Source organism: Petromyzon marinus, chromosome 53 (assembly GCF_048934315.1).
Source record: "Petromyzon marinus isolate PM22_M1 ecotype Great Lakes invasive population chromosome 53, UKy_Petmar_22M1.pri1.0, whole genome shotgun sequence".
Taxonomy (NCBI): domain Eukaryota; kingdom Metazoa; phylum Chordata; class Hyperoartia; order Petromyzontiformes; family Petromyzontidae; genus Petromyzon; species Petromyzon marinus.
This window is the reverse complement of record NC_133719.1, coordinates 11,073,718-11,362,075: the sequence shown is the minus strand read 5'-3', so window position 1 is coordinate 11,362,075 and position 288,358 is coordinate 11,073,718. Positions and strand designations below refer to the sequence as shown.

General features: G+C 52.9%; 7 protein-coding genes and 1 long non-coding RNA gene across 18 annotated transcripts in view; 5 read left to right on the top strand and 3 right to left on the bottom strand.

The window, feature by feature from the left end:
* Positions 1 to 14,090, top strand: part of LOC116953885 (uncharacterized) — a 52,794-nt gene extending 38,704 nt beyond the window's left edge. The window contains exons 7-19 of one of the 2 annotated variants that reach the window (XM_076052023.1): positions 1 to 127; positions 809 to 925; positions 1,755 to 1,871; positions 2,810 to 2,923; positions 3,573 to 3,764; positions 4,893 to 5,006; positions 5,774 to 5,887; positions 7,964 to 8,077; positions 8,842 to 8,961; positions 10,943 to 10,970; positions 11,816 to 11,901; positions 12,220 to 12,297; positions 13,247 to 14,090. The exon at positions 1 to 127 is cut by the window's left edge and continues 7 nt beyond it. In XM_076052023.1, the coding sequence (XP_075908138.1) occupies positions 1 to 127; positions 809 to 925; positions 1,755 to 1,871; positions 2,810 to 2,923; positions 3,573 to 3,764; positions 4,893 to 5,006; positions 5,774 to 5,887; positions 7,964 to 8,077; positions 8,842 to 8,961; positions 10,943 to 10,970; positions 11,816 to 11,901; positions 12,220 to 12,297; positions 13,247 to 13,560 (1,635 nt within the window). In that variant the 3' untranslated portion in view covers positions 13,561 to 14,090. Of the gene's footprint in view, positions 128 to 808; positions 926 to 1,751; positions 1,872 to 2,809; positions 2,924 to 3,572; positions 3,765 to 4,892; positions 5,007 to 5,773; positions 5,888 to 7,963; positions 8,078 to 8,841; positions 8,962 to 10,942; positions 10,971 to 11,815; positions 11,902 to 12,219; positions 12,298 to 13,246 lie in introns of both variants that reach the window. The other variant, XM_076052022.1, reaches the window with a different exon arrangement.
* A 12,255-nt stretch (positions 14,091 to 26,345) lies between these two features.
* On the top strand, positions 26,346 to 45,562 carry LOC116953994 (tandem C2 domains nuclear protein-like). Of its 2 annotated transcripts, none has more exons than XM_032974364.2 (11): positions 26,346 to 26,824; positions 28,643 to 28,924; positions 30,832 to 31,077; positions 34,610 to 34,713; positions 34,830 to 34,896; positions 35,131 to 35,225; positions 35,840 to 35,956; positions 36,434 to 36,625; positions 36,801 to 36,915; positions 38,877 to 39,085; positions 41,855 to 45,562. In XM_032974364.2, the coding sequence occupies exons 1-11, from the start codon at positions 26,821 to 26,823 to the stop codon at positions 41,954 to 41,956; spliced, it is 1,533 nt and encodes a 510-aa protein (XP_032830255.1). In that variant the 5' UTR covers positions 26,346 to 26,820; the 3' UTR covers positions 41,957 to 45,562. The 2 variants fall into 2 exon arrangements, with proteins under 2 accessions (XP_032830255.1, XP_032830256.1); XM_032974365.2 differs by having other exon boundaries at positions 26,347 to 26,824; positions 34,610 to 34,665.
* Positions 45,563 to 65,290: 19,728 nt separating this feature from the next.
* Positions 65,291 to 100,735, bottom strand: LOC116953996 (uncharacterized). Of its 9 annotated transcripts, none has more exons than XM_032974374.2 (11): positions 99,930 to 100,733; positions 93,224 to 93,288; positions 88,612 to 88,668; positions 88,237 to 88,338; positions 82,709 to 82,823; positions 81,169 to 81,259; positions 77,852 to 77,990; positions 77,194 to 77,347; positions 76,253 to 76,443; positions 70,324 to 70,626; positions 65,291 to 68,360 (listed from the first exon to the last, which is right to left on the bottom strand). In XM_032974374.2, exons 4-11 carry the CDS (start codon positions 88,303 to 88,305, stop codon positions 68,274 to 68,276), a joined length of 1,149 nt encoding a protein of 382 aa, XP_032830265.1. In that variant the 5' UTR covers positions 88,306 to 88,338; positions 88,612 to 88,668; positions 93,224 to 93,288; positions 99,930 to 100,733; the 3' UTR covers positions 65,291 to 68,273. The 9 variants fall into 9 exon arrangements, with proteins under 9 accessions (XP_032830265.1, XP_032830267.1, XP_032830261.1 ...); XM_032974376.2 differs by having other exon boundaries at positions 82,709 to 82,820; XM_032974370.2 differs by lacking the exon at positions 88,612 to 88,668 and having other exon boundaries at positions 93,224 to 93,276; positions 99,922 to 100,735.
* Positions 68,280 to 81,504, top strand: LOC142905418 (uncharacterized). The gene is made up of 2 exons (XR_012929583.1): positions 68,280 to 68,365; positions 77,820 to 81,504. It is a non-coding gene; the product is annotated as an uncharacterized LOC142905418 (long non-coding RNA).
* A 1,099-nt stretch (positions 100,736 to 101,834) lies between the features above and the next one.
* Positions 101,835 to 133,586, top strand: KNL1 (kinetochore scaffold 1). Its single transcript, XM_032974335.2, has 29 exons — positions 101,835 to 101,853; positions 103,230 to 103,272; positions 103,417 to 103,459; positions 105,428 to 105,481; positions 105,628 to 105,704; positions 106,304 to 106,344; positions 107,729 to 107,777; positions 107,879 to 107,904; positions 108,711 to 108,763; positions 109,496 to 109,577; positions 110,145 to 113,570; positions 114,075 to 114,197; positions 114,683 to 114,846; positions 116,704 to 116,830; positions 117,427 to 117,485; positions 118,076 to 118,174; positions 119,631 to 119,752; positions 120,263 to 120,347; positions 121,592 to 121,708; positions 122,110 to 122,194; positions 122,703 to 122,777; positions 123,766 to 123,805; positions 127,535 to 127,639; positions 128,315 to 128,415; positions 128,887 to 128,955; positions 129,718 to 129,827; positions 130,305 to 130,426; positions 131,433 to 131,555; positions 132,080 to 133,586. The coding sequence occupies exons 2-29, from the start codon at positions 103,244 to 103,246 to the stop codon at positions 132,210 to 132,212; spliced, it is 5,739 nt and encodes a 1,912-aa protein (XP_032830226.1). The 5' UTR covers positions 101,835 to 101,853; positions 103,230 to 103,243; the 3' UTR covers positions 132,213 to 133,586.
* On the bottom strand, positions 131,003 to 150,666 carry DRC7 (dynein regulatory complex subunit 7). Its single transcript, XM_032974356.2, has 17 exons — positions 150,374 to 150,666; positions 147,638 to 147,992; positions 146,304 to 146,429; positions 145,150 to 145,344; positions 144,205 to 144,363; positions 143,236 to 143,454; positions 142,268 to 142,420; positions 141,852 to 141,927; positions 140,618 to 140,746; positions 137,383 to 137,511; positions 136,884 to 137,107; positions 136,462 to 136,674; positions 136,182 to 136,292; positions 135,949 to 136,059; positions 135,310 to 135,504; positions 134,775 to 134,902; positions 131,003 to 134,621 (listed from the first exon to the last, which is right to left on the bottom strand). The coding sequence occupies exons 1-17, from the start codon at positions 150,427 to 150,429 to the stop codon at positions 134,531 to 134,533; spliced, it is 2,670 nt and encodes an 889-aa protein (XP_032830247.1). The 5' UTR covers positions 150,430 to 150,666; the 3' UTR covers positions 131,003 to 134,530.
* An 85-nt stretch (positions 150,667 to 150,751) lies between these two features.
* ZC3H4 (zinc finger CCCH-type containing 4) lies at positions 150,752 to 183,600 on the bottom strand. The gene is made up of 12 exons (XM_076052020.1): positions 183,266 to 183,600; positions 172,366 to 172,720; positions 171,533 to 171,664; positions 170,089 to 170,362; positions 169,348 to 169,475; positions 169,094 to 169,201; positions 164,256 to 164,384; positions 163,346 to 163,453; positions 161,754 to 162,250; positions 160,008 to 160,990; positions 158,755 to 159,114; positions 150,752 to 157,811 (listed from the first exon to the last, which is right to left on the bottom strand). The coding sequence occupies exons 1-12, from the start codon at positions 183,358 to 183,360 to the stop codon at positions 156,196 to 156,198; spliced, it is 4,785 nt and encodes a 1,594-aa protein (XP_075908135.1). The 5' UTR covers positions 183,361 to 183,600; the 3' UTR covers positions 150,752 to 156,195.
* A 6,470-nt stretch (positions 183,601 to 190,070) lies between these two features.
* On the top strand, positions 190,071 to 206,572 carry LOC116954000 (prolactin-releasing peptide receptor-like). Its single transcript, XM_032974381.2, has 3 exons — positions 190,071 to 191,542; positions 202,369 to 203,235; positions 206,248 to 206,572. The coding sequence occupies exons 2-3, from the start codon at positions 202,393 to 202,395 to the stop codon at positions 206,542 to 206,544; spliced, it is 1,140 nt and encodes a 379-aa protein (XP_032830272.1). The 5' UTR covers positions 190,071 to 191,542; positions 202,369 to 202,392; the 3' UTR covers positions 206,545 to 206,572.
* Positions 206,573 to 288,358: the final 81,786 nt, after the last annotated feature.

Genomic DNA, 288,358 nt, shown 5'->3' with positions numbered 1-288,358 from the left:
TACGGCTGGCGGGGTGCGCTGTGTGACTCCTGCATCGCGTACCCGGGCTGCCGCCACGGCTCGTGCCGCGGCCGCCCCTGGACGTGCGACTGCGACACGAACTGGGGAGGCCTCCTCTGCGACAAGGGTAGGTGGGGACGGGACGGGGGGGGGGCAATGGGGGGCAGGAGAGGGGGGGGGGTGCGGAGTTTGGGGTTAGGTATGGTGCAGACAGGAGTTCAACGTACATATACACTGGTGTTATGTCACGCTAACAACAACAATAACCACCGGGGCCGTTCCTAGGGCACCCACGTTTCGACGCCACGCTGTCAGACGTCATTCCTCCGGTTTGCTTTGAAGGTCTGGGGGGGGGGGGGTCTGCCCACGTCCCTCTATGGACGGGCCTGACAACATCGCGATATTTTACTAAACTATTTTTATTTTACCAGGTAAGGCCCCACTGAGCTCTTCTGTCAGAAGCGACCTGGCGATCACAAATGACAGCTCAACGAAGTTGTGGCTTATCATGCGGAAATGTGTAGCAGCAGCCAACTACTCTAAGACGCGCGATGTCGATTCTAAAGGTGGAGGGGAAACACCGGAGGACCCGGAGAAAAATCCTCGCCACCACGGGGAGAGAGTGAGAGAGAGAGACACTCAAACTCCACGTGTACAGCAGCAGACGTTAGGGTCGGGATCGAATCTCCCTGCATACCTGGCGAGGTAGTTAACATCTCGCGTGGCACCCATGCCCCCCCCCACCCATGCCCCCCCCACCCATGCCCCCCCCCACCCATGCCCCCCCCCACCCATGCCCCCCCCCCAGACCTGAACGTGTGCGCGAACCGTCCGTGTCTCAACGGGGGCTCGTGTCTCAACGCGGAGCCCAACAAGCACCGCTGCACGTGCCTGCCAGGTTTCACGGGGCCCAACTGCGAGAGCGGTAAGCGTGGCGGCGGCGGCGGCGGCGGCGGCCACGCAGCGTCGGTGTCGTCACCGCCAGGAGCCCGGCCCCTGGGGTACCCGGCGGAGACCGCTAGGGGGGAAGGGGGTGGGGGGCGCGGTTTGACGTCCAGCGGAGTCAAGTGTCGTACTTCCGGTTCCGGTTGAAGGCGTTAGCGGGGGGGGTCCCGCGCGGCGTGACTTGCCCTGGGTCCCCCCCCCCCCCACCCCATGGACGGGCCTGCTCGTCATCGCCGTCATCGCCGTCCGTCGTCGTCATCGCCATCATTGTCACCATCATCGTCTTCACCGTCGTCACCGTCATCACCGTCATCGTCTTCACCGTCGTCACCGTCATCACCGTCATCGTCTTCACCGTCATCACCGTCATCACTGTCGTCATCGTCATCACCGTCGTCATCGTCTTCACCGTCATCACCGTCATCACTGTCGTCATCGTCATCACCGTCGTCATCGTCATCACTGTCGTCATCGTCTTCACCGTCATCACCGTCATCACTGTCGTCATCGTTATCACCATCGTCATCGTCTTCACCGTCATCACCGTCATCACCGTCGTCATCGTCATCACTGTCGTCATCGTCTTCACCGTCATCACCGTCGTCATCGTCATCACTGTCGTCATCGTCTTCATCGTCATTGTCGTCATCGTCGTCATCGTCTGCACCGTAATCGTCTTCAGTCATCATCATCGTCGTCACCGTTATCACCGTCGTCATCGTCTTCGCGGTGCCATTCCTGACCGACTCGTCTCTCGTGATGCCGCCGTCCTCGTCCTCCTCGTCACCGCTGCTTTTTGTCGTCAGCAGGGGACGGCCGCTGCCAGCCCAACCCGTGCGGCAACGGCGGCGAGTGCCGCGCGCTGCCCGGCGGAGGCTCCGAGTGCGTGTGCCGCCCCGAGTGGACGGGCAGCACCTGCATGATCGGTACGCGCACATAGCGTCGTCGTTATCGTCATTGTCGTCATCGTCGTTATGATCGTCGCCACGATCATCATCGTCGTCATGATTGTTATGATCGACGACATCGCCGTCTTCATGAGCTATCTTCACCTGAGTGCATTCCAGTTCTAATTGCAGCTATAGAGCGAAGTCCCTCTTTCTAGCTGGGGCTCAGCTCACTCGAGCGGCTCACTCGAGCCGCTCGCTCACTCGAGTGGTTCGCTCACTCACTCGGGTGGCTCGAGCGAGCGGCTCGCTCACTCATCGCTCACTCAAGCGGTTCACTCACTTGTCGCTCCCTCGAACCGCTCGCTCACTCGAGCGGTTCGCTCACTTGTCGCTCCCTCGAACCGCTCGCTCACTCGAGCGGTTCGCTCAGTCGTCGCTCCCTCGAACGGCTGGCTCCCTGGAGCGGCTCGCTCACTCGTCGCTCCCTCGAGAGGTTCGAGCCTGAGCTGAGCCTCAGCGTTGGAGGTGGAGCCAGGGCCGAGCCGTGGCTGTGAATGTCGCCCCGGGTGGCGGTCGTGACCACCGCTGGAGCTCTGTCCGCGTTGGTGTCTGTGGGGGAGCAGTGACGTTGTTGGTGTGACGTTGGTGTGACGTTGGTGTGACGTTTGTGTGACATTGGTGTGATGTTGGTGTCACGTCGTCGGTATGACGTCGTCGGTGTGACGTTGTTGGTGTGACGTCATTGGTGTGACGTGATTGGTGTGACATCGTCGGTGTGACATTATTGGTGTGAAGTTGGTGTCACGTCGGTGTCACGTCGTCAGTGTGACGTTGTTGGTGTGACGCCGGTGTGACGTCATCGGTGTGACGTCGTTGGTGTGACATTGTTGGTGTGAAGTTGGTGTCACGTCGGTGTGACGTCGGTGTGACGTTGTTGTTGTGACGTCGTCGGTGTGACGTTGGTCCCCCCCCAGACGCCGACGAGTGTGCCGCGGGTCCCTGCGTCCACGCCAAGCGGTGCCGCAACATCCTCGGTGGCTTCTACTGCAGCTGCCTGCCGGGGTGGACGGGGCAGCACTGTGACACCGGTGAACACCGCCACCACCACCGCCGCAACCCCCGCTACCACTGCTACCACTGCTACCACCACTATTACCACTGCCACCACCACCGCCACAACCGCCGCAACTGCCGCAACCACTGTTGCCACCGAGATCACCGCCGGCACCGCAACCGCCATCCGATGCTACCATTGCTGCCACCGCAATCACCACCACCACCACCATCGCCACCAGTACCTATACCACTGCCTTCACAACTGCCATCGTCACCTCCACCTATCACCGCTACATCCACCAACACCGCAACCACCACCGCCACCACGTCCCCCGCAAACGCCACCGCATCTACCGCCGCCGCCGCCACCGTCGTGAAGAACTCGACTCAGTCCTCCACCGCGTGGAGCGCAGGGTGAGTGCCGGGTGAGTGCCGGGCGAGTGCCGGGCGAGTGCCGGGCAAGCGTGGGCTGACTTGTCGAGTCTCAGGAGAGCGTAGAGGGCTCGAGTCGTCCGTCTCCGGCTCTCACCCCCACTCCAATTGTCTCCGCGTCACTCCCTTGCCCCCCCTTTCTTCCTTCCTTGCCCCCCTCCTGTTCCCCCTTGTTCCACCGTTGCCCCCCCCTTGTTCCCCCCTTTGCCCCCCCCCCCGTTGTCCCCCCGTTGTCGCGGCTGTCCCCAGCGCTGGACGTGTGTGGAGTGACGGCACCAACGGTGGCGGTGGCGGTCGTCCCGCCGACCCGCACCGAGGGCCCCGGCGGGGGCCGAGCGGCGGCGCGCGTCTGCGGGGAGCACGGCGCGTGCGTGGGCGGCCCCGACGGCGCCTACTCCTGCCTGTGCCAGGCTGGGTACACGGGCGAGCACTGCCAGCACAGTGAGTGACCCCTGTCGAAGAGTGCGTCGCTGAGGCGATGATCGCCGTCATTATTGCCCGTCGTCATCGTCGTCGTCGTCATCGTCGTCGTCATCATCGTCATCATCATCATCGTCATCGTCGTCGTCCTCGTCGTGATCCACGCCATCGTGTACAAGCGCACACGTGCCGCGTCAATCCACTGCCTCCCCCACGTCACGTGGGCCCGGGGAGGTTATCTCACCGTACTTGGCGGGAGCGTAGATGTACGGTACAACAAATGGATTTTTCTGCACTGTCCTCTGCTGCCCGGCAGCAGCAGCAGCCTGTGACGACCTCTGTGTGTGCGCGTGGTGATCACCCATCCAAGCGCTGTCCAGGCTCAACCCAGCTTAGCTTCTGAGATCATCATTCTCATAATTGGTGTCATCATCATTATCATCATCGTCCTCAACTAACTCTATCATCCTCACGATCGTCATCATCATTTTTTTTATATTGGTAGCTGCTTGTGGCTACATCATCCACTCATTGCCAGATGCAGTGCATGTGTGTGGGTGGGGGGAGCGGTGGGTGGGGGGAACAGTGGGTGGGCGGGATCGGTGGGTGGGGGGAACGGTGGGGGGAGCGGTGGGTGGGGGGAACGGTGGGTGGGGGAGCGGTGGGTGGGGGGAACGGTGGGTGGGGGAGCGGTGGGTGGGGGGAGCGATGGGTGGGGGGAGCGGTGGGTGGGGGGAGGTAGCGGTGGGGGGAGCGATGGGTGGGGGGAACGGTAGGTGAGGGAGCGGTGGGTGGGGGGAGCGGTGGGTGGGGGGAGGTAGCGGTGGGGGGAGGTAGCGGTGGGGGGAGGTAGCGGTGGGGGGAGCGGTGGGTGGGGGGATTGGTTATCGTGCTGCGCCACGAACTCGGCAACCCGAGTTCGAATCCCGCTCACAGCGAGCAATCAATCGCGAAAGTCTGAACCGGTCCTGGGCCACCCCTAGGTCGACTCAGCCTTCAACGAGTAGCTGGTGCGGTGTGTAAACATCGCCGCTCGGGGCCACCCACCCCCTCGTGTGCCACAGTGCCGGCCTTCATCGGTCCTCTGTAACAGCACTTGCCCCGACGGTCTGCTAAGGCTACACGGGGGATCTGTACCTCTGTGCGTAGACGTGGATGAGTGTGCGGGCGTGAGCTGCGGGGACGGAGGCACTTGTGTGGACGGAGTCGCCTCCTTCCAGTGCATCTGCCCCAGCGGCTGGGAGGGCGAGCTCTGCCAGCACGGTGAGTGCGCGTACCTCCTCCTCCTCACCACTGCCTCCTCCTCCTCACTACTGCCTCCTCCTCCTCACCACTGCCTCCTCACTACAACAGCAGCTCACCACCACCAACCCACACACAGCCTTCTCATTCACAGCCTTCTCCCGCCTTCAGCCCCACCCACGAGTCATATAGCCACGCCCACTACTGAAGTTACCCCGCCCACTCTACTGGTAGCTCATTCCGCTACTCAGGTAGCAGAATGAGCTACTTGGGTAGCCCCGCCCACCACTCAGGTAGCCCCGCCCACTACCCAGGTAGCTCCTCTCACGACTTGGGTAGCCCCGCCCACCACTCAGGTAGCCTCGCCCACCACTCTGGTAGCCCCGCCCACTACTCGGGTAGCCCCGCCCACCACCCAGGTCGCTCTTATCACTACTCGGGTAGTCCCGCCCACTAGTCAGATAGCTCCGCCCAGTGACCAGGTAGCCCCGCCCACTAACCAGGTAACCCCGCCCACTACTTGGGTAGCTCCGCCCAGGGACCAGGTAGTCCCGCCCACACGATTCAATGCCTGCATCGCGAGCTCAATGATCGACGCTAATCGATGACCTCCACTTCCCGAACATTAATCGATCTCAACGATAGAACAACAAATAGAAAAGCAACTCAACGCATTCGTCAATATACACCGCCTTAAAAAAAAATAGGCGACGTTTCGGGCAGTGACCCTTCTCCACAGCTCGTGAAATAAAAACCCCTCCCTCGTTCGCTCGCCCGCACGGTCGCAGACGTGGACGAGTGCGGCTCGAGCCCCTGCCTCAACGGCGGCCTCTGCCAGGACCTGGCCAACGACTTCGCGTGCGAGTGCCAGGGCGGGTGGAAGGGGCGCACCTGCCACTCACGTGGGTACCCCGCCTCCACCCACCGCCTCCACCGACCGCCTCCACCCACCGCCTCCGCCCACCGCCTCCGCCCACTGCCTCCACCCAACATCTCCGCCCACCGCCTCCGCCCACCGCCTCCGCCCACCATCTCCGCCCACCGCCTCCGCCCACCATCTCCACCCACCATCTCCGCCCACCGCCTCCGCCCACCATCTCCACCCACCGCCTCCACCCAACATCTCCACCCACCATCTCCGCCCACCATCTCCACCCACCGCCTCCACCCACCGCCTCCACCCAACATCTCCACCCACCATCTCCACCCACCGCCTCCGCCCACCATCTCCACCCACCGCCTCCACCCAACATCTCCACCCACCATCTCCGCCCACCGCCTCCACCCACCGCCTCCACCCAACATCTCCACCCACCATCTCCGCCCACCGCCTTCACCCACCGCCTCCGCCTACCATCTCCACCCACCGCCTCCGCCCACCATTTCCACCCACCATCTCCGCCCACCGCCTCCGCCCACCATCTCGTCACATCATCTCAACTCAAAAACTAATTTGAAAGGGGGCACCCCGTGCATCACGAGGCGACTGCGTCACGAGGTGACTGACGGCGGCACGAGGAGACTGACTGCATCACGAGGTGACTGCATCACGAGGTGATTGCATCACGAGGAGACTGACTGCATCACGAGGTGACTGATTGCGGCACGAGGAGACTGACTGCATCATGAGGTGACTGCGGCACGGCGTGACTGACTGCGGCACGAGGTGATTGACTGCGTCACGAGGTGACTGACTATGGCACGAGGTGACTGACTGCATCACGAGGTGACTGGATCACGAGGTGACTGACTGCATCACGAGGTGACTGCGGCACGAGGTGATTGCATCACGAGGAGACTGACTGCATCACGAGGTGACTGACTGCATCACGAGGTGACTGGATCACGAGGTGACTGACTGCATCACGAGGTGACTGGATCACGAGGTGTCTGACTGCATCACGAGGTGACTGACTGCATCACGAGGTGACTGGATCACGAGGTGACTGACTGCATCACGAGGTGACTGGATCACGAGGTGACTGACTGCATCACGAGGCGACTGACTGCATCACGAGGTGACTGACTGCATCACGAGGTGACTGACTGCATCACGAGGTGACTGACTGCATCACGAGGTGACTGACTGCATCACGAGGTGACTGACTGCATCACGAGGTGACTGACTGCATCACGAGGTGACTGACTGCATCACGAGGTGACTGACTGCATCACGAGGTGTCTGACTGCATCACGAGGTGACTGACTGCATCACGAGGCGACTGACTGCATCACGAGGTGACTGACTGCATCACGAGGTGACTGACTGCATCACGAGGTGACTGACTGCATCACGAGGTGACTGACTGCATCACGAGGTGACTGACTGCATCACGAGGTGACTGACTGCATCACGAGGTGACTGACTGCATCACGAGGTGACTGACTGCATCACGAGGTGACTGACTGCATCACGAGGTGACTGACTGCATCACGAGGAGACTGACTGCATCACGAGGTGACTGACTGCATCACGAGGTGACTGGATCACGAGGTGACTGACTGCATCACGAGGTGACTGGATCACGAGGTGTCTGACTGCATCACGAGGTGACTGGATCACGAGGTGTCTGACTGCATCACGAGGTGACTGGATCACGAGGTGTCTGACTGCATCACGAGGTGACTGACTGCATCACGAGGTGACTGCATCACGAGGCGACTGACTGCATCACGAGGTGACTGCATCACGAGGCGACTGACTGCATCACGAGGTGACTGACTGCATCACGAGGTGACTGACTTCATCACGAGGTGTCTGACTGCATCACGAGGTGACTGCGGCCCGTGATGGAGGCGTGAGCTGAGCCCCCCTCGTAATCTCCATCGCTCGAGACGCAGTCCCCACCTGGAACGCCGCCACCTGGAACACGACGAGCAGCTGCGAAAAATCTTACAGGGGGAGGGGGGGTGACCTCTTGACCCTGACCGAGCACCACCCCCCCCCCCGCCTCCCACGGTGTGTGTGCGTGGAGCAGGAGGCGGTCCGTGCGACGAGCTGTCGTGTCACAACGGGGGCACGTGTCACGACCTGGGCGACACCTACAGCTGTTCGTGCGCGGCCGGCTGGACCGGACACGGCTGCACGCTGGGTGCGAGCGGTGTCGTGGGGGTGGGGAGGGGGGTGGTAGGGGCGGGGGGGGGGTCGAGGCTAGGGTTGCCACCTTTCCCACAGTGCAGACCCGGACGTACTTCTCACTCAGCACGGGGTCTATTCTCAACACTGCCACATCACTAGGGGCAACGGGAGCTCAACTCGGCAATACCGGCACCAGATCTCGGTCCTGCTGCCACCCAAACCACAGATGCCAATTCCAGGAATGTCCAGGTCAAACCTGGACAAGTGGCAACCCTAGAGGGTCCACCCGGATAGGTGGAAACCTTGGAAGATGAAACCTGGACAGGTGGGGTGGCGACCTTAGAGGGGAGGGTGGGTGGTTGAGCGAGTGGATGGGGGAGTATGTGGGTGGGTGGGTGAGTGAGTGGGTGGTTGAGTGAGTGGGTGAGTGAGTGGATGGGTGAGTGTGTGGTGGATGGGCGTGTCAGTGTGTGGATGGGTGATTGAGTGGGTGAGTGTGTGGGTGGGTGAGCGAGTGAGTGGATGGGTGAGTGGGTGGATGGGCGCGTCAGTGTGTGAGTGGATGATTGAGTGAGCGAGTGAGTGGGTGGGTGAGTGGGTGGACGGACGGGTGAGTGAGCGTGTCGGTGAATGATTGAGTGAGTGGGCTAGTGGGTGAGTGATTGAGTGTGTAAATTTGGTGGGTGACTCGCTGAGCGATGGAGTGGCTTGGTTTTAGGGCTGCCACCCGCAGTCAGCCCGTGCGAGACTTTGACCCCCGGTCCCCGTCTCTCTCAGCGGAGGCGTCGGCGTGCGCGGCGCGGCCGTGCGGCGACGGCGGCGTGTGTGTGGGGGGCGGCCCAGACGCCTTCACCTGCGTGTGCCGCGACGGCTGGGACGGACCGACCTGCGCACAGAGTCAGTGGCGCACACGGCACACGCTGTGTGTGTCTGTCTGTGTGTCTGTGTGTGTGTCTGTGTGTCTGTGTGTGTGTCTGTGTGTCTGTGTGTCTGTGTGTGTGTGTCTGTGTGTCTGTGTGTGTGTGTCTGTCTGTGTGTCTGTGTGTGTGTGTCTGTCTGTGTGTCTGTGTGTGTGTGTCTGTGTGTGTGTCTGTGTCTGTGTGTCTGTCTGTGTGTCTGTCTGTGTGTCTGTGTCTGTGTGTCTGTGTGTGTCTGTCTGTGTGTCTGTGTCTGTGTGTGTCTGTGTGTCTGTGTGTGTGTGTCTGTGTGTCTGTGTGTGTCTGTGTGTGTCTGTGTGTCTGTGTGTCTGTCTGTGTGTCTGTGTGTGTCTGTGTGTGTGTGTCTCTGTGTGTGTGTGTGTCTGTGTGTGTGTCTGTGTGTGTGTCTGTGTGTGTGTCTGTGTGTGTGTCTGTGTGTCTGTGTGTGTGTCTGTGTGTGTGTCTGTGTGTCTGTGTGTCTGTCTGTGTGTCTGTGTGTGTGTGTGTCTGTCTGTGTGTCTGTGTGTGTCTGTGTGTCTGTGTGTGTGTCTGTGTGTCTGTGTCTGTGTGTCTGTGTGTGTGTGTGTCTGTGTGTCTGTGTCTGTGTGTGTCTGTGTGTCTGTGTGTGTGTGTCTGTGTGTCTGTGTGTGTCTGTGTGTCTGTGTGTGTCTGTGTGTCTGTGTGTGTGTCTGTGTGTCTGTGTGTCTGTCTGTGTGTCTGTGTGTGTGTGTGTGTGTCTGTCTGTGTGTCTGTGTGTGTCTGTGTGTCTGTGTGTCTGTGTGTGTGTCTGTGTGTCTGTGTCTGTGTGTCTGTGTGTCTGTGTGTGTGTCTGTCTGTGTGTGTGTCTGTGTGTGTGTCTGTGTGTTTGTGTGTGTGTGTCTCTGTGTGTCTGTCTGTGTGTCTGTGTGTCTGTCTGTGTGTCTGTGTGTCTGTCTGTGTGTCTGTGTGTCTGTCTGTGTGTCTGTGTGTCTGTCTGTGTGTCTGTGTGTGTGTCTGTCTGTCTGTGTGTCTGTGTCTGTGTGTCTGTCTGTGTGTCTGTGTCTGTGTGTCTGTGTGTGTGTCTGTGTGTCTGTTTTTGTGTCTGTGTGTCTGTGTGTGTGTAATGGGGGGCGGTAGTGTAGTGGTTAGCGCGCTGCGTTATGAACCCGGCGACCCGAGTTTGATTCCCGCTCACGGCCAACAGCGGTGACTATTATCTGAATCGGTCCTGGGCCTCCCCTAGGTCGACTCAGCCTCAAATAATTACCTGGTGCGGTGTGTAAACATCGCCACTGGGGAGACAAAGGCGGACGGGCGTGGTGCTGGCCACCCACCCCCTCGTGTGCCGTGCCGGCCTTCATAGGTGCTGCTCGCTAACAGCACTTGCCCCAACAGTCTTCGAAAGCCTTCTTGCACAATGCCATTTGCACATCTCGCTCCCACTGTTCGTCGCGTTCTGTCTGGATCTAAATGTCAAGGCACTGCTTCCTCCCACATGAAAACACTCATGAATTGGCTGATAAATCGTTCATATGCAGGGTGCTTCAAATTTCTTTGAACACTTCTGAAAATTTGCCTCCTAGCCCTGGAGGACCACCTGGGGAAGATTCCAGGCGTAGCGTTGACAACGATGGAGACCCTTTAACTTTTTGAAGCTATTAACATTACATTTGCTATCATGTTACAGTGAAATATTTTTCGTTCTTTTTCCATTAAAAACGATAGTTCCATATAAACGTTAAACATTTTTTTTAAGCACCCTGTATAGAGGACCGCAGAGCTTGGGCAATTGTTGCCACCGGCAACTTGACCGCTTCACCGCTGCGTGGCTGCTGCTGCTGCTGCCTCTCCTCCGGGCGCCTCTGAGTCGCCGTTCCGTGCGGTGGCCGTGGCGGTGGCCGTGGCGCCGGTGGTGGTGGTGGCGGCGTGGCGAGTTGACTTTCACCGAATTCCACCTCTGTGAATTCTCCGTCTGTTTGCAGATGTCAACGACTGCAACCCCCACCCGTGGTGAGTCACTGTGCCCCCACCGCTGCACAACGCCGCCGTGAACAACACCGCCGTGAACAACACCGCCGTGAACAATACCGCCGCAGCCAATCACATTTCGTTTGGGTGCCCAACGGGCATGCCCAACCAATCACGATCACGCGTAAGAACCGATAATGCAGATGCAGCAGCTTTTCAAATGCTGCTGTTTGCTAAAAGAATGAGGACCCCCCCACCTCTCCACCCCCCCAGGCACACCCCCCACCCCTCCACCCCAGCCCCACCCCTCCACCCCCCCCACCCATACCTGACCATACCTTACCACCACCACGCTGGTCAAGTTGTCAAAATTATTTTTGCTTAACCACGTGAGAGCTCAAGTTCCGGTGCTGCTCACCACGTCGCACCGGCAACATTAGTGGGGTTGGTGGTCGCCCATCCGTGCGTCGTCCAGGCCCAACCCTGCTTAGCTTCATAGATCTGACGAGTATCGGGGCTCACTCCGGCGTGATCCGGTTACGGGCAAGTATAAGAAGAAATGATTTTGCCTTCTGTTGAAGTTGCGGTGGGGGGGGGGGGAATAGCGGCAGAGCGGTTCGCGCTTGACGCTGCGGACCCGGTAACTCGAGTTCGATTCCCGGCCGTGGCTCACCTGAGCGAGTCTTTTCGCTGGGTATTTATTGGGCGCACCCCTTAACCGAACCGCACTGACTAGCGTGGTGAAGGAAGAATGTTATCCTGTACGTAGCAACGTCGTCCCCTACTGCATGGACGACTCTCAGTGAGGCTTTTCTGGGTTTTTCCACGAGCGCAAACAAATAAAAGTAAAATAAACTGAAGATTCGCCACTCGCCTGCCGCCCACAGCTACAACGGTGGCTCCTGCGTGGACGGAGAGAACTGGTTCCGCTGCGAATGCCCCCACGGATTCACGGGGCCCGACTGCCGCCTGGGTACGGCTCCGTGTCCCGCTCGCGCGACCCCACGGCGTCCCGCTCGCGCGACCCCACGGGGTCGCGGCCGTCCAGTGGTGGACGGTCACGGCAGCTGGGGTGCCGACGCTGTGGCCTAGCGGCCACGCGGCCCTTGCCGCGCTCTCCTAGGTCGACTCAGCCTTGAAATGAGCAGCTGCTGCGGCGTTGTAAACATCAGCACTGGGAAGAGAGAGGCTCGTTGGCTTCCGTCGGCGCTCACCACCAGCACTTGCCCCGACAGTCTGTCAAAGGCTATACCTGGGACCTTTGTCTTTGCCTCCCCCTCCCCACTGCCAGGCCTGGCGAGCGACGCCGGTGACCCCACGGGGAGCGCCGCGACGCCCGGCGCCGTCACGGAGCGCGCCGGCGAGGCAGGTGGGTGCCGCCCGGCCGCTCGCGGCCTCCCGGCGCCCGCGTCGGGGCACGAGGCCCCGGGGGGTGGGGGTGGGGTCCCGGGTGTGGGGCCACAAAGAGGGAAGTTTGACGGGGGTCCCTCATTCCGTCCCTTGCACCGTGGGGGGCCAGGAGGGCCGGAGGGGCCCCGCTAGGCCTCCGCGTGGCAATGCAGCTGGGTTATTTTTCGTTTTCTGTCGGCCGTCCTTGTTTGGCGACGTTGGCAGAGGTTTGCAGAAGCTGCCCCTTTTCTCTTAACATTCGATCCTTAAGCGAGTGCGCGGCCTCTAGCTTATGTTATAAAGGGGCCCTAAATAAGAAAAACACACATTTTTAACTTGCATAGTAAATTGTATTTTTTTTCATTTGATATACAGCCAGATAATACGACAAATCGCTAACCTTAAACACCCAGTCGTTCGTCAAAGTCGAAGGCGGTATAGTACTACGGTAGTAGAGCAAGTGCAGAATCACTGAACCGGAAAAGATACCTTGAAAGCATTTATCGCGGTGCCCTTGAAAGTGCGGGGCCCGTCGCATTTGTAGCGACTGGTGCTGCGAGGATAATCCGGCAGTGGTCGCCCAGAGCGCCCCGCCCACCCGCCGGGTCAGCACGTGGGGTGCGCTTGCTCGGACCCAGGAGGGTCAGCCTCAGGATTGAGCATTGTGGGTTCACAATCGCCGTTGGGTTTAGTACGCGGGGGATGATGCGGTCGCAGTGTAATGGTCAGCGCGCGGGCCTTGCAATCCACAGATCAACTGTTCAATCTCCCGGCGCGGCAGTGGCGACAACTCTCAAGTTTCCAGAATCTCCCCGCCTGTGTCGAGCGAGCGCCGCAGCGAGTGAGCCCGGGGTGACCCCCCCCCCCCTGCTAGCAGCGGTGCCCACAGGCGCCTCGTCACTGTGCCCCCCCACCCCGACCCGTTCCAGCGGACGCCGGCGAGGATGTCACGGCGCCGGTGGCGCTGCCGATCCTGGCGGTGCCGCTGCTCGCCGCTCTCTCGCTGTGGCTCTGCCGCCGCCGCCGCCGCCGCCGCCGCCTCGGGCGGCACGCGGGGGGAGGGCGCCGGCGGCCGGCACGGGGCGGCGGCTGCGCGGCCTCCTGGGGAGGCTGCGGCGGGGAGACGGGGACGCGGCCCGGCGCGACCCGGAGAGCCTCAACAACGCGCGGCGGCCGGGCTCGGCGGGGAAACTCGGCGAGGGCGCGGAGGAGGCGGTCGCCGTGGCGACGGCGCTCGACGTGAGGGACGTCAACGAGTGGGCGGAGCGCTCCGTGCGCGGAGAGGACCTCAAGTCGTTCAGGTCGTTCAAGTCGAACCTGCGCGCGGAGAGGGGCGCCGAGGGATTCGTCGTGGACTACTTTTCCGACCCCCGTGGCGGCGGCGGCGGTATACGCCTGCAGGCCGCGGAGCTGGAGCCGCTTCGCTCGGCGGAGGGATCTGCCGGGCCGGGTTGCCAGAACTACATTTCGGAGTGAATGTAAACGCTGGGCGAGCCAGTGGCCCCTGTGAAAGAAAGAAATTGGTTTTAGATTTGTATTATTGAGGACTAAACTAAACTAAATATTTTATTACTTTTTGACGCGCGATGCCCCTCCCCGGGGTACCAAGAGCGGAGGCTTTAAGACGCACGCTGCCACCACGGCCTCGGAGCAGAAGTCGAGGGACTCAAAACCAAATCTTCGGACGACTTAAAAGAGGATCCTGGCGCTCGCCTCGCCCCAGCGGAGGAGCGCGACCACCACGACAGCGATCACGCCGTGCGGTTGTGGGTGGGGTGGGGTGGGTGGGTGGGTTGGTGGGGTAGTGTGTGGTTGGTGGGGCGGGGTGGGTGGGGTGGGGTGGGGTGCGGTGGGTGGGTGGGGTGGGTGGGGTGGGGTGGGAGGGGTTGGTGGGTGGTTGGTGGGGTAGTGTGTGGTTGGTGGGGCGGGGTGGGGTGGGTGGGGTGGGTGGGTGCTCTCCCGGTGTGAACCGCTAACCCCCCGACCCCCCCCCCCGTTGAACCCTGGAGGTCACCGCCTGCCCTAACGAGCGCCGCCAACAGCAGCCCCGATGTTGCGGGGGTGGGGGGGGGGCTCCGAGGAGAGCCGTGGGACAGGAATCTCGCTCCGTCGACCCTCGCTCACAAACACCGCCCAGGGTCTCTTGCAGCGAGCGGCAAGAGAGAGCCTGGGGGGGCTGGGGGGGAGCGGAGGAGGGGGGGCTGGGGGGAGCGGAGGAGGGGGGGCTGGGGAGGGGGTGTGCTGGGGGGGGCGGAGGAGGGGGGATGGGGGATCGGAGGAGGGGGAATGGGGGGGGGCGGAGGAGGGGGTAGGGAGCGGAGGAGGGGGGGGGCCGCGAGCCGTCGCTAAAACGTGCAGCGGAAAAACCTTGGCTACAACTTTACTCGGCTCAGGGGTCAAACTTCACTCTGCCTCAGGCCCCGGCTATTCCACGGCGGTGGGAGAGAGGGGAACTTGGGGGGGGGGGGTCTGGGGAGGGGGGCTACTTTAATATATTCCAAGCGATGTTATTTATTTACAAGAGTAGAGCACTGCTATTTATTTCAGCTGCGCACGTCTCGTAAAGAAGCCACAGCCGCCTTCCCATTTGCGGGACGGAGCCGTCCGTCCGTCCGTGTCGTCGGCCCGCGATATATTCAGTGGCAAGTTAAGCCCTGTGTGAGTCTCTGGGTCTCCATGAACATTCATGAGTCTCTATGTAAGTCCATGAGTCTCTCTGTATGTCCATGCGTCTCTGTGTAAGTCCACGAGTCTCTCTGTAAGTCAATGAGTCTCTGTGTAAGTCCTCGAGTCTCTGTGCAAGTCCATGAGTCTCTGTGTAAGTCCATGAGTCTCTTTGTAAGTCCATGAGTCTCTCTGTAAGTCCATGAGTCTCTGTGTAAGTCCACGAGTCTCTGTGTAAGTCCACGTGTCTCTGTGTAAGTCAATGAGTCTCTGTGCAAGTCCATGAGTCTCTGTGTAAGTCCATGAGTCTCTCTGTAAGTCCATGAGTCTCTGTGCAAGTCAATGAGTCTCTGTGTAAGCCCACGAGTCTCTGTGTAAGTCCATGAGTCTCTGTGCAAGTCCATGAGTCTCTGTGTAAGCCCACGAGTCTCTGTGTAAGTCCATGAGTCTCTGTGCAAGTCCATGAGTCTCTGTGTAAGTCCATGAGTCTCTGTGTAAGTCCACAAGTCTCTGTGTAAGTCCACGAGTCTCTGTGTAAGTCCACAAGTCTCTGTGTAAGTCCATGAGTCTCTTTGCAAGTCCATGAGTCTCTTTGCAAGTCCTTGAGTCTCTGTGCAAGTCCATGAGTCTCTGTGCAAGTCAATGAGTCTCTCTGTAAGTCCATGAGTCTCTGTGTAAGCCACGAGTCTCTGTGTAAGTCCATGAGTCTCTGTGCAAGTCAATGAGTCTCTGTGTAAGCCCACGAGTCTCTGTGTAAGTCCATGAGTCTCTGTGCAAGTCCATGAGTCTATGTGTAAGTCCATGAGTCTCTGTGTAAGTCCACAAGTCTGTGTAAGTCCACGAGTCTCTGTGTAAGTCCACAAGTCTCTGTGTAAGTCCACGAGTCTCTGTGTAAGTCCACGAGTCTCTGTGTAAGTCCACGAGTCTCTGTGCAAGTCCACGAGTCTCTGTGCAAGTCCATGAGTCTCTGTTTAAGTCCACGAGTCTCTGTGCAAGTCCACGAGTCTCTGTGCAAGTCCACGAGTCTCTGTAAGTCCACGAGTCTCTGTGTAAGTCCAGTTGAGTCTCTGTGCAAGTCCACGAGTCTCTGTGCAAGTCCACGAGTCTCTGTGCAAGTCCATGAGTCTCTGTGCAAGTCCACGAGTCTCTGTGTAAGTCCACGAGTCTCTGTGTAAGTCCATGAGTCTCTGTGTAAGTCCACGAGTCTCTGTGTAAGTCCATGAGTCTCTGTGTAAGTCCACGAGTCTCTGTTTAAGTCCACGAGTCTCTGTGTAAGTCCACGAGTCTCTGTGTATGTCCACGAGTCTCTGTTTAAGTCCATGAGTCGCTGTGCAAGTCCACAAGTCTCTGTGTAAGTCCACAAGTCTCTGTTTAAGTCCATGAGTCTCTGTGTAAGTCCACGAGTCTCTGTCCGCACATGAGCTCACCACGACCCGTTTGGAACCTGTGCTTCGTGTCTATGGCTCCTGCAAGTCAAGCGCCAACCTTCTGCAGTCCACCAACGCCGTGGGAATGACTGAGTGAGAAACGGAGTGCTCACCAAGTGTTTAGGTCCCGTGTGAGTCTTGGGTTTAATTTCAGCCAATTCTGTCCAGGTTGGTGACTTGGACAGAATGTCCGTTGCCCGGCACACCACATCCTGAACATCTTTCGTTCATGGCTACGGATGTGACGAGTAATCACGTGCCACCTCTACTGGGGTGTATCCCCCCCCCCCCCACCATCACCACCACATCACCCCCACCATCACCCACCACACTCACCATCACTCACCATCACGCATCACCCCTCACCATCACTCACCATCACTCACCCCCACCATCACTCACCATCACCATCACTCACCATCACTCACCATCACCCACCATCACCATCACTCACCATCACCCACCATCACTCACCCCCACCATCACTCACCATCACTCACCATCACCCACCATCACTCACCATCACTCACCCCCACCATCACCCACCATCACTCACCACACTCACCATCACCCACCATCACTCACCATCACTCACCATCACTCACCCCACCATCACCCACTCCCACCATCACCCACCATCACTCACCATCACTCACCCCAACCATCACCCACCCCCATCATCACTTACCCCACCATCACTCACCATCACTCACCATCACTCACCATCACCCACCATCACCATCACTCACTCCCACCATCACTCTTCCCCATCATCACTCACCCCCATCATCACTCACCCCCACCATCACCCACCATCACTCACCATCACTCACCATCACTCACCCCCACCAGCACCCACCATCACTCATCATCACCCCCACCATAACTCCCCCCCCATCATCACTAACCCCCACCATCACTCACCCCCACCATCACCCAACATCACTCATCATCACCCCCACCATCACTCACCCCATCATCACTAACCCCCACCATCACTCACCCCCACCATCACCCACCATCACTCACCCCCACCATCACTCACCCCACCATCACCCACCATCACTCACCATCACTCACCCCAACCATCACCCACCCCCATCATCACTCACCCCACCATCACCCACCATCACTCATCATCACCCCCACCATCACTCACCCCCATCATCACTAACCCCCACCATCACTCACCCCCACCATCACCCACCATCACTCACCCCCACCATCACTCACCCCCACCATCACCCACCATCACTCACCATCACTCATCATCACCCCCACCATCATCCACCATCACTCACCATCACTCACCCTAACCATCACCCACCCCCACCATCACCCACCCCCACCATCACTCACCCCCACCATCACCCACCATCACCATGACTCACCCCTACCATCACCCACCATCACCCACCATCACTCACCTTCACCATCACTCACCATCACCCAACCCCACCATCATTCACCTTCATCACTCACCCTCACCATAACCCACCTTCATCATTAACCACCATCACCATTAACCACCATCACTCACCATCACTCACCCCACCATCACCCACCCCCACTATCACTCACCCCCACCATCACCCACTATCACTCACCCCCACCATCACCCACCATCACGTACCATCACCATCACTCACCCCCACCATCACCCACCATCACTCACCATCACCCACCATCACCATCACTCACCCCCACCATCACCATCACCCACCATCACCATCACTCACCCCCACCATCACCCACCATCACTCACCTTCCCCCACCATCACTCATCACCCACCATCACCCACCATCACTCAACCCCACCATCACCCCACCATCACCATCACTCACCTTCACCATCACTCACCATCACCCACCCCACCATCATTCACCATCACTCACCATCATTCACCTTCATCACTCACCCTCACCATCACCCACCCCCACCATCACTCACCATCACTCACCCCCACCATCACCCACCCCCACCATCACCACCCCCACCATCACTCACCCTCACCATCACCCACCCCCACCATCACCCACCCCCACCATCACTCACCCCCACTCACCCCCACCATCACCCACCATCACCCACCCCCCACCATCACCCACCCCCACTCACCCCACCATCACCCACCCCCACTCACCCCACCCACCCCCACTCACCCCCACTCACCCCCACCATCACCCACCCCCACTCACCCCCACCATCACCCACCCCCACTCACCCCCCACCCCCCCCACTCACCCCCACCATCACCCACCCTGTTGTCACCAAGTGTCTCGAGTCGGGCAGCGAATTCTCAACGGAACTAATTTTGATGTGCCCAGGTGAGGTCCCACTGAGCGATGTCGCTCTTTCCAGAATCGACCTGGCCACAAGCGAAAGCTCTACAAAGTAGCGGCTTATCATCATCATGACGTGGACATTTATAGCAGCGGCCAAACACTCGAAACGCGTGGCGATGTTGATTCTAAATGTGGAGGGAGAAACCGGAGGACCCGGAGAAAAATCCACGCGACCACGGGGAGAGAGAGACACGCAAACTCCAAATATACAGCAGCAGCAGGCGTCAGGGTTGGGATGGAACCCACGACCTCCTGTACACCATGCGAGGTAGTTAACATCTCCTAGCCACCGTGATGATGATGAGAAAGAGAGAGACGCGCCAACTCCACATGTACAGCAGCAGGCGTCAGGGTCGGGTTCGAACCCGCGACCTCCTGCGTACCAGGCGAGGTAGTTAACATCTCCTAGCCACCGTGATGATGATGAGAGAGACGCGCCAACTCCACATGTACAGCAGCAGCAGGCGTCAGGGTCGGGTTCGAACCCGCGACCTCCTGCGTACCAGGCGAGGTAGTTAACATCTTGAGGTGGCTAACATTGTGCGGCGGACTCACGGCACAAATCCGCCGATATCAGAGCGAGAGGGGGGGACGAGGGGGGACACTGGGGGGGGGGGGGACACTGGGGAGACACTGGGGGGGGGACGAGGGGGACGAGGGGGGGACGGACGAGGGGGACGAGGGGGGGGACGAGGGGGACACGGGGGGGGGGACGAGGGGGACGAGGGGGGGGCGAGGGGGACGAGGGGGGAGGGGACGATGGGGACACTGGGGGGGGGCGAGGGGGACACTGGGGGGCGAGGGGGACGAGGGGGGGGGACGAGGGGGACACGGGGGGGGGCGAGGGGCTTGCTGAGGTCCCACTCGGTTTGGGTTCCACAGAGAAACAACTCTTGGGGGGGGGGGGGTGGCGTCGTTGGAACTGGGACTGAGTCCCCCACGGGATCTGTGTTGCATCTCTGCGATGCGTGCTCGGGTGCGAGGGAGGGGACAGCGTTGGGGGTAGTCCCGCGCTGCGCCTTGTTCGACGTTTCGCCGTACGTGCCCCCCGGCAGCTGCGCAGGGGAAACTGAAGATGGCTCGTAGAGCGAAACGCCGGACAGCACGCCGGTTCGCACAACCCCGGACGCGAAACGGGGAAGGCTGAGCAGGGAGGGCTCAAGGGGCACGGCGCGAAGACCCGGGACCCGGACGCGGGATTTGGAGGCTCCGGGACGTTTGTTGGCCCACTATGGCGTAATGACGTCATGACGTAATCACGTAATGACGTCATGCTCTCCGTGTCGTATCGTTCCACTGGCAAAGGGAATATTTAACAAATAAACGCCACGTGATGACACCGTGACGTCTGTTCACCATGGAACGGACCTCAGTTACGTTGCTTCATTTTATTTTTTGAAATGTCCTCTTCGTCGAACGCCTGCCGGATCGCTTTTCACTTCGACACCAATCGGAGTAAAATGGAACGTCAGCTCGAGTGGAGACTCCCGGCCAACCCGGCACGGTCATCACCGCTAGGGGTGAGTGGAGTGGAGTGGAGTGCCCCGTGACCATCACCGCTGGTGGGGAGTGAGTGGAGTGCCTCGTGGCCATCACCGCTGGGGGGGAGTGGAGTGGAGTGCCTCGTGACCATCACCGCTAGGGGGGGAGTGGAGTGGAGTGCCTCGTGACCATCACCGCTGGTGGGGAGTGGAGTGGAGTGCCCCGTGACCATCACCGCTGGGGGAGAGTGGAGTGGAGTCCCCCGTGACCATCACCGCTAGGGGGAGTGGAGTGGAGTGCCCCGTGACCATCACCGCTGGGGGGGAGTGGAGTGGAGTGCCTCGTGACCATCACCGCTGGAGTGGACTGGAGTGCCTCGTGACCATCACCGCTGGGGGGGAGTGGAGTGGAGTGCCCCGTGACCATCACCGCTGGGGGGGAGTGGAGTGGAGTGCCTCGTGACCATCACCGCTGGTGGGGAGTGGAGTGGAGTGCCTCGTGACCATCACCGCTGGTGGGGAGTGGAGTGGAGTGCCTCGTGACCATCACCGCTGGAGTGGAGTGGAGTGCCTCGTGACCATCACCGCTGGGGCGGAGTGCCCCGTGATCGACCATCACCGCTTGCGATGGGATGGAGTCGGTTACCCTACGTTGAACTTCTTTCGCACCGTACGTGGCGAACCGTGGCGAATCGGAGGTGCGGGGGAAGGACAACAAGCTGGAGGCGACGTCCCGTTCCCCGCGGCCCGTCAACGCGTTTGTCTAGCACAGCGTGAAGCAACAAAGACAAAGGTCCCCCGAGCAGCCTTAACGGGACTGTTGGGGCAAGTGCTGTTAGCGAGCTGCGCCTGTGAAGTGCAGCAAACGCACGGAGCGGGGAACGGTGGCACAGCGGTTAGCGCGGCGCAGCGCTACGAACCCGACGACCCGAGTTCGATTCCCGCTCACGGCCAACACCGGTGACGCATATCCGAACCGGTCCTTGGCCTCCCCTAGGTCGACTCGGCCTCAAATGAGTACCTGGTGCGGTGTGTAGTAAACATCGCCACTGGGGAGACAAAGGCGGCCGGGCGTGTTGCTGGCCACCCACCCCCTCGTATGCCACAGTGCCGGTAGCCTTCATAGGTGCTGCTGCTGCTCGCTAACGGCACTTGCCCCAACAGTCTGCGCAGGCTACACGGGGGGTCTTTGTCTTCGTGCTCGTGTCTACCCCGTTCGAAGTGTAGGATGCGGTTGGGTTTGGAAGGACGAACAATATACATCGCGCGCGCGCGTGTGTGTGTGTTTCCTTATAGCCGTCATGTCGATTTGACAACATTTCCCTGACTGTGTGGCACTTACTCGAATAAAGAGTGGATTGGAAACCGACTCGGAATGTTTATTTAGACTGCAGGAGGATGAATCCGATGAGCCGTGAAGCTCTTGATGACAGATGTCCAGGGTGGTTCGGTCAGCAAGGCGCTCTGTGTGACGTAGCGGCGAGTCGCAGTGTGCGGTGAGATTGAGGTGCGCATCATCACCATCATCATCATCGTTATCGTCATCATCATCGTCATCATCACCATCATCATCACCATCATCGTCGTCATCATCATCACCATCATCATCACCATCATCGTTATCATCGTTATCATCGTCATCATCGTCATCATCATCGTCATCATCATCGTCACCATCATCATCGTCACCACCATCATCGTCACCACCATCATCATCGTCACGACCATCACCACCATCGTCGTCACCACCACCATCGTCATCGTGGTGATGCTCTGGTGGCTACGCTGCTGCAAGTGGCTGCCTGTAATCCTGCCACTGTGAAGAAGGCAGCAGCAGCGAGGGTTGGTGGACCACACACAGAGGGTTGGTGGATCACTCACAGAGGGTTGGTGGGTCACACACAGAGGGTTGGTGGACCACACACAGAAGGTTGGTGGGTCACTCACAGAGGGTTGGTGGACCACACACAGAGGGTTGGTGGACCACACACAGAGGGTTGGTGGGTCACACACAGAGGGTTGGTGGACCACTCACAGAGGGTTGGTGGGTCACACACAGAGAGTTGGTGGGTCACACATAGAGGGTTGGTGGACCACACACAGAGGGTTGGTGGGTCACACATAGAGGGTTGGTGGGTCACACACAGAGGGTTGGTGGGTCACACACAGAGGGTTGGTGGACCACACAGAGGGTTGGTGGACCACACAGAGGGTTGGTGGACCACACACAGAGGGTTGGTGGACCACTCACAGATGGTTGGTGGACCACTCACAGAGGGTTGGTGGGTCACACACAGAGGGTTGGTGGGTCACACACAGAGGGTTGGTGGGTCACACACAGAGGGTTGGTGGGTCACACACAGATGGTTGGTGGGTCACACACAGAGGGTTGGTGGGTCACACGCAGATGGTTGGTGGGTCACACACATAGGGTTGGTGGGTCACACACAGAGGGTTGGTGGACCACTCACAGAGGGTTGGTGGACCACTCACAGAGGGTTGGTGGGTCACACACAGAGGGTTGGTGGGTCACACACAGAGGGTTGGTGGGTCACACACAGAGGGTTGGTGGACCACACACAGAGGGTTGGTGGGTCACACACAGAGGGTTGGTGGACCACACACAGAGGGTTGGTGCACCACACACAGAGGGTTGGTGGGTCACACACACAGGGTTGGTGGGTCACACACAGAGGGTTGGTGGACCACACACAGAGGGTTGGTGGACCACTCACAGACGGCGCGACGCGCTCCTCCCTGGGGGCGCGGAGGAGGCGCCGTGCCCCCTCTCGCCGGGAGATGGCGGCACAGGAGCGACCTTCAGGGGCGAGAGCAGCGGTCCGCAACCAACACAGCGAGATCATCATAACAACAGGGGTTCTTTTTGTTGGGTTAGTTCGCGTAAATATGAATGTTGTGTCGTTAAACCCGCCACCACCCGACACAGCCAACTTGTAAAGTTTGTGTCAAGTAAACAGAACGTGGCCAATTCGTTACTAGTACAGCACCAGCCGGTGTGGTGGAGAGCCGAGCCACAACGTTCACAGTCCACAACATCGACATGGATTTGCTCTCCAACACACAACCGCCGCGTGTGCTGTACTGGTGACGAATTGTCCACGTTCTGTCTACGTGACACAGCCTTAACTAGTTGGCTGTGTCGGGTGGTGGCGGGTTGAACGACACATTTACATTCTTACGCGATCTCACCCAACAACCCCCCCCCCCCCCTGTATTGTGGATGATATTCGTCGCGAAACATCTACTACGCGTTAAACTGACGTAACAAGAGGAGACGTGTTGGGGGGATTCTCTAACCAACTCGATATTACCGGAGCCGCAATGCCCTGTGTGGAACACGAGACGACGGTGGATCCTTCATGAATGACGTCCCCAGACAGTCACTGAAGAGCCACCACGCGGACCCGGCTCGCGAATCCCGCAGGTTGCCGACCCCTTGGGATCGAGTGTTTCCCCCTCGCGCGCGTGGGGTTTTCTCCGTCCACTGCGTGTTCCCTCCCACATGTAAACACTCGTGAATTGGCCCATACCACCTTCATATACAGAGGCACCGCAGAGCTCGGCAAATTGCTGGGCGCGCCGAATCCTCGCCATCGCGTGGCCGCTGCCGCCGCTGCCTCTCGTCTGCGACTCGTCCAGTCGGCGCACTCCGAGTCGTTATTTTGCTTTAAAACATCGCAATATGTAGGGGACGGCAGAGCGTGGACGATTGTTTGCGTCGGCTTAGCGCGTGGCTGCCTCCGGCCTCGTCTGTCTCTGAATCCCTGCCACCTTGTCAATGGGTCGCGTTTTGCTCAATTGGGTCTGGAGCAAGGATCACGAGGTCGACTCGTAAAGCACTTGCCCCACCATCGCCACCCCACGAGATCTGCCCATCGCCCTCGTAGAGAGGGAGAGAGAGAGAGAGAGGACGACTCAGAGAGAGAGAGGACGACTCAGAGAGAGGACGACTCAGAGAGAGAGAGGACGACTCAGAGAGAGAGGACGACTCAGAGAGAGAGAGAGGACGACTCAGAGAGAGAGGACGACTCAGAGAGAGAGGACGACTCAGAGAGAGAGGACGACTCAGAGAGAGAGAGTGGACGACTCAGAGAGAGAGGACGACTCAGAGAGAGGACGACTCAGAGAGAGAGGACGACTCAGAGAGAGAACGACTCAGAGAGAGAGAGGACGACTCAGAGAGAGAGGACGACTCAGAGAGAGAGGACGACTCAGAGAGAGAGGACGACTCTGAGAGAGAGGACGACTCAGAGAGAGAACGACTCAGAGAGAGAGAGGACGACTCAGAGAGAGGACGACTCAGAGAGAGAGGACGACTCAGAGAGAGAGGACGACTCAGAGGCGCCAGGAGGTGGAGCCACAGTGTGAAGGCAACAGCAGCAGCCACGCGGTGAGGATCCCGCGTCAAATTCCACTCCCCGCACCCTCTCCACTCCCAGCTCAGCAGTCCTCTATCTATGAAGATGTTATCAGCCAAGCACTGAGTGTTTGTATTTTGACAGCGACTTAAGACAAGAGGAGCTCGATTGTTAAAGCGCGCTCGTGCGCATTGGGGATGTTGACACGGGCGACAGATGTCCGACAGAGTAGACTTGCCACCGCCATAGGAACGTGGAATGTCCACCACTGGCTCGGGGCTGTAAACGGGAGATGAGCGTCCGCCTCATTCTACCCCTGAGTATGGCAGCAATGGGATCGCGAGACAGACGCCAATGTGGAGGCCTCCTGCCGCTGCTGCTGCTGGCCACGACGAGAGGGCATCAGCAGAAAAAGAGAGACGAAAGAGTTGGTGTCGTGTCGCTCTTCCTCCTCCACCTCTTCCTCCTCCACCTCCTCCACCTCTTCCTCCTCCACCTCCTCCACTGTTGAAGGAGCGCAGACCACAGTGGGTTCACTGTGGGGTCCAGAGTGTGGGTTGAATGGCCACAGTCTCACTGCTTTGGCTTGTGTCTCAATGTATCTCTATGTATCTATATGTCTCTATGCATCTATATGTGTCTCTATGGGTCTCTATGTATCTCTATGTATCTCTATGGGTCTCTATGTATCTCTATGGGTCTCTATGTGTCTCTATGTGTCTCTGTGTGGGTTGCATGGCCACAGTCTCACTGCTGTGGCTTGTGTCTCAATGTATCTCTATGGGTCTCTATTGCTTTGTGTCTCTATGTATTTATATGTATCTCTATGGGTCTCTATGTGTCTCTATGTATCTCCATGTGTCTATGGGTTCACTGTGGGGTCCGTAGTGTGGGTTGCATGGCCACAGTCTCACTGCTGTGACTTGTGTCTCAATGTATCTCTATGGGTCTCTATCGCTTTGTGTCTCTATGTATTTCTATGTATCTCTATGGGTCTCTATGTGTCTCTATGTATCTCCATGTGTCTATAGGTGCACTGTGCGGTCCAGAGTGTGGGTTGCATGGCCACAGTCTCACTGCTGTGGCTTGTGTCTCAATGTATCTCACTGAGTCTGTCTCTGCGTGTCTATAAGTTTATGTATCTCTATAGGTCTCCGTGTCTCTTTGAGTGTGTCTCTGCGTGTCTATACGTCTCCGTGTCTCTCTGAGTCTGTCTCTGCGTGTCTATACGTCTCCGTGTCCCTCTGAGTCTGTCTCCCCATGAGTGTGACTTCTGCACGCGTTGACACCATCCATCCGTGTTGCTCTGGCATGGCCATAGCCACCGTGGCTGTCACGTTCCACACATGGAGGCGATGTTGGTGGTGGTGATGGTGGTGGTGATGTTGGTGATGGTGATGGAGGCGATGTTGGTGGTGATGGAGGCGATGTTGGTGGTGATGGAGGCGATGGTGGTGGTGATGGTGGTGGTGATGTTGGAGGTGATGGAGGCGATGGTGGTGGTGATGTTGGTGGTGGTGATGGTGGTGATGTTGGTGGTGGTGCTGCGTGGAATCGGCCTGCCGACGACTTTCGTGGCGCGCGCCACCCCAAGTCTCCGTGGGGACGAGGGAGACGTCTCGGGCTGGTGGCAAAACTGAAACTTCACAAGGCTCGGCGGGGTTGGGCTGGGGGCGAGGGGCAGGGTGACTGGGGTGGGGGGTGGAGACAGCGCCCCGCCTAACGCGCTGCGGTGACGCCAGGTGAGCACAGAGAGAGGAGATCCCCACCACCATCACCCACCACCCACCACCATCACCCACCACCCACCACCATCACCCACCACCCACCACCATCACCCACCACCCACCACCACCACCCACCATCACCCACCACCATCACCCACCACCCACCACCACCCACCACCATCACCCACCATCACCCACCACCCACCAGCACCACCACTCACCACTACCACCACCACCCACCACCACCACCATCACCCACCACCACCCACCACCACTCACCACCATCACCCACCACCACCACCATCACCACCCACCACCACCACCACCCGGGCGCTTAGGGGTGCTACCGCAGGGGTCTCCTGACCAGCCCCTGCGCCGACCACGGCGCGGGGCTGCGATGCGCGAGTCGCCGCGGATCCCCGCGTGAGTGCGCGGCTCTCCTCAGTGGCCCGCTCGAGACGAGAGGCGGTGGTGGCACCATGGGTGAGTGAGCGACGTGGGGCTGTCTCACTCCTCCTGTCCCTTGTCTCACTCTCTTGTCCCTTGTCTCACTCTCCTGTCCCTTGTCTCACTCTCCTGTCCCTTGTCTCACTCTCCTGTCCCTTGTCTCACTCCTCCTGTCCCTTGTCTCACTCTCCTGTCCCTTGTCTCACTCTCCTGTCCCTTGTCTCACTCCTCCTGTCCCTTGTCTCACTCCTCCTGTCCCTTGTCTCACTCTCCTGTCCCTTGTCTCACTCCTCCTGTCCCTTGTCTCACTCTCCTGTCCCTTGTCTCACTCCCCTTGTCCCTTGTCTCACTCATCCTGTCCCTTGTCTCACTCTTCCTGTCCCTTGTCTCACACCTCCTGTCCCTTGTCTCACTCATCCTGTCCCTTGTCTCACTCTTCCTGTCCCTTGTCTCACTCCTCCTGTCCCTTGTCTCAGTCATCCTGTCCCTTGTCTCACTCATCCTGTCCCTTGTCTCACTCTTCCTGTCCCTTGTCTCACTCCTCCTGTCCCTTGTCTCACTCCTGTCCCTTGTCTCACTCCTCCTGTCCCTTGTCTCACTCATCCTGTCCCTTGTCTCACTCCTCCTGTCCCTTGTCTCACTCCTCCTGTCCCTTGTCTCACTCCTCCTGTCCCTTGTCTCACTCCCCTTGTCCCTTGTCTCACTCATCCTGTCCCTTGTCTCACTCTTCCTGTCCCTTGTCTCACTCCTCCTGTCCCTTGTCTCACTCCCCTTGTCCCTTGTCTCACTCATCCTGTCCCTTGTCTCACTCTTCCTGTCCCTTGTCTCACTCATCCTGTCCCTTGTCTCACTCTCCTGTCGCTTGTCTCACTCTTCCTGTCCCTTGTCTCACACCTCCTGTCCCTTGTCTCACTCCTCCTGTCCCTTGTCTCACTCCCCTTGTCCCTCGTCTCACTCATCCTGTCCCTTGTCTCACTCATCCTGTCTTGTCTCACTCATCCTGTCCCTTGTCTCACACCTCCTGTCCCTTGTCTCACTCATCCTGTCCCTTGTCTCACTCTCCTGTCCCTTGTCTCACTCCTCCTGTCCCTTGTCTCACTCCTCATGTCCCTTGTCTCACTCATCCTGTCCCTTGTCTCACTCATCCTGTCCCTTGTCTCACTCATCCTGTCCCTTGTCTCACTCATCCTGTCCCTTATCTCACTCATCCTGTCCCTTGTCTCACTCATCCTGTCCCTTGTCTCACTCATCCTGTCCCTTGTCTCACTCTTCCTGTCCCTTGTCTCACACCTCCTGTCCCTTGTCTCACTCCTCCTGTCCCTTGTCTCACTCATCCTGTCCCTTGTCTCACTCATCCTGTCCCTTGTCTCACTCCCCTTGTCCCTTGTCGCACTCATCCTGTCCCTTGTCTCACTCCTCCTGTCCCTTGTCTCACTCATCCTGTCCCTTGTCTCACTCATCCTGTCCCTTGTCTCACTCTTCCTGTCCCTTGTCTCACACCTCCTGTCCCTTGTCTCACTCCTCCTGTCCCTTGTCTCACTCATCCTGTCCCTTGTCTCACTCATCCTGTCCCTTGTCTCACTCATCCTGTCTCCCTTCCCTCACTCCCCTTGTCCCCCCATCTCGCTTCCGTCCCCAGATCTCACAACACTCCGATCGCCACCACCCACTCTGACCCCCCCCCCCTACAACGTGTACTCCCCACAACGTGTACCCCCCCCCCCCACAACGTGTACCCCCCCCCCACAACGTGTACCCCCCCCCACAACGTGTACCCCCCCCCACAACGTGTACCCCCCCCCACAACGTGTACCCCCCCCCCCCCACACAACGTGTACCCCCCCCCCCCCCCAGAGTGGCTGTGGGCCCACGTCACAGCCACGTTGGGGTCGCTGCGCCGCTTCTGCCGCAAGTGCAGCGAAGTCTGCGGCCTCGGCTCGGCCGAGCGGCCGCCGCTCGCCGCCGGCGGCGCCACGGAGTGCTCCTCCGTGGCGTCCACCCCGGGGGACGACTACCTCCTGCGCAAGCTGCCCACGGGGGGCCAGCCCGTGCAGTTCGCGCTGCCCCGCCTGATGCCCAGCTTCGTGCAGCCAAAGGCCCTGGAGACCGCCGGCGGCGAGGACGAAGCGAGCAAAGGTGGGGGACGCCTGCCATTGACGACGACGATGATGATGTGGAGGATGATGATGTGGAGGATGGTGATGTGGAGGATGGTGATGATGTGTAGGATGATGATGATGTGGAGGATGGTGATGTGGAGGATGGTGATGATGATGATGTGGAGGATGATGATGATGATGATGTGGAGGATGGTGATTATGTGTAAGATGAGGATGATGTGGAGGATGATGATGTAGAGGATGATGATGATGTGGAGGATGATGATGATGTGTAGGATGGTGATGATGTGGAGGAGGATGATGATGTGGAGGATGATGATGATGTGGAGGATGATGATGATGTGGGGGATGGTGATGATGTGGGGGATGATGATGATGTGGAGGATGGTGATGATGTGGGGGATGGTGATGATGTGGGAGATGATGATGTGGGGGATGGTGATGATGTGGGAGATGATGATGATGTGGAGGATGATGATGATGTGGAGGATTGTGATGATGTGGAGGATGGTGATGATGTGTAAGATGATGATGATGTGGAGGATGATGATGATGTAGAGGATGATGATGATGTGGAGGATGATGATGATGTGTAGGATGGTGATGATGTGGAGGATGATGATGATGTGGAGGATGATGATGATGTGGGGGATGGTGATGATGTGGGGGATGATGATGATGTGGAGGATGGTGATGATGTGGGGGATGGTGATGATGTGGGAGATGATGATGATGTGGGGGATAGTGATGATGTGGGGGATGATGATGATGAGGAGGATGGTGATGATGTGGGGTATGATGATGATGTGGGGGATGATAATGATGTGGAGGTTGATGATGTGGAGGAGGATGATGTGGAGGATGATGATGATGTGGAGGATGATGATGATGTGGGGGATGATGATGTGGAGGAGGATGATGTGGGGGATGGTGATGATGTGGAGGATGATGATAATGTGGAGGATGGTGATGATGTGGGGGATGGTGATATGGAGGAGGATGATGATGTGGAGGAGGATGGTGATGATGATGTGGGGTATGATGATGATGTGTAGGATGATGATGTGGAGGATGATGATGTGTAGGATGATGATGATGTGGGGTATGATGATGATGTGGACGATGATGATGATGATGCTGTGGAGGATGATGATGTGGAGGATGATGATGATGATGATGTGGAGGATGGTGATGATGTGGAGGATGATGATGATGTGGGGGATGGTGATGATGTGGAGGATGGTGATGATGTGGAGGATGATGATGATGTGGGGGATGGTGATGATGTGGGGGATGGTGATGATGTGGGGTATGATGATGATGTGTAGGATGATGATGATGTGGAGGAGGATGATGATGTGGAGGAGGATGATGATGTGGGGGATGGTGATGATGGGGGGGATGGTGATGATGTGGGGTATGATGATGATGTGGAGGAGGATGATGATGATGTGGAGGATGATGATGATGTGGGGTATGATGATGATGATGTGTAGGATGATGATGTGGGGGATGCTGATGATGTGGGGTATGATGATGATGTGGATGATGATGCTGTAGAGGATGATGATGTGGAGGATGATGGTGATGATGTGGGGTATGATGATGATGTGGAGGAGGATGATGATGATGATGTGGAGGATGATGATGATGTGGGGTATGATGATGATGATGATGTGTAGGATGATGATGTGTAGGATGATGATGTGGAGGATGATGTGGGGTATGATGATGATGTGGACGATGATGATGCTGTGGAGGATGATGATGTGGGGGATGATGATGGTGTGGAGGATGATGATGTGGAGGATGATGATGATGTGTAGGATGATGATGTGGAGCGGTCCGTCAGAGGCCACGGGGGTGACCTTTGACCTTGTGCGCGTGACACCGCGCCTGCCTGCCCACCCGTGCATGCTGCAGCCTTCTCGAGAGAACTCTTCACGCAGAGGAAGACGAGCCTCAGCGCCGGCGAGCGAAGCGCCGCCGGCTCCCCCGAACGGCGCCCGATCGGCGCGGGTGGCGGCTCCCCGCTCGCCGGCTCCGCCGACGCCGTCCCCCCGCGCCACTACCCCGAGCCAGTGCCCAACGGGGGACACGTGCCGGTGACGCGCGCCCACACGCTCGACTCGTCGCGCTCCACCAGCCCCTTCACTCTCTACGGCTCCGGTGGGTGGGTGCGACGCACGCCGCGGACCGCGAGAGTCCCGTTGTTGTTGTTGTTGTTGTTTGTTTTCCGGGTCGCCCGCCGCTCGGCGAATGCCGAAGGTGGCACGCGGGAGCCCCCTCGCCGTCAGTGGCCGCAGCCTGGAGCGGAAGAGGCGCATGATGGACGTGGTGTGCCGGGGTGTGGACATATTTTCCGGGTCGCTGACCCAAAGGCCCCCGGATGAAATTATGGCGCGTGCAAAATCCATGGGTCTCTATACGTTTATGAGAATCTATGCAAGTCATTGGGTCTCTATGCGAGTTTAGGAATCTGGATGTAAGTCTGTGGCCCTCTTTGTGAGTCGATGGGTCTCTATGTGAGTCATTGGGTCTCTGTGTGAGTATCTGTGTCTCTGTGTAAATCTGTGGGGCTGTACGCGATTCAATGGCTCTCTGTATGAGTATCCGGATCTCTATGTAAGTCTGTGGGACTATACGTGAGTCTATGGGTTTCTGTAGGGGTATCTGGGTCTCTGTGTAAGTCTGCGGGGCTATACGTGAGTCTGTGGCTCTCTGTACGAGTCGTGGGTGTCTATGTAAGTCTATGGGGCTCTGTGTAAGTCTATGGGGCTCTATGTGAGTCTCTGAGACTCTGTGTAAGTCTATGGGGCTCTATGTGAGTCTCTGGGACTCTATCTAAGTCTATGGGGCTCTATGTGAGTCTCTGGGACTCTATGTAAGTCTATGGGGCTCTATGTGAGTCTCTGGGACTCTGTGTAAGTCTATGGGGCTCTATGTGAGTCTCTGGGACTCTATGTAAGTCTATGGGGCTCTATGTGAGTCTCTGGGACTCTGTGTAAGTCTATGGGGCTCTATGTGAGTCTCTGGGACTCTATGTAAGTCTATGGGGCTCTATGCTCGCCCGTGCATCTGTTTACAACTTGAGGGCTGCATTCCTCCCTCAAAACACCTCACTGACTGACCAAGGTGATGACAGGTGACTCGTAGTGACAGGTGAATACTGGACGTGGTGTGCCGGAGTGCGGAAATAATTTCTGGACTGGCCGGACGCCCCAACCCGCTCACGATGTTTAACCTGCGGTTAAAGTGGGGCGCGTGCGCTGGTATGCGTGCTACTGAAACTAAACTTTAAACTAAAGCTATTTTTATTATTTTACTTACCAGCTGATGCCCACTGAGCTGCACAAGCGCTCTTTTTCAGACGCGACTTGGCCATCACAAATGATAGCTCAACAGAAGTGGCGTTTCACCATGTGGAAATTTCTAGCGGGCAACACGCTCGCACGTCGATTGTAAACGTGGAGTGGAAAACCGCAGGATCCGGAGAAAAATCCACGCGATCACGGGGAAAGAGAGAGAGGTTACACGCAAACTCCAAATATAGAGATACCGTCAGGGTCGGGATCGAACCCACGACCTCCTGCATACCAGGCGAGGTAGTCAACATCTCCTAGCCACCGTGGCGTGATAGAATGCCGATGATAGCGACGTCTGCAAGGTGTCACGCAGTGTGCCATGCACGTTGAACGCGCTGGAACGATCGCTCAATCACGCAGCTCGTAATGCAGAGTTACATTCACGAGAGTACGGCACGCCGTACACAGTGTGCATTAAACGCGGTCGGATGAGTGCCCTCATGTAGTGCAACACCTGTGGTGTGACGCTCACTCACCTGTGGTGTGACGTTCACTCACCTGTGTTGTGATGCTCACTCACCTGTGTTGTGATGCTCACTCACCCGTGGTGTGACGCTCACTCACCTGTGTTGTGACGCTCACTCACCTGTGCTGTGGCACTCACCTGTGTTGTGATGCTCACTCACCTGTGTTGTGACGCTCACCTGTGTTGTGATGCTCACTCACCTGTCTTCTACGTTCACTCACCTGTGTTGTGATGCTCACTCATCTGTGTTGTGGCACTCACCTGCCTTCTATGCGCACTCACCTGTGGTGTGACATTCCCTCACCTGTGTTGTGACGCTCACTCACCTGTGTTGTGACGCTCACTCACCTGTGGTGTGACATTCCCTCACCTGTGTCGTGATGCTCGCTCACCTGTGGTGTGACGCTCACTCACCTGTGGTGTGACGCTCACGCACCTGTGTTGTGAAGCTCACTCACCTGTGTTGTGATGCTCACTCACCTTTATTGTGATGCTCACTCACCTGTGGTGTGACGCTCACTCACCTTTATTGTGATGCTCACTCACCTGTGGTGTGACGCTCACTTACCTGTGTTGTGATGCTCACTCACCTGTGGTGTGACATTCACTCACCTGTGTTGTGATGCTCACTCACCTGTGGTGTGACGTTCACTCACCTGTGTCGTGATGCTCGCTCACCTGTGGTGTGACGCTCACTCACCTGTGTTGTGATGCTCACTCACCTGTGTTGTGATGCTCACTCACCTGTGTTGTGATGCTCACTCACCTGTGTTGTGATGCTCACTCACCTGTGTTAAGATGATCACTCACCTGTGTCGTGATGCTTACTCACCTGTGGTGTGATGCTCACTCACCTGTGTTAAGATGCTCACTCACCTGTGTCGTGATGATCACTCACCTGTGGTGTGATGCTCACTCACCTGTGCCGTGATGCTCACTCACCTGTGTTGTGATGCTCACTCACCTGTGTTAAGATGCTCACTCGCCTGTGTCGTGATGATCACTCACCTGTGGTGTGATGCTCACTCACCTGTGCCGTGATGCTCACTCACCTGTGTTAAGATGCTCACTCACCTGTGTCGTGATGCTCGCTCACCTGTGTCGTGATGCTCGCTCACCTGTGTTGTGATGCTCACTCACCTGTGTTGTGACGCTCACTCACCTGTGTTGTGATGCTCACTCACCTTTATTGTGATGCTCACTCACCTGTGGTGTGACGCTCACTCACCTGTGTTGTGATGCTCACTCACCTGTGGTGTGACATTCACTCACCTGTTTTGTGATGCTCGCTCACGTGTGGTGTGACGTTCACTCACCTGTGTCGTGATGCTCGCTCACCTGTGTTGTGATGCTCACTCACCTGTGTTGTGATGCTCACTCACCTTTATGGTGTTGCTCACTCACCTGTGTTGTGATGCTCACTCACCTGTGTTGTTACGCTCACTCACCTTTATTGTGTTGCTCACTCACCTGTGGTGTGACATTCACTCACCTGTGTTGTGATGCTCGCTCACCTGTGTTGTGATGCTCGCTCACCTGTGGTGTGATGCTCACTCACCTGTGGTGTGACATTCCCTCACCTGTGTCGTGACGCTCACTCACCTGTGGTGTGATGCTCACTCACCTGTGTTAAGATGCTCACTCACCTGCGGTGTGATGCTCACTCACCTGTGTCGTGATGCTCACTCACCTGTGTTGTGATGCTCACTCACCTGTGTTGTGATGATCACTCACCTGTGTTAAGATGCTCACTCACCTGTGTTGTGATGCTCACTCACCTGTGTCGTGATGATCACTCACCTGTGGTGTGACGTTCACTCACCTGTGTCGTGCCGCTCGCTCACCTGTGACGCGTGCCACCTCCTGGCAGAGTGGGACCTGAGGAGCGCCAGCCTCGGACGCCTGCACGGCCACGTGGACTCGGAGGTGAGCAACACCGCTGGGGCGCACCACGTGACACCTGGGGGCAGCTCGGTGAGTGTTGCGGGTGAGGGGCGGGGTGAGGGACGGAGTGAGGGGCGGGGTGAGCACTGCCCACGTGGGCCACCCCTAGCCGGCCCTGACCCCCCCCGTGTGCCTCTCTCCGCCAGGTCTACTCCTCTCTCTCCAGCATCCCGAGCAGCATCTCGGCCTGCAGCGACCACTACAGCAACTCAGGTGGGCATACCGAGTCGGTGTGTGTGTGTACACGGTGTGTGTGTGTGTACACGGTGTGTGTGTGTACACGGTGTTTGTGTGTGTACACGGTGTGTGTGTGTCCACGGGGGGTGTGTGTGTGTGTACACGGCGGGGTGTGTGTGTGTGTACACGGTGTGTGTGTGTACACGGGGTGTGTGTGTGTACACGGAGCGTGTGTGTGTATATGGAGGATCATTGTGTGTGTGCGTGCAGACAGCCCATCCTTGGATGAAACCGAAGGAGGCCATCTCAATGTGCGCATCCGGTACGAGCCGAGCATGCAGCAGCTGTGGGTCACCATCGTGAAGGTGAGGCGACCACGTGGCTCCCACGACTCACGGTGGCCGTGTCACCGAGAGTCTCCGGCTTCCGGCGGCTCGGTAGCCGATGATTGCAGGGTGAAATCTCTCGTTCGTTTGCGATCGGTCGCTCGCGTTGGAGAAATCCCAGCTCTGATCGCGCGAGAATGTTGCGATGCGTGTTGACGACAGCACCGGGCACATACCGGCTGAGTGCGATCATGCACGTGGGCCGCGTCGCTGTGGGAGGCGCGGTAATGGGTGGTGGTGATCGGTGGCGGGGATGGGTGACGTGGAAATGCGTGGTGGCGGTGGCGACGGCGATGGACGGTGAGGGCAATGTGCGGTGGCGTTGTGTAGCGGTGGCAGTGTGTGGTGGTGGTGGTGGTGGCGTTGGGTAGCGGTAGCAGTGTGGTGCTGGTGATGGTGGTGCCGTTGTGTAGCGGTGGCAGTGTGTGGTGGTGGTGGTGGCGTTGGGTAGCGGTGGCAGTGTGGTGCTGGTGGTGGTGGCGTTGGGTAGCGGTGGCAGTGTGTGGTGGTGGTGGTGGCGTTGGGTAGCGGTGGCAGTGTGTGGTGGTGGTGGTGACGACGGCGCCGCCGCCGCTTTTTAATTTTGCGGGCAGGCCGTGGACCTGGAGGCCCAGACGAGGTCGGGAGACGGGCCGAGCGCGTACGTGAAGGGGGTCCTGAACGCCGACAAGACGTGGCCGCTCAAGACCACGACGCAGCGGCACACCTGCGTGAGTGGCGACACGAAGTGGCTCATCGTCGTCACGGTGCTCGTGGTCGTGCTGTGTGCAAATGTATTTAGCAGCAGCAGCAGCAGCCAAATGCTCGAACTCGCGTGACGTTGATTCAAAACGTGGAGAGAAAAAACCAGAGGGACCCGGAGAAACATTTCCACGCGACCACGGCGGGAGAGAGAGAGAGAGACACGCAAACTCCAAATATACAGCAGCAGCAGGCGTCAGGGTCGGGATCGAACCCACGACCTCCTGTACACCGGGCAAGGTAGTTGACATCTCCTAGCCACTGTGATGATGATGAGAGAGAGAGAGATGCGCAAACTCCAAATATACAGCAGCAGGCGTCAGGGTCGGGATATAATTTCGTGACCTCCCGCATACCGAGCGAGGGAGTTAACATCTCCGGCGCCCATTAGGTGAGCTCCAGATTGTGCGGGCGGACGGGGCTCAGCGTGGTTGTCGGCCCCGCAGGCGCCCGAGTTCAACGAGACGTTCGTCTTTGTGGTGGCGGAGCTCGCGATGGCGACGGCGAACCTGCAGCTCTCCGTGCTCAGCCGCTGGCCGCACCGCGCCGTGCTGGGCGGGACGACGCTCGCGCTCGAACAGGCCGGCCCGCAGGAGCAGGACCTGTGGCTCCCGTTGAGCGAGCAGGAGCTGGGACAGGTGAGCGGGCGGCGGGCGCGCGGGGACCGCTCTGCGTCCCGTGTGTATCCCGCGCGTGTTCCGTGTGTGTCTCGTGTGTCCTGCGTGCGACCCGTGCGTGTCCCGTGTGTATCGTGCGCGCGTCCTGTGTGTGACGTGTCCTATTCCGCGTGTTCCCTGTGCGTGTCCCGGGCAGTACGAGCGAGGGCAGCTGTTTGTGGCCACGTCCCTCAAGCTGTCCACCATGGTCATCACCATCCAGGTGATCGAGGCGCGCAAGCTGAAGAGATCCACGGGAGCCCACCCAGCCAGTGAGTGCTCCACACACGCACACACTCATCACCACCGCGATCGTAATCAATACATACACACACCGTCTATGCCTTTTGAAGTTCAATATCGTATTTGTAGCGTCCACAGGATTTTTGTTACCGAGGGCAACACCTGCCATTGTAAACGGAGACGCCGTCGATTCAGAGAGAGACACACAGAGAGAGACACAGAGAGAGAGACACAGAGAGAGAGACACAGAGAGAGACACAGAGAGAGACACACAGAGAGAGACACAGAGAGAGACACACAGAGGGAGACACAGAGAGAGACACAGAGAGACACAGAGAGAGACACAGAGACACACAGAGAGAGACACAGAGAGAGAGACACAGAGAGAGACACAGAGAGAGACATGCAGAGAGAGACACAGAGACACACAGAGGGAGACACAGAGAGAGACACAGAGAGACACAGAGAGAGACACAGAGAGAGACACAGATAGACACAGAGAGAGACACAGAGAGAGACACAGAGAGAGACACACAGAGAGAGACACAGAGAGAGACACACAGAGAGAGACACACAGTGATACACAGAGAGAGACACAGAGAGAGACACAGAGAGACAAAGAGAGAGACACACAGAGAGACACACAGAGAGAGACACAGAGAGAAACACAGATAGACATAGAGAGAGAGAGAGACAGAGACACACAGAGAGAGACACAGATAGACACAGAGAGAGACACAGAGAGAGACACACAGAGAGACACACAGAGAGAGAGACACAGAGAGAGACACAGATAGACACAGAGAGAGACACAGATAGACACAGAGAGAGACACAGAGAGACACACAGAGAGAAAGACACACAGAGAGAGACACAGCGAGAGAGACACACAGAGAGAAAGACACACAGAGAGACACACAGACAGAGACACAGAGAGAGACACACAGAGAGAAAGACACAGAGAGAGACACAGAGAGAGAGAGAAACAGAGAGAAAGACACACAGAGAGAGACACAGAGAGAGACACAGAGAGACACACAGAGAGAGACACAAAGAGACACAGAGAGAGACACACAGAGAGAGTGCAGCCCAATCACTCAGCCACCGCTTCCCGCGGAGGCCAAACCCAGCGGTGATGGATGATTGTGAGAGCTCCCTTCTTCATCTGCCTCTTCGTCTAGACAAGGCACCGCTACCCCCCCCCCCACCGTCTCCCCCCCTCCTCCCCTCCCCTCCCCCCGAATTGCGGCTGTCAGTGTCACCTGTCTCAGGTGAGAGCTGCGTTTTGTGTGACGATGTTCAGGGGGAGGGGCTCCAGTTGGACTCCCGCAGATCTGGGCTACGGATTGGGCGTGAAACCCTCGCGCAGCGCGCGGGCGGAGGCGTGGAGCGACTCCCCCCTCGAAGTGTCACTCGCGTCTCCAGTCGGGGAGTGTGGGGAGGGGGCGATGGTGCAGTTTGGGCGAGGTGCAGCGTCTGCCTGCTGCTGCTGCTGCCTGCTGCTGCTGCTACCTGCTGCTGCTGCTGCCTGCTGCTGCTACTGCTGCTGCTACTGCCTGCTGCTGCCTGCCTGCTGCTGCTTGTGGATTGACGCCGGGGAGTCCCCCCCCCCCACCGCCACCGCGCGCTGGTGGGGGTGGAGACACTCAGAGCTCCGTGGAGATGGAATCCACAATCCAGGGTTGCCCAAGCTGAGTGTACAAGCAGTCTCCCATTCCAGGGGCAACCCTACTGACGGGGTCAACCCTACTGACGGGGTCAACCCTACTGACGGGGTCAACTCTACTGACCCAGGTCAACCCTACTGACCCAGGTCAACCCTACTGACGGGGTCAACCCTACTGACGGGGTCAACCCTACTGACCCAGGTCAACCCTACTGACCCAGGTCAACCCTACTGACGGGGTCAACCCTACTGACCCAGGTCAACCCTGCTGACCGGGCGTGTGCGTGTTGTCTCCCACTGTTACCCCCCCCCCCCCCCGTGCAGACGCCTTCGTGAAGGCCGACTTGTGGGTGTCTGCGGAGCGCACGGAGCGGCGGCGCACGCGCGTGGCTCGCGCCTCCCAGGGCGACGCCAGCTGGGTGGAGACCCTCGCCTTCCCGGCCACCAACCGCGAGAACAAGTTCCTGGGCGTGTCCGTGGCGGTGCGCGTGTGCCATCGCGACTCGCTGCGCCGCACACACGTCCTGGGACAGGTGCCGCCCCCACACACGTGGCCCCCCCCCCACGTGCCCCCCCCCACGTGCCCCCACCCCCCACGTGCCCCCCCCCACGTGCCCCCACCCACGTGCCCCCCCCCACGTGCCCCCACCCACGTGCCCCCCCCCACGTGCCCCCCCCCACGTGCCCCCCCCCACGTGCCCCCACCCCCCACGTGCCCCCCCCCCACGTGCCCCCACCCACGTGCCCCCCCCACGTGCCCCCCCCCACGTGCCCCCCCACGTGCCCCCCCCACTTGCCCCCCCCCCCCCACGTGCCCCCCCCCACGTGCCCCCCCCCCTCCTGCTGCTCCGGACCGGCACGGCGCCGGGACTCGCTTTTACTCCCCCACCCCCCTCCTGCCTTCACTCCTTCAGCCTCTCATTCACCCACTCCATCCCTCCACTCCCCCCACTCCATCCCTCCACTCCCCCCCTCTCCATCCCTCCACTCCCCCCTCTCCATCCCTCCACTCCCCCCCTCTCCATCCCTCCACTCCCCCCTCTCCATCCCTCCACCCCCCCCCCACTCCATCCCTCCACTCCCCCCACTCCATCCCTCCACTCCCCCCTCTCCATCCCTCCACCCCCCCCCCCACTCCATCCCTCCACTCCCCCCACTCCATCCCTCCACTCCCCCCACTCCATCCCTCCACTCCCCCCACTCCATCCCTCCCTTCCCCTTTGCGTCACGACGCGCCGAAGCGGCACAAACCGCGATGAAACCGAGGGGCGAGGAGCGACGTGAAGGGATCAAAATAAAAAGCGACGACCGCTCGCCACCGAATCACCGGCACGCGAACCCCTCGTGGGAGCGTCTCGCTCGAAGCCTCGCGCCACGCGCCGGGCCCCCCCCCCCCCCCCCCCGTGTCGCGCTCTGCCGGTCGGTGGGCGGCCTGGGCGGCGGCGACTCCGAGGCGGCGAGGAACGCGGCGGATTCGCGCCAAGACGTCGACCGGCACCGGTCGGACCGGTCCGGGCGACTCCCACGGGGCACCCCTCCCCCCGCCCCCACTCACCCCCCCCCCCCCCCCACTCCACCTCCTCACCAGCACCCCCACAGCGTCACCACGCCCAGGGCTCGTCCCGAATCACCGCCCCGTTGGTTCGGCGAAGCGTCACGAAACCCCGGCCGTGGGAGACTGCGGGGGAGTGGACGTCGAGGATCGGTGGCGTCCCCCCCCGCCCCCCCGCCCCCCTCAGTTGAAATTGCCCGCGGAGAATCTCACCCAGGGTGACATGCGAGCAGCGGAATGCATTGCAGGTACGGGTTGGGTACGCGGTGTCTCTTGTCGTGACCTTTCTCATGCTGCTGGAAACGCAGCCGCCACCCCCCCAACACGCGCGTGTGCCCGTGCGTGCGCACGCGAGGTCATCGCTCACAGTCACACGGTGATATATGAACCGGGGGGGTGGTGCACGTGCTGCGAGTGACCGCACCCTGTCACCACCGTGGGCCCCACCTGCTGCACCGTGGGCCCCACCTCCCGCTGCACCGTGGGCCCCACCTGCCGCTGCACCGTGGGCCCCACCTCCCGCTGCACCGTGGGCCCCGGTTGCAGTTGCGCCACCTGCGCACCGCTCGATAGCCGCGCCGCCGACGGGGGCCCGATGGTTGTGGGAGAGCAGCAGGAGGAGGAGGAGGAGCAGGAGGAGCGGGCTCGTGCGGGAGCGGGGCAGTGAGGGGGGTTATGATCCGCCGGGTTGCGTTTATTTTGTTTGATATCCGAGTTCGCGAACACCGCCACCCCCGTCTCTGCCTCTCGCGCGTTGTCGCGGCGCTCAGCCACGCGTGACGCCCCTCTCGCCGCGCTCCGCGTTGGGTTTTTTTAGCGGACGGGGTTTTGTCTTCTTTCGCGGCTCTTTTGTGCGAACGGGGAAATCTGCTTCAATTGTCGGGAGGTGACAAAATGCGACTGGGCAAGACCGGCCCGCTCTCCCGCATGCAAAGCAGCAGAGCTCTCTCTGTTAATATTGTTCTAGCACTGACGGCAGCCGTGCAGAGAGCTGAAGGCTCTTGGCTTTCCAGTTAAGGGATGACCGGTTTCTCGGTTCACTAATTTACTGTTATTCTTGGTCTTTTCGGTAAAGTTGCTGTGGTTTTCACACCTGATGATGATTGCTTGTGTTGCAGTCGAAACGTCGTGAGAATTTTATTGTTTTATATTTTTATTATTTTATTGTTTCCCTTCTACGTGACTTTACCGAAAGAGCCAAGAATATGAATCCCTGCAGTTACGAAAGTGAATTATCGCTTGACTCACTGATTAAATGACTAAATTGATTTATCGACCGATTAAATGACCGGCTGACCAATTCCTTGACTAATTAACTCAAAACAATAATGATTTGCATCATAGTGGAGAATATAGGTAACACATTTTAAATAAGCAGCGCATATCCCTCGCTCCACATACAAAACAGAAGCATTCTTTACACATCCCATCAGCCGCGTACACACAGTGGGAGTGCACCATCCCAGCAGTATTGATTCAATACAAGCGAAACTCTGGACTGGTTTCGACTTTGAGTGTCTCAAGGCCACTTGTGTTGTGGCTGAAACGTCGTGAGAATTTGATTGTGTTATTTTATTAATTTATTATTTTATTCTCATTCTACGTGACTTTACAGAAAGAACCAAAGAAGAAAAAAACATTGACTCATTAACGTGTTAACTACTCCATCGGTTGGATGATCGATCGCTTGCTTGACTGACATGAATCTTGACCGATTGACCGACTCGGTGACCGGTTGACCTGTGCGCAGGTCATGCTGGGCTGGGAGGGCGAGGGCTCGGCACAGGAGCACTGGAGGCAGACGCTGACGAACCCTGACAAGGTCATCGCCATGTGGCACCAACTCAAGTGACCCCAGGGCAGCGGCGCCACTCACCCAGCCTCGCTCAACGCTGCCTCACTCGCTCCCTCCACTCGCTCTCTCCACTCGCTCCTATCGCTCCCCCCACTCGCTCTCTCCTTCCACTCGCTCCCTCCACTCACTCTCTCCTTCCACTCGCTCCCATCGCTCCCTCCACTCGCTACCTCTACTCGCTCCCATCGCTCCCTCCACTCGCTCTCTCCACTCTCTCCTATCGCTCCCCCCACTCGCTCTCTCCTTCCACTCGCTCCCTCCACTCACTCTCTCCTTCCACTCGCTCCCATCGCTCCCTCCACTCGCTCCCTCTACTCGCTCCCATCGCTCCCTCCACTCGCTCTCTCCACTCGCTCCTATCGCTCCCTCCACTCGCTCTCTCACTCCACTCGCTCCCTCCACTCACTCTCTCCTTCCACTCGCTCCCATCGCTCCCTCTACTCGCTCTATCCACTCGCTCGCATCGCTCCCTCCACTCGCTCTCTCCACTCGCTCCCATCGCTCCCTCCACTCGCTCGCTCCCTCCCATCGCTCCCTCGACTCGCTCCATCCACTCGCTCGCATCGCTCCCTCCACTCGCTCCCTCCCATCGCTCTCTCCACTCGCTCCCATCGCTCCCTCCACTCGCTCCCTCCCATCGCTCCCTCGACTCGCTCCATCCACTAGCTCGCATCGCTCCCTCCCATCGCTCCCTCCACTCACTCCCTCCACTCGCTCCCATCGCTCCCTCCACTCACTCGCTTCACTCGCTCCCATCGCTCCCTCCACTCACTCGCTCCCATCGCTCCCTCCACTCACTCGCTCCCTCCCATTGCTTCCTCCACTCGCTCCCTCCACTCGCTCCCATCGCTCCCTCCCATCGCTCCCTCCACTCATTCGCTCCCTCCACTCGCTCCATCCCATCGCTCCCTTCACTCGCTCCCTTCACTCGCTCCCTCCACTCGCTCTCTCCACTCACTCTCTCCTTCCACTCGCTCCCTCCACTCACTCGCTCCCTGCCCACGTCCCTCCTCCCTCTTCCCCTCCCTCTCCTCCTCCTCTTCCTCCTCCTCCCTGCTGCTCTTCGTTTCCTTGCTCCACCACGGGCCGCCCTCTCCCTTCTCCGCCCAGCTTCTTAAAAATCCTCGGCCTGCACGTTCTGAAGGGGCCCGAGTTTCAATCCCGGCTAAAACGAGCGCCAAGTCACCGGCGGCTACCCACGGAGATACCAACCCCAACCACCACTGGAATGTGGAGCTTCCACCACTGGAATGTGGAGTTTCCACCACTGGAATGTGGAGCTTCCCACTGGAATGTGGAGCTTCCACCACTGGAATGTGGAGTTTCCACCACTGGAATGTGGAGCTTCCCACTGGAATGTGGAGCTTCCACCACTGGAATGTGGAGTTTCCACCACTGGAATGTGGAGCTTCCACCACTGGAATGTGGAGCTTCCCACTGGAATGTGGAGCTTCCACCACTGGAATGTGGAGTTTCCACCACTGGCTGTGCGGGATAAGCTGGTGCGGAAGTCGAGAGCGGTGTCGATGGCAAGGAACGCAGAGGAGGACGAGCGGGACGAGCGAGGGCGCCCACAGAACCCCGGCGACCGCTGAGCTGCGAACCGGACGGCGCCGTGAGCCACCGGAGTCGCGTTGGCTCCCGCTGCTCACCCACCGCCACCGCTCGGTGAGAGTGTGGGGAAGGGGGGGGGGGATCCCGCTGCGACGACGCCATTCGGCAGATTCCATCGCCAACGAGTAACCGACGTCGCCGCCACCGCCGCCGCTCGGGAAAGTGGAGTGCCCGGAGGGTAGCGCCACGCGCGCATGGACGGCGCGGGTACCAGGGGCCTGCTCGCGGACACCCCGGCTGGATTTAGGGGCGGTCACCACCACCACGCCCGAGGCCACCGCCACGGTGAACTCTCCGTGTACGCTGGAAGTACCGGCGCCGTCCGGACTCCTGCCGGCCTTCTTGAACTTCATATGAATGTGGCCCATGGAGGGTGCGGGCCGGAACTGCGTCTGTGGCTATGGACAGAGATTTGTTACTCGCTGAGAAGTTGTGTTTTTTCCCGGGGGTCGCCGCTTGGCGACCGGAGTTGGTGGCACGTGACTGGTAGGGCAGCCGTAGCCGGTAGCGAGAGAAAGAGAGAGGCGGAGGATGGACGTGGTGTGCCGGGTGCGGAAAGAGCTCCCGTGTCGACCCGGCTGGATTTAGGCCCTGGATACCGAGAACTTTACATATTAGTTGACCCAATTTCATTTTAGAAAAAAGTCACACACTCGCGTCCCGTGATAAGACACCGGTAAAAGAGGAATTACAGATTCTTGGTTCTTTCGGTAAAGTCACGGAGATAGAAAATAAATTAATTATTTTATTTTCTACCTACGTGACTTTACCGAAAGATTAAAGAATATGAATTCCTGCTGTCACGAAAGTTTTAACTCAAAATGTAGTAATTACAGGTTTATGTTTAACTGTATGATTTATATGAGTGATGTATGCAAATGGTAAGCGAGCGTATGTACCTTCTGCTTAAAACGAACGAACAAGGCAGAGAGATATAACGACGACGATGATGTTTATGTTGTTGTTTATGTTGTTGTTTATGTTGTTGTTTATGTTGTTGTTTATGTTGTTGTTTATGTTGTTGTTTATGTTGCATCGGCGTTCATGCAAACTGCGTCCTCCCTCACCAACGCCACGGCGGAGTCTCTGTATCGCGCAACAGTTGCCCAAGCTCTGCAGTCCTACATTGGGATATTTGGTCAACTCCACGAATGACGGAGCCGTGGATGGGCAGGGAGTGCAACTGACGGTCGTTACAAGCGGGCTAAAACAAGCGTTCTTCGACATCGTATTGAGGCTTGTGTGCTCTCCGCTCGTTCTGCATGGGTTTGCTCCGGCTTTTCCCGGTTTCGTCCCATGGCTAAGCTAAAAAAAAGCTCACAATGTCAGCAGAATTGGCCAATGCTGACACATTACCTGCAGAATTACTCAATTGCGATTAAGACAAAGATCCCCCGTGTAGCCTGTCACAGACTGTCGGGGCAAGTGCTGTGAGCGAACAGCAGCGCCTATGAAGGCCGGCACGGCACACGAGAGGGTGGGTGGCCAGCGCCACGCCCGGCCGCCTTTGTCTCCCTTAGTAGCGATATGTTTACTGCACCGCACCAGGTACTCATTTGAGTCTGAGTCGACCTAGGGGGAGGGCCCAGGACCGGTTCAGATAATCGCGGGAATGGAACTCGGGTGGCCGGGTTCGTAGCGGCGGCGCGCTAACCACTGCGCCACCACTCCCCACTCAGCAGCAACAGCAGCAGGAGCCATCGCGCGCCTCATCTTGTCACCAAAAATGTTTAAAATGGCAGAAGCCTCTCGTGAAAAGATCGCTGAGACTCGGGGATTGTGGTCAGAATGCCAACAAAAAACATACTCTGATAATATGATGCATTGTCCTTGAAACTGATTGGTCCACACCAGAGACAGCTTTCTTTTTGTTGCCAGAAAAAAAGGGGAAAGCCCTCCTATGATCATATCTTGATTTTATTATCATTTGTTGGTACTGGAAAAGGAGGTCCCGTGATGTAAAATAAAAGTTATAAAAGTAATCGACAACCTCGGATCGTGCCACTCGCTGAAATCGACGGGCGGGTGAATCGTCGCATCCAGCCCCACCCAGCACGTCCCGACTCGCGCCGTGAATGGATTCCAAAATCCGATACTCGCAACGATTCGGAGGGGGTTTCCTTCATTCCCGGGGTGAGAGAGGGGGGGGGGGTGAGAGAGTGGGGGGTGAGGGGCGGGGTGAGAGAGGGGGGGGGGGTCCCGAAGCTCCACACTTGAGCTATTACTACGCTTTGGGCCTTCCGGGCAAGTCACGTAAACAATATAAATAATAGATCGCGACGTTTCTATCGCAACACGAGCAATCGTCTTCAGGTGAGAGAGAGAGCGAGAGAAGGCTGCTGAGACAAGCTCTTATATAGGCCTGAGATGGGTGCATCAAGGTGGGTGGGTGGAGCTAGCGATGGTCCAATCACAGAGGCTGGGGCAGTGGACCCCCAGCCTGTCAACACAAAGACATCCAACCTCGTACTGAAACTCGTTAGAGAGTCAGTTCACATCGGTAGGATGGATGGAAACATCAAGGCCAGTTAAGACTTTAGCTGGTTAATAACGCCCTTCCAATGATTGCTCAATGTGTACCCATCTTCTCGGTTGAAGTTGTGTCTGTGTTTATATATCTGGATGGCTTCATGAACAAATATTTGATGATAGCCAGTGGGTTTGCAGAGTAACTCCGTCTTGGAAAAATCAATATCGTGTGAGCCCACAGCGTTAAAACAATGGTCAGCCACAGCAAAGGTGTTGGTCCTACCATGTTTCAGATCTGCTTTGTGTTCACGAACACGGTCTGAGACATGTCGCTTAGTTGCCCCAATGCAACTACTGCCGTAGACACAGCTTAGTTTGTAGACGCCAGGGTATTGCATGTCAGGGATCACATCCTTCACAGATGGGATCAGATCACGAATGTTATGTACTGTGTTCAATCGAACCTGGATCTTGTGTTTGTTCATGATTTTGGAAATCTTTTTGGTGACCCTTGCTATGTATGGCAAGGTGATGGTTTTGATTTATTAGGTCCTCAGATGTTGTTTTTCCCCACGGTTGGGGTGATAGCTTTACGGATTGTGTAGTCTGAATACCCATTCATCTTGGGGGCTTGGTGTACGTGCTCCAGTTCACTGGCTAGGTGGTGCTGGTCGGAGATGCAACGGGCCCTATGGTGTAAGGTTTTGATGAGAGAATTCTTCTGGGCTGGATGGTGGTGGGAATCAGGCTTTAGATAGGCATCCGTGTGGGTGGCTTTCCTGTAGACAGTGTACCATTGAGCCATCTGGTCTCTTTTCGATTAAAACATCCAAGAATGGTAACTCGCCATCCTTTTCCACTTCCATGGTGAATTTGATGGCTGGGTGTATGGAATTGATGTGAATAATTGGTTCAGTGCTGGCGGGCCATGTGGCCAGATGACGAACGTGTCATCTACGTTAGTTACTCGTTATTCCCACCGTGTGGCCCTAAAAGGTTAAAAGAGAATATATGATGATTGGCGACGTTTCGGGCAATTGTCCTTCACAGCACCCAGATTTAGTTTTTCTATTTTCAGCCAACGCGGGGCCCGTGGCACGGAACGTGCCGCGCGAGTCGTGGTGCTCCGACTGCTGCTCGTGGTGTTGTTATGGGGAGCGGTGGTGCAGCGGTTAGCGCGCCGCTGCGCTCCGAACCCGGCGACCCGAGTTCGATTCACGCTCACGGCCGACACCAGAGACAATTATCTGAACCTGTCCTGGGCCTCCCCTAGGTCGATGCGGCCTCAAATGAGTACCTGGTGCGGTGTGTCAAACACATCGCCACTGGGGAGACAAAGGCGGCCGAGGGTAGTGCTGGCCACCCACCCCCTCGTGTGCTGCTACTCGCTACTAACAGCACTTGCCCCAACAGTTTCTTCAGGCTACACGGGGGATCTTCGTCTTTGTTGTTATTTGCGCGTCTTCACCACGGGCAACGCAAGCAGCAGGCAACATCACCACCATCATCACCACCATCACCACCATCACCAACATCATCACCACTACCATCAACACCACTAACACCATCATCACCATCACCAATAACACCATCATCACCAACATCATCACCACTACCATCAACACCACTAACACCATCATCACCATCACCAATAACACCATCACCACCATCACCAACATCATCACCACTACCATCAACACCACTAACACCATCATCACCATCACCAATAACACCATCATCATCATCATCACCAACATCACCACCATCATCACCACCATCATCACCACCATCACCACCACCATCACCAACACCATCACCACTACCATCACCACCACTAACACCATCATCATCACCATCACCACCATCACCACCATCATCACCATCATCACCACCATCACCATCATCACCACTAACACCATCATCACCACCATCACTACTAACACCACCATCACCACTAACACCATCACCACCACCACAATCATCACCATCACCACCACAATCATCACCATCACCACCACCATCATCACTACCATCATCACTATCATCACCACCACTGCCACCACCATCACCACCACCATCATCACCACCACTATCATCGTCACCACCACCACCATCATCACTATCATCATCACCAACATCACCAAAGACAAAGGTCCCCCGTGTAGCTAACAGACTGTAGGGGCAAGTGCTGTTAGCGAGCACCCATTAAGGCCGGTACGAGGGGGTGGGTGGCCAACACCACGCCCGACCGCCTTTGTCTCTCCAGTGACGATGTACTAATTTTGTGGCTGACCTAGGGGAGGCCAAGAACTGGTTGTTGGCCGTGAGCGGGAGTCGCTTAACCACCACACTGCCGCTCCCCACGCGCACAGAGACACGCACACAGACAAAGACACACACACAGACACACACAGAAAAAGACACACACTCAGGCAAAGACACACAGACAATGGGGCTCGTGTCACTAAACACAACCACTATCCCACCACCACCACAACCCCCACGCGTGCCCTGGGGGGTGACGGAAGGGGTTTTGCCTTCACGCATTCCACTCGCACAGAGTCAAAGACAAAGGTCCCCCGTATAGGCCACACGCGCTGTTGGGGCAAGTGCTGTTAGCGAGGGGGTGATGTGGCCAGAATCACGCCCGGCCGCCTTTGTCTCGACGATGTTTTACTACACACCGCACCAGGCTGAGTCGACCTAGGGGAGCGCCAGGGACCGGTTCAGATAATGGTCACTGGTGTTGGCTGTGAGCCTGGAATCGAACTCGGGTCGCCGGGTTAGTAGCCCGCTGGGCTATCGCTCCTGGGCTATCGCTCCCCACCAATACACACACACATACACACATACACACAGCACCTCCACATACATTCCCTACACACACACCGCCCACACACGTCATATATTCACGCACGCACGTCACCCGCACGCACATCACCCACACACACCCATCACGTACACACGCACATGCCACACCACCTGCAAAGACCCTCCGTGTAGCCTGTAAGGGAGCAGCACCTATGAAGGCCGGCACGGCACACGAGGGGGTGTGTGGCCAGCACCACGCCCGGCCGCCTTTGTCTCCCTAGTGGCGATGTTTATAAACATCGTTGGTACTCATTTGAGGCCGAGCCTATCTGGGAGGCCCAGGATCGGTTCAGATAATAATCACCGGTGTTGGCCGTGAGCGGGAATCGAACTTGGGTGGCCGGGTTGATAGTGCAGCGCGCTAACCGCTACACCACCGCTCATCCACACACCACACACCACATACACACACCACAAATCAATTACACACATCACACTACCTACACACACACCACACACCACCGACACACACCACAAATCACCTACACACATCACACTACCTACACACACACCACACATCAACTCCACACACCACACATCAACCTATACACACACACACCAATTACACACCAACTACACACACCACCGACACACACCACACATCACCTACACACACATCACATCACCTACACACACACACTACCCATCACCTACACACACCACACATCATCTACACACACCACACATCACCTGCACCCACCCATCACACATCACCTACACACACCACACATCACCTACACACACCACACATCACACACACACACACTACCCATCACCTACACACACCACACATCACCTGCACCCACCCATCACACATCACCTACACACACCACACATCACCTACACACACCACACATCACCTACACACACCACACATCACCTACACACCACACATCACCCGCACCCACCCATCACACATCATCTACACACACACACACCACACATCACCTACACACACACATCACCTACACACACCACACATCACCTACACACACACACCACACATCACCTGCACCCACCCATCACACATCACCTACTCCCACCCATCACACATCATCTACACACACCACACATCACCTGCACCCACCCATCCCACACAAGGCAAACATCACCCGCGTCACCTTTAAGTGAGAGGCAGGGCACCCACCTCTTTACCTGGGCCCACCAGGACGTGCTTGTGAATACCTGCAGCGTCAGAGTAAATTATCACGCGCGACACAATGGGACTCCGCCCTTCCCTGTTGCTCCTAGAATTAGACAGGCGGTGTCACAAAGTTGAAATAAACTAAAACTAAACTATTTGTTATTTTTTACCCCGTAAGGTCCACTGAGCTGTGTACCTCTTTTTCAGAAGTCACCTGTCCACAAATGATAGCCCCACGAAGTGGCTTATCGCGTGGATATTTATAGCAGCAGTCACATATTCAAAACGCGTGGTGATGTTGATTCTAAATGTGGAGGGGAAAACCGGAGGACGCGGAGAAAAATCCACGCGCTCTCGGGGAGAGAGACGCAGACTCCAAATATACAGCAGCAGCAGGCGTCAGGGTCGGGATCGAACTCACGAGCTCCTGTACACCAGGCGAGGTAGTTAACATCTCCTAGCCACAGCGGCGCCCGGAATGTACTCGCCCACAACGATGATGAATGGCGACGACGATGATGAATGGCGACGACGATGATGAATGGCGATGATGATGAATGGCGATATTTAAATCGTCGCGGTTGTGCCCTGTGATAAGTTTCTGACAGATCGAAGGCCGGGTGATGGAACCTTTCAGATCCCTCGGGTTGCAGCGTCAACGCCCAACGGGTCACAGGACCAAACGAGATCACCTTTCAGATTTTTTTGAGGATTAATTGTTCATGCCCGAGGATGGCAACAGCCAGATTAAGCCACACTCTCAGATTATTACGATTCAGGTGTCAGTGCCCTAAGCTCATCGAGCCAGATTATGGCACCTCAGGCGAGTAATAAACCAACCATGCACTACAATCTGGCTCAGCAGCAGCAGCTGCTGCTGTGCGCCCTTGCGTAAACCATGCGTCGTCAGGGTCAGCATATCTCTGTTGCGGCCATATAACCCTGACACGACTTGGCAGGGCAGCTGGCCATCACCCGATTCGCTCCTGGTGGTGACTGCTTGCACACCGCTTAGATCTCCCGGTGAACCCACACATCTCCCAGTGACCCCTGAGATCCCCCACTGAACCCACACAGTGATCCCTGAGATCTCCCACTGAACCCACACAGTGATCCCTTAGATCTCCCGGTGAACCCACACATCTCCCAGTGACCCCTTAAATCTCCCACTGAACCCACACATCTCCCAGTGATCCATAAGATCCCCCACTGAACCCACACAGGGACCCCTGAGATCCCCCACTGAACCCACACAGTGACCCCTGAGATCTCCCATTGAACCCACACATCTCCCAGTGACCCCTTAAATCCCCCACTGAACCCACACAGTGACCCCTGAGATCTCCCACTGAACCCACATCTCTCAGTGACCCCTTAAATCCCCAACTGAACCCACACAGTGACCCCCGAGATCCCCCATTGAACCCACACATCTCCCAGTGACCCCTTAAATCCCCCACTAAACCCACACAGTGATCCCTGAGATCTCCCACTGAACTCACACAGTGACCCCTTAGATCCCCCACTGAACCCACACATCTCCCAGTGACCCCTTAAATCTCCCACTGAACCCACACATCTCCCAGTGACCCCTTAAATCTCCCACTGAACCCACACATCTCCCAGTGACCCCTGAGATCCCCCACTGAACCCACACATCTCCCAGTGACCCCCTCGCATCCGCCCTGAGATGACCCTGTATTTGTTTCGCGGCTGACGCACACCTTGTGTCCGTCTTGGCAGCTTATATTCGCCGTGCACACAAAGTGTTCGGATTTCACGGTGGCGGCTTGTGATGTTTGGCAGCCGTGCCGGCACTTTGGCCGGATTAGACTTTGTTCAAACACCTCAGCCTCTCGAGACATCAGCCGAGCGAGCGAGCGACTGCTCCGTGTTCTCGCCTCTCTCTCCCTCTAGACCTAAAATCCCAGGCGAGGTAATAAATAACCCGTCACCTGGCGCTTGTCGATCTTGCTGCTTGATTCCCAGTCCCCGTGGGGTTTTCCCTGGGCGATGTTTGAATGTCCGCTTGCTTAATCGCGGTCTGCTTGTTAATGCACATCAGTTTGGTCGCACGTGTTTAGCTTATTCAGTTCTAAGCCTCCCGTAAATCACGTGACTTGTCTGTGTGGCCACCCCCACTGCGAAAACAGACTCCGCTCCTCCTCCCTGGGGGTGGCTATGAGATGTTAACTACCTCGCCTGGTATACAGGAGGTCGTGGGTTCGACCCCGACCCTGACGCCTGCTGCTGTATATTTGGAGTTTGCGTGTCTCTCTCTCATCATCGTCACGGTGGCTATGAGATGTTAACTACCTCGCCTGGTGTACAAGAGCTCGTGGGTTTGATCCCGACCCTGACGCCTGCTGCTGCTGCTGCTGTATATTTGCAGTTTGCGTGTCTCTCTCTCATCATCGTCACGGTGGTTATGAGATGTTAACTACCTCGTCTGGTGTACAAGAGCTCGTGGGTTTGATCCCGACCCTGACGCCTGCTGCTGCTGTATATTTGCAGTTTGCGTGTCTCTCTCTCCTCGTGGTCGCGTGGATTTTTCTCCGGGGCCTCCGATTTTCCCCTCCGCATACAGAAACACCATCACGCGTTGAAGAGTATTTGCCTGCTGTAAAACGTCGCTGAGCTATCGTTTGTGGTAGCCAGGTCGCTTCTGAAAAAGAGCTATACAGCTCAGTGTGCCTTACCTGGCAAAAATGAAAATAAGTTTAATCGTTTCAATAATTTATCATCTCTCCTGGCCCCTGCTGTCCCGTTTCTCCGTTCTTTCTCCATCATTTCCATGTAATTCCCCCTTCGTTCTCTGCACTCTTCCCTCCCCTATCCCGTTGAAGAAAGTCCCCCATGCATTGTTACATCATCGACTCTCCCGTGGCGGCGTGAGCCAAGGGAACACGCGGCCTGCTCGTCCGCCCGCATGGATGTTGATGCGTGACCCGAGACGAGCAGAGGATTCACAATAGCCTCCTTGGCTCGAACATTTGGATTGCAGAATTGGGAGGCGGCGTGGGGGGGGAGGTGCTGAAAGGGGAGATCAAACTCCCCATTGTAAAAACAAAAGGCAGTGGTATGTATGTTGAATTTATTTCGCACCGTACGTAGCCAACAGCGTTAATCGGAGGTGCGGGCGAAGGACAACAAACGAAACACACTAACACAAAGAGATTGTGTGGGGAGGGGTGTGGTGAGTCTATGGGAGTGCCCATTACATTTACACAATGCATTTACGCAATAACAATGTAATTATTACCACCAGTCTCGTCTGCTCGTCTTGTTGAGCGAGGCAGGCGACAGCCAAATCATGAGCAGCAGCAGCAGCGTGGGAGTAGCCGCGAGGGCTCCCGGCCCACGGCCGTGCCCCGACATCAGCGGGTGGGCCACTCGTTGATGCAGGTGCGGACATAAATGTGTTGGCTGACCGCGACCATCGACGGGTGGTGAGTGGGGAGTTGTCGTCGCGTTGGCGCCAGCAATATGGGCCCCCTGCAATGCGCTGACGACCCCTCTAGACCAGCGATTATTCTCAACCTTGTGTTTGGCTGCTGCTGTGTTACCCCCCCCGCCCCCCCCCTCTTGAAGGCGCGGAGAAACAACGAGCCAGGAGGAGTGGTCACAGACTCAGGGTGTCGAGCAATGGCATCTGAATCTCAGGAGTTAATCCTCAGCCCACGTAAGGTGGTGACAAAGATTTACCCACTTCCGATTCAACAGAGGGCATTGTTCAGTGCCGGATGAAGCGAGTGCGGGGCCTGTAGCAGAAGTTATAAAGGGGGCCCTTATACGTGAAAAAACACGTAAATATTAATACACATACATTTTTTAATCTTGATTTAAAGCTTTCATGACTGCAGGAATTCATATTCTTTGGGTCTTTCGGTAAAGTCACGGAGATTGAATTTTGATTTAAAGCTTTCGTGACTGCAGTAATTCATATTCTTATACAAGCTTGTATACAAGCACAGAGACAATTTCAACCGAGAAGATGGATTCTATCTTAGCAATCATTGGAAATATTTGATAAACCATTTCAGGTCTTAATTGATTGTTCACGCTTACAGTGGCTTTCAGACAGCATACATTATAAAAAATTTCGTCTCCCCCCTCCTCTTTTCAGAATATAGATGGACTAGTCCTGGGTAAACTGCCAAATCGTTGCGCGTGGCGCTAACGTTTTTTTATAAATAAATAAATGCGCCGTTTAAAAATACATTTATGCGAACCAACACACCTGAAGACGACCGTTTGAGTTATGGTCGAAACGTCGTGATAATTTTTTATTGTTTTATATATATTTTATTATTTTGTTGTTTCTCTTCAACGTGACTTTACCGAAAAAACTAAGAATATGAATTACTGCAGTCACGAAAGCTTTAAATCAAAAGATATGATACAGTTTAATACATATGATACATTTACTATTGGCGCTACAATTCTGATGCAAAGAGCAAAGGTCGTCCCGAAGCCAGGCGCTGCTGCTTGAGATCTCAGTTATTCATTCATGACCCTGAATCAAATGCTCTCGTGTGAACAAAAATTCGTCTCGTGTGACATTGTTGATTGCTGCATCTTGTTGACTGACCCTCGAGATTTTGCGAGAACTTAGTTTGGGGACACGGCCACGTGGCACTGATTGTAGACGGGGATTGCATCATCGTGACACCTGCAGCACGTGACATGTCAATGGCACCCAGAGAACAATTACAACCCCGGTAGGCTTGCCAACGTTGCGACAACGTTAGCGCGCGGTCTGAACCGTCGGGCGAACGTTGGCACAACGTTGCACATTTACTGGGTAGGGAAATTACGGTTGAGAAACAGCGTTTGTAAGTGGCGAAAGCGCGTGTACGTGGAGCAGTGGGGAAATTCCCGCACCATGGCTACCATCAGCGGCGAAGCGATATGTATCTGGGTGTGCCTCCCTCCACTAACCCGCACTGCCCAGCGTGGTGAAGTATGGTCAGAACCCACAACAACACTCAAGGGGACGAACAATAGCGTGGTGGAGGGAGGTCATTGTATCCAGCAGTGGCTGGACAAAGAGCTGACTCATCGTGACTGCAGTCGACAATTCCCTCCCCCCCAAAGACCAACAATTATAAAAGGGTCTGTTTCTCCGTTTGAAATGTATAACATTCAGGTGCGTAACTCAAAAGCCTGGCCATATTCTAAAACAACAACACGTTTCCAAGCATCGGGTAGCTGAGGCGGTTTGGCCTGCATCGCTTGCGACCAGGGGTTCTATTTTATGGCTCGCCGGTGTTCGATGTTTTGTTTGTCATTGTTTTATCCCACAATGGATTTGTTATTGTTTTATCACACAATGGATTTGTTATTGTTTTATCCCACAATGGGTTTGTCATTGTTTTATCACGCAATGGCTTTGTTATTGTTTTATCCCACAATGGATTTGTTATTGTTTTATCCCACAATGGATGTGTTATTGTTTTATCCCACAATGGATGTGTTATTGTTTTATCCCGCAATGGGCTTGTTATTGTTTTATCACACAATGGATTTGTTATTGTTTTATCACACAATGGGTTTGTCATTGTTTTATCACGCAATGGCTTTGTTATTGTTTTATCCCACAATGGATTTGTTATTGTTTTATCCCACAATGGATTTGTTATTGTTTTGTCACGCAATGGCTTTGTTATTGTTTTGTCACGCAATGGCTTTGTTATTACTCTTTGGTTCTATTCGGTAAAGTCACGTAGGTAAAACATAAAACAACAAACATCACGACGTTTCGGCCACAACACAAGCGGCCTTCACCAGGTGAAGGGAGCAGACTGTCTCGAGGACAGCGCTGGAGTGGAACACAACCACGCTCAGACCGCGACCTTTAAGCTGTGTGTGAGGAAACAAGGTGCCTTGACAAAGGAATTAGCATAAAAATTAGCATTTGATTGGCCGACTTAGCATGATGAACGGTGTAGAGGTGGTGTACGTGCCGGTGGACTTGCCGGTTGGCGCGGGGGGAGGGGGAGTTTACCTATTGATGGTGTGAAAAGGGAATTTTTAAGAGCTGCGAAAGTTTGGGGTACCACTACTTGAAAAATATACTGTACCATTGAAAATTAGTTTAATGTTTGGTTCGATTTAGAACATCTTTCCAATGGTTGCTTAATTTGAAACCATCTTCTCGGTTGAAATTGTGTCTGTGTTTGTAGATCTGAATTGCCTCGTGAACAAATCTCTGATAAAAACCCGTGGGTTTGCAAAGAACCTTGGTATCGGAGAAAATTATATCGTGATCACCCACAGCGCTGTAACAGCGATCAGCTACGGCAGAAGAATTCGTTCTGCCGTGTTTGAAATCCGATTTGTGCTCGCGAATTCGGTCAGAGACATGTCGCTTTGTCTCCCTGATATAGCAATCACCGCAGGTACAACTCAATTTGTAAACCCGGGGGTACTGTAAGTCAGGAATGACATCCTTCACGGATGGGATCAAATCACGAATTTTGTGTACTGCATTGAACCGGACCTGGATCTTGTGTTTGTTTAGAATTTTGGAAATCTTTTTAGTAACGCCTGCTATATATGGTAGTGTGATGGTTTTGACCGGAGTATCAAGTGGTTGTTTCTATATGGAGGGAGAAACAGCTTGGCGGATGGTACGGTCAGAGTATCCATTCCTTTTGAGGGCCAGGTGTACATGTTTTAATTCACTGGTCAGGTGGTGTTGGTCCGAATTAAAACACCTACACCGTTCATCATGCTAAGTCAGCCAATCAAATGCTATTTTTTATGCTAATTCCTTTGTCAAGGCACCTTGTTTCCTAGCACACAGCTTAAAGGTCGCGGTCTGAGCGTGGCTGTGTTTCACTCCAGCGCTGTCCTCGAGACAGTCTGCTCCCTTCACCTGATGAAGGCCGCTTGTGTTGTGGCCGAAACGTCGTGATTTTTGTTGTTTTATTTTTTAACCTACTTGACTTTACCGAATAGAACCAAAGAGTATGGATCCTTGCAGTCACAAAAGCTTCAAATCTAGAATGGCTTTGTTATTGTTTTATCACACAATGGCTTTGTTATTGTTTTATCACACAATGGCTTTGTTATTGTTTTATCACACAATGGCTTTGTTATTGTTTTGTCACACAATGGCTTTGTTATTGTTTTATCACACAATGGCTTTGTTATTGTTTCGAGTGGCGTGGCCTGAGCTCGCAAAGCACGCGGGCGACAGGAGGCGGGAGGCCTCAACCAGGCCCGAGCTCACAATGGTCTCCACGGCAACCGGGGGAGGGGGCCGTCCCGAGTCAACGTGCCAGCAACGTTGGGCCAGCACGTCAACGGAAGATGCCAGTTCGTCACTAGTACAGCACTAACCGGTGTGCTGGAGAGTAAGGGGCCGTCCATAAATGACGTCACGCACCTAGGGGGGGTGGGGGTCAGACATTTGTGACGATGTGTGACGAGGGGGGGGGGGGATTGAGAAATGTGACGTCACATCAGAATGCGCAACTTTAAATAAATATAGACAACACGTTCTACTGAATTAAATAGACTTTTTAAGAAATGTTTTCTCCTACAACATCAGAGTGCAGCGCCACATTAAATACGCACTACTACAATGACAATAGTTTAAAGCGATTTGAAGCATGTTTTATTTTAAAAATGGAAATATGCTTTTGGGGGAGGGGGGGGGCAGAGCTTTGTGACGTCATGTTTAAGGGGGGATCTGACTTATTGTGACGCTGTGTGACGAGGGGGGGGGGGGGGCTAAAAATCGTCCAAAATCGCGTGACGTCATTTATGGACGGCCCCTAAATCCACAACATTTACAATCTGAGTACGACGTTTCGCCAGTAATTACAACTGGCATCATGAGGTGGACAGCAGCCAGATTTTTGTAGAAATCCTCCTCCTGTTTCGTTCCTTAAATAGATTTAAGTCGGTATTTTTTTTACACAAATTACCATTTATTGTTACGCAAATTGCAAACAAATTTGTCATAAATTTTGGATGTCGTTGGCACAAAATTGAGCAATGTTGATTCTTTCCGCGACCTCCGTCGTGGATTGTGACCCGACTTTAAGATTCCTAAAATCGATGATTGCGTCACAAGCCGAGATTCCAGTTCACCAGCCACCTTGCACGTGGTGGACCTTCTGGACCCATCCAGGAGCGTGCGGACTGGTTTTGTGACGATACGGTACACTTCCTGCCAACATGATGTGGTCTCTTACATACTGGTGTCGTGTATTTGTTGTTGTTGTTGTGAAACACGGGTTGTGTAATTAATGCCAGTTTGGGACAAAGAACTGGTTTCGTTCGCTCTACGCCGGTTCGGTTTGTGCGAATTCGCGTATATGCGGGTTAGTTATGACTACCCAACATTGCTATGCGGGTTGAATTCACTCATACACGGCCATGCGGTCGTACGTGGGACAACATTGTATACTGTGTACTGTGTGTACTGTGCGTGTACTGTGTGTGTGCTGGGTGTACTGTGTGTGTACTGTGTGTGTGCTGTGCGTGTACTGTGTGTGCTGTATGCGTACTGTGTGTGTACTGTGTGTTGTGTGTATACTGTGTACTGTGTGTGTGTGCTGTGCGTGTACTGTGTGTGTTGTATGCGTACTGTATGTATTGGGTGTGTGTACCGTGTGTGTGTACTGTTTGTGCTGTATGTGTACTGTGGGTGCTGTGTGTATGTTGTGTAACTACTGTGTAGTGTGTGTACTGTGTGTGTACTGTGTGTGTGTGTACTGTGTGTGTGTAGTGTTTGTGCTGTATGTGTACTGTGGGTACTGTGTGTATGTTGTGTAACTACTGTGTAGTGTGTGTACTGTGTGTACTGTGTGTGTACTGTGTTGTGTGTGTACTGTGTGTGTGTAGTGTTTGTGCTGTATGTGTACTGTGGGTACTGTGTGTATGTTGTGTAACTAGTGTACTGTGTGTGTACTGTGTGTGTGTGTGTACTGTGTGTGTGTAGTGTTTGTGCTGTATGTGTACTGTGGGTGCTGTGTGTATGTTGTGTAACTACTGTGTAGTGTGTGTACTGTGTTGTGTGTGTACTGTGTGTGTGTAGTGTTTGTGCTGTATGTGTACTGTGGGTGCTGTGCGTATGTTGTGTAACTAGTGTACTGTGTGTATACTGTGTGTGCAGGCTGCGTCCATTATTTTGGAACGCATCTACTACCACCATCTACTAAAATGCGCCCGTTAGATCTCGTCACAGTTGGGAAGCTCAGCAGGGGTTTTAGGCCTGGATAAGTGCTTGAGATGGTCGACCTCCATGCATAACAGGTGTCATAGGCTGCTGGCGGCGTTACGTTATTAGCAGAGGGCAGTGCGGGGAAAAACGATTATTGTACTGCACTACGCATCGAAGTCTATGTTGAACGTTCAGGGGTGGGGTTGGCAGCGGTGTGCAAGGGGTCGTTCAGGGTGTGGAGTAAACCCTGCAAGGAGAGAGGCGTTCAGGATGTCCAAACAATGGGCTGCTTTGTCTCGCTCCGCCACGACACCGTCTTCATTGATACATTTACTACGAGTCTGTAACGTCATTGATACATTTACTACGAGTCTGTGACGTCATTGATATATTTACTACGAGTCAGACGTCATTGATACATTTACTACGAGTCTGTGACGTCATTGATACATTTACTACGAGTCTGTGACGTCATTGATACATTTACTACGAGTCTGTGACGTCATTGATACATTTACTATGAGTATGTGGCGTCATTGATACATTTACCACGGATCTGTGACGTCATTGATAGTTACTACGAATCTGTGACGTCATCGATACATTTACTACGAGTCTTGACATCATTGATACATTGACTACGAGCCTGTGACGTCATTGATACATTTACTACGAGTCTGTGACGCCATTGATTCATTTACTACGAATCTGTGACGTCATTGATACATTTACTATGAGTCTGTGACGTCATTGATACATTTACTACAAGTCTGTGACGTCAGGAGGTGGTGGGGGGGGCTGACTTTGTCTCCACTGGGCCCCGTGGGCGACGCGACAGCTGCCGAAAGTTTCCGGCTGGGCCGGCAAAACCAGAAAAGTTCCTCCACAACTTTTTCCCATCGCTCCGGATGGCCGCTGCAAAGTATGATCTTGTGTTTTGATTATAGCGTGCTGATCTTTAAAGGTGCATTGAAAAAAATAAATACTCCTGCTGTTGTGGAGTGACTCATGTTGCCAGCTATGGCTGCAAAGTTTGGTCGTACATGTTACGTATATCGTTTATTGGTAAATTTTAATCACAGTTCCTATGATCACTGTTACATTGTTTTTATAGATTTATTTTGGTGATTTCTAAAACGTTTTGGTTTAGCCATGTTTGTTGTACAGAGTTAGCCTGATAACTTTAATCTAAATTGTCTTTTGGTTTTGATTTAAAGCTTTTGTGACTGTAGGGATTCATATTCTTGGTTCTTTCGGTAAAGTCACGTAGGAGGGAAACAATAAAATAATACAAATATAAAACAATAAAATTCTCACGATGTTTCGACTGCAACACAAGCAATCATCATCAGGTGTGAAAACCACAGCACACCTGATGATGATTGCTTGTGTTGCAGTCGAAACGTAGTGAGAATTGTATTGTTTTATATTTTTTATTATTTTAGTGTTTCCCTTCTACGTGACTTTACCGAAAGAACCAAGAATATGCCTTATGGTTGTTATTGTTTGACTTGCATCCCACTGGGATTTTTGCACACAGCGTTGACATCCGGTGTTTTTTTTCTGGAAGACTTTGCTGCTTTTTCCTGGATTTTTCTGTTGCGTGTAGTCACTTTAAGACGTTTCTTGTTCATGTTTTTGTTTGTTGCGGTTGCACCCGAGTCAAGAGCCGAATGGCTCACAGGGCTACACCTAATACATGGAACTGAAAACTGTCGACGAGGCCGGCCCCACCACGCCGAGTGGCCACTGCTTCGTGCGGGCCTCTGCCGCCAGGCGGACGTGGTCGGTGCGGGATTTGAGAAGCGGGGGTCCAGGACCGGTTTCCCTCGCTCGCCCGAGGAGGAATCTCGAGCGTGAACGTTTTGTGTTCGTGAGCTGGCACAACTCCTGTTCCATCATTCCACCTCGGGCCTCTGCGGTCAAGCCACCAATTGGCTCTCGGATGGAGTTCATCCGTCGGATGCTGGTTTGGCACTCCGCGGTTTCTCCCCTGAGTGTCGCAGCTTCATCCTCCGCCCAGTGCCAGTGAGACGACACCCGCGGTTGGCGCTGCAATTAGCCTGCTGCTGATGATTGCATCGCCCTGTGTGCATGGCACGCTGCTCGCTGCTGTCTCGCCCGGACCCAACCGGTTGTGCAGCGTCCGCGATCCACCCACAGCCTCCGTGGCCTCGCCGCGCGCGATGAGCTCACGACTCTTGGCCAGCGAGAGAGACAGAGAGGTTTTGTTGTTGTTGTTGTCGGAAATCAGAAAAGCCTCATCCCGCCCACTCCTCAGCCCACGCCGTGCACACTCCCACGGCGTGTTCTGGACCCCCCCCCACACACACACCGCCCTTCCTCACCAATGCACCCTCGACACGACCACGATCCCCTTCACACTTAGTCCAAATTACTCGGTCGTGTGGCACGCGAGTTCGTCGCGCGCCAGCGGTGAGTGCACAAAGTGACAGCGCAACTCGACGCCCGGTTCGTCACTCGCACTGCTGTGGCCTTCAAAAATAACAACAAATCTGCGACGTCTGTGCTTTGAAGAAGGCTCGTTTGCCCGAAACGTCGTATATTATGATTGGACTCGGAAGCCGCGGTTAATTCCACGCACCCAGGGCCCATGGCAACCGCGCTCCGCCTTGGGTACACAAGGCTCGTGACGCGCGATCAGAGAGGCCCCCTTGGGTGACGCGCGATCAGAGAGGCCCCCTTGGGTGACGCGCGCTCGGCCTGTCACTCGCGGCCCCTCGAGCGGCCCACGCTGACCACACAGAGAGCCGCTTCCCCGCTCCCGAGGGGCTCCCGAGGGGCTCTCCCAGGTCCCACCCAGTCTGTCCACAGTGCAGTTTTGTTGTTCTCCCATCATAAAAAACTCTAGTTATAATGAACAATATATAATATATAGGGGGTAAAACACAGTCCTCGATGACACGTCAGATGCGTACGCAGGTCGAACAACGACCGAGGCGCGTGGGTAGCATCTAGAAGCATCCACCAGCATCCCACTGGGGCGTGCGATGCTACGCCGAGATCGCCGATTCCAACTCGCGCGACGTAGTTCCGTTCGCTCGATCGCGTCACAACCAATTCGCATCCACGTTGTAAAACAAATTTGTTCCCTAGTACATTCATCTCGCTGTATCAAATTCGCGTTATGAAAACACGCGGCGTTACAGGAGAGCAGACTGCACTGAAATCCTCCTCCGTCCGCTTTGCAATCAAACACGTAACAACACTCTTTACTAAACTATGTTTTATTTTACCAGGTAAGGCCCACTGAGCGATGTAGCTCCTTTTCAGGAGCGATCTGGCCATCACAAATGACAGCCCAACGAAGTGGTGGCTTATCAAGTGGAAATTCCTCGCAGCCAAATACTCTCGACACGTGATGTCGATTCTAAACGTGGAGGGAACAACCAGAGGGCCCGCAGAAACATCGACACGACCACGGGGAGAGAGAGAGAGACGCCAACTCCACATATAGAGCAGCAGGCATCGTCAGGGTCGGAATAGAACCCAGGACCTCCTGCATACCAGGCGAGGTAGTTAACATCTCATAGCCACTGTGATGATGATGAGGCCACAAATTCCACATATACAGCAGCAGGCATCGTCAGGGTCGGAATAGAACCCAGGACCTCTTGCACACCAGGCGAGTAGTCAACATCTCATAGCCACCGTGGCGCCCCAATATTAGTTGGTGATGCTGCGGCTGCGTTGGCAATGGTGCAACAAGCAGAGTTAACTAAACGAAACGTCAACACATTCATCAGTGTTTAAAAGATATATAATAATCAGCGTCATCTCTTGGAATCGACGCAAGCGCCTTTGGAGCCATGTGCTTATCACCTTCAACGGTGCCAGTTCAACCCCCCGATGGACGCTTGGACAGCTGAATGGAGTTCAAAGGAAGTCGCAGACACCGCCTTGTTGTGAAATACCCAACGCAGAAGATCCCTTGGGTTTGAGCTTCCACGAAGCTGCCCATGGTCCACCCCTAAACCGCATCCACTGCACAAACCATGGCAGCGGTAGCTGCGGATGGTAGCTGACGATGTGAAATGTGAAACTCTCCAGCAGTAGCGGTGCGACTGTGGCCATCCAGAACAGAGACCTACACAACGTGGGACGACGCAATTCCCGATCCACAAATACGAAGGAGACATCATCACAGCTACGACGACGACGACGATGATGACACACGACTCCGCTACTGCTCCTGACGTGGTAGTCTGCTGGCTTCACCACCTGAGTGTCACGTGGTAGTCTGCTGGCTTCACCACCTGAGTGTGACGTGGTAGTCTGCTGGCTTCACCACCTGAGTGTCACGTGGTAGTCTGCTGGCTTTACCACCTGGGTGTGACGCGGTAGTCTGCTGGCCTCACCACCTGAGTGTCACGTGGTAGTCTGCTGGCTTCACCACCTGAGTGTCACGTGGTAGTCTGCTGGCTTCACCACCTGAGTGTGACGTGGTAGTCTGCTGGCTTCACCACCTGAGTGTCACGTGGTAGTCTGCTGGCCTCACCACCTGAGTGTGACGTGGTAGTCTGCTGGCTTCACCACCTGAGTGTCACGTGGTAGTCTGCTGGCTTCACCACCTGAGTGTGACGTGGTAGTCTGCTGGCTTCACCACCTGAGTGTCACGTGGTAGTCTGCTGGCTTCACCACCTGAGTGTCACGTGGTAGTCTGCTGGCTTCACCACCTGGGTGTGACGTGGTAGACTGCTGGCTTCACCACCTGGGTGTGACGTGGTAGTCTGCTGGCTTCACAACCTGAGTGTGACGTGGTAGTCTGCTGGCCTCACCACCTGAGTGTCACGTGGTAGTCTGCTGGCTTCACCACCTGGGTGTGACGTGGTAGTCTGCTGGCCTCACCACCTGGGTGTGACGTGGTAGTCTGCTGGCCTCACCACCTGAGTGTCACGTGGTAGTCTGCTGGCTTCACCACCTGAGTGTCACGTGGTAGTCTGCTGGCTTCACCACCTGAGTCTGACGTGGTAGACTACTGGCTTCACCACCTGAGTGTCACGTGGTAGTCTGCGGCTGCTGTGTCTGTAGCAGCAGCAGCCGCACTACAAGGAGAAGAAGAGAAGCGACATTTCGGGAAATGTGCTGCAAAGAGCCATTGCCCGAAACGTCGCCTTTTATATAATTCCCTTTTCAGGCCACACCACACAGTGTAGTTGGTGACGCGGATCGTGTTGTTGTTGTTGTTGTTTATTGTTCTTGTGTACCGCTACAAATGTGGCAGAAGCAGCATGAACAAACAATGCCAACAACGTTGGCATTGTTTGTTCTGTAAGCAGCTGTTCTTGCCTGCACCTCTGACGCGTTCTGTTCCGATGCTGCCTGCGACCCTCCGTAGGGATCCCTCTGATGTGCCTCTCCGTGCGCTGTGCTGACGCGCACCACGGATCTCCCTTGCAAGCTAGCTGGGTAACTGGCTCTGTTGCACTTTCCGTGCAACAAATGAACATTGATCGATTCAATTCCTCCTACTAAAAAAAGTGTCTTGAGACTCAATGAGGCCATCCTGGGTAAAACAAGCGTAATATTACATTACAGTAAATATTAATTAACAAAAAACCCCGCTAATCTTTACCCCCCCCCCCACCACTCTCCCACCACTCTCCCACCGCAGCAGGCAGTGCTGTGGTGTGGGGCGTGCGCTGGCGATTCCCTCCCGGGTTGCGCCCCCTCGTGTCCGAGTCCGGGTACTGCAGAGATCCCCCGCGTTAAAACGAAATGCCATCCTGACTTGGAGCTTTCGCGACTGCAGGAATTCACATTCTTTGGGTCTTTCGGTAAAGTCACGTAGATAGGTTCAAAGAAAATAACAAGGATTTCTTGTTATTATATATTTTTTCGATTTTTCTTTGAACCTATCTACGTGACTTTACCGAATGACCCAAAGGAAAAAAAAAATCCATCCCTCGTTTATGGCGGCAGTGGTCGATGCGTTCCTGAAAGAGGGCCGCGTTGAGCGAGGAATTGCCGCTCCACGTAGCCGTGGCACAATGGAAGTGTGCGCGTGTGGAATAACCAAACAACCCGCTGTCCATCACAGACACGGCGCATATTCGCCTTTATTGACTAGTGTGTCGTATCGGACACTTGAGAACTTACACGGGTTATTAGTTACATCAGAACATTATCAAAGCAGCTAGCGAAACATCAAGCCTCGTGCGGCAATACACACCTGTCATATAAATGCTCACTTGATCGGGTGTCCCTTGATTGCATTGGTACGTGTGTGCAGTGTTCAGTTTGTTGTGTTTTAGTTTGTCGTGTTTTAGTTTGTTGTGTTTTAGTTGGTAATGTTTTAGTTTGTTGTGTTTTAGTTGGTAATGTTTTAGTTTGTTGTGTTTTAGTTTGTCGTGTTTTAGTTTGTTGTGTTTTAGTTTGTCGTGTTTTAGTTTTTTGTATTTTAGTTGGTAATGTTTTAGTTTGTCGTGTTTTAGTTGGTAATGTTTTAGTTGGTTGTGTTTTAGTTTGTCGTGTTTTAGTTTGTTGTGTTTTAGTTTGTCGTGTTTTAGTTTGTTGTGTTTTAGTTTGTCGTGTTTTAGTTTGTCGTGTTTTAGTTTGTCGTGTTTTAGTTTGTTGTGTTTTAGTTTGTTGTGTTTTAGTTTGTCGTGTTTTAGTTTGTCGTGTCTTAGTTTGTCGTGTTTTAGTTTGTCGTGTTTTAGTTTGTCGTGTTTTAGTTTGTCGTGTTTTAGTTTGTTGTGTTTTAGTTTGTCGTGTTTTAGTTTGTTGTGTTTTAGTTTGTCGTGTTTTAGTTGGTAATGTTTTAGTTGGTAATGTTTTAGTTTGTTGTGTTTTAGTTTGTCGTGTTTTAGTTTGTCGTGTTTTAGTTTGTTGTGTTTTAGTTTGTCGTGTTTTAGTTTTTGTATTTTAGTTGGTAATGTTTTAGTTTGTCGTGTTTTAGTTTGTCGTGTTTTAGTTTGTTGTGTTTTAGTTTGTTGTGTTTTAGTTTGTCGTGTTTTAGTTTTTTGTATTTTAGTTTGTCGTGTTTTAGTTTTTTTGTATTTTAGTTGGTAATGTTTTAGTTTGTCGTGTTTTAGTTGGTAATGTTTTAGTTTTGTGTGTTTTAGTTGGTCGTGTTTTAGTTTGTCGTCCCCTTCCCCCGCACCTCCGATTAGCACCGCTGGCGACGTGCCGTGCGAAAGAAGTTCAACGTACGTACGCAGCAGCCCTTTGCCACCCCGCTACTGGACGAGGAGGGCCTTCCCCACCACGCCTGTGCAGGTTCGTGGAGGTTATATGGCGACCACACTTCACCGCGCCCGTGATGCACAGACGTGGCATCGGAAGCGCAGTACAACAACAGACCGGGTTGCTGTACTGCCCTCCGCTGCGTAAACCACGTGGTCCCACGACAACCTGTGCCCAGTGCTGTGCGTTGTGGTCACACGGCCAATGACTGGACAGGCTCCAAAAACCCCCACCTCCTCCTCCCGCTTAGCTTCCAAGATCTGACATGATTGGGCACATTTCAGGCGAGATATGGTCATCGGCAGTTAATCCGATCAATTAAACAAATGTTCTGTTTGCGTGACCTTATTAATTGGCTGTGTTGGGTGGTGGCGGGTTCATCGACACCTTTATGCGATCTAACCTAACAAAAACCTTTAACTATGAATGAAACAAATCGTTGACTGTTGACGCGAGTGGGAATCATCGACTGGTGTAGTAATGGGTACGTGATGGTATTAACTTTGAAAAGGTCTAATGCAGGGCATCCCTGACCCCAGTCCTCACGACCCACCACCACGCTTCGCCATCCTGCATTTACCAAATGACTCCTCCACCGTTCAAATACAAGTTAACGCATTCCATGCTGCACACGCCCGATGATTGTTAAACACATCCCACGTGACACGCTAAGCAGTTAACGCTGTGTCACATGGAACACGTGTGCTGTACCCGTACACGAACCACTTTACTACTATTTATATTTTACCAGGTGAGGCCCATGGAGCTACGTAGCTCTTCTTCAGAAGCGACCTGGCCATCACAAATGATGGCTCAACGAAGTAGTGGCTTATCATCACGTGGAAATGTATAGCAGCCAAATACTCTAAATGTTTTTAAATGCGGAGGGAAAAACCAGAGGATCCGGAGAAAAATCCACACGACCACGGGGAGCACACGCAAACTCCAAATATACAGCGGCGTCAGGGTCGAAATCGAACCCGCGACCTCCTGTATACCAGGCGAGGTAGTTAACATCTCGCCACATGTATTGTGTGTTTGCGTATACACGAAATACGTGTACACCACACATGCACACTGAGATCTTGATTTAACGTGAATCGGCTCTATTAACGCAAGACCGTTGATTGTTGAGCGGCATCATGTGGGACGTCTTTGACAATCATCGGGCACGGGCAGCAGCGTGGAACCAAGTAACGTGTGCTTGAAGAGGGAGTAAATTTGGTAAACAGGGAAAGACGTAGCGTGGTGAGTCGACGGGAATTGGGAAACCCTAGTCGAATAAAACCTGGATCTACCGATTACAATTGATTCTTAGAACACAGTGCATCTAGGGAATGGGGGGGTCATATTTGTTGCATGTTAGGCTTTAAATCCAGCTGGGTCTGTTCCGTGTCAGTGACCCGGAAGATACAGTTCAGCACACTGGCACATCGCAGCCAGAGTGGCGCTCGCTAAACCTGTTGGCTGCTCGTCACGCGTGTCTTGTCTATTCCAGTTGAGCAGTGACGCAGAAGAATAGTCGGCGATGAGTGAATCCCCGGCCGTATTCACGGTCGGCTCGCTAAGACCTCTACCGGCATCACATTGACAAAGACTAATAAGGATGAGGCGTTATTGAACGTTACTTAACATTGCATTATGACGTAAGGTGTTTCCGTATCGCTTGCTATTCCTATACTGACCGATTTCTTATATATATGTTTTTTTCATCACGTGCAGTGTATTGCGTCACGCAAGGTAAACGCCTTTGGCCGTACACGCACCGCTGTGGGTGGCACGCGCCACCCTGGGCTGGCGAGCGTCAGTCCGGAGTGAGGAGGGGGACTGGCTCACTTCTTCTGGAGCAGCTCCTCCTTGAGCTTGTGAGCCACCCTCTTCCTCTGCTCCAGCGTCTGCGACTCCTCCGTGCGTGCGCCCTGCGGTGAGCACACAGTGTCATCAGCAGGCGCTGGCTCTGCCGCTGGCGCCCTCATGACGACAGTGATGACGACGATGATGATGATGATGAAGGTGCCACAATGCAATTGCTCGGTCACGCCACTGCTGGCAGGAAGTGCACCTGATTAGCACGGTTGGCTACGTACGGTGCGAAATAAGTTGAACGTACTGTACGTACAGCGCTATCGAGCATCGCTCGGTGGTGTGTGGCCAACTCTTGCAAGTTGGCCGGTGTGCCTCAGAAGAGGCGTTGGGTACACCCACATTTGATCCTACCACGCATAATCAGCCGATCGACTAACAGTGGTGTACTCATTTATATCTGCTGGTTGGACAGATGGGGTGAGGGCAGGGGGGACTGAATATACGTGATCCATCGTTTAACACGTAGGCTTTCGCGACCAATATTATTCATAATAAGGGTTTTTGGGTTAGATCGCGGTGGTATAAATGTGTCGTAAGCCTCCACCATCCGACACAGCCAGTAAGGTTTGTCACGTAAACAACGCGCCAATTAGTTACTACTTCAGCACACCGGTGTGTTGGAGAGCGATCCATCGTTTTAAACTCCAGGGCCGGGAGATCGAACCGGCGACCTCTGGATTGCAACAACAGCGCCCTTTAGTTACTCGACCATGAAGGCCTCGCCGAGTCTCAACACCTCCTCAGGAGGGTCCTGCTCCGCCGCACAGATGGGTTTAACGAACCCGCTTGCTGTGCTGCCATCTCTAGTCTACCTCGCATGCAAAGCCGAAAGGTTACTAATATTGTTATTGTAACAACAATGCATAGAGGTGCGGCGGTCGAAATATACTTCCTGAAAGCAAGACGCGTTCCAAAAAACGAATAGATCAGACGAGTTAGCCTGTGACCGCATCTGCGCCCGAGAGCCATTGCTGATGTTGGCTGCACGTGATTCGATTCCCTGCTTCTGTTACATTAATATCAGGGGTGGGGAACCTCCGGCCCGCGGGCCGTATAAGGCTCGCGAAATCATTTGGCAGTTCCAGCCATCACATTCGGGGTGAGTTAATTCAATGTTTGACCAAATATAACAGGCTAATCTTTAAGTTAATACTTTTGTATGGCCCGCGAATTATGTTATGAATGTCCAAATGGCCCTTGGCAGAAAAAAGGTTCCCCACCCCTGCATGAATAGGGAAGTTCAACCTCCGCCGGCCCCGCCCATTCCTCTTTTATGCCCCACCCCCATCACTCCTTAGACCCGCCCCTTCCTCTGTAGGCCCCGCCCCTTCTTCTTTGTGCCCCCCCCGACTACTTAGGCCCCGCACCTTCCCACGGGTTTGGGTTTGTTTGGGTAGCCGTAGTGGGGGTTGTAGAAGGGGGGTGATTGGGTGGTGATGGGGGGAGGGTAGCAGTGGTGGTGGTGAGCGGGGCGAGCGGGGCTATGGATCGGGTGGCTACATGACAGCGACAACCTCAATCCTTTTAGAGCAGCACTATAAGAGCCTTATAGATTAAAGGGCTTATCATTAAAGATTCTTATAATAATACTAGATGGACTAGAGCAGTGGTCGACAAACCAAAATAACAATAAGAGACATTATTTTCGAATTCGGTAAAAACTTAATATTTCATGAGCCGCGATGCATGTCAATACGAGACGGTGGTCCTTAATAGAGAACATCACGAAGCAGTCTTTAAGGAGCCGCATGCGGCAGGCTGCAGGTTGCCAACTTCTGCCCATGGTCAAGTGGACTCCCATGGTAATCTCCCATGGTAAACTGGACTTCCATGGTAACCCTCAATATTTCAAGAGCTGCGATGCAGTCCTCGAAGGGCCGCGGGTTGCCGAATGAAAAACACGCTTTCAAACTTAGTCGGCAGAGCGTGCAGCAGCAAAGAGCGAGAGCCGGTCGCCCCTTTTGGGTTTGCGTCGTCCACTCCGGGAGAACGACCGCGTGTGGGCACGCCTCTCGCCTGTTTCCCCGTGGCCGCGGCTGCCGGCGCCGGCCGATCGGCGACAGCGCCGCCCTTGGCCGACGGGCCTCTCCGTGGAACGTCCCCATCGGCGGCGCTCGGCTGCGCGCGGCCATGCGGGCCGCCGCAGCTGCCGGCCGTGCACGCGTCCGCCCTGCCGGGACTCGGCGCCCTTCGGTCGTTGGAGGTGGCGCTGGTCTGCCGCTGCGACGAGCCCAGCTGCTCGCGTTTTGCCGCCAGCAGGCGGTCCCGCTGCTGCCTCAGGTACTCCTCCCTGCTCCGCAGCTCTTCCGCAGACAGGTTCTACCAACGCGCGTTGACACACACACGCAGAATCAGACAGGTTCTACCAACGCGCGTTGACACACACACGCAGAATCAGACAGGTTCTACCAACACGTGTTGACACACACACAGAATCAGACAGGTTCTACCAACACGCGTTGACACACACACACAGAATCAGACAGGTTCTACCAACACGCGTTGACACACACACACAGAATCAGACAGGTTCTACCAACACGCGTTGACACACACACAGAATCAGACAGGTTCTACCAACACGCGTTGACACACACACACAGAATCAGACAGGTTCTACCAACACGCGTTGACACACACACAGAATCAGACAGGTTCTACCAACACGCGTTGACCCACACACAGAATCAGACAGGTTCTACCAACACATGTTGACACACACACAGAATCAGACAGGTTCTACCAACACGCGTTGACACACACACAGAATCAGACAGGTTCTACCAACACGTGTTGACACACACACAGAATCAGACAGGTTCTACCAACGCACGTTGACACACACAGAATCAGACAGGTTCTACCAACGCACGTTGACACACACACACACAGAATCAGACAGGTTCTACCAACACGCATTGACACACACACAGAATCAGACAGGTTCTACCAACACGCGTTGACACACACACACAGAATCAGACAGGTTCTACCAACAAGTGTTGACACACACACAGAATCAGACAGGTTCTACCAATGCACGTTGACACACACAGAATCAGACAGGTTCTACCAACGCACGTTGACACACACACACACACAGAATCAGACAGGTTCTACCAACACGCATTGACACACACACAGAATCAGACAGGTTCTACCAACACGCGTTGACACACACACACAGAATCAGACAGGTTCTACCAACACGCATTGACACACACACAGAATCAGACAGGTTCTACCAACACGCGTTGACACACACACACAGAATCAGACAGGTTCTACCAACACGTGTTGACACACACACAGAATCAGACAGGTTCTACCAACGCACGTTGACACACACAGAATCAGACAGGTTCTACCAACGCACGTTGACACACACACACACACAGAATCAGACAGGTTCTACCAACACGCATTGACACACACACAGAATCAGACAGGTTCTACCAACACGCGTTGACACACACACACAGAATCAGACAGGTTCTACCAACGCACGTTGACACACACAGAATCAGACAGGTTCTACCAAGACGCGTTGACACACACACAGAGAATCAGACAGGTTCTACCAACACGCGTTGACACACACACACAGAATCAGACAGGTTCTACCAACACGCGTTGACACACACACAGAATCAGACAGGTTCTACCAACACGCGTTGACACACACACACACAGAATCAGACAGGTTCTACCAACGCACGTTGACACACACAGAATCAGACAGGTTCTACCAACGCACGTTGACACACACACACAGAATCAGACAGGTTCTACCAACACGCGTTGACACACACACAGAATCAGACAGGTTCTACCAACGCACGTTGACACACACACACAGAATCAGACAGGTTCTACCAACACGCGTTGACACACACACACAGAATCAGACAGGTTCTACCAACGCGCGTTGACACACACACAGAATCATACAGGTTCTACCAACACGCGTTGACACACACACACAGAATCAGACAGGTTCTACCAACACGCGTTGACACACACACAGAATCAGACAGGTTCTACCAACACGCGTTGACACACACACACACACAGAATCAGACAGGTTCTACCAACACGCGTTGACACACACACAGAATCAGACAGGTTCTACCAACACGCGTTGACACACACACAGAGAATCAGACAGGTTCTACCAAGACGCGTTGACACACACACAGAGAATCAGACAGGTTCTACCAACACGCGTTGACACACACACACAGAATCAGACAGGTTCTACCAACACGCGTTGACACACACACAGAATCAGACAGGTTCTACCAACACGCGTTGACACACACACACACAGAATCAGACAGGTTCTACCAACGCACGTTGACACACACAGAATCAGACAGGTTCTACCAACGCACGTTGACACACACACACAGAATCAGATAGGTTCTACCAACACGCGTTGACACACACACAGAATCAGACAGGTTCTACCAACGCACGTTGACACACACACACAGAATCAGACAGGTTCTACCAACACGCGTTGACACACACACACACAGAATCAGACAGGTTCTACCAACGCGCGTTGACACACACACAGAATCATACAGGTTCTACCAACACGCGTTGACACACACACACAGAATCAGACAGGTTCTACCAACACGCGTTGACACACACACAGAATCAGACAGGTTCTACCAACACGGGTTGACACACACACAGAATCAGACAGGTTCTACCAACACGCGTTGACACACACACAGAATCAGACAGGGTCTACCAACACGCGTTGACACACACACAGAATCAGACAGGTTCTACCAACACGTGTTGACACACACACAGAATCAGACAGGTTCTACCAACACGCGTTGACACACACACAGAATCAGACAGGTTCTACCAACACGTGTTGACACACACACAGAATCAGACAGGTTCTACCAACGCACGTTGACACACACAGAATCAGACAGGTTCTACCAACGCACGTTGACACACACACAGAATCAGACAGGTTCTACCAACACGCATTGACACACACAGAATCAGACAGGTTCTACCAACACGCGTTGACACACACACACAGAATCAGACAGGTTCTACCAACACGCGTTGGCACACACACAGAATCAGACAGGTTCTACCAATACGCGTTGACACACACACAGAATCAGACAGGTTCTACCAACACGCGTTGACACACACACACAATCAGACAGGTTCTACCAACACGCGTTGACACACACACACAGAATCAGACAGGTTCTACCAACGTGCGTTGACGCACACACAGAATCAGACAGGTTCTACCAACACGCGTTGACACACACACACAGAATCAGACAGGTTCTACCAACACGCGTTGACACACACACACAGAATCAGACAGGTTCTACCAACACGCGTTGACACACACACAGAATCAGACAGGTTCTACCAACACGCGTTGACACACACACACACACAGAATCAGACAGGTTCTACCAACACGCGTTGACACACACACACAGAATCAGACAGGTTCTACCAACACGCGTTGACACACACACACACAGAATCAGACAGGTTCTACCAACACGCGTTGACACACACACACACAGAATCAGACAGGTTCTACCAACACGCGTTGACACACACACAGAATCAGACAGGTTCTACCAACGCGCGTTGACACACACACACAGAATCAGAATCTTTATTTATACTGGAGGAATCCGATAAGGTATAGAGCTCTTCTTTGGTTCTTTCGGTAAAGTCATGTAGAATGAGAATAAAATAATAAATTAATAAAATAACAATAAAATTCTCACGACGTTTCGGCCACAACACAAGTGGCCTTCTTCAGGTGAAAGGAACAGACCCGTCGGGACGACAGAGCTTCAATGAACGTTGTTAAGATTCATATCGTCTTTTTAAGCTGGTTTAGAGAAGTGAGGCACCTTGACAAAGGGGTTTACATATAAAACAGGAGAATTTAGCATTGAAATAGCTGAGTGATTAGCTTGTGACTGGTCACAGAAATAGCCATGTTAAAGCCAGCTATTTCAATGCTAAATTATCCTGTTTGATTTGTACTAGGTGCCTCTGAGGATGTGTAAGCTTTGGCTTTAACATGGCTATTTCTGTGACCAGTCACAAGCTAATCACTCAGCTATTTCAATGCTAAATTCTCCTGTTTTATATGTAAACCCCTTTGTCAAGATGCCTCACTTCTCTAAACCAGCTTAAAAAGACGCTACGAATCTTAACAACGTTCATTGAAGCTCTGTCGTCCCGACGGGTCTGTTCCTTTCACCTGAAGAAGGCCGCTTGTGTTGTGGCCGAAACGTCGTGAGAATTTTATTGTGTTATTTTATTTTATTAATTTATTATTTTATTCTCATTCTACATGACTTTACCGAAAGAACCAAAGAAGATGAATCCTTGCAGTCACGAAAGCTTTAAATCGAAAGCTATAGAGCTCTTTCTCACAGATGTCTAGTAGGGGCCGGGTCATAAATTTACAACAATAAACAGTACCCAAACACGAGATGAATGCAAAGTATAGGAAAGGAAAACAAGTCACTACAAAAACACAAATAACCTACTCCATAATACCGTTGTTTTTGGGTTAGATCGCGACAATATAAATGTCGTTAAACCCGCCACCACCCGACATAGCCAATTAGTTTCACGACACATTTATATTTACGTGATCTCATCCAAAAAAACCTGTATTATGGATAATATTGGTCGCAAGAGCCTACATGTTAAACTAAATAATGTACTGCGTTGTGTGGTGGCACAGACGATCGCCACGCCACCGCTCCACCAACCCCAGAGGTGATTTGGTTAGTGGTTAACCCTACGCAACCATCCTGTTTTGGCTGGGACATATTCAGTTAATTTGTATAAGCGACGTCATCGACGTTAAGTACATTGGCACGGTTGGCTACGTACGGTGTAAAAGAAGTTCAACATACATACATGTAAAATGTCATTTTGACAAATATATATTTTTTGTACTACTTGCAGTAATTACAATATCAATAACGTTGAGTGTTTAAAAAGCAATCGAATCACGCAAAAGCTGCGTGATGTTCAACACACGGAGACGCGTGTAGATTAAGATGCCTCTGGCCAAGTACTCTTGCGAGTGTTTCTACGCGTGGCAGGGGACGAGAACATCCGGGGAGTTGCTGGTGGGGGTACGCGGACTGGCGATGGGCCTCGTGTTTTGTAATTGCCTCTTTGTGCGCTTAGTGTCGTTGCCCTTACCCCCGCACCTCCAATTAGCGCGGTTGGCTACGTACGGTGCGTGCGTGCGTGCGTGCGCACGACAGGCAACACGACGGAGGGCCACCGCTTTAGGCTGCGACGCGATGCCGGGACTGCGCGGCATCTCGGCGCAGCGCGGACAGACGCGGCAAAGCGGCGCGCAAACCTCGCCGGGCCGTGGAGCGCCACACTCAAATGTTTTCCAAAAATTATATTGTGAGAGGGCTCCCCCAGAACTCCGGTAGTACCGCGGTGGGGGGGTGGGGGGGCACGGCACACCCACCCGCTTCAATTGAGCAGACGCCAAAAGGACGACGTTTTGCACGGTGTCGCCGCGCCGGTCGGCCCTACGTGACGTCATCGCATCAAGTGACGTCATCACACCTACCCCTCGATTTAAGGAACAAAACAGGATTTCTCCACATCTGGTTGCTGTCCACCTGATGATGCCGGTTGTAATTACTGGCGAAACGTCGTACTCAGATTGTAAATGTTGTGGATTTGCTCTCCGACTCACCGGTGTGCTGTACTAGTAACGAACTGGCACGTTCTGTTTACGTGACAAATCTTACTAATTGGCTGTGTCGGGTGGTGGCGGGTTTAACAGCACATTTATTTACTTACGCGATCTAACCCAAAAACACCTACATTGTGGATGATATTGGTCGTGAAAGCCTACGTGGTGTTAAACTGGCCCTACGTGTTTCAGGGAGACGGCTGCCTCCTTGGGCCTCGTCTCGTGGAGCTTAGAGGCCTGGGCCTTGCCCGGCGGGGCCGCCCCGTTGGGCTGGCTCGCCCGGGGCTGCTGCCGCTGCTGGGCCGCCGCGCTCGTCCCACCTGGCGGCTCGGAGGGCAGCTGGCGTGGAGGCGGCTGGGTCGCTTGACTCCCGCCTGTGCACGCAGAGCGTTGCCGTGCGATTGGAAACACGTTGTTGAGCGCAAATGGGCGCGCCCGGGTACATTCTCGAATGTAAGGTGGTGCACGTACAATCCCTCTGTGCCTATCGAATGCTAGACCATATTTAACCACGCTGGGGTGCTGTGTGGCTCAAACCTGCTGAGCCTCCGAGATCTGATGGGTGTTCTCGTGATCTGGCAATGGAAGGTAGCGAATCGCAGCGAGACGTGTCGAAGTAACTCTCTCATGGGTTGTGGATGGTTGGCCGGGTGGCTCAGAGGTCCGAGCGCTGAGCTGGCGCCACTGAGATCCTGAGTTGGAATCTGGGTGTCAGCCACTCGTGAACAACCCGGGTTCTCAAGCGCATTAGGTTGACAGTCTCATTCCCGGTCACCAAATGACTGCGCAAAAACGATCACGTTAAAGTTGGTTTTGACACTTTACTTGGCGAAATTCCAGCTCTTCAGAATTAAAACTATGTCCGCTTGAATTCCACGTGACAATTGTCATAGCAGGGTGTGTGGGAAAGTGTACCCCGAGCTGCGTGAAGATTAACGGGGCCACGTGAAGTCTACTTGATGAGAAATCCCACAAAAGGTTTCTTCGATAGCCATTCTGGACACGTGGGTCTGCGTTGCTCTTTGAGAGTTCCAGACGGAGCCTTCGTCTCTTGACACGATCGCACGAGCACAAGTGGAAAATCGTCATAAAACTTGGGAAAAGCACAACAGCGTGTAACTCACCAGGCACAGACGGGACGTCCTGCCGCGCTGCTGGTGCAGATGACGCACCGGCGGCCTGGCGCTGGGGTGGGCCCGTCGCGCCAGGCGGCTCGTCCGGAACGTCAGAACAGCGTCGACCGCTCGGGCCCGGCACGTCCGCGCAGCACTCGCTGACCTAGGCCGAGACCAACGCGCGTGGTTAAGCGGGACACTCCGCCACTCTTACAGCCTCCATCATCCTCAGTGGTCATCACCAACATCATCTGGCTCTTTGACCTGTCTCAAGAGTCAACGCGTCCTTCAAGGACCGTTCCTACAGTCTCATCATCATCATCATCACCACCACAACCACCGTCGGAGCCCACCCCGGTAACCTGCGCTCCTCCACTCTGCATGTGTGTCATGGGTTGGCCCGGCCATTGCCCAGGGTCCTGGACTGTAACGAGATATTTTTTTGAAAAAGAAGGCCACTCTAAATCGTGGTGTCCGCGACAGCTCCGCGGAGCGATTCCCACGCCCTGACGGACCAACCAGTGGTCCGCAACCCCACAAGTTGGAAACCCCCCAGGTCAACCGAGGCCAACGTGGTCCAGTTACCACACGCACATAACCATCGCCCCCCCCCCCCACCCTTCTCGCTTGCCCAGGCCGGGTGAGCTGAGCTATGAAGATGTGAAACCTGATGATCGATGGAGCCCTCCAGCAGAGATCGCCCTTCTCTGCATGGCTCTTCATCCTCCTGCTCCTCCGTGGCCCCGGGCTCCAGGATGCACGATCTCCTCCACTGCTGCTCCATCTCGTACTGCTGCTTGGACGCCCTGCATACCCCACAAATGCAGCCGTGGCGAAAAGTGAATGAAGGGCGCATTCATTGAATATAATTGTTCCTCGAAAGACAAAGATCCCCCGGTATAGCCTCAACAGACTGTTGGGGCAAGTCCCGTTGGCGAGCACCTACTGTATGTAGGGCCGGCACGGCACACGAGGGGGCGGGTGGCCAGCACCACGCCCGTCCGCCTTTGTCACCCCGGTGGCGATGTTTACACACCGCACCGGGTACTTATTTGAGGCTGAGTCGACCTAGGGGAGGACTAGGACCGGTTCAGATAATCGTCACTGGTGCTGGACTTGAGCGGGAATCGATCTCAGGTCCCCGGGTTTGTAGCACAGCGTAGCGCTAACCGCTACACTACTGCTCCCCATACTTGTTCCTCACACACACACACACACGAGTTGACGCACGTATTGAATGTATACGAAATTATTTCAATCGACTCATCAGTTGGTTGTCACCCGCCAAGCGTCTGCGCTGGTCTCTGGGAAACAGCCTCAAGTGGCACGACCATTATCAGCCACGAAATCCGCACAAAAACACAACGGAGACTATTTGTGAAACAAACAAGACATTTTCCAGTGGGCAGTGGGGCCGACTAAAAGGATTTGCGGGCCTACGCATTACCACTGCCTAATTTTTCAGTGATAATTCTCCTGGGCATCCTCGGCCCGGGACGATCGTCCTGAATTTCCCCCGCTAAGAGGCTTATCTTCAAAGCTCGTTTTCCAAAAATCCTCTCCCGCTCGCTCCGCGCACATTCCCGCCGGGAAATTTTAGATTTTGGCAGCACACGCGCAAACCCCCCCCTCTCCCGTCGATTCATTTGCCCCCCCCCCCCCCCAAAACAAATTCGCACACACGGCCACCGCGGCCTAAGGACAAACGCACAATTACTCCGCTTGGCCCATCAGGGCGTCGTGGGATTGCTCCGTGGAGGTGTTGCAGACACCTCGTTTTAAAGTGGCTTTGAATACATATTCTTGGTTCTTTCGGTAAAAGCACGTAGATAGAAAACAAAATACAAATATTTTTTTTATTTTTTGTTTCCTATCTACGTGACTTTACCGAAAGAACCAAGAATATGAATTCCTGCAGTCACGAAAGTTTAAAGTCAAAATTTGGCTTTGAATATTCCACAAAATATCTTGTTACAGTCCGCAGCAGGCATCAGGGTCAGGATCGAACCCACGGCCTCGTGTATATCAAGCACTTTAGTGCACTTTAGTGCCTCTGTGGTAGCAGCTACATTGGAGAAACCAAACGACATATCTCGGACCGCATCCGCGAACATAAAGCAGACTTGAAACACGGTAGGACGAACTCCTCTGCCGTGGCAGATCACTGTTATAATTCAGTGGGCTCACATGACATTGACTTCTCCAAGACGGAGGTTCTTTGCAAGCCAACCGGCTACCATGAGAGATTCGTTCATGAGGCCATCCACATATACAAGCACAGAGACAATTTCAACCGAGAAGATGGATTCTGGCTTACTAACCATTGGAAAGATGTTTCAAACCATTTCGGTTCTTAATTAATTGTATTTTACGTTGACCTTCAGACCGCAGTTTTTTCGCTGGCATTGCCTCTTAATACCTCTCACACCACGGTTAATGGTATGGTTTATAACATGAGTATAACAATTAATAGTATAACATTGTAATGTTTAACATAACTCATAAGGCAATATATAGCATCGTAATTGCATAGTGAATATACAGTAATGTGGAATATAGGTGTATTCATAGAATAAGACAGTATAATGTTACAAGTCTAATATTTTATAGTCTAAAGTATAGGGTAGTGTAAAGTAACGCATTGTATAATTCAAAGGTGGAATTTGTCTATGTTATACCATGTAGTTTAGATTGGAGGGTATAATATTGTATGCCATAGTAGTCCTGTTTATAGCATAGTCATAATGCAACTCAGTACACAGCAGCGCACCTTGGTTTACGGCACTTGTTTATCTTTTGAAATTGTTGTTTGTTTCCTACCAGCAGCCTCCTCCGCCCCGGAGATTGTGGGCTGGAACATGCTCATCCAACTCTGCTCATCCAACTCTGCTCATCCAACTCTGCTCATCCAACTCTGCTCATCCAACTCTGCTCATCCAACTCTGCTCATCCAACTCTGCTCATCCAACTCTGCTCATCCAACTCTGCTCATCCAACTCTGCTCATCCAACTCTGCTCATCCAACTCTGCTCATCTAACTCTGCTCATCCAACTCTGCTCATCCAACTCTGCTCATCCAACTCTGCTCATCCAACTCTGCTCATCCAACTCTGCTCATCCAACTCTGCTCATCCAACTCTGCTCATCCAACTCTGCTCATCCAACTCTGCTCATCCAACTCTGCTCATCCAACTCTGCTCATCCAACTCTGCTCATCCAACTCTGCTCATCCAACTCTGCTCATCCAACTCTGCTCATCCAACTCCGCCCATACAGCTTTAAAAGACTCGGTCCTTGCGTGACAGCGTCCATTCAAGCTCTGTCTCCTGGATAGACCTGTTTCTTCACCTGAAGAAGGCCACTTGTGTTGTGACCGAAACGTAGTGAGAATTTTATTGTCGTATTTTGTTTTATTGTTTTAGTCTCATTCTACGTGACTTTACCGAAAGAACCAAGAAGATGAATCCTTGCAGTCACGAAAGCTTTAAATCGAAATACAAACAGCAGTTCTAAAGAAAGGAGTTTTGAATCTAGATTATTTAAAAGTGCACAGGTCCAGTGGGTTTCTAATATCGGAAGGAAGAGCGTTCCAGACGGTCGCAGAAGCGCATCTGAACGCGCGCGGTGCGGTGGCCAAAAGCCAAGAAGACCGGATTTCGGTGATGGTTTACGCTCCTTGACGAGATCAGCAAGGTGGTATTGTGGTTCATTTGTGGCAAGCAATCTGTGTGTAATGAATGCGACCAAACTGCTTACCCTGTCCTCCTCCACCCTACACACCGTGCCCCACACATCACTCCTTCCACTCCTCCTCCCTCCCCATTGCATCTGCAACCCACGTGACATTCCGAACCCCCAGCTTGCTTCCCCGCCTATCAAGCCGTGACACGGACTGGTCGGTTGGCCAATTAACGCAGGCGGACAGGGGTGGCCGGAGTTGGGAGACGGAGCAGAGAGAGCGAGAGAGAGATGTGACGAAGGCACCTGATGGCCTCCTGCAGAAGTTGCATCTCTTCCCGGTCCAGCTCTCCCACCTTGTCCAATCCGTCCACGCTCATGCACTCGGGTATCACGCCTGTAGCGCAGCAGCAGCAGCACGGCCACAGATGAAGCACCACACCCCCCACCCACCCACCGCCATCGGCAGCCGTCTCACCCGTGGGCAGCGGCGTACGAAGTCGAATGCGTCGGAGGATGTTGGAAATGCTCGTTGATGAACGTCTTGGGTGGGTTTTTTTTCCAATTATATTTCGTTTGTGCGTGATAATACTGTGTTACATTTCTCGACACTTTTTTAATACAGTGTTCTCTTTTTGCGTGCTTTTCTTGCCCAATTTTTATTGACGTAGTATTACATTGTGCTCTTTTGCCTACCTATTCATCTATTGAATTTGTTGCTGTTATAGCTGCTGCACTGCTTGAGAGGAGAGAGAGAGAGCTTACAAGTAAAGAACGTCACTGCACCGCGTGACACTTCGCTGTATCCTGTGCATCTGACAAGTCAACTTTACATTGATTACATTTGGCATTTGTGCCACTCATTACAGTGCGAGGCTATCACGGCGAAGGAAGGCGGCGTGATTATTAAAGACGCAGTGTGCGGTAGTTTCACACCGGGATGGGGGAGGGGGTGCCAATGTTTGCGTGATTCCAGTTGAGTCATCTGTCGGTTACATTTTAAACTTGGAACACGACGCCGGCACGGTCGGCTACGTTACGGTGCGAAAGAAGTTCAACATACGTACACATACAGTACGCACGCAATGGGCTTGCTGTTCTTTGGCTGATGTCACGCGATCTTTAACGTCCCCTGTAAAGCAGATGCCGCGTGGTATATTTTTTTTTACGGTAAATGCACCCACGGTGATAACGAGGGCGGCCTCCGGGTTCGAACCTCGAAGCTCTGCAACAAGCGACGAACGTGCCACAGCTCTGCCATGTCACCCATCGCAGTTTCTAACACAAAGACAAAGATCCCCCGTATAGCCTTAACAGACTGTAGGGGCAAGTGCTGTTAGCGAGCACCTATGAAGGCCGGCACGGCACACGAATGGGTGGGTGGCCAGCACAACGCACGACCGCCTTTGTCTCCCTCGTGGCGATGTTTACACACCGCACCAGGCACTCATTTGAGGCTGAGTCGACCGAAGGGACGCCCAGGACCGGTTCAGATAATCGTCACTGGTGTTCACCGTGAACGGGAATCGAACTCGGGTCGCCGGGTACGTAGCGCAGCAGCGCGAACTGCTACACCACCGCTTCCCACAATTTTTTACAACAACAATCGCCTTTCGCCACTAAGTGGCGGTGACATCACCACAGTGCTTGTGCCAGGCTAGGTGCACTTTAAGGCCACGTGAAGTGTCGAACGCCCGCTGGCAGGAGGTCACGGGACAGACCCAGGTGCCACGGGTTGACTGAGATGACTGAGATGACCGGCCGACGCACCAGCTGTACCCCTTACTAACACACACACACGCGACATCTGAGCCACCTGGCACACCGCCACGCTTCTGCCGCTCACCCTTCTGCTCCTGCAGGTGCAAGAGCGCCTGCAGCTCCAGCTCAATGTTTTTGCGCACCATGAGCCCCTTGAAGAGCTCGAAGTCGTCTGCTGCCAGCACGGCCTCGAAGACCTGCTGGCGTCGCACGCGGCAACACAAAGAAAAAGACGAAGTTCCCCCGTATAGCCTGAACAGACTGTTGGGGCAAGTGCTGTTAGCGAGCAGCACCTATGAAGGCCGGCACGGCACACGAGGTGGCCGGTATTATAATAGGAAGCCACTGGAGCCGTGAATTTTGTTTGTAGTCCTTCCCCCGCTCCTCCGATTAGCACGGTTGGCTACGTACGGTGCGAAAGAAGTTCAATAAACACAACACACGTGGCCACCTTTGTCCATGCGGGAGAGCAGCCACAACAACTGTCCAACAACCCCTAAGGTCCTTTTCACGTGAAGGCGTTATCAGCCAAACGGTGGGAGTGTCAACACGTGGTGAGCAAAGCGGAGCACCTCGAGATAGCCCACACATGCGAGGGGGCAACTCTCCACCTGTACAGAAGTCACAGGTGGAGCCCTCCTCCCCGGCGCCCACGTGAAGCAAGTTTCACGACGTCCGCGTGGCGATACACCAACACTCGCTGCTACCTCCGCAGCGCTGGATTACGCAGCCCGGCTAAGTAGACGTGCATCAAGATGTTAAGCCTGGGATTTGAAGGGGTGAGGAATAGTCAGCATTGTGGATGGCCAGGAGGAGCTACAACAGTGAGGTCAGCAGAAGAGGCCTCCCGTTGAACATGAGTCACCCCGAATGCACCCGATCCCAGCGGATCTCACGCGCAAATATTGTGGGTCGCTTGACGCATGGTGCTCACGGAATGTGTACCATTATAATGTGAAACACACCGTTATAACACGGAATGTGTACCATAATGTGAAACACACACCGTTATTACACGGAATGTGTAGCATTATAATGTGAAACACACCGTTATAACACGGAATGTGTACCATAATGTGAAACACACCGTTATAACACGGAATGTGTACCATTATAACGTGAAATACACACCGTTATAACACGGAATGTGTACCATAATGTGAAACACACACCGTTATAACAAGGAATGTGTACCATAATGTGAAAACCGTTATAACACAGAATGTGTACCGTTATAACGTGAAACACCGTTATTACATGGAATGTGTACCCTTATAATGTGAAACACACACCGTTATTACACGGAATGTGTACCATTATAACGATGAAACACACACCGTTATTACACGGAATGTGTACCATTATAATGTGAAACACACCGTTATAACACGGAATGTGTACCATTATAATGTGAAACACACACCGTTATTACACAGAATGTGTAGCATTATAACGTGAAACACACACCGTTATTACACAGAATGTGTAACATTATAACGTGAAACACACACCGTTATTACACGGAATGTGTACCATTATAACGTGAAACACACCGTTATAACAGAATGTGTACCATTATAATGAGAAACACCGTTATAACACGGAATGTGTACCATAATGTGAAGCACACCGTTATAACACGGAATGTGTACCATTATAATGTGAAACACACACCGTTATTACACGGAATGTGTACCATAACGTGAAACACACCGTTATAACACGGAATGTGTACCATAATGTGAAACACACACCGTTATAACACGGAATGTGTACCATAATGTGAAACACACACCGTTATAACACAGAATGTGTACCATAATGTGAAACACACACCGTTATAACACGGAATGTGTACCATTATAACGTGAAACACACACCGTTATAACACGGAATGTGTACCATAATGTGAAACACACACCGTTATTACACGGAATGTGTACCATTATAATGTGAAATACACACCGTTATTACACGGAATGTGTACCATTATAATGTGAAACACACCGTTATAACAGGGAATGTGTACCATTATAATGTGAAACACACACCGTTATAACACGGAATGTGTACCATTATAATGTGAAACACACCGTTATAACACGGAATGTGTACCATTATAACGTGAAACACACACCGTTATAACAGGGAATGTGTACCATTATAACGTGAAACACACACCGTTATTACACGCAATGTGTACCATTATAATGTGAAACACACACCGTTATTACACGGAATGTGTACCATTGTAATGTGAAACACACACCGTTATAACAGGGAATGTGTACCATTATGTGAAACACACAACGTTATAACACGGAATGTGTACCATTATAATGTGAAACACACACCGTTATTACACGCAATGTGTACCATTATAATGTGAAACACACACCGTTATAACACGAAATGTTTACCATTATAACGTGAAACACACACCGTTATAACACGGAATGTGTACCATTATAATGTGAAACACACACCGTTATAACACGGAATGTGTACCATTATAACGTGAAACACACACCGTTATAACACAGTGTGTACCATTATAACGTGAAACACACACCGTTATTACACGCAATGTGTACCATTATAATGTGAAACACACACCATTATAACACGGAATGTGTACCATTATAACGTGAAACACACACCGTTATTACACGCAATGTGTACCATTATAATGTGAAACACACACCGTTATTACACGCAATGTGTACCATTATAACGTGAAACACACACCGTTATTACGCGCAATGTGTACCATTATAACGTGAAACACACCGTTATAACACGGAATGTGTACCATTATAACGTGAAACACACACCGTTATTACACGCAATGTGTACCATTATAATGTGAAACACACCATTATAACACGGAATGTGTACCATTATAATGTGAAACACACACCGTTATAACACGCAATGTGTACCATTATAACGTGAAACACACACCGTTATTACACGCAATGTGTACCATTATAACGTGAAACACACACCGTTATTACACGCAATGTGTACCATTATAACGTGAAACACACACCGTTATTACACGGAATGTGTACCATTATAACGTGAAACACACACCGTTATAACAGAATGTGTACCATTATAACGTGAAACACACACCGTTATAACACGGAATGTGTACCATTATAACGTGAAACACACACCGTTATTACACGCAATGTGTACCATTATAATGTGAAACACACCGTTATAACACGGAATGTGTACCATTATAACGTGAAACACACACCGTTATAACACGGAATGTGTACCATTATAACGTGAAACACACACCGTTATAACAGGGAATGTGTACCATTATAACGTGAAACACACACCGTTATAACACGCAATGTGTACCATTATAATGTGAATCACACCGTTCTCACGCACTTTCTGTGTGGTCACAAAGAACTACTTTTTTTAGCTGAGCAGTACGGTGATACGGTACGCGGATTGATACGGTAACACGGCGGTTTACCCATCTCACTGCGTGCGCGTACTAGTACATGGTATCTCACCAACCTTTTACCGTTACATTATTTATGGGAAATCGTTTCTTCCTCAACCGGCTTTTTCGCCCGACGCGGCACTTTCCAGGAACGCATCTACTTAAGGCAACATTGGGGGGAACCAAATCTTCCAGGGGGTCTGGGGGTCCCCCCCCAGAAAAAAACTAAAAATTTAAAAACGAATTTCCTAGCTAAAATATTACAAAATTCAGTAACACATAGGATGGACTTTTTTTTACTTTACCGAAAGAACCAAAGAGTATTGATTCCTGCAGTCAAGAAAGCTTCAAAGCAAGATTGTATTGTATTACATTGCCCCGTTTTTTTTCTTTTTTACCTTTTCTTGTTTCATTGTATGTAATGGCAGAGGTGAGGGATTTATAAAGTACAACCATAACCACAATCATATAAACAGAAAACTATTTTATAGCAATATATTGGGGGGGATGTGTCCCCCCCCTCCCCCAATATACAGTAGAACCTCGGAGATCGAACGCCCCAGAACTCGAACAATTCGGTGATCGAACAAAATGTTCGATCATTTTTTTGCCCCGGACATCGAACAAAAATTCTGAGGTCTAACAACTTGAAAGACCGGTTTGGGCCGAGACGCGTAGCCAGGGCGACCGAGACAAAGGCGAATGAGCCAGTGCACGCGTAGCTCTCTCGTACTTTATCACTGTAAAGTTCCTGCCCCCCAATACGACTCCTCTCATCCAGCCCATGGACCAACAGGTAGTTTCCAACTTTAAAAAAAAAACTCTACACGAAAGCCCTTTTTCAAAGGTGGCAAAATGGGCTGAGTTACACAATTTTATAGAAAAATATCATCCAGATAAGGCGGTAGCCAGCAGAGCAGGCGATTTTTAGAATGATAATGCATTGAGCCATTTCAGAAACATCTTAAAACGGAGGCAGAAACAATCCTCTCTTGATGAGTTTTTAGTAAAAAGGCCCTCAAGTGAATCACAGTTAGTGCTCGACAAAAGGCAAAGCAAAGAAAGAACCCCAGAAGGGCAGTTACCCAACGTATTTATGGAGGGGGACTCCCCTTCCAAGCAACACTGACACCTCCTGCTCCCCTCCTCACCACCTTACACTCAAGCCGTCCACTCTCCTTATTACAGGTAAAGTGAAGTTCAATGTTAATTTATTATATTAATTCTAACTGTGTTTCTTTTTTTTGTATGCTTTTATGTACTGTACTGTATTTTAATATTGTAAACGTTGTGTAAAAATGGCCCATAATAGGAGCATCCTTGGGTGGGGAACCAATCAATGCTATTTCCATTCATTCTTAGGGGGAAAATTGATTCGGTGTTCGAACAATTCGGTGTTCGAACACGGTTTTGGAACGAATTAAGTTCGATCTCCGAGGTATCACTGTATATTATAATTACGGCCTTGCTGCTACTACTGCTACTACTGCCACCACCAGCGCGTTAAACCAGGACTTGTTGGCGTTTTTAAAACGCAAAAATAATTAGTGCAGTGGCACGCTTTGCACGTCAAGATGACAGCACTATCCCTGGACACATGGCGAGTCCTGAATTCCGGGGTGGGGTGCCCCAGTGTTGCCGTGGAGTGTCACTGGGCCTCCTCTTCTATTGAAGGAGCGCAGGCTACAGTGGTTTCCTGTACGGTCCATAGTTAAGGGCGCCACGGTGGCTAGGAGATGTTAACTACCTCGCCTGGTATGCAGGAGGCCCTCGGTTCGATCACGACCCTGACGCCTGCTGCTGTATATTTGGAGTTGGCGTGCTCTCTCTGTGATTGCGTGGATTTTACTCCGGGTCCTGCAGTTATTTTTCCCTCCACGTTTAGAATCAACATCACGCGTTCAGAGTATTTGGCTGCTAGACATTTCCACGTGACAAGCCACTTCGTTGGGCTATCATTTGTGGCCAGGTCGCTTTTGAAAAAGAGCTAGACAGCCCAGTGGGCCTTGCCTGGTAAAATGCAAAATAGTTTAGTTTGCGGTTAGTTAGCGTGGCCACATTCACGCTGCTGTGGCTGGCGGGCGCCACAGACACACCGCACCCGACCGCCTTTGTCTCCCCACCGCCGCACTGTGACCACCTACGTGCAGGTGCTCCGACTGCACACTCTGGGCGCTGCACGCGTCCAGCAGCTGCTGCTCCGAGATGCCCATGTCCTGCAGGTAGCTCTCCAGCAGACCCTCCACCTACACGCCGCAGGCAGGCATGGCATGGCAGGCAGGCATGGCAGGCAGGCATGGCATGGCAGGCAGGCATGGCAGGCAGGCAGGCATGGCAGGCAGGCATGGCAGGCAGGCAGGCAGGCATGGCATGGCAGGCAGGCATGGCAGGCAGGCAGGCATGGCAGGCAGGCATGGCATGGCAGGCAGGCATGGCAGGCAGGCAGGCATGGCAGGCAGGCAGGCATGGCATGGCAGGCAGGCATGGCATGGCAGGCATGGCACGCGTGGGAGCCCCACACTTTATGCTGGACGGCTGCCCCACGGTATAATCGTTTAGTCGCTGTGCACTGGCCCCTATACAAAACACCACACGGGAAGGGGGGTAGAGTCAGTGATGTAATACATGGAAAGATAAAAGAGTTAAAGAGTTAGGGAAGAGAGAAGAGCAAGAATGGTAAATCAGAGGAAAAGGATGGAAAAGGAATGGAGAAATTAGAGCAGAGGTTTCAGGGAACGTGAGGATAGGGAGGAGGAAGAGGCCACGTAAGGGCTTTGACGCTGCACGGAGGAGCATCTGTTGTCACAGCGGGCAGGGAGAGGGGAGCAATTTCGCATCTTGGATTTGCAGGGCTGGCGACGTACGGTGTGAAAGAAGTTCAACATACACGCATACATTCTAAGTGGGGGTGGCCACACAGAAGTGGCGTGATTTACAGGAGGCTTGAGCTGATTTAGATATATCGGTCTATCTGCAGCAGAATGTTACTGAGTAACCAGCATAGCAATGCTGTGTACAATGCAGTCTGCAGTGACACAGTGTGTAGTGATACAGCGTGTAGTGTCACAGTGTGTAGTGTCACAGTGTGTAGTGATACAGCGTGTAGTGTCACAGTGTGTAGTGACACAGCGTGTAAACTAGAGACACAGTGTGTAGTGATACAGCGTGTAGTGTCACAGTGTGTAGTGACACAGTGTGTAGTGATACAGCGTGTAGTGTCACAGTGTGTAGTGACACAGCGTGTAAACTAGAGACACAGTGTGTAGTGACACAGTGTGTAGTGACACAGTGTGTAAACTAGTGACAGTGTGTAGTGACAGTGTGTAAACCAGACACAATGTGTAGTGACACAGTGTGTAAACTAGTGACACAGTCTGTAGTGACACAGTGTGTAAACTAGTGACAGTGTGTAGTGACACAGTGTGTAAACTAGTGACAGTGTGTAGTGACACAGTGTGTAAACTAGAGACAGTGTGTAATGACACAGCGTGTAAACTAGTGACAGTGTGTAGTGACACTGTGTAAACTAGTGACACAGTGTGTAGTGACACAGTGTGTAGTGACACAGCGTGTAAACTAGTGACAGTGTGTAGTGACACAGTGTGTAGTGACACAGCGTGTAAACTAGTGACAGTGTGTAGTGACACAGTGTGTAAACTAGTGACACAGTGTGTAGTGACACAGTGTGTAGTGACACAGCGTGTAAACTAGTGACACAGTGTGTAGTGACACAGTGTGTAGTGATACAGTGTGTAAACTAGAGACAGTGTGTAGTGACACAGCGTGTAAACTAGTGACACAGTGTGTAGTGACACAGTGTGTAGTGACACAGTGTGTAAACTAGAGACACAGTGTGTAGTGACACAGCGTGTAAACTAGTGACACAGTGTGTAGTGACACAGTGTGTAAACTAGAGACACAGTGTGTAGTGACACAGCGTGTAAACTAGTGACACAGTGTGTAGTGACACAGTGTGTAAACTAGTGACACAGTGTGTAGTGACACAGTGTGTAGTGACACAGTGTGTAAACTAGACACACAGTGTGTAGTGACACAGCGTGTAAACTAGTGACACAGTGTGTAGTGACACAGTGTGTAGTGACACAGCGTGTAAACTAGTGACAGTGTGTAGTGACACAGTGTGTAGTGACACAGTGTGTAAACTAGACACACAGTGTGTAGTGACACAGCGTGTAAACTAGTGACACAGTGTGTAGTGACACAGTGTGTAGTGATACAGTGTGTAAACTAGAGACACAGTGTGTAGTGACACAGCGTGTAAACTAGTGACACAGTGTGTAGTGACACAGTGTGTAGTGATACAGTGTGTAAACTAGAGACACAGTATGTAGTGACACAGCGTGTAAACTAGTGACACAGTGTGTAGTGACACAGTGTGTAGTGATACAGCGTGTAAACTAGTGACACAGTGTGTAGTGACACAGTGTGTAGTGACACAGCGTGTAAACTAGTGACAGTGTGTAGTGACACAGTGTGTAGTGATACAGTGTGTAAACTAGAGACACAGTGTGTAGTGATACAGTGTGTAAACTAGAGACACAGTGTGTAGTGACACAGCGTGTAAACTAGAGACACAGTGCGTAGTGACACAGCGTGTAGTGACACAGTGTGTAGTGACACAGTGTGTAAACTAGAGACACAGTGTGTAGTGACACAGTCTGTAGTGACACAGTGTGTAGTGACACAGTGTGTAAACTAGTGACACAGTGTGTAGTGACACAGCGTGTAAACTAGAGACACAGTCTGTAGTGACACAGTGTATAAACTAGACAGTGTGTAAAGACACAGTGTGTAGTGACACAGTGTTTAGTGACACAGCGTGTAAACTAGAGACACAGTGTGTAGTGACACAGCGTGTAAACTAGAGACACAGTGCGTAGTGACACAGCGTGTAGTGACACAGTGTGTAGTGACACAGTGTGTAAACTAGAGACACAGTGTGTAGTGACACAGTCTGTAGTGACACAGTGTGTAGTGACACAGTGTGTAAACTAGTGACACAGTGTGTAGTGACACAGCGTGTAAACTAGAGACACAGTCTGTAGTGACACAGTGTATAAACTAGACAGTGTGTAAAGACACAGTGTGTAGTGACACAGTGTTTAGTGACACAGCGTGTAAACTAGAGACACAGTGTGTAGTGACACAGTGTGTAAACTAGAGACAGTCTGTAGTGTCACGGTGTGTAGTGACACAGTGTGTAAACTAGTGACACAGTGTGTAGTGACACAGCGTGTAAACTAGAGACAGTCTGTAGTGACACATTGTGTAAACTATACACAGTGTGTAAAGACACAGCGTGTAGTGACACAGTGTGTAGTGACACAGCGTGTAAACTAGAGACAGTGTGTAGTGACACAGCGTGTAAACTAGTGACACAGTGTGTAGTGACACAGTGTGTAGTGACACAGCGTGTAAACTAGAGACACAGTGTGTAGTGACACAGCGTGTAAACTAGAGACACAGTGTGTAGTGACACAGTGTGTAAACTAGAGAGTGTGTAGTGACACAGTGTGTAGTGACACAGTGTGCCACTGCGCCCAATGAAACTGGAACCTGGATGTGAGTTGCCAGCGCACGGCTCTGACATGGCCCTAATGAGTAAGGCCATGGACCCACCACCCCCACCCACTCAATTCGACCCTAAAGGAAATTTTTAATTGCGTCAAATGCCACGAGACGCGATGGCATTTAGACACTAGGGCATGTGAATTGACAACCGTTTGTCGTTGTTGTACCAGTTTCATCCTCATTAGGACTCATCAGTACAGTGCTGTACAGCCATCATTCCCTACCGCTACAATTTGTGACCGAGGGATTTATGATGAGCGACCAGCCCTGTTCCTGCACGGTGGAGGCCCAGGAGGGCAGAGAAATCTGCGCTACAGGCAAAGCTACTTACAAGCGCCATGCAAAGCTCAGTGATAATTAAACACAAAACGAAGACTCCCCCGTGTAGCTTACACAGGCTGCTGGGGCAAGTGCTCTTAGCGAGCACCTATGAAGACCACTATGCATGTATGTACGTTGAACTTCTTTCACACCGTACGTAGCCAACCGTGCTTATCGGAAGTACGGAGGAAGGATAAACTTAGGGGCCTTACATAAATGACGTCACGCACCTAGGGGTGGGGGAGGGGTCAGACATTTGTGACGATGTGTGACGAGGGGGGGGGGGGCTTGAGAAATGTGACGTCACATCAAAATGCGCAACTTTAAATAAATATAGCCAACACGTTCTACTTAATTAAATAGACTTTTTATATATATGTTTTTCTCCTACAACATCAGAGTGCAGCGCCACATTAAATACGCACTACAATGACAATATTTTAAAGCGATTTGAAGCATGTTTTTTTTGGGGGGGGGCAGAGCTTTGTGACGTCATATTTGAGAGGGGGGGGTCTGACTTTTTGTGACGTCGTGACGAAGGGGGGGGGGGTCAAAAATCGTCCAAAATCGCGTGACGTCATTTATGGACGGCCCCTTACACACACAAAGCAGTGATAAAGAATTGAGTTTGCATGGCACATGGGAGGGTGGGTGGCCAACACCACGCCCGACCGTCTTTGTCTCCCCATTGCCGACGTTTTATACACACCGCTGCAGGTACTTATTTAAGGCTGAGTTGACCTAGGGGCGTTCACAGGACCGGTTCTATTATTTGCCACTGTTGGTCATGAATGGGAATCAAGCCGAGTTTGCAGCGCAGTGCGCTAACTACTACACTACCTCTCCCCATTCAAAGAAAAAAAAGTCTTAACAGGCTGTTGGGGCAAGTGCTGTTAGCGAGCACCTATGAAGGCCGGGATGGCACACAAAGGGGTGGGTGACCAGGACCACGCCTGACCGCCTTTGTCTCCCCAGTGACGATGTTTACACACCGCACCAGCTACTATTTGAGGCTGAGTCGACCGAGGGGAGGCCTAGGCCCGGTTCAGATAATTGTCACTGGTGTTGACCGTGAGCGGGGATCGAACTCGGGTCGCTGAGCTCGTAGCATGGCGTGCTACCCGCTACACTACTGCTCCCCACACACTACGTACGGTGTGAAAGAAACTCAACATACATACATACACACGCACATGCAAGGGTCTGCAGGGCACTCACCAGCTCCTTGTACTCCCTGTGGATGTCCGTGTATGAAAGCTTATTCTCCTCTCCTGGATCGAACACTGAGTGTCAGAAGTTTCAGAATCAGACAGTTTATTCTCCTCATCTGGATCGAACAATGAGTGTCAGAAGTTTCAGAATCAGATAATTTATTTCCCATTGAAATAAAGTCCATTGAGCCGCACGGCCCCCTCCCTGTTCAAGGGGCGACTTCGGCCGCCAGACAACTACCGCAGCAAAGCGTTACAACAAATGACCAGTTAATACGCTCGCTTAAGTAAAATAAAATCTAATAACATTATCTTCAAATGTAAACACGAACAGATGAATGCCAGCAGGCAACAGCAGCAGCAAATATACAGTTAATACGCGCATGCTTTAAAAAAAAATGTTCACCATAACAATATTCTCTTCAAACGTTAACATGTTCACAGTTATGTCCAATCGCACTTTGATACTCTGTGATCTCCGCGGGGTTTGTTTAAGGGAATGCGGGGATGGCAGAGTGGATGGAGATTGCCAAGGAGAAGACACCAACCAGGTGATTCCTAAACCTTCCAGCAGCTACAGAAAACGCTCTCGAGCCAAATTGTAAATGGAATCTGTGAATTGTCAACAAACAATCGCAACTGATCAGCATGCTGAAGTAGAGTGAAACCAACCCCTTTGATCACCATGGCATTGAGAGTCCTTCATCCAGCAGTGGATTTACAAATAAGTGTGAATGATGCCAATTATTCAGGCAGGAATGTCAAACCGACTCTCAGCACTCACTATTTCTGGAGGAATCGCTCCTGCATGGTGATGTTTGCCCAATCCCTTGAATGAGTTGTTTGGGTTCGTGCCGGAGAAAACCCACCAGCACGCGCGCGGAGGAGATGGCACGCAACGCTGCCGTGTTCTGGACAACCCGTAGCACCCATGCCTACCACACACGGCAGGCTCTGGTGGTCACCCATCCAAGTAATAGCCAGGCTTAACTCTGCTTAGCACCCAAGATCCAGCGAGATCAAGTGCATTCGGGGTGATTTGTTCAGAGACGAGAGCAGCGGCGTAGTGTGGTTGGCATGGGCCCCTGATGCAAGATATTCATTAATCCTGCCCCCCCACTCCCCTGCCCCCATTCCCCTGCCCCTTTCCTTCCAATTCCTTCCCTCCAAGTGAGTCGTCCGAGCCCCAAAGGCAGCTGCTGGAAAGCCGTGACCTTTAGCGACAAGCGGAGAACGTGCTACCGCTGAGCCATGCCCTGTTCATATCGCGATGATGATGAAGAAGATGATTTATCATTCAACAATCTGCAGTGTACTGCCTCGTTAGGGACCATCCATTTAGTACGTACGCAAAAAAATCTGTCAAAACTTGACTCCACCCCCGATATTTAATCCACGCAGAAACGACCAAAGATTCATAATATTAACGAGGCTTCACCTTCACCCCCCCGCCACCCGTTTCCTATGCGTACGCACATTGTAGACCCCCAATACGCAAGCGCACGCATTTGTGTTAACCCCCCCGCCCCCCTCGATGCGTACGTACTAAATGGATGGCCCCTTCGGCCCTGTGCTCAGAGAGTCCCAGAGCTCCCGGGCTGGGAGCGCCCGTTGCCTCGTTACCACCGAGGCGTCGGGCATCGAGGTGGCACGGGGCTCTGTGCCCACTCCGCACAGTCAACACGCGAGTCTCGCGCGCGCGGGGAAGATCAACCAACGTGAGTGACACCGCGACGGCGTCGCTACCGGCGTCCGGGGCTTGGACATGGACGCGCCGTTGAAGGATGCCGGTGTGACGCCGGATGTGGACACACGTCGCCCAGCGCTAGGCTGTGCCTGTGTGCCTGTGCGCGTGCTAGTTTCGTGGGGAGCGGTGGTGTAGCGGTTAGCGCTACGCTGCGCTGCGAACCTGGCTCCCCGGGTTCGATTCCCGCTCACGGCCAACACCGGTGACGATTATCTGAACCGGTCCTGGGTCTCCCCTAGGTCGACTCGGTCTCAAATGAGTCGCTGGTGCGATGTGTAAACATCGCCACTGGGGAGACAAAGGCGGCCGGGCGTGGTGTTGGCCACTCACCCCTTCGTGTGTCGTGCCGGCCTTCATAGGTGCTCGCTAACAGCACTTGCCCCTACAGTCTGTTACAGGCTATACGGGGGATCTTTGTCTTTTTGTTTTCCCATCCGTCAGTCATCTCTGGGAGCGAGCCAATGGCGAACCTGGGTCTGTCCCGTGACCTCATGTCAGCGAGCATTCGACACTTCACGTGGCCACAAAGTGCACCCAGCCTGGCACAAGCGCTGTGGTGATGTCGACACTACTTAATAACGAATGGTGGCTGTTGTCTATAATAAAGGTTGTTGTTGGGTTAGATAGCGTAAATATAAATGTGTCGATAAACCCGCCACCACCCGACACAGCCAATTAGTAAGGTTTGTCAGCTAAACAAAACGTGCCAATTCGTTACTACTTCAGGAAATTGGTATGTTGGAGGATAAATCCACAACGTTGTGGTGGCGGGTTTAATGACACATTCATATTCATACGATCTAACCCCAAATCACCCTTTATTATACGTACTTTTGGTCGCGAAAGCCTACAAGGACACTTGAGCCCGAACCTGTAATTGTATTTTGTTTAACCAGGCGAGAAGTCAAGAGCCTAGGGACGGTCTCATTCGCAAGAGCAATCTGGGTCACTGGAGAGACTTAGGCGAGGCGCACGGACCACCTTGATGAGGTCAAATCTCAGCCGCTCGCCGTCTACGACGCCGACAACCGAAGTGGGCACCGACCACCGCCCGGGGTGCTTAGAAGGGGCGCGCGCAGCCGCCGGTTAAGTGGCTGGCCGAGGTTGGGCCTCACTTTGAACGTCGAGTTCGCGCAAGGTGATATCGACGTTAATTGAAAACGACACCCCCGCCAACGTCGCCCGGCTCCAGCAGGGCATCATCCTTGCGTGGCACCGGTTAAATTCCCGCTCAAAGGTGCAGTGGCAAAGCTATCGAGTTTGCGGGCGGCTTGGCCAAGAGAGGGTGCCCAGGTCCCCTTCCGCGTGAAAATATGACATTGGACATGGGGCCCCGTTTAATTCCTTTCAACAGGGCCCATGGCAACATGCTACGTCACTAGTCAGGTGTTTACACAGCACAGAACCTCCATCGTTCCGTCTGTGCTGCTGCCCCTATGGAATTGTCTCCCGCAGCCATTCGTACCTATGCTGACGCCTTGTCATTGGTCCGAACTGGCAGGCAATGCGCCGTGTCACTCTTGGGAATTAAAATAGCCTAGCTAAACAAAATAAACTTGAAACTTGGTCAAGTCCAGGCTCATTAAATGTGCGTATTTCTTATCAACTTCTTTCGCACCGTACGTAGCCAACCGTGCTAATCGGAGGTGCCAATGACAGTCTCCTATCAATGATGTCTTCAATCACACCTTACCTTGAACATACTGTGTATACTTACACCCTTTTCCAGTGGTCCTGCCTTACGTACATGTCACCCAGTGTCTTGAGTTGGAGCTGTACATGGATGCTGTAAAAATCCAAGCCTAAGGCCAATTAACCTGGAATACACCTCGGCTTCATCACGTCTCGGAAGCTCAACAGATTTGAGCCTGCATTGGGCTTGGATGTGCAACCACTATGCACGTCTGGTTTTCATAGGCGGCTGCGGGACTATGCTATGTTGTGAGTAGCAGCGGGAAAATGCAGCAAAATCCATCGTTGTACTGTGCTTCTATGCTCCTCAATTGCACCAACCCGCGGTGACCAACGTGATGGTAGCATGGTCAAATAACCACCACGATCTGTAAGGCGTGGGGAGAGACAAGTGCAGCTCAATGCCACAGGAGTGCGATTTGTGGCCATGCAACCCGAACTATGGAGCATATAGTAAACCCATAGAGACACACAGACACATGGAGATATATAGAGATACATAGAGATACATAGGGACCCATAGAGATACATAGCGGCACATAGGGACCCATAGAGATACATATAGACACATAGGGACCCATAGAGATACATATAGACACATAGGGACCCATAGAGATACACAGAGACACATAGGGACCCATAGAGATACATAGGGACCCATAGAGATACACAGACATACATAGAGATATATAGAAGTACACAGATACATAGGGACCCATAGAGATACATAGTAACACATAGGGACGCATAGAGATACACAGAGACACAAACTTCAGACGGGCATGTATATGTACTTTCTTGAGCAGGGGGACCTTGCGGGCGCTGCAGGATTTCAGTCCTTCACGGTGTAGTGTGTTACCAATTGTTTTCTTGGTGACTATGGTCCCAGCTGCCTTGAGATCATTGACAAGATCCTCCCGTGTAGTTCTGGGCTGATTCCTCACCGTTCTCATGATCATTGCAACTCCACGAGGTGAGATCTTGCATGGAGCCTCAGGCCGAGGGAGATTGACAGTTCTTTTGTGTTTCTTCCATTTGCGAATAATCGCACCAACTGTTGTCACCTTCTCACCAAGCTGCTTGGCAATGGTCTTGTAGCCAATTCCAGCCTTGTGTAGGTCTACAATCTTGTCCCTGACATCCTTGGAGAGCTCTTTGGTCTTGGCCATGGTGGAAAGTTTGGAATCTGGTTGATTGATTGCTTCTGTGGACAGATGTCTTTTATACAGGTAACAAGCTGAGATTAGGAGCACTCCCTTTAAGAGTGTGCTCCTAATCTCAGCTCGTTACCTGTGTAGAGGTGTTAACTACGCGCTGTTGCGTAACCTGCATTGCCACCAGGGCAGTGCAGCATTACCCCTGGGTACAACGGTTGGGGTCATTCGAGGTGAAACGGATCGTGGCCAGGGTTTGGTACGAACCAATCAGACGGTTCCACGTGGGAATGTATGATTGGTTCTACCTGGCCACGAAGGAGTATAAGACAGGTGACCCAACGGACCTCGTGGAGTTCTCTCCCTGCACGAAGATAGAAGACTGGGCTGAAGCCTAGCTAGGACCCTGGACCAGCCTCCCAGCCCTTCTAAGGGCTAAGGCTCGGCATACCCAGTGGTCAGGACCCACCCGGCCAGCGGTGGGTCAGATAGCCTCCCCTAGGTCCTAGCCGGAGGACTAGGATAGCGATAGACGTGTGAGTCCCGCCAGGTCCGGAGGTTGTACCTCCTTAGGTATCAAGGAGGTTAGCGGTAGACGTGTGAGTCCCGCCAGGTCCGGAGGCTGTACCTCCCTAGGGTATCGGGTGAGGGGACCGAATATCCCTCTGTGTGTGTTAAGCGTTGTATAAGGAAATAATACAATAAACAGAGTGTGCCTCCTAAAGAAGTCTGCTCGTCCTTACAACACTACACCTGTATAAAAGACACCTGGGAGCCAGACATCTTTCTGATTGAGAGGGGGTTAAATACTTATTTCCCTCAATAAAATGCAAATCAATTTATAACATTTTTGACATGCGTTTTTCTGGATTTTGTTGTTGTTATTCTGTCTCTCACTGTTCATATAAACCTACCATTAAAATTATAGACTGATCATTTCTTTGTCAGTGGGCAAACGTACAAAATCAGCAGGGGATCAAATACTTTTTTCCCTCACTGTAGATACACACAGGGGCCCATAGAGATACATTAAAGACAAGCCACAGTTGTATGATTGTGGCCATGCCACCCCAACTATGGACCAGGTAGTAAACCCACTGTAGTCTACGCTCCTTCAATGGGTGGCCGACCAACTGGAACTCTCTCCTGAAGCCCTCTCGTCGTGGCCAGGAGACCTCGACAATGGAATCTCGCTCCCGAACTTTCTGCTGCCATACGGTTTAGTAGAATAGAACGCGGCATGGGGGAGACACTCATGAAGCTGTGGGATTGACATTATTAAAAACGGGGGTTCGTATTTTGTACATACCGTTAGGGGGGAGCCCCCATCGTCCAGCAGTGGATCGACCATGGTGCAGTGGTTAGCGCCCTGCACTACGAACCATGGCTACCCTGGTTCGTCTCCCACTCACGGCCAACACCAGTGACGAGTATTTGAACCGGTCCTGGTCCTCCCCTAGGTCGATTCAGCATAAAAAAGTACCTGTTGCCATTTGTTAACATCGTGGGGTTGGCCACCCTACTCGAGTTCCGACCCGGCCTTCATAGGTGCTCACTAATTGCACTTACCCCAGCAGTCTGTGAAGGCTATACCGGGGATCTTTGTATTTCGGCATTAGAGTCTGTATTTACACTGCAGGAGGAATCCGATGAGCTATAAAGCTCATGTTCACAGATGTCCAGTAGGCGCACAGGGTCAGAACGTTGCAACAAACAAACAATACGAGAATAACGACAGGAGTCCAGAGTACGGTATCACAAAGATAAGCAAATCACTAAAACAAATCAACGTTTATTTCACCAGCTAAAGCCCACTGAGCTTACTAATTGGATGTGACATAACCTCACTAATTGGCTGTATCGGGTGGTGACGGGTTTAACGACTCATTTATATATTTACGCGAACTAACCCCTCCAACCCCCCCCCCCCCCTGTATTATGGTTGATATTGGTCGCGAAAGCCGACTACGTGTGAACCCCACTGAGCTATGAGCTTCTTCTCCACAAGCGACCTTGGCCACGAATGACAATAAAGCGGAAACGCACGGCAGCCACAAGCGGGATGTAAACACACAACTCGTGTCAGTCAGACGTTTCGGGCCCGCAACCTACCCGTGCACCTGTGCTCGATGAATCCCATCACGGGGTCTGCCCACAGCGGACTGTGCAGGAACCCCACCACGCTGTCAACCACCCAGTCGCTCATGCTCCCACCCTCATGCCCAGGGACACCCCCGCCACCAGAATCCTCCTCTCCAGCGCGAAGCAGCAACGAAGTCGTCCACGTCGCCCCCCACCCCGAGAGAGACCTTGGGATGCTGACCGGGCCCTAGCTGGGTAGCCCACCCTACCACCACCACCACCTCCAACTCGGACCCTCTTTGTCACTGCATCCGTCCAAGTAGTCCTGCCTCTTTGTTCTTCTCGGTCTCTTGGGATCCTGGACTCCTCGACTCCTGGGTTCCTTGAGTAACCTCTTCGTCTTTAGGGGGTGCCAAGACCCTGGGCCGGTGGTTGGTCCTCAGATCCTGAGGCTCTCGGGACCCTGAGCTCCTCTGCTTCTTGATTTCCTGAGGTCCTCGTCGTTTTTGTTGACGTGTGAGCTCTTGGTCTCTTGGGTCCCCTGAGCTATTAGGGTCCTGCGAACCGGTCCGAGTTGGTTATCTTGTACTCAGTCCCTCCACTGCTGAGCTCCCGTGCCACTACCGCCAGCTGCAGCTGCCGTCTCTCTCTCCCCCTCGCCCTCTCTCTCTCTCTCCACCTCTCTCTCCCTTCACGCCCTCCCCGTCCCTGGGCCGAGTCTTAAACCCCAGATCAGCCGCCTGCGACGCGGCCGCATCCCGTGGCCATGACAACGGAGATCGGTCGTCTCCGATGGCAACGCGGGGAGGGAGGAGGGTGGGGGGTTGAGTTGGAGCGCGGCTGCCATGGTAACGCCGGGCCCCGCCCTCCATGAGCAACGCCCCTCCTAAACCCGACGTGACGTCACGAGTAACCATTTGGGGGAGGGGCGGCGGATTTGGATTTCCGACAGGGCGTGCACGTTGGGGTGAGGGGGGGGACCCGACTGATCACGTGAGAGAAGATGGACCAATGGGGGAAAGGGCTGCGCCCGACGCCTGTCCGCGCTACGGATTGTAAACGTCGGGGATCGCGCATGCGCACAGCGGCGCGCGGCACAATTCAAACGAGAAGCCGTTGGGCGGTTCTGTGAGGGGACTCGGCGGGTTCGGTAAGGGGACTCAGTAGGGGTCCTGTAAGGGGACTCGGTAGGGGTCCTGTGAGGGGACTCGGTAGGGGTCCTGTGAGGGGACTCGGTAGGGGTCCTGTGAAGGGACTTAGTAGGGGTCCTGTGAGGGGACTCGGTAGGGGTCCTGTGAGGGGACTCGGTAGGGGTCCTGTGAGGGGACTCGGTAGGGGTCCTGTGAGGGGATTCGGTAGGGGTCCTGTGAGGGGACTCGGTAGGGGTCCTGTGAGGGGACTCGGTAGGGGTCCTGTGAGGGGACTCGGTAGGGGTCCTGTAAGGGGACCTAGTAGGGGTCCTGTGAGGGGATTCGGTAGGGGTCCTGTGAGGGGACTTAGTAGGGGTCCTGAGAGGGGACTTAGTAGGGGTCCTGTGAGGGGACTTAGTAGCGGTCCTGTGAGGGGATTCGGTAGGGGTCCTGTGAGGGGACTCGGCGGGTTCGGTAAGGGGACTCAGTAGGGGTCCTGTGAGGGGACTCAGTAGGGGTCCTGTGAGGGGACCTAGTAGGGGTCCTGTGAGGGGACTCGGTAGGGGTCCTGTGAGGGGATTCGGTAGGGGTCCTGTGAGGGGACTCGGTAGGGGTCCTGTGAGGGGACTCGGTAGGGGTCCTGTGAGGGGACTCGGTAGGGGTCCTGTAAGGGGACCTAGTAGGGGTCCTGTGAGGGGATTCGGTAGGGGTCCTGTGAGGGGACTTAGTAGGGGTCCTGAGAGGGGACTTAGTAGGGGTCCTGTGAGGGGACTTAGTAGCGGTCCTGTGAGGGGATTCGGTAGGGGTCCTGTGAGGGGACTCGGCGGGTTCGGTAAGGGGACTCAGTAGGGGTCCTGTGAGGGGACTCAGTAGGGGTCCTGTGAGGGGACCTAGTAGGGGTCCTGTGAGGGGACTCGGTAGGGGTCCTGTGAGGGGACCTAGTAGGGGTCATGTAAGGGGACTCGGTAGGGGTCCTGTGAGGGGACCTAGTAGGGGTCCTGTGAGGGGACTCGGTAGGGGTCCTGTGAGGGGACTCAGTAGGGGTTCTGTGAGGGGACTCAGTAGGGGTCCTGTGAGGGGACTCGGTAGGGGTCCTGTGAGGGGATTCGGCGGGGTCCTGTGAGGGGACTCAGTAGGGGTCCTGTGAGGGGACTCGTTAGGGGTCCTGTGAGGGGACTCGGTAGGGGTCCTGTGAGGGGACTCGGTAGGGGTCCTGTGAGGGGACTCGGTAGGGGTCCTGTGAGGGGACTCGGTAGGGGTCCTGTGAGGGGACTCGGTAGGGGTTATGTGAGGGGACTCGGTAGGGGTCCTGTAAGGGGACTCGGTAGGGGTCCTGTGAGGGGACTCGATAGGGGTCCTGTGAGGGGACTCGGTAGGGGTCCTGTGAGGGGACTCGGTAGGGGTTATGTGAGGGGACTCGGTAGGGGTCCTGTAAGGGGACTCGGTAGGGGTCCTGTGAGGGGATTCGGCGGGGTCCGGTGAGGGGACTCGGCGGGGTCCGGTGAGGGGATACGAAGGGGACTGTGGTTTGAGTCTTTGTCAGGGTCGTGGTCTGGCTTAGATCTGGGTGGGATCAAAGTTGGGATTTGGGACTCTTAGGGTCTGTGTTGGTGTCTCATCGGGGTCTGGGTTGTGGTCTGTGTTCAAGTTGTCGGTGTTTAGGTCGAGGTATAATCGGGGTTTGGGTGGAGGTTTTTGTAGGGTTTGTATCTTTTTGGGGTCTGATTAGTTTGTAAATCCAGTTCCGTGTTGGGGTTTAGTTTGAGTCCGCTGCAGAATCTCTGTCAGTGTCGGGTCAAGGCTTGGTCTTGGTCGCGCTTGGCCTTTCCAGCGGTGATGACGGGTCTCGTCTTGTCGAGATTGTCAAGGAGATTGAGGCTTGAAACAGATGAGGACACTGGGACTCAAGGAGATGGGGATACAGGAACTCAAAGAGATGAGGACACTGGGACTCAGGGGATACAGGGTCTCAGGCTGTCAAGTATACAATAGGGGTGGAGGTAGCTGTAAACGGTCAGGAGTAGTGGATGCTTGTTGAGCCATGGATTGCAAGATCTTACTAATCATTAATATGCCGCCCATTAACTTTTATTCCGACTCGGATATGGGGGGTGAGGAGTGTTCTGGCGTGAGCAATGATGGTGATCGCGATTGCGATGCCAATGATCGTAAACGATGGCGATCACAGTCCGTTTCCTCTGTTGACAGGTAAAGCAGCGGAGATGTTTGACGACGACGAGAGCGAGAACAGGTTTAGTGTACCCTTGAACTGCCTCTACATTCCTCCCTATCCACACGCAGCACCCACATCTGTTGTCAGCCCTTTCCCGCCACGTCTGTCTTTGTGTGACCCCCCCTTGTCAAACTCGGTCGTGTGTATGTGTGCGTTTTGCAGCGCGCAAGCCTCGCAGGCGAACCACAGGAAGAGGCTTTCTTCGGTAAGCGGCTCTGCTGCTGCTGTTGTGGTTTTTTTTACCGTGTGGCGGGCTGCGGTGCCCCCCCCACCCCCTGCCCTGCCAGGTTGAACGAGGCCAGTGAGAAATTCGCCTGCTAATGGGGATTGTGCCAGGATATTTGTTTGGTTTTTTTCACGATAACAATTTGTTACGGTGTCGACGTTCACAATTCGATTATTTATCACCGTATCGGTTTCCGAATAACTGCGGTTATGTCACGTGTTGCTTTGCTGTACCTCAAATATCAATGAGTACAAAAAGTTCAACTGTAGTGCACTCTCCATAAGAGTGCCATCAGTCTTTTAATCTTTGCAACGTGACAATCTGTAACACTTCGATATATATTCTTGGTTCTTTCGGTAAAGTGACGTATAAGGGAAACAATAAAATAATAAAAATATAAAACAATAAAATTCTCACGACGTTTCGACTACAACACAAGCAGTCATCATCAGGTGTGAAAACCACAGCAAGAAAATTTGAAAAAGAGTGGAGATTATTTTTAACGTTAGCACCACGGAGAGCGATTTGACAGTTTATTCAGATGGACGAGTCCATCTATGTTCGGAAAAGAGGAGGGGGGAGACGATAATAATGGATGCGGTCTGAAAGACACCGTAAGCGTGAACAATCAATTAAGACCCGAAATGGTTGATCAAATCCTTCAAATGATTGCTAGGCCAGAATCCATCTTCTCGGTTGAAATTGTCTCTGTGTTTGTATATGTGGATAGCCTCATGAACGAATCTCTCATGGTAGCCAGATGGCTTGCAAATAACCTCTGTCTTGGAGAAGTCAATGTCATGTGAGCCTACTGAATTATAACATTGGTCTGCCACGGCCGAGGTGTTGGTCCTACCGTGTTTATGGTCTGCTTTGTGTTCACGAATGCGGTCCGAGACATGGCGTTTTGTTTCTCCAGTGTAACTACTACCACAGAGGCAACTTAGTTTGTAGACACCAGGGTACTGTATGTCCGGAATCACATCTTTTACAGACGGAACCAGATCACGGATTTTATGTAATGTGTTGAATCGGACCTGGATCTTGTGTTTATTCAAGATTTTGGAGATCTTTTTTGTGATCCCCGCAATGTAGGGTAAAGTGATGGTTTTGAAAGGCTCCTCAAGAGGGTCCTTCTTCATGGTTGGAGAGATAGCTTTGCAGATTGTGTAGTCGGAGTAACCATTAGCCTTAAGAGCTTGGTGTACGTGCTTGAGTTCACTGGCTATGTGTGCCTGGTCGGATATGCATTGGGCTCTATGGTGCACAGTCTTGATGAGGGAATTCTTCTGGGATGGATGGTTGTGGGAATCCGGTTTCAGGTAAGCATCCGTATGGGTAGCTTTCCTGTAGACAGAGTGGCTCATTGAACCATCAGGTCTCTTTTTTATTAGGACATCCAAAAAAGGTAGCTTGCCATCTTTTTCGACTTCGATGGTAAATCTGATAACTTAGAAGATATGCTGTCAGAAACACAAGCAGGTAAATTAAATTAACTACAACAATAGGCTATGCTTTAAGTTGTAATTGATGAAAGCAAGCACGTTTAATGGGTAATATAGCTGTTTATTTACAACTTTAACTCTTGTGTTGTTTCACAAAAAAATTGTGAGGTGTAATATAGCAATGATGTTTTGCAAACTGGACGATACAGTTATCGTTGACCTTATATCGTAAAATATTTAACATGATTGTCATGTTGCGGCAGCCTCATTGCGAGGCCACTTTCGAAGTTGCGTTTCCAAACACACTTAACGCTGCTTTCATAAGTTTGTCGTCTGACCCCGAACTGAGATTTTACTGGTGGCTGAGTATGTTGACCCCGATGTTAGTACCGACTGATTGGAAATATTGTCTGGTGCTCGGTGGATGTGTTCCAACCCCACAATCACACCCTCGGTGTGCTGTGCCATGTCACTAATGGTCGCCCCGTCTCCTTCCCCACAGATCCTGAAAGTCCCGGAGAAACCGGTTTTGGAAGAGCGAGATGACAATAAAATGGTAACGTAGCAGGCGGCGGATCTGCCGTCCCTTGAAGTCCGCACCGGTGCGATGCGAGGTGGAAGTTATGCTCGTGATGCCCCCCCGCTGATGATTTCACACCACATAACTTTCGTGTCGTGTTTTCCCTTCCCCCCCCCCCCCAGCAGGCAGACACGGTGGTGCGCAGGAAGTCTCTGAAGCTTTCGCGGAGGGTCAGCTTCGCCACAACAGACCACGTGAAGTAAGGGAGTGCTTCCCGCTTGGTTATGCAGCCTGCTTTAAAAATCAAGGTCAAGGGGTCACCATGGCCAATGTCATTAATGGACACCATGCCTTCTGTCCATTAATGACACCACACCTAGTGGTTGCAAAGTTGACATCTGATGCAATATGGTGCAATGCTCACTGCTAGAATTCATCAACTCTTGATTATCCAGGGTGAGGTGGAAATGGTAGTCTGGATAAAGCTCGGATAACACAAAACTTGTAACTTAGGCTACCGACATGTATTAATTGTGTACCTACATCCAATGGGGGTGAAGCTGTAGAATGTGCATTTGCTTTAATTGTGCCTTAGAGTTATTGGTTTACTTTGTGGTCACAAGGGCAATTGAGTGACTGACCCTTGCTAAGTGAGAAGCAACTAATAATTAAATCGTCAGGAGTGTTTTTCAGTTTTTTGTAAGCGTGGTTCTCTGCATCCCATATAAACCACCCCGTGGATAACCAAGAGCGAGCTAATTGGGAAAAAAGCTAGAATGTATGACAAATTCTGTAAATGAACTATTATGTCTGTTTGTGAAGTTTCATAGGTAACTCTGTTATGCATCACTCTTGCAGAGAATTCAACACAGAGACGACCTTTCTCGGCGTCAGCGTTGGTAAGTTTACGCAAACAATCATTTCGCTAACAAAGCCATGCTTATTCTTGGTTCTTTTGGTAAAGTCACGTAGAAGGGAAACAATAAAATAATAAAAATATAAAACAATAAAATTCTCACGACGTTTCGACTGCAACACAAGCAGTCATCATCAAATTTCTTGCTGTGGTTTTCACACCTGATGATGGCTGCTTGTGTTGCAGTCGAAACGTCGTGAGAATATAATTGTTTTATATTTTTATTATTTTATTGTTTCCCTTCTACGTGACTTTACCGAAAGAACCAAGAATATGAATCCCTGCAGTCACGAAAGCTTGAAATCAAAAATTAAAGCCATGCTTGTTGCCAAGCGTGAAACGATTCCCCACCCATGCGATTTGATGGATTGTCATGAGAGGGATTACACTTTTTCCTTGTGTGGGTGTGATCCGAGAAATTAAAAAGTTTACTTTTCCATACACAGATTGAATGGACAATCTAATGTAGGTCAATTTTAGATAATCCACAGTAATGAAATAGAGGAATGATCCACATGAAAGAACCACACAGATAATTAAAAACATGATTTTAGCTATATAGCCATACTTATTGTTTATCTTTGTAGAATGGGGGTTATGACCTGGAATGCGTCGCTTGTATGTATTTTTTTCCCTTATTAAAGTAATATATTTACTTGCCGGTGTGTTTGCGCCTGCGTGGTACTAACCATCCATGACTGAGAAGCGGCTAACGATACATCTAGCCTGCGAGGATGATCACTTGTTGACTGATTAGGATCAATTCTACACAATCGATTCTTAAAGTGCACGATTCGACGCATGTATCATGAGTGTAACGCCGAAGTCACCTTGTCGAACTATCTTGTCGCTTTTGTTGTGTTCTGCAAGTGTTCAGAAATGTCCTATGTTAGACACTGCAACTTATTTTGCTTCCATTTTGCAACATTGTTCCACATTACAATCTGCACCAGGGGTCGGCAACCAACATAATAAGAAGAGACATTTTTTTAGAATTTGGTACAAAACTCAATATTTCAAGAGCCGCAATGCAATGTGAATACACACATAGATTACGTCACGAGGCAGTCCGTAAAAAGCCACATGCAGCTCCCGAACCGCAGGTTGCCGACCCCCTAGTTCACACGGAGATGACAACACATCAAGTTGGCTTGTGGTGGAGCCATCTGTGTGGGTCGTCCAGAGCTATCCCCCAGTATGTGTGGTGTGTATGCTCTGGTTACATTGGCTTCCTCCCACAAGAAGCCAAAACGCTCTTTTATGAAGTTAGCCCAACCATCCTGTTGCGGGACTGTCCTGGAGTGTAAGCGTCCTGAGGCCGTAAAAGGCTTTTGTGGAAAATTAATTACCGTTTTGTCTTTAAACAGATGGTGAACCTCCAGGGAAGGTCGAAGCTGGTCTCTGTGAGGACGCAAGGTGAAGTGGCTGTTGTAAACGAATACTGCTTGAATGGAAGCTACGTTAGCTGTTGGCTGAGCTAATGAACCTCCGTTGTTTCTCTGTGCGCGTGTGTGCAGCCTTCCTGTGGGGCAGAAGATAGCAGGTAAGACCTGCCCCCCCCCCACGATGTTAATGCACGGTCCACAAAAGCACATGTCACAACTGCTACTGAGATACCTACAAGAGACCTGTCCTATCCACACATTAGAGGTGATGCACTTTCCCATGCGCCCTGTGGTAGATAAATGTCTGTCACATGACAAACTTATTTATAAATGTTTTATGGGTGCCACGGTGGGGAGATGTTTTAATCACCTTGCCTGGTATACAGGAGGTTGTGGGTTCGATCTCGACCCTGATGCCTGTATATTTGGAGTTCGTGTGTTTCTTCCCGTGGTCGCGTGGATTTTTCTCCGGGTCCTCCGGTTTTTCCCTCCACATTTATAAACGTTCATTTAAAGTATTTGCCTGCTATACATTTCCACAAGATAAGCCGTTTCGTTGCGCTATCATTTGCGGCCAGGTCGCTTCTGAAAAAGCTCTACAGCTCAGTGGGCCCTTCCTGGTAAAATGAAAATAGTACAGTTTAATCCTCAGAGCTGAAATAAGCTAAATGAAGTGAAAACCGATATTTAACAAGATGCTAAGTTTTTGTATGCCGTCGTTGACCATGGTGAAGCTGTCAACTACACTCGAGAACCCAATTTCATCATGAGTGCTTGAAACCCAGATTTTAAATCAGTAACTCAGCGGCGCTGACTCAACGTCTCTGACACGGCCAATGTGAGACCGCATAGCCATCCAGTCAAATTCTGTCGGTTGCTACATGTTCAGGAGGCTCATAATCTGCGAACGAAGTGTCTCGGTAGTTACAAGCGTGTGACCGTGTGTACTTGTGTGTGGCTTCAGGATTGGACACTCTGCTGCACGGGCCCATCCAGAACCCAGCCCAACTCACCGAGGTCAGCAGTTTCTCCTCTCTGCTCCGAGCCAAGCAGGTCCCAACCTTGCTGTTTTGCTACGGCAGGGAGGGAAATTATTTTTATGGAGAAAACCATTCACACCTTTCTCGATCCCATCTGTTCTCCTGCGTGCATATGGATGAATAGTAGCTTATAAGTCCATGTCCAGATGAATTTATAACTAACTTAATTTTTCCAGAAAAGGGACACTGAGCTATATAACTCTTTTTCAGAAGTGACCTGGCCACATATGATAGCGCAATGTAGTGGCTTATCAAGTGGAAATTTATCGCAGCCAAATACTCGAAATGCATGTTTCTAAATGTCGAGGGAAAAACAGGAGAAGCTGAAGAAAAATCCACATGACCACGGGGAGAGAGACACGTGAACTCTAAATATACACCAGGCGTCCAAGTTTGACATGCAGTGAATTGCTTCGATGCCTCTGTTGAGTTTTCAAAGTTCACAGTGGTTCACTGCCATATGGTATCGCATAGTGACTCGCATCGAGACTCGCGGGCTTGCATAGAGTTTTCAGTGGTTCACTACTTTGTGGGTTTACATAGTGACGTAGAGAGAAGGTATGTCCTGCTCGGTGATGAATGTCCGCAAATTATTTATGGGTGGCAGCGAAACGTCACCCCACAAACGAGGACACGATCAGCCGAGTTGATTCTATGGGGGAGGTTGAGGACACAAAGCTGGAGGTTGTTTTTTTCATTGTATCCCCAGGATGGAGAGGATCTTCTGATTATTCCGGCAGCAGCAAAGGCCCCAGCTGGGGCAGCCAAGTTTGAAAAGATCGACTTCAAAGGTGCAGGAAGCAGCTCTGTGTTTAAAACGAGCAACATTGACACGCGTGATTATCCGCGTTCATAAATGCTAACCATAACCCATCATGCCTGGTGAGTGGGGAAACCATTAAATTCTCCTTTTATTTGCACATACTGTCAAATTCAGCTTGATAAACTCTTTTGATGCATCATGGCCGTTATTTTTTACTCTTACAGCCATTAATGTATGAGCTGTCTCCATATGCCTGGCCGACGCTCCGTCTGTTTGGAACGGGCGGCAGGGGCGGGGGGCTACGGTAACGCTCGTGAACATTATCCAACGTGAACAAAACCTTAGTGTAAAGTTATGTTACTATAAGGAACTTACCCTGTTGAAAATTGGCAAAATTGACCGAAGGCTTGCCTTCACCTTGCCCAGCTGTCTGACCCCTATTGTCTAACTGCAGCTCGCGCACCTTGCGTGAGCGCTCCCCTTATTGCCGGAAATGAAATGCTTCCGAGTATCCATGCAGAGCATTACGGAACTCCGGGTTTATGAATCGTTCAACTAACGTTAGCTTCCCCATTGCCACGTTGTGTCCCCCAAGAAACGCTGAAGAGGCTCAACAGGGGCAAGCCGGAGCCTGGCGGACAGCGCTTCTTCTCGGATCCGTTCTGCGTGGGCGACGGGCTGGCTGACGTCGGGCCGAGCACTGTCGTCCCGGCGAACCGACCGGCGCTGCTGAAGCCAATGCAGGGCGACGTCCCCGCTTTCCCCGCAAGGGTCCCCCACCCCATGCTCGATCGCACTGCCATCTTCGAGGACGACGTGATGGACAAGAAGGTCGGCGCCACCGCCCTCGTTGAGGGCGACTTTGTTGAGCCCTTGCGCAATAAACGCATGGCGGTCGAGTCGCAGACACGGCGCGACGACCCCTACTGCCCGCCCTCTGTGCCCTTCCTGGCGCCGGCGAATGGGGAAAGGGGGGGAGAAGCAGAAGAGGAGATGGAGATGACTCGCAGTCACACGGTCGTGATCCGGACGCAGGAGGTAGAGACGCAGCGTGGTGGGGTGAGGGCTTCCGTGCCGTATGGGCATAAATCTACATACGTTCCCAAAGCGGTGGACTTGACCGGGAGTCGCACGCCGTTTGGGCTCAGGGAAGCCGAGCACGCGACCCTGCGAAGGTCAGCGCCGAGAGAAGAGCAGCCGCCGCGTCACGATGTCACGATCGGGTTTGAAGGCAACGAGGTTGACATGGAGATGACCAAAAGTCACACCGTAGTGATTCGTAGCGACCCAACAAGATCTCTCAGGGAGAATTTCGATGAGGCTGAAATGGAGATGACAAGAAGCCACACAGCGCTGATCCGTAACGACCCAACAAGATCTCTCGGAGAGAAATATGAAGAAGCTGACATGGAGATGACAAGAAGCCACACTGCTGTAATTCGTAATGAGGTGATGGTGTCCCACAAATCAAATTCTGACGAGGCCGATATGGAGATGACAAGAAGCCACACAGCGGTGATCTGTAATGACCTGACAAGATCTCTCCGGGAGAAGTACGAAGAAGCTGACATGGAGATGACAAGAAGCCACACAGCGGTGATCTGTAACGACCCGACAAGATCTCTCGGAGAGAAATACGGAGAAGCTGACATGGAGATGACAAGAAGCCACACAGCAGTGATCCGTAACGACCTGACAAGATCTCTCGGAGAGAAATACGGAGAAGCTGACATGGAGATGACAAGAAGCCACACCGCTGTAATTCGTAACGAGCCAACAAGATCTCTCGGAGAGAAATACGGAGAAGCTGACATGGAGATGACAAGAAGCCACACCGCGGTGATCCATAACGACCTGACAAGATCTCTCGGAGAGAAATACGAAGAAGCTGACATGGAGATGACAAGAAGCCACACCGCGGTGATCCATAACGACCTGACAAGATCTCTCGGAGAGAAATACGAAGAAGCTGACATGGAGATGACAAGAAGCCACACAGCAGTGATCCGTAACGACCCTACAAGATCTCTCCGGGAGAAATACGAAGAAGCTGACATGGAGATGACAAGAAGCCACACAGCGGTGATCTGTAACGAGACAACAAGATCTCTCAGAGAGAAGTACGGAGAAGCTGACATGGAGATGACAAGAAGCCACACAGCGGTGATCTGTAACGACCTGACAAGATCTCTCCGGGAGAAGTACGAAGAAGCTGACATGGAGATGACAAGAAGCCACACAGCGGTGATCTGTAACGAGACAACAAGATCTCTCAGAGAGAAGTACGGAGAAGCTGACATGGAGATGACAAGAAGCCACACAGCGGTGATCTGTAACGAGACAACAAGATCTCTCAGAGAGAAGTACGGAGAAGCTGACATGGAGATGACAAGAAGCCACACAGCGGTGATCCATAACGAGCCAACAAGATCTCTCGGAGAGAAATACGAAGAAGCTGACATGGAGATGACAAGAAGCCACACAGCAGTGATCCGTAACGACCTGACAAGATCTCTCGGAGAGAAATACGGAGAAGCTGACATGGAGATGACAAGAAGCCACACCGCAATGATCCGTAACGAGCCAACAAGATCTCTCGGAGAGAAATACGGAGAAGCTGACATGGAGATGACAAGAAGCCACACCGCGGTAATTCGTAACGATGTAACTAATAGACCTCTCGCAGAAAATTACAATGCTGCCACACAGGAGCTGCGAGCTCGACCATCCAGCGTTGCGCCGCGTGGAAACAGAACCGTAATATTTCACGACGAGGACAAGGTGGAGGTCGCAAGGTGTCAAACAGTGGCGATCACGGGAGAGGGGCTGCGGGGTGTGGCGACTGACGAACCGTCAAGAGCTTCGACCACCAAGAAGTCCGGTGGGGCCAAGAGCGATGTCGTGGTGCCGAGGAGCGGCAGCAGCAGCAGCAGCAGCAGCGCGATCATCGAATGCGAGACGACACAACTGCACGGCAACCCGCAGCCGGCTCGAGTAGAACCTAAGCATGTGAGCGCCGGAGACCGGCGAGCTTCGTCACCGGAGGAGGTTGAAATCCCGCCTCATGGAAGTGGTGCAGCCGCAGCTGATGGTGACCGTGGTGTGCATGAGGGCAGCACACGGTCCGATCGCCCTATTGTGATGGAACAACCGGTGGCGACCGCAGAGTTTGGTGGGCAGGCCGGGGCAGGGAGAGACAGTGGAGAGGCCGGAGGGGATGGGCATCAGCAGGCAAGGGCGGACGGCGGGGGACGCACTACGGCGGCCGACACCAAGCCGATCGTCCGGGCCGCCGCGGCGAACAACATGACGATTCCGCGGCTCGGCACGGTCGCGCGAGACGCCGAGTCGACGGAGCTGGGGGAGCTGCCGGCGAGGGCGCAGCCGAAAGCCACCGAGGAGGTGAGCTCACTCGGCAAGTCTGGCCATTTGGGCGCAGAAGAAAACAAAGTAAAGTTGGCTGGTGCAGGCGTATTTGAAAGCAGAACGGACAAGGTTCCAAAGGAACTGCTGGGTTCGCCAGTAAAGGAGCCGGTGGCATTATTGGTGGAGCCAAATGGCGCTCGTCTGGAGATAAAACGCGATGCCGCCGTGACGGAGGTGGCGGTGGCGGCAAGACCAACGGACAAGCCCACGACTTTCCTGCTGAGAAAGCAACTGGACAAGAGGCTGTCGCTGCAGCGCAAGCAGCCGGGTGCGGGCGAGCACGGTACCCACCGGCGCGCCACCATGCTGCTGCCGTTTGCCTCCGCCGACGGGGACACGCGGCCCCACACGGACATCCTGCTTGGCCGGCGCTACTCGTCCGCCATGGCGCTGACGCCCGAGTGCACGCGCGCCGTGCGACGCCGGCTGTCGATGCTGCAAGCGGCGCGGGCGAGGGGGGCAGGCGGCGGCGACGATGACGACGCCACGGCGTGCAGCAGGAGGCTAACCACTTCGGACCGGCTCGGCCAGCTGATGCCGCTGCTTACCAAGCAGGTCCAGCTCGCAGACCTGGAGATGGAGATGGCGCTGCAGGGTGGGTTTGAGGGCGCGCCGAGTCTGGGAAAGTTGCGGAGTGCAAGGAGTTTACTGCTACTGGACGTGTCGTGATTCGCCCCCCGTGCCACCCAGCTATTCGATTAATTGTTACGGTTCAGGGCTGTGACTCGATTCAAGATTTGATTCTTTTTTTGTCTTGTTTGCACCGGCAATACTTTTAATTTCAATGTTGTAATGCTCGTAGCATTCATTCACTCTCGAAGAGACAGAACGAACTCAGGGGCGCGTACAAATACCCCCTTTATCGATGATAATAGGTGCTCTCTAACAGCAATTTCCCCAACAGTTTGTAAGACTACACGGAAGGATCTGTCTTTGTGTGTTTATAAATGTGTATGCGTGAAAGGGAGTCCTACGTGCCCTTACACCACCCCGTGTTCTTACACGACCCTTGAATATGTATAGCCTTGTTGTCTCAATGGGCACTTGCCAGGTCTGTGTCTTGTCAATCAACAATGGGTGCGGGTGTTGCCGTTGGCAGGTGGGCACCTGTGTGAGGAGGCGCTAAAGGTGGTGTCCGAGATAGAGAAGACCGGATCCCAGCAGGCAGTCACCAACGGTGATTTCCACACCTCGTACAATATGCAAGACGAGACTATGCCGGGTGAGTGCGGTGAGAGGAGGGGGTGTTTGGTATTTTTGCCGTTCTTATAGCGCAAGGGGTCGGCAACCCGTGGCTCCGGAGCCTGCGTGTGGCTCTTTCAGGAGTGCTTCGTGACGTTACTTATTAAGGATACAATGTCTTGTATTCACAACGTGCGTTGTGGCTCTTGAAGTAGCTTTTTGGTTGGCGACCCCTGTTATAGGGCAAGGCTATGATCACGAAGGGAAGGCGCCGCTGGTGTTTCACGGACACATTCCGGAGTAGATTTGCAGTCGGGTACGATGTTGCAATGTGTAATCCCAGCCGAGTCATTTACGGTGTCATTTTTAAAAGTTGGCGAATTAAATTTGCGGGTGCGTTTTTGTATTATTTTTTTGTTTAGAAAATCGTCACGCGCACAACTCGTCGTTGCTAAGAATCGCCGTTCAATTTATTTCACTCGCATGCCCCCCCGACCGCTACGTTCTGCCGCCGCGCGGCTTCAGCTGTTGGGCAGCAGGAGCTGTGGACGGGGCAGCTGGAGGAACACACGGAAGGTGGGGGTACGGCGCGCCAAACGGCGGCGCAGGGGAAGCGCGCCACGGAGGAACACAGCGGCGGCGGCAAGCGGCGGCGCAGCGACAGGGACGTGGAAAAACTCGCCTGCACGGTAACCGTTTCCCCCGTCTCCACAGTAACCACGTCCCCGTCTCCGTCTCCACAGTAACCGCGTCTCCGTCTCCACGGTAACCGCGTCCCCGTCTCCACAGTAACCGCGTCCCCGTCTCCGTCTCCACAGTAACCGCGTCCCCGTCTCCACAGTAACCGCGTCCCCGTCTCCACAGTAACCGCGTCTCCATCTCCACAGTAACCGCGTCCCCGTCTCCACAGTAACCGCGTCCCCGTCTCCACAGTAACCGCGTCCCCGTCCCCGTCTCCACAGTAACCGCGTCCCCGTCTCCACAGTAACCGCGTCCCCGTCTCCACAGTAACCGCGTCCCCGTCTCCACAGTAACCGCGTCCCCGTCTCCACAGTAACCGCGTCCCCGTCTCCACAGTAACCGCGTCCCCGTCTCCACAGTAACCGCGTCCCCGTCTCCACAGTAACCGCGTCCCCGTCTCCACAGTAACCGCGTCCCCGTCTCCACAGTAACCGCGTCCCCGTCTCCACAGTAACCGCGTCTCCGTCTCCACAGTAACCGTGTCCCCGTCTCCGTCTCCACAATAACCGCGTCTCTGTCTCCACAGTAACCGCGTCCCCATCCCCGTCTCCACAGTAACCGCGTCCCCGTCTCCACAGTAACCGCGTCCCCGTCTCCACAGTAACCGCGTCTCTGTCTCCACAGTAACCGCCTCCCCGTCCCCGTCTCCACAGTAACCGCGTCCCCGTCTCCACAGTAACCGCGTCTCCGTCTCCGTCTCCACAGTAACCGCGTCTCCGTCTCCGTCTCCACAGTAACCGCGTCCCCGTCCCCGTCTCCACAGTAACCGCGTCCCCGTCTCCACAGTAACCGCGTCTCCGTCTCCACAGTAACCGCGTCTCTGTCCCCGTCTCCACAGTAACCGCGTCTCCGTCTCCACAGTAACCGCGTCCCCGTCTCCACAGTAACCGCGTCCCCGTCTCCACAGTAACCGCGTCTCCGTCTCCACAGTAACCGCGTCTCTGTCCCCGTCTCCACAGTAACCGCGTCTCCGTCTCCACAGTAACTGCGTCCCCGTCCCCGTCTCCACAGTAACCGCGTCCCCGTCTCCGTCTCCACAGTAACCGCGTCCCCGTCTCCGTCTCCACAGTAACCGCGTCCCCGTCTCCACAGTAACTGTGTCTCCGTCTCCACAGTAACTGTGTCCCCGTCTCCGTCTCCACAGTAACAGGTTGCTTCTGAAAAAGAGCTACATAGCTCAGTGGACATTACCTGGATAAAAAAAATAGAAGTAGAACATGGCCACCTCAAACATAAACTGTATCCCTGTCTTCACTGTAACCCCTGCCCTGTATCCATGGTAACTCTTGCCCTGTCTTCATGGTAATTGTTGCCCTGTGTCCGAGGTAACCCTTCTGCCTGGTCTCCATTGCAAATGTTGCACTTTTTTCTCGGTAATCTTTACTTGGTCACCGTGGTGATCTCTACCCTTTCTCCATGACAGCTGCTGCCTTGTATCCCCCGAGACTCTTACTCTGTCTGCTCAGAACCAGACTAAGGCACCTTATGGATTATTAGGAGTAATGTTAATTCATTACACTCATAGAGCCAAAACTGTGGCACCATTCGAATTTCTTAGGCATTCAGTACTTACGCTTGGACTTGCATTTTTTTCTTCCCTCTCTCTTTTTGCTTCTCCAAAAGTGAGTTTAAAAATAGATTTAAATGTCCTAAAACATCCTCACATGCCTGCTGTAATGGTGTAGTGTTGCAAGGTAGGAGTCAAAAGCGTTTTTGCCAGGGGTCTATTGTCGGCTGTGGTAGTGGAGGGGGGCAAGGGGGGGGGGGTGCTCTGTCAGTCTGATGCAATTGTGGGCCTGTGGCAGGACGAGCCCGAGGAGAAGGAGCAGGAGGGGCCGACGATCCTCCCGGCACCCCAGCTGTCCTTCTCTGCCGAACACGGTGTACTCCAGGCCTCGCCGAGTGGAGGCAACTCGAGGATCGTCACTGATGGTGAGCTGTGGTTGTAGCGGCGGTGTTGGCACCGCCACATTATTATTCTTTTACTTTGTGTTTTTTGTGTGTGATATAACTGCATGGAACTAGGACCCATCTATTTGCCCATTACAACATCTGGCAGTTCACCAGCATGCATTCAAGCAAGACTGACTCTGCTGATGAGACGCTGAAGTCGAAACCAGTCTGAAGTTTGCTTATGTGGGTCAATACTGCTGAAGTTATACTCTGCCACCTGCAGCAAAAAACTACCGCAGAACGTGTCTGTCAAATGTAGCACCTCCCGAGAGAGCCTTGCGCTATAAGAAAGGGGCGGATACCAAACGAATAGATTTTATGATCCGTGAACTTTGTTTTTGGCCTCTTGGCTGGAATAACACCAGGAGCAACAACAACCGTTCCCACTGCGTGGGCTTTCCTTCCGTGTAGTGCTCCGATGTGTTTTTGGGTAGTGCTGTGCACTCTTCGGCATGACGTCCACGTGCTGAGGAAGCTGCCAGCACGTGGAGCAAAACGTCGTACGTCATGCCGAGACTACACGCAGTGCAGGCCTTGAACACATTGGAGAGCTAAACAGCAATTCTCCTGCGCAGGGTTCATGCCAGCCATTGCCCAGGCCTGCCACAACATCAGCCTCACCTCAAGCCACGAGGTGAGCCTCGCGTCGCGTGTGCCATTACCGTAGCCGCGGTGAAGGTTGCCCATCCCCTCCCCCGTCCCCCATCCCCCGTTGGTTCATTACATTCTTCTTCGCCGGTGTTTCTCAAACTTGTTTGGCCCGTGGGCCACACGGCCCTTCACCCCTGGTAACAAAACGAATGCATGCACTCTTCTCTGAATGCCACTCGTACACCTTCCATGCAGCGCTAGCCATGGGCCGCGACACGCCGGTTTAGTATTCGTGTAAATTGTCGTCGGCAATCATCGTCGCCCGCAATATTTGCTGTCGCCAATTTCTTCGTCGAAAAAAAATCGTTGCTGCCCAAGCATGGATACATTTTATTCTTGCTCCCTCTCACGCCAGGGCATAGCACCTCGATGTCCACGGGAAGGGAGTTTCGCAATGTTTGTGTGGTCCACAAACCCTCGTTGCTTCCACGGTGCTTCATTACAGGGGTGCGTAGGCACCGCTGCCCGGCTAAAAGTGTTGCCCCTTAAATGGCCCCGGACGTGTCCGTGGAGTTCAGGGTGTCGCGTGGCTTCGTGTCTCACCTCTGCCCCTTCTGCCCCTTCCCGCTGCAGGGCTGGGTGGATGGCAACGTCACCATCCGGGCCTTCATGAAGATCATGCTGCTAGAAGCCACCGTGGCCCTATCGAGACATAGCGAGATCATGGTCATGGTAGTAACCACATGCACGCTGTAACCACGCGTTGTTGTTACCCGTTGTAGTGGTGGTGTACGATTGCTTCCGGTAGAAGGTCACTTTGGACTTGCTTGAGTTCCAATAGTAATAATAATGATGCCATTTCTCCAGGGAACCCACCCCTCCCCCCTGAATCTCACAACTCATTTGAGCTTTTGGTCAGTGGCACTCAACTCGCATTAAAATGTCGCAGGTTCATAATATCGGTTGGAGGTTGACTCAGTCCAACATCCCTCTGGGGCCTATTAAACGAGTACAACATTGTTGGAAGTCGCCAGCAATCGTTTTTATATAGAGATTGGGCTCTGCCATGGTAATGTGGAATTTTTACCACGAGCATTTGGAGGTCAACGAGCAGGACTGCCGTTTGACCACTTTGACTGGGCTAGAGCAGGACAACCGTTGATCCATTGTAAGGCAAAACGCAAATTGGGTACAACGTGATGAATGTATCAGGGGACACATTTTTTTATAACGCGGATACGAATTGTATATGACACAACCGAGCGAACAGAACTACGTCGCGCGAGTAGGAATAAGCGGTCGTACGGCTGCCTCGGCGTAGCATCGCACGAGCCAGTGAGATGATGCTGGATGCTTCTAGATGCTACCCACGCTCCTCGGCCTTTGTTTGGCCTGCGTACGCATCTCACGTGTTATCACGGACTGTGCTTTAACCCATATATTACATATGATTTATTACTTGATTTTTCCATAACGCGGTGTTCTTCAGGAACGCAACTACCAAGGCTGTACCATTTATTTACCCAGGAAAGCCTCACCGATTCTCAAAACTTTTTTGTTAGGAGGGTCCCTGCAGTAAGTATGCCTGGCAAAATACCAGTAATCAGTGTGGGAGGAAGTCGGGAGTATCCGGCGGAAGTCCACCACACACCGTGAGAGACAAGTTGTGTTTTGTGTAACCAGCTGTGAGAACTCGAGGGACCAGGATATGAGTCTCATTCGACAATCTTGACCTGGGTCACCATAATGGCAGAAGCGAAATAAAATAAAGTTGCCGTACAGCATTGAACAATCGGAGCAAAAACAAGAAGAAGAAGAGGGGTAACGCTTGAATCTGAAGGCGCCAAACAGAGGGAATCGGGAATCCGTTGCTGTGCTGCCATCCGCTGGCCACCTTGCAGCGCTAGCCTACACCACCTGGCATTCCTCAGGCATTCCAGATAGGCAAAAAAAGTCTTATTGTTGCCTAGTTTATAAATGTTTACAGTTATCCGTGTATTTGTTTTTCTGGGACTATCTACCCCCCCACCCACCCAACTGCTCCCTTCCCCCGCACCTCCGATTCCTTCCTTCGCACCTCCGATTAGCACGGTTTGCCTACTTTGCGATGCGAAAGAAGTTCAACGTGTACATATCTACCCGCCCATTGCCACGGATAACAAGAGTCGTCTGCGTTTCTCTCGGGCAGCCCCAGGAGGAGGAGGAGCGAGGGCAGCGGCTGCGCAGGATGGTGCGGGAGAGGCATGTGGTCATCCCCAAGATGAGAGCCAAAGAAGAGCAACTTGGACGGCTCCAGGAGCAGACGGCACAGTGAGATGGGGCGCTATCTAAGGAAACGTGGTTCTAGTGTCTAGAGCAGTGGCTCCTAAACGTATTGAAACGAAACTTTTTTTTATTTTACCAGGTAAGGCCGACTGAGCGATGTAGCTTTTTTGTGACTTGGCTATCACAAATGATAGGTCAAAGAAGCAGCATATCATGTGGGAATTCATAGCAGTAGCCAAATACTCTAAATGCATGATGTTGATTCTAAATGTGAAGGAAAAATCCACACGACCACAGGGAGAACATGCAAACTTTAAATATTGAGCAGGCGTCAGGGTCGGGATCAAACCCACGACCTCCTGTATACCAGGCGAGGTAGTTGACATCTCTCCAGCTCAGTGGACCTTACCTGGTAAAATAAAACACAGATAGTTTAGTTTAACATTGTTGAATGTGTGTTATGCGCTGTCATTGCGTTGAAAGTGATAAAAATCTGGGCCCACTGCTTAAGCGGTGTCTCGTGCCGACCGACGCTGCCTCCCTTTTGCGAACCAGGCTCACCGGCGAGGGTGGAGATCGGTTGCTGAAGTCGCTGGACCCGCAGCTCTGCAGGAGGATGATGAGTTGCAAGCAGACGGAGGTGGGGACATTGACACTCGTTTACCTTGTCTCAAAGACTTGTTCAGGAGGGTCCTGCCAAGTTTTTTTCACAGTAGGGGGCGATGTCGCTGCTGTGTGTCATCCCGATTGAGTGATTTGCAGGTACTTTTTCAGCATTGGGATGTTTGGCCAATACCTGTAACAATGTTTTTGGGTTTTTTTGTTGCCATGGGAGGAAACCTGAGAACCCGGAGGAAACCCATGCAGAACAGGGGGAGAATGTACAAACTCCACGGAGAAAGCCAGTCGGGAATCAAACCAAGGCCCTTCTTGCTGCGAGACCCTTTCCAGGGGTGGGGGACTAGTGGTGTACGGGCAGTATGCAGGCAGCCTGTCTCCATTTCATACGGCCCACGGCACCTACCATTTGAAAAGGCCTCCAAATTATATTTACCTATCACTGCCAGCATCTTAATCTGCGCTAATCGGATACCAAAGCGGAATAATTTCGACCTGGTAACACTTTTTTTTTATTTTAGAAATAATCTATGGATGCTACGTTGGGTGGTGTCGCACAATTCACAAGAAAACTCAACACATTTATCCAGAACACCATGCCCTTTAAAGAGGAAAAGAAAGGCAATGGCCCTTCATAGTTTTATGTACTATCAAGAAGGGCCATTGCCTGAAACGTCGCCTATTCTATATATAGGGCCACGGTGTTTTTGAACTTATTTTGCACTGTACGTAGCCAACTGCGCTAATTGGAGGTGCGGGGGAAGGACAACAAACTGAACACAAAAAGCAGTTTTAAAGAAATTAGTTTTCAATCCAAATTTAAAAGTATATCGCTCCAGTGGCTTCCTAATATAGGAAGGAAGAGCGTTTCAGACGGCCGCAGAAGGACATCTGAAAGCGCGCGATGCAGTGACCATCTTTGTTTGATGACTAGCCAAAAGCCGCTGCCAGGATGAACGGAGTTTGCGTGATGGTTTGTTCTTTGACGAGATCAGCAAGGTGGAATTGTGGTTAATTTGTGGCAAGCACTTGGTGTGTTAATGAGTGCGACCTTATAACGTACTCGTTCGGCGATCAGAAGCCAATGCAGCTCGGCGAGCTCTGGACAGACACGGTCTGATCTTGCGGAACGTGTGTTGAGTTCTTTCCGTTGAAATTTCTGCGCACTCCCAAGTCGCTTCTGCGAGGGCCCCTTGCGGCGACAGAGGCAGACGGCGCTTGGCGGTGGGGCGGTGTTTGACAAGCACGCCGTTTTTGCCCCGGCAGCACGACGAGTTCCTGACGGAGCTCCGGGCCGAGAGGGACTGCCTGCGGGAGGAGGCGAAGCACGTGTACGCGCGCGCCAGCATGGAGCAACTGACGGAGCTGCTCGCACAAATGCAGGTGGGTCTCCAGCTACCACGGTGGCAGGCGTCTCTGCGCGCACGTAACAACGTTTGAACGGTCGGTCCGAGTCGAGGAATTTTGGTTGCGTGGAACAGAGCAAGGAGTCCCTTTTGACTCGAATGAATTGGTTTAATCACAGGCAGCTTTGCCCTGCTTGGTTCGGAACCGAGGAGCTAGGCCGTTGCCGGTTTAGCACTCTGACCTCGAGCCCCTCGGATCCCTCTAGAGAACCCAGTTTAATCATAGCCAGCCGCGCCTGCCTGGATTTGAACTTGGGATCTTAGCGGTGCCGGCTCAGCACTGCGACCTCTTGAGCCACCTGGCTGTCTCCCAGGAGCGAGCATATGAATGGAATCATCTTTCTTCACACCGGGCGTCCCTTCTACTCCACCATGCAGGGCCATCTAGAGGTTCTGGAGAATCGAGTGCAGCAGACCAAGAAGACCCTGGAGGACATCAACTTCTACATGGCGCAAATGGACGGTGAGACAAGAATGATACCCACCAGGGCTGTTGAGCATCGTCGGCGTTAATCCAAAATGTTGTTGCCAGACTCCTCATTGCACCATTGACATCTAATCCAAACCCCTTGGTGAGTTTCACCACGATCCTCAATGCATACGCCCCCTGTCTACCTCTCCCCTCTCACCTCACTCTACTTCCCTCCACACACTCTCCTACCTCTCCCCTCTCATCTCACTCTACTCCCCTCCACGCACTCTCCAACTTCTCCCGTTATCTCTCCTGCAGCGTCTTGAGATATGGTCGCATTTAGACGCTGTATAAATCCACATGATTCGTATTCTGCTTGGCTCGGTTATATAATTTGCATATAATCCACGTAACGTTTTTCCGTTCGTCGTAGCTAAGGAATTCTTGCGCGCGCGGTTTGGCGTACACACCGCGAGCCTGCGATTCAGTGGATGACGACGACGATGACACGGTGAACGAATCGTGCCGTGCGTGACCCCCTCCTGGCTTGCCCGTGCAGACGAGTCCGTGAACGACAAGGATCGCGTAGCCGAGCCAGTGCCGAGCCGCGCCCTGCTGCTCGACAAGAAGAACGGTACAGGGCCCCCCCCCGGCCCACGGCAGCGCTGCCCCCCCTCGCCCGTTCCCCATGGCCACTGGGAAGCAGGGGCGGAGCCAGGATTTCAGGCCGGGGTGACATTCAACAAATTTTTATTTCAAGAATGATTAGAGAGAGTCAGGCTGTTGAACTAGATGCCATCGGTTGGCGACACGCTCTGACGATGCAGTTGCACGGAGTCCGCCAGACCGAGTGTCGTACACTTACACGCAGAATGTCACCCCTGTCACCCCCCCTGGCTCTGCCCCTGCTGGGAAGTCACCTCTACTGGCTTCAGGGACAGCCCCAGCCCCCCCAGCCCCATTGAGTGCAGAACAACAACTAGTGCAATTATAAAAATGCCCGTAAGCCAAGACTGGTCATCACTCCGATACCGCAAGGGAGTTTGGACAAATAAACAAAGCAGCCTGTCAGGCTTTTATGACCATGTTCTGTATTTGGAGGCCCCAGGAACATCAGGCACCCCCCTGGCCACTTGTCCACCTCTCCCCCCACTCCTCTCCATGAGCTGTGGGGCTCAGTGGGCTGGGACCCTTGCAGCATCAATAGAGCACTGCGTTGGTGTGCCTGACACGTTGATGTACCAGTAGAGTCTGTACAATCCACTGCTGGATGAGGGCTTGCCCATGCCGTGTGGGTGGTGGGGGGTTATCTGACCATCCCTGCCATGCTGGCCAGTACGGGTTGCTGAAGTCAGGAAATTATAATTGTGGGAGCATAGAAGTACTGCATCTCACTGGATTTGGCCGCACTGCCCTCTGTTGCACGTAACTTAAGCTCAAAAATCAAACGGCTCTCATCCAGTAGACGCACACCTAGGCTGCGTGTTCCCGCACGAGTCTTCGTCGGCGATAAAAGAAATAAGATGGTACAGCGACTTGGATTGGAGCTGCATTAGAGAAGGCGTCAGGATTGGAGCATCGCGATGTGAGAATTGCAATGGATTTTTTCTCTTTTTCTTCAGAACTGACGGAGCTGGCAAATGAGAAAAAGGAAGTGAAAAGGTAAAGGGGCCGGAGGAGAGGGTGGCTTCCCTCTGCTCCTTTAGTTGGCATTGGCGGTGACCTGATGGCCCAGCGATAGCACGCTGGGCCATGTTTGGGACGGCTGCCCCGGATATTACTGCGGTAGTGTAAAAATCGGCTTCGGACACCGAGGTCTCGAACTGTTACAGCTTCACGTCACTATTCATCACACTACTTTACACTACACTATACACTACTATAAAATACACTACTATACACTACTATACACTACACTACTATACACTACTATACACTATACACCAGGGGTCGGGAACCTTTTTGACTAAGAGAGCCATGAAAGCAAAAAATTTGGAAATTTATTTCAGTGAGAGCCATATAATATATTTTAAAAGTGAATTCAACTAAATGTCAGTATAATAAGCCTCTGAATTTATTCTTTTAAATAATGTTGTTATAACACTCACCATTAATGCGACTTCTGGTGCTGCATGGATTTGCTGATGTCTTTGTAGTCGGGTTGGTACTTGGTGAGGTTAAGCTTCATGCAAGCGTTGAGGCTTTCATCCGTTAAACGTGATCGTAGGTTGGACTTGATGTTTTTAAGATGTGAGAATGACTGCTCACATGCATACGTAGATCCAAACATGGTCAATACAGCAATACTCACACGCTGCAGTGTGTGGTATGTGACAGGAAGCGCGTTCCAAGTTTTGAGAATCAGCTGGTCTTCGGGTTGGAGTTTTTTCATTTCTGTCCACATGTGCTTGCTCGCCAACTCCGCTTTCTGTCGTGTGATTCTTTCCAAATCTTCATTCAGTGACTTGAACTTATTCACCCACATGTCTGAGGCCTTCAGGTCAGCCACTTCTGCTTCAAAATCTCTGACGGAGACACCAGGGATGTAATTCAGGTCGGCTGTGTTCAGTGAACACTCGTTTGGATGGGTGATGAACTTAAAAAGACGAGTGTGCTCACGAAATTCTCCAAAGCGTGCTTTGAAGGACTGTAGGAGACTGGATGTGCAGCCAGCTAGCTGGTGGAGATCAAGGTTTTGAATGGGCTCACTTGCTGTGCATGCATCTTTAAATTGGCTCAGTTTTTCAAAATGTAGTAAACGACCTGTTTCAAGATCCGTGATGAAAAGCTCCAGCTTGTTTTCAAAAGCAAATACAGCTTGTTGAAGGGATAACACTGTATTTCCAATGCCTTGCATTTTCACGTTGAGCTGGTTCAGATGTTCAGTCAGATCTACGAGATAGTAAAACTTGAGGAGCCACTCGGTGTCGGCTAGCTCAGGATGCCCGACGCCTTTCATTTCAAGGAAAGTCCGGATTTCGTTCAGGCAAGCCGCAAAACGGCTAAGCACCTTCCCTCTTGACAACCAACGCACATTGCTGTGCAAAAGCAGACCAGGATAGTTATTTACAACTTCATCCAGCAGTGTTTTAAACTGGCGATCATTTAAGGCTCGGGCAACAATAAAGTTGATCACACGAATGACCAGCGACATCACTTCGCCAAACTGCCTGTCACACATCTGAGCACAAAGTGCCTCCTGGTGTATAATGCAATGGAAACTTAGGATGGGTCTATTTTCATGTTCACGGAGAAGCGCCACAAATCCTTTGTTTTTCCCCACCATACACGGAGCACCATCAGTACACACTGAGAGAAGTTTATCCATAGGTAGACTTTTTTCTTGAGCAAACTCCATGAAAGACTTGAATAAATCCTCACCTCTTGTGGACCCTTTTAATGGCAGAACAGCAAGACTTTCTTCGCGCAGTGTGTCACCAACAGCATATCTTGCAATCACGCTGAACTGCGACAAATGGCTCACGTCTGTTGACTCATCCAAAGCCAGAGAAAAGAACGGCGCTGCATTTATGTCCTTCACTTGCGTTTCCTCCACTTTGTTTGCCATCACGATGGTACGATCATGAACAGTTCTTGCCGACAGAGGCATGTCTTGTATCCGTTTGATTATCTTGTCTTTGTTCGGAAGATCATCAAAAAGTTCATTGGCTACATCCAGCATGAACGTTTTAGCATACTCGCCATCTGTGAATGGTTTTCCGTTCCTCACTATTGCTAAAGAACCAGCAAAGCTAGCCGAATTATAGTCACCTTGCCGGGTCCATACGCGGAGTTGCTGCTGGCTAGCTTGCACCCTGCTCAGAAGCTCTTGGCACGCTTTCTTTCTGCTGTCTCCCGCAGGGTATTTTGATGCAAAGGTAGCGTGGCGCGTGTCGAAGTGCCGCTTTACATTCGACCGTTTCAACGATGTAATTTTGTCATTGCAAATTAGACACACCGCAGAACCCGCTCTCTCCACAAAGGCGAATTCTTCGGTCCATTCGTCCTGAAATGTACGATACTCGTCGTCTTTTTTTCTTTTCGCCATCTTCTTCGTCGAAGGGTTAGCTTTGAGCTAATGACCGAGCAGACGCAGTCTCAGACTGATTCAAAAGGGGGCGTTTACCTGTTTTACCCAGCAACGGCAAACGTAGGCCAGTATCATCCAATTAAAATAATGGACAATTGCTCCTGCAGCCCTGAACAGGACATGCGCAGTGAAAAATCGATGGATGGATTAAAACAAGTGAGAATATTTTGTTTTATCTGCGAGCCATATGCAATCATCAAAAGAGCCACATCTGGCTCGCGAGCCATAGGTTCCCGACCCCTGCTATACACTACTATGCACTATACACTACTATACACTACACTACTATACACTATACACTACTATGCACTACTATACACTACACACTACTGTACACTACTATACACTACACACTACTATACACTACACACTACTATACACTATACACTACTGTACACTACTATACACTATACTGTTACAGCCTCACGTCAGTTCTCTGCTGTCGCCCCCTTGATGTGGAACTCTCTAATCCCTTTGCGCATTCGCAGCATCAAATGCACTCTTGACTACTTTCAAGAAACACCTAAAGGCCTCTCTCTGTGTTGGGTCTCAGGCCTTTTGTCGAGCAGCCCTGAGCTTGAGTTGTTGACTTGTCTGCAAAAATCTGGCACGTTACAAATGTCATCATCATTATTAACCATCGTAATACTACAACACGCCGTCTGGTTCACTCGCAGTGGACATTAAAGACCCCTGTGACGTCATTCGCCAGAGTTAGGCATTTTGCGCTGGCATAACGGTACGCATTTTAAACATTACTTCACAAATTACTGAATTGGGATTATTTCAGCAACATCGTTCTCTACGGGCAGTCTCTGTCTGTGAAACGTAAAGCCTCTCTTCGTGGTCATGGGGCATGCTCCAGATGATTTTGTCATGAGCGGTGATGATAAGATGATACCATGATTCTCAAAGGGAGTCTTCTGGTCTCAATGGGGTCCTACATGACAAAGCATAATCAATATCATCAGTTGACAAAACGAAGGCAGAGATCCCCCATAAACCCTGTTAATGAGCACATACTAAGGCCAGCGCGGCACAGAAATGGGTGTGTGGCCAGCACCACGCCCAGACGCCTTTGTCTCCTCGGTGCTCATGTTTATATACCGTACCAGGTACGCATATAAGGCCGAGTCGATCTAGGGGATGTTATCGACATTGGCCGTGAATGGGAATCGAACTCGGGTCACCAGGTTGGTAGCGCAATGCGAAGACCACTGCGCCGCCGCTCCCTACTTGAGTTGTACGCGCATGGCGGGTTCCGTTCGCGTTTGACCGGAGTCATTGGCTCCGGGCTGCAGGCTGCAGCGGGAGCGCCGCAAGGAGCTGAATCTGGTAGCCAAGACGCTGCGCAAGCAGCAACAGCAGCTTCTCGTCCCCGTCCACAGCGTCTCCGAGTACCACAGGTGAAGGCCTCGGCACATTCGCACCTGCGGGTGATGTCGATGGTAGTGGGGGCGGTGTTGGTGGTGGTGATGGTAATGCCGGTGGCAGCGGTGTAGCGGTACGAACCCGGCGCCCCGAGTTCGATTCCAGCTCATTGCCAACACCGGTGACGATTATCTGAACTGGTCCCGGGCCTCCACTAGGTCGACTCAGCCTGAAATGAGTACCTTGTGCGGTGTGTAAATATTGCCACTGGGGAGATAAAGGCGGCCGGGTGTGGTGCTGGCCACCCACCCCCTTTATGTGCCGTACCAGCCTTCATAGGTGCTACTCGCTCGAGGTACTTGCCCCCCCCCCCCCATACAGGGGGGATCTTTGGTGCTGCTGGCATTGGTGGTGGCCTCTGCTCCTGCGCTGATTCATGCGCTGCGGCCAAACTTGTCGTGCCGGACTCTTTCCGCCACTTGGTTGGGCCAAGCGACGTGTTTCAGCCGCTTTGGCAAATATGAAAATTGCCCAAAGTTTTTGTTACCTCGCGCATGGGGCGAGGGGGGTGGTGGCAGCATTCGCACCACTTTTTTAGGCCCCTACTGCGAAAACTTGGCAGGACCATCTTGATTAAGTGTTTTTAGATTTGGCAAGGCTTTCCTGGGTTTAACCAGAGTGACAATAAAAATAATACAAATTCCTCGCAGGCTGACGGGGTGGGAGCTGCAGTGGTGGCAGGAGAACGAGGCCGTGTTCCTCTTCCTGCACGGATCGCTGGAGGCGAAAGTCAAGTTCGGCAAGCGAATCGGTAAACCCGCCGCCATCAGGCACGACATCGCCCGACATGGAGACGGAGAGATAGAACGAAACGTGAACAGGAGGTCGCGGGGGTTCGGGGCAGCGAGAGGGCTAAGACTGACGTTGGTTGGTTGGCGAGTTCGGATGCATGGGTTGTTCTCGGGTACTTGCCTGGCTGGTGTGGTGAAGGTTTGGGTTGGTAGGAAGGTGACATCAAAGGGACAAAGATGGAGAAATTGGGAAAGGGACGGAAATCAATGGAATCTCTATCTGTACATTGCATCAGAGTGCAGGAGCAGCAGATCTTAACCTTCATTTATTTTGAATACTTACTTGGAAATGAGCAGTGACTGCACATGTTCTGCATACACAACCTGTACGCAAGTTGATCTTGGGACTTCTACTGAGCGCCAGATGAAGGCACGAAAGCCGCTGACGTTTCCGTGCCTGGGCCTGCGTCCCCCCCTCTCCTCTCACGCAGACGGCCTCACGTTCGCCGGGCAGCCCGTGCGAGAGATCTCCGACATCCATCTCACGTGGCAGCTCGACGGTAAGAGCTTCGAGCGTCGGTAGGCGTGTTCGATCCACTGCTGGACGAAGGCCTCTCCCAAGCCGCTGCAGCCTCTCGTGGTCCTACGAATTAGCAGCCGTCTAGCACAGGGGTCCCTAACCCCCGGGCCGCGGACCGGTACCGGTCCGGTGGCCTGTTAGGAAATGGGCCGCACAGCAGGTGAGCGGTGAGTCCACGCGTGGCCCGCCCATTATTTTATTTAGCACTTCAGTCCGCGCCTCTTTCCCGCACTGCGCACTTGTCTCAGTCACGTGGTGTTGGTAAGCCCACAAGCTAACCCCTGGTAGCCACAACGAGTAAAGAAAAAAGTCGCTGTCCACGAAACCGGTCCCTGGTGCCAAAAAGGTTGGGGACCGCTGGTCTAGCGCCTGTGTACGCCGGCTAGTCTCGTCGCGTCCGAGATGATAGATACGACCGATATAACAAGTGGCTCTTGTGCGTACACGCCTAAGGCGGAGTATTAATGCGCACAAAAGATGATTTGTAGGCTGATAAAGGTGCGATTGTGACCATTTGATTGGCCCTGCCATCATGGCTTGCACGTCACGTGACACGACCACACGGCGCGGGTAATGGACACAGCTTTGTCTCGTCGTATTCACTTCTGACGAAAACGGTCAAATTGCGGCGCTCTTTCTGGCCACCACAAAGCTTCTGGTCGTGCCGATAGCGTCCCACCCCCACCGAAGCGTTCTCAACTGCTCCCCCACCCCCCCTTTCGCCCACCGGGACACGGCACAGATTCCCCGTTCCCCGAGGCTACCAGCCTCCTCCAGCGCCTGCTGTTGGCGGGACTCGGCAACCATCGCACGTGGGCAGCGCAGCACCGCAGCAGCCTGCACCTCCCGAAGGTGCGTTCACCGCCACCAGTGGCGACGGTCACGCCGTGCCCGCTGCACCCAACCCCACGGAGCGCCATCTGAGCGAGCGAGCGAGCGAGCCGTTTGTCCGTGTACGTATGTTGAACTTCTTTCGCACCGTATGTAGCCAACCGTGCTAATGAGCCACAGCAGAAGTTGGTATCATCCAGGATGGCGACCTAATAAGCGGGAGTCATTTGACAACCCACTCATTTAAAGGGGCTATCACCGAATTGACCGTTATGAACCCCAGAAAGAAAGTGGAGCCACTTAAGAATCAGAATATTTATTTAGATTGGAGGAATCCAATGAGCTATGAAGCTCTTTTTCACAGTCCAGTAGGGATGGGTGCACTTATCGGTACCACTTCAGGTGGTCAGGGCCCATGGACTTGCGGATCGCGTTGTTGTGGCCTGTGCCTCGTGTCGCACCAATTCTTCTCCGCGTCCCGTCTGGGGTCCCCTACAGATGCTGCACGAGCTGACGCTGGTGGCGGAGCGAGCGCGGGGACTCAACGAGGACGTGGCCTTCCTGCTGGGGGGCACGGGGCTGCGCTACGACCTCGTGCGCGCGTCTGTCGACGGGCTCAGGTGCGGCTCGGCGGGTCGTTGGCCCGGCAGCGTGTTGCGTCCGACGAGGCGTGGATACGGGGGTGGGGGTGTGTGTGGGGTTTAGATGATACGCCACTCAATTCCGTTTTATATCGGTTGTTAAGCTCGCGACGCGCGCGGGAAATTGCGTGGGTAGTTATCGATGCGTTTCGGTCAAAGATTCGTGACCCTGACAGGCCATAGAGGGTGTCCACCACTTCTAGATTTGAAGCTTTCGTGACTGCAAGGATCCATACTCTTTGGTTCTATTCGGTAAAGTCACGTGACTTTACCGAATAGAACCAAAGAGTAAGGTGTCCACCACCCCACTTGCATTTTTTTCCCTTCCGTTGTCTGAATCGGAGGTCCCTTTGATAGCCACTTGCCAGAGCATCGCTCACTCCAGTCGCTTCTAACACTGCCCACCGCTTCAGCTGGAAGTGCGTCTCGTCGCCCGGTGTGGTGGGAGGTGAATCATCGCAGCTCTCGCAGCCGGTGTGATGGGAAATGTGCACCGCTCGCTACCCGAGATCTTGGAATGCGATTGATGAAAGGAATATGACCCTGAAGGCAATGTCTCCTATAAATCGATTTAATGCAACCCTTTCGATCAAATGATTTGCAAATCAACAAAAGGATCTCAATGTGGTGCATTAAAATCATTGTTGGGGAGGCTGGGTAGTTTGGGTTTTGTAGCACCGAGCCAGTTCAAATCCACGAATAAACCGACACGTAGCAAGTCCGTGGGTTCAGCCCGGGCACTGCCGACGCCCCTCGGACCAGACGTGATGTCACGGGGTCGGCACAGAAACGAGGCGAAGAGGCGGGCGGTCAAATCGGATTCGAACCCAGGCTCCTGGCGGTGCCTCGCGCTGGTGCCTGCGCCGGCTCGGTGTCTCTTACCCCTGAACCACCCTGCCGCCTCGCTTGGCGTCATCTCACGAAGCTGCTGCTGCTGCTGCCACTCCGTGCTCCCCCCGTGCGTGACCGATCGTTGTGCCCGCAGGCTCGGCTGCGTCTTCTCCAGCCTGTCGGCCTTCTGCAAGTTCCGTGTCGACTTTGAGCTGCAGCCCGGCTACCCCTTCACGCCGCTGCAGTTTGAAGTGCGGCCCCTCATCGGCAAGCCCAGGTACTCGCTGCATTGTCCCTCATCTCAACCCCTGCCCCCACCCCCCTTCCCAGTGGGATGAGGCACACGACAGAGTCACGATGCAGGCTTATGGATCAGGATGTGACGGTTCATGTATTGATTACTGATTATTACACTCGCACAATAATTTATTGGGCGCCCTTCAATAATGGATCTGCTCGCAAAAGGCATATGTAACGATTTGTACTAAGTGAGCAGTCATTCCTGTGTCTTTGAGTGGATGCATGAGTGGGTGAGAGGTTGGGTGAGTGGGTCAGCGAATGGGTGGTTGAGTTATTAAATGAACAAGCCGGTGAGTGGGTAGATGAATATGTAGATGAGTGAGTGGGTGCTTATGTTCACTAACGAGTCGTCGTGTGGGTTGAGTAGACGAATGGACGGAAGAGCGAGCGTGTGAGCGAGTGAACGAGCGAATGGTCGAGTAGATGAGTGGGCGGTGAGTAACCGCTCACGCCTATCGCCGACGCTAACCGCCATCTGTGTGTATCGGCGGGGGGGGCCAGCGTGGAGCAGCAGGTGAGCCACGCGGTGAGGGCCGTGCCGATGGGGTGGCACTACCTGACCCGCGTCGTCCACAACATTCACGCGTCCGTGCTGGCCGGCGGCGGCAAATCCGGAGGGGCGCCCAGCGACTAAAGGGAGCAGCAGCAGTAGCAGCAGCGGCAGAGCCGGCGAACGGCACCGACGGTCCTGTGGGTGACGGCTGCCACGGCCGCGCCCGCCGCGACGGCACGGGCGCAACTGTGGCTGTGCCACGCGGAGCCGCTGGTGCTGAATCATGGAACCTGGCCAGCACAGTGGCCGGCGCTCCCCGCATCGTCCTCCGGTCGAGGTGTTTGTGAGCGCTCCTCGCTTGCCGGCGTTTAAATGTCGCCACCGTGCGTCGTGCCGGCAGCAGTGATTGAGTGTTACATTCATATTTACGTAGCTTTTTATACACTGGTCTTGAAATGTTCTTTTGACTGAACCTCAATGCTTGGGCGGCGGTAGTTTGTGTTAGCCTCGGAGTTTGGTGCTACCCAAGATGGGAACGTTTTATTTCGGCCGATTTTTTTACTTGGCCAACTAAATATGAGAACGTTAAGAACGGTGGTAACGCTTCGAGACCCTCTGGGAAGCCCTCGTGGCTACCAAGAGGAGGATCCTGCTTTGGGATGTTTGTTCCACCCCTGTTGATAAATGTTATGAGGTGAGCAGCAAACGAACCCTACTGGCTGCTCTGCCACTTCTCAGTCACGTGCCTTGGTGAATTTAGGAGTTTCCCACGCACGTTTAACGAATTGCTCAATTGGAATTACTTGTAGGTCCGAATGATGACCTTGTTTTACTCTGTGCAGCTAAAGTTACTCGGGCTGGCGCCAAGACAGGCAGACAGACAAATTCTGTTTATTTAGTCTGGCCACATCAAGACATTGGTAGCTCTTAACGCTTTCTCTACCCTGGGTGCTACCAACAATGGGAGTCTCTGCTCTGGTTTAATGCACTGCTGTCGAGTGCATAAATGCAGCCTACACGGAATGCACCAGGGGTGACTTAAACCCCCCAGCCAATAGTGCAAAGCTACACAACCCAACCTGGTGGGTGAATGAGTGGGAAGGGTGAATTAGTTATTGCATGGGTGAATGGTTTGTTGGGTGAGTGAATGAGTGGGTAGGTGAGCTAATGAGTGTGGGTGGTGTGTATGGGTGAGCACGTCACAAAGTGGGTAGGTGAGTTAGTGAGTGACAAGCGGAGAAGTGGCTTGTAACTGGAGTCTGACAGGCGACAGATACTCCAGAACTGCAGGCGCGCAGCCGGTAAAACTTTGCCGTCTTAAAGGTGTTTAGAAATTAAACTTTGGATTCAGATCGGGTGTAAATACACTTCACCGGGCCTCTCACTTCTGAACTTATTGTTTTCTCGCTTGAATTCGTTTCTACTACTTGTGCCATTTTTTCTCCTTTGTGCTTAAACATTTGCTTGTTTAGTCTCTGAAGAGTGGTGAATAAAAACCGAATACTCAGCAAAAAATATGCGAATTTGTTGTCCTTCCCCTGCACCTCCAATTAGCACGGTTGGCTATGAACAGTGCGTAAGAAGTTCTACATACAACTGTTGCTGTGTTGTGCTTATTATAATAACGTTTTTAAAGTGTGAGTAACGTGTACAGTTTTCACATGAAGGGCGTGGGAAACCAACAGGAGAGGCAGTCAGAACCGGCGACAACTGCCCAAGCTCTGTGGTCCTATCGTATGTTTCTCCAACTGCGTGTGTATGCGTGTTTGTTTGCACAAACTGGCGGTGTAACGGGGAGCCACGGGTAAGGTAATTCTGCCTGTCTCAATCCGTGAACCCATAACACCTGGGCCAGTCAGCCTCTTGACACTTCACATGGCCTCAGAGCGCACCCAGCCTGGCACAGCAGGCACCATGGTTGGTGTCACCGGCCCTTCGTAGCGTCGCGAATAGCAGCGGTTAATGTTGCATTCGTAAAATTACAGGTTACTTTTATATGAACGGGTTTAGGTTGCGGACGAGACTTTGAATAAGGCGGCTCGATTTTACAGAGGAGATTTGCGGGTAGTGTGCTCGCTGGAAATGCTTCAAAATACGGGCGGCAGCTGATGGTGAGCAGTGCGCATATAAAGGGCGATCCGTTTATAGGTACCCCACTAAAATAACGGGCATGCATTGTAGAGAAACAAGATGAAAATTAATAATGGGCATACATTCTAGAGAAACAACATTCAAATTCAAACGCTCTACACATCTCCCGCCAATCGCAACAAGTATTCTCTTGTCCGATATGCAGCCATCACCGTTGCGATATTCAATCGGCTGTTTTAAGAGAGGTCAATAACGTTAAGGTCATTCGAAATCGGTGCAGTGTCTGTAAATGGATCACAGCCTGTATTGAGCACGCAACCGCCACCATTGGAGCGGCGTGGGCGTAGGTTGGAGTCCGGGGTGGAACCTCACGGGTCCTGGAGCAGAGCCGACAGCCGGGGGTCGCTCTGCAGCCTGCGCTCCATCTCCGCGTAGACGTGCGGCGCGGTGGCCTTGTGCCTGCGGAGAGACCCCCCCCCACTGTGAGCCTCCACCGTGCAGGGCGAGCGCTGGGGGTGAGGGGTCAGCGGGGGTGGGTGAGCGGTGAGCGAGGGCAAACGGTTGGCGGCGGTGAGCAAGGGCGAGGGGTGAGAATGAGCGGTGAGGCCACACCTGTGTAGGCGCTGCTCGGTGACGAGGACGCGGAAGGCCGCCTCCTCGCACGCGGCGTTGCGCTCCTCCTCACCCGCGCGGCCCCCGGGGCCCCGTGCTCCCTCCTGCTGCTGCAGCTCCTCCACCTCCTACGGCCGCCACCAAAAGGCAAAGACCCCCCCCCCCCCGTGTAGCCTTTAACAGGTTGTTGGGGCAAGTGCTGCAAGCGAGCACCGATGATGTGTGTGTCTCTCTCTCCAAGTGGTCGCGTGGGTTTTCCTCCGGGTCCTCCAATTTTCAACGTCGCATGTTTAAGAGTATTTTGGCTGCTATAAATTTCCACGCGATGATAAGCCGCCACTGCTTCGTTGAGCTATCGTTTGCGGCCAGGTCGCTTCCGAAAACGAGCTTCACAGCCCAGCGGGGGGCCCTGACCCGGTGAGGAAAAGGTCATTGCGACGTTGAGACGGGGCGGTCAAGCCATGCGCGCTCTGCACGCGACCCCTTAACCCCCGTGGCCCCTCCGCACCGGAGACGGAACCCTGCGCTGTGCCACCTTCTCGAGGCGCTCCTGCATGGCGTTGGCCTGCGCCGTGAGCTGGCGCTTGACGTCGTCCAGGCACTCGCTCCGCAGCCGCTCCGCGTGCCGGCGCGTCAGCTCCTCGGGGTCGCCCAGGCGCGCCAGGAACGGCGCCAGGTAGTCCAGCTGGGGCTCCTCCCGGCGCCGCTGCTCCTCCTGCCGCAAGCGCTCCTGGTACGGCGTGCGCACGGAGCGACGGTGCGACGTGCATTAGCCTGGCTCTGTTAGCCTCCAGGACATAGGTGTCTTCGTCTGGCTCTATGAGCCTCTGGTATAAAGGTGTCCTTATCTGGCTCGGAGCCTCCAGTACACAGATGTCTCCGTCTGGCTCCGAGCTTCTGGAACAAAGGTGCCTTGGTCTCGAGACAACCCAGCTTACACGGCTTACGTTTGGCACCTTCGTGATGGCCATTGCGCCGTTATGATTGGCGCGTATACCAAACGTACATGTTCACACGTTCATGAGAATCTTTATGGTGTCTTCAGCACATCCAGCAGGTATGGGGTTGGGGATAGTGGTGGTGGTGGTGATGATGATGGCGGCAGTAGCACGTGCAGGGTTTGGCAGTGTTGGCGATACGGCGGTGGTGTGACTGTGGTAAAGTGGTGTAGTACCAGCTCCTGGCGCCGCTGCTTGATGCGGTGGTTGCGCAGCGTGTCGTACACGCTCACCACGAGCTCGCTCGTCGCCTCCTCCTGCGCTCGCACACGCAGCATCTCCCGCACCTACACGGGGACACGGAGACCATGGAGACACGGATACGGGGACACGGACGCAATAGAGACACCCACACGGGGACCCAGTAACGCAGACACGAGGTGTGGAGACACGGGGTCCCGGATCGCACCTCCTCCTCGGATTTCCGCACGAGCTGCAGCGTCTTCTCCTCGGCGGCCATGAGCTCCACGAGCATCTCATAAACCTCTCGCTTCTTTAACTGCGGAGCGGCGGGGTCGGCCTGCGGCACAGGGGAGGGGGGGGGGGGGCGACCGGGGTCACAAACCACCCCCTCACTCAACGCACCCCGGGTGGTACGTCGACTCCTCGGATTCGAGGTGTTCTGACCGCTAGGGCTCGGCCGTGGCGTGCTTGGCACACCTGGCGCTCACACAGCACGCCCGGCGCACCTGGTAAGCGGAGTAGGAGTCGGGCCCGGGCGGTTCGATGGTTCCGTCGGTGCCGCACGGCGGCTTGAGGAAGTGGCGGCAGGAGCGGGTGATGCGCGCCGGGTCCTGGTGGTAGAGCACGCTCACGCGCTCCTCCGCCAGCAGGAACGTGCGGCGCGACGGGTCCTCGTCCGCCGGACGCGACGGGTCCCGGTCAAAGTCTTCGGTTACCTTCTGCAGGGGTGGGGGTGGAGAGGCGCGCGCTGGCATGTCGATCGCTCGGGTCCCACGAGTCTCACTCGGACCACGTGTCTCAATAGGACCACGAGCTTCACCAGGCCTATGAATCTCACCCGGACCACGAGTCTCACCAGGACCACGTGCCTCACCAGGAACACGAGTCTCGCCAGGCCCTGAATTCCCGCCAGGACCACGAGTCTCACCAGGATGGGGCGGCAGTGCGAGTCGTGGGCCCCCGCGGGCCCGGCACGCTTCACGCGAGGCCCCAGCTGGGCGTGGCGAGCACGCAGGCGGTCGCCGCGCCCCTCGAACTCCTCCCACAGCTCGAGCGCCGTCTCGCGGCGGCTCCGCAGGCCGTCCACGCGCGCCGCGCTGTAGAACTCGGCCCGCCGCTCCGTCTCGGGCACCGGCGACGCGAACGTGTGCTCTGCCGGGCACGCCAGTGGAGAGCGACGGGGAGGGGAGTAGAGTGAGATGAGAGGGAGGAGAGTGTGTGGATGGGGAGTGAGATGAGAGGGGAGAGGTAGGCAGGGCCAAGTCTATTGAGCATCTGGAAGGTGGTGAGTCTGCAATCTTGAAATTGACCAGCGTGGGGACTTTGAGCCGGTGGCACAACGTGGAGTTTGGCGGCGGAGTGTCGGATCAACGCCGGCGAGTCCCAGCGGCCTCCAGCCGACCCCCACATCCCCCTCCCCCCTGTACCTTTAAGGCAGTCGGCGCGTCCGGGCGCGAAGTGTTCGGTGACCAGGCCCGACTCCTTGTTGAGCAGCTTGCGCTCCAGCCGGTCCTTGCGGTGGCCGTAGGTCTCCCTCACCTCCACCAGCTGGGTGCCTGCGCCAGCCACCACCACCACCACACACGCACGCATGCAGGCGACAGCCGCCTGCGTCACGGAGCGGCCGCCGGCGTCACGGAGCGGCCGCCGGCGTCAGGGAGCGGCCGCCGGCGTTAGCGAGCGGCCCCGGCATCAGGCGGCAACGAGCGATGGAGATTGCCGGTGGTCGTCGAAGACTCAAAGCCGCGATCTACTCGGGCACCGTCAGGGCAGTTTAACACGTCGTAGTTGTCGTAGGAGGAGGCCTTCGTGACCAATATTATTCCTAATAAGGTTTTTGTTTGGGTTAGATCACGTAAATATAGTTGTGTCGTTAACCCGCCACCACCCGACACAGCCAATCAGTAAGGTTCATCACGTAAACAAAACGTGCCAATTCGTTACGACTTCAGCACACCGGTTGTGTGTTGGAGAGGAAACCCACAACGTTTACAATTTGAGTACCGTGACATTTCGCCGGGCGACCACAACCAGGGCAGCCGTTGCCGGCAATCGTCACCGGCAACGGTTGCCGTGGCAATATCCCCTTTGCCATTCGAAATCCAAAACAATTCTGATTCAAGCTGCCCACCGCTGAGCGGGCAAACCCGGGGCGGCAACTTCCAATCAGGGTGGAGACTGAGGTCACGTGTTTTTGTATTGTAACGTTCTGACCCCGTGCCTCGACTGGACATCTGTGAAAAAGAGCGTTATGGCTCCCCGGATTCTACCAGTACAAATAAATATGCTGATTCTGATTCTGCTGCCCGAGCTCACGCTTTCTGCACCTGAAACGAGTGGCCAATTCCGCATCCACCATGGGTGCGATCTGAACGGATGGAACAGAACGTCTTCTGATGGATTGCTTTTCTGAAGTCAGGTATTGCTTTGAGTGAGCGACTGGGCGAACTGACCGGTAATAATGGACTGCATGAAGGAAGGACAGTCACTAGTGACTAGTACTCAGCCTGCTCCATCTCTAACCAACTAGTGACTAGTACAAGGCCTGCTCCATCTCTAACCAACTCGTGACTAGTACAAGGCCTGCCCCATCCCTCACCAACTAGTGTCTAGTACAAGGCCTGCCCCATCCATCACCAACTAGTGTCTAGTACAAGGGCTGCTCCATCTCTAATCAACTAGTGACTAGTACAAGGCCTGGCCCATCTCTAATCAATTAGTGACTAGTACAAGGCCTGCCCCATCTCTAACCAACTAGTGTCTAGTACAAGGCCTGCCCCATCTCTAACCAACTAGTGACTAGTACAAGGCCTGCCCCATCTCTCACCAACTAGTGTCTAGTACAAAGCCTGCCCCATCTCTAATCAACTAGTGACTAGTACAAGGCCTGCCCCATCTCTAACCAACTAGTGTCTAGTACAAGGCCTGCCCCATCTCTAATCAACTAGTGACTAGTACAAGGCCTGCCCCATCTCTAATCAACTAGTGACTAGTACAAGACCTGCCCCATCTCTCACCAACTAGTGTCTAGTACAAGGCCTGTCCCATCTCTAACCAACTAGTCACTAGTACAAGGCCTGCCCCATCCCTAATCAACTAGCGACTAGTACAAGGGCTGCCCCATCCCTGATCAACTAGTGACTAGTACTCAGCCTGCTCCATCTCTAACCAACTAGTGACTAGTACAAGGCCTGCCCCATCTCTAACCAACTAGTGACTAGTACAAGGCCTGCCCCATCTCTAACCAACTAGTGACTAGTACAAGGCCTACCCCATCTCTCACCAACTAGTGTATAGTACAAGGCCTGCCCCATCTCTCACCAACTAGTGACTAGTACAAGGCCTGCCCCATCTCTAATCAACTAGTGTCTAGTACAAGGCCTGCCCCATCTCTAATCAACTAGTGACTAGTACAAGGCCTGCCCCATCTCTAACCAACTAGTGACTAGTACAAGGCCTGCCCCATCTCTCACCAACTAGTGGCTAGTACAAGGCCTCCTCCATCTCTAAACAATTAGTGACTAGTACAAGGCCTGCCCCATCTCTAACCAACAGGTTTCTTTACAGTCTATAGACCAATCATTGTTCAGCATACACACATTTCACCAAAGCTTGAGAGAGAGAACTCTGTCACTTTATTCCATTGTCCCACCCAAGTTGCCACAGTTGCGCACGATCGATGCATTACCGATGATGGTTGCCAGCAACAATTGCTCTGATATTTCTTTGGTGGATCACGGTTCCTTAAGGTGTACCCAAGTTCTGTGAGGCTCGACCGGAACGCATGGCAAGCCCCTCCACCCATCAAGCTACGGCAAAAATAGACGCAACCACGGCCCACTCAAGTCACCAGACCCGGCCAAAAGACAAAGATCCCCCGTGTAGCCTTCACAGAGCGTTGGGGCAAGTGCCGTTAGCTAGGAGCACCTGTGAAGGCCGGCACAGCACACGAGGGGTTGGGTAGCCAGCACCACACCCGGCTGCCTGTCTCCCTAGTGGTGATATTTACACACAGTACCAGGTAATCATTTAAGGCTGAGTCGAACTAGAGAAGGCCCAGGACCGGTTTAAATATTCGCCATCACTGTTATTGGTCGTGAGCAGGAATCGAACTCGGGTCGCCGGGTTCATAGCGCAGTGCGCCAACCACTGCACCACGCTCCACCGAACTCGACCACACGCACGACGAGCACAAACAACCCGGCGCATCGGGGGGGGGTGGGGGGGGGGGCAGTTGTGGCGCCTGCGCACCGAGCAAGTCACCGAGTGACCAACCGAGCGAGTGACCAACCGAGCGAGTGACCAAGCAAGTGACCAAGCCAGTGACAGAGCGAGTGACCAAGCGAGTGACCAAGCAAGTGACTGAGTGACCGAGCGAGTGACCAAGCGAGTGACCGACCTAGCGAGCGATTGAGCAAGTGACTGAGCGAGCAAGTGACTGAGTGACCGACTGAGCGACCGAACAAGTGACCGACCGAGCGAGTGACCGAGCGAGTGACCGAGCTAGTGACCGACTGAGCGAGCGACCGATTGAGTGACCAAGTGACCGACCGAGCGAGTGACCGAGTGACCGACTGAGCAAGCGACCGATTGAGTGACCAAGTGACCGAGCGAGTGACCAACTGAGCGAGCGAGCGAGCGAGTGACCGCCGGCGAACTCACACTCGTCGTCACGGAAGACGGAGAGGCGCGATATGAGGCCGTCGCGCTGCAGGAACGGTGCCAGCTTCTCGAGCCGTGCACGGCGGAACTGCACCGTCCTCTTGCCACCAGGGCAGCGCATCTCCAAGTCTGCACGCGAGAGTGAATTCATTTTAATTAAACGTTTTTTTTAATTGTCTTTCTCAACCAGTGCTGTCCCCGATCGTGCTCCTGGCATCACCATGGTCTTGAAACGGAGACTCCGGTCGCAGTGCTCGCAAAGCGACGCCGCCGATACGGGTTCAGAGAGAACGGCCCGCGGAAAGCGGATATCACAGAACTACCTTCTGAGATCCGGCGGACACCCAGGACAGCACCCACTCTGCCACCGAGTCAAGTTCACCGCACGACAGTCGACGCGACATTTTTTATTCTCAAGAGCTGCTGGAATCATCCAAATTCAGTGCAAAGCCCAAATTGTTGTACTGTAATGGGGACAGCTGGATCCTACCGTGTGGGGACAGCCGGATCCTACCGTGTGGGGACAGCAAGATCCTACCGTGTGGGGACAGCCGGATCCTACCATGTGGGGACAGCTGGATCCTACCATGTGGGGACAGCCGGATCCTGCCGTGTGGGGACAGCTGGATCCTACCGTGTGGGGACAGCCGGATCCTACCGTGTGGGGACAGCTGGATCCTACCGTGTGGGGACAGCCGGATCCTACCGTGTGGGGACAGCCGGATCCTACCGTGTGGGGACAGCCGGATCCTACAGTGTGGGGACAGCCGGATCCTACCGTGTGGGGACAGCTGGATCCTACTGTGTGGGGACAGCCGGATCCTACTGTGTGGGGACAGCCGGATCCTACCGTGTGGGGACAGCCAGATCCTACCGTGTGGGGACAGCTGGATCCTACCGTGTGGGGACAGCTGGATCCTACCGTGTGGGGACAACTGGATCCTACTGTGTGGGGACAGCCGGATCCTACCGTGTGGGGACAGCCAGATCCTACCGTGTGGGGACAGCTGGATCCTACCGTGTGGGGACAGCCAGATCCTACCGTGTGGGGACAGCAGGATCCTACCGTGTGGGGACAGCTGGATCCTACCGTGTGGGGACAGCTGGATCCTACCGTGTGGGGACAGCCGGATCCTACCGTGTGGGGACAGCTGGATCCTACCGTGTGGGGACAGCTGGATCCTACCGTGTGGGGACAGCTGGATCTTACTGTGTGGGGACAGCTGGATCCTACCGTGTGGGGACAGCTGGATCCTGCCCACCCACGATGGAGGCAGCGTGGACCCCGCCCGCTCCTCCTTCTGCCGACGCTGCAGGCAAACACGCAAACGACATGTGACTGTTACTGTGGACCCTAACCCAATACTAACGTCATCGCTAACCCTATCGCTAACTCTATCACTAACCCTATCACGAACCTAACCCAAACCCTAACCTTACTGAAACTCATAACTCTAACCCAACACTCAATCCTAACCTAGCCTTAACTCCTAACTCTAACCATATCCCTAACCTCACCTTAACTCCTATCTCTAACCCAACTCTAACCTCATCCAAAACTCTCACCTCACCTAAACCCAATCCTAACCCAATCCCTCAAACCTCCCCCAGACCCCTGGCTGCAGCTCCTACGTCACCCGACATCTTCACCTCCGGATCGGCCTCCTCCTCCTTGTCCTCCTCCTCCTCCTCTTCCTCTTCGTCGCCGTAGCCGCCGTGAGCCGCTGATCCGGCCGTGCGCGGACGAACGCCGGGGAACACGGCCTCCCAGCCAAGCGCGTCGTGGACATGGAACGACACTCCCTGCGGTACACACACACGCACGCACGCACACACACACGCGGGCGGCACACACACACACACACGCGGGCGGCACACACACACACGCGCGCACACACCCCGGTCGATGCCGCGAGATTAAAACTACGAAGCTATAAGCAGGGAAGGCCCCACTGAGCTACTGTGGAGTTCGTTCTCACAAGCGGCCCCGGCTATCGCGAATGGCAGCTCGACAAAGTGGGCTTGTCACGTGGACATTTATGGTGGCTAAAACACTCCAAACACCTGACGTTGATTCAAAATGCTGAGGGAAAAACCAGAGGACCCGGAGAATAAATTGCGCGACCACATGCAAACATGCAAACTCCAAATCTACAGCAGCAGCAGCAGGCGTCAGGGTCGAACCCACGACCTCCTGTAAACCAGGCGAGGTGGTTAACATCTGACCATGATGATGACGACAATAATAATAATATGTCCGGCATATTCGAGTCCCCATCGTCATTCGGTGGACAACACCGCGGGCTATCTCGGAAACGGCTATCGCTAGCCGCCACTAGCCACTGCTATCCACCGCAAGCCATCGCTAGCCATTGTTAGCCAGCACTAGCCATTGTTAGCCATCACCGTACCGCGGCAGTAGCCATCGCTAGCCATCGCTAGCCATTGTTAGCCATCACCGTACCGCGGCAGTAGCCATCGCTAGCCAGCGCTAGCCATTGTTAGCCATCACCGTACCGCGGCAGTAGCCATCGCTAGCCGCCGCTTGCCGATGTGCCACAGCACTAGCCACGGCTAGCCGTCGTCTCGCCGCGGCACGCGGCCACCAGCTCGGCCACCTGGCATCCGTGGCGGCAGTCCTGCACGTTGACCCAGTAGTTGCGGTGGTTCCACACGCTCTCCACGCCCAGGAAGCGCCCGTCGGCCGTGGAGAAGGCGCGACCGCTCAGCGGCTCCACGAAGAACGCCTCGGCCACGCCGCGCCGGCCCGGCCGCACCAGCACCCAGCAGTGGACGCGCAGCCCGTGCAGCGGGTCCAGAGACGGGCGATCGCGCTCCTGCACGCAAGACGAAGACAAAGATCCCCCGCCCCCCCCCGCCGCGTAGCTTCAGCAGACCGTTGGGGCGACTGCCGTTAGCGAGCACCTGTGAGCAGGAATTGAACTCGGGTCGCCTGGGTTCGTAGCGCAGCACGCTATCCTCTACGCTACCGCTGCACACATATACACATCCAAATCAGACGGACAAAGATCCCCCGTCTAGCCTGTAACAGACCGTAGGAGCAAGTGCTGTTAGCAAGTAGCACCTATGAAGGCTGGCACGGCACACGAGGGGGGGGGGGTGGGTGGCCAACACAACGCCCGACCGCCTTTGTCTCCCCAGTGGCAATGCTTACACACTGCACCAGGTACACATTTGAAGCTGAGTTGACCTAGGAGAGGCCCAGGACCGGTTAAGATAATCGTCACTGGTGTTGGCCTCGAGCAAGAATCGAACTCGGGTCGCCAGGTTCGTAGCACAGCGTAGGTCTAACTGCTACACCAGCGCTGCAAAAACAACCGCCATTCGCCGCTATGTGGCAGTGACATCACCTAGGCGGTTGTGCCAGGCCAGGTGCACCTTGAGGCCACGCGAAGTGTCGAAGGCTCGCCGCTGGCCGGAGGTCACGGGACAGACCCAGGTGGCACGGGCTGACTGACCGAGACGACTGGCGGACGCGCCGGCCGTGCTGCCCGCACGCGGCACCCCACGACGCCGAGACGCGTTAGCGGTCGGCCCCCCGGCAGAGTGCCGCCTCCGCTTCTCACCGCGGCGCCGGCCTCCTCCTCCCGCCGGCGCCGCTCCCGCGCGGCCCCCTCCTCGGCCTGCCGGCGCTCCTCCAGCCGCTCCTCGTGGTGGCTGCGCAGGTCCCGCGCTCGCCGCACCGCGTACTTGTTGGGCGGGCGCCGGGGCTCGGCTGGCTCGGGCTGCGCTCACGCACGCAACCACAGAGAACCCCGCCCCCCCGCCACCGCACGCACACCCATGTAGCACGCACACAGACTGTCGGGGCGAGAGCCGCGAGTGAGGAACACCCACGAAGGCCGGCACGTCGGCGTGGGCAAACGCCGCGCCACGGTCGCCGGACCGTCTTCCCGTCGCCGACGTTTAACGTGTGGGGCCGGGTGCTCGTTAAAGGCCGTGTCGACCTGGGGGAGGAGACGGGACCGGTTCGGATGTTCGTCAACGATGTTGGCCGTGAGCGGGAATCGAGCCCGGCGCGCTACAACTCTGTGCTCCCGCACACGGCACATGCAGGCGTCGGTGCCACCTGACACTGAATATTGAAACCGGTCCGGAGCTTTGCTTGTCTTGAATCAGTGCTGCTGACATCAAGCACTCCCAGAAGGCCGTGCGGGTGATGAAGGCCGTGCGGACCGCGAGGGGCTACGCGAGTTCATGCAGCAAAATCCATCATCGGCGATTTGTTGTTGTTTTTGGTCTATGCGTTGGTGGTCGTGGCGTTGGCGTTGATGGCGCTGGCGGTGGTGGCGGTGTTGGCGTTGGTGGCGGTGGTGGTGGTGGTGTTGGCGGTGGTGGCGCTGGCAGTGGTTGCGGTGTTGGCGTTCGTGGTGGTGGCGTTGGTGGTGGTGGCGTTGGTGGTGGTGGCGTTGGTGGTGGTGGCGGCGTTGGTGGTGGTGGCGGCGTTGGTGGTGGCGTTGGCAGTGGTGGCATTGGTGGTGGTGGCGTCAAAAACGCGCACGCTCCCTCACCGGCTCGGGCTCGCGGAGGAGCGGGCAGTCGGCACGCGACTCGTCGGCGAGGCACGTGGGCCGGTCGGCATAGCCGCACACGCAGTAGGCGTCGTAGCCGGCGCCCAGCAGCAGCGAGCACAGCAGGGAGCTCGCCTCCAGGGAGTTGGCGCGCTTCCGCCGGAGCACCGTCACCGGCGACGCCAGCCGCGACGGCTGCGGCGGGGGGGGGGGGGGGCGATGCCGGTTCGTGTAACTCCAACCGAGTCGTTTGCCGCGTCGACGCTCGGCGCGGGACAAGGTCACGTGACCGTTAACGTCCAATGCGAAGCAGGCGGCGTGTAGCAGCTTCTTACCGTTGATACAAAGTAAAAGATCCCTCGCCTGTAACAGACTGTTGGGGCAAGTGCTGTTAGCGAGCACCTATGAAGGCCAGAACGGCACACGAGGGGGTGGGTGGCCAGCACCATGCCCGGCCGCCTTTGTCTCCCCTGTAGTGATGTTTTAGGCACCGCACCAGATACTAATTTGAGGCTGAGTCGACCTCGGGGAGGCCCAGGACCGGTTCAAATAATCGTCACCGGTGTTGGCCGTGAGCGGGAATCGAACTCGAGTCGCCAGGTTCATAGCGCAGCGTAGCGCTAACCGCTGCACCACCGCTCCTCGCTATTACGGTTGATACACAAGGCGGTGTTAGTCCAATCGAACGACTCAAGGCGCGAGACGTAGCGCCTCCGGTTTGCGCAGTTGGCTCCGTACGGTGCGAAAGAAGTTCAACGGGGGGGGGAGGGGGGGCGGGGGGGCCGGGGGGGGCGGGGGGGTGCCAACATCGGGTACCAAAGCGGAATAATTTCGACCTGGTGCACTGTTTTTTTTTTATTTTACAAATAATTTCTGGATGCTACGTTGGGCGGTGTCGCACACTTCACAAGAAAACTCAACACATTCATCCAGAACACCATGCCCTTTAAAGAGTAAAAGAAAGGCAATGGCCCTTCATACTTTTATGTACTATCAAGAAGGGCCATTGCCCGAAACGTCGCCTATTCTACATATATAAAGCCCACGGGTGTTATTGTAAGTATGTTGAACTTCTTTCGCGCCGCACGTAGCCAACCGCGGGTGATCGGAGGCGGGAGGAGGACGAACGTAACCCCCCGTATCGTGCCCCTCACCAGCGCCGTGGGCGGCTCGAGCGGGGTGGGCACCACGCAGTCGGAGACGAAGCTGGCGCTGCCCTGCCAGTGCTGGAGCTCGAGGTAGGGCACCAGCGTGGGCCTCAGGGTGGTGCACACAAACTTCTGCACGCGCGGCTCACACAAAGACAAAGGTTCCCCCCTGTGCAGTATAGCCTTTGCGAGGCTCTCGGGGCAAGCGCCGTTAGCGAGCAGCACACGACGGGGCGGCGTGGAGGGCCAGCCCCCGTTCCTGGTGGCTGGGAGATGTTGACTACCTCGCCAGGTATACAGGAGCTCGTGGATTCGATCCCGACCCTGACGCCTGCTGCTGCTGCTGCTGTATATTTCTCTCTCCCTGTGGTTGCGTGGATTTTCCTCCGGCTCCTCCGGTTTTTCCCCTCCACATTTTGAATCAACATCACCACGCGTTTAGAGTTTTTGGCTGCGAGACATTTACACGCGATAAGCTGCGGTGCTTCGTTGAGCTATCTAGCTCAGTGGGCCTTACCTGGTAAAATAAAAAGTAGTTAGTAGTAGCAGGATGTCTCTGCATTGCCACTTTTCACACGTGGCACCAGGCTCGTTAAAGGCCGAGTCGACCTAGGGGAGGCTCAGGTACCGGTTAAGATACTGTATTCACCACCGGTGTTGGCCGTGAGCAGGAATCGAACTTGGCCGATCTGGTTTCGCAGTGCTGCAACCACCACACTCCCGCACCCCAAAGACAAAGATCCCCCGTGTAGCCTTTACCAAACTGTAGGGGCAAGTGCTGTTAGCAAGCAGCACCTATGAAGGCCGCAACGGCACACGAGGGGGTGGGCGGCCAGCACCACGCCCGGCCGCCTTTGTCTCCCCAGTGGTGATGTTTACTACACACCGCACCCAGGTACTCATTTGAGGTCGAGTTGACCTAGGAGAGACCCATGACCGGTGAGCGGGAATCGAACTCGGGCCGCCGGGTCCGTAGCACTACCGCTCCCCCACACACACTGCACGCACCACCCCCCACACACCTGGGGCCCCTTGCATGCCCCCCCCACACACCTGTGGCCACTCCCGTGCCCCCCCACACACCTGTGGCCCCTCCCATGCCCCCCCTACACACCTGGGGCCCCTCCCATGCCCCCCCCACACACCTGGGGCCCCTCCCATGCCCCCCCCCACACACCTGGGGCCCCTCGCATGCCCCCCCCCACACACCTGTGGCCCCTCCCATGCACCCCCCCCACACACCTGTGGCCCCTCCCATGCCCCCCCCCACACACCTGGGGCCCCTCGCATGCCCCCCCCCCACACACCTGGGGCCCCTCGCATGCCCCCCCCCCACACACCTGCACCCCGCACTCGTTGGCGGGGCAGAGCAGCAGCGGCCTGCGGTCGGGGTACAGGAGTGAGTACTGCCGCTGGAATGAGTCCGCGAGCACCAGCAGCTCCTCCTCGCGGGGGGAGTTCTCCCGGAACGACGCCCGCACGTCCCAGCCGGCTCCCGCTGAGTCCCACTCGCCCGCAGGAGGCGCCGGGGGTCCGGCCCCGAACCCGGCCTCGCGTGCTGCTGCAGGCCGCGGCTTGCGGCCGTCTCCACAAGCCGGGGCCTCTCCCTCGGGCCCGGCGGCTCTCGATGTCGCCTCCTCCTCCTCCTCGGCCTCCTCCTCCTCCTCAGCCTCCTTCTCCTCCTCCTCGGCTGCCCTGCGACCGTCCCAGAGGCCATGGACGCCGGTCGGCATTGAAGAATGCGCGTGGCGCCAGGGGCGTGTGATGCCGTGTCAGCTGATAAGGTGGCGTTGTAGTGTGTTGTGAGCTGGTGTGAGTTTGGAGTGTGTGAGCTGGTGTGAGTTTGAAGTGTGTGAGATGGTGTGAGTTTGAAGTGTGTGGTGGTGTGAGTTTGAAGTGTGTAGTGGTGGGGTTGTAGTGTGTTGTGAGCTGGTGTGAGTTTGAAGTGTGTGAGCTGGTGTGAGTTTGAAGTGTGTGGTGGTGGGGTTGTAGTGTGTTGTGAGCTGGTGTGAGTTTGAAGTGTGTGAGATGGTGTGAGTTTGAAGTGTGTAGTGGTGGGGTTGTAGTGTGTTGTGAGCTGGTGTGAGTTTGAAGTGTGAGCTGGTGTGAGTTTGAAGTGTGTGGTGGTGTGAGTTTGAAGTGTGTAGTGGTGGGGTTGTAGTGTGTTGTGAGCTGGTGTGAGTTTGGAGTGTGTGAGCTGGTGTGAGTTTGAAGTGTGTGGTGGTGGGGTTGTAGTGTGTTGTGAGCTGGTGTGAGTTTGAAGTGTGTGAGATGGTGTGAGTTTGAAGTGTGTGGTGGTGGGGTTGTAGTGTGTTGTGAGCTGGTGTGAGTTTGAAGTGTGAGCTGGTGTGAGTTTGAAGTGTGTGGTGGTGTGAGTTTGAAGTGTGTAGTGGTGGGGTTGTAGTGTGTTGTGAGCTGGTGTGAGTTTGAAGTGTGTGAGATGGTGTGAGTTTGAAGTGTGTGGTGGTGGGGTTGTAGTGTGTTGTGAGCTGGTGTGAGTTTGAAGTGTGAGCTGGTGTGAGTTTGAAGTGTGTGGTGGTGTGAGTTTGAAGTGTGTAGTGGTGGGGTTGTAGTGTGTTGTGAGCTGGTGTGAGTTTGAAGTGTATGAGATGGTGTGAGTTTGAAGTGTGTAGTGGTGGGGTTGTAGTGTGTTGTGAGCTGGTGTGAGTTTGAAGTGTGTGAGATGGTGTGAGTTTGAAGTGTGTGGTGGTGTGAGTTTGAAGTGTGTAGTGGTGGGGTTGTAGTGTGTTGTGAGCTGGTGTGAGTTTGAAGTGTGTGAGATGGTGTGAGTTTGAAGTGTGTGAGATGGTGTGAGTTTGAAGTGTGTGAGATGGTGTGAGTTTGAAGTGTGTGAGATGGTGTGAGTTTGAAGTGTGTGAGATGGTGTGAGTTTGAAGTGTGTGGTGGTGTGAGTTTGAAGTGTGTGGTGGTGTGAGTTTGAAGTGTGTAGTGGTGGGGTTGTAGTGTGTTGTGAGCTGGTGTGAGTTTGAAGTGTGTGAGATGGTGTGAGTTTGAAGTGTGTGAGATGGTGTGAGTTTGAAGTGTGTGAGATGGTGTGAGTTTGAAGTGTGTGGTGGTGTGAGTTTGAAGTGTGTGGTGGTGTGAGTTTGAAGTGTGTAGTGGTGGGGTTGTAGTGTGTTGTGAGCTGGTGTGAGTTTGAAGTGTGTGAGCTGGTGTGAGTTTGAAGTGTGTGAGATGGTGTGAGTTTGAAGTGTGTGGTGGTGAGTTTGAAGTGTGTGGTGGTGTGAGTTTGAAGTGTGTGAGATGGTGTGAGTTTGAAGTGTGTGGTGGTGAGTTTGAAGTGTGTGATGGTGTGAGTTTGAAGTGTGTGAGATGGTGTGAGTTTGAAGTGTGTGGTGGTGAGTTTGAAGTGTGTGAGATGGTGTGAGTTTGAAGTGTGAGATGGTGTGAGTTTGAAGTGTGTGGTGGTGAGTTTGAAGTGTGTGGTGGTGAGTTTGAAGTGTGAGATGGTGTGAGTTTGAAGTGTGTGGTGGTGAGTTTGAAGTGTGAGATGGTGTGAGTTTGAAGTGTGTAGTGGTGAGTTTGAAGTGTGTGAGATGGTGTGAGTTTGAAGTGTGAGATGGTGTGAGTTTGAAGTGTGTGGTGGTGAGTTTGAAGTGTGTGGTGGTCTGAGTTTGAAATGTGAGATGGTGTGAGTTTGCAGTGTGTGGTGGTGTGAGTTTGACCAGGAGATGAACCCCGTTTAGAGGCGTTGAAGAGTCCCTCTCTTGCAAGGGCGACCTCTATTACACGATGGCGAACTGAGGACTGTGCACTATATACTGCATATAGTAACAGACAAACGTTTACATTTCACAAACCTAGATTCACTTCATATCAGTAAAATGTATACTTTGACGGTGAAATTAATCCACACGGGGCAGCATCGGAGTGGGTGGTAGTGTTAGGAGCACTGTAGTTGTTGTGGTGGTTGTTGTGTTTGATTCTATTGCAGTTGTAGTCGTGGTTGGCGATCGTTGCAATGTTTCTGCAGTTGTAATGGTTGGTTGCTGTGGTAGTTGTAATGGTGGATGTCGTTGTAGCGGTAGTTGTGGCGGTTGTAGTGGTGGTCTCACAGGAGTCGAGTTCTGGGTGACCTCGCCTCCTCTCCAGGCCCTACGCCGCCTTCCATCGTTTCCTCTCCACCTCGTCTCGCTCCTCGAATCCTCGTTAGCTCCTTCCCGTCTCCCTCCTCGTATATCTCCCCTCCTCCCAAGTCCTCCTCCTCTCTTCCTGTCTCTCTCCCCGTGTCTCTCTCCGTCTCCCTGTCGCTCTCCCCGTGTCCGTCTCTAAGGCACGTGTTGACGCCTCGCGTTGCTAGGCAACCGAGTGCGCCCCTGCGTCACGTGACGCGGAAGTCCCCTACTCCCCCCTCCCCGCGCGCACAGCCCACGTGACAACAATACGAGCAGCACGTGGCCGACCTCATTCGGGTGACGATTCGGAGCGCCGTGCGGGTTTTAAATATTTTCTGTTTATTTTGTTACAAAGAAAACAACAATAGCACAAAACAGGAACGGCGGCGAGGGGGCGGCACAGTCAGCAGCACTGCAACTCGTACAGCAGAGCAGCCACCAACAAACCCCGCCGTGCCTGCGCGTGGTCGCATCATCATCATCTTGACATTAAATACATGGTTGTGACGTTCATGTAAAAAGCTGCATAACCTCAAAACACACGACACGAGATTTGTTTTTTTTAAACACCTAAATAACGTTATAGAAAACAAGAATTACCCGCGCGACTTTTAAGTACGTACAACAAAATATCCCGCGACCCCCATTCTAAAAAAAAACCCCTCTCAGTCAACAAACACTGCACTTACCCCCCCCAAGTCTCCGTCCGTACTTCAATACTCTTGCTGTCCTGATCCACGGCTAATACAGACGCGCGACGTTACAACACCCCTCCCCACACCAATGTAGCCCGGTCGATCGGTCCGGTAGGCGTGCTTCTATTTACACTTTGCCCCCTTTAAAATACACCCGTGGGAACACGCAAGCTACGCACACTTAGAGGTCTCTGTACAGCACTCGGGATGGCAGTTACGTCTGGGGGTGATCACTTTTTTTACACGGCTAAAACTACGACCACTTTCACCCTTATCGAGGATTGCAATGGAAAATGAAAAAATATAATATCAGTAATAGTACAAAATAAACAACAAAGATGTATGTAATCGTGAAACCCGCACAGAGGCTGTGGCCAGCCACCACACGGCTAATTTATGAAGGGAGACGCGACCCAAACACGCGACGATATACAGTAAACCCTGCAAACCAGCAACATACTTTTCAGAGTGTACTGCAAAATGAGACCCAGTTCAAACTCGTACGTAAAAGTGCTGCTGGGCATTGGTCCAGAAAGCCCACAAACTGATGGGACTAAAATAATTTACTTGTATGTGGCGACGCGAACTGACACTAAAGCCTTGAATGGTTTCGCGTAGATCGCGAAATCTCATCGTAGCGAGCAGTTCATTCGTATGAAAGATATTGTGCGACTTCTACATGAACATTACCCGCTCTGAAATGGCTCAGAAACGATTAAACTATGGGCATATAAAAAAGCATGGTGAGGTGCACGCTGACACCGATAAACAAGTGGAGCGCGTGGATTCTTGCATCCAGAGTGCGTGATCGCCGAGTCACGCGGTGGCCGTGTGCCATTTATGTAGCCCTCCACCGAACTTGATGGTGGACCGGTCATCAAAAATACGCGAAAATATTTTATCTTTTTAAACTAAAATATTTTTCATTTAAACCAGGTAAGGCCTCACTGAGCTATATAGCTCTTTTTCAGAAGCGACCTGGCTATCACAAATGATAGCTCAACGAAGTGGTTTATTATCGCGTGGAAATTTACAGCAGCCAAATACTTGAGACACGTGTTTCTAAATGTGGAGGGAAACCCCAGAGGGGACCCGGAGAAAAATCCACGCGACCACGGGGAGAGAAACATGCAAACTCCAAATATACAGCAGCAGGCGTCTGAGTCGGGATCAAACCCACGACCTCCTGTACATCAGGCGAGGTAGTTAACATCTCGCCAGCGCCACAGCTGCAGTGTCGGGTTGTCGTGAAGAACCCAACGGTGGAGGTTGGCTGCACAGAGACCTTTCCCTGTCTGGAACCTGTCCAACAAGGCACCACTGGCGGTGTAGCAGGATGGAGTCAGGTTTTACAGATTGTAAGATCCCCGGATAAGGAAACAGTTTGGTGCTTATTTCCCCCTCCATTCCTCGCGCCAACTGCTCTCTGCCAAGCAGTGATCCTCCCAGCAAAACCGAATAAAGGCAAATCATTGACTAGGGAAAGCCAAATGGGATTGGGGCAAGCGACGATAGTCGAGACCAGTGACAGAACGGTGACCCAAAGGAGAGACCGCGTCGAAGAGGATGACCACCGCAGAGATGGAGCCATGAGATCGGGGTCATGTGCCGCAGACTGAGGTGGAGAGGACTAGCAGCTCTGGACTACGAGGTACCGGCCACGGCGTGGGGGAGGCCGTCAACCACCAGGGGAGAGAGATTATGGCTTGTGATAAAATGCTCCAAAAGAACACATGAGTCCGGATTAAAATTAACGGCTCCTCTCTCGTAGGCTCCATCCCTGGCTGCCCCCCACACGTTTAAAGCTTCATGGGAAAATGACCATTTTGGAGTTACGGCCAGAAGCGCCATTATAGCTATCGCACATCTTTCTTCAAAAAATCTACTCATGAGCTCGTTGGGTGTATTCCTAAAAATGTTAGTTTTTAGTTCACAAAGCTTAAGAGGGCTCCATCGTGGCTGTGATGCTAAGTGCCAATGCACTGACTCTCCCAATTCCCGTGACTTTCACAATCAGAGGGGATTTATTTTCTTTTGTAAAAATAAAAAAATCGGTCATCTGTTTTGCCGCACGCAACCAATGAGTCAGCCGCCAGTGCCTTGCAGTGGCTGCCGCTGAACCGATCACGCTGAACCGATCACGCTGATCAATCACGCTGAACCGATCACGCTGAACGGCGCGCCGTGCCGCCGGAGCGTTTATGTGAATCGGGTTTCGCACCGAAACTAAAATTATTGAACTGGATTCTGTGACTTTCGTATTTGAAAATCGATTCCAAATAGATTAACAGCAACAAAAAACTGACAAAAAAATACGATTAGCATCGCATTTTTTGTATAGTTTTGAGTTTGTCACGTTAGCGGAGATTCGCACACTCGTGTGGCCAGTTCCCCGAGAACACGAATTTAGAGAAATGAACGGTTGCATCATTCGGGTTGTGTCTTCCCTTTAAATCGCCTTCGAGTGTCGCGGGGGGGGGGGGGGGTAACAATTGTGCAAGACTCGAACTTCAAAAGTCAACTTAGGCCTGAGGTTTTTCACCACTTTGTACAACAACAAACACGACAGCAGCGATATTTCCCATTCTTTCCACGCCAAAATAAACTACAAACATTTCTCTGGGCTCTTCACCAAGAGGACCCCAAGCCCGTCTGGGTACGATTGTGGAGTTGTTTTTATTTGGGGTGGGACGGGGACAAGTAGCCATGGGGGAGAGCCATGTAGAGTAGCCGAAGGTGGCCCATGATGAAGGGTTTTTTTATGGAGGGGGCACTGCATATGATTTGCTCACTCCTGTCTAAACGTTTTTTTTTGGGGGGGGGGGGGGCGAGGAGTCTCCTCTTTTCCCTCTGTTGCCAATGCCATGGTAGTGGTAGCACCATTGGTTGGTTTTGTCTTAGCTGTCTGGCACTATGATAGCATTAGACTTTTTCCCAATCCCTATCCTCATGCATCCCATTTATTCCCCACAGATGTCTAATTTATGCTATGAACCATGGGCATCATCTCCCACAAAGTAAATTTTTATTGACTATCTTGATTGACTGTTGCATCAATTTTCAGAGCGGTATTTTTTTCACTGTGGTGTGCAACGTCCATGGTCGCCAGGGAGCTCGTGGCGAGATTTTTAACTACCTCACCTGGTATATAGGAGTACATGGGTTCAATCCCGACCCTGACGCCTGCTGTATATTTGTAGTTTGTATGTTCTCCCAGTGGTCGTGTGGATTTTTATCCGGGTTCTCCGTTTTTTTTCCTCCACAGTTAGAAACACACATTTAGAACACATGATAAGCCACTTGCTTGAGCTATCATTTGTGATAGCCAGGTCGCTTGTGAAAAATAGGTATATAGCTCAGTCGGCCTTATCTGGAAAAAAAAAAGTTTAGTTCCGCGAACTATTCAATTTTTTCAGAATAGTTATTGGAAACCTTGCAGCCAATGTGGCTCGGAGAGAAGGTGAACCTTTAGATCTCGGCGTTCGTTACACACTGAAGGTTTTCTTGCTTGTTCGTATACTGGAGTTGGACATACGATGAATAGTCACTGCCATTGCAAAGGGCCTACAGTATGTGGTGTGCTGGGTACAGAAATATTTCCCAGGGCACCACCCTGGCCAGACCCGACTGAACTTAAGCCCGGGTTGCATCCAAATTAAACAATAATTGGAAGGCAAAAGCAGTGTGCTGTAGTGGTGGTGATGCACCAACGCTGGGCTTAACCAGACCCGTTCTACTGGTAAGCCACATCGGCCGGTGATGCCAGTCATCACGTGACAGATAATTAATCCACCTGTGACAAGTCACCTGGCTTCTGATCAAACAACCCAGAATGCACTCGATCCCCTTAGATGTTAAGCAGAGTTGAACCTGGCGAATACATGGAAGGGTGACCACCTTGCATAACTGGTGTCATAGCCTGGGGGGACGCTATGGGCAGTTGCAAAAGCCATCGTTGTACCGTACCTTTACGCTGCCACATCTATGTTCCCCGCCTTCACCAACCTGCACTGACCAGCGTGGTGAAGTATGGTCAAATAATCCCCTTTTTGGCGGTTGACACAATGAGCTGTAGGTGTACATGCATTGCGTTAGACTTAGTTTGTAGCTTCAACGCAGAGACACAATCCGGCACTCAACACAGAGCATGAGCCGTCATAAAAAGGCATGTCAAGATTAACAAGTTGGAGGAAAGTAGATTCTTAAACTCGTGATACATGCATCCCGCAACGTGTGCCAGAATTTGATCATTTACAATTTATACAAACGTTGACTTTAGGCGAACAAATGGTTCCACCCGACAAGACTGTGCAGATGGGACGGAACGAGACGAATGATTCTTGAATATCGAATCGTGACCCTCGAAATCGTGACAATTTATCAAATTGTGGGTTTGGATGGGAAGGGTGTGTGTGAATGGCGGTGGAGAATCATAAAATGCCTAATTATAAATACACTGTAGGTGGGATGTTTAACATCAACAAGTCTCCTGCTGTGGCATTGTAGTTACTAGCTGTGGCCAACTGGTTATCCTAACTCTACCCCCTCAACCAAGAGTGGTAGATCATAGAGAGGAGTGGAAGTAGGTGCTACACACCACCAGCACTCTGGAAAGAGGATGTGGAAAATGACAGCCTCCCCTAACCTTAGGTTTACGGCTGGCTGGCTGGCTGGGGGAGTTAGGTCACAACTTGTACGGACTGCCGCCGGCAGGTCTCGGAACCGTTTCCAATCTACGTTTCGTTTTTCATTCAGAACGGTGGTGTGTTCACCGTGTACCGCCACGGTTTAGTTCCAACACCGGTGCAGTCAGCGCAGCGTAGGAGTGGTGACAACTCTGCAAGGTAACCCCCCTGTAAAGCTCGGACGGGTTGTAGTGACTACCCCACACCCCAACGTCAGGGATAAGGCGAGTTTAGGGGATTGGAGCAACACCCTGCAGGGATCTCCTCCCACGGCATTCCAGTAGCATCTTTGTCCCAGACATTTCATCCCAACGCAGCTGCAGGACAAACTGCCCCATGCCCCACTGCCAGCCAAACAACAGGGGGCCCTTGCATCTTGACCCTAGCAGAAGGGCGAAGCGGTGGGGTCAAACGCCTTGAACATATCCTTGAGTGACGTTTGGTCTTGTTCGTCCGTTGTTCCCTTGTCATTATCCTTCTCGCCGTTACCGTCGCCTTCACTGGCGTTGTCTTTGGCGTGGCTGTCGGCCCCGTCTGGCGCCGGCACGGGCGCCCCCTGGGCCTGCTTGCTCGGCTGCCTGGGGTCAATGCCGTACTGCGGCCTGATCATGGGCAGCATTGGCAGGTTGTGCATGGCTCCCGGCTGCGCCAGCTGCTGCGTGGGCACCACCGAGGGCCGCAAGCGCGTCTGGCTGTAGCTGTTGTAGCGATCCTGCGCGTCGCCCGACCCCTCCGAGCCGATGGTCTCCAGCACCGAGCGGCGGACAAACGCCGCGTCGCCCTGCGTCTCACCCGGCGGCTGCTTGGTCTTGGGTATCACAAAGCGCCGCGGCTTCGATTCCCCGTCCGGTGCCACCGCCGCCGAACTCGCCTCCGCTTGGCCCTTCTCCGACTCCGTCTCGGCCGTGCCACCGCAACCCACGGTGGCCACCGTGGGTTGCGGCGTGCGGGGGTCGTACAGGTTGATGGAGCTAACGATGCTGCTCTGCCCTACGGCCGACGTGAGCCGCGGGTCGTACGGCGCCAGCGGCGTCGTGGGCGACTCCGCCTGCACCGCCGCCGCCCGGTCCGGCGAGCCGGACGCCCGCAGCTCCTTCGCCAGCGTCTCCACCACGGCCAGCTTCAGCAGCCGGGGGTCGGCCGCGGAAGCGGCGACGGCGCCGGCCGAGGCCGCCGAGGGCCCGACCGAGCCCTTGACGACACGAGGGTCCGCGGGCCGCTCTGCCGCGCCGCCCGCCCGGCCCAGCCGTGGGTCGGCGGGCTTTGTCTGCCGCACGACGAGACGGGGGTCCTGCGGCGGAGACGGCGCCGCCTGCGCGCGCACGCGGGGGTCCGCGCTGGCCGCCGGCGCCGGCACGGCTGCTTTCACCAGCGTCGGCAAACGGGCGTCGAGCGGGGGCAGCGGAAGCGGTGGCAGCGCCGGCTCCGACTTGGGCACGGGCAGGGGGATGAGGTCCTCCGGCTCCCACAGGACGAGGCGCGCAAAGTTGGGCTTGGAGAGCGACAGCTCGGTTCGGATGTGGCTGAACTGCTTGAGCTGCGAGCGGGGGTCACGCTGCTGGGCGCCGGGCGCCGGATCCAGCGGGATGGCCACCGCCTTCTCTCGCAGCTCCCGCTCGCCGTCCTCGTCGTCGCCCCCCGCCGCCGCCGCCACCGCCGCCGTCGCCGCCGCGGGCGCCTTGCGCGCGCCGCCATTGTACGCGTCCTTGGGCGTGCGGCCGGCCTGCCGCGGGTCGGCCGCCCCGTGCGCCAGCCGGGGGTCGCGGCTGGGCGCCGCCTGGCCGTCACCCGCTTGCTTGAGGCGAGGGTCGGCCGGCTTGAGACGTGGGTCCTGGGCTTGCGCGGACCCGGACTGCTTGTGCAGCCGTGGGTCCGCGGCGGAGGAGGGAGCCGCGGGGCCGCCGGGCCTTTGCTTGGCGTGGGTCTTGAGCGTCTTGAGGATGGAGCTCACGCCACCGCCCCCTTCCTCCTCGTCGCTCGAGTACCAGCTGACACCTTCTGCCGCACGACACGATGCCACCAGTCAGCACGAGCCGGTGTACGCGCGAGCACGATTGGATTACACACGGGCAGGCTTAAATCGGGACTAGCTTACGCGCTGGCAGGCTTGGAGACATGCACACAGAAACATGGTTACCATGCAGACATCCACACGGGCAGATACCCTGGCGTGTACATACGCACGTGCCCAGGCATGCTTGTCTACGGACAAGTTTACACACTGAAATGGTGACATGCAAACACCCTTACACATGGGTACATAACATAACAACAAGTGCCATTCGCCACTAAGTGGCGGTGACATCACCAGGGCGCTTGTGCCAGGCTATGTGCGCGTTTCGGCACACATCGACACACATACAGGCATGGTTACACACATTCTTACATTCACGACACACACACAACGACCCACTTATACGAACTCTTACCCAACAACACCCTGACACACAGACAATTACACACGGATTTTTACACAGAGACACTTATCCCTAGCCTAAGCAGTGAGTATAGCTCACTGCCATATCTTGCATTGCAAATGTGACAGAAACACTAAACGATGATTGTGTCAAAATCTTTTCAGTGCATATAAACACAATTTATACTTTATCGCTTACTTTAAGACGTTTATAATATCATTAACTCTTCTGTAACGACCATGCAACATTTGTGTTGCACTGTCTTCCTGCACCGCTTCAGGGTGGAGCAGGGGTGCTGTGGTTACCACACCGGCGAGTGGTATCGGAACAGGTCCTGGGCCCTCCCCAGGACCTGATAGCGATACTGACCCGCACGGACCAGCACGGTGAAGCGTGGCCAAGAGACTCAATATCAACACTGCACGGGGAGGCCTTCATCCAGCAGTGGATTGACAAAGGGCTGTACATGTGCGTACGGGTGCGCGGGCGGGCGAGCGAGCGCCCGAGCGATCGTTTGCCCTCACCCTCCTCCTTGTTCTGCTTCTCCTCGGCCTCGGCCGCCCTCCTCGCCATCTCCTCCCGCTCCTCCTGCTTCTGCTGGATCCTCATGAAGAGCGCTCGTTGCGCCGCCGGCAGGAAGTCCGGAACCGCGCTGGGGACCCCCTGCATGGGCCCATCGGGGCCCATCTCGCCGAGGGAGCACATCTCGGCCTCGACACCGCCGACGCCCGCAGCGCCCGCCATGGGGCCCGCGGGCCCCATCGGTCCCATGGGGACCCCGGAAGGTACCGGGGGCCCCAGCGGGGGCATCGGGCCACCCCCGACGCCCTTGCCGAACATCTGGGCGAGCTCGCCTTCGCTCACGCCGGCTTCTGGCATCGCCTCTGTGGGGCAGACGCGAAGGCAATGCCCGTGAGCGAGTGGCGACAATCATTCCTGCTTGGACTTCAACAGATAAACGGTCACGTGGTGGCAACGTTGAGCGACGCAGGTCACTCTTGCAAACGGGAATATCCTTGGTCTCTTGAGTTCTCAGCGGGTTAAAGCAAAATAAATTTGGAACTTGAAAATCTGCTGTGCTGCGTAAATGCCACTGTAGAAGAACCGGAAAACCTTTTCCTTCCCGAGGGCCGAATAGGACTTTCAAATAACTTAGGCGGGCCACACGTTCGCACACACCTCAGTCACTGATGTCACCATAAGAGGCCCTTGCAGTGACGGATATCAAGTGTTGTTGCCAGGTTGAATATAATCTCCACCTCGTACCCAATTAATGTGCCGAAAACGATTGCCGAGATGGATAGATCTCGCATATGGTCAATTTTAAAGCGGTGGGTCCCATGTGGGACCCACCCTGCGGGCTTGCAGGCTTCACATGCCTGAACTATAGGATCCCCCCCTAGAGTATATCCATTCGGAGTGTGTGTGAGAATCAATGATTTTCTTTTGTAATGGGTTCACGCGAGTCCCCTGAATTACTAGAAATATTACGGGGTCAAATTCTTGAGGTGAATTGTGGCTGCGTGCAAATGTGCGCAGGCACGAACACAGGCATGCGTGCACACGAACGCGCAAGCACAAACAGACGCTCGGGCCTGCACGGGCAGACAACCTCAACACACGAGGATGCGCAGTTGCACTCGCGAACACGCACATCGTCCAAGGAACGTGTGCGTACGCAGACGCACGTAGACAATCCAACACGCGCGCGCACGAACACACAAGCACGAAGCACGCGCGTGGACAGAGCGACAAATGTGCCCGAATACACACGAACCTGCGCTTTCCTCCGGCGGCTTGCTCTGCATCCTATGCTGCCCGAAGAATGACTCCAGGAAGCTCGCCACACACGCCGCCTGGTTTGATTGCTGCATGTGTATCTGCTGCTGCTGCTGCATCTGTTGCTGCATCTGTTGCTGCAACTGCTGCTGGTGGTCCGGGCTGCCCATGGCGTTGACACCCATTTGCCCGAGTGGGTTCAGTGGTCCCATCGGTCCCATCGGCCCCATGCCCATTGGGTGGTTCATGGGTCCCATCTGGTTTAGCATGCCTCCCATAGGCCCCAGGGGACCCATGGGGTTCTGTGCAGGGTTCAGGCCAGGCGTTCCCATCCTCTCGGGAGGCATGGCCATCATCTCCCCGCCACCCGGGGTACCCATGTTCTCCGTGCCTCCAGGCGGAACCAAGCCCTGCATGTCCACACCAGGACCCATGGCCTGGCCCATGTTCTGGACCATGTTCTGGCCCATGTTCTGGCCCATGTTCTGGCCCATGTTCTGGCCCATGTTTTGGCCCATGTTCTGGCCCATGTTCTGGCCCATGTTCTGGCCCATATTCTGGCCCATGTTCTGGCCCATGTTCTGGCCCATATTCTGGCCCATGCCTTGCCCCATGTTTTGGGGCATTCCCTGACCCATATTCTGGTTAATGTTCTGACCCATTCCCTGAGCCATATTCTGGCCCATTGCTTGTCCCATGTTCTGGCCTCCAGCTTGTCCCATATTCTGACCCATATTCTGGCCCATGGGCTGGCCCATATTCTGACCCATATTCTGGCCCATGCCTTGCATCATTTCTGGCCCAACAGGAGGAGGAGGCTGCATCATGTCGGGTGTGCCCGGCCCTGACATGGCCATCATGTCTGGACTAAGGCCGCCGGGCCCTATTCCCGGCCCCATTCCAGGCCCAAATCCAGGCCTAATTGGTGGTCCTGGCCCTGGAAACGGAGGCCGTGGCTGGTTTGGTCCAGGGAAGTTAGGCCTGCAGACAGAGAACACCAAAAGAGTGAGATTGTGAAATACATCAACAAACTCTCCCAGCATGTAGAAGAATAATGAACCACATCCAGTTTGATCGTTGTCTAGGTTTTTGGAAGATAAATGTGAAAATCTGGTGTTGAGTCATTTAAAGTTAATTTGCTTTTATATAGACTTTGCCAAATAACAAATAACAAGTTGGCTAAACAGCTGCAGATATCAGTTCCGAGAACACAAGTGGAAACCACAGCAGATTGTGTGTGCCTCCGGCAGCCCAGTGAAGGCCGACTGGGATCAGAATAATTAATTAAAGAGTTGAACGAGAGAAACTTATATCGTATGCATTTGGAAACACTGAACCTGATCATGAAAAATAGTATACCAAAGTGTTAAATCAGCCTATGCTCAAATCGCCCGGAATGGGCCAGGTCTCTTCAGAACTCAGAAGTTAAAACAGAGTTGTGCCTGGATAGTGCTTGGATGGGCGACCATGATGCATAAAAATGGTGTTAATGGCTAGTGCGGGCCTACCCGTCCAGCGCAGCAACATCCTTTGTTGTACTTCTACGCTCCCGCATCTATTCTTGCCAAATTCACCAACCTGCACTAATCAGTTCGGGTGAAGTATGGTCAAATAAGCCCGAAGACCCTCATCTCGCTAGAGGCCTGACAAAATAGGCTATACACGAGCATGCACGAAGCAGACCGATGACAGAGGCAACCGACCGACGCTGAGAAAGAGAAGAAACACAGAAACCCACGCTCACCGGACACCCATCTTGTGCGCCAGCTGTGCCGTCGGCTGCACCACAATCTCAAACAACGAGGGGATCTTCTTGTTCCCTTGTTGCTGCTGCCCTTGCTGCTGCTGCTGCTGTTGCACTTGCTGCTGCCCAGCTTGTCCCGGTGGCCCCGGCAGCCCGGGCGGCCCCGGCGGCCCCGGCTGGCCCGTCGGCGGCGGAGGCGGTCCCAGAATGCCCGACCGCGGATTTCCGCCGGACGACGACGACGAAGGCCCTGGGCTCAAACAGTCCTGATGCGACGGCGAAAGCGGCTGCTGCTGGTGCGTCGGCGACATCTGCTGCACCGGCAGGCCGGAGGAGCCCTGCTGCTGGCCGCCCGCGCCACCCGCGTTGAAGTTGGGCGTGGGCAGCAGGCCGACGCCCGGCGGGGGCTTCGGCAGCGGGGTGATGCCGAGCTTCTTAAGCTCCTCGAGCTCCTTCTCGTCGTCGGCAGCGCTGGCCTCCACCTCGTTGCTTAGCACCTGCCAAGCGCAACGGCCATCGTTGCTCTGCATTACACGCTGGGCAAAGTGGGACGGACAAAACGCTGTACATGTGCTGTGCGATTAGCCACGCACACTTTGGTCGCTCGCGATGCGATCAGCAGAGAAGCCGGGGAGTTGAGCCAGACCCAGAAACCAGAACCGGTGACTGGAAATAACCCTTTAATTTGTTACAGGTTGGGAGCTTGCAGCTGAATGTCGAACCGAAGTACTTTTTTCCAATGAGGAATGAAAATTATAAAGCCAGATTTGAGTTACCGGTGCGAACCGGTTCAGATAAGTTTTACATCGAAATCTATGCTGTCAGCAGCTGTCACTGCATGCTGCACGCTGTCGCGAGCATCTCAACAATACAAATGCTCTTCTCCCCGCGGATTCCTGACTCCACGTGCGAAGGCCGAGGTGTGAAGCAGTGAAACACGCACAGAACACACCAAACCGGACAAGCAATCGGTTTGACTCCCTGGATAAAACATTGACATTAATTATATAATAAAATTGAAACTGTTGATATGGCTGGATCACCTAGAATGCGCCTTGTGTCTTGACAAGAGCTTGGAGGCTAAGCAAGTGTGAGCCTGGATGGTGGTTGGATGGGTGACTATCATACACAACACCGGTGCTGGGGGACTTGTCAGCAGAGGACAGCACAGCAAAATTAATCATTGTACTGTACTATGCTCTGACATCTGCACTCTTCACCAACACGCACCGACCAGGGTGAGTGGGTAAGGCCAAATAATTCCCACAACCGCCGCGGCACAGGGAGGGCTATCATCCATAAGTGAACTGACAAAAGGCGCTTTACACACATACATATCCCAATCATTTTACACCTTTGACCGTTAACTCAGAATCATCTTGCCACCATGGTCATGTGCAAAGGATGGCCAGCTGTGCCCACAATGGGCTTATTCTGTTTCAGATAAAATCTTGATGCAAAGTAAAAAAAACACTTGCTGTATCTCTACGGTGCTGTGCTTGAACTGAGACTGAAGTGGTCGGGCTGTTGCATGCGGTTTGTGAGCGGTGGTCTGGCCACCTCTGGCTTGTGTGTTCGTGACGGGGCCTCACCTTATCAAGTATTTCCTTGGTCTCCTCGGTGAGAGGGTCGTGCGAGAACTTGCAGTTGTCGCCCTGGAAGCAGGTGACGCCCATGTGAAAGTAGCGGCACGGGTAGTCCTGTGCAGCAGGCGCCGTTAAGGAGCTATCGGCAACGTCTTGAGTACAGGGCAGGCCAGCAGAGTTTAATTTCAGCTGGGTCTGTATGGGTCAGAATATTATTCTGCACCCGGCACATCAATTCCGGTACGTCTCTCACCATGATAGTGGCTATGAGCAGACATGCCTACTCTAGTCTACTGGTCATAGGTTGTAATTCCAGCCTGATGTGGAGCTATGTTACAAGGCGGTTAGCACAGGGAAGTGCTGAAAAATCCACTCGTGTACCAATCTTCTACACTCCCAAATCTACGCTCTCTCCGCCTGCACGCCAACCCACACTGACTGGCAGGCGTGGTAAACTCTGGTTAGATAGCCCTCGTGGACCTACATGGCGCGGGTAGGTCCAGATTAACAAAATGCGATGTACAGGCTCTCCATGATCCAACTAGTGTTCTAAATCACAGGCTATATATTCCCTATTACTCATTGTGTCCCCTATCAATGTGTTCACGATCATTCACCGGGGTGGAGTGGTGGCGCAGATGGACGATGTCCATTGCCTACCTTGTATTAAAACATTACTTACTGTTTAACCTCTTTACAGATTTGCCACGGGTTTCGTGTAATTTTCTGCCGTTTTTGCTGACGAATTTGCAATCCCCTCCCTCCAGTTTCCTCCAACTACCGCCGACGTTCTTGGGCTGCGGTCGTCCTTGAGCTGCCGAGCTCAATGGGCCTTAACCAGCTGAAATAATAAAGCATGATTCTACCAATGACACTTAAAAAGGCCCAGCATGCTGTGCGGCACGCGACTGGGCACAGACCCAAGCAAAAGGATATTGTGCATGAAGAGGCAGAAATCTCCCTTGACGCAATGTCCGTTCTGGTAGAACTTGCACACCTCCCGCTTGCGGTTGGGCATGTCGTGGCTGTACTGGCAGTTCTCTCCCTGTGCAGAGGACGGGAGACGAAGACAGGCCACTGGTGAGACCTTGGGGAGTCAATATCTCGGCTTTGCAACCTGTGCTCTTGGGCGCGCGCACGCAGAGCGGCCAAGCGCGGAATAGAAAACAAACGGCAGCGTCGTCGTTGGAACGCGATTTAGAATCGGAAGGTCGCTAGTTCTAAGCCATGATTTGGTGCCTTCACGGGAGCGAGGGTGGCGTTAAAATGAGTAGCTTTGTGGGAAGTCAACGCAGCCTAGGTACACATCTACAAGGGCTGTGTGCTTTTAACGCTTTCCGAGGTTGAAACCACCTATGAATGAGCTGTTGTTGTAATGGTAGGAGGGGGCGGGGGGGCATGAGTGCACTTTCGCTCTCGCAAAGATCGTCCAATCCGAGTGAAAGGTCAGCGTAAGGTTGTGTTGCTATTAGGGACAAATGTGAGTCAAAAACTGGCCAAATTGATCAAAGGGTTTGGCACAAAACTTAAAGAAACAATTCAGAGCAAAAAGGAACAAGTGCAAATATGCATACGTGCTTTCCCCTCGGAGCGACCCATCGGCTTCTGCACTGCTAATTAAATACAAACGCGTGTTGTTACATAATCCACACGTGAGCTTGTTTTATTCTTAACTTGTTTTGGATTGCGTCTCCTTTTGAGTCAGATATGAATTTCTGCGAGTTAATTAGTTCAGATCAGGTCACATTCAACGGACCAGTATTCACGTGGGCTTAATAGATCAGGGTTACGTTTGGGTTTATTAGGCCATGGGTCCACGTGGGTCAATTGTTCAATTGGGTGTATCAAGTCAAGAGGTTCTCGTGAGTTTGAGGTTGTGTGAATGTAGGTTCATTAGCTCAGGGTTTCAGTTGGTTTATGTAGGCCATCTATTTATTTCATTAGGTCATGGATCATGTGAATGACTTAAGTCATTACTTCATGTGAATGCATTAGGTCCCTTCTTAATCAGGTGAAGGATTTATGTTTTGAGTTCATTAGGTAATATGTTCAAGTGGGGTTATCAGGTCATGAGTTCATTGGTCAGGGGTTCACATGGATTCCCTAAGCTATGGGATGATTACACGAGGTTCTCCATCAGGTCAGACATTCGTTTTCAACGACACGTGCCTATGGCCAACCGCTCTGGGCTGCTTATGACTCGAATCTCAAGAACATACCTACAACACATGGGGATACCATGCGTTTTGGGTAACTATGGGTTGCGAGGTAGCCAGGAGATGGTAGTAGATCAACGGATACTTGAATCCTAACCGTGCAGAGCATCGAGTGTCCGTGTGGAGGACTTTCTCGGTATACTCGAGGAAATTCCCACACTAACAATATTGGCCAAACATCTCAATGCAGGTCACTCATGATAAAGTGTCTTGAGCATCAGTGAGGCCTTCTTGTGTAAAATAAAGGGCATTATTGTTCATTATGAAGCCCAGAGGCATCATTCAGGGGGTCAAGAGTTGAATGCTCCGTGAGTGCCCCATTAGATATAAAATTCATGCATCATGTTTGTGGGTTCATAAGAATACATTTGGTCACTGTTAATTCAAGTTCATCGGTCAGCGGGTTTCTTTTTAGTCGATGAAGGGGTTGTTCTTTTACATTCATTCGATCATGAGTTCATACATTTTGTAATTGCATCAGTCATTCGTTTGGGTTCATTCAGAGTCATTGTTGATTTTTCCACAAAATTATTTTTGTAAGTTCATTAGGTCAAAGTTATAAGGCCAGGGGTCTAATTAGGCCAAGGGTTTGCACGAATTTATAAGGCAAAGGGTTCATGTGGATCAATAATAGTAATTCATGATCTTTTCAAAAGTATTAATGTAGCGGCCTTTAGTGGCTGGAGGGATCACATAACCAACCTTACATACAGTGCATACAAATATAGAACCGTCGATTCTTAGGCACCAGTCCAATGCATGTATCGAGAAATAAGGAATGGCCATTAATCAATTAATCGATGTACGGGCCGATCCCGACATAAGGTCGCGAGTTGGTAAGGGCAAGATTTGTTTCGAGGTAATTAAGCCAGTAGGAGTTAATGAGAGGTTGTAAGATCATGGGGTCATCCTTGGTTTATCGGCTCACACGTTTATTTGGGCTGACATGTTCGTGGGGCCAGGGTCATCATCCTTGTGCTTTCATTGGGCCATGCTCCGTTGTGCCCCACTGTAGGATCGTATATATTCATTCATATGCGCAAAAAGGTTAGTGGATTCTCAAGAGGTCACTAGGTCAGGGAACTGTGCTAGTTCATTTGGTCAAGCTTCCCGACTTCATGACGTCAGGGGTATGTGATTCACATAAGTACATTAGGTGACGATTTACACATTTTCACTTGGCCAGCAGTTTTGCCTGGGTAAATAGGAATGCATTAGGTCGAGCGTATGTGTGGGTGCATTGCAGTTCATTAGGTCATGGTTCATAAGAGTTCATTATATAAGTATTAATGTGAGTTCACTAGGTAATTAAGTCATGTTTATGTGAGTTCCCGAGACCTAGAGTTGCACAGTGCATGGTCAGATATGAACCTGTGCATCAGGTTCATGGATTGATAGTTCATGAGATCATTAGATGGGTGGGGGTGGCGGGGGCGTGAGAGTTAATGAACTCGAGATTCATAAAAGTTCATCATGGTTCACAAGGTCGGCGAGTTCAATAAGTCAAGGAATGTGGTTTCATATGCATTCATCAGGCCAGGATTTAAATAGGTCACAGATCGTGTGCTTCCATGCGGGTTCATGTGCTGTGGACCATGGGTTCATATGCTCATTAGGCTATGGGTTCACAGGAGTGCATTCAGTTATGATTTCATTAATTCAGTGGGTTGTGGGTTTAAAGATCATGTGTTCAAATATATCCAAGGATTTGCACTGGGTCACACAAGTTAATTAGGTCAGGAGTTGAGTACAAAGTCACGGGTCAATAAAGTAATTGGTTGCCATCATCCCCCTGAACGAGAATTCATTTAAATTCACACGATCACGGTTCATAAAGTCTGGGTTGAAGTGGGTTCATAAGGCCAGAGGTTGGTTGACTCACACTAGGATTTCATTACCGATGGTTCAAGTAAGTTGATCGTCACGAGTGCTTCGAAGTCATTATTTCTGTGTTTATCAGCTCAGATGTTCATTTGGGTTCACTTTTTTGTGCATTCATTATGGCATCATCATTCTTCTTGTGCATTCATTATGGTCACAGGTTGCATTGTGCACTCGTGTAGGCAAGGGGGTTTTGTTTGGGGGGGGGGGGTCAGATATTCATTTTTGCATCAGGTTCAGGTCTCAACGTTTTCTGCCGGGGGGGGGGAGATAAAAGGCAGGGGTGGTGGCGAGCAGTTTTCTTCTGCATGAGTCGGCTCGGGGGGGGGGGGGGGGGGGACACTGCTTCATGCATCAGGTCATGCGTCCTATGATCTCTCTCGTGTCTCCCGGTCCCACGGCGCACACGACATCAGACTCGTCCCGCCAGTCTGCGGCGGTGAGGGGGGGGGTCTCGCTGGGACCGGTGCCGTGAATGTATCGGTGCACGGCAGTGGTTGGGAGAGTTATGCTGTGCATCAGGTCATTAAGAATGCTGTTTGAATGACGGGCTGGTGAGTTTGTAACAACTTGTTTTGTTGTTGTTTGATCCTGCGAATGCCAAAAAGTGAAAAAGGAATGGAAAGTGAGAATGGGGTCGGGCGAACGCTCCAGAGGTAGAGAATGGGGTCCGAGGTAGTGGAAGTGTTAGTGGCTGGTATTGCTGGTTTCTGGTGGCACATGCCTTGTGGTGGAATGCTTTGAAGGCAAGAGTTGGTGGGTCATGTAGATTTAGGCTGAGGTGGCCAGGATATGGGTTTGTGAACTCATCTGTGCGGATCTTTTGAGTGTGCTTTACTGTTACATGCCGGGTACTCCCGTTTCCACCCACACGCCTTAAAATTGGCTTGTGCAAACATCCCAAGGCAAGGCCCTCCTAAGAATCGTGCTACTCAAGTGAGGTTTTTTTGGACAAATCACATCACTGTTAGTTACAGCTAGGGGTAGGACTGACATATGTTTGGGCAACGGTGACTGTGCAAAAATGTAGGCAGGTGGTAAATTATCGATTCATCAATTAAAACTGATTCTTACGCCCACGATTGTACGAATTGAATCATGCACGTAAGAATCAACCATTTTATGTTTGTGCGAATGAAACGTAATAGTTACCCTCAAGCTACCGGAACAAGGTAGAACAAAAAACAAGACAGAACGATACATACAATACAAATAGGGATGTAGAATAATCAATGCATTTAAGTCGTGATGCCATATCTTAAAATTCAGTTAAGTGGCGTAGCTATCGAGTGTGCAGCCACAGGGGCTCGGCCGGGGGGGGGGAGCCCATGCATCGGGCTATGAAGGAAGAGGGGAATTTTGGGCAGGACCCATTTCATTCCTTGCACCAGGACCCCGTGCCAGCCACGTGACGCCGTTGCTGGGAATGGAATGAGTGAATCGCCCACTCCTGAGGGGCAGCCTTTTGACTCTTTGTTCACTTTTCATTTTTTTGGCGTCCCCACCCCCCCCCAACTACCCCTCATCACCGTGCATTTCTTATCGCATGACGAGGGGCTCAGTCGGTGGACTCAGGTCACTGTGCATCAGGTCATTGTGGTGAGGGGCGAGGGGGGGGGGGGCGGAGGGATGGGTGGAAGGCCATCTAGCGGAGCACCTTGACACAGCGGCCCTCCAGATAGAACTTGCAGATGAGGTGCGCTGTGCTGCCCGTGTGGTTCTTCTTCTTTTTCTTGCGGGGCGGGCACACCATCTCGCCCATGTCCTGTGGAACAAACGTGAACCGTCAGCATCGGGACAGATGCACGCACACGCCCGCACGCCCCCACACCGCCGGTAACGCTCGTTTTTCCCGGCCGACGCAAACTTTTCGCGACGTTAAGACGTCGGGGTGGGCGACGGTAGCCTCACCTCGTAGTGATCGTAGTGCATGTCCATGTCTTCCATGTGCTCCATTTCCCGCATGTGCAACATTCGGCCCCGACCACGCCCGCCTTTGCCCTGGCCTCTGCCCCGGCCCCGGCCACGCATCCTGGCGCCTGGGGGAGGGTCGGGTCGGTAAAGCAGCAGGAGGGGGGAGGGAGCGAGCGGAGAACAGCAGCACGGTTAGCAATGAGCAGAAATTGGTCGGCATATAACGACACATCATCACATTATTATATGAATGTAATAAACAGCCCCTTTGTCAATCAACTGCTTGATGAAGGCCACCCCATGCCGCATTGGTCTAGGCGGCTGAGTTTTCATATTTCACCACACAGTTAGTCATGGTTGGGGATCGAGCTCAGCTCATCGGGGTGATTTATAGAATAACATCGCTTAAACTTGATTTTTATTACGCTCACAGTACATGTATCAAATCATGTAAGTCAGTCAATAATTAACAATTAAAGCTAATTATATGCAAGTGATATGCCATTGTTAAATTTTTGGTCATGTATTGAGCAAACTTGAAAAATGAGACGGACAAAAATTTAAACAGTAAAATCAAGACTGATTCATGAGACTGAATCGCAGCCTGAAATCGTGACAATTCATAGAAAATTTCTGGGGGAGGGCAGGGAGAATCAGCGCGCTCATTTGAAGCTTAGTTATTGACGGGCGAAAGAGACTTTGACGCGACGGTCAGACACGCCATTGTGGCCCCCTCACCACGGTGCCCACGCAGATGGCCCTGGGACTCGCGGTATTGCTTGAGCTGGCAGGCAAAGTCATCGTCCTCCTCGCCCTTGTATTCCTCCTCGTACTCGTCAAACCTCCCCCCAATGCCGCCGCCAATGCCGCCGCCGCCGATGCCGCCAATGCCGCCGCCACCGCCGATGCCGCCAATGCCGCCGCCGCCGTCGTCCACCTCTACATCACCACCGCCGTACTCTTGGTACTCGGGGTACTCCGGCTCTGGGGGCTCGTCCATGTAGGGCTTGGGCTGTGTGGGACAGTGGTCAGAGGGCAGTAGGGATGAGGGTTGATTATTATTATTCATCGTGTGTTCCCCTTTATTCATTGTGTTCATGATAACGATTTGTTCTTGATAAGAGCGAACTATACGCCGGGGCGTGTCAGAGCGCTTTACATCACGTCTCATCTCAACCGCATTTGAAATGGGACCTCCCAGTGGCACCCGTTCCTTAGACTGGTATTAATCTGCCAGTAGGGAGCAATAATTGCTGTACACGGTACACACGATCCTCCTCTGACTAATGACATCAGGGCATCTTTAATGGCCGCTGCGAAGCAGACGGCGCTTGGTACTTTTAAGGTTACACACCGCGGCCAATAAATTCGTAACGTGAACCTCTGCAACAAGCGACGACGGCGCTACCACTCGGCGGCCACGTAACCGTCTTGCCGATTACCCATCGGGTATTCCCTATTTCACAGTGGTTCCCAAGCTGTGGTCCGCAAAGGCTGTGGGAAGTGATCCAAGGAGAAGCTGCCGATGCGATTGTTCAAAATAAAAACACCTTATTTTTTTGAATGCAAGACGGTATGTGAAATTCTTTGGGAGGGTTGACAGTGGCCCTGTGGGTTCAGAGAGGTTGGGAATCACTGCCATATCATACATTGTATATGTCCAACCCTTTTGGCAATCCACTTTTAGATGAGGGCCTTCCAAAGTGGGAGTTATTTTACCATACTTCACCAAGCTGGTCAGTCTGGGATGTCAAAGGAAGGGAGTAGATGTGGAATAGACACAGTATCATAATAATGGATTTTTCTGCACTGCCCTCTGCTGACTACAACATAGCTCTATGGCAACCTATTGGTGCATGGTTGCTAACCAGAAAAGTGCCGTCTACGCTCAAAGCTGCTTAGCTCCCAAGGTCAGATGAGATCACACGCATTCTGGGGGTGATTTGGTGAGAGGCTACACGAATGTTGGCCTTAATAATAATCTTTGTTTATCCAGTAAAGCCTAACTGAGCCTCAATACTTTATCAGGAGGATCCTTACAATGGGGCCATTGAGCCAATGCCTTCTTAGAGAAGGAACGCTTTTCACTGTACGGGAGTAAATCAAAGTGCCCGGAGAAAGCATATCGAGGAGGATAACACTCAAAAGAGATCAGTCTGGACAGATAGGTACAGGAACCCACTTGGTGTACTCCCTTGGGTGGGTAGTGAGGCTCGTAGTCCCTGTAGTTCTTCCTGTAGCCTCGGTTGTCACCAGCTCCATAGTCTGACTCCTCGCTGTTTTCTGAAAACTCGTCGCTTGAAGGGGAGTGCCTCTGTAAAAGACGGCAAAAGCAACGTCATCATCACCACCACCATCCTTGTCCTTACGACCCTAAATATCCTCACTGTCCAGTAGTGCAGGTATCAAGTAGTGTACAGGTGCTACTGTACCGGGACCCACAGGCCCAAGCAGGGGAAATTGGACAGGAGCCAATTTAATTTAACGGCACCAAGGCCCAATGCATCGATGCTATTCCACTGTCAGTGTCATTAATATTGAAACCGCATACCATCTCATTATAACCCTCAACATTAACATAATCGCCAAGAACAACATTACCATTGGCCATCACCAGAGACATCCTTGTCACAGCCATCTTAAGAACAATAATCGTCATCACCACGATTATAGATGACGCTGATGGTTATGTTAGCCAACAAAACCGCCACCTTCATCACCACCTTCATCACCAATTTCATTTCCATTCATCATCACCTTCAGTATCATAACTATCACCCTCATTATAACCACCATCAATATCATAATCACGAATTTAATTATCGATGTAGTTATCACCCTCAATGTACATCCTTGTCAACATGGTCATGAACACCCAACTCAATTGGTTACAAATGCCTGCCACCCCACATCCTACATGTACGTCTGTGTTGAATGGAATAAACTGTTTATATCATTAGCCGTAGAGCTGTGACTATTGCATCAACCCGGCCCAGGGAGCGCGAGGGACCTCACCTTGTGTCCATGTTTGTCCCTCCGCCGCCGCTTGGACCTACGCTTCTCCTTCTCTTTCTCCTTCTCCTTCTCGCGCTCCTTCTTGCGCTTCTTGCGGGAGCTGCGGTGGCGCTCGCGCTCACGGTCCCGCTCGCGCTCGCGGCTGCTGCGGTCCTTCTCTCCGTCTGAGTCGCCCCATTCTCCTCCTCCTCCGCCGCCGCCGCCGCCGCCGCCGCCGCCGCCGCCACCGCCACCACCACCGCTGCCGCGGCTGCTGCTGCCACGGCCCCCTCGGCCACCATCGGGTGAGTGCTGCTGCTGCTGCTGCTCAGCGGCATCGTCATCTATCTCTCCATCCTCCAGCTCACCCTCCTCCCTGCACGGTGAGAACATATACGTGGGTTAGCCTTTTCAAATGTATGGCGAGAGCTGTTCGTAATCACCTATTAAGGACGATTTGGTACACAGGGGGGGGGGGGGGGGGAGCTGGTATAGCCATCACCATGCATGCTCAGCCACTTCATCTCCCCACGCCACACCAGATGTATGGTAGAGGGCCAGGATGGGTTTCAGATGCTGTGATGTTATCCGTGAGCCACTAATCAAACCCAGGATACCGGTTTCCTAGTGCAGTACGCAAACCACTCCACCATTGCTCCCTTCACAAACACACACAGCCAGATCCTACACCAGCTAGACGTCAGGAGGAAAATGTATATGCCTATGGCGTGCACTGGTCTCTACACAGGAGAACCACTGCCAACTTCTGAAAAAGTTTCATTCGTTTTATAGATCCCGTTCATATGATGATGGTAAAGAAAGAGGGAGTTTGACCCCCAACTAAGAGGGTGAATAGAGTGAATATTTCACCGACTGCTGGTGCAAGTGCTGTTAGCCAGCACTGATTTAGGCTGGAACGGTTAAACAGCAAGCAGGTGAGGTCAGCTCCGGGTCTGGCCACCTTAGCCTGCACAGTTCTAAGCTTATACACTGCACCAGGTTCTCATTGAAAGGAGTCAGTCTCAACGAGGCCCGGAATCAGATGTTCCTCGCCACCGATTGGTAGCCCTGGCCAGGAATCGGAATTCAGGTCACTGGAGAGTGCAGTGCGCTAACCACTGTCCCACCGCTCATTTGTACACACAAACGCACGCTCTTACGTACAACAATTCAGCAGGTGCGCAGGGGGCACGCATCAAGCCAGGAATAATTACTCTTATTGAATAAAACTTCACTGACCCTGTACTGAGCCAACAAGTAGAAGTAGGTCAAACAAACCCCCATGACTGACACGGTGAGGGGAGGCCTTCATCCAGCAGTGGACGTGTTAAAAAGTGCAGTAATAATTTAATCAAGTGCACGTTTTACGAGCATGATGCCGATCACAATGGCCTGGCTTGCTTGCTGCCGTCACCGCCACAGCTGTGTGCATGTCCGGGCTAGCCTCCCACTGCCGATGAGTGGTATAAATAGGTTTACATTGCGTGCTGTCACATATGGGTCAGAAAAGTAGACACTGACCAAGAAAATATGTTAACGCTCCAAATCGTGCAAAGAAGAGGGAAGGGGCGCCTGCTTAGAATTATAGGCAGGAGGAGGAACACATGGAGTAGATAACACAAAGATCCCCCGCAAGGCCTAAACAGACTGTCGGGGCAAGTGCTGTTAGCGAGCAGCACCTATGAAGGCCGGCACGGCACACGGGGGGTGAGTTGCCAACACCACACCCAGCCACTTTTGTCTCCCCAGTGGTGATGTTTACACACTGCACCCAATACTCAATTGAGGCCGAGTCGATCAAGGGGAGGCCCATGATCGGTTCAAATAATCGTCACCGGTGTTGACCGTGAGCGGGAATTGAACTCGGGTCGCCGGGTTCGTATTGCAGAGCTCTAACCGCTACACTACTGCGTGAGTATGTGTGTGCAGATGACACATATACACACACACACGAGAGACATTATATTGACCGTAGGGAAACGTAACTGACATTGGGCGGAACTTGTCACGAGAGGGAATGGTGGCCAGTGGTGGAGACTAAGAAAAGGGTGACGGCGGAGAGATCACACAGATACAGGAAAGGGTGACTGTAAGGGTGTTTGTAGAAGTACACGTCCGAGACTGACTAGGTACGAGTGTGACGGCATGTTCGTACGAGTCTATTCTATGATTGTAAGTGTACACGAGACCGTGTGAGAGAAAGTGATTAAATTAGTATTATGTTTAAGACTGTAACCGTAGGTGTAAATTACAGATGATCGTGTGAACACATACGAGACTGAGTGTTGCGTATTACTGTGTGAGCATGTGTCAGCATATGCGTTTAGATTATTTGGCTGCTATAAATGTCCATGTGTTAAGCCACTTCATTGAGCTATCATTTGTGACCAGGTCGTTTCTAAAACATAAACTAATAGCTAAGTGGACTTTACCTGCTACAAATAATGGTTTCGTTTTATTTGTATATATTTTTTTGTGAATTTACCTTTCCTATAATTTGCACTCATTGTGTTTTCATATCGTTTATTGTAGTAACGTTCTGAGCCCGTGCCCCTACTGTACATCTGTGAAAAATAGCTTCATAGCTCATCGGAACTCCTCCTCCGGTATGAACAAATATTGATTCATCTAGAAAAATTACGCCGATAGCACAGCTGGAATAAAACCGGAGTGATGATAACTATAACAATGATGCCTCGGCAGTGACACCACGGGCCTTACAAATGGCTCTCGCGGGAATACAATATTGCTCAAACGTGTTTTCCAAGACCTAATGTTGTCGAGGCTACAGACAACACGCAGTTGTGGGCTTAGCGGCCACAGTACGTAACGAACACGCCGGCTGCCACCGTCAATCATTCTCGGCTCCCAACATCGCTGGCCATCGCCTATTTGTGGTTCGTGTGAAAACTTTAGGGGCTACAGTTTGGCGGCAGCGAACAAGCTCACCCAGGGCCTAAAGAGGCACCGGCGAAAACATTCATGGCAACTTGTGTGTATTGTCCTCAATTAACGCAAGAGGACGAAGCCAGACGTGGGACACTGCATGGAGCGGACCTTGTAAGTCAGATAACTTAAAACTACTAAACTTAGCAGAAGGCATAGTGATATGTGCCAATGCCGACAGAAATTCCACCAGTTACATGTTGCCCAAGACCTTGAAAATGTGATAACCTTTTTCAAATGAGTACTTTCAGTATTTTTCTTGAGTTTTGTGGGTTTTTTTAAACATTTATCAATGGAATGATGTAAAAGTTTTTATACATAAGTCTACAGTGGTCATCTATGTATGTTCTCACGGCCATAGCAATGTAGATTTTCCACCACCGGCTGAGGGATGTAAAATATTAGATGAGTGTTGCTCCAAAACTCGTTTTTGATGTCAACCCACATTGACCCTACAAATGTCTTTTTAAAACTGACCATCGTCAACTCTCTACCTGTGTTCACATCCAGGCTAAAGGCCTTTTCTACTTACATCGGCTTTGGCCACATCGCTGCCCGGCCGATTCGGGAGTTGCGCAAGTCTGCGCGATGCGTTCACCCTTCCGCCTCCATCGCGGTGGATTGCAGCCACGTGCCGCCAAACACGACCATAAATAATCTAACCTCTACCTGCGCTATGCCACTTTTGCTTGAGGAAGGTGGGAATCGAATTGGATCGAATAATCGTCGCATGTCTGCCTGCGTCCACCTCCCTTGGTTGGCATGGCCAACCCCAGATGGACTGGATACCGTTGCCCGCTTACAACCTCTCAGACCCCAAAAAACCTCACGTGTAATCTTGTATATGCACACCCACTGATCGTGACTTTTAAAATCCTCTTTTACTATTTCAAATTCAGGTTGCAGTTGCAACGCCTGAACACTAAAAAGCTACGCCACTGACAGATGCCTGCAGTGCCCAATTTCAATCCAGAAGTCGGGCTCCGTTGGTCGTTATTCTGCAAGTGCCGCGACGTGTACGATAGGTGAAACGATTCTCAAGGAAATTCGATGAATTGTCACGATTCAGGGTCACATGATTGAAAAATCCACTTCTTCATTTAACAGTGGTTGCAGAAGTGCCAAGGATCCATTAACAAACAACACACACCAATCGAAAAATATATCGATTATGAGACGTGTGAAACCATGCATGTACGGCGAGCTAAATAATCCACATTTATCAAATGTTGAATCGTTCAATCACGAACGTTGATGGCAGGAGTGGGGAACCTATCTGGGCCATGTCCGGCACAGGGAAATAATTTTATACGGCCATTAGTGATGCGAGGCCGACAACTTTGGAACGGCCCGCAAAATATATTGTTTAACACGTACTAGTGACGAATTGGCATGTTCTGTTTACGTGACAACCCTTACTAGTTGGCTGTCAGGTGGTGGCGGGTTTTAACGACAATTTATATATTTACGCGATGCAACCCAAAAAAAACCTCTATTGTGGAAAATATATTATATCCGTCATTGCAAGCACTTGAGCAGCACTGATCAGGTACTGGAGGGGAATCTTTTCCACCAGGCAACAACGCTGCGTTTCCAATTTTAGTGCCACACCAATCACTTCTGTCACTGCAGATGCTTCTTGCAGTGACGGAAGTGGTCGAGCTGCAGTGCAATTAATGCGTGGCCAGTCAACGTTATTTGAAAGTTCTAACCCTCGGCAAGAAGCTCGCCCCCACACCTCCCACCGGTCTACGCTGTCAGCTGTCCTCAGCTTAATAAACGTTGTGTTCTCTCTGGCTGGCAATTTGGCTGTGTAAATATTCCCTTTATACACGACTGCGCAATTGTTTGAGGGTTCCGAGGGTTGCACAATGCTCGAGCATTCAAACAGATTTGACATTGGAATTCCCGAGCGTTTCCATGCCCTAAGAGTTTTTGGTGGTGCTCACCTCTGTTTGGTGGCTCATAACCTGTAGTGTTAACTCCAGGATTCGCTAAATTCACGACTGGGAGTTGAATGTCAACTCCATATTCGTATGAGAGGGACCAGTCTTTAAACAACTAGACACAATTTAACCCCACCTCCCATGCCATTGCCCCCATATCCTGCAAGTGTCAAAATGTGACGTTTTGATTCGATTAAATAATGTAAATAAACCTTTGCCGCATTTTTGTCTCAATTGCATTGCTCTTTTTGTTGTTCTTACGGGTTTGTTCATTCCACTCGTCTACGTGTAAAGTCGCACGTCACATATTCGAATTGCGTGACAGTAAATTTCTTGCACGCGCAAACGTCACGGGAAATTTTTTTTATTTAAATAGGTGAATCTACTCGTCGTTAAGTGTCTATTAAACAGCACACCGATGACTGGCCATGGTGTTACTATTCATTTTAGCGACCCGAAAGGCATGCCAATAATCAAATCACCCAGGATGCGCCTAAACGCATCGGACCTTAGAGTGTTGGGCATGGATAGTGTTTGGATGTGACCACCAGACAAACAGGACGTCAACAGGGTCACGGGGCTACATGGACAGTGCAGCAAAATCCATTGTACTCTACTTCTATGCTCCCAGTCTTTACCGATTCGAACTGAACCAGCGTGATAAATAACCCCGACACACGTGATGCGGGGAGGACCTCATCCAGCAATAGACTGACAAAAGGGCTGTTCATTTACATACACAGGCATGATGGGCTGAGTGTAGCCCCTTACCAGGACATGAACTCGCTAAATTCGCGATTGGGAGTTGAATGCTTTAAGCGTTGCGCCATGTGGCCAGATCTGTAAACCGAGCTTGCACTGTATACGATACCCGAGGTTTGTGAGCCAGCATGGGTTGTTGGTTGCAGGCATTACTCAGGGGGCAGCCAGCACAGACGTGAGAAGGGTTACAGGTGCAACGGCAAAACTTTTGAGTTCCTTGCCACCACTCCAACCGGGACAATGCGATCTTCCCAAAAGTTATTTTCAAACCTGGGGGCGCCCGCAGCAATAAGTTGCACATGCGAGATTTAAAATGCCTGGGCGCTAGGAGTCAACTACACGCTCTTGCTAGCGAGCGCAGCAGTGGCTGCTGAACGTAAATGTCTTCTGCGATATTAACTTGTGAGAATGAGGCACTGCACACGGTGAACTCAATCTATCATCTGTGGCCTTGGCCAATAAAATTAGGAAATGGTTTGTTGGCTATCAACGGTGGTTGCGCTGTGAAGACTGGTCGCACCCAGAGAATTTGCAAGTGCCATTGGCACGTGGCTGCCAATATGGGATGAACACCACTGCTCCACGCTCATTTAAGCAAGCCAATGCTTGATGACACTTTTACGAAGTTTAAGAGGACGTGGCCTTAAAGGTGGTTGAGCGGCTTAGTCGTTGGTCTCGGCCCAGTCAGAATGACTGCACGAACTCGTGATATTTGAATGCGTTTTTTTGTTGCCACATTTGGAAAACGTCAGCTCTCGTCGCGACAACGTCGCTTTGACTGTCATGCGACAAATGTTTCTCTGCGAAAGGGAACGTGGCAAAGTACGCCCCCACCCCCCATAGTGTCTGGATAACAGGTAACTTGAAGGGTAAGACGTCGGCACTGATACTGAGTGGAGCACTGCTCTGCCAAAGTTTCGGATGGGCGCTCCATCTCAGGCCGTTAGCAAAATTGGAATAGTATGAGGGAGTGGAACTGTAGTTAGAACCACTTGACGATTCACAACTATAAGTTTGGAAGTTGAAATCCCAGTGTGGATACGCTTAACTCAACATGTTTCTAGTATGGCTAAAATAATTTTGTGGGATGTCAACAGAATTTGCTGTGCGGAAAGACAAATCCACGCCAAAGGAACGTGGAATTTACCACCACTGGCTTAGGACCACCAATGGGATATGAGCACAGAGCAAGGCTCATTTGAGCTGGGAGCCACGCTCTTCTTTCTTTCTGGCAAGCAAAAGTTACCACGAGGGCTGGGTGCAGGCCAGCTACGGCGAATTGGCATGGTCAGGGCATTTCATAAAAGGACATGTGCGCTGAGTTACACGTCAGTGGGCTTCTCGCACCCACTTAAAAGGTGCCCCTCGAGCCAACCAGCCAGTGATGCCACCCAACAAGTGACTTGGGACACATCAGCCCCAAAGTGTCTCACGGCACCACAGCGCGTGAGCTGTCGATTCCTTGGGCCCCTTTTAAAACAATCGCGGTCACCACAACTTGCCTCCCCCCCCCAACGAAGGCGGGAAACCCCCTAATAGCCATGCCCAGCGTGATGATGCCAATAACGTCACCAAGCTTTAAACCATCACCAACTGTCCAGCGGCACACGTGGGAACACAGGCAGGACTTTATTTTCCCACAATTTTTATATTATCCACGAAGCTAAAAAGCGCCAGGCTTGCTGCGTGGACACTTTCGGATATTGCTGCATGGACACTAATATTTACAAGACAGAGCAAACCCAAGGACTACTGTTCTCTATACTCAAAGTAAACCAATCGAACTTCCAAAAAATACTACTTTAGCTTTGAATCATGCATGTTCCTAAGCGCCAGAGCCTCAGAAGAAAGAAGTTCAACAATACATAAAAAACTGAGAACTGATGAGGGACAGTTGGCAGATGGGTCAAACTATCCAGGTGCACTGGCGGAGCCAGTGGGGGGTGGGGTGGCACACCCCCTCCAATGATCCGATCGAAATCCCTAATTTCGTTCGGATCACTGGGGTTTATTAGTAATAAATCGGCATTTTGCGACCCCCACTGCCACGGCGTAGCATATTATTACGTGCCAGGGACTCCGAGATGATAGGACACTCGTCTGAGTCCATAATTGGCAATAAGTAACGGAAAAGCAGTTAAATTTTGATTTAAAGCTTTCGTGACTGCAGTAATTCATATTCTTAGCTCTTTCGGTGAAGTCACGTTGAAGGGAAACAATAAAATATATTGTTTTATATTTTTTTTATTGTTTCCCTTGACGTGACTTTACCGAAAGAGCTAAGAATATGGCAAAGCAGTTATAAGTGACTCAGAATTGTGCGTAGTTGCGTCTACAGTACACGACTTCCCTGAAGGCATTCACCTTCAGCGAGCGCGATGCCGATCACACAACGCGGTTCGAATTCGACCCTCGATCGATGGCTGTGCCATCGCTGCACACGCGTCGAATGAAAAGCAAGGGACAAATCCTTACTTACTAACTCCTATCATTTTTAATTTCTGGAGGGGTTGCCCCCCTTACCTGAAAATCCTGGCTCCGCCATTGTCCAGGTGTATTTAAGTGTTGTGCCCGTGCACAATCTGATGCCGTCACTTGCGATTACACACTTGCTCAGAAGTGACCAGGGGAGTGAGTCCCGAATCGGTTTTAGATTTGAGCTTTCTTGCGTATGGTAGTACGCCTAAAATTACATTTGAAAGAATACTGGCAAGAGCTTGTCAAGCTAAGTTACTATCAGCGCAACTGCACACCACCACTCTTCCCAAGGCAAAACTGGACTTTAAAAAGTCCAAGGCTGTTGGGCTCTAAACAAGACATAGGTCAGACTGCAATCAACAAAGGCTCAAGTGCAGAATTGGCACTTACACGAGAATACAGCTGTTGCTACGGCACTGAAAGTGCTTAACTCAAAACAATCCTCAATGACACTCTGGCCTTAAAATTGAACGTATGAGAGGCGACGTTTCGGACAATGACCCTCCTTCACAGCACATTAGGGTTGTTTACGTGATTTTTTTTCATTCCACATTTTAAATAGAGGCCAGAGGTGAAATACATCTGGTCTGTGTGCAATGCAGAAGGGCCATTGCGCATAACGTTGCCAAGTATATACTTTTTTCTTTTCAGGCAGTGTTAAAAATGTTAAGCAGTGACTATACAAAGTGCTTTCACACGCATACATGTTTACACGCGTGTTCTCACACACACACAGAGTGGGCTTGCTGGTGGCCACAATGGGTGTAGAGCGGAACACGAAGAAAACAAACGGTACGAGGGAGATTGAGAGTGGAGTGGGGGGTTAGTTTACATCGTAAAGTTGCTTGGTGCCTTTAACCACAAAACACTGCCAATCCACACACCACACACACGTGTCACTTCCTGCAAGCGGGGCCACGGTTTGCGCATGCGCAGCCCGCACACATTACCATAAATTAACAAATATTAGCATAATGATGTGGGAGATGGCCGCTAGGTGGACCAGGAAATGGCGGAGGGCCTGAGAAAATGTGGTTAGGAGGTAGTGAAAATAATGTTACTACATAAATAAAGTATTCTTTATAAAAGCAAATAGTTAAATCCAGCGAGATTAAAGGCCACTAAAATAAGACATGTAAGACTGTAAAACACACATGCACGAATGTGATCGCTATTGTCGGTAAAGGACAATTGATTAAATAAAAAACAGCCACGCTCGAACATAGCAAAGCCAAAATCAACAAAAGTATAAAATTGATTATATAGAACGATTAACCTATCCTTACCACCAAATGACAATACAAAACTAATCTTAAGAGAAATATGTAAAAGATAAGTAAACAAAGATTAAGACTAAACGCCGCGGTGTGTGCCCGTGTTAAAAAAGTGCACTTGTATGAGCAGTCGTGATTCTGATGGAGCTAAATGATGTTAAGTGGGTGTCTTGCGATAGTAGTAATATAAGTTAATGGCAGTAAACGTAGCGGTAATTTTGATGCATACGGTAGCAGAAATAAAGTCAGTTATAGCTATTTGGTGGTTACCGTAATCATGATAGTACATTAAACGAGGTAACGGCAGTGAATTTAGCGACTGATGGTGTAAGTCGTCGTAGTGATGGTGATGAGAAGCGACATTAAGTGGTGGTGGTTACGAGATGACAGTGATCGTGATCGTACAGCAACTTGGCAGCGATGTAGCAGATATTGTGATAAGTGTCAATTACGTTGGTAGTGATGGTTAGTGATGATAGTTGAAGTTATAGTAGCAATGTGAATTATTGAAACGCTGAGTGATGGGTATGGTCATAGTTATTGTAGTGTTTGTGATGCTATTAACGAAAATAGCCGTAGTAGTGTCGATGGCCAGTGATGTTTATACCGAAGACGAGGGTCGTGATAAGAGATTATAGAATCGACGGTTATGGCGGTAGCAACGGTGGCTTTAGAGATTATAGTCCCGATGGTTATATTCGTGATGCCGATACATTTAGTGATGGTTATAAGTTATATTCGCAATGTTCATGGTTATAGTATAAATTATGGTTATCGTATTGGTAGCATTAGTCGCAGTGATGTGGTGAGTTATAGGAGCAATGATGTTTAAAGACGTGACTAGTATTAGTAACGGTGGTGATAGTGATTATGGTTATAGTATGAGTGAGAGTACTCGTGATTTTAGCAGTAATGGGTATATTAGTGGCGGGTGTAGTTTTAGCGATAGGTATTGTAGCAGTAGTGATCGTAATAGTAGTGATTATAGTATGTGGTTATATAACTTATACTAGTAATGGTAATAGTTATTACAGTAATGATTGTATTATAACGATGGCAGCACCACTGGCGGGCGATGCCGACAATAGTATTAGTAGTGATTATGATAGGCGTACATTACTGAATGCTGCTTGCGTTAAGACAATAGCAGTCAAGTTAACACGCGTACAGTACACTGCGATACGGCTTGCTGTGGCAGTGACGAGTGGCGCTGCTTTTCCGATACTTATCACAATGCTGTTGCTGCCGACGAGGACCGTGACGATGGCGTTATATGTTTAACGAGTTAGCATCAGAGTAATGACGATGACAAAAAAGGTAAGCGCGTTAAGGTATAAATGGTTATACAGTAATGGCGGCGGAAGACGATGGAACGATGGCGGCGCTGTTGCCAACGATACTTATAACAAAGCCGCTGCCGCCGCCGCCGCTGCTGCTGCTGATGTTGCGGATGAAAATAGAAGTGGTGGAAGTGGTGGTTGTGGTGGTGAAGAGGGGAGTGCGAATTTACTCGACCTTTCGTCCCCCGCACACCCTGGGGCGCTACGGGCGGCACGGGTAGTGGCAACTGCTGGGGACGGGGATCTAGATAAGAGGCTTTCAAGAGCCATCCCTTCCGTTGGTTGCAGCCGAGCACTTAAACGATTCGGGTTCTTTTGTTGGTGGTGGTGGTTGTTGTTTAGTAGTAGTAGGAGCAGTAGATGTTGCTGTTGGTGGTCCGTGGAAACATCGGCGCGGGATGCGGAGCGGGCCCGGGCGCCGCTGCCGGGGCTCTGTCCTCGTAAAATGGCGGCCGCGTCTGCGCACGAAGCACGCCGAGGCAAGGGCTCATTAACATAATGTCTGTGGAAGCGAAGCATGAATATTCATGAGGTGGGCGAAGCGATGGGCGTGTGCTTCCCCGGCGAAATGCTTGAGTGGCATCACGCGACCCATCTCTCGATAATAATGTATGCAATATTATGTTAATAATATATAGTATATGTTTAATAATCTATCTTCTGGGTTCTTTCGGTAAAGTCACGTAGAATGGAGATAAAATAATAAAAATAAAAATAATCTGTTAAAAATAACGGAATAAAAGGGATTGATGACGTTACGCGGGATTTGGGTGAGGCAAGGAGAAGGGGTGATGACGTGAAGAGACGCTGGGGAGGTTACGAGAGAAGAAATGACGTCACTAAAGATTGGAGCGAGGAAGCCTGTGAATGACGTCATGATATATGGAGGAAGCAAATAGGTGGGCGATGGCGTCATGAGACGTGATGACGTCATGTGACGTGATGACGTCATGTAAAACGGCTCAAATGGGCGCGATGACGTCATGAAACTCCAGCAGTCACTGCGGTTGTAAATAACACGAGACTCCACGCACTATTTTTTTACCTCATGCCCGTTGCTTTGGTCTTTCTCTACTTTTCCCCATAATTGTATAATTAGTATGCGTGGTAGTAACTGGTTCAGCATAAACTATCAGAATTTATGATATTTATTTATACTGGAGGAGGAATCCGATGAGCTATGTCCCATAGGGGCCGTCCATAAATGACGTCACGCACCTAGGGGGGGGTCAGACATTTGTGACGATGTGTGACGAGGTGGGGGGTTAGAAATGTGACGTCACGTAAAAATGCGCAACTTTAAACAGTCATCATCAGGTTGTGTTACAGTCGAAACGTCGTGAAAATTGTATTGTTTTATATATTGTATTATTTTATTGTTTCCCTTCAACGCGACTTTACCGAAAGAGCCAAGAATATGAATCATTGCAGTCACGAAAGCTTTAAATCACGTTCTACTTAATTAAATAGACTTTTAAATAAATTTCGATTTAAAGCTTTTGTGACTGCAATGATTCATCTTCTTTGGTTCTTTCGGTAAAGTCACGTAGAATGATAATAAAATAATAAATTGATAAAATAAAATAACAATAATATTCTCACGACGTTTCGGCCACAACACAATCGGCCTTCATCAGGTGATGAAGCGCTGTCCTACCAGACAGTCTCGCCCCCTTCACCTGATGAAGGCCGCTTGTGTTGTGGCCGAAACGTCGTGAGAATATTATTGTGTTATTTTATTTTATCAATTTTAAATAAATGTTTTCTACAACATCAGAGTGCAGTGCTACATTAAATACGCACTACAATGACAATAGTTTAAAGCGATTTGAAGCATGTTTAAAAAAAAATGTGGGGGGGGGGCAGAGCTTTGTGACGTCATATTTGAGGGGGGGTCTGACTTTTTGTGACGCCGTGTGACGAAGGGGGGGGGGGGGGTGTCAAAAATCGTCCAAAATCGCGTGACGTCATTTATGGACAGCCCCTTACAACAAACAATGCAAAAACATGATGGGCGTACAAAGTACAGCAAATCTAAGCAAATCACACAAAAATACAAATCAAGATTAAAACTAAGTTATTTTTTATTTACTAGTTATTAGCTTATGTTTCAGAAGCGACCTGGCCACAAACGATAGCTCAGCGAAGTGGCGTCACATCATGTGGACATTTATAGCAACCAAATAACCTAAATAATCTAAACGCGTGTTTCTAAATGTGGGGGGGGGGGACCCCGAGGACCCTGATAAAGAGAAACACCAACTACAGCAGCAGGCAGCAGGGTCGAGATCGAACCCACGACCTCCTGCACACCGGGCGAGGTCGTTAACATCGAGAACAGCACTTGCTCCAAAAGTATGTTAAGACTATACAGGGGATCTTTGTCTTTGTAGTTATATTGATGAGAATTAGCCCCCTTGGTTGGTCAGTGTTTGTTAATAAGACATCATCAGTGCGTACAGCCGTCAACCCACACGATTTACCCCGTATCCCTGTACAGGGAATTTGAGTTTTGAGGTCCGTACTGCGTGCAGCCGTTTCAATATTGGGCAATAGATTTGTGTCTATTTGTTTGTGTTTCTCCCTTGCAAGGCCGTAGCAATGGATTCAACATTGGGGGAGGGGGGACCAAGTCTTCCAGGGTGTCTGGGGGTCCCAACCCAAAAAAAATATCTAAATTAGAAAACTAATTTCCTGCCTAAAACATTAACAAAAATTAACTAACACATGAGATGGAGTTTTCATGATTTTTTTTTACAATAATGTCTAATAGTGTATTGTGTTTACATTGCTCTGTTTTTTACTTTTTCACCATGTCTTGTTTCATTGTAATGGCAGAGATTAGGATTGAATAAAGTACAACCATAACCACAATCATATAAACAGAAATCTACGCGTTGATTTATATGAAGACAAGTCCAGATATTGTGGCCGAGGTTTAGCAAATTGTTATTTTTATTCACGTAGCATAGCAATTATTTTTTATAGCAATATATTGGTGGGGACATTTTGAGCATATTTGAATATTTGGGGGGGGATGTGTCCCCCCCCCCCAATATATATTATTATTACGGCCTTGCTCCCTTGTGATGGGACTTTGTAGGATCAACGTTGAGATTTATAAGGGGCACGGGGTGACCAATAAGGTCTGAGTTGGTCTGTAATAAGGTAGAGGGCACTAATAATGGGTTTGCAGGTTTGTCGTGTGTGAGGATGGCCGCACATTTGAAACCACTGGGGGGTTGACAGCAGCAGCACGAGGATGATGACGGTGGTGGGGGGACTGTTTTCACGATTTTAAACTATTTTCGAGGGATCGCACTCAAAGGCGACCACCAGGATCCGCCGGTGTCCCGCGCACGCCTTGCACGGAAGAGGGCGTGAGAAAGACGACACTCCCTGCACCCTTCCTTGGTGAAGCGGGCGGAGGCTCAAGCCGCGACTTACCACCGACCGCGACGCCACGGGGTGGCGCTCCCGGCTCACGCGTCGCTCCGTGGCAGCACACATGTGTAGCTACTACATGTAGTAGCTACACATGTAGTAGCTACTACCACATGTGTAGTAGCTACACTACATGTAGTAGCTACACATGTGTAGCTGCTACACATGTAGTAGCTACTACATGTGGTAGCACATGTAGTAGCTACTACATGTGTAGCTGCTACACATGTAGTAGCTACACATGTAGTAGCTACTACATGTGGTAGCACATGTAGTAGCTACTACATGTGGTAGCTACTACATGTGTAGTAGCTACCACATGTAGTAGCTACACATGTAGTAGCTACACATGTAGCAGCTACTACATGTGTAGCTATGACATGTGTAGTAGCTACACATGTAGTAGCTACACATGTGTAGCTACTACATGTAGTAGCTACACATGTGTAGTAGCTACCACATGTAGTAGCTACACATGTAGCTACTACATGTGTAGCTACACATGTAGTAGCTACTACACATGTAGTGCGGGGCCCGTAGCTACTACACATGTAGTGCGGGGCCCGTAGCTACACACGTAGTAGTAGCTACGGGCCCCGCACTTTCAAGGGCCCCGCGCTAAATGCTTTCAAGCTATCAATTCTGGTTCAGTGATTCTGCACTTGCTCTATTACTATAGTACTATACCGCCTTCGACTTTTACGACCGACTGGGTGGTTAACATTAGCGATTTTTCGTATTATCTGGGCTGTATAGCAAATGAAAAAAATTACAATTACTTTACTATGCAATTAATTTCTTAAATATTTAAACCGCTTGTGTTGCGATCGAAACGTCGTCGGGTTTTTCCTTTTAATTTAGATTTTAGTTTTCTATCTACGTGACTTTACCGAAAGAACCAAGAATATATTATAAAATGTATGTGTTTTAATATGTATGTTTTTTTGTTAATGTAGGGTCCCTTCATAACATCTGCTACAGGCCCCGCACTAGCTTCATCCGGCACTGGTTGTCCCCAGACACGTGTGTTGATGACCTGCGTGTCTGTACGTGCTGAACTTCTTTCGCACCGTGCGTACACAACGGGACGTGCCGAGTGCAAGGGGGGGGGGGGGGGAGTTGCACGTCTTCTTGGCAAACCAGCCATCGGAGCGAGAATCTGAATATTTGTTTTACCCGCAGGAGGAATCTGATGAGCTATGAAGCTCTTTTTTCACAGGTGTCCAAGTAGATGGGGGTTAGAACAGTACAACATCAACCAATGGAAAAACACGATAGGGGTGCCAAGTAAGCAAAGGTAAACAAAGCACTTAGATATATATAGATACAACTAAAAAAACAAATCTTAACAGGGAAAGCCCACTGACTTATTAACTTATTTTTCAGAAGCAGAATCAGAATATGTATTTATACTGAAGGAATCCGATAAGCTATAAAGCTCTTTTTCAGTAAAAGCGATCTGACCACAAATTATATCCCAACAAAGTGGTTTATCGTGTGTAAATGTAGAGCAGCCAAACTCTCTAAACGCGTGATGTTGATTCTAAATGTCGAGGGGGAAAAAAACCGGAGGACCTGGAGAAAAAAATCCACGCGACCATTGGGAGAGACACGCAAACTCCAAATACAGAGCAGCAGGCGTCAGGGTTCGGATCGAATCCCCGACGTTCTGTACACCAGGCGAGATAGTTAACATCTCACCACGGGGAGAGAGACACACAAACTCCAAATATATAGCAGCAGGCGTCAGGGTTCGGATCGAACCCCCGACCTCCTGTACACCAGGCGAGATAGTTAACATCTCACCACGGGGAGAGAGACACGCAAACTCCAAATATACAACAGCAGGCGTTAGGGTTCGGATCGAACCCCCGACGTTCTGTATACCAGGCGAGGAAGGTAACATCACACCACGGATCATCCTAGGAACTCGCCACCCGAGATCACCAGGAAGAACGCCGTTTGGCGAACAGAGTGGAACAACGCGGAGGTACGGAACGAACGCCTCCTCCTTTTTTCGAGACCCAAGCATCATCGCACCTCCTCCTGGCTTCGGCATCAGAACACCATCAGCAGGTCGAGGCGTGCATCTCCTTCAGGGATTGAACATTAAAGGCACAACCACATCAGCAGGAGTGCCATTGTGGCCATGCAAACCACAACTACGGACCGCACAGTGAACCCCACCGTGGTCTGTGCTCATTCAACGGAAGAGGAGGGGGGAACAGCAGCACCACACAGGCTCTCTCTGTCTGCTGAAGCCCTCTCGTCGTGGCCAGCAGCAGACCTCGACATTGGCGGCTAGGCTCCTGAACGTTTTGCTGCTGCCATCATACGCTACGGTAGAAGAATAGTGACAATGCCACTCACTCCCGTCCATATAGTAGTATGTATGTTGAGCCTCTTTCGCACCGTACGTAGACAACCGTGGCTAATCGGAGGTGCGGGGCAAGGACAACAAACTCGACACACAAAGGCGGCCCAGTGCAGTGAGCGGTGGTGCAGTGATTAGCGCACTGCTTTACCAACTCCGTGTGCTGAATCATTGGCCGCGAAACACTGGGATTCACTCCCAAAAGGCCGTGGGGCCGGTGGATAAATATAATTACTTACCTGTTCATTTTATATGGAGAGACGATATATTTCAAGGCGTCGTACTGTCGATCTGTTTCACCATTTATTAGCGGTGAATCCGGGCCACGGCTAACATCAGTGGCGATTGCCATCTGTAGTGAATTAGATGCTGTCAGGGTGGCTGAGTGTCTGTGGCGGTGGGGGAGCGGTAGTGTAGTGGTCAGTGCAGCGCGCTACAAACCCGGCGACCCAAGTTCGATTCCCGCTCACGGCCGACACCAGTGACGATACCTTTGAACCGATCCTGGGTCACTCCTAGGTCGACTCAGCCTCAAGTGAGTACTTGGTGCGATGTGGAAACATCGCCACTGGGGAGACAAAGGCGGCCGGGCGTGGTGCTGGCCACCCACCCCCTTCGTGGGGCGTACCGACCTTAATAGGTGCTCGCTAACAGCACTTCTTGTCCTTGTGTGTGTTTGTGATCCTTGCACCGCACCTCCGATTAGCAGGGTTGGCTACGTGAAAGAAGTTCAACATACACACACACTTGCCACAAAAGTCTTTTTAAGGCTATACGGGGGATATTGCTCTTTGTATGTGTATGGTGAGTGTTTGTGTGTGCATGGTGGGTGTGTGTGTATGTATATGGTGGGTGTGTGTGTATATGGTGAGTGTGTGTGTATGGTGAGTGTGTGTGTATGGTGAGAGTGTGTGTATGGTGAGAGTGTGTGTATGGTGAGTGTGTGTGTATGGTAAGTGTGTGTGTATGGTGAGACTGTGTGTATGGGGAGTGTGTGTGTATGGTGAGAGTGTGTGTATGGTAAGTGTGTGTGTATGGTGAGTGTGTGTATGGTGAGTGTGTGTATGGTGAGTGTGTGTGTGTATGGTGAGTGTGTGTGTGTATGGTGAGACTGTGTGTATGGTGAGAGTGTGTGTATGGTGAGAGTGTGTGTATGGTAAGTGTGTGTGTATGGTGTGTGTATGGTGAGTGTGTGTATGGGGAGTGTGTGTGTATGGGGAGTGTGTGTGTATGGTGAGAGTGTGTATGGTGAGTGTGTGTGTATGGTGAGTGTGTGTGTATGGTGAGTGTGTGTATGGGGTGTGTGTGTGTATGGTGAGTGTGTGTATGGGGTGTGTGTGTGTATGGTGAGCGTGTGTATGGTGAGTGTGTGTGTATGGTGAGTGTGTGTGTGTATGGTGAGTGTGTATGGTGAGTGTGTATGGTGAGTGTGTATGGTGAGTGTGTGTGTATGGTGAGTGTGTGTATGGTGAGTGTGTGTATGGTGAGTGTGTATGGTGTGTAGGTGTGCTGGAGTGTAGCGGTTAGCGCTTCGCTGCGCTACGAACCTGGCGACCCGGGTTCGATTCCCGCTCACGGCTAACACTGGTGACGATTATCTGAACCGGTCCTGGGCCTCCCCCAGATCGACTCAGCCTCAAATGAGTATCTGGTTCGATGTGTAAGCATCGTCACTGGGGATACAAAGGCGGCCGGTAGTGGTGTTGGCCACCCACCCCCTCGTGTGCGTGCCGACCTTCATAGGTGCTCGCTAACAGCACTTGCCCTTACAGTCTGTTAAGGCTATAGGGGGTCTTTGTACGCATGTGTATGGTGAGTGAGTGTGTGTGTGCTGCCGTGCTGTGATGGTTCGCACTTGCAATCCAGAGGGGTTGAAGGCTCGATTCGATTTCCCGGCGCGGCAGTTTAGATCAAGGCCAAGTCTCCGAAACTCTCCGCCGTTTGTGTCCACGCAGCAGTGTGGATTCGCCACAGCGATTCGATGGAGAAGTCGCACGCGGTGGGGTAAAGTGTGGGTACTCGCACCTCTTGGAAGAGTAGGCCAAATTACCCCTCTCTTATAGGGGGGCTCTCCAGAGCTACCTCTAGCGGAGACCATTCCGCCAGCAGTGATGCAAGAAAGCAATTGCAGGGCTACGCTTTTGTAGCTCCCAGATTGAGTGTTCGGGATGTTGTGGGGAGTGGTGGTGCAGTCGTTAGCGCACCGCGCTACGAGCCCGGCCACCCGAGTTCGATTACCGCTCTTCGTGAAACAATTATCTGAAACGGGTCCTGGGCGTCTCCTAGGTCGACTCGGACTCAAACGAGTACCTGGCGCTCCGTGTAAACGTCGCCGCTGGGGAGACAAAGACGGTCGGGCGTGGTGCTGCTGCTGCGATCGCCCCTTTGGTGCGTCGCGTTGGCCTTCAGAGGTGCGACTCGCAAACGGCACTTTCCCCAAGTGCCCGCTGAGGCTACACGGGGGATCTTTGTCTTGTGTAGCACGTGCGTGTTGTGTGTTGCGTGTGTGTCTGAGACGGGGTGTGGGTGTCTCTGATTGGCTGCCACGGCGTGGACTTGTCTTGAAACGCGCCGAGTCGGCGCCTCAGAGCGGAGCGAGAGACGCGTGGGGAGGGCAGCACAGCAGCAGTACCGGTGAGCTCACTCACCTGCACACCCACTCAACTATACACTCATACACTCACTCACCTGTGCGCTCACCTGCACACCCACTCAACTATACACTCATACACTCACTCACCTGTGCGCTCACCTGCGCGCTCACTCAACTATACACTCATACACTCACTCACCTGCACACCCACTCAACTATACACTCATACACTCACTCACCTGCGCGCTCACCTGCACACCCACTCAACTATACACTCATACACTCACTCACCTGCACACCCACTCAACTATACACTCATACACTCACTCACCTGCACACCCACTCAACTATACACTCATACACTCACTCACCTACGCGCTCACCTGCACACCCACTCAACTATACACTCACTCACCTGCGCGCTCACCTGCACACCCACTCAACTATACACTCATACACTCACTCACCTGCGCGCTCACCTGCACACCCACTCAACTATACACTCATACACTCACTCACCTGTGCGCTCACCTGCACACCCACTCAACTATACACTCATACACTCACTCACCTGCGCGCTCACCTGCACACCCACTCAACTATACACTCATACACTCACTCACCTACGCGCTCACTCAACTATACACTCATACACTCACTCACCTACGCGCTCACCTGCACACCCACTCAACTATACACTCATACACTCACTCACCTGCGCGCTCACCTGCACACCCACTCAACTATACACTCACTCACCTACGCGCTCACCTGCACACCCACTCAACTATACACTCACTCACCTGCGCGCTCACCTGCACACCCACTCAACTATACACTCATACACTCACTCACCTACGCGCTCACTTGCACACCCACTCAACTATACACTCATACACTCACTCACCTACGCGCTCACCTGCGCGCTCACCTGCGCACCCACTCAACTATACACTCATACACTCACTCACCTGCGCGCTCACCTGCACACCCACTCAACTATACACTCATACACTCACTCACCTGCGCGCTCACCTGCACACCTGCACACCCACTCAACTATACTCATGCACTCACTCACCTGCGCGCTCACCTGCACACCCACTCAACTATACACTCATACACTCACTCACCTACGCGCTCACCTGTGCGCTCACCTGCGCGCTCACCTGCACACCCACTCAACTATACACTCATTCACTCACTCACCTGCGCGCTCACCTGCACACCCACTCAACTATAAACTCATACACTCACTCACCTACGCACTTACCTATGTGCTCACCTGCGCGCTCACCTGCACACCCACTCAACTATACACTCATACATTCACTCACCTACGCACTCACCTGTGCGCTCATCCCTACACTCACTCACCTATACACTCACTCACCTATGCACTCGTTCATACACTCATTCACCTGCGCGCTCACCTGCACACCCACTCAACTATACACTCACTCACCTACGCACTCACCCGTACACTCACCCCTACACTCACTCACCTATACACTCACCTATACACTCGTTCATACACTCACATGCGCGCTCACCTACGCACTCACCCCTACACTCACTTCTACACGAATACACTCATATACTCCAACATTCATACACCTATACACGCACTCACTCCTACACTCCAACATTCATATACACTCATACACTCACACACGCACTCACTCATACACTCACTTCTCTATACACTCGCTCAACTATACACTCACAAATACAGGACACTAACCCATGCACTTACTCATATATACATACATTCACTCAAGCAAGCACTCACTGATTTACTCAATCACTTATACACTCACCTACCTAGTCACCCATACATTCACTCACATTTACACTCAATCACCCATACACTCAATCGTATACTCATCCAAAGACAAATATTCCCGGTGTAGCCTGAACGTTTCAAGTTTTCAAGTTTCATTTATTAGGTATAGCCCTGTGAGCCACGTGGCTCTTGAGTCGGGTGCAACCGCAACAAACAAAAACATGAACAGAGAAACATCTTAAAGCGACGACGCGCAACAGAAACATCCTGGAGAAACCAGCAAATCTTCCAGGCGAGTGCACCAATGAAGGCCGGCACGTCACGCTAGGTGGTGGGGTGGCCAACACCCATACACACACTCACCTATACCCACTCACCTATTGTTTACAACCGCTCGTTCGTTAGTTGGCGTACCGGCTAATTGGGGGAAGTATTGTTCACGAGCACTCGTGGGAACCGGGACGGCCACAAGCGCGCCTTGCCGCCTTCGTCTCCCCAGCTGTGATGCTTACACACCTTACTAGCTACTCATTTGAGGCTGGGTCGACCTAGGGGAGGCCCATGTATTTGTCACCGATGTTGGCCGTGAGCGGTAATCGAACGTCGCGGTGGCTATGAGATGTTAACTACCTCGCCTGGTGCGCAGGAGGTCGTGGGTTCGATCCCGACCCTGACAATGCCTGCTGCTGCTGCATATTTGGAGTTTGCGTGTCTCTCTCCCCGTGGTCGCGTGGATTTTTGTTCCAGGTCCTCCGTTTTTTCCCCTCCACATTTAGAACCAACGTCACGCGTTTAGACTGTTTAGATCATTATTATTTGGCTGCTAGAAATGTCCACGTGATAAGCCACTTCGTTGACCTATCAGGTGTGTCGCTTATGAAAAATAACTCATAGCTCAGTGGGCTTTTCCTGGTGAAATAAAACATTAGTTCAGTTTTAGTTTATAGTTATTTGCTTACCTTTGCTATACTTTGTCGTTGTTTGCGACTGTTTATTGTTGTAACGTTCTGACGTGCCCCTACTGGACATCTGTGAAAAATAGCTTCATAGCTCATCGGATTCCTCCAGGATAAATAAAGATTCGGATTCTGAACTCGGGTCGCCGCGTCCGTAGCGCAGCGCGCTGACCGCGACACTTCACGCACACAAGACAAAGACCGACTGTTGGGGCAAGTGTACCTATGAAGGCCGACACGGCACACGAGGGGGTGGGTGGCCAGCACCACGCCCGGCCGCCTTTGTCTCTCCACTGGCGATGTTTGCACACCGCACCAGGTACTCATTTGAGGTCGAGTTGACCTAGGGGAGGCCCAGGACCGGTTCAGATAATCGTCACCTGTGTTTGCCGTGAGCGGGAATCGAACCCGGGTCGCCGGGTTCATAGCGCAGCGCGCTAACCACTACACTACCACTTTAATACACGAACTCATGCACGCACACGTACATACACACTCTCTAACTCTTACACGTACACAAAGACCCCCCATATAGCCTTAACAGACTGTAGGGGCAAGTGCTGTTAGCGAGCACCTATGAAGGCCGGAACGGTACACGAGGGGGTGGGTGGCCAGCACCACGCCCGACCGCCTTTGTCTCCCTAGTGGCAATGTTTACACACCGCACCAGGTACTCATTTGAGGCTGAGTCGACCTAGGGGAGGCCCGGGACCGGTTCAGATAATCGTCACTGGTGTTGGCCGTGAGCGGGAATGGAACCCGGGTCGCCAGGTTCATAGCGCAGCGCGCTAATCGCTACACTACCACTTTAATACACGAACTCATGCACACACACGTACATACACACTCTCTAACTCTTACACGTACACACACACTCTAACACACACATACACTCTCATACACAGACAAACACGCGTACGCTGGTTAATTGGCGAAAGGGTAATTCATGCACGTGAATTGCTCTTGTGGCAGCGAGAGCTCTGGAAAGACAAGATACTCGCATATCATTTTAGTTTATCAATGTCCCTTTGTCCGCATATTTTGTGGTCCGGGCGTCCAACCTGCCGAGACGCATTGTTCATAAACACGGGGCATGAACAACAACAGCAAGAAAAACAACAACGTGGAACAACATCTGAAAAGAGCGCTCAGAATCACGGACAGTCCCATGCTTAGGGCAATATTAATACTACATTTACTGCATTACATAATGAGCGTGATACATGTAAACTTGACAGACACAGTGTCCGCGCATCGTTCTCGTAGAGAGAGAGGGGGGGGGGGAACTCGGGAGAGAGACAGAGAGGGGGTGACTCAGGAGAGACAGAGACAGAGAGGGGGAGACTCAGGAGAGAGACAGAGAGGGGGAGACTCAGGAGAGAGACAGAGAGGAGGAGACTAAGGAGAGAGACAGAGACAGAGAGGGGGAGACTCAGGAGAGACTGAGACAGAGAGGGGGGAGACTCAGGAGAGAGACAGAGACAGAGAGGGGGAGACTCAGGAGAGAGACAGAGAGGGGGAGACTCAGGAGAGAGACAGACAGAGAGGGGGAGACTCAAGAGAGAGACAGAGAGGGGGAGACTCAGGAGAGAGACAGAGACAGAGAGGGGGAGACTCAGGAGAGAGACAGAGAGGGGGAGACTCAGGAGAGAGACAGAGAGAGAGAGAGGGGGAGACTCAGGAGAGAGACAGAGAGAGAGAGGGGGAGACTCAGGAGAGAGACAGAGACAGAGAGGGGGAGACTCAGGAGAGAGACAGAGACAGAGAGGGGAGAGACTCAGGAGAGACAGAGACAGAGAGGGGGAGACTCAGGAGAGAGACAGAGAGGGGGAGACTCAGGAGAGAGACAGAGAGGAGGAGACTCAGGAGAGAGACAGACAGAGAGGGGGAGACTCAGGAGAGAGACAGAGAGGGGGGAGACTCAGGAGAGAGACAGAGACAGAGAGGGGAGAGACTCAGGAGAGAGACTGAGACAGAGAGGGGGAGACTAAGGAGAGAGACAGAGACAGAGAGGGGGAGACTCAGGAGAGAGACAGAGAGAGAGAGAGGGGGAGACTCAGGAGAGAGACAGAGAGGGGAGAGACTCAGGAGAGACAGAGACAGAGAGGGGGAGACTCAGGAGAGAGACAGAGAGGGGGAGACTCAGGAGAGAGACAGAGAGGAGGAGACTCAGGAGAGAGACAGACAGAGAGGGGGAGACTCAGGAGAGAGACAGAGAGGGGGGAGACTCAGGAGAGAGACAGAGACAGAGAGGGGAGAGACTCAGGAGAGACAGAGACAGAGAGGAGGAGACTCAGGAGAGAGACAGACAGAGAGGGGGAGACTCAGGAGAGAGACAGAGACAGAGAGGGGGAGTCTCAGGAGAGAGACAGAGACAGAGAGGGGGAGACTCAGGAGAGAGACAGAGACAGAGAGGGGGAGACTCAGGAGAGAGACAGAGACAGAGAGGGGGAGACTCAGGAGAGAGTCAGAGAGGGGGGAGACTCAGGAGAGAGACAGAGACAGAGAGGGGGAGACTCAGGAGAGAGACAGAGAGGGGGAGACTCAGGAGAGAGACAGAGACGGGGAGACTCAGGAGAGAGACAGAGAGACTCAGGAGAGAGACAGAGACAGAGAGGGGGAGACTCAGGAGAGAGACAGAGAGGGGGGAGACTCAGGAGAGAGACAGAGAGGGGGAGACTCAGGAGAGAGACAGAGACAGAGAGGGGAGAGACTCAGGAGAGACAGAGACAGAGAGGAGGAGACTCAGGAGAGAGACAGACAGAGAGGGGGAGACTCAGGAGAGAGACAGAGAGGGGGAGACTCAGGAGAGAGACAGAGACAGAGAGGGGGAGACTTAGGAGAGAGACAGAGACAGAGAGGGGGAGACTCAGGAGAGAGACAGAGACAGAGAGGGGGAGACTCAGGAGAGAGACAGAGACAGAGAGGGGGAGACTCAGGAGAGAGACAGAGAGGGGGGAGACTCAGGAGAGAGACAGAGACAGAGAGGGGGAGACTCAGGAGAGAGACAGAGACAGAGAGAGGGAGACTCAGGAGAGACACAGAGAGGGGGAGACTCAGGAGAGAGACAGAGACAGAGAGGGGGAGACTCAGGAGAGAGACAGAGACAGAGAGGGGGAGACTCAGGAGAGAGACAGAGACAGAGAGGGGGAGACTCAGGAGAGAGACAGAGGGGGGCAGACTCAGGAGAGACAGAGACAGAGAGGGGGGAGACTCAGGAGAGAGACAGAGACAGAGAGGGGGAGACTCAGGAGAGAGACAGAGACAGAGAGGGGGAGCCTCAGGAGAGAGACAGAGACAGAGAGGGGGAGACTCAGGAGAGAGACAGAGAGGGGGAGACTCAGGAGAGAGACAGAGACAGAGAGGGGGAGACTCAGGAGAGAGACAGAGACAGAGAGGGGGAGACTCAGGAGAGAGACAGAGAGGGGGAGACTCAGGAGAGAGATAGAGAGGGGGAGACTCAGGAGAGAGACAGAGACAGAGAGGGGAGAGACTCAGGAGAGACAGAGACAGAGAGGGGGAGACTCAGGAGAGAGACAGAGAGGGGGAGACTCAGGAGAGAGACAGAGAGGAGGAGACTCAGGAGAGAGACAGACAGAGAGGGGGAGACTCAGGAGAGAGACAGAGAGGGGGGAGACTCAGGAGAGAGACAGAGACAGAGAGGGGGAGACTCAGGAGAGAGACAGAGACAGAGAGGGGGGAGACTCAGGAGAGAGACAGAGAGGGAGAGACTCAGGGGGCTGCACGGAGTAGCAGCAGCCACGCGGTGGCGACGAGACGGCGCCACCGACGATTGCCCAAACTCCGCGATCCTCTAAATACGTCGAGAGGAACACGTGACGTGGAGACAGGTTCAGCGGGGTTGGCAGGACACACGCGGTCACGGCTTCGGAGTCGGACCGCGACGATGAATAGTTAGAACAATGGAGCGGGGGCCGAGGGAATGGAACGCGTCCGTGGGGAGGTACCACCGTGGTGGAGATGGAGCGATGGTGAACTCACTCAGCTCGATGTGTCGGCGAGCAGGCGCTGGGTGGGGTGATGACATCGCAGGATCGAGAGGTGGTGGCGGTGTTTGGGAGGAGGGGGGCGTAATGCAGCAGTGGATAGAACACGGCTGATGCTGATCATGCAGCAGTACTCCTGCGCATTTAGAACGAAGTACACAGAGCACAGGAGGGCGGGAGTGGAGCAGTGGAGCGGTGGGGCAGTGGTCAGGCTACTACGCCATGAACGAACCCCCCATCACCATTTGCAACCAGAGTTCGATTCCGGGCCACGGCCAACATGAGTGGTCGGTGATTATCTGAACCGGTCCTGCCCCTCCCCTCCTCTATGCCCCATCGCTTCCCCCCTCCGCCTGTCTCTTTATCAAATAAAAAGATCCCCCGCGTAGCCTTTACAGACTGTAGGGGCAAGTGCTGTTAGCGAGTAGCAGCACCTGTGAAGGCCGGCACGGCACCAGAGGGGGTGGGTGGCCAGCACCACGCTCGGCCGCCTTTGTCTCCCCAGTGGCGATGTTTACGTACCGCACCAGGTATTCATTTGAAGCTGAGCCGACCTAGGGGAGGCCCAGGACCGGATCAGATTACCGTCTCTGGTGTTGACCGTGAGCGGGAATCGAACTCGGGTCGCCGGGTTCGTAGCGCAGCGTAGCGCTAACCGCTGCACCACCGCTCTCTTTACCAAACCCACAATGACTGACATGGTTTAAGGGAGGCATTGATTCGGCAGTGTTCAACCAGGTGAGACCTCGGAGTGACCTGGGTCAGTGGATGAGTGGGCGAATGAGTGAGTCTCTGTGCGATTTAGTGAGTGACTGAGTGCGTGAAGGAGTGAGTGGCAAGGTGAGTAAGTAGCCGAGTCCAAGTGTATTTTGTTTAACCAGGTGAACACTCAAGTGGCCAGGATGAGTCTCATTTGCAACAGTGACTGGAGTGAATTAGTAGGTGGGTGAGCGAGTGGGCGAGTCGGAGAATGGCTGAGTGGGTCTTCGTGTGAGTTGTGATTAGCTGAGTATGTGAACGAGTGGGCGAGTGAGTGGCTGAGTTCAAGTTGATTTTGTTCAACCTGGTGAGAACCGAAGAGGCTGTACGAAGAGTCTCAATTTCAAGAGCGAGTTTAACACGTAGGCTGGGGTCATTCGTCTACCAGAAGGAGAGCGACGATTGCTGCTGCTGCGTGATCCCAATTGAGTAATTTGCGGTGCAATTTTCGAATTTGGCAAATATCGACCCTTGACGCTGTTGGCACACGAAGTCCCCCACTCTTACGAATGATGTACGGGAGGGATCTTTAACGTCCACTGTGAGCGAATGAGACGACACGTGGCCTGTATCATTACTACCACGGTCAATACACACCGCAATATTAACCAGGATGGACCGCCGGGTTCCAACCGCGCACCCTTTGCAACAACGGGCGCTCCCCACGCTCGCTGGGGAGGAGGAGCGACTCCGTCATGGAGAGCCGCTCCGAGACGGGAGCCGCGCTGCTGAATCTGCTGCTGCGGGTCGCTTATCTTCCTCTCTCTCCCTGAGAGGGCCTCTTAAGTGACCGAGAGTGGCTGGAATTGGCTCCCCCCCCCCCATCACCCGCGTCCACCCCCCCCAACCGAGCAGTTTTGTTGCTGGAATTAAAATTGTCAAAAAAATCAATTTCGAGAGCTTCTCGAAATTCTGCCTGGTGGCTGGGAGATCGCAGTGCAGCAAGTAGGAGAGTCGGTGAGCGTCACCGCCACCCACCCACCGCCACCACCCAAACCACCCACATCCCCCCCACCACTACCCACACCACCCACACCACCTCCCCCACCGCCACCACCCACACAACCCACCCACACCACCCCCCCACCGCCACCACCCACACCCCCCCCCCCACCACCGCCACCACCCACACCCCTCACCACCGCCACCACCCACACCACCCCCCGTGTGCGCGTGCTGCGTTGTCGTGGTATGCTCCCGTCATTCGTGGAACGCGCGTCGGGGTCTTTCGTGACCAATATTGCGATGCATAATCGATTTCTTTTTTTGGCGAGAGAGTGGGCGAGCGGGGCGGGGCGTCAAACGGCGTAATTGAAATGTGTGTGTCGTGAAACCCTCCTCCACCCCACGCAGACAGTTCCCAACGCTATGAGGCGATGGACACACGTGACACGAGTTATTGTTGCGGCGTTGTTGGAGGGCGATCCTCGCCACGCGCTGAATGGGAACCGCCACGCTGGAAGGCGCGACCAGCATCGTCAGGAAGTCGCCAGGGTTGTCTGGCGATGCTGGCCGTGACCATCAGCGCAGAACGTCCGTGCCCAATTGAAACCCGTAGCGTGGGGGGTCAGGACAGATGAGAAACTAATCAAACGAAACTATTCAAACCAGGCACATGTTTTAAAAAAATATATATTTTACCGGGAAAGGCCCGCTGAGGTATACAGTCGCTCTTTTTTCATAAGCAACCTGGCACGTCACAAATGATAACTCAACGAGGTGGCTTAGCGTCGTGTGGAAATTTGATTCTAAAAGTGGAGGTTAAAATCGAAGGACCCGGAGAATAATCCACGCGGCGAGAGAGAGAGGCATGCAGACTCTAAATATTTTATCTTAAAGGAATGTATATTGCAAGGAGTTAACGACGATAGAACGCGTGGATGGGGGAGCCGAGGTGAATGAAATAGGTGAGATGAAGCAATGGGAACATCTGTGATGCCTGAAATCGGTGAAAGCGAAATTGACGACAGTAAATTATGATTGATGGATTGGTTGGGATCGAACCCCAGACCTCATGTATAGCAGGCGAGGTATTTAACAGCTCACCACCGTGACGCCCGACACACACATGGTGCTGCTGAAGCGGTCGTAAACGTGCCACGTTTACTCACGTGACCACTTTAAGTCATTGGCTGCGTCGGTTGGAGGAAGTATTTACGACACAAATGTAATTTACGCGCTCCCCCATCCCCAATAGTTTTTGGTTTATTAGAAAGCAACTTTCATTCGTTCGTTCATCGCGCACGTAACTTCGCCGTCCGGCTAATTTATCTTACAAAAGCGTGCTTTGTGATGTCGGGCTTACATTATGCATGCACACGTGTAGCAGCAGCAGTAGTAGCAGCCTCTCCGTGCAAATCAATTCCTGCCGCTGCCAGCCGCTTCTATTACCGATGCCAAGTCATGGAGACTTGCCCCATGGGCTCAGTGCGATGTACGCGAGTACAATACGCATCGGGGCGTGGGTCACGGTGGCTATGAGATGTGAATCCTCCCGCCAGGTATGCAGGAGGTCGTGAGTTCGATCCCGACCCTGACGATGTCTGCTGCTGCTGTATATTTGGAGTTTGCGGCGTGTGTGTGTCTCTCTCTCCCCGTGGTCGCGTGGATTTTTCCTCCGGGTCCTCTGGTTTTTTCCTCCACATTCAGAATCAACGTCACGCCTTTAGAGTATTTGGTTGCTGTCAATTTTCTCGTGATGACAAGCCATTTCGTTGAGCTATCATTTGTGGCCAGGTCGCTTCTGAAAAAGCGCTACATAGCTCAGTGGGAACTTACCTGATCAAATAAAGTAAAAATGAACCTCGTATTTCCCATTAATTTTGACAAAAAATAGTGTTGTAGGCCCTCTCAGCAACAGTAAATGCTGCGAAATAATTTCCCAACCGGCCAGCTTCACACGGCAGCAGCAGCAGTAGCTGCTTTGAAGACAATCTTCTGGGTGATGGTGATGCGTTGGCAAATATCGAACGACACATCGGACCTCCGACCAACTCGACCGCGAACCCCATCCCTTCCGCCCGCCTCCCCAAACGCCAGGGAGGCGCTCTACCCCCCGAATCTTCTTCATCGCAAGGCCCGCGAGCCACTGGTGGCCTCCTGGTGGCCTTCAGTGCGGGCCCCTGACGTGCGGCCTCGCGAAAAAACACAAATAGTGAAGACACACCCCCCCCCCCATCGTCACCATCATGATCATCGTGCTGCTGTCAAAGCCCCAATGGTTTCAAATGTGTGGCGGACCCTCACTCACACTGATGTCTCACCGGCGAAATAGCCCCCCCCCCGCCTCGCCCGCCCCCCACTCTGAAATTGAGTGCCAAACACTGCCCTAACCCATCCGTTCCACCTTCCTTTCGCAGCAGCAGCAGCAGACAGAGCGGGCCATGAACGCCAGCCAGCTGCCCGGCGCGCCGTCCGCCGCGGCCAGCGGCAACGGCTCAGCCGAGCACTTCGAAGGCCTCGCCGTGCTGCTTCAGCTCAAGCCGCTGTTCGTGCCGCTCTACGCGCTGCTCACCCTCGTCGGAGTTGTGGGCAACTCGGCGCTCATCGCCGTGATCGCGCGCACCCGTCGCCTCCACACCGCCACCAACTTCCTCATCGGCAACCTCTCGCTCTCCGACCTCCTCGTGTGCGTCACGTGCGTGCCCGTGTCCGTCGCGCACGCCTTCGAGCCGCGCGGCTGGCCCTACGGGCCCGCGCTCTGCTACTTCGTGACCTTCATGCAGCCCACCACGGTGTACGTGTCCGTGCTGTCGCTCGCCGCGATCGCCGTCGACCGCTACGTGGTGGTGGCGCACCCCATCCGCCGTCGCGTCTCCGTGCGCGCCTGCGGCTACGCGGTGCTCGTCATCTGGCTCCTCTCGGCCGCCCTGGCCTCGCCCGTGGCGGCCAACACGCTGTACAACGACTTCAGGCCGCAGGGCCACCAGCTGGTGGTGTGCGAGGAACTGTGGTACGAGCGAGAGGGCCAGCGGCTCGCCTACTCGTGCTCCACCATATTCATCTCCTACATGCTGCCCCTGTCCACCATCTCGGTGTCGTACTGCGCCATCACGGCACGACTGGAGCGCCGCGCGATGCCCGGGGCCATCCTGCGGCAGACGCAGGAGAAGTGGCGACTCAAGAAGCGCAAGACGTTCCGCATGCTCGTCCTCTCGGCGCTCACATTCGCCATCTGCTGGCTCCCGCTGCAGACCTTCAACCTCATCCATGACCTCGACGCGCAGGTCAGGGCAACCCCTCCCCGTCCCCCACCTCCTTGGGCCCCCCTCCCCCTAGCCCTCACCCCGCGCGCGTGCATCAGCAGAACGCGGTTGCGTAACGAGCGTGGGGGCAGGGGGGGTGCCTTGCCCCCACCCCCGCTGGTTGGTACCCCCTTGAGAACCACCACGAGGGTTGTTCGACGTTCGAGAGCGTGAGCGTGACGACGCTACGATTCGGGCACGAGGAGCCGCGATATGACAGTGGCCTCCGAGGCGCGACCGTGCGAAGAGACAAATCAAATATCGGGGCCCCAGCGGACCGATTGCCGCACCCCCCCCGCCACCCCCGAGCTGATAACGTAGTTGGGGCACTGCCAAACAAATACCATTTTGTTTCAGTAAAAATAGTCGCCGGTGGCTGACGCTGCACGTGGCCGCCTGCGATCCAGCACTGGAGGCAGCCAGCGAGGGTTGGTGGACCACCACAGGGATGTTGTGAAAACTCCCTTCCTGTGAGCGTCCAGTCGGAGCCCAAGCCGTGCCTCGCCAGGAGATGGCGGTATACAGCAAACATGTGGACTCCACACCTGTTCCACCCGTACGGGGATCGAGCGTTTCCTCCTCGCACGCGCGGGGGTTTCTCTGGGTGCGCTAGTTTCCTCCCATATGTAAAGCACTCGTGAATTGGCCGATAACGCCTTAATATGGAGAGGACCGCAGAGCTTGGCCAATTGTTGGTGGCACCGGCTGCTCACTCCGTGGCTGCTGCTGCCTTCCCGCTCGACTGTGGCTCCTCCTCCTAGCGTCTCTCAAGTCGTCCTCTCTCTACGAGAGGCCACGTACGTTGGACTTCTTTCGCGCCGTACGTAGCCAACCGTGATAATCGGAGGTGCGGGGGGAAGGACAACAAACTACGGGTCTCTGTGTGAGTCTATGGGTCTCTGTGTGAGTCTATGGGTCTCTGTGTGAATCTATGGGTCTCTGTGTGAATCTATGGGTCTCTGTGTGAGTCTATGGGTCTCTGTGTGAATCTATTGGTCTCTGTGTAAGTCTTTGGGTCTCTGTGTGAGTCTATGGGTCTCTGTGTGAGTCTATGGGTCTCTGTGTGAGTATATGGGTCTCTGTGTGAGTATATGGGTATCTGTGTAAGTCTATGGGTCTCTGTGTGAGTCTATGGGTCTCTGTGTGAGTCTATGGGTCTCTGTGTGAGTCTATGGGTCTCTGTGTGAGTCTCTGGGTCTCTGTGCGAGTCTATGTGTGTACGTTGGACTTCTTTCGCACCGTACGTAGCCAACCGTGCTAATTGGAGGTGCGGGGGAAGGACAACAAACTAAACACACAAAGCGGTTCTAAAAGAAAATTGTTTGACATTTTGTACGAAACATGTCTTTATTAACATGTCTTTATTAACATATGTAAAATTAACAAATGTATGCGACTGAAGGTACATTCATTGAACGTAAGTCACGCACTACATTCACGTCTTCACATCAACACAAACGCGGTTGCCAAGCTTTAGCCGCTGTGTCAGAGCCGTGATTGGTGTCATCGTCACTGAAGACACGAACAATGTTGCTTCTTCCCTTGTCCCGATGGGCGCGCTCCCTTCGCTCAGCCGTGTCACTTCAACGTGGAACGGACGGCCTCAAGAGGATAGCCTCCCAAATGATGAGTCTATGGGTTCATCCGGCCCTGCCGAGACCGAAACGTAGCAAACAAGCCACACACACACACTTTCACGATATACATACAGTACGTACAGCACACACACACACGATACACATACGTACAGCACACACATACTCACCATACACATACATACACCACACACACCATACACATGCACACTCACCATACACACACACACTCACCGTACACATACACACTCACCACACACACACACTTTCACGATATACATACGTACAGCACACACACACTCACCATACACACACACTCACCATACACACACACACTCACCATACAAACACACACTCACCATACAAACACACACTCACCATACACACTCACCATACACACACACTCACCATACACACACTCACCATACACACACACACTCACCATACACACACACACTCACCATACACACACACTCACCATACACATACATACACACACTCACCACACACACTCACCATAACGTACAGCACGCACACATAATATAAACATACAAAGACCAATATCCCCCGTATAGCCTTAACAGACATTTTTGGCAAGTGTGTGTGTATGTTGATTTGAAGCTTTCGTGACTGAAGGAATCCATACTCTTTGGTTCTTTCGGTAAAGTCACGTAGGTAGAAAAAAATAATAGATCACGAAGTTTCGATCGCCACACAAACAATCGTCTGCAGGTGGGAGAGAGAAGACGATTGCTTGTGTGGCGATCGAAACGTCGTGATATATTATTATTTTCTACCAACGTGATTTTTACCGAAAGAACCACAGAGTAAGTTTGTGTGTATGTTGAAATAGTTTCGCAGCGTACGTAGCCAACCCCACTAATCGGAGGTGCTGAGGCAGGACAACAAATTAAACACAAAACGCAGTTCTAAAGAAATTATCTTTCAATGGAGACATTTTAAAAGTGTAGCTTCCAGTGGCTTCCAAACATCGAAAGGAAGTAAGTTCCAGATGGCCGCTGAGTGTATATATGTTGGCATTTCTTTCGCACCGTACGTAGCCAACCGTGCTAATGGAAGGACAGCGAACCAAACACAGAACTAAGTTCTAAAGAAATTCGTTTTCAATTTAGACAAATTAAAAGTGCATAGCTGTCAGCAGTGTTCCCAACATCCGCTTTGAAACCCCATCCCTTGAAAGTGACCTTCCCTCTTCGGTTTCGTCGTGTTGGCCTCTCGTTCTGTTTTTGTTTCCTGATGTCCACGCCTTGCGCATTGGGATCCCATGATGCAACGCGCGTTACACATTTTAATTACTTTCATGATGTCGGCAGAAAGAGCGTTCCAGACGGCCGTGCGCGTGTCTCCGTGCCGTTTCTTGTTTGTTTGACCCGCCCAGGTAGTAATCATCGACAAGCGCTACTTCAACGTGGTACAGCTGTCCTGCCACTGGCTCGCCATGAGCTCCACGTGCTACAACCCCTTCATCTACGCATCGCTCCACGACAAGTTCAAGGCGGAACTGACTCGCCGTCTGCTCACGAGGGGCGGACGGGGATCGGCGGCCCGCACCCCCGCCACTCGAAGCCCCCCCTCGGCGCGCACGTCCCACGTGCACGTGAGCTTCGCCAGCGGGGCCTCGGAGATTCTGTCCGCGGGACGGGGCGGCGCGCAGCAGGCCAGCGAGCTGCTGTGAGGGGGGGTACGATGATGGTGTTGGTGGAGTGGGGGGCCAGGAGTGGGGGGTGGGAGGTGGAGGGGCAAGACGCTGCTATGGGGGGAAACTGCCTCGCCTGGTATGCAGGAGGTCGTGGGTTCGATCCAGACCTTGACGATGCCTGCTGCTGCTGTATATGTGGAGTTTGCGTCTCTCTCTCTCTCTCCCCGTGGTCGCGTGGATTTTTCTCCGGGTCCTCCGGATTTTCCCCTCCACGTTTAGAATCGACAGCACGCGTTTTTGGCTGCTATAAATGTCCACGTGACGAGCCACTTCGTTGAGCTGTCACTTGCGATAGCCAGGACGCTTCTGACAAAGAGCTCCGTAGCTCAGGTTGTGGGCCTTATCTGGTTAAAATATAAATGTGTTCATGATAACGAAGTTGGGGAGTGGAAGCTTCGGGGGCGACGGGGTGGGTACAGCCAGGGTGTGAGTGGGGCACACGCCATGCTGCGACATGAAGATGATTACGATATTAGTGGAAGTGGATTTGGGGGGGGTGGGCGGTGCCAGCAAGCTCCTCGAGGAGGGAAAAAAGGGGGGCCCCGTCAGGCCCTAAGTGGGGGCGGGGGGATTAAACTATGGAGCTGCTCTACGGAAAGAATGGGGGGCCACGGGGAGACCATTGGGAGGGAGGGGGGGCGCGGCAATCAAAGTGGGGGGCCCACTCAGCCGGTGAGATGCTCTAGGGGGCCACGCAGTGATGACATTGAGGGGCCCAGCAGGGGTCACCAGAGCGAGTGTGTGTGTCTATGAGCTTTGTGGGGAGCGGTGGTGCACCGGTTAGCGTGCAGCGCTACGAACCCGGCTACCCGAGTTCGATTCCCGCTTACGGCCAACACCAGTGACGATTATATCTGAACCGGTCCATGCCGGCCTTCATAGATGCTTGCTAGCAGCACTTGCCCCAACAGTCTGTTACAGACTATATAGGGGATATTTGTGTTTTTCTTGTATCCATCCTGGGTTTAACCCGGCAGGATTGTGTGAGGAGCTCACAAATGCTTGAAAGATCTGGATATATTCCCATCAGCAAGATCCTCTGGCGGGCAAGGCTGCGTTGGCTGGGTCATGTAGCCCGCATGCCCAGCCACCGCATGCCCAAACAGCTTCTGTTTGACCGGATAGAGGGGGGCTGAACGGGCGCGACACGGGCTAGAGAAGAGATGGAGTGATGTGGTACAGGAGGCACGGGCTAGAGAAGAGATGGAGTGATGTGGTACAGGAGGATGTGGAGCTGAGTAGACTTGCCTATGACCGGTATCAGTGGTATCAAGATAGGCCTCTATGGAGGAGGTTCGTGAAGGACGCTGCTATTGGGCAGTTAGAGGCAGTCTCCCTCCAGCAACAACAGAGAGCAGAGGAGCGACGCTCACAACAACGAGTGGAGCGCCGGGTAGCTAAAACACAGCAAGTTGGCATAGTAGGGGGCACAGGTGGTGCATCGGCTAGTCATCTCAGTCAGTCAAACCATGGCACCTGCTGGGTTTGTCCCGTGACCTCCTGCCAGCAGCGAGCTTCCACACTTCACTTGGCCTCTGAGTGCACCTAGCCTGGCACAAGCGCCGTGGTGACGTCACTGCCACTTAGTGGTAATTGGCGGCTGTTTTTTGTTCGTACGAGTGGTGGTGCACTGGTTAGCCGACTGCAAACCTGGCGACCCGAGCTCGATTCCCGGCCATGGCGACCGTCTGCGGCAGACATCTAAACGGGTCTTGGATCTCCCCAAGGTCGACTCGGAATCAGGTGAGTATCTGCTGTGGCTTGTAAATCATTATCACTAGGGAGACAAAGGCGGCCGTGCTAAGCGGCCTCGATAAGTACTAGCCATCAGCACTTTCCCGGGGGGTCTTTGTACTCTGTATATGAGTACGCGTGTATGTATGTATGTGTACGTGTGTGTTCGTGGGGGAGCGGTGGTGTAGTGGTTAGCGCGCAGCGCTACGAACCTGAACGACCCAAGTTAATTCCTGGGGTCACCAGGAATTTACTTGACTCCTGGGGAGACTTAGAGGAGACCTGCTCACGGCCAACTGGTGTCAGCCAACTGGTGTTGTCCGTGAGCAGGTCTCCCCTAGGTCGAGACCTAGGTCTCCCTCTAGGTCGACTCAGCATCAAATGAGCACCTGGTGCGGTGTGCAAACATCGCCGCTGGGGAGAGAAATGCGGCCGGGCGTAGTGCTGACCACCCACCCCCGTCGTGTGCCGTACCGGCCTGCATTGGTGCTGCTGCTCCCTAACGGCACTTGCCCCGGTAGTCTATGAAGGCTACACGGGGGACCTTTGTCTTTTGTGCTCGTTTTTTTATCACCCCCGGAAAGATGATGATGATGATGGGCTGAGTTCATCAGCCAACCAGGACTCGAGCTCACAACCCTTGCGTAATAGCCCCCAGCCCCTTTTCCCTTCCACGCCCGTCTTGTGCTGCCCTTTTACAAACCCGTCCTCCCGATCTCGCTATCATCTGCGTCGCCTCATTGGATGTGAAGAATCCGCGACCGAAACCTCTTCGTGCGAGCGAATGGGCCCCCCCCCCCCCCGCGGAAGTGGACAACACAGAGCTACCTCCCACATCCCTTCTTTCGCGTGGCCTCTGCCCACCACTGTACTGCCCTCCCCTCCCTCTAACTGCGTGCACGTGGACCGAGGGCAGCAGCAGCAGGAGCTGCTGCCCCCCTGCCGGGCTGTGCCACCGAGGGAGTGACGCGCTCGCCCGCACGGAGAGAGTCAGAGCCGAGCTGAACGCGTCCACGAATGTTAACCGCAGGGCCACAGTTAACAGGAATGATAATCAGTTTAACACGTAGGACTTCACGACCAATGTTATTATTATCCACAATAGAGGTACTGGAATTGTGAATGTTGTGGTGGGTTTACTCTCCAACACACCGGTATGTGCTGAACTAGTACAGTAACTCATTTGGCACGTTTTGCTGACGTGACAGCCCGTACTAATTGGCTGTGTCGGGTGGTGGCGGGTTGAACGACACATGTTTACGCAATCTAACCCCAAGAAAACTTATATTATGAGTAATAATAGTACGGATTATTTTTTTTTGTCATTGGTGAGCATCAACTCGCTACACACGAGAACGCGGCTTCATCGCGAGTGGCAGAGACCTGGATGTGAACCCAGGGTCTCAGCAGTGCGGGCTCAGTGCTCTCGCCCTCTGACTCACCCGGCAAAAACACCGTGGAATTGGCGACAACAACAGCAGCGGCCGCCATTCGCGAGGTGCACCTTGAGGCCACGTGAAGTGTCACGGGACAGACCCAGCAGGTGCCATGGGTTGGCTGACCGAGATGACCGGTAGATGCACACCAGCTGTACCCCCGACTGTGCCAAGAATTGGCGCCACACATTAACACACACACACACACCACACACACCACACACGCACACCACACACACCACACACGCACACCACACACACCACACACACCACACACACACCACACACACCACACACACCACACACACACACAACACACACCACACCACACACACCACACACGCACACCACATGCACACTACACACACACCACACACCACACACGCACCACACACACACTACACCACACACACACCACACACGCACACCACACACGCACACCACATGCACACTACACACACACCACACACCACATGCACACTACACACACCACACACCACACACCACACACACACCACACCACACACATACACACCACACTACACACCACACTACACACCACACGCACACCACACCACACACACCACATGCACACCACACACACCACACACACACACCACACAACTTGAGTAACTTCTGTCCCTGCAAGAGGTCCTCGCCGTCACAGAAGAGAACGCGCTGCGTGCTGTCAGTGAGCAGGCTGCCACCATTGACTGGCCACACCACGCGAACCGGTGTTTAAATCGCGTGCGGCTGAAACCAGGATTCGAACCCAGGCCCTCAGCTGTGCGGCTTCAGCACTCTGGACCTCACTTATCGATTCTAATCTCCACCTGTCACGTCCATTGCTCGCGAGCTTCGCGCCGCGTACATCAGAGGGTGGCGTGCCATCGATTATCGCACTTTACGGGATCGTCCAACAGCCGGGCGTGTCCGTGCTCATCCTGTCAACGCATTTCATCGGCGCAGTTTACGTGTTCACCGGCGGCTTGTTCTGTGCGGCGTGGTTGTCACATCCACTGCTGGATGGAGGAAGGCCGCTCCGGGCCGTCGTTCTCCCGTACGTCACCACCGCCACCACCACGACCGCCGACGTGCAAGGCACGGACAGTGCAGCAGTGGATTTGGTTGCGCTGCCCTCTGCTGCCCAACACGTAGCCCCCCCCCCCCCTAAACCCAGCAGCAGCAGCCTATAGCAACCTGTTTGTGCAAGGTGGTGGTCGCCCATCCAAGCGCTATCCAGGCCCAAATCTGCTTAGCTTCTTCCAAGATCGGGCGGCATTTGACTATTGAACAGCTGCTCGGGTTGTCCAGCTGATCTCTTGTTAATTTATTTAAGTTGTGTAATTGTCCTTTTTTTACGTTGATACGCTGGTTCCTTTACAGCGTAACGAGATGCCTATAATCGTACCGTTTTCAATTTATCGTTCTAATTACCATAACTATTAGTATGATGGTGACGCTTAACAACAATGGATTTTCCCGTGATGCTTTGTTTGTCGTGGATTGATGCGCTCGGACAAAATAAAGTTTCCACGCGACTCTGCGAACCCCGTTGCTATTACTTTGTACCAGGGGCACTTTGGGCGCACGTTGTTGTACCGGGCGACCGCTCCTGTGGTTGACTTGAGTTCACACGGGGATACGTGGCACTGCCGAAGAATTTCATAATGATGATGATAACAGTGGGATAACGATGATGACAATAATGCTGGCAGTTGTGGTGGTGATGTGGTGGCGGTGATGATGATGATGAAAGTGGGTTGATGATGATGCCAGGAGTGATAGAGATGAGTTGGTGGTGATTATTATGTCAGTGGGTTGATGATGGTGCCAGTAGAGGGAGAGATGTGTTGGTGGTGGTGGTGACCATGATAAGTTCCAGCGGGATGATAACGACAGCGGGGGGGGGTCATTGTGTTTCTCACCTGTGTGGACCCCAGGTGAAGCGCACGCTGTGAACCCAATTGTCGAGGGCGCGACTCCGCCCCCCCCCCCCCCCCCCCTCTGAGCTGGGTGCGGGTTGCACCCACGTGGAGGCGTGAATTGAAGCGGCTTCCACGTGCTGATGGGTGCTGGTCTGGGGGGGGGGGGCTGGGGAGGGGAGGTTGGTGGAGGGGGGGGGGGTTGAGAGGAGGAAGTGTGGACGCGAGGTGAGGTGTTGAACGAAGAGCACCTCCGATTAGCACGGTTGGCTACGTACGGTGCGGAAGAAGTTCAACCTGCACGAGCTAGATGTTAACTACCTCGCCTGGTATACAGGAGGTCGTGGGTTCCAGCCCAACCCTGACGCCTGCTGCTGTATATGTGGAGTCTGCGTGTTCTCCCTGTGGTCGCGTGGATTTTTGTCCAGGTCCTCCGCCTTTTCCCTGTACATTTAAAAGCAACAGCACGCGTTTAAAATATGTAGCTGCTGTAAATAACGAAAAGCCACTCCGTTGAGCTATCATTTGTGGCCAGGTAGCGTCTGAAAAAAGAGCTACATAGCTCGGTGGGCTTTATCTGTTAAAATTTAAAAAAGAGTTGAATAGTAAATGAATGAGAGTGTGAATGAGTTCAAAGTCTGAAATGGATTTTGATGAGCCAGGCGAGAACTAAAGAGATCAGAATAATTTTGATTTAAAGCTTTCCTGACTGCATGGATCAGAATAAGTTTCATTCGCCAGAGTGAGTGAATGAGTGAGTGAATGAGTGAGCGAGTGAATGAGTGAGTGAGAATTAGTGAGATTGTGCGTTCAAAGTCTCAAGTTTATTTTGGCGAACTCAATAGTTCAGTATTTAATCTCCTTTACAAGAATGTCCGAGCTCAGCAGCCCACAACCTTTTTGGCACCAGGGACCGGTTTCGTGGAAGACAATGTTTTCACGGACCGGGGCGGCGGGGTGGTTCATCATTGGGTCTTTCCCCCTTTTCAAAGAAGCTCTCCAGCGACGTTTGTTTGTTACTCATTGTGGCTACTAGGGGTTAGCTTGTGGGCTTACCAACACCACGTGACTGAGACAAGTGCGCAGTGCGGGAAAGAGGCACGGAAGGAAGTGGTAAATAATAAAACAATGGGGGCGCGCCACGCGCGGACTCACCGCTCTCACCTCCTGCTGCTGTGCGGCCCGGTTCCTAACATGGGTTTGGGGACCCCTGTCCTAGCTTACCAAAATGACAAGATGTGGGATAACGACGACGACACTGATGGTGATCGTGGCCATGAGAATGACGGTACCTTGATAATGATAAACAATGATGATCGTGAATATGAAGATGGTGATGATCCTAATGGCTGTCTGTGATAACTTTGATAACAACACAATTATCACGCGTAGTGATATGGTGACGATGAGACTGACGAGCGTGATGGTGGTTGATGATGAACGAAGAGGTGAAGATGGTGGCAGTAGCGTTGGAGATTTTGTGCTGGTAGCTGCTAGTGACGATGTTGAGCACAATCATGGAGGAGATGTGGTGGTAGTCATGATGATGATCATCATAATAATAATAATAAATGGAGACGATGATGATGTTAGTCCTAGGGATGTTGTGGTGATGGTTGGTGATGGTGGTGATGATGACAGTGGTAGTGGCAATGATAACGATTGCGATGATGATTGAGATCATGGTGGTGGCGATTCACTGTGATAATGATTCAGATGATCATTCAGATCATCTGTATTCATCATTTGAATTCATCATTATCTGAATTAAGATCATCATCTGAATTCAGATCATCGTCTGAATTTATAATCTGAATTCAGATCACCTGAAATCATCATCATCTGAATTCAGATCACATGAATTCATCATCATCTGAATTCAGATCATAATCTGAATTCAGATCATCATCTGAATTCATCATTTGAATTCAGATCATCTGAATGCAGATCATCTGAATTCATTATCTGAATTCATCACCACCTGAATTCAGATCATCTGAATCCAGATCATCTGAATTCATCATCTGAATTCAGATCATCATCTGAATCATTATCGTCAACAAAGACATCATCGTAAATATGAACGTCAACAGACATCCGCATTCCACCCTATCGCGGCGGCAGAGCTGCAATCTTCCCCCAGGGAGTGAGGGGGGGGTGATCCTCAAATGTCAAGATTTTAAATCGTGCCCCCAGCATTAATAATGAAAAACACTCAATTTTTTTCTCTCGCAAATATCAATAAAACACCAATTTTCAAGGTCTCAAGGGGGGTATGGGAGGGGGGGTTGGAGGGGGGGGCAGTCGCCCCTTTTTCCCCCAGCCCCCCCTTCTCTCCCGGACCCGTAAAGTGACCTCCCGGTGTGACTCAAGAGTTCAAATCCATTGACCGTCCTTGGCAAATGTAGAGCGATTCGACATCCTCGTGGTAATGGGCAGTCCATCCATTGCACAACTGACCCACGCCCCTCCCCCCACCAGACCCACGCCACCCCCCCCACCAGACCCACGCCACCATCACCCCCCCCACACTAGACCCACGCCACCATCACCCCCCCACCAGACCCACGCCACTATACCCCCCCCCCCCACCAACAGCTACAACAGCGCCACTGTCACTACCGTCACCACACCAGCGCCAAATAGCACTACACCAGAACCACACCAGCGCCACACCGGCACCAATCAATACCACACCAGCGCCACACCGGCACCATACCCGTATCACACCAGCACCACACCAACACCACACCAGCACCACACTAGCACCATACCATCGCCACTACTTTTACTGTCACCCCCTCTACCACCACCACCACCACTACTACTAACGTTAACCAAGACAAAGCTCAGATCCCCAAGCAGCTCAAGGGGATTTGGTTTAATGAAAACGTATGAGCGAACCAAAATACAGGGTGTTTCAAAAAAATGTGAACACTTCCAAGAATTCACAACGCCACGAGAAATGTGCTGCTGCTCCGGGCTCTGGAGACGACCTGGAGGAGATTCAGGGCCATGTGTTGACAACGATGGCGAACAAGTGGCGACTTTTTGAAGCTATTAACATTACATTTGTTATTCTGTTAGTGTCATTATCCATTATTTTTCCAATAATAACGATAGTCCCGTATACGTGTAAAACCGTGTTTGAAGCACCCTGTATATTCTCAAATTCTAATTAACATGAACGCTACAATTCATCGTGTGTGCATCGCTCTTATCTCAAACCACCCGAGCCTCTCGTCCAGAGCTCTTCTGGCATCTCACTCGGGAGTCGCTACTTGGAAAGGGAGGTGGGGGTGGCGGCGTGGGTCAAGGACACCAAACATAATTTCTGCTTAAGGCCCCCTAAGGCAGGGGTCTCAAACTCAACTTACCTGGGGGCCGCTGGAGGTAGAGTCTGAGTGAGGCTGGGCTGCATCAAGTATAAAAAAAGTACAACTGATCCAATCTTCTCACTGTTTATTAATAACAGTTCAGAACATGAACGGTTCTTGAGAACATAGGCTTCTCTTACCTACTCCTCGCTGCCAGAGACCTGGCAGCGCTTCCTCTTCTTACACAGCTGAGCCACATTTGGCTTGAGGGAGGAAGCAATTGAGACCCTCAGTATGGCTTGAAGATGCTCATCAGTAAGTTTGGACCTGTATTTTGACTTATTAAAGTTCATGGTGCAGAAGAGCTTTTCACACAGATATGTACTCCCAAAAAGGCACATGGTCCGCTTGAACATCCTGGAAAGCTCAGGGAAGGTGGGGGGCAATTCTCTCAAAAATTGTCCAAGCTTGTCTGCTTTTGCACTCACCTCCCTGAACTTGGCTTTGAGTTCAGAATTGCACTGCAGGTCAATTAGCTCCATTTGAAGCACAGGAGGGGCATCTTGCACATCGAAGGAGAAGGGGTCAGCAAAAATTTGAAAAGTGGCTCTGTGTGTCTTGAAGTCTGCAAACCTGTGATCAAATTCCTCCTGTAGCTTTACAATGGCATCAGCATACTTCTCACCACTGAATGGTGTGCCCGCGTCCATGAGTGCCTTGCATGCTGTGAAATGGCAGAGGTTTGTCTGAGAGAGCTGGGCTTTCCATAACACAAGTTTTGTGGAGAATGCTCTGACTTTGTCATAGGCAGCACTGACAAGCTGCCCCTGGCCTTGTAACTTCTTGTTCAGTACATTCAGCTCCTGTGTGATGTCGACAAGAAAAGCTAAGTCCATGAGCCATTTGGGATCACTTAGCACAGGAACAGCCATCCCATACTTCTCCATGAAGGCTTTCACTTCTGCTCTTAACTCAAAAAACCTCTTCAAGACGTTTCCCCTGCTGAGCCAACGTACCTCGGTGAAGTAGAGCACATCCTCATATGCTGACTCTATTTCCTCTAAAAAGGCGCGGAACTGCCGGTGCTTTAAGCCCCTGGATCTTATATGGTTGATGCATTTCACAACGACAGACATCACATTGTCAAACTTCAGGCATTTGCTGCAAAGGGCCTGCTGATGGATAATGCAGTGCAGAGCAATGGCCTCCTCCACACCCTCCTCTTCCAGTTTTGTTTGAACAAGTGCCACCAGTCCATTTCTCCTCCCTGTCATTGATGGCGCTCCGTCGGTGGTTATTCCAGCAAACCTCTTGCATGGTAAACCGGCATCCACAATGGCATCACACGGCTGGCGGAATATCTCCTGAGCGGTCGTCTGGCCATGCATTGGATTCACTGTGAGCAACTCTTCCGTCACTTCAAAATTGTCGTCAACACCACGGACATGCATTGCGAGCTGCGCGGTGTCAGTGATGTCTGTGCTCTCATCAAGAGCGACTGAGTATGCACGGAAATGTGTTGGCTTTCTCACGCAGTTGATCGTATATGTTACCTGACAGGTCAGAAATGCGCTCTGCCACTGTGTTGGCTGAAAGGCTGATGTTGCTAAACTGACCCTTCTTTTCCGGACAGACTATACTTGCAGCCTGTAACATGCACTTTTTGATGAATTCGCCGTCTTTGAATGGCTTTCCCGCCTTAGCAATCATCTCACTCACCACGTAGCTAGCTTCGACTGCTGCATCACTCTCTTTGCTTGCTTTCTTGAAAAAATCTTATTGCCTCAAGTAGACATGTTTTAAGATTGGCGACCCGGTCCTCTCTCTCATCTCCCTCGTATTTTGCATACTCCTCAGTATGTCTAGTTAAGGAATGACCTCTGATGTTGTATTCCTTGCGCACCGCAACTTTCTCTGTGCATATAAGACACGTCGGAGTGCCCCTGTGCTCAACAAAAAAATATTCCGTCTCCCACTTTTCCTGAAATTGTCTGTGCTCGTCGCCAATATTTCTCTTCACGGCAGGCTTTGAGAAAGACATGACTGGGGATGGGTGACAAAAAAACAAAACACATTTAATAATAATAGAAAAAAAGTTAATAAAAAAAACTACCGTAATTTCCGGACTATATGCCGCTACTTTTTTTACACGCTTTGAACACTGCGGCTTAAACAATGATGCGGCTAATTTATGTTTTTTTTTTTACACAAGCTTCATGCCGCCAAAACATTTACCGTCAACAAACACCGGAAGCCGTCACGAGCCAGAGCTATGGTAAAACATAATGGTTTAAAAATAAATAAATAATTGCTGCCAAGTAGGGGGCCACAAAATATCGTTCCGCGGGCCACAATTGGCCCGCGGGCCGCGAGTTTGAGACCCCTGCCCTAAGGGGTCAGATGCCCCCCACCCAACGGAACCGCTCCCCACCATCACCCAGCAGCTGCAGTAGAATTCGCGAGCCATCAGCTGATGATCGACCCCCGCTTCAAGCGGTCGCTTCCCCCAAGTGAACCCGACGAGCGAGCGGGCGGGCGGGCAATTGTCCGTCACCGTCACGTGGGGACACGGAGCGCCCGTGCATCCATCACGGGCGCGTGGAACCTCCCTCATCCAAGGTGACTCCGCGTGGAGCGGCTCTCTCTCTCTCGCTTCCTCTCTCTCTGTGTCTCTCGCTCGCTTCCTCTCTCTCTGTGTCTCTCTCTGTCTCTGTCTCTCCCTGTCTCTCGCTCGCTTCCTCTCTCTCTGTCTCTCTCTGTCGCTCCGTCTCTCTCTCTCTCTGTCTCTCTCTGTCGCTCGCTTCCTCTCTCTCTGTCTCTCTCTCTGTCTCTCGCTCGCTTCCTCTCTCTCTGTCTCTCTCGCTCCCTCTCTCTCTCTCTTCCTCTCTCTCTGTCTCTCTCGCTTCCTCTCGCTCTGTCTCTCTCTCTCGCTCCGTCTCTCTCTCGATCTGGCCGTCCTCTCTCTCTCGATCTCACTCGGGCGGGATGGTCGCGTGTGTGTTGGAGAGTGGCAATAGGACCACGAGCCCCGTTACGCGGTGTCTTGAATGACCGCACGGAGAAGTGCTTCGACTCAACCTCGTGCGCTGCACGGCATTCGCTCTCTCGCTCGCGCCGTATTCCCGGCACACCAATGCCAAGAGCTCACCACCGTGGGCCCGGGTGGGTGGGCCGGGGGTGGGGGCTGACGGTGGTCTGTCCGCCTCACTGCGCATGCGCGACCAACGGAGAGGGTGGGGGCGAGAGGTCGGCCGGGGGGGGGGGGATCGGCCACTGAACGGCACGGAAGAGCGAGTTTGTCTGTCCATGCAAATCGCTGGCGTAGAGCGTGCATGACGACGGTGTTTGTTCACGGTTGTGCAATAAGCTTACAGTTAATCACGTGCACCTGCCACACCCACTGCTCTCCAAGGTGGCCCTAGGAGGGCAGCACAGCAAGTAGGTTCCTGCACCCCTCTATAGAACGAATCTTCCAACATTGTCACCCCCGTATGGCGCTCTCCAGACACCTCCGGATTCTTCTCCGAAGATAACAAAAACTCCTAAAATGAAATGGAACTGGCCCAAAAAAACATCTACATGCAGTAGGACCCTCCTGAAAATTAGTCTTGGGACTCAGTGGGGCTTCTCCCGAACGATTAAATGAAATTGTCCACGTACGGCTCCGTTTGTCACTTGTGTGCTGTGGAAAAGGGCCATTGCCCGAAACGTCACCTATTATAATATTATTATTTTATGACCAGTGTTATTTACGAATGCATAGAACCTTTCTGTCGTAGCTTGGTGCTCTTACCACTGCGCCACCACTCCCCAATCCTTGCTAGCTGCACAAGTGTCACGACATTCGCGAACGACCCAATGCACGCACGTGTTGATATTGAAATATGTTTTTTAATTACTTCTGAATAATGTAATGTATTAATTCATTCACTCGCATCCCAGTATATTGATGCCCCGGGGGAGAGGATCTGGCCACGCCGTGGGATAGAGTCACGCGCGTGTGCACGCGAGGCTTCGACGTCCCATCCTCGGGAGCTTTTCCTCTTATTCCACCTTTCCCTTTGTGAATGTTTCAGACGCAAATGGAGAGTTCAATAAACTTTTGAAGATTAACATTTGGAAGGCGCCACGCAACTCTTGAGCGGAGAGCCTGAAGGTCGAACCATCGACTCCGCCCGCGACCGCTGCGGGATCTGACACGGGGATTGCGACGGTGAGTCTCACGGCATCGAACGGAATCGGTGACCTCTTGACCTCACACCTTGATTCGAAATGTCACCTTCATTTTAGCGCAACTTCAGCTATTTTCCTGTCCGAAAGACACACGTGGAAACACAGGCTCTCATCAGTGCTGTCCAGTGTGTCTGACACAGCCATTATGGACCCCATGAGAGAGAGACACCCAGAACAAGGACTCCAACCCATGCTTCAGGTGGTCTTAGGTCAGCTCTGAGAAAGAGAGAGTTGAAAAACATGTATTAGTAATAATTTAAGGCAGACCGGAATTAAAATGTTGTGATAAATATGCAGGTTATAGTGATTCTGACAATAAAATCCAGTACTCTGTGTATTTAAAGGAAAAACAATACAATTTTGCTGAAATAATAAACATTTCATTCAGTGCGTATCACCTAGCGTGACGTGCAGGATGGAAACACGGACCCTGACAACAACAACAACAACAAAAACGGTACAAAATCTGAAAATTGCACAAATAAGCGTGGAGAGAATGCAAGCTTGCAACGCCACCGACAGCGAGAGGAAGATGAGCACGCGGATTCAAGAACGCCGGCAGGTTAGAGACATCACAAGTTCCATCACGACCCTGAACGCCTGCTGTTTATTTTGAGTTTGCGTGTCTCTCTCGCCGTGGTCGCGTGGATTTTTTTTCCCTCCACATCCTCCGGATTTTCCCTCCACATTTAGAAACATGCGTTCAGATTAGATAATTTGGCTGATATAAATGTACGCCTGTTAAGCCACTTCGCTGAGCTATCGTTTGTGAGCAGGTCGCTTCTGAAAAATAATCGAATCGCTCAGCGGGCCTTACTTGGTAAAATAAAACATAGTTTAGTTGTATTTTTTCGTGTGATTTGCTTACCTTTCCCATACTTTGCACTCCTATCGTTGTGTTTGTATTGTTTGTTGCTGTAACGTTCGGACCCGTCCCTACTGGACATCTGCGGGAAAAAGAGCTTTGTAGCTCATCGGATTCCTCCAGTATAAATATTCCAACGATTCTGATCTTGACGAGGAAGACATCGCGTGTGGCTTTGGCTGGATCTGCGTCACGGCTCGGAGCCACGGAGCCCGACGGTTAAAAGATTCACGACGTGGCGGCAGCTTCGGGAATGGAACGCGTCCCGGAGGAGGAACGTCTGCCGAGGAGATGGAGCAACGACGACCTCGGATCGGCCCGCCGTGAGAGCAGCTGCCGGGTGGATAAAATATAATCACGTCCCGAGATCGCGAGAGACGGCGAGATCGTCCAGGGGAGGCCTCCGTCCCAGTAATGGATTGATCGAGGCTCATGGTTGACGGTGATGCCCCGAGACTCAGCCCCAGGCATTCTGTCACGGGATCTGTCCCCGGGGGTCCAAACCGGGTCGTTTTGTGTAAGCTGTAGGATGCGTGACTTGGAGGAGGTCAATTTACTTTTGTGTGAGGACCAAGAGGGATTACCGCCCGTGTTACAATCCGGGCCGGGTGTCCACATGTCGGCTGGGCAGACGAGAAGAGACGGGGCGCAGGGTGCCTCTCCCCTTGGCAGGCTCCGTGGCTTTAGCTGCCTTGCAGTCTGAATGTTAAGCGATGAGCAACTCCACAGAGGTGGTACAATAAACACACCATTAGTTCCAGATTTAAAGCTTTCGTGACTGCAAGGATCCATACTCTTTGGTTCTATTCGGTAAAGTCACGTAAGAAAAAAACATTAGTTCGCATATCCATCCCGTCCGCATTGTGACATTCAGTTGTTGTTTCTTACATTTAATCAGCCGCTTTCTTAAACATGTTTTTTTGGCTGCTATAAATGTCCACGTACTGTAATAAGCAACTTCGTTGAGCTAATAATGTGTGGCCTTACCTGAATATGAATCACTGCAGTCACGAAAGCTTTCAATCAAAATTTAAAATAACGTAGTTTAATTCGTATATTGTTAAATGATTTGTTTATCTTTCCTACACTTTGCACTCCGGTAGTGTTTGTGTGCTGTTGTTAAACGTTCCCACCCTGTGCCCCAACTGGACATCCGTGTTAAAAAGAGCTTCATAGCTCATCGGATTCCTCCCGCAGTAGTAATAAATATTCTGATCATTTCAGCAGCGTTGGTTCAACACAGGCAATCTCGTAAGCTGTTACTCGTTATGATGATGATGAGTAGTTAGTAGTAGTTAGTTGTAGTTAGTAGTAGTTAGTAGTACTTAGTGGTAGTTAGTAGTAGTTAGTAGTAGTTAGTGGTAGTTAGTAGTAGTTAGTGGTAGTTAGTAGTAGTTAGTGGTAGTTAGTAGCAGTTAGTGGTAGTTAGTAGTAGTTAGTGGTAGTTAGTAGTAGTTAGTGGTAGTTAGTGGTAGTTACTAGTAGTTAGTTACAGTTAGTAGTTAGCAGTAGTTAGTAGTAGTTAGTTGTAGTTAGTGGTAGTTGGTAGTAGTTAGTGGTAATTAGTAGATGTTAGTTGTAGTTAATAGTTAGCAGTAGTTAGTAGAAGTTAGTAGTAGTTAGTGGTAGTTAGTTGTAGTTAGTGGTAGTTAGTAGTTAGTTGTAGTTTGTGGTAGTTAGTAGTAGTTAGTGGTAGTTACTAGTAGTTAGTTGTAGTTAGTAGTTAGCAGTAGTTAGTAGTAGTTAGTTGTAGTTAGTAGCAGTTAGTAGTAGTTAGTGGTAGTTAGTAGTAGATAGTGGTAGTTAGTTGTGATTAATAGCTATCAGTAGTTAGTTGTAGTTAGTGGTAGTTAGTAGTAGTTAGTGGTAGTTAGTTGTAGTTAGTGGTAGTTAGTAGTTAGTTGTAGTTTGTGGTAGTTAGTAGTAGTTAGTGGTAGTTACTAGTAGTTAGTTGTAGTTAGTAGTTAGCAGTAGTTAGTAGTAGTTAGTTGTAGTTAGTAGCAGTTAGTAGTAGTTAGTGGTAGTTAGTAGTAGTTAGTGGTAGTTAGTTGTAATTAATAGCTATCAGTAGTTAGTTGTAGTTAGTGGTAGTTAGTAGTAGTTAGTGGTGGTTAGTAGTAGTTAGTAGTAGTTAGTAGTGGTTAGTAGTAATTAGTTGTAGTTAGTGGTAGTTAGTGGTAGTTAGTTGTAGTTGGTGGTAGTTAGTGGTGGTTAGTAGTAGTTAGTGGTAGTTAGTAGTAGTTAGTGGTAGTTAGTAGTAGTTAGCAGTGGTTAGTTGTAGTTAGTAGTAGTTAGTAGTTAGTGGTAGTTAGTAGTAGTTAGTGGTAGTTAGTTGTAATTAGTAGTTAGCAGTAGTTAGTTGTAGTTAGTGGTAGTTAGTAGTAGTTAGTAGTGTTTAGTAGTAGTTAGTAGTAGTTAGTAGTGGTTAGTAGTAGTTAGTTGTAGTTAATGGTAGTTAGTGGTAGTTAGTTGTAGTTAGTGGTAGTTAGTGGTGGTTAGTAGTAGTTAGTGGTAGTTAGTAGTAGTTAGTGGTAGTTAGTGGTAGTTAGTAGTAGTTAGTGGTTAGTAGTAGTTAGTAGTAGTTAGTGGTAGTTAGTAGTAGTTAGTGGTAGTTAGTAGTAGTTAGTAGTAGTTAGTGGTAGTTAGTGGTAGTTAGTAGTAGTTAGTAGCAGTTAGTGGTAGTTAGTAGTAGTTAGTAGTAGTTAGTGGTAGTTAGTGGTAGATAGTAGTAGTTAGTGGTAGTTAGTTGTAGTTAGTAGTAGTTATTGGTAGTTAGTTGTAGTTAGGTGTAGTTAGTAGTAGTTAGTTGTAGTTAGTAGTGGTTAGTAGTAGTTTGTGGTAGTTAGTAGTAGTTAGTGGTAGTTAGTGGTAGTTAGTAGTAGTTAGGCGTAGTTAGTAGTTAGTAGTAGTTAGTAGTAGTTACTCTTTGGTTCTATTCGGTAAAGTCACGTAGGTAAAACATAAAACAACAAACATCACGACGTTTCGGCCACAACACAAGTGGCCTTCATCAGGTGAAGGGAGCAGACTGTCTCGAGGACAGCGCTGGAGTGAAACACAGCCACGCTCAGACCGCGGACCTTTAAGCTCTGTGCGAGGAAACAAGGTGCCTTGACAAAGGAATTAGCATAAAAATTAGCATTTGATTGGCCGACTTAGCATGATGAACGGTGTAGAGGTGGTGTACATGCGGGTGAACATGCCGGTTGGCGAGGGGGAGTTTACCTATTGATGGTGTGAAAAGGGAATTTTTAAGAGCTGCGAAAGTTTGGGGTACCACTACTTGAAAAATATACTGTACCATTGAAAATTAGTTTAATGTTTGGTTCGATTTAGAACATCTTTCCAATGGTTGCTTAATTTGAAACCATCTTCTCGGTTGAAATTGTGTCTGTGTTTGTAGATCTGAATTGCCTCGTGAACAAATCTCCGATAAAAACCCGTGGGTTTGCAAAGAACCTTAGTAGTAGTTAGTTGTAGTTAGTAGTAGTTAGTCGTAGTTAGTGGTAGTTAGTTGTAGTTAGTAGTAGTTAGTCGTAGTTAGTAGTAGTTAGTGGTAGTTAGTAGTTAGTCGTAGTTAGTAGTAGTTTGTAGTTAATAGTCGTCGTGGTAACAACAACGAGGACACCGTTTCAACCGGTGCCCGTTTCTTATTTCTCGAAGGCGCGATATGTAGGAGGCGCTGGACCGGTGCTGCAGGAGAGATTCGCGACTCTTGGCGGAGCAGCAGCGGCAGCAGCAGCAGCGGTGGCGGCGGGCAGCCCTGAGCCTGTGCAGAGCCATGATGGGCCTCTTGGCGCCCCGCGTCGATGGCGCGGATGAGGTCCCAGCCGACCTGGGGTATTCATCCGAGCCGCGCCTGTCCCCAATCGACGAGAGCGACTTTGCTTGAGCTTTGGGAAGAGTGATTTTCTATTTTCGTTTTGGCTGGACCACCCTCCCCCCTCCACACCACCTCACTATGCGTATCACATCGTCCGGGATATCAGCTGTGACGAATAAATGCGTGCTGTGATGATCCACTCTGGCGGATCTCAACGGCGGTATCCGCGTCCCGCCAGAAGGCGATGGACCCAGCGCTCGCCCGGATGGGTTTACCCCTGTAACACGGGGCGCCAAGGTGGCTGTGAGTTGTGTTTATTATACACGCGGGAGGTAACCGAAGCACCTGTAGCGCTGTGCGGCGAGCCAGGGAACGGCTCCTCCTTGGTGCCCACTGAAAGGAGGCCTCGCACCAGTTCCGTGTGATCCATCAACCCTCGCTGCTGCCTTCACAGTGGTTCACTGCCCTGTGGCAGTGACTCGCGTGGAGACCCATAGAGGTTCATGACCATGTGGTTTGTGATTCATCATGACATGATGATGATGCTGTGGATTGGATCTGGCCCCGGTGGGGTAGTAGTTGGCAGTAGTTGGCGCTCTGCGCAATTAACGCCGGAAAAAAAAAACTCGAGTTCGAATCAAGGCCACGGCTTAACACATGGGTGGCGAGTGATACCTGAACCGATCTTGGGACCCCTATACCCATCATCGTCAATCCGCACTGAGCAGCCTATGCATTAATTCCACTGCAACAGATCCAAAATGCGTCTGCGCGCTTCATGTACAGCCGACCAGACACTGCTGCCGCACCTCCGCCCTTCCTACAGAAATGCACGGGGCTCCCCATCTACTCCCGGTGTCTGCTCAAGATCCTCACGCTGGAATTTAAATCTCTTCACGGCCTTGCCCCACCGCACGCTCGCCTCCCTCGTCTCGTTCCATGTCCCCTCCCGCCCGCTCCGCTCTCGATGTCCCCGACTCCTCTGCGTAGCCCCCACTATGTTGTGCACAACCACCCCTCCCCGCTCCTTCTGCCTACTCGCGCCCTGGCACTGCAGCAAACTTCGCCTCCACACGAAGCGAGAGGCACGCCTCTCCCTGTCCAGTTCCGGCTCTTCCCTCCAGAGCCCCCATCTCTTCTCCCTGGCCCCATCCTTCCCTCCATCACTAGATACCCCCCCCCCCACTCCGTAATTCACGTGCTCACTAAACCTCCCTCCCCATACTCCTATCCCAAATACGGGGGGGAGGGGGGGGGGTGGGTTAGATCGCATAAATATATAACTGTGTCGTTAAACCCGCCACCACCCATCCCTATTCACCATATCACGTTTAGCCACCCTCATTGTACCACGCATAGCCCTTGTCAAGCCCCTTGGATAAAGGAGCTATGTAAACACGAGATAAGATAAAGCCCTCGAGGCCGATGCAGCGTGGTGAAGGCCTCCATCAAGCAGTGGATTGACAAATAGGCCGTGTGTACGTTTTATGACCGGATCCTGGAGATCAAAAACGCTTTTTTATTTATTTTACCAGGCAAGGCCCACTGAGCTATGTAGCTCAGTGGGCCTTGCCTGGCCATCACACATGACAGCTCAACGAAGTTGGTGGCTTATCATCATCGCAGTGTGGAAATGTATAGCAGCCACACACTCTATGGGGCCATCCATTTAGTAGGTACGCAAAAATCTGTCAAAACCTGACCACTCCCCCCCTCCCTGTGCGCACGCGGACTTTTTATACCCCCCCCCCCCGAATCCTATAGAAAGGCCGATATTTAATCCACGCAGAAACGATCAAGGATTAATAATATTAACGTGTTTAAGCAAACAGATAGTCCACCGCCGGACTATCAGTAGACCCCCCCATACGCAAGCGAACGCTTTTGGGTTAACCCCCCCTCCCCGCTCCATGCGTACGTACTCAATGGATGTCCCCTAAACGCGTGATGTTGATTCTAAATGTGGAGGGGGGAAACCGGAGGACCCGGAGAAAAATCCACGCGACCACGGGGAGACAGACACCGCAAACTCCAAAAATACAGCAGCAGCAGGCATTATCAGGGTCGGGTCGAACCCACGACCTCCTGCACACCAGGCGAGGTAGTTAACATCTCCCAGCCACCGTGATCATGATGATGAGAGAGAGACCCGCAAACTCCAAATATACAGCAGCAGCAGCAGGCGTCAGGGTCTGGATCGACCCCACAACCTCCTGTATACCTCGCGAGGTAGTTAACATCTCCTAGCCACCGTGATGATGATGAGAGAGAGAGACGCGCAAACTCCAAATATACAGCAGCAGCAGGCGTCAGGGTCTGGATCGACCCCACAACCTCCTGCATACCAGGCGAGGTAGTTAACATCTCCTAGCCACCGTGATGATGATGATGAGAGAGAGAGACACGCAAACTCCAAATATACAGCAGCAGGCGTCAGGGTCGGGATCGACCCCACGACCTCCTGCACACCAGGCGAGGTAGTTAACATCTCCTAGCCACCGTGATGATGATGAGAGAGAGAGACGCGCAAACTCAAATATACAGCAGCAGGCGTCAGGGTCGGGATCGAACCCACGACCTCCTGCACACCAGGCGAGGTAGTTAACATCTCATAGCCACCGTGATGATGATGAGAGAGAGACGCGCAAACTCAAATATACAGCAGCAGCAGGCGTCAGGGTCTGGATCGACCCCACAACCTCCTGCATACCAGGCGAGGTAGTTAACATCTCCTAGCCACCGTGATGATGATGAGAGAGAGAGAGAGACGCGCAAACTCCAAATATACAGCAGCAGGCGTCAAGGTCGGGATCGACCCCACGACCTCCTGCACACCAGGCGAGGTAGTTAACATCTCCTAGCCACCATCGCGGCCAAGCGAATGCGATCCCAGTTATCGTGGAACCTTGGCCCCAATCCCCATGGGACCGCGTAAACTAATAGGATGGTGACCTGGTCCCACAGCCCACGAGATCACAATTGGCGCGGGATGTCATCCCTTGTAGCGCCTGCTGAAGCGTTACAATAGCATTTGTTTTGACTCGATTCCCATCACGACAAACAGAAGAAAAATCATCAGAAACACAGCTGAGCCATTGCCGGTCGTCGTGGAAACCATATCTGCTGGCAGCACGTGTGGTGGGGGGGGACACCCCGCCGTTGTTGCTATTAGCAACGGAGGAACGCGTTTGGGACCGCGCGGGGAATGGCAATGAGGGAGGCACGTGTCCTCCCGTGATCGCTCGCTCGCTCGCTCGCTCCACAGCCCAAACGCTCGCTCACAAACTCAAAAAACGCTCATCCACTCAAAACTCTCACCGAAACACTCACCCACCCACTCACACAACTGAACACCCACCCACTCACCCACCCACCAGCCGACTCACCCACCCACTCACCCACCCACCCACCCACTCACCCACCTACCCACTCACCCACCCACTCACCCACCCACCCACTCACCCACTCACCCACCCACTCACCCACTCACCCACTCACCCACCCACTCACCCACCTTCCAGCCCACTCACCCACCCACCCACTCACCCACCCATTCACCCACCGACCAGCCCACTCACCCACCCACCCACTCACCCACCCATTCACCCACCCACCAGCCCACTCACCCACCCACCCACTCACCCACCCGAACACTCACTCACGAACTCGAGCACCCAGCTGTTCAGACAATCACCTAAACACTGGCCCACCCAATAATTCGCCTGAACACTCACCCACCCAAGCACTCACCTACACAGTCACCCACGCACGCGCACACCTTAACACTCACCCACCAACCGGAACACTCACCTGAACACGACCCCACTCACAAACTCAAACACTCGCCCATCCGCGCACTCACCAAAATACTCACAAACTCGCCTATTCACAAACGCGCCTATTCATAAACTCGCCTATTAACAAACTCGCCTATTCACAAACTCGCCTATTCACAAACTCACCTATTCACAAACTCGCCCACCCAAATACTCAACCATTCACACACTCCACCTACTGAATTGAGATTTCACTCAGCCAATCACTCGCCGAGCTGAATGATCACCAGCCCAACATTAACTCACTCGATTACTCATTCCCTCCATAACCCACTCGATCTCTCACTCACCCGCTCACTCAACTAAATCATCCACCACGTTCACTCATCTCACCAGCCTGCTCACTCACTCAACCCTGCCACCCATTCACCCACTTGCTCACTCGCTCTCCCCCGGCAAAGCAAAATGCCTTACAAGCGGGTTGGAGTTGTTTTGATTAAACAAATCCTGCTGGATAAGACTGCATTGGTCTCGAAGGCCCAACGGGGTGATGGACTAAACACGATCGGGTTGTACGATCTTGCCTCTCCTCTCTGCTCTGTTGCTGCAGCTCTGTGCGCGCGTGTGGGCTGCGTTTGTCGTTGGTGAGCGGTGGTGCAGCGGTTAGCGCTACGCTGCGCTACGAACCCGGCGACGAGAGTTCGATTCCCGCTCGCGGCCAACACCGGTGACGATTATCTGAACCGGTCCTGTGCCTCCCTTAGGTCGACTCAACCTCAAATGAGGACCTGGTGCGGTGTCTAAACCTCGCTGCTAGGGAGACAAAGGCGACCGGGCGTGGCGTTGGCGACCCACCCCTTCGTGTGCCATTCCGGGCTTCATAGTTGCTACTCGCAAATAGCACTTGCCCAACAGCCTCTTGCGGGCTATACGGGGGATCTTTGTCTTTGCCGGGCCAGTGCTGCAGTGAATTGGGTTGTGTCTGGTTCACCCAGATCGGTCAGCCTTGAACGGGGAGACTTTGAATTCTCAATTGGGTTCTCACCCTTGCGAAATTAAAGTCAGATCAATCTCTTCTTACGTTTTCTTCCCTGGGGATTTCTTTACGAATGCGATTTGAATCTCCGCGGGCTCCAACTGCAGTGAATGCAGCTTCTTCCTACCTCCATTTCATTCAGGTCAGGGTCCCATCGAGATGATACTCGTTGTTATTATTATTAATATATAAACAATTCGCCACGGTGGCTAGGGGATGTTGACTACCTCGCCTGGTAGGCAGCCGGTCATGGGTTCGATCCCGACCCGGCCACTTGCTGCTGTCTATTTGGAGTTTGTGTTTCTCTCTCCGCGTGGTCGCGTGGATTTTACTCCGGGTCCTCCGGGGTTTCTCTCCACGTTTAGAAACGCGCGTTTAGAGTATTTGGCTCCTGCTATAAATTTGCACGCGATAAGCCACTGCGTTGAGCGATCATTTGTGGCCACGTCGCTTCTGAAAAATAAAATCTCAGTGGGTCTTACCTAGTAAAATAAAATAGTTTAGTAGCTATAGCTTGGGGGGTATAAGGAGATTGATGTAATTATGTCCATCTATGTGGCGCTACCTTTGATGTGATGGTTATCGAACTGGACTTGACAATCCAGAGGTCGCAGGTTGGATTCAACCTCCCGCTCTGGTGATCCACCAACCCCAACCTATAGGCGCACACCACCGGACCTTAGAATCCCACCGGAACGACCCAACCTACCATCGTCACCATCGTCACCATCATCATCGTCACCATCATCATCATCATCGTCACCGTCATCATCACCATCATCATCATCATCGTCACCATCGTCACCATCATCATCACCATCATCGTCACCATCGTCACCATCATCATCAGCAGCAGTAGCAACCACGCTCATTCCACTGCTGGATGAAGGTGCTGCAGATCCCCCGTGTAGCCTTAACAGACTGTTGGGGCAAGTGCTGTTAGCGAGTAGCACCTGTGAAGGCCGGCACTGTGGCACGCGATGGGAGTGGGTGGCCAGCACCACGCCCGACCGCCTTTGTCTCCCCAGTGGCGATGTTTATACACCGCACCAGGTACTTATTTGAGGCTAAGTCGACCTAGGAGAGGCCCAGGACCGGTTCAGATATTGTCACAGGGGTTTACAAATTGAGCTGCACTTGTGGTGATTGCTATATCGGGGAGACGAAGCGACATGTCTCTGACCGAATTCGCGAGCACAAATCAGATTTGAAACACGGCAGAACGAATTCTTCTGCAGAACGAATTCTTCTGCCGTGACTGACCACTGTTACAACGCTGTGGGTGATCACGATATCAAGGTCCTTTGCAAGGTCCTTTGCAAACCTATAGGTTATCATCAGAGATTTGTCCACGAGGCAATTCAGATTTACAAACACAGGCACAATTTCAACCGAGAAGATAGTTTCAAATTAAGCAATCATTGGAAAGATGTTCTAAATAATACCAAACATTAAACTAATTTTCAATGGTACAGTATATTTATCCAAGTAGTAATATACCAAACTTTCACAGCAACTTATTTCCCTTCAAAACAACGTTTGTAAACTCCCCTCCCCCCCGTGTTAGGTGCTCTATCAGCACTTTATGCTAATTCCTTTGTCAAAGCGTTTGGTTTCCTCCCACACAGCTGAAAGGACGCGACCTGGCTTGACTTTCTTAATTCCTTCGCTGTCTTCGTGACAGCACGGTTCCTTCACCTGATGAAGGCCACTTGTGTTGTGGCCGAAACGTCGCGATTTTTGTCGTTTTATTTTTTACTTACGTGACTTTACCGAATAGAACCAAAGAGTATTGTCACCGGTGTTGGCCGGGAATCGAACCCGGGTCGCCGGGTTCGTAGCGCAGCGTAGCGCTAACCGCTGCGCCACCGCTCTGTAACGATCCACCCAGCACCTTGCGTGCGCACGTGCCCATTCCACGGCTCCGTCTCCCTGGCGTGCGTCCTCTGGGACGCGTTCCATTCCTCGGCTGCCGCTCCGTTATTACTCTCGAGCCATCGTCCCCTCCGGCCGTGATGCGCCCCGCACCGAGGCCCCCCGCTTGCGACGATGTCGTCAACCTGCGCGCGCCATCTCGTCCACGCGCTCCTCGTGCCGTCTCTCTCGGTGCGATCCCCATGGGTTTGCACGTCTCCATGCCTCCTTGGGCCCATGCCAACTGCTGCTGCTCCCGTACTTTTCTGACGACGTTGGCGACCGCGGTGTTTCTGAACCACGTGTCACGGGCAAGAGGTGCACGTTCATTTGTGGAAAGAAAAAAAATACGTGATCTGAGAATAAACACGTTTTGGAAACCTCCCGCAGCTAAAATACATGGCTATAGAAACATACTCACTCTCCCACCTCTCTCCTCTCATCTCACTACACTCCTCTCCACACACTCTCCTACCTCTCTCATCTCACTCTACTCCCCTCCACGCACTCCCCTACCTCTCCCCTCTCATCTCACTCTGCTCCCCTCCACGCACTCCCCTACCTCTCCCCTCTCATCTCACTCTACTCCCCTCCACGCACTCCCCTACCTCTCCCCTCTCATCTCACTCTGCTCCCCTCCACGCACTCCCCTACCTCTCCCCTCTCATCTCACTCTACTCCCCTCCACGCACTCCCCTACCTCTCCCCTCTCATCTCACTCTACTCCCCTCCACGCACTCTCCTACCTCTCCCCTCTCACTCTACTCCCCTCCACGCACTCTCCTACCTCTCCCCTCTCACTCTACTCCCCTCCACGCACTCCCCTATCTCTCCCCCCTCATCTCACTCTACTCCCCTCCACGCACTCCCCTACCTCTCCCTTCTCACTCTACTCCCCTCCACGCACTCTCCTACCTCTCCCGTCCCGTTTCACTCTCCACGGATTTCCTCCACGCTTCCAATCTCCTCCCACACAAAAGCAAACGATGGAATTGGCTCAAACATCCCAAAGCTGAATTAAAAAAATAATCAAACTGAGAACGATGACCCACAGCAGTAGCAGATAGAGGGGAGGGGAGATTTGGGGGGGGGGGGTGAGAAGGGTGCAGGGTGGATCCAAAATCAGAATCTTGATGTCGACTTGCAGGAGAAGAAATCGGATGAGCTATGAAGCTCTTGCTCACAGATGGCGGGTCAACAAGTCACAACAACAATAACAACAACACGCGATGCACAGAAATCCAAGCCCCACCGGATAGGAGCGCAAAATCGAGAGAAGGCGCAGCAAGTAACACAAAAAAATAAACGTAGATAAATCGCTTAAATACAAATTGCACACACACAACAACAACCGCCATTCGCCACTAAGTGGCGGTGACGTCACCACGACGCTTGTGCCAGGCCATGTGCACCTTGAGGCCACGTGAAGTGTCGAACGCCGCTTGCAGGAGGTCACGGGGCAGATCCAAGTGCCACGGGTCGACTGACTGAGATGACTGGCTGATGCACCACATGTGCCCCCTACTGTGCCAACCTGCTGTGCTTTAGCCACCCGGCGCTCCGCGCGTTGTTGTGAGCGTCGCTCCTCCGCCCTCTGTTGTTGTTGGAGGGCGACTGCCTCTAACTGCCCAGTAGCATCCTTCACGAGCCTCCTCCACAGAGGCCGATCTTGACACCGCTGGTACCAGTCATCGGCAAGTCCACTCAGCTCCACGTCCTCCTGTACCACATCACTCCATCTCTTTTCTAGCCCGTGCCGCGCCCGTTTAGCCCCCTCGATCCGGCCGAACAAAAGCTGTTTCGGCATGCGGTGGCTGGACATGCGGGCTACATGACCCAGCCAACGCAGCCTTGCCTGCCAGAGGAGCTCACCGATGGGACCTTGCCCAGATCTTTCAAGGATTTGTGAGCTCCTCACACAATCCAGCCTGGGCAAACCCAGGATGGATCGTAGGCAGGCCAGCCCAAATATTTCCAACCGGCGAAGATGCTCCATTAGGGGAGTCCACGTTTCGCAAGCGTAGAGAAGGGAGGGAATGACCGTGGCCGAGAAGACCTGAAGCTTAGTGCGGAGCGACAGACCAGGTAGCTTTCACACAGCGTTACACAACCGATGAAAAAATATTGCCGATCGACTGATTCGGAGTGAGACCTCTGCTGTTAAACTGGAGCCGGTCATAAGCACACTGCCCAGGTATGGGAAACTCTCCACTCTCTCCACAACTGCCCCATCACCGATTGGGAGTTGTGGGGGTGGGGTGTCCGATGGTACAAAATACCCAGGCAGGTGCTTAGTTTTGGTGGGGCTGATGGTAAGGCCCCATCTCTTAGTGGCACGCTCCAGCCTCAGCAGCAGCGTCTCCAACTCCTTCTCTGAATGAGCAGCTATTACCAAATCATCGGCATACATAACGTGGTTAAGCAATAGGGAGCCATCCCTTGACCGCACCCGGGCATCGATCAGCCTCCCATTATATCTGTACCAAATGGAGATTCCCCCGGTACAGCTATTGAAGGCTTCACGAACTACGTGGTCAAAATAGATGTTAAATAATGTGGGAGCCAGAGGACATCCCTGTCGCACCACAAGGTGTACAGGGAATAGCTCTGACTCCCGGCCACGTAGTTTTACCCGGGCCCGCATCATGAAGGTCCTTAATGATCGTGAGCAGAGGGTCAGGGACTCCAAAAGCACGAAGAACAACCCAGAGCCCGGGCCTACTGATGGTATCATAGGCCTTGACCAGGTCAATAAAGCAGATATGTAGGTCTTGTTGGAATTCCCTACACCTCTGCTGTAGCAGACGAACAGAAAATATGGCATCTGTGCAGGACCGCCCTTTCCTGAAACCGCATTGGGGCTCCACAAGCCTCTCCTCAGCGTGCCTGGCAAGGCGATGTTGAATAATCCTTGCCAGGACCTTTCCCGGCACACTGAGGAGTGAGATGCCCCTGTAGTTGTTACAGTCTGTGCGGTCCCCCTTCTTAAAGAGGGGGACTACCAGGGCATCCTTCCAATCCTGCGGAACCCGTCCAGTGGTCCAGACTTTTGTTATGATGTCATATAGGGCAGTCTGTGCACAAACGCGACCCTCCCTCAGCATTCGCTTGGGAGATCATCTCTGCCCGCTGCCTTTCCTGGTCTCAGACTCCGGATCGCCTTCAGTATTTCCTCAACAGATGGCACCTCAGCCAGCCACTCACAAGGGGTGACTTCTTCCAATATTTGAGGCACCGCAGCCTCAGCAGGGTTATCCCCACTTTGTGCCACAATGTTTTGCTGGCTGAGGGACTTTCCCTCCCCCAGGACCTCACAGAAATGTTCAGCAAATCTGCAAACCTGTTCCTGGGGGTCGGAGATTGGATCACCGTTTTTTCCCCTAATGATGGTAATAGGTGTGGCGCTGCTGGTTACTTTTTTGATGGAGTTAAATAGAGATTTGTGATCGCGGGCCACTGAGGCAGACTCCATCTCATCAGCAACCCGCGACCACCACCCAGCAGCGCCTCACGGCTCTCCGAACCTCTGAGCGGAGGCACGCAGGCACACACACATACAGACACACACACATACAGACACACACACAGACACACACACATACAGACACACACACATACAGACACACACACACATACAGACACACAGACACACACACATACAGACACACATACATACAGACACACACACATACAGACACACACACAGACATTCAAGATTCCTAATTAATTCGTTCTCAGGCTGAGGGAATCTTCTCGCAATCACGAAGCTGGCCCGGAAGAGGTCACGTGCTTAATTGGGTTTGTGGGGTGGGGGGGATCCGCGGGTTGGGGGGGGGGTGTTAGGGGTGGGGGATTGGGGAAGTTGTTATGGGGGGCGGGGCTATGATTGACCCCGTTTGACCTCCCCCGTCCGTCAGCTCGGTGCTATCTATAGCCGGCTTGCGGTAGCAGACGAACGCGTTTCATCATCATCAGCAGCATCACCATCATCATCAGCAGCAGCAGCATCAGCAGCACCACTATCACCATCAGCAGCAGCATCGTCAGCAGCAGCACCATCATCAGCAGCCTCACCATCATCATCATCAGCAGCAGCATCATCATCAGTATCACCATCATCACCATCATCAGCAGCATCATCATCAGTATCACCATCATCATCAGCATAATCATCAGCATCATCATCAGTATCACCATCATCAGCAGCATCATCAGCAACAGCACGATCACACTATGTAACACACTTTTTGTCCCTGTGTATTAAGTGTTATTTTTTTATTGCTTATGCCTAAAAAGTATAGAAAACGGCTATTATTCCCCACAAACTTTGTCTTTGTGACCACTTACTACCCAGGAACAAAAAAATAAATGTGTTACACTGTTAATGGAGTGGATTATTAACTTTGCTTTTGTGTCCTGGTCACAAAAGCAAAGTTTGTGGGGAGTAATAATAGCCTCTTTCTGTACTTTTGAGGCCTAAGCAATTAGGAAATAACACATACTACCCAGGAACACATTTTTGTATGTGTTACACAGTGTCATCAGCAGCAGCATCAGCAGCAGTAGCTGCTCGTGTGTGCTCCAACACGAAGCCACGATGGTGATGATGTTTGTTGAACTTCTTTCGCGCCGTATGTACCGGGGGGAAGGACAACAAACTGAACACAAACAGCGGCTCTAAACAAATGAGTTTATCAATCTACGCGATTGAAGGGTGCACAGCTCCCAGTGACGATGGAAGCGACCACGTGTTTGAAGGAATCACTAAGACGCCACCGTGATGGGTGGTCACTCGAATGCAAAAGGGTCGCTCCAGAAATAGATGCGGGTAGAGAGAAGAGGAGGTGACTGGTGAGTTCGGTGCAGAGAGGAGCGGTGGTGGTGCCGGTGGTGGTCTCGGTGGTGCTGGTCTCGGTGGTGGTGGTGTCGGTGGTGGTGTCGGTGGTTGTCTCGGTGGTGGTGTCGGTGGTCTCGGTGGTGGTGGTGTCGGTGGTGCTGGTCTCGGTGGTGGTGGTCTCGGTGGTGGTGTTGGTGGTGGTGGTGTCGGTGGTGGTGGCCCCGATGGTGGTGGTCGTGAATGAACTATGGCAATCCAATGCATGCAAATCTGGGACGTTTAAATAACACGAAACTGAAACTCAAACTTAACGATGTTTGTTTACCCAGGTAAGCTCTATTGAACTGTGTAGATCTTTTTTCAGAAGCGACCTGGTCACAAATAATAGCTCAACGTAGCGGCTTATCATCATCACGTTGGAATTTATAGCAGCCAGATAATCTAAACGCGTGATGTTGATTCTAAATGTGGAGGGGAAAACCGGAGGACCCGGAGAAAAATCCACGTGACCACGGGGAGAGAGAGACACGCAAACTCCAAATATACAGCAGCAGGCGTCAGGGTCGGGATCGAACCCAGGACCTCCTGCATAGCAGGCGAGGTAGTTAACATCTCCTAGCCACCGTGACGATGATGAGACCGCAAACTCCAAATATACAGCAGCAGACGTCAGGGTCGGGATCGAACCCACGACATCCTGCATAACAGGCGAGGTAGTTAACATCTCGCTACCTCGACGCCCTCATAGGAGGTGGCTGATTTAATGGCTCCGTTTTCTCTGCGGACGAACCCCACCTTCCTTAAATGTCATTACATTCTGTAATCCTTCACATTAGGCACTGTCATCATCGGCGTGACTGACGCACGTGCTCGAGTCCCTCTCCTCATCACGTGAAGTGTGAATTATTCACGAACACACACACAGAGAGGCGCGCGCATGCATTACGCCGATGATTATTCAAACTGAAGGGCTACGCAGCGACTTGCGACGAGCGAGAGGGACGGAGGGGATGGGGCCGAGGAGCCGGTGGCTCACGGCACGTCGTAGAAATTCCACGTTCCTATGACAGCGAGCGAGCGAGAGAGATGAATGCGTAGAACGGACGCCGCTGCTGGTACTCTCACAAGCGGAAGGAGCTCGGCTTGATGAGACTCCTTTGGACAAATATTGGCACGGGAAGATATATAAATATATAATTCGGTGCTCAAACAGCTGCTGCTGCCCCCCCCGCCGCCCCGCCCCTGCCCGTGGTTGGGTAGGCGGCTTGGCAGCACTGATGGCATTGGGCAGCACTGGTGGGAGTGGGCAGCACTGATGGGAGTGGGCAGCACTGGTGGGAGTGGGCGGCACTGGTGGGAGTGGGCAGCACTGGTGGGAGTGGGCAGCACTGGTGGCAGTGGGCAGCACTGGTGGGAGTGGGCAGCACTGATGGGAGTGGGCAGCACTGGTGGGAGTGGGCAGCACTGGTGGGAGTGGGCAGCACTGATGGGAGTGGGCAGCACTGATGGGAGTGGGCAGCACTGGTGGGAGTGGGCAGCACTGGTGGGAGTGGGCAGCACTGATGGGAGCGGGCAGCACTGGTGGGAGTGGGCAGCACTGGTGGGAGTGGGCAGCACTGGTGGGAGTGGGCAGCACTGATGGGAGCGGGCAGCACTGGTGGGAGTGGGCAGCACTGGTGGGAGTGGGCAGCACTGGTGGGAGTGGGCAGCACTGATGGGAGCGGGCAGCACTGGTGGGAGTGGGCAGCACTGGTGGGAGCGGGCAGCACTGGTGGGAGCGGGCAGCACTGGTGGGAGTGGGCAGCACTGGTGGGAGTGGGCAGCACTGATGGGAGCGGGCAGCACTGGTGGGAGCGGGCAGCACTGGTGGGAGTGGGCAGCACTGATGGGAGTGGGCAGCACTGGTGGCATTGAGAGAGAGCGAGACAGAGGGAGATAGATGGGGGAGAGCGAGGGAGAGAGTCAAGGAGAGAGAAGGGGAGACGGGGGTGGGGGGGGGGGCACGTGCCGGTCCTGAACTCGCGACTTTGTTGCCGGATGCAAATGAGAGGCGAGCGGCCGTGATGGGGACACCGAGGGATGATTCCTGTCGGGGCCTAATTGAGATGCAACCACGGGGCCCGTAATTGCCGCTGCACAATACCCGACAATTAACCCCCCCCCCCCTTCTCGCTAAATCCGTAGGGGACCACGCGGTGAAAAGCTAAAATGTAAATAGGGGAGCGGTGGGTGGAGTGGGGGGGGGGCTCCTCCATCCTCCTCCCCACTTCTCCCCCCCCCCCCTTCAGCCCCCCCGACCCTGTAGCGCGTGGCAGTGGGAATCACCGAGATCGGGGGCACGATGCGCGCAATGCGCTCAGCGACGACTGTCGTTGTTGTTGATGTTGTTGTTATTGTTGTTGTTGTTATTGTTGTTGTTATTGTTGTTATTGTTTTTAATGTTGTTGTTATAAATGTTATTGTTGTTATTGTTGTTATTGTTGTTGTTATTGTTGTTATTGTTTTTAATGTTGTTGTTATAAATGTTATTGTTGTTATTGTTGTTATAGTTGTTAATGTTGTTATAGTTGTTGTTATTGTTGTTGTTATAGTTGTTGTTAATGTCGTTGTTATAAATTTTGTTATTGTTGTTAATGTTGTTATTGTTGTTAATGTTGTTACTGTTGTTGTTATTGTTGTTATTGTTGTTATTGTTAATGTTGTTATTGTTGTTATTGTTGTTGTTAATGTTGTTGTTAATGTTGTTATTGTTGTTATTATTGTTGTTATTGTTGTTGTTAATGTTGTTAATGTTGTTGTTGTTAATGTTGTTAATGTTGTTGTTGTTAATGTTGTTATTGTTGTTGTTAATGTTGTTGTTAATGTTGTTATTGTTGTTAATGTTGTTATTGTTGTTAATGTTGTTATTGTTGTTGTTAATGTTGTTATTGTTAATGTTGTTATTGTTGTTGTTAATGTTGTTGTTGTTAAAGTTGTTATTGTTGTTGTTAATGTTGTTATTGTTGTTGCTTAAAGTCACCGTTTAAGAGACGGAGGCGACGGCTCTCATCATCATCGTCATCCTCTTCGGTGCCTGAATTTTGAAAGCTTCATTTGAAAGCGCGCAGCTCTGGCGATGTTGAAACACCAATACGGCTGTTGGGTGGGGGGTTGGTCGTGGTTTTATTTCCCTGCCCCCCACCCCCTCCTCCCCGCTCCCACTTCAGCGGTACGCGTCACCTTTCTTTCATTGTTGTGCTTTAAGCAACGCGATTTAAATGCAAAAACGGCGGTGGTGCTTCCGCCGTAAATATCTCCAAATGTCCCTTCCTACCCCTCCAGGCCTGGCCCCCTCTCCGTCAAACAAGCGGCAGGGGCTGGCTCGGGTCGCCTGTTCGCTCGCGTCCCGATGAATGATGACACGTCCTTCCGTCAACGTCGTATTCCTAGAATGACGGGGTGGTTTTGTATTGTTTTATAACTCTCACTCTCGCTATCTCTCTCACTCTCAAAATCTCTTAACATCGCGACAATGATGCCCTGCGATCATGATCGAGATTCATCTTCCCGACACGCCTCGTGACGTGGTACCGACACGCGTCGTGACGTGGTACCGACACGCGTCGTGACGTGGTACTGACACACGTCGTGACGTGGTACCGGCAGGCCTCGTGACGTGGTACCGACACGCCTCGTGACGTGGTACCGGCAGGCGTTGTGACGTGGTCATGACACGCGTTGTGACGTGGTCATGACACGCGTCGTGACGTGGTCATGACACGCATCGTGACGTGGTCATGATACGCGTCGTGACGTGGTACCGGCACGCGTCGTGACGTGTGACTGACACGCGTCGTGACGTCGTACCGACACGCGTCGTGACGTGGTACCGGCACGCGTCGTGACGTGTGACTGACACGCGTCGTGACGTGGTACCGACACGCCTCGTGACGTGGTACCGACACACGTCGTGACGTGGTCATGACACGCGTCGTGACGTGGTCATGACACGCGTCGTGACGTGGTCATGACACGCCTCGTGACGTCGTACCGACACGCGTCGTGACGTGGTCATGACACGCGTCGTGACGTGGTACTGCAAAATATCGATGGCGTCCGTCCGGTGCTGGCCGAGCTGCATTGCCGAACGAACACGGCGCTGTCAGAAGGTCGCGCTCGCTACACCCGCAAAGCGCTCGCCACAAATGAACCACAACACCACCTCGCTGGTCTCGTCAAGGCGCTTTCAACCATCGCCACGCCAACTCCGCTCGTCCTCTCAGCAGCAGCAGTAGCGGCGGTGGCGGCTTTTGGCTCGGTCACCGGACATCGTCGCGCGGCGCTTTTGGACACGCTGCTTCCGCGGCCGTCTGGAACGCTCTTTTCTTCTGATATTAGGAAGCCACTGGGAGCTTTGGCACTTGCAACTCAGCTCGATTGACAAACTCAATTCTTAAGAACTGTATTTTGGTTGGCTAGGTACGGTGTAAAAGAAATACCATTAACCTTTGGGGTCTCGATCAAATGCCCCCTTCGCCGACCCTTCGCTTTCACTGTGAATATCCTGCTGAAGATCTGTTTTAAAAACGAACGGAAAATCCTCTTGAGGCGCGTCACGCCGCTTCGAGTTGGCTCTTCGCTAGCACGCTCAGAGTATCCGCTCAGAGTATCCGCTCATCGCTCTCGCAGAGAGAGAGGACGACTCAGAGGATGACTCAGGGAGAGGACGATGCAGAGAGAGAGACTACGACTAAGAGAGAGGATGACTAGAGGGCGACTCAGAGAGGACGACTCAGAGAGAGAGGACGACTCAGAGAGAGAGGAGGACTCAGCGGACGACTCAGAGAGAGAGAGAATGACTCAGAGAGAGAGTAGGACTCAGCGGACGACTCAGAGAGAGAAAATGACTCAGAGAGAGAGGGCGACTCAGAGAGAGAGGACGACTCAGAGGACGACTCAGAGAAAGAGAATGACTCAGAGAGAGAGAGGGCGACTCAGAGAGGACGACTCAGAGAGAGAGGACGACTCAGAGGACGACTCAGAGAGAGAGAATGACTCAGAGAGAGAGGGCGACTCAGAGAGGACGACTCAGAGAGAGAGGACGACTCAGAGGACGACTAAGAGAGAGAGAATGACTCAGAGAGAGAGGGCGACTCAGAGAGGACGACTCAGAGAGAGAGGACGACTCAGAGGACGACTCAGAGAGAGAATGACTCAGAGAGAGAGAGGGCGACTCAGAGAGGACGACTCAGAGAGAGAGGACGACTCAGAGGACGACTCAGAGAGAGAGAATGACTCAGAGAGAGAGAGGGCGACTCAGAGAGGACGACTCAGAGAGAGAGGAGGAGGACTCAGCGGCGCCAGGAGGAGGAACCACAGAAGAGGAGCGAGAAGGCAGCAGCAGTAGCCACGCGGTGTTGAGTATCCCCCACCACTCCCCAAGCTCTACGGACCCCTACATATATTAAAGTGTGTTTTTTTTGCGAACGAATAAATGTTAATAAACCTGGGAGGATATCGGAACACCCGGAGAGTTATACCTGCAACATACTTCACCACGTGAGTCAGCGCGTGTTGACGAAGGCGCACGGTGGTGAGGGTGGGGTGGGGAGCCATAGACGTCGGAGCGTGGTACAGTACAGCAAGTGGATTGTTGCTGGACTGCCCTCCGCTCGCCGAGTGGTTGGCTCGCGGCAGGCGTCGCTGCGTGAATTCGATTGCCCGGCGAGTGTTGTTCCGAGTCGTGCCTCATGAATTATTGATTCATTGTGAATGTTTGAAAGGCACTTGGCCACAATTGGCTGTGGTCCGCTTCATCAGTGCGCCTGCTCTCGTCGCGTTGTTTCGTTGCATTTCAAGCCACGTGGCTGCCGCTCGGTTGGTGGAGCGAGCGAGCAATCAGAAGGTCGCGAGTTTCCACCCTCCCTGCTCGTGGGGGGTTGAGTCAGCCCATCATCCCTCTGGGGTGGATAAAATAAAAGGTACCGCTTCGTGGGCAAGACAACGGTGGCTGCGCTATGGACAGACTCGTCAGAGCGGGGTGACGGCGATGGCTGTGATGCCATTGCAACCGGGCACGTTCGAGATGCCCGTGGCGTTGTGCCACAGGAGCATTGCGATCCCGTGTCGTGGTCCGAACTTGCCAAACATCCACCGCGAACTGCTCAGTGGCTATCACAGCAGCAGCAGCAGCAACATCGCTCCCTCACCGTGAAACGACCCCAGCTTGTTGTATCTGTGCAGCGGCGCCTCCAAGCCTGATGACCGCATTGAACCAAACCATAGGGACAGCTGCCACTGGGGGGTGCCCCTAGGCTAGACCACAGCAGCAGCAGCAACATCGCCCCACCGACTGTGAAACCACCGCAGGCTGTGTCTGTGAGACACAGCATGACGATCGCCCTGCGCTATGAGCGATAGATCCAATCCCGCATCTACTAATTACTATTATTCATTAAACACATCCTTCAATGGCACTCTGTGTGGCCTTAAAAAAGTGTGTATAGTAAAAGGCAACGTTTCGGACAATGGCCCTTCTTCACAGCACGTAGATTGGGCCGGAGGCTCTTTATGACAGAATCTAAAAGGGCTATTGCCCGAAACGTCGCCTATGATATACTTTTCCTTTGAAGGCCACAGCGTTATTGATGGACGTGTTGGGGGTTGTTGTTGTTAACTGTGCTTGTGAGCCACTGCCAATGCAGCAGCAGCGGCAGCATCACCAAGTAATGTGTTGAATGATCGTCACCCCATGGCAGGAGCCGTTCCGAGGGAATTGATGACAGCCTCTGTACCCATTCATTCCGATTTCCCCGTGACCTCCGACTCAGATTCCTAATGGGTTCCCGATGGCATCGGGAGAGGATTCTCCTGGAGTCCGCCCAGTTCATATTATAAATTATGATGACGATGACGACGTCGTCAATGTGTGAGTTCAGAAAATGTCTCAGCGAGTCTCAAGACCACATTTTGACGAGGATCCGGCATTGAGATGTTATCTCCTTCGCCTGCTATGCAGGAGGTCGTGAATTCGATCCCAATCCTAACGTCTCTCTCTCTCTCCCTGTGGTTGCGTTGATTTGCCTCCGGCTCCTCCGGTGTTTTCCTCCACATGTATAACCAACGTCACGCATTTAGAGCATTTGGCTGTTGTACATTTCCACATTTTAAGCCACTTCGTTGAGCTCTCGTTTGTGGCCACTTCTGACAAAGAGCTACACAGCTCAGCGGGCTTTATCCGGTCAAAAAAAATAGGTAAAGTCGATGTGTTGGTCAACGAGTGTTTGTCGTGCAGTAGCAAAGCAGAGAACTCGGGCGATACCCACCGCCCATATACGAGGGATTATTGCTCTTAGCTCCGCACAGATAGATTTAATAATCCACTGCTGTACTTCCACCCGAGTCTCGAGTTTAGCCTGGAAATCCTCACAAAGTTTCATTAGACCTCTTTTGCCAGTACCATAATATAATAATAGGGTTTTTTCCCTTTTTTCTGGCAACAAAACTTAAACCTTTTTACAAGGATTCATGTCTACATTAACCACAATACCTGCTTTAAAAAGAAGAAAGCCGTCCCTTGGTGTGGACCAATCAGTTTCAAGGACAATGCATATGTTATCAAGGTATTTTTTGTTTGCACTTTGACTGCACGTGCAGGTACACATGCAGGTACACGTCCAGGTGCACGTGCAGGTACACGTGCAACATTATGACGATATTGTGGACAGTGGCCGCGTCATTACTCTGTGTGTGTACGCGCGCGTGGTATTTTTGGTCTCCCGTGTCTTGTTTCAGCTTTGTAGGCAATTGGGGTTGGTGGATCGCGCGCAGATTTTGCCAAAGCGCGACGATCCCGGCGGGGGGGGGGGTCACTCGTGGGGCGCCTCTTCGGAACCGCACCGCGGACTCTAATTGAACACTCCCAACGTGCAAGTGTACGCACGTGCATGCACCACGCTTGTTAAAGGGCTGCCGCCTTCTCTGCCACCACCCCTGATCTCCCCCATCTCCTCCACCCCCCACCACCACCACCCCCATCACACCCACACCCCCATCTCCCCCACCCCCACCACGTCTCTCAATCAAAGGGCTCATCGCGGACACCGACTCATTACCAAGCAGGGTGCTCAAGGCTCCAATTTGCGTGCGCCGAGCCTCGCGTCGTCTGCTCGCGCGAAGGGCGCCGCGCGGGACTAATTCTGGGATTGTCGTGAACGCCGCGCGCCCTCGCGGTCTCTCAACGGAGACTCACAGAAGCCCTCCTCCTCTTCACTCCACCAGGGGGAAAGCCTCGAACACACCTGTTGGGTTGCGAGGGTGCTGCTACTGCTGCTGCTAGCCGATGACGAACGTCACGGGCACACGAGGGCGTGGGTGGGCCGAACACAAACCCCGGCCGCCTTTGTCTCGCCCAGTGGCGATGCTCATCGCACCGCGGGTAAAGAGGGGCAGTAGGCGTCAGTGAAGGCCGCGAGCGGCTCACGGCGGCAGTCACGTGGCCAGGACGCCCCAGCCCGCCCGCTCCGTCAGTAAACGACCACAGTGACAAAGATCCACCCCCCCGTGTGTGGCTCCAACAGACTGTTGGGGCAAGTCCTGCGAGCGAGCACCTATGAAGGCCGGAACGGCACGTGAGGGGGTGGCCAGCACCAACTACGGCCGGCCGCCTTTGTCTCCCCAGTGGCGATGTGTACGCACCACCGCACCGAATACTCGTTTTGAGGTTGAGTCGACCTAGGGGAGTGCCAGGACCGGTGCGGATAATCGTCGGAGGCCGCGAGCGGGAATCGAACTCGGGTCGCCCGGTTCGTCACCCATCACGTTGTGTGCAAGAGTTCTCACGAACTCCACACACTCCAACATTCTCTAAAATACGATACGGGGAGGGGTCTTTGTATTTAGTGGTGGTGGTCGTGGTGGTTGACAGAGGAGGTGTTCAGGCTGGCTGAGAAAAAGCGACAGGCCCACTCTCATCATCTACAGCATCCCACGTCAGAGAATGAGAAGGCTTACCGCAGACTTCGCTCGGAGGTTCGGAGAGCCGTTAGGCGCTGCAAGGATGGGTGGTGGTCGCGGGTTGCTGAGGAGATGGAGTCTGCCTCAGTGGCCCGCGTTCACAAATCGCTATTTAACTCCATCAAAAAGTAACCTGCAGCACCACACCTATTACCATCATTAGGGGAAAGAACGGTGATCCAATCTCCGACCCCCAGGAACAGGTTTGCAGATTTGCTAAGCATTTCTGTGAGGTCCTGGGGGAGGGGATATCCCTTAGCCAGGAAAACATCGTGGCAGAAAGTGGGGATGACCCTGCTGAGGCTGCGGTGTCTCAAATATTGGAAGAAGTCACCCCCTGTGAGTGGCTGGCTGAGGTACCATCTGTTGAGGAAGTACTGAAGGCGATCCGGAGTCTGAGACCAGGAAAGGCAGCGGGCAGAGATGATCTCCCAAGCGAAATGCTGAGGGAGGGTGGCATTTGTGCACAGACTGCCCTACATGCCATCATAACAACAGTCTGGACCACTGGACAGGTTCTGCAGGATTGGAAGGATGCCCTGGTGGTCCACCTCTTTAAGCAGGGGGACCACACAGACTGTAATAACTACAGGGGCATCTCACTCCTGGCAAGGATTATTCAACATCGCCTTGCCAGACACGCTGAGGAGAGGCTTGCGGAGCCCCAATGCGGTTTCAGGAAAGGGCGGTCCTGCACAGATGCCATATTTTCTGTCCGTCTGCTACAGCAGAGGTGTTGGGAATTTCAACAAAACCTACAACTCTGCTTTATTGACCTGGTCAAGGCCTATAATACCATCAGTAGGCCTGGGCTCTGGGTTATTTTTCGTGCTATCGGAGTCCCTGACCCTCTGCTCACGATTATTAAGGAATTTCATGATGGCGAGCGGGCCCAGGTAAAACTACGTGGCCAGGAGTCGGAGCCATTCAATGTTCACCTTGAGTTGCGACAGAGACGTCCTCTGGCTCCCACATTATTTAACATATTTTTCGACCACGTAGTCCGTGAAGCCTTCGATGGCTCTACCGGAGGAATTTCCATCTGGTAAGATACAATGGCAGGCTGATCGATGCCCGGGTGCGGTCAAGGGATGGCTACCTATTGCTCAACCACGTTATGTGCTGATGATCTGGTAATTGCTGCTCACTCAGAGGAGGAGTTGGAGGCGCTGCTGCTGAACCTGGAGCTTGCCACTAAAAGGTGGGGCCTTACCATCAGCCCCACCTAAACTAAGCACCTGCCTGGGTATTTTGTACCATCGGACACTCCACCTCCACAACTCCCAATTGGTGATGGGGCAGTTGTGGAGAGAGTGGAGAGTTTCCCATATCTGGGCAGTGTGCTCATGACCGGCTCTGGTTTAACAGCAGAGGTCTCACTTCGAATCAGTCGAGCGCCATTATATTTGTATCGGTTACATAACGCTGTGTGGAAGCTACCTGGTCTGTCGCTCCGCACGAAGCTTCAAGTCTTCTCGGCCACGGTCATTCCCTCCCTTCTCTACGCTTGCGAAACGTAGACCCCCCTAAGGAAACATCTTGCCGGTTAAAAACATTTAGGCTGGCCTGCCTACGATTCATCCTGGGTTTAACCAGGCTGGATTGTGTGAGGAGCTCACACATCCTTGAAAGATCTGGGCAAATTCCCATTGGTGAGCTCCTCCGGGAAAAGAAAGGCTGCGTGTAGCCCGCATGCCCAGCCACCGCATTCCCAAACAGTTTTTTTTCGGCTGGATCGAGGGGGCTAAACGGGCACGGCACGGGCTAGAGAAGAGATGGAGTGATGTGGTACAGGACGATGTGGAGCTGAGTGGACTTGCCGATGACTGGTACTAGCGGTGTCAAGATCGGCCTCTGTGGAGGAGGCTCGTGAAGGACGCTACTGGGCAGTTGGAGGCAGTCGCCCTCCAACAACAACGGAGGGCGGAGGAGCGATGCTCACAACAACGAGCGGAGCGCCGGGTGGCTAAAGCACAGCAAGTTGGCACAGTAGGGGGCACAGGTGATGCATCAGCCACTCATCTCAGTCGTTTCAGTCAGTCGACCCGTGGCACCTGGGTCTGCTCCGTGACCTCCTGCCAGCGGGCATTCGACACTTCACGTGGCCTCAATGTGTACCTAGCCTGGCACAAGCGTCGTGGTGTTGTCACCGCCACTTAGTATCGAATCGCGGTTGTTGTTGTTGGTGGTGGCCGTGGTGGCCGTGGTGGTGGCCGTGGTTATGGTGGCCGTGGTGGTGGTGGCCGTGGTTGTGGTGACCGTGGTGGTGGTGGCCGTGGTGGTGGTGGTCGTGGTGGTGGCCGAGGTGGTGGTCGTGGTGGTGGTGGCCGTGGTGGTGGCCGTGGTGGTGGTGGCCGTGGTGGTGGTGGCCGTGGTAGTGGTGGTCGTGGTGGTGGCCGTGGTGGTGGCCGTGGTGGTGGTGGCCGTGGTGGTGGTGGCCGTTGTGGTGGTGGCCGTGGTGGTGGTGGTCGTGGTGGTGGCCGTGGTGGTGGCCGTGGTGGTGGTGGTGGTCGTGGTGGTGGTCGTGGTTTGTAGGCGATGTTGAGGCCGTGAAGAGGCGACCACTGCTCTGGCCAGGTTGCCGGAAGATGCTACGGGCCAGAAGGGCAGAGCAGGCAAAGGGAATTGTTGTACTGCACTGCTCCATGCTCCGCGGCTTCTGGTCCCACGCCTTAAGTCGCCCTGAGCGGCTTGGTGAAGTATGGTCAAGTAACCCCCCACCCCCCGCCCTCTCCCGCCCTCCCCGCCACACGCCCGGGTCTGGTTCCCGCGGACGAGCCGGGAGAGAAGTCACCGCCTCCTGCACGCGACCCCAAAGAACCCCCCTCGCACCCCCCCGTCGCACCCCCCTCTCTACCCCCTCCCTCGAACCCCCTTTCTCCCCCCCCCACCCCTGCTGCCCCCGCCTCTCCCGCCGAGTGCTGTCGCCGCCTCTGCACAGCGGGCGATGTCGCACTCTCCGCGACGCTCCCAGACGCCCCGCGGGGAGGCCGCGCGAGCCGACGCTGAAATTCTGTGGACACACAAAACAACAAAAAGAGCTTCATGTCTCATCGGATTCCTCCGGTGTTAAATAAATGTTTTGATTCCGATTCTGACCCAGCAACCCCTGGGGGCCTTCCTGGCAGCGAGAGGGCCCAGCGACACCACGCCCGGGGTCACGCCATGCGGGGCGTGACCCCGGCGACCCCGCTCGCAGCGGGGACGCCACTTCTACTTGTTGTTGTTGTTGGCGCGGTGTCGCGGTTCGAGTTGCCAGCGGCCGCCCTGGTTAATGCTGCGGTTGCACGTTTTTATCGAAATGATACGACGGGTAATAGCAGGCCACTGTGTGCCGCTGTAACAACCGGGATAGTGCCATTGGCAAGAGTGACCCAGGTGATTAGGTGGATGAGTGAGTGGGTGAGTTAGCGAGTGTGTGGGTGAGTGGGTGGGTGGGTGAATGAGTGGGTGGGTGGATGAGTGGGTGGGTGGGTGAGTGGGCGGGTGGGTGAGTGAGTGGGTGGGTGGGTGAGTGGGTGAGTGAGTGAGTGGGTGAATAAGTGCGCGTAAGTGAAACGAGGGTTCGATCCCAACCCTGACGCCTGCTGTATATTTGGAGTTTTCGGTGTCTCTCTCCTCGTGGTCGTGTGGATTTTTCTCCGGGTCTTCCAGTTTTCCTTACACATTTAGAACGAACATCACGCGTTTTGAGTATTTGGCAGCTTTAAATGTCCACGTGATGAGCTATCGTTTGTGGCCAGGTCGCTTCTGAAAAAGAGCTACAGAGCGCAGTGGGCCTTACCTGGTAAAATAAACATAGTTTTGTTTGAGTTTAATAACCTTAACCCCACCGAGGGATGAGCGTAGAGGATGGATTTACCGCGGACACACGCAGGGTACGGGGCGATGGAAGTTGCTCGCGATGCAAGTTGCTCGCGATGCGGTGGTTGCATTGCCTGGTGCAGTAGCCAGACGAACCTCCCACAGGCCACGTGCAGTAGCCAGACGAGCCTCCCACAGGCCACGTGCAGTAGCCAGACGAGCCTACGAGGGATGGAGCGGCGCTGGGCCTGGAGCGATCCATCATCGCCACGGCAACGGTGCCGCGCTCGGGATGATGCAGATGATGATGGAGGCGGCTGGCTGAGGCGGTGGTGGCGCGGCGCGGGTGATGGGAGGTGTAAGAGCAGCAGCACCACCACCGCCATAGTTGAAAGCGGAGGCTTTCACGATATTATGGACCACCGCCATAGTTGTCCTCGGTACGAGTGCAACGCGTCTCGTGAACCGAGCGAGATTGTTGCTGTTGGTGTTGTTGTTGGTGTTGTTGGTGTCAGAGCTTTGGGGAGGGGGGAAGAGACGGTGATGGTGGTGGTGATGGGAGGAGGGAATTTCAAAGCGGAGCAGTGCGAGGCAAGAAGCAGAGAGAGAGAGTGACGTGCCCTGCGTATGGTGAGTGGGTGGGTGAGTGAATGAGTGGGTGGGTGAGTGAATGAGTGGGTGGGTGGGTAAGTGAATGGGTTGGTGGGTCAATAAGTGGGTGGGTGAGTGAATGAGTGGGTGGGTGAGTGAATGAGTGGGTGGGTGAGTGAATGGGTTGGTGGGTCAATAAGTGGGTGGGTGAGTGAATGAGTTGGTGGGTCAGTAAGTGGGTGGGTGAGTGAATGAGTGGGTCGGTGGGTGAGTGAATGAGTGGGTGGGTGAGTGAATGAGTGGGTGGGTAAGTGAATGGGTTGGTGGGTCAGTAAGTGGGTGGATGAGTGGGTGGGTGAGTAAGTGGGTGGGTGAGTAAATTAGTGGGTCGGTGGGTGAGTGAATCAGTGGGTGCATGAGTGAATGAGTGGGTGGGCGAGTAAGTAGATGTGTGAATGAGTGAGTGGATGGGTGGGTGGGTGAGTAAGTGAGTGGATGGATGAGTTAGTGGGTTGGTGAGCGAGTGAGTAAGTGGGAGAGTGACTGGGTGGGTGAATGAGTGGGTGAGTAAGTAGGTGAATGGGTGGTTGAGTGACTGAGTGAGTGGGTGAGTGGGCGGGTGAGATGGTGAGTGCGTGGCTTGACGAGACGGATCAGTCTGGTAGACCCAGTCCTCAACATGTGCGGGGGAATCAATGAGCGAAGTTCACAGGACCGGCAACCACGGCAGTGGCAGTAGCGACAGACCGCCGGTGAGTGAGCGAGTGTCTCTTGTGAATCCGAATTAAAATGGCTGAAGTGAACATTGAGGAACAATAATGACCCACGTGAGAGAGAGATAAAAACCGTATTTGAAAATCTCGCAACCGAGGACAAAGAGCAGCAGCAGCTGTGGCATTTCTATCGAGGCTGGACGGAGAGGAGCTTTCCGATTATCAGCAGCAGCGCAATCACTCGCTGACATTTCCATTCATCTAGCTGCTGCGACAATTAATATCGCGGTGATTACCGGCCCTCTTGACATACAAGGGGAGAATGAAATCTCACTCACGTGGCACCAATTATGGACAATTTGTTCCCACAGCCTCCGCCGAGTTCTGGTGTGGGATGGGGGAGAGGGGATGGTGTTACTGGTGTTGTAAATTCGTCTCGGTTCAACCAACCTGCAATCCTCCAACTCATCATCACCACCACCGGTCATCACCACCGTCGACCTCGCCACTTAAGAGGCCACACGCTTTAATTCAATCAACAAAGCCACACACAGCGCTTGACATCGTTAGTCGAGCTGCGAATTTGATTGACACGCGATTCTAGCCAAACCAGCGTCGAGTCTGGCCCAGGACCGACTCCAGATCTCTCGCCTATTAGGGGTGGGGGTGCCGCAGGGCTGTTTGTGATTGAGGGGGGGGGGGGTGATGGTGGGGGGGGAGGTGGGGGGTGGTGGGGGGGGTGATGGTGGGGGGGGAGGTGGGGGGGGTGATGGTGGGGGGGGAGGTGGGGGGTGGTGGGGGGGGTGACGGTGGGGGGGGGGGAGGTGGGGGGGGGTTGATGGTGGGGGGGGGGGGGGTAGAGGTGGTGGTGCAGTGGTTAGCGCGCTGCACTTCGAACCCGGCAGCGAGAGACCCGAGTTCGATTCTCACCAACGCCGGTTACGTTCATCTGAATCGGTGCTGGGCCTCCCCTAGGTCGACTCAGCCTCAAATGCGCGCCCATGCTGCGGTGTGTTAAATATCGCTGCTCAGGAGACAGCGGCGGCCGGGCGTGGCGGTGCTGGCCACCCATCCACCCCCTCGTGCTGCTACTCGCTCGCAGCACTTGCCCCAACAGTCTGTTCAGGCTATACGGGGGGGGGGGGGGGGGGAGTGGAGCCCAGACGAGAGTCTCCGAACCCGCCGCTCATAGAGCAGCGCCCGTGTCCTGGGATCCAGCAGAGCTGCGAAGGACAGCTCCGAGGGTTGGTGGATCACGCGCGGATGCGTCGCAAAACTCCCCCTTCACGCGGACGTCGAGGAAGGAGGCCGCCGGGAGAAGGCGGCACGGCACGGCGTGGACTCCAGCTGCGCCGTCTACAGGGTGCGCCACATGTCTTGTGACCCCCCCCCCCCCAATTTAATTTAAAATAGAAGTTAATATGCAAAAGGAAAAAAGGTGTTAAGGGGTCAATTGGTTTGGGGCCACAAGACATCTGGACCACCCTGTGCATGGGATAGAGTGTTGCCCTCTCGCACGCGGCTTCCTCCCACGCGTATAAGCGCTCGTTACTTGGCCGATAACACCTTCATATACAGGGGACCGCAGAGATTGGGAAATTGTTGGTCGTGCCGGAACCTCACCGCGTGACTGCTGCCGCCTTCCCACTCCTCGTCTGTGGTTCCTCCTCCTAGCGCCTCTGAGTCACCCTCTCTGTACACGAGTGGTCCTCTCTCTGAGTCGTCCTCTCTCTCTGGAAGTCGTCCTCTCTCTCTCTGAGTCGCCCTCTCTCTCTCTCTCTGAGTTGTCCTCTCTCGGAGTCGCCCTCTCTCTCTCTGAGTCGTCTTCTCTCTCTCTCTCTCTCTGAGTCGCCCTCTCTCTCTCTCTCTGAGTTGTCCTCTCTCGGAGTCGCCCTCTCTCTCTCTCTGAGTCGCCCTCTCTCTCTCTGAGTTGTCCTCTCTCGGAGTCGCCCTCTCTCTCTGAGTTGTCCCCTCTCTCTCTCTGAGTTGTCCTCTCTCTGAGTCGTCCTTTCTCTCTGAGTCGTCTTCTCTCTCTCTCGGAGTCGTTCTCTCTCTGAGTTGTCCTCTCTCGGAGTCGCCCTCTCTCTCTCTCTCTGAGTCGCCCTCTCTCTGAGTTGTCCTCTCTCTGAGTCGTCCTTTCTCTCTGAGTCGTCTTCTCTCTCTCTCTGAGTCGTCCTCTCTCTCTCTCTCTGAGTCGTCCCCTCTGTACGAGAGCGATGATCGGCGGTGCTGCATGGAACATTTAAATTGCCATGCGTTACTGATGAGATGCGATGCTAAAAAACTGTTAATGTGACGTCGCCGTCGTCACTGCTGCTGCTGGTGTCGGTGGTGTCGGTGGTGTCGGTGTTTAATCTTCATCAAGCCACGGCGCTTGAGACGGACGTACGGAGAGGGTGTCGAGGAGGAGGAGAAGGCGACAGCTCCGGCATTATCGCCCAATCGTTTTCCCATTATAGGCGAAAGGCAGTGGCCGCGGTAATGGCCGGGTCGCGCTTGACACTTTGACGATAACGGGGGGGGGGGGGGGGGCAGGGGGGGCAGGGGGGCAGGGGGGGCAGGGGGGCAGGGGGGGCAGCTGCGGCGAGACGCAGGCAGCGCCGGGCACACGGCGGGTGAGCCGGGAGGCGCCGCGGTGGTGCGGAGATGTTAACCACCTCGCCTGCTCTACAGGGAAGCGTGGGTTCGACCCCGACCGGACGCCTGCTGCTGCTGCTCTATATTTGGAGTTTGCGGTGTCTCTCTGTGGTGAGATGTTAACCACCTCGCCTGCTCTACAGGGAAGCGTGGGTTCGACCCCGACGCCTGCTGCTGTATATTTGGAGTTTGCGGTGTCTCTCTGTGGTGAGATGTTAACCACCTCGCCTGCTCTACTGGGAAGCGTGGGTTCGACCCCGACGCCTGCTGCTGTATATTTGGAGTTTGCGGTGTCTCTCTGTGGTGAGATGTTAACCACCTCGCCTGCTCTACTGGGAAGCGTGGGTTCGACCCCGACGCCTGCTGCTGTATATTTGGAGTTTGCGGTGTCTCTCTGTGGTGAGATGTTAACCACCTCGCCTGCTCTACAGGGAAGCGTGGGTTCGACCCCGACGCCTGCTGCTGCTGCTCTATATTTGGAGTTTGCGGTGTCTCTCTGTGGTGAGATGTTAACCACCTCGCCTGCTCTACAGGGAAGCGTGGGTTCGACCCCGACGCCTGCTGCTGTATATTTGGAGTTTGCGGTGTCTCTCTGTGGTGAGATGTTAACCACCTCGCCTGCTCTACTGGGAAGCGTGGGTTCGACCCCGACGCCTGCTGCTGTATATTTGGAGTTTGCGGTGTCTCTCTGTGGTGAGATGTTAACCACCTCGCCTGCTCTACAGGGAAGCGTGGGTTCGACCCCGACGCCTGCTGCTGCTGCTCTATATTTGGAGTTTGCGGTGTCTCTCTGTGGTGAGATGTTAACCACCTCGCCTGCTCTACAGGGAAGCGTGGGTTCGACCCCGACGCCTGCTGCTGTATATTTGGAGTTTGCGGTGTCTCTCTGTGGTGAGATGTTAACCACCTCGCCTGCTCTACAGGGAAGCGTGGGTTCGACCCCGACGCCTGCTGCTGTATATTTGGAGTTTGCGGTGTCTCTCTGTGGTGAGATGTTAACCACCTCGCCTGCTCTACAGGGAAGCGTGGGTTCGACCCCGACCCGACGCCTGCTGCTCCTGCTGTATATTTGGAGTTTGCGGTGTCTCTCTGTGGTGAGATGTTAACCACCTCGCCTGCTCTACAGGGAAGCGTGGGTTCGACCCCGACCCGACGCCTGCTGCTGCTGCTCTATATTTGGAGTTTGCGGTGTCTCTCTGTGGTGAGATGTTAACCACCTCGCCTGCTCTACAGGGAAGCGTGGGTTCGACCCCGACCCGACGCCTGCTGCTCCTGCTGTATATTTGGAGTTTGCGGTGTCTCTCTGTGGTGAGATGTTAACCACCTCGCCTGCTCTACAGGGAAGCGTGGGTTCGACCCCGACCGGACGCCTGCTGCTGCTGCTCTATATTTGGAGTTTGCGGTGTCTCTCTGTGGTGAGATGTTAACCACCTCGCCTGCTCTACAGGGAAGCGTGGGTTCAACCCCGACCCGACACCTGCTGCTGCTGTATATTTGGAGTTTGCGGTGTCTCTCTCTCTCTCTCTTGTGCGGCTCCTCCGGATTTTCCCTCCACATTTAGAATCAACGTCGCGCGTTTAGAGAAGATTTGTCTGCTGCTGCCGCTATAAATGTCCACATGGCGATGATGATGATAAGCCGCCAGACTTTGTTGAGCTATTATAATAATAATACAGCAGCTCAGTGAACATTTAGCTGGCAAAATAAAATAAAATTGTCTAGCAAGTGACCGCAGCACCCTGGACACGTGGAGACGGGGGGGGGGGCAAAGGGTGGGGACAAGGGGGGGGGGGGTCGAGGGGGGAGACAAGGGGGAGGGGAAGGGGAGGGAACAAGGGGGGGGGGAACAAAGGGAGGGGGGTAGAGGGCGACCAGATGTAATCTGAATGTAATAATGCGACTTCTAATTAGAGTAACAGGGCATACTCATTCATCCTCTCGACTTGTTGTGGCCGTGAGCAAGCCTCGTCAGCGCACTGGACTACATTCGGATTCTGATATTAAAAACCCACGGTTGCCCGTGAATATTTTGCCCCCAGCCTGATAAATGTTAGGGCGCGTGTGCGTGGGGAGCGGTGGCGCTGCGGTTAGCGCGCCGCACTCGCGAAGACTGTCAAGAGTGCTCCCGAGCCGGTGACGATTCTCTGAACCGGTCCTGGGGCTTACCCCTAGGTCGACTCGGCCTCGAATGAGTAGCTGGCGCGGTGTCTGAACATCGCCACTTAAGGAGACGTGGTGCTGGCCGACCAGAATCGGAATCTTTCAATCGGACTGCAGGAATCCGAGGAGCTATAAAGCTCTTTTTCACAGATATCCGCCTCGCGTGCCGCGATCGCTAAACGGCACTTGCCCCCGAAAAGTCTGGTCGAGCCTATGCGGGGAATCTTTGCTTTGTAAGGTGTGTGGGTCACCAGTCACTGCCACATTATAACCACGGCAGATTAATTGCGATTCAGGATTAAACATTTATTCTCTGCCCTACTCGTTGGCAAAGGCGCCGACTCGCCCGCTGCATGGCAATGGGGTTCCCGTGAGCGTTTACGCTCTGGGCTCAACGAGAATCATTCACGGCTCTCGTTCGCGGCGATTGTCCGACGTTTCGCTGCGCGCGCGCTGGCGGGACGGAGCCTTCACCGCAGTCGCGTGACGAGCGGGGGGGGGTGCCTTGCCCCCCCCCCCCACCGTGGCCAAAGCTACGAGTTGGGGGGGGGAGGGGGCCCTTTACAACCACCATGAGATTTTTTTCAACAACAATGTCAAAAAAACAACAACAACACTTAATCAGAACGATATTTAATTTAATTTTTTTACGAAAATGGTTTCAATTACGTTTCCACATTTGATTGAAGTTGAATTCGAGCGGCAAGGTAATATTGCGAAGAGGCGCTGCGGAGCTGGTGGTGGCCGCAATTTTGCCAAGAGGGGAGCGCCACGACAGCGTTCCGTGTTCGCGACCGCGAGCGTAACGACGATGGCAGTGGGGCCAGAGGAGCCGCGACACACAACAGCCTCGAGCGTGCGAGCGTGCAAAGAGACAAATAAAATATTGGGGGTCCCACCTGACCGATTGCTGCCCCCCCCCCCCCCTGAGCTGATGACAATGTCGTCACTACGCCACTGGCTACTACACCGGCAATTGAATCATATTTGGCGTACGCGTTTGTGCAGCTCGGATGAATCGTGTTGACTCTCCGAACGAGGAGACTCCCCCCTCCCTTCCCCCAGGAACGTCGGACAATCGTAGTGCCGCTCCTGAATTTCAATTTCCACCGAAGAAAACTCGCCCAGCACGTGGAGCGAAACGTCGGAACAACCGCGCGCCCCTCCGAAGGAACACGTGGTGCAGCCCGCGGGCCGTGGAGGGGGGACGACAGAGGGCCGCGTGCGCTCGGAGCAAATAAATAAACAGGCAGACAAGTAATTAGATCAATAAATATCCGAATAATTAGATACATAAAAATGGTAAAAATGGAATAGATTAATAAATACATAGCCAAACAGACAAACAAATAGCCAAGTAGATAAATAAATAGCCGAATAAAAAGAAGGATAAATAAGTAGGCACATAAATCACTAGATAAATAATGACGGAGCCAAGTGCTTAGCTAAATAAAGAAGTGAATGGGCCGCTGCTCCGGCTGCTGCTTGGCAAAAACCACGGTCGAGAAAAACTCAAAAATGTCAGTTCAGTTTTCAGTTCATTTATGTTGGTATAGCCCTGTGAGCCATTCGGCTCTTCAATCGGGTGCAACCACAACAAACAAAAAACAAAAACACGAACAAGAAAAACATCTTAAAGTGACTATGTGTGACTGTGCAAACAGAAAATCCATGGGAAAAAAAACAGCAAAATATTCCTGAAAAAAGCACCGTACACCAACGCTGTGTGCAAAAAATCCCAGTGGGATGCAAGTCAAACAACAACAACCACCACAAAAACTTAGATTAAGGCCATCAGTCTAACTCCGTACTACAACAAAACAAACATGTCCAAACCAAAAAACTTTTAGAAATCACCAAAAAATAAAGCCATAATTGCAACGTAACAGTGATCATAGGGACCGTGACCGAATTTTCACAGCGCTCGCCCGGAGCTCACCACGTAGCTACAGAGAGAGAGAGAGCGACCGGGCCACGAGCAGTCGATGAGCTTGAACCGATCCCCCTTCCCCCCCACCTTGCCAGCCTCCTCGTTACCCCCCCCCCACCCCATGCGTGTACAAACCCCCCACGAGGCTTTTATCTTCTTTCTGGGAGAGCAAATGCATGAACCGCGCGCGTCGACTGCTCTACTCGACTTGCAACGCTCGCTCGCTCGCTACTCCTCGTCCTCCTCCTCCTCCTTTCCGGCCGCATCTCCAGCAGGCGCGGCGTCTCTTTCAAAGATGGCCTTCTCACCTTTTTTTCCCTTTATGTTGTTTTTCTTTCTGCCACTCGAAAGCCACGAAACAAAACAGCACGGTACGAGCCACTTGGTTAGGACAACTCAACCGCGCGAGGCGAGCTAAGGAGCGAGCACCAGCAAGCTGGCTCCACATCACAGACACCAACCCCTGAGCCAGCAAAGATAAAGATGCCCCGTGTAGCCTCAACAGACTGTTGGGGCAAGTGCTGTTTGCGAGTAGCACCTATGAAGGCCGGCAAGGCACACGAGGGGGTGGGTGGCCAGCACCACGCCCGACCGCCTTTGTCTCCCTAGTGGCGATGTTTACACATCGTACCAGTTACTCGTTTGAGGCCGAGCCGACTTAGTTGGAAGCCCAGGACCGGTTCAGATAATCGTCACTGGGTGTTGCCCGTGAGCGGGAGTCGAACTCGGATAGCCGGGTTCGTAGCGCAGCGTCGCGCTAACCGCTGCGCCACCGCTCCCCGCCCCGCCCCACACAGAGAGTGGCCGTGCGTGGAATCTCGCCGAGAGGTTTAGAATGATTCGCCGTGACTAATCCGAACATCGCATGCGGCCGACGAGAGACCGAGAGGAGAAGCCACGGGATTCCGGCCGGGCCTGCCGGGCGCTTGCTCGCTCGCTCGCTCCGCCACGTGGATGAAGGCTGCGGGGTGTCGGGACCAGATTAGGCGATCGGCGTTCGTGAAGCGTCGATTTTTTTTACTCTCCCACAGATTTATCCGCCAACACGACGACGACAACCGCCGCCGTTCACCGCCAAGTGGCGGCCGCCTCACCACGCCAGGTGCACTTTGAGGCCACGTGAAGTGTCGAAGGCCCGCTGGGAGGAAGGAGGTCACGGGACAGAACCAGGTGCCATGGGGTTGGCTGCTGTGCCAGGCTAGGTGCAGGAGGTCACGGAACAGACGCAGGTGCCAGGGCTTGAATGGCTGAGATGGCTGCCAGATGCACCGCCTGTGCTCCACTCCAGCCACCCACTCCTACCAAAACAAAGACAAAGATCCCCCATATAGCCTGAACAGACCGTTGGGACAAGTGCTGTTAGCGAGCACCTATGAAGGCCGGCACTGCACACGAGGGGGTGGGTGACCAACACCACGCCCGGCCGCCTTTGTCTCCCCAGTGGCGATGTTTCCACACCGCACCAGGTACTCATTTGAGGTCGAGTCGACTTAGGGAGGGAGTCCCAGGACCGATTTAGACAATCTTCACTGGCGTTGGCCCTGAGCGGGAATCGAACTCGGGTCGCTGGGTTTGTAGCGCAGCGTTGCGCTAACCACTACTACACTACCGCTATCACTCACCCACCCACTCCCACCTACTCTCCCACCCACTCACTCAGCCACACACTCCCGCCTACCCACACTCTCCCCCATCCATCCCCACCCACTCCCACCCACTCACCCCATCCACTCATCCCCCCCTTACCCACCCCATCCCCCAGAGACCTCCGCCGCCGTGAATTGATCCGGGTGATCTTGGCTTGCGATGCTTTAATCACAGGGGCGCGTGCCGGACTAATCGCGGGTAAAAAGGGACGCCAGATATCGAAATGATAAACTTCCCTCTCCATCTCTCTCACTTCGAGCGTGCGAGCGGTGTGCTGCTGGCTCATTATTCGCAGTGTTCCAGCTCGTCGTGAAAATGAGAGGGGGTGGTGGTGGGGGGGGGGGGGGTAAAGGATCAGCCCTGCAATGGCTTTGCTCACTCCACTGCTGGCGGAATAAGCTCTCGAGAAATGCTGCGCAAACGACGCGCCGCCCGGGCATAGTCCCAGCAGCAGGCCGAGTCAGGCGAACTCTCCGTGCCGTTCAGTGCCCCCCCACCCCCCCGAATACCACAGCCACCTGCCGCTCTCCCCTCGCCATCGGTCGCGCATGCGCAGTATGAAAGCAGACAGCGACCGTCAGCCCTCACCTCCGGTCCTCTTAATTCCCTCGGTCGCGCACGCTGCAATTTCGGCAAAAAGCGACCACGCATTCTCACCCACACACCAACACTGGCCCACGGTGAGTTGTACCCAGCCATCCACCCAGCCACCCAACCACCCACCCAGCCACCCAATCACCCAGCCATTCATCTATCCACCCACTAGGGCCCATAGTGAGTTGTACCCAGCCATCCACCCAGCCACCCAACCACCCACCCAGCCACCCAATCACCCAGCCATTCATCTAACCACCCACTAGGGCCCATAGTGAGTTGTACCCAGCCACCCACCCAACCACCCAGCCACCCAACCACCCACCAAACCACCCAATTACCCAAATCATTCATCTAGCCACCCACTAGGGTCTATAGTGAGTTGTACCCAGCCACCCAGCCAGCCAGCCACCCACCAGGGCCCTGGTGAGTCGTTGGCTCGGTGTCGCCGTGGAGGTGGAGCGAGCTCGAGGAGTTGGTGGTGCGGGCAGGTTGAGAAGCAATGCGAGATTCGCTCTAGGAGGGCGTTGTTTCGCCTGGACTATTCACGGTTTGCGAGACGTCTCGGAAGGGGGGGGGGGGGGGTGCGAGTTATCAACACTTCACCCCACCACGTGTAAACAGGCCCGATCGACCCTTACCTTTAATACTGGTGAAAATAATAATAAACGTCAGAGTCGTTGTGCAGAATATAAGACGTCCAATTTCAGCCATAAAATTTACAAGCAGACAATTCGTGACCTTCACAGATCCGTTTCTCCAAAAATATATTACAGAAAATGTCTTACACATCCCATCAGCCGCACGCGACGCCTTCTGGGAGTGCACAATCTCAGCATCGTCGACTCGTACACCGAAACAAGCGAAACTCTGGACCGGTTTCGACACGACAGCGTCTCATCAGCAGAACCAGGCTCGCTTGAATGAAACTGCGGATCTTAGAGGCAAGACCCCCCCCCCCCCTTCCTCTTTCTCTTCAGGCTGTGGGGGGGGGGGAGTCCCAGTTCGGAAGGACAGAGGCGGGGTGAGGGGTGCGGGTTTAGGGAACTGGCCCCTGTGGTTTTTGTTTCTCCCATCGCCGCCCCGCCACGTGGCAGCGCTGCCTGCCTCCATTAATCACGCGACTGATTGACGTCATAATTGCATTCGCCGTATGACGCACTCAGTGGTGGAAAGAAGACGACAAAAAAACGCGGAGATATTTTTCATTTTACAATTTTTTGTTCCCCCCGTGGCCCCCGGAGAAAGACGAATGGCGCTTTGGTCGTTCGCGGGGTCTGCCTTGCGGGAGTGTGCCGTGATTTACCCGCTGCTGAATGAAGGTTTCATCTCTTAAAACCACGTGAACATCATCTCTCTCGTCTTCTATTCGTTTTCCTCAAATATTCAGGAAGGTTGCTCGAAATGTCTTGTTTTTCAGAGTGAAATTACAGCGCATGGTGTTTTCGTTTAAGGACTGGCACACCTCTGATTAGCACGCTTGGCTGCGTACGGTGCGAAAGAAGTTCAAGATACAGACACACATTGCATGGTTGGGTTTAGCTACGGGGGGCGCCCGAGTGACGAATTGAACCCAGGCCATTGCTTTCAGGCACGCGGATTACCACTGTGGACTCCACCCTGCCGCACATCAATGAGTGGGTACAGCTCGGCAGGGTCAAATCACCCCCACCACCCGCACGATGTGGGGAGGCCTCCATCCAACCGTGGATAGATCGTAAGGGACTGCAAGCGAGCGCACGTGTTACACCAGTCGGACTGATGAGACCAGCACGTGACAATCACGTGCCCCAAAAGTCTGATAAGGCTATAAGGGGGATCTTTGTGTGTGTGAGATGGGGAGCGGTGGAGCGGCGCTTAGCTCACTGCGGGCGTTGCGAAACCGGTGACCCGCGTTCGATTCCCGCGCACGTCCAAACAAGAGTTGACGATTATCTCAACAGGTCCTGGACCTCCTATAGGTCGACTCGGCATCAAATGAGTACCTACCTAAACATCGCTACGCAGTGGTGCCACAGTGTCGGCCTTCACAGGTGCTGCGATTTGCTACTAAAACAGCACTTGCCCCCCACAGTCTGTTAAGGCTACACGGGGGGTCTTTAGCTTTGCGTGGATGATGTATTCACGAGCGAGGGCTCCCGGAGGACATGTAAATGAGGCCATAGGATGGCTCATTCTCACAGAGCTCTGACTCTGCGCGGTGATTATTGTGACACCGAAAACGTTCATATTATCCGACCAAATCTGCCTGCCGCTCCACGCCGCGGGCAGGCGACGCGCTGCCGGATTCGTGGAGCAGTGACGCAGGCGGTCCAACTGCGCCAGCTCCCCCCCCCCCCCCTCAATGATCCCCTCCGATTTATCGTAAGCCCTTCATCCTCCCCTCCTCGCACGCCGTTACGGCTAAGAAGAGCCGGAACAATTCACCTCTGGCGATTCGATGATATCGTCACGCTTCGGGGGTAACGATTCAATTATCTGCCGTCCTATATTACTTTTGTGACCAGCAGCAGAGTGGTTATCGATTAGTGATGTGCAGGCGGTGCAGCTGCGCCGGGTACCGCGGGCCGAAGGAGGCCCAGGGGCCGAGATACGAAAAGGCATCGAGGGTAGGGTATTGGACAGGGGCCCTCATTCCAATTCTTACACCAGGGCCCATGCCAACCTCGCCACGCCACTCAACCTGACAGTGACAACCCTCAGCATAAGCCAGGCAAATATCAGGCGCAGCCCTGCAATTTCTTGCTTACTCCACTGCTGGGGGCAAGAGACCTCCACGGGTGGAGGGGAGCTCCAGACAGGGGACGTGGGTACCTACGTTTCATTCCTTACACAGGGGGCCATCTGTAATTGACCACGTAAAGCCATCGGCCACCATGCCAGCTGTGAATTATTTGGCCTCGCAGAGACCGGCATGGTGGGTGCGTGGTTGGGCGCTGTGCTCATCAATCCGCCTGCCCCGCTCTACCGGCTTATAAATTGAATTCTGTGGCCAGTGCACCTCTCAGACTATGGAAACAACGCTTTGCCTTTGGTAGCAAGACAATCCGATGTTGGAGCTATTGTTGAAGTCTCTTTTGAAAACTCACATCTGGCCTTTAGAACTCACCCCCTCCCGCCCCTAGCCATGTACCCTGCAGGTTTTGTTTCTTTCCTGACTTTCCGTACACGGCGGTGGCGCATTGGTTGGATCTCCAGACGAAATGTACCACTTTACAATTGTAAATTATTATTGACGCATTCGGTAGCGAACGCCGCTGCTGAGCCATCGACCACCGGCTCCCATGAAGTTTCTTTCTGGCTCCGAGCCACAACGCTCGAAGGTACGCCTCGCATTCTCTCGGCCTAAGTGGCTCCTTTGTTTCTGTCAACAACAACAACAACAAAACAGCCCACGCGCGCATCGTGAGCGGCGGCCCCTGACTGCCCAGGCGTTGCCCCTCCGCCGGGTCGCAACGCCACCGCGGCCGCTCACCGCTAATGCGCGGAGCGGCGACGCCGCGAGCGCGTGCGGCGTGAAGAGCCGCCGTGACCCGCGGTGTCACGGGCACCAGAGCCACCCCACCCCCCACCCACAATTGATGTTAATTGTCGGAGAGGGAACCGCTAATGTGGGACACGCGGAGCGCACACGCGCACGGTGACTATGTCCGTCGTGCATCGGAGATTCGTTTCAAGCAGGAATCGTTTCAACCGAGCGAGTTTCGAGCAGGCTCCATACGGTGCGAAAGAAGTTCACATACGGAGCACACGACCACTCCACCGCTAGCACCGCTCACAGCGAGCACCACCTCCCTCTGCCGATTGCTGGCCCCGCCCGCTGCCCGGCTAGCCCGGTAGCCATCTGCCCGATCAGCCCTCTGCCTGGGCAGCCCGGGTAGCCCTTAGCCCGATAGCCATCTGCCCGGGTAGCCCGGGTAGTCCTCTGCCCAGGTAGCCCTCTGCCCGGGTAGCCCTCTGCCCAGGTAGCCCCTCTGCCCAGGTAGCCCCTCTGCCCGGGTAGCCCCGCCCTTTGCCCGGGTAGCTCCGCCCACAACCCAGGTTGCTCCGCCCACCGTTCAGGTAGTGGGCGAGGCTACCCGAGCCAGGTGCCTCGTCGAGCACGGCTGGCGAGAGCCCAGCGGAGACGCCGACTTGGGTCCTCACGAGAGCGCCGCACGGCGAGGCTGCCCCGTCGCCGCTGAGGCTGCCCCGTCGCCGCTGTGGCTGCCCCGTCGCCGCTGAGGCTGCCCCGTCGCCGCTGTGGCTGCCCCGTCGCCGCTGAGGCTGCCCCGTCGCCGCTGTGGCTGCCCCGCGGCTGCTGTGGCTGCCCCGTCGATGTTGTAGCTGCCCTCTCGCTGCTGTGGCTGCCCCCTCGCTGCTGTGGCTGCCCCCTCGCTGCTGTGGCTGCCCCGTCACTGCTGTGGCTGCCCCCTCGCTGCTGTGGCTGCCCCGTCGCCGCTGTAGCTGCCCCGTGGCCGCTGTAGCTGCCCCCTCGCTTCTGTGGCTGCCCCCTCGCTGCCGCGACGCCGTCCGTGGCAGTGTTGGTGGGGAGGGGAGAGATTTGTTTTCCGCTAGGGGAAGGCGTGCGTGTTTGTTTATTTGTTTGTTGGCTCTTTCTCCTTAATGACATTCCCTTTGTGCTGTCACCGTTGCTGTCACGAGACGGGGAGATTGAACATCAGTGGCTCTGGTAGTAGGCACAGCAACACCATTAGGACGCCCTCGACGGCAGTGGTTCTTAACCCTCGCTGTAGCATGCACCCCTTTGGTGCTGAATTGTTTGTGTTTTAACATACAATGTTAATAAATACATAGGTGTTATTAAACTATAAACATACAATGTTAATAAATACATAGGTGTTATTAAACTATAAACATACAATGTTAATAAATACATAGGTGTTATTAAACTATAAACATAGAATGTTAATAAATACATAGGGGTTCATCTTCTTTGGTTCTTTCGGTAAAGTCACGTAGAATGAGAATAAAATAATAAATTGATAAAATAAAATAACACAATAATATTCTCACGACGTTTCGGCCACAACACAAGCGGCCTTCATCAGGTGAAGGGAGCGAGACTGTCTGGTAGGACAGCGCTGGAAGCTTTAAATCGAAACATAGGGGTTATTAAACTATAAACATAGAATGTTAATAAATACATAGGTGTTATTAAACTATAAACATACAATGTTAATAAATACATAGGTGTTATTAAACTATAAGCATAGAATGTTAATACATAGGTGTTATTAAACTATAAACATAGAATGTTAATAAATACATAGGTGTTATTAAACTATAAACATACAATGTTAATAAATACATAGGTGTTATTAAACTAAAACATACAATGTTAATAAATACATAGGTGTTATTAAACTATAAACATACAATGTTAATAAATACATAGGTGTTATTAAACTAAAAACATACAATGTTAATAAATACATAGGTGTTATTAAACTATAAACATAGAATGTTAATAAATACATAGGTGTTATTAAACTATAAACATACAATGTTAATAAATACATAGGTGTTATTAAACTATAAACATACAATGTTAAATACATAGGTGTTATTAAACTATAAACATACAATGTTAATAAATACATAGGTGTTATTAAACTATAAACATACAATGTTAATAAATACATAGGTGTTATTAAACTATAAACATACAATGTTAATAAATACATAGGTGTTATTAAACTATAAACATACAATGTTAATAAATACATAGGTGTTATTAAACTATAAACATACAATGTTAATAAATACATAGGTGTTATTAAACTATAAACATGCAATGTTAATAAATACATCGGTGGTATTAAACTATAAACATACAATGTTAATAAAAACATAGGTGTTATTAAACTATAAACATACAATGTTAATAAATACATAAGTGTTATTAAACTATAAACATACAATGTTAATAAAACATAGGTGTTATTAAACTATAAACATACAATGTTAATAAATACATAGGCGTTATTAAACTATAAACATACAATGTTAATAAATACATAGGTGTTATTAAACTATAAAAATACAATGTTAATAAATACATAAGTGTTATTAAACTATAAACATACAATGTTAATAAATACATAGGCGTTATTAAACTATAAACATACAATGTTAATAAATGCATAGGTGTTATTAAACTATAAAAATACAATGTTAATAAATACATAAGTGTTATTAAACTATAAACATACAATGTTAATAAATACAAAGGTGTTATTAAACATTCAATGTTAATACATACATCGGTGTTATTAAACCGTAAACATACAATGTTAATAAATACAAAGGTGTTATTAAACTATAAACATACAATGTTAATAAATACATAGGTGTTATTAAACTATAAACATACAATGTTAATACATACATAGGTGTTATTAAACTATAAACATACAATGTTAATACATACATAGGTGTTATTAAACTATAAACATACAATGTTAATAAATACATATGTTTTGATTTAAAGCTTTCGTGACTGCAGTAATTCATATTCTTAGCTCTTTCGGTAAAGTCACGTTGAAGGGAAACAATAAAATAATAAAATATATATAAAACAATAAAAATTCTCACGACGTTTCGACCATAACACAAACGGTCGTCATCAGGTGTGTCAGTTTGCATCAAGTTTTTTTAAATATTTTTTCACGATTTATTTATTTATTTAAAAACAACCGTCAGCACCACGCGCAGCGATTTGGCAGTTTATTTATAAGGACAAGTCCATCTATGTTCTGAAAAGAGGAGGGGGGAGACGAAAAAATAATGTATGCTGTCTGAAAGCCACTGTAAGCGTGAACAATCAATTAAGACCTGAAATGGTTAATCAAATCTTTCCAATGATTGCTAAGCCAGAATCCATCTTCTCGGTTGAAATTGTCTCTGTGCTTGTATATGTGGATAGCCTCATGAACGAATCTCTCATGGTAGCCAGATGGCTTACAAAGAACCTCTGTCTTGGAAAAGTTAATGTCATGTGAGCCTACTGAATAATAACAATGATCTGCCACGGCCGAGGTGTTGGTCCTACCGTGTTTAAGGTCTGCTTTGTGTTCACGAATGCGGTCCAAGACATGGCGTTTGGTTTCTCCAATGTAACTACTACCACAGAGGCAACTTAGTTTGTAGACACCAGGGTACTGTATGTCCGGAATCACATCTTTTACAGACGGAACCAGATCACGGATTTTATGTAATGTGTTGAAACGGACCTGGATCTTGTGTTTATTCAAGATTTTGGAGATCTTTTTTGTGATCCCCGCAATGTAGGGTAAAGTGATGGTTTTGAAAGGCTCCTCAAGAGGGTCCTTCTTCATGGTTTGAGTGATAGCTTTGCGGATTGTATAGTCGGAGTAACCATTAGCCTTAAGAGCTTGGTGTACGTGCTTGAGTTCACTGCCTATGTGTTCCTGGTCGGATATGCATTGGGCTCTATGGTACAGAGTCTTGATGAGAGAATTCTTCTGTGATAGATGGTGGTGGGAATCCGGTTTCAGATAAGCACCAACACCTCTACCTTGGCAGATCATTGTTATAATTCAGTAGGCTCACATGACATTGACTTCTCCAAGGCTGAGGTTCTTTGCAAGCCATCTGCCTACCATGAGAGATTCGTTCATGAGGCATTCCACATATACAAGCACAGAGACAATTTCAACCGAGAAGATGGATTCTGGCTTAGCAATCATTGGAAAGATTTGATTAACCATTTCAGGTCTTAATTGATTGTTCACGCTTACAGTGGTTTTCAGACAGCATACATTAATTTTTCGTCTCCCCCCTCCTCTTTTCAGAACATAGATGGACTAGTCCTTTTAAACAAACTGGCAAATCGCTGCGCGTGGCGCTGACGTTTTTTAAATAAATAAATACGTCGTTTGAAAATTAATTAATGCGAACCGACACACCTGATGACGACCGTTTGTGTTATGGTCGAAACGTCGTGAGAATTTTTATTGTTTTATATATATTATTATTTTATTGTTTCCCTTCAACGTGCGTGGTGCCCCCAGGGGGTGCGTGGTGCCCCCCAGGGGGTGCGTGGTGCCCCCCTGGGGGTGCGTGGTACCCCCTAGGGGTGCGTGGTGCCCCCCTGGGGGTGCGTGGTGCCCCCCTAGGGGTTCGTGGTGCCCCCCAGGGGGTGCGTGGTACCCCCAGGGGGTGCGTGGTGCCCCCCTGGGGGTGCGTGGTGCCCCCCTGGGGGTGCGTGGTACCCCCTAGGGGTGCGTGGTGCCCCCCTGGGGGTGCGTGGTGCCCCCCTGGGGGTGCGTGGTACCCCCTAGGGGTGCGTGGTGCCCCCTAGGGGTGCGTGGTGCCCCCCAGGGGGTGCGTGGTGCCCCCCTGGGGGTGCGTGGTACCCCCTAGGGGTGCGTGGTGCCCCCCTGGGGGTGCGTGGTGCCCCCCAGGGGGTGCGTGGTGCCCCCCAGGGGGTGCGTGGTGCCCCCCTGGGGGTGCGTGGTGCCCCCCTGGGGGTGCGTGGTGCCCCCCGGGGATGGTCGCGGCGCAGTGCTAACACCCGTGTCTCACAGCCTGGCGTCCATTCCGGGCGACGTTTCGGGCATCGGTCCCTTCTTTCATAGCACGCAATTAAAAGTGGAATGAAAAAAATAGCACGCAAATAACCCTAATAAGTAATGTGCTGTGAAGGAGCATTTACCCGAATATTAGATTATCTTAAGGCCACAAAGACAAAGATCTCCCTATAGCGTTAACAGCATGTTGCTGTTAGCGAGTAGCAGCACCTATGAAGGCCGGCACGGTGCACGAGGGGGCGGGTGGCCAGCTCCACGCCCGGCCGCCTTTGTCTCCCCAGTGACGATGTTTACAAACTGCACCAGGTACTTATTTGAGGCCGAGTTGACCTAGAGCAGACCCAGGACCGGTTCAGATAATCATCACCGGTGTTGGCCGTGAGCAGGAATCTATCCCGAGTCGCCGGGTTCGTATCGTAGCGTATCTTTAAGCGCTGCACCACCGCTCACCACACTCAACTAGCACGCACGCTGTGCTGTTTGTGTTGGTATTGACTTCTCATAACTACCGGGACATTCAAGTTTCATTTATTAGGTATAGCCCTGTGAGCCATGCGGCTCTTGAGTCGGGGGCAACCGCAACAAACAAAATATGAACATTATAATAAACGATTTATAACAAACAGCAGCAGCAGCGGCGATAATGAATGTCAATTGGAAACGCTGCGCCATCCGCCGCACGCTATCGGCTCCTCGCTCTCGTCCGTCGAGAGCGAGCGAGCGAGAGAGATGGACTCGGGGAGGGAGGGAGGTCGGCCTGGACGAGGAGCGGCAAGGCAGCGGCGGCCACGCGGCGAGGAGCCGGTGCCAAAATGCCAGCCGCGCAATCTCCGCGTCAAATTAAAATAAAAGCACAGAGGGTTGCAGATGGGAGAAAACATTTTTTGTTGCACTGGTAGCTGCAGGATTTTTATTTTTTGTTGGGAAAAGTATATATCAGGAGCAGTCTCAAGGCTGCCCGCCGTAAGAATTGCAGAGGGTTTAACAGCTTCGCCTCCTGCACTTGACCTCTCGCCACATCGCAGACCCTGGCTCCCGATGCTGCGGCAGGTGGCCCGGTGGTGGGCGGGAATGCATCAAAAAAAAAGATAAAGTAATGAGAAATGATGATGATGATGATGATGGAGACTTAAACGCCTCTTCCAAGACCTTTCACGGCCGCCGTCCACAGACGGAACAGAGCGTTTATTTTCGTGTGCGTGTTGCTTTTGCAGAAGATGAAGGCGCAGCCCTGCAATGGCTCGCTAAGCGCAGACCGCTGGCGCGAAGTGGCCCCCGCTCGAGGGAGCGGTTCGAGAGAGAGAGAGAAGCTGCCCACCTCTAGACCAGGGGAGCATTTGGGCGGCTCTCTTACGCTGGCCAGCACGTCTTGGGAGGAGAGGCAGGAGTTGCCCACACTTTAACCCAACGCCACACGCGAAACTGCCGGTCGACTAAACTAATACGTTTGAAAAACAATGATTGTGATCATTTTAAATAGTATATATGTTACTGTTGGTTTTAATGTGAGATTATTCACACCTAGTCCGTGCTGCTCTCTAGTCGCCCGGATGAGATGCAGTGGGCTACGTTTTGCCCAATCTCGGCCAGCTGGTTCAAAAACTTTGTGTACAGCAAAACGGACAATCATTTGTTTTGATCGAGCGCCGTTCAAGCAAATTGCATCTGAAACCTGTTAACACATTCTGAACACCCCCCCCACCCTCACCACGCAAATATCTTAAAATCCGAAACAATGGAGCACCGTAACAAGCAAACAAAAACTTTCGAGAACAACCATAGAATAAATTACGGCCACAAAAATGGGCCCCATTTGGTGACGTGTGCCGGGCCTGAGCAGAAAGTACAAAGTGGTGCGGGGTGGGGGGGAGAAGCCGCCACCGCTGCCCCTGTGGGACCCACGGAGACACGAGCCGAACATCGTCGTCCACAGCCTCTGAATTCTAACAGAAAGCTTCCAAATTACAACCCCAAAGAAGAGAGAGAAAAAAACCCCAACTGGCTTTCATGTTTACGTTTCGGAGAGGCGGTCTGGCGGATCGGGGAGAAAGGTGTGTGGGGGGGGGGCGTCGTAATAGCCGCATCAGGCACGCCGACTACCGCTGACATTCTGGGTTTCAATTTACATTAGGGCTGCCCGGTGATGATCCTGGTTCTCAAAACGTAGCGAGGTGGAGATCTCAGGACCGGTGACTCGGGTGATTGCATGGGAGGGGTTGGGGGTTCTCACAGCAACAAACCCTCTCGTGTGAATTCGTAAAAAAACAAATGAGAATGTGGCCAAGTGGCTCGTGGGATTCACAACGGCCGTGCCACGGATGCCGACCCAGCACCACGGGGATTCCTGGGTGGGGTTTTTTTTTATAGTTCTGAGCCGGTGGTGGAAATTCCACTGCTCTATGGAGGGGCCAGACTCTGGAAAAAGAAAAAAGCACTACCTCTGAGCCTCCGACAAAGTGGTTACTCATCGTATCGACCACCCCTCCACCCCACCGGGGGGGGGGGGGGGGGTGTGCACGATGGCTGAACCAAAACTTGTTTGCGATTTGCTCAAAAACTGCGAACGCACGTGGTACTCGGCCACTCGCAGCCACGCGACATCCATAGCCAAAGCAAAAGCCGCTCAATTCATTGCCGCTCCTTTCATCGTTGACAGATCGCCGCAACAAGGGAGGCAATGTTTTTTTTAGTTTTGTGAATAAGACGACCAAAAGCCGCTCAAAAGCCGCTAAGAATCTTTTTTATAACAATTGCAATTGCCTCATCGCCGTGGCTCCGGCAATTACACGGGGAAATAAATGAGCACGTAAAAAAACACAACGTGCTCTCCGAACGGAGTGTGCCGTATAATATTATTTCGGTCGTTCACTTATTTAACTGTTTTTTTCTCCCCGCGGGGAGGCAAACAAAACAGAACACAAAACACAAAAACAAATTAAACGGCGGAATGAGAAGGAAGCCTTGTACGAGGAGGCGCGCAATGCATTTCTCGGAATTAGCACGGCGCCAGCCCTAACGGAGGGGATTCAAATCCGCGGGCGCACCGCGTCAATTCGAGGTCCAAATTCAACAGCGGCTACTGGGAGGAGCGGGGGGGGGCGCGATGCCCCCCCCCCACTCCAACGAGTACCGGAGAATCGGCCGCTGCAATAACTCGCAGCAGGTGGTCGCCATCGTGGAATCAGAATTGCAGATGAGGCTGCGCCGCCTCGCCCGCGTTACCGAGGCACGGCCCTGCTTAATTTTTATTTCGGCGAATATTTTTTCAAATTTACTTTACACGTGACCGTCGCGCAGCCAGAGCGACAGACACGCACGAAAAACGAATAGAAGTGTTGAACTATATTGCCTTCCCATTAGCACGGTTAGCTACGTCCATGCATAACACGACGCGCAATCGTCGCTGCATCTTCCCGTGACCGCACGGACGCAGTGCACGACCCAAATTTGTTCGTGGGGGTTTTGGCCACGTGGCGGTAGGGTTATCATCTAGAGCGGTAGGGTTATCATTTAGAGGGGTAGGGCGATTAGGAGAGATAGGGTCATCATTCGGGGAGGGATTCAGAGTGGGGGTGGCCACACAAACTCAATTCGCCTTCAGCCACAATCACTGCCCCGCTGGATGAGGGCCTTTAAGCCGCAGTCATCTCTGGACTAGAAATCCATCAAGCACCCGCTCATCCACTCACCCGCTTCCTCTCTCACGTCGGCCAATCCTCTGCAGCAGTCCCAAGCGCCCTGGGCCGAGGCTCCAGGACCTGTCGCGAACTGCGTCTGGGCCGTCCCTGGTACCCGGTCCTCAGCCGCTGACAGAGGCCGTTGCCAGTGCCCCGTCGGTTCGAGCCCGCAACGCAGATGTTGAGGTCTGCACGAGAGGCTCGTCTCTCTCTCTCTCCGGCGCATCGGTGACGGGGATCATCCGTCTGACACCGAGCAGAGTCCACACACAGAGCCGGGCACCTCGCAGCCGACGGAGCCGGGGGCTCCGCCCAGACCAGGGGGTTCGGCAAGCAACCTGCGGCTTCCAGAGCCGCATGCGGACCTGCTGTGACGTCGTTATTCGCGTGCATTGCGGCTCTTTAAATATCGTAAGGGATTTTCTTGGTTTTTTTTACCGGATTGGATTGTGTGTGGTGTTTTTTTCTTTCTTTCTCATCTTGCTATTTTTATTGCCGGCCCCTGTGGATGGTTCGCCGCGCCGCTATCCCGCGCGTGCGAGCCGATTTTAAACCCCTCAAAACCTCGGTGGTGAATGTTCAAAAATCGATCGCGTTGCTTCCTTCGACTGCCACCCTCCGACATTGAAGCCTTTCACCACGGGCCACCATCCCGTCACCGCACACGTCCTGCTCAAGCCCGCCACACTTTCCTTACCCACCTCAATACCGTCCACGCGTCCTGCAATCCACTCTGCAGTCCACTCGTTTGGTCTTTAAATGTAAATATCCAAGAATGGAAAAAAAATATAATCATATGTTTGACCCTTTCTGGCAACAAAACAGGAGGTGTTAAGATGTCCAAACACCGAATAGAAACATTTAGCAAGGAACCATGTCTGCATTAACCACACACATTACTTGTGTGGAACATGCAAACATCCACTGATAATGTAGGCCTTGTCTCTGAAGCTGATTGGCCTACACCATAGGCAGCCTTCTTGAGGGCCTAGTCTCAAGCAGTGTCAGACCAGCGAACAACTCCAAAAGGCGAACAGCACAAAGACAATGCACTGTCAGAGCATTTACAGGGTACTTAAAAAACGATGTTAACACTTCTAAAAATTAGCAAAAACGCCACAACAAATGTGCTGCTGCCTCCGGGCTCTGGGGACAACCTGGAGAAGATTTACACGCGTTGACAATGATGGCGAACAAGTGGAGACTCTTTGACTTGTTAAAGCTATTAACATTACATTTCATAATAACGGTTTTTGGGTTAGATCGCGTTTATTTATAAATGTGTCGTAACCCTCCACCACCCGACACGGCCAATCAGCAAAAAAAGTGTCACGTTGACAAAAGACAAATAATTCACTACTTTAGCCCACCGGTGTGTTGAAGAGTGAATCCACATTTACAGTTTGAGTACTCAAAGTTTGAGTACTCAAATTGTAAATGTGGATTCAAAGTTTGAGTACTCAAACTGTAAATGTGGATTCACTCTTCGACACACCGGAGGGCTAAAGTAGTGAATTATTTGTCTTTTGTCAACGTGACACTTTTTTTGCTGATTGGCCGTGTCGGGTGGTGGAGGGTTACGACACATTTATAAGTAAACGCGATCTAACCCAAAAGCCGTTATTATGAATAATATTGGTCGCGAAAGCCTACGTGTTAAACATTACATTTGTTATCATGTTACAGGATTATCCATTCTTTTCCCATGAAAAACGATAGTCCCATATAAGCGTTAACTTATTTTTTAAGCACCTTGTGTAAGTATCCAAGCACTCCTTCTCACGACGCTTCTTTGCGCACTCGTAGTCGTCTCGTCGTCCTCCGTGCCACCCCCCCCCCTTCGGTTGCCGTCTCGGCCTCCACGTTTCCCCACGCAGCTCGTCGACATTCAGCCATCGCGGCAGACGACGACGGCGACGAGCCCGTGGAAAATAAAATTGTGCGTACGATTTCACATCATCAGCGTGTCGCACTTAACGCAACAACTGTATAGAATTTAAAAAAACGTTCTGTAATATAGTCCGCACTTCAGGGATCATGCAGAGAAAGCATTCATGCCTTCGACTGCAAAAATGCAATTACGGAGGAAGCGCACTTGACAAATTGGAAATGGGAAGGCAGTTTAGGTCTAAATTATTCGCGGACGTGCGCCAATAAAACAAAAAAATCGCACACGCATCCACTGCATAACGCGGAGAAGGATTGGAACGGGTGAACGATGGAGAGAACCGCATGACCGCGGGGCCGGGCACGAACCCACGAACCAAGTTTAAGATCAGGCCCCGCAAATACACGGGGCCTGCATGAGTATTACCCAGAGCATTGGGTGCTATGAGATTTTTTTTTGGTTAGATCGCCAAATGTACACAATTCAACGCCAAAAAAACTCGTTTTCATGTTATTTATTTCATTTATTAGTTATAACCCTGTGAGCCATGCGGCTCTTGACTCGGGTGCAACCGCAACAAACAAAAACATGAACAAGAAACGTCTTAAAGTGACTACGCGCAACAGAAACATCCAGGAAAAAACAGCAAAAGTCTTCCAGAAAAAACACCGCATTTCAGCGCTGTGTGCAAAAATCCCAGTGGGATGCAAGTCAAACAATAACAACCATAAGACAATTTAGATTAAAGTTATCAGGCTAACTCTCTACTACAACAAACAAACATGGCTAGTGGATGATATTGGTCGCGAAAGTCGATGTGTTGAACATTGGGTAATCCTCTGCGCCTAATTGTAGCACCGCGCCTCGGCCAATTCGATCACCGCAAGTTGCCCCCTCGCCATTACGAAGGGGCACGCGAGCGCCGTCGATGGGTGATGTCCGTGGCACCGCTGCCGACGCTCCGATGGCAGTGATCCGGGGGGGGGGGGGGGGGAGGGGGCCTGTCATGCACAGGCGGCGACGTGACACTACGTGCAGGGCGAGACATCGAAAGGAAGAGGTGGAACCGAATTTGAACCGGAACAAAAGGACACCTTGAGGCAGCGGATGAATGGACTCGTGGCGATGCTTTGATCGTAGACGGCGGGGTGTGCCGAGAGCTGTTCCCGGGTCACTGCGAGAGCCGTGTGGACGTGTAAGAAGACGGTGTTGGGTGGAGGGGCTGGGGGAGCGGTGGCGCAGTGGTTAGCGTACTTGCGTTACGAACCCCGGCGGCCCGAGTTGCATTCGCGCTCACGGCCTAAAATTGGTGCGCGATTATCCGAACCGGTCCTGAGAGCCCCCCTCCCTAAGTCGACTCAGCTCAATCTGTGAAATCCTGGACATCTGTGAAGAGCTTCATAGCTCATCCGATTCCTTCAGTCGGACTACAGATTCTGAAATCGTCAAATTTTTATTCAAATGAGTACCTGGTGCGATGCGTAAACATCGCCGCTAGAGGAGACTAAGGCGGCCGGGCGTGGTTCTGGCCACCCACCTCCTCGTGTGCCTTCCGGCCTTCATTAGCTGCTAGTTAACAGCACTTGCCCCCTATAGCCTGTTAAGGCTATCCGGGGGATCTTTATCTGGGGTTTGTTTGTTTGCATGTAAATAAGTGCACACACGTGCGCCCTTACTCGCCGTTCCATTTGACACATTGGCTAGCTGCCAGAACAAATAGATGTTATTTATACACACACACCACTCTTCTAGCATTCATGTAAAAGCACAGCACACACGCACACACAAAATCAATGTTGGGCGAAGCAGCAGAAGCAGCAGAAAACCCGGCGTCGTTTTCCGATCGCGCGAGCGGCTCCTCGCGGAAGCGTGCGCGCTGGCCAGCAGCCACGGCGGAGTGCGAATTTGTCTTCGTTACGGGGCTCCATTAATCAGTGGCCCGTCCTGCATTTTAGGCGATTTGATGAAATAAAACAAAAATAAACGAGGCATTCAATTTGCCTTACAAATTGATTCCCCGACTCCCCCCCCCCTTACACACACCCCCGCAGCCCCCCCTCGACCCCCGCCCCCCATGTTGTCAGTGCGGGCTGCTCACCCCTTGTTAATTACCCTCATTAAACACGCCGCTGCGGGGTTAATATCAACAAGCGGTCATCTCTGCGTTTGTCTAGATTATCGATCAACCGCTCCAAGGGGTTTACTCTGTGGTAATATTCGGTGCGTGACGGGGGGGGGGGGGGGTGCCGCTCGTCAATACAATAAGCAATGTGGAAGGCGTGAAATGCATGTTCCATTTACTGCCGTCACTCCCTCTTCTAAATGTGATGCTTCGGGTGTAGAAGTCGTCGGCCGAGAATCTCATGCGCATCTTTTTTTCATAGTCGCGGGAGCCTTTGGGGGGGGGGGTCCTCTCCTCAACTCTTCGGGGTCTATGCCTCAATGCCGTGACTCTAGATTGAGTGGCACCCTGCTACTCACCTACCCACTCACCTACTCACTCACCTACCCACTCACCTACTCACTCACCTACTCACTCACCTACCCACTCACCTACTCACTCACCTACTCACTCACCTACCCACTCACCTACTCACTCACCTACCCACTCACCTACTCACTCACCTACCCACTCACCTACCCACTCACCTACTCACTCACCTACCCACTCACCTACCCACTCACCTACCCACTCACCTACTCACTCACCTACCCACTCACCTACCCACTCACCTACTCACTCACCTACCCACTCACCTACCCACTCACCTACTCACTCACCTACCCACTCACCTACCCACTCACCTACCCACTCACCTACCCACTCACCTACCCGCTCACCTACCCACTCACCTACCCACTCACCTCAGGAGTCTCTCGCCTCTTCTTCTCTGTGTATACCCTTTCCTACTCTGTTATTCTAAACTAAACTAAAACTTTTTTTTATTATTTTAGTCAGGTATGGTCCACTGTGCTGTATAGCTATTTGTCGTAAGTGACCTGGCTATCAGAAATTATAGCTCAACGAAGTGGGTTATCATCATCACGTGGACATTTCTAGCAGCCAAATACTCTTAAACGCGTGTTGTTGATTCTAAATGTGGAGAGAGAAACCGGAGGACCCGGAGAGAAACATCCACGTGACCACGCAAAGAGAGAAAGAGAGACGCAAACTCCAAATAAACAGCAAGCGTCAGCGTCGGGATCGAACCTACGTTTCACTCACCCACACACTCACCCACACACTCACCCACCCACACACTCACCCACACACTCACTCACCCACACACTCACCCACCCACACACTCACCCACACACTCACTCACCCACACACTCACCCACACACTCACTCACCCACACACTCACACACACACTCACTCACCCACACACTCACTCACACACTCACCCACACACTCACCCATACACTCACCCACACACTCACCCACGCACTCACCCACACACTCGCCCACACACTCACCCACACACTCGCCCACACACTCACCCACACACTCACCCACACACTCACTCACCCACACACTCACCCACACACTCACTCACCCACACACTCACCCACACACTCACTCACCCACACACTCGCCCACACTCTCACCCACACACTCACCCACACACTCACTCACCCACACACTCACCCACCCACACACTCACTCACACACTCACCCACACACACACTCACTCACCCACACACTCACCCACACACTAACCCACGCACTCACCCACGCACTCACCCACACACTCGCCCACACACTCACCCACACACTCACCCACACACTCACGCACACACTAACAGTTTATACTTTTGCCTAATTGTTTCAACTCCCACGCCTAGCAATTTTCTTTTGCATAACATTTCACTCTCGCCGTGCTTCAGAGGTTGAGCTCAGCACTACAGCCTTCCTTTCCTGCCTCGAGGTAGTTCGCATCTCCCCCTAGCCACCCATGGACCTGCGTAGGCATTTCTCGACTCCCGCTGCGAGTGCCGAGAACACAGCGCGGGATTCTCTCCGAGACCGCAGCGGCGTCGGCTTCGCGGGCTGCAAATATCCAGCGGGCGTCAGCCGACAGAGCAGGGAGGCAGCAGGGCGCGACCCGGCACTAGTGACGAATTGGCCACGTTCTGTTAACGTGGCAACCATTACGAGTTGGCTGTGTCGGGTGGTGGCGGGTTTTTAACGACGCATTTATATATTTAACCCCAAAAAAACCCTCTGGTATGGATATTGGTCGCGAAAGCCTACGTGTTAAACCAACATAAACGAACGTGGATTTTTGGAGTGGCGCACAAAAATGCACAATATAAATACGGAGACGAAAGAAAGAAAAAAAAACCCCGCCCCGCCTCCTTCTCTAAGTGTCAAATAATTAAAATATGTAGGTGTATGTCTATATATCTATAAAAGAGTAAATGTTGGATGCGTCTCACACAGCCACGCGGGCCCTCTGTAAGGGCACCGTCCGTCTAGCGCGGCACGCATGGCGACCGGCTACGCGCTCACGTAGAATAAAATTACTCAACAATAATAATAATAATACATTTTGATTTAAAGCTTTCGTGACTGCAATTATTCATATTCTTGGTTCTTTCGGTAAAGTCACGTTGAAGGGAATCAATAAAATAATAAAATATATATTAAACAAAAAATATATTTTATTATTTTATTGTTTCCCTTCAAGGTGACTTTACTGAAAGAACCAAGAATATAATAATAATACAGTCCTCAATGATTCTAGATTTAAAGTTTTCGCGACTGCAAGGATCCATACTCTTTGGTGCTTTCAGTTAAGTCACGTAGGTGAAAAAAAATAGAAATAAATACATCACGACGTTTCGATTGCAACACAAGCAATCATCATCAGGTGTGACAACCACAGCAAGGAAATGTTTACTGAAGTGGGAGAGAGACCAGGGTTAGGGCAGTTAAATAAGTCAGAGAGGGGGAGGGTGGGGGGGTGAATGGTGCGAGGAGTGCGTACACTACAAGTACAGCAGAGACGCGACTTTACCGAAAGAACCAACGAGTATAGTCCTCAATGAGTTTAAAACAGCGATACATATGTAGGGGTGCTATGGGGAATAAACACATGACACGGGAAGGTGTGGTTCACCCACACCTTGGTGGCTACAACAACGTCCGCTAAGGCTCCAGTGGGTATAAAGTGCGGGGAGCCAGGGAGCTCGGGGCAGAGTGTGGGGCCCGAGGCTGAAGCAACCAGTGAAGAAAGAAGGCCAGCTAGGTGAGACCCTGGAACTCCTGTGACCGCTGCCCTTTTCAGGGCCGGCACAGCAAGCCAGTGGTGCGGCCCCAGAGCCCCAGAGTCAGAGTCCTTCTAAGGGCCGGTCTGGTCGGCGGGGTGCCGAGATCTGTGCCTAACCAGGGCCGGATCTGATAGCCTCCCTTAGAGCCCTACCAGGAGGAACTGGGAGCCTAGAGCTTAGGCCAGAGAGCCTGGGGTGTGTTCCTGAGTTATACGGGTGGAGGGGCCGCTACCCCTTCTAGTGTAACCCTTGTTAAGGTTTAAATAAATAGTGCTGCTTCTATTCTGCCGTCTCCGTGTCCTGGAACCCACTACAACTGGTGTCAGAAGTGGTCTTAAAATGGACACAAGGAGTACAAACCGATCACAGGAACCCCAGGAGGAGGACGGCTCGCCTGGGATTGCGCCAGAGGCCGCGGCCGACGATCCTGGGATGTCCCAGACGCCCCAACAGCAGCCGCCGCTGGAGGAGTGGCCGCCGATGGAGGACGGGTTGCAGGCGGCTCACTCTCGACTGGCTGAGCTGCTGTATGCCGCGGCTTCCACGCTGGAGGAAATCAACCGCGCGGGGCTGCGGGCGCAAAGGCGGCAGAGAGACGAACGCCGTTCAACGTCCATTCCCGCCGAAACACAGCCACCAGATTTCGGATTTGCCGCCATGACAGTGTCCGCCACGGCGATTGGAGGGTCGCAGCGCCACGTGGACGCTGTGGGCCAATCAGCGGTGGTGACGTCATCACCAACGGACGCCCGCTGTCAGGACCAATCGGCGGGCGCATCGTCATCACCTGCGCGACCGCCGATGGGTGTCCCCAGCCCCTCAGACACCGGTGGAGAGGCCGGAAATGGCGCGCGGCACCTCTCAGAGACGAAGCCATCGTTTCAACAACGCCTGCCGGTGTTGAAGGAGTTCGTTTCAGACGGCGGCGACTGGGGGGCCTTTCAACGCCGCTTTCTCGCTCATCAAGAGATGGCCGGCTGGACGGACAACGAGGCGTTGAGTGCGCTACCGGCCATGCTGGACGATGACGCCCTTGCTACGCTCATCACAGCTCCCAGATCAACGCGATCTACGCTACAGTCGGCGCTCCAGGTCCTCACCATAGTCTACGGGCCATCGTCGGACTGCCGCAAACTCTTCCACGAGCGGTGCAGGGGCCAGAAGGAGCCACCGCTGGCGTATCGCACGGCTCTCCTGGCCCTCGCAAAAGCGGCTTTCCCGCGGATGGACGGCGAAGGGGTGGACGCGATGGTGACGGAGAAGCTCCTGGCGTTGGCCCAGGAGCTACAGATCGTCATCGTCGCAGAGGACGACGCGGACATGTGCTCCTTGCGGGCAGCAAGACACATCCACGCGCACCTGATAGCGCAGCGTCGATCACCTCTCGTCCCCAAGGGCGCAGCTGCGGTGTGCGCTGGGACGCCGACCATCCCCCCCTCCGAGGAGGTCTTCGCGGCGGGTCGCCCGGTGGAGTGGAGATCCGGAGGGAGGCCGGCTCGGACCACACCGGATCGCCAGGAGCACCCCAAGGCGCTCATCACGTGCTACAACTGTGGCCGCAAGGGCCACGTGGCTGCGGAATGCCGGGCGCCTCGTCAACGACAGCCGGGACGGTCGGACGGCGCTCCAGCCTACAGGCCTCCGCATCGCAACCCGGCAAGTCGCGGCACCCCACATGCTCGGCCTGTGCACACACCTGTCCCCACCTCGCGCGTTTCGGTGTACGGGCCTCGGGGTACGCCCATTGGTTTGTTGGGTGGCGGCGGGGTCGAGAGGGTGCTCGGGCCGGGGCAGTGTACGGAATTGGCCCACCGCATTGTTGCTGCGTCGGCAGGCTCGTCCGTGGTCGCGGGTCACATTGACGGGGTCGAGGTGCGTATCCTCGTCGATACGGGAGCTTCGGCGACCATTGTGTCAGACTTGATTTATAATATTCTTCCCGTTCAAAGCCGCCCCTTGCTCCCAGTCACCGTTCCGTGTTACGCAGCGAACGGGGGTTCGCTGGGTATCATAGGCCAAATTCGAGCACAAATTTGCATTGGCGATATCAAACTCTCCGGGCCGATATTAGTCTCGTCCTCGCTGGCGGTTCCGTGCTTGTTGGGGACGGACTTTTTGGGCAAAATGCCGATTAAAATTCTAATTGATCAGGGTTGCATCGAGCTTCCCTCGGGCCGACGGGTAACATTCCTGCCTTCCCCTGTCACCTCAAGGGCAGCGTGCGCGTCGATACAAGCGTTCGTCACTCGGACGGTGCGTGTACCTCCTGGGGCGCAAATGCTCGTGCCCCTTCGCTTGCGTCGGCCTTTCGTGCCCGGTGTTCTGGACCAGGGAATTCTGTTAGGGCCCTCGAGGGCTGGGGAAAACGGGCTGGATCTGGTGGCCGCTCAAACGCTCGTTAAGGGGAGCGATGACCCGTTTATCCTCGTCCTTAACGTTGGCGTACAGACGGCCGTCGTTCCTCAGGGAACTGTGCTCGCGCACGCGACACCGGTCCCCGTGGTAGACACGGTTATGGGTAATGTGGGGACCGATCCTCTGGCTCAACCGCATTCTGAGGGGGACGATAGTTGGATGGACACACTATGTTCGGGCACGAGTGATCTGTCCGACTCCCAGCGTGCCGGCCTACGCACCCTTCTGACGGAATTTTCCGATGTTTTTAGTAAACACAAATATGACATTGGGTGCACGAAATTGTTGCGTCACCACATTGACACGGGTGACAATGCCCCGGTACGCCAGAATCCTTTTCGGTTAAGTCCGGCCGAAAAAGATCATGTCAAATTGGCAGTGGATGACATGCTGGCTGCAGACATTATAGCCCCTTCCACCAGTCCATGGGGAGCACCCATAGTGCTTGTCAAAAAGCACGATGGGTCCTTGCGATTCTGTGTGGATTTTCGCCGCCTTAATAAGATCTCCGTGGCCGACGCGTATCCACTTCCCCGGATGGACGAATCTCTGGATGCTCTGGCTGGCGCACGTTTTTTTTCTACGTTGGACTTGTTATCCGGATTTTGGCAACTCCCATTGGATGATGAGTCCAAGCCAAAGACTGCGTTTCGCACACCACACGGCCTATTCCAATTTAACCGGTTACCTATGGGATTACACTCCGCTCCGGCGACATTTCAGCGCCTTATGGAACTGGTTTTGGCTGGCTTACAGTGGAACGTCTGTTTGATCTATCTGGATGACGTCATCGTGTTCAGCAAGACATTTGACGAACACCTTTTGCGCTTGCGCGCCGTGTTCCTCAAAATGCGTGCTGCGAATTTGAAATTTAAGCCGCAAAAGTGCCACCTGCTACGGGAATCCGTACGCTATTTGGGGCACATCGTCAGCCGCTCGGGCATATCCACCGATCCCGCAAAGACGCAGTGTGTCAACTCCTGGCCAACCCCCACCTCGGTGGCTGAGGTCAGGAGTTTCATTGGATTTGCGTCTTATTACCGGCGGTTCGTCGCGGATTTCGCGACCATTGCTAAGCCCTTACACGCTCTGACGGCGAAGGGAGTGAAATTTCACTGGGGCCAGGAGGAGGAGGTCGCTTTTTGTTCCCTTCGCGACGCTCTCGTGCGGGCCCCTCCATTGAGCTACCCCGATTTTTCGGAACCCTTCCTGCTCGATACAGACGCCAGCAATACGGGCATTGGGGGTGTGCTCTCACAGGTGATCTGTGGTGTGGAACGCGTCGTGGCTTATGGCAGTAGGGTTTTGTCTCCGGCGGAACAGAGATACTGCGTCACGCGTCGGGAACTCTTGGCTATTGTATTTTTTATGCAACAGTATCGCCCATACCTGTACGGTCGGCATTTCACTGTCCGTACGGACCATGCGGCATTACAATATGCCTTGCGGGTGACACAGCCTTCGGGGCAATTGTCCCGATGGCTCGAAATCCTTCAGGATTATGATTTCACGACCACATATCGGAAGGGTGCTCGGCACACTAATGCGGATGCGCTGTCTCGCCTGCCGCCCGCCTCAGATTGTGCTTGTCTCAGGGGATCGGGGCGTTGTAAGCCGCCAGAGGATAGCCCCCCCTTAGATATCCCGGTTCTCGCTGCTGCCACTGAGGACCCCTTGCCTGAGGGTCCTGTCGGGGAGGGAGGTGCGGACTCCTTGCTGGGGTTGTCCGTTGCTGAATGGGGGCGCCTCCAGATGGAGGACGCATCCCTCCTCGCGTTGCGTCGTCGCGCAGGGGGTTCCGTGCGGGGGGTCGCGGGGATTGATTCATACGGGCTGCTCCAGGGGCTCCTAATGCATTGGGATGGGAGGGCCTGCCGTCACAGGCTTGTGGTGCCATCCGCTTTGCGGGGTAAGGCCGTTTGGGCCGCACACGAGCGACTTTTGCACCTGGGGACCCACAAGACCCTTGCCGTGCTCCAGCTGGATTTCTTCTGGCCGGGTATGGCAAGGGATGTGGATGACCTCCTGGGTGCATGCACTCAGTGCGCCCAACGAAAACCACCAGCGAAAGGCGCCTGCCCACCGCTACAATCTATCACGGTCTCTCGGGTTAACGAACTCGTCGCACTCGATATATTGGGGCCCTTCCCTGCGACCCCTAGGGGTAACAAGTACCTGCTGGTTGGCGTGGAATATTTCACCCGATGGCCTATGGCATGGCCTCTTGCTAACCAGTCAGCAGCAGCCGTTGCCGAGGCCTTTGTCCAGGGCTATGTCCTCGACAAGGGTGCTCCCGAACGGCTGCTGACTGACCAAGGGAAGAACTTCTCTGGCGTCCTTCTGCACGAGGTGTGTGCGCTTCTTGGTACGAAAAAGATTCGCACTTCCCCCTATCACCCACAAACCGATGGCATGGTGGAGCGGCTGCATAGGACGCTCACATCTATGTTGTGTCACCAGGTGTGTGACTCCCAGACCGATTGGGACCTTCACATTCCGGGGGTTTTGGCCGCCTATAGAATGGCTCCTCACGCGGCAACCGGCTTCTCGCCGTTCTTTTTGATGTACGGTCGCGACGTTGACCCACCAATTGCGAATCAGCTCCGCGTCTCGGAAACCAGCAGAAAATCGAAATTGGCCGACCACGTTAAATTTAATATCCTGAGGTTGACCGAGGCGCGGGAGGCAGCGGCCCAAAACTCTTCCTCTCGGCAGAAGGCCAACGAGAGGTTGCGATCGCGCCAATCACGCACACATGCGTGGAAGCCAGGCGATCAAGCCTGGCTGCACTGCCCTCAGGTGCCGTTGGCGACCTCGGCGAAATTGTTGCGGCCTTGGAGGGGCCCTGTGGTTATTGTGAAGGTTATGCGGCCGCAGTGCGTTCGTATCCAGTGGGGGAAACGCCGCTGGTACGTACACCCCTCGCGTCTGAAGCCGTTTGTGGCGCCGCGCGTCCCTCCACCACATTACACAGGCCGAGCATGTGATGTCTCCGCTGACTCCCGGACGGCGTCTTCGTCACCTGCCCTTGATGCTTCGCTAACTGTTCCACCTTCAGGCGCCTCAAGAATGACGGCTTCCAGCGCGCCTGCGCCACCCGGTGGGGACGGAGTTTGCCCTTCCGGGGTGACGGAAGACGGTGCACCTGCACAGCCGGTGCCCACTGCCGGGCCGACCGGACCCTCCCCCTACGATGGACCCGCAAATCGGACTCGCGCCAAAATGCGCCGCTTATTGTAAAAATGGTTCTTGTTACTCTTGTTGTTCACTGTTAAGTTTTCTTGCTGCGTTGATGGGGGGGGCGGGTACAATGTATATGTGTATATAGTGTAATTTTGTATAGGTGGGTTGGGTTATTTATTGGGGTGTTCGTTCTTATGAGGCACGCACGGGTGGGGGTTTGTTGTGTTTATTGTTCGAGTATTGTTGCAGCCGGGACGGCTGCGGGTTACACGGGAGGGGGTGATGTAGGGGTGCTATGGGGAATAAACACATGACACGGGAAGGTGTGGTTCACCCACACCTTGGTGGCTACAACAACGTCCGCTAAGGCTCCAGTGGGTATAAAGTGCGGGGAGCCAGGGAGCTCGGGGCAGAGTGTGGGGCCCGAGGCTGAAGCAACCAGTGAAGAAAGAAGGCCAGCTAGGTGAGACCCTGGAACTCCTGTGACCGCTGCCCTTTTCAGGGCCGGCACAGCAAGCCAGTGGTGCGGCCCCAGAGCCCCAGAGTCAGAGTCCTTCTAAGGGCCGGTCTGGTCGGCGGGGTGCCGAGATCTGTGCCTAACCAGGGCCGGATCTGATAGCCTCCCTTAGAGCCCTACCAGGAGGAACTGGGAGCCTAGAGCTTAGGCCAGAGAGCCTGGGGTGTGTTCCTGAGTTATACGGGTGGAGGGGCCGCTACCCCTTCTAGTGTAACCCTTGTTAAGGTTTAAATAAATAGTGCTGCTTCTATTCTGCCGTCTCCGTGTCCTGGAACCCACTACACATACGGTATGCCCACCGCCGCCTGCGGGCTATATAATGTAAAGGATAAATCAAGGCTCGTGTTGTCTCATTGACGCCGGTGTATTTGGTTATTTACGGGGGTGGAGGTCATTACGGGTGGTGCGGGTGATGACTACCGCCTCCGTTTTGCCTTCCTCGCGTGGAAAGGGCATCGCTGGCGCCGTGCAAATGACAGAGCGGCGGGCGAAAAGTCTCATTCCTGGGAGGGGGGGGGGGGATGTGTCACGGCTATGGACGTGAGTTTGGGGGGCGGTCAGCATGGGGAGCGGTGGTGTAACGGTGAGCGCGCTGCGCTACAAACCCGACGGCCGGAGTTCGATTCCTGCTCACGGCCAACACCGGCGACGATTATCCGAACCGGTCCTGGGCCTCCCTCATGTGCAAATAAAGATCTTTCGCACCGTACGTAGCCAACCGTGCTCAGAGGTGTGGGAGGGTGGTGACATCTCGCCGCCCTTGGCGCCCTTGGACTCCACGGTGGCTAGGAGCTGTTCACTACCTCGCCTCACGTACTGGAGGTCGTGGGTTCGTTCCCGACCCTGACGTCGGCTGTATTATTTAGAATTTGCATTGGAGGCTCAACATCAACAGTTAATTGTTTAGCTAGCCGCAGGTGGCCTGCGATATACCTGGCAAGCGAGGAGGACCACGCGCGTCGTGACTGCGGTGCCCCCCCCTGCTGACATTCGGGGGGCAGTGAGCGGAGCGGCCGGGCAGTCCCCGAGGAAATCAGCGAGCGTCTGGCGACGGGCTGAGTGATGATGAAGAGTCGGGGGGGGGGTGGTGGTGGTGGGGGGCCCTGGCGGCCGTCTGCTCGCTGTGGATATGCAGATGCGGGTGACAGGCGTTGAGGAAGAGAAGAGGAGTGACGGGCAGATGACGCCAAAGTGAAAGGTCTTCCTGTTCGCAAAACGAAGAAGACAACAGATTCCCCGTATAGCCTCTCGCAGACTGTCGGGGAAAGTGCTGTTAGCGAGCAGCACCTCGAGAGGAAGCGGAGTGATGGGCAGATGACGTACTCGGCTTGACATTACTGTTCGGGCAAGGTGCTGTTCGCGAGCAGCACCTATAAAAGGCCGGCACGGCACACGGGGAGGGGGGTGAGTGGCCAACACCACGCCCGGCAGGCTTTGTCTCCAAAGTGACGATTGTTTGCACATCGCACCACAGGTACTCATTTAAGACCGAGTCGACCTAGGTAAGGACCAGGACCGGTTCAAATATTAAACTGCTACCCGATTTGCGTAGCCTCACCCCACACTTACGCCGCTGTTCAGCATGGTCCCTCTGTTCTCGTTATCGGTCGCCTCCACCACCTTCTACCCTGCAAATCGCTTCTTTGATTTAAGTCGTTTCGATATCAGTCGTCGCCCCTTCCAGGAACGCATCCCCGACGTTAACCGAGGTATTTCTGCGCTTTATATTTTTACGCAGTCGTCGGCGGTGACCTTTTGTTGCTGTGACCATGAAGAGACTCCTGCCGCTTGAGAACACTCACTGCTGCAACCTGTAGGTTGGCGGCACCACATCCCACACATCGCCCCGGGATTTGAACCCAGGCCCTTAGCAATGCCGGCGGCTCAGTGTCTCTGACGCCGGTGTTGGCAGCCGCCACCCCCTGGAGGTCCCGAGGCCACGTCTCGGATGTTGACGTCTGGCTCGGCTTCAGCAAATAACGCAAAAGGGGCTTTGAGCCGCTTAGGGCTCGGTGATGGTGGGGGTCGCGCTAAGTCCTGACACGGGGTTAGCTGTACCCACGATTCACTGCGGTTCTGTCGCGTGAAAGTATTGCCTCTGTCACAGGGCACGCGCTTCGACACGGCCTCGAAGAGCCCTCGAAGGCAAAGCATTCCTACAACAAGAATAATAATAGACGCGATCGGAGATTTGTTTTCTCACTCTTGAACGACATCGCAGATTTTCCTTCGCTCGGCTAAAGAAAGCGGCGTTTGTTGAGTAGTGACCTCCCACCCCTCACCGCCCTAGAAAGGAAAGAAACCCCAATTAATGTTTTGTTTTCCTAACTCCGTAGACTCCGACCCATACCCACGGCGAGCATGGCCGGCCGGCTCGCCTCACTCGTTCCCGGCCGAGCAAAGTCCGCCGAGTGTTGCCACTCTTTGTCGACGCCGTAGACAAAGAGTGGCAACCGTAGACTCTACTGGGATGGATGGGACAGTCATTGACAAAGCCCACAACCAAAACATGGCACGGGAAAACAAACCACCTCTGGATGATCTCTGTACTTTTGACTGGGCACCAGCATCACCACAAGCAAGATATAAAACTTGAACTCGAATTGGTTGGTAATTTATCGCTCAATGGAAACGCCGGTTTCAGACTCAACGGGTTGCAAGGCCAGTCGGCTAACTTCCTCGCCTGCTATGGAGGAGGTTGTGGGTTCGATCCCGACCCCTGCTGTATATTTAGACTTTGTGTGCCTTTCACCGTGATCGCGTGGATTTTTCTCCGGGTTTCCCCCTCCACATCTAGAAACGATGCGAGTTTAAAGTATTTGGCAGCTGCTATAAATGTCCACATCCGCCACTTCGTCGAGCTATCAGATGTGGCCAGGTCGCGAAAGAGAGCTGTGATCTAGCTCAGTGGACTTTGGTAAAATAAGAGTGAATAATTGAGTTAAAAAATCGCTTACAGCGGGGCTGGGTGAACGTGAACTTGGAGATGATTTTTATAAAGGAATGAGATTTGTTTATGGGGGGGGGAGGGCAGAGTGAGTGGGCAGCAAGGGGCAGCAATGGGCAGCAGGCTACGAGAGGAAGCGGCGCTGTGGGTGAATGCCGCGTTAGGTACACGTCGTGCCACTCTTCCATATAGTGTGGCACGCGCGCGTGTAATAGACGCCCCCCCCCCCATTCCACTGCTGGATGAAGGGCTATCCATGCTGTACGGGCTCCTCGGGTTGAGGGGCGGGTTGAGCACCAATTAAGGCCGGAACGGTACAAGAGGGGGTGGGCAGCCAGCACCACGCCCGATCGCCTTTGTCTTCCCAGTGGCGATGTTTACACACCGCACCAGGTACTAATTTTGAGACAGACTTGACCTAGGGGAAGCCCGGGATCGGTTCAGATGATCGTCACTGGTGTTGGCCGTGAGCGGGAATCGAACTCGGGTCGCCGAGTTTATAGCGCAGCGTGGCGGTAACCACTACTACACTACCGCTCCCCATCGGCTGGGGGTTTAGTTGCACTGCCCCCTGCTGCCCACCACATCGCCCCTGCGGAAGCCTAGAGCAGCAACCCGCTCGTGGTGGTGGTCACCCATCAGAGCAATGTGCAGGCTCAACCCGCCTTGGCTTCCCAGATTTGAGGATACCGGAGGCGCATCCGGGGTGATTATTTTGGTCATAGGCACAAGAGGACGCAAGGATTTCGCGCAGACCAGCTTCATTTTATAAACCACACTTGCTGCAGCACTTCCATCACTTTGACCCAGCTCGCAGGCCCAGTGGGCTTGGGGAGTCTTTGCAGATCTCCACGCGATCCACGACGCCGGGCCACGCGAGCTCCTTCGCTACAACCCTTCCACTAAAGTCAAAGCAAAACATTGATCGTCGCGGCGATGAAAGCAGCCGTGCACCGTTTTAATGGAAGAAGAAACAAATGTCACGTGACGAGAATACCGAGGTGATGGCAGAGGTAGGCAAAGGCGCAGGCCTGCAAATGTGCCCGATCTCAGTTTGAGGGCATTTTCTGGCCTCTTCGCACACGCTGGCCAGTATGTCTTGGAAGCGGCAGCAAGTACCCACACTTTACCCCACCGCACGCGACCTGCCCATAGGCCTGGGGGGGGGGGGGGGTGAACGCTATTTACACCGCTGAGTGGGCAGATGTTTGAAGGGATTGAAGGAACTTTGTCATTGTGTTTTTTTCAAGTGCTGCTCCGCGAGATGGAATCCAGCCGACGACCACTGGATTGCAAGACGAGGGTGCTGCTCTAACCGTCTCACCAGTGCCGAGGCAGTGTCCCTGCTGAGACCGATGTTGGGAATC

Bases quoted from the DNA above. Each gene is read 5' to 3' on its own strand.
- LOC116953994 (XM_032974364.2), top strand. The intron at 36,626-36,800 runs GTGAGCGGGCGG...TGTCCCGGGCAG, and splicing joins GCGAGCAGGAGCTGGGACAG to TACGAGCGAGGGCAGCTGTT. The intron at 39,086-41,854 runs GTGCCGCCCCCA...ACCTGTGCGCAG, and splicing joins GCACACACGTCCTGGGACAG to GTCATGCTGGGCTGGGAGGG.
- LOC116953996 (XM_032974368.2), bottom strand. From the start codon at position 100,015: ATGAGCGACTGGGTGGTTGACAGCGTGGTGGGGTTCCTGCACAGTCCG. The intron at 82,824-88,236 runs GTAGGTGGTCAC...GTGCGACGCCAG, and splicing joins TGCAGTCGGAGCACCTGCAC to CAGGTCTTCGAGGCCGTGCT. The intron at 76,444-77,193 runs GTGAGTTACACG...CTGCGTGCACAG, and splicing joins GGACGTCCCGTCTGTGCCTG to GCGGGAGTCAAGCGACCCAG.
- KNL1 (XM_032974335.2), top strand. From the start codon at position 103,244: ATGTTTGACGACGACGAGAGCGAGAACAG. The intron at 120,348-121,591 runs GTGGGGACATTG...TTGCCCCGGCAG, and splicing joins TGAGTTGCAAGCAGACGGAG to CACGACGAGTTCCTGACGGA. The intron at 130,427-131,432 runs GTGCGGCTCGGC...TTGTGCCCGCAG, and splicing joins GCGTCTGTCGACGGGCTCAG to GCTCGGCTGCGTCTTCTCCA.
- DRC7 (XM_032974356.2), bottom strand. From the start codon at position 150,429: ATGGAAGGCGGCGTAGGGCCTGGAGAGGAGGCGAGGTCACCCAGAACT. The intron at 146,430-147,637 runs GTGTGTGGGGGG...CCGCGCGTGCAG, and splicing joins CCAACGAGTGCGGGGTGCAG to AAGTTTGTGTGCACCACCCT. The intron at 142,421-143,235 runs GTGGCCGAGCTG...TGTGTACCGCAG, and splicing joins ACTGCCGCCACGGATGCCAG to GGAGTGTCGTTCCATGTCCA.
- ZC3H4 (XM_076052020.1), bottom strand. From the start codon at position 183,360: ATGGCTCTTGAAAGCCTCTTATCTAGATCCCCGTCCCCAGCAGTTGCC. The intron at 169,202-169,347 runs GTGAGGCTACCG...TTTGTTCCACAG, and splicing joins TGCACTACGATCACTACGAG to GACATGGGCGAGATGGTGTG. The intron at 157,812-158,754 runs GTGAGGGCAAAC...GTCGTGCGGCAG, and splicing joins GAAGCAGAACAAGGAGGAGG to AAGGTGTCAGCTGGTACTCG.
- LOC116954000 (XM_032974381.2), top strand. From the start codon at position 202,393: ATGAACGCCAGCCAGCTGCCCGGCGCGCCGTCCGCCGCGGCCAGCGGC. The intron at 203,236-206,247 runs GTCAGGGCAACC...TGACCCGCCCAG, and splicing joins TCCATGACCTCGACGCGCAG to GTAGTAATCATCGACAAGCG.